The 238,792-nt window shown below is 45.1% G+C and overlaps 13 protein-coding genes across 26 annotated transcripts; 8 read left to right on the top strand and 5 right to left on the bottom strand.

Moving 5' to 3' along the window:
• Positions 1-1,789: 1,789 nt before the first annotated feature.
• On the bottom strand, positions 1,790-2,314 carry s100a10a (S100 calcium binding protein A10a). The gene is made up of 2 exons (XM_084031732.1): positions 2,134-2,314; positions 1,790-2,047 (listed from the first exon to the last, which is right to left on the bottom strand). The coding sequence occupies exons 1-2, from the start codon at positions 2,272-2,274 to the stop codon at positions 1,886-1,888; spliced, it is 303 nt and encodes a 100-aa protein (XP_083887858.1). The 5' UTR covers positions 2,275-2,314; the 3' UTR covers positions 1,790-1,885.
• A 2,401-nt stretch (positions 2,315-4,715) lies between these two features.
• On the top strand, positions 4,716-15,190 carry trim46b (tripartite motif containing 46b). 2 transcript variants are annotated; one of them, XM_084032805.1, is made up of 12 exons: positions 4,716-4,876; positions 7,007-7,268; positions 7,467-7,656; positions 7,967-8,165; positions 8,555-8,701; positions 8,945-9,040; positions 9,707-9,960; positions 10,149-10,270; positions 10,377-10,715; positions 12,051-12,280; positions 12,988-13,055; positions 13,821-15,190. In XM_084032805.1, the coding sequence occupies exons 1-12, from the start codon at positions 4,784-4,786 to the stop codon at positions 14,275-14,277; spliced, it is 2,457 nt and encodes an 818-aa protein (XP_083888931.1). In that variant the 5' UTR covers positions 4,716-4,783; the 3' UTR covers positions 14,278-15,190. The 2 variants fall into 2 exon arrangements, with proteins under 2 accessions (XP_083888931.1, XP_083888932.1); XM_084032806.1 differs by lacking the exon at positions 4,716-4,876 and adding an exon at positions 5,447-5,669.
• Positions 15,191-25,903: 10,713 nt separating this feature from the next.
• On the top strand, positions 25,904-27,180 carry dpm3 (dolichyl-phosphate mannosyltransferase subunit 3, regulatory). The gene is made up of 2 exons (XM_084032160.1): positions 25,904-25,950; positions 26,170-27,180. The coding sequence occupies exon 2, from the start codon at positions 26,213-26,215 to the stop codon at positions 26,489-26,491; it is 279 nt and encodes a 92-aa protein (XP_083888286.1). The 5' UTR covers positions 25,904-25,950; positions 26,170-26,212; the 3' UTR covers positions 26,492-27,180.
• A 6,304-nt stretch (positions 27,181-33,484) lies between these two features.
• Positions 33,485-45,493, bottom strand: efna1a (ephrin-A1a). Its single transcript, XM_084032390.1, has 5 exons — positions 45,149-45,493; positions 34,955-35,250; positions 34,280-34,345; positions 34,054-34,161; positions 33,485-33,922 (listed from the first exon to the last, which is right to left on the bottom strand). The coding sequence occupies exons 1-5, from the start codon at positions 45,244-45,246 to the stop codon at positions 33,795-33,797; spliced, it is 696 nt and encodes a 231-aa protein (XP_083888516.1). The 5' UTR covers positions 45,247-45,493; the 3' UTR covers positions 33,485-33,794.
• On the top strand, positions 35,511-218,888 carry pygo2 (pygopus homolog 2). 4 transcript variants are annotated; one of them, XM_084032387.1, is made up of 4 exons: positions 213,712-213,916; positions 214,666-214,729; positions 215,329-215,381; positions 215,551-218,888. In XM_084032387.1, exons 2-4 carry the CDS (start codon positions 214,678-214,680, stop codon positions 217,228-217,230), a joined length of 1,785 nt encoding a protein of 594 aa, XP_083888513.1. In that variant the 5' UTR covers positions 213,712-213,916; positions 214,666-214,677; the 3' UTR covers positions 217,231-218,888. The 4 variants fall into 4 exon arrangements, with proteins under 4 accessions (XP_083888515.1, XP_083888513.1, XP_083888514.1 ...); XM_084032389.1 differs by lacking the exons at positions 213,712-213,916; positions 214,666-214,729 and adding an exon at positions 35,511-35,515 and having other exon boundaries at positions 215,327-215,381; XM_084032388.1 differs by lacking the exon at positions 214,666-214,729.
• Positions 74,178-129,744, bottom strand: efna3a (ephrin-A3a). The gene is made up of 5 exons (XM_084032391.1): positions 129,161-129,744; positions 83,461-83,762; positions 83,212-83,277; positions 81,739-81,816; positions 74,178-76,555 (listed from the first exon to the last, which is right to left on the bottom strand). The coding sequence occupies exons 1-5, from the start codon at positions 129,268-129,270 to the stop codon at positions 76,437-76,439; spliced, it is 675 nt and encodes a 224-aa protein (XP_083888517.1). The 5' UTR covers positions 129,271-129,744; the 3' UTR covers positions 74,178-76,436.
• cks1b (CDC28 protein kinase regulatory subunit 1B) lies at positions 174,979-178,182 on the bottom strand. The gene is made up of 4 exons (XM_084032525.1): positions 178,070-178,182; positions 177,756-177,823; positions 177,448-177,575; positions 174,979-176,789 (listed from the first exon to the last, which is right to left on the bottom strand). Exons 2-4 carry the CDS (start codon positions 177,812-177,814, stop codon positions 176,740-176,742), a joined length of 237 nt encoding a protein of 78 aa, XP_083888651.1. The 5' UTR covers positions 177,815-177,823; positions 178,070-178,182; the 3' UTR covers positions 174,979-176,739.
• Positions 180,250-188,855, top strand: pbxip1a (pre-B-cell leukemia homeobox interacting protein 1a). 5 transcript variants are annotated; one of them, XM_084033083.1, is made up of 11 exons: positions 180,250-180,397; positions 181,141-181,270; positions 182,079-182,163; positions 182,298-182,353; positions 182,628-183,294; positions 184,132-184,365; positions 184,638-184,661; positions 185,044-185,087; positions 185,248-185,343; positions 185,504-185,684; positions 185,804-188,855. In XM_084033083.1, the coding sequence occupies exons 2-11, from the start codon at positions 181,199-181,201 to the stop codon at positions 186,835-186,837; spliced, it is 2,493 nt and encodes an 830-aa protein (XP_083889209.1). In that variant the 5' UTR covers positions 180,250-180,397; positions 181,141-181,198; the 3' UTR covers positions 186,838-188,855. The 5 variants fall into 5 exon arrangements, with proteins under 5 accessions (XP_083889209.1, XP_083889207.1, XP_083889211.1 ...); XM_084033081.1 differs by having other exon boundaries at positions 185,795-188,855; XM_084033082.1 differs by lacking the exon at positions 180,250-180,397 and adding an exon at positions 180,439-180,644 and having other exon boundaries at positions 181,160-181,270; positions 185,795-188,855.
• On the top strand, positions 189,498-190,851 carry s100a11 (S100 calcium binding protein A11). Its single transcript, XM_084032183.1, has 3 exons — positions 189,498-189,647; positions 189,737-189,883; positions 190,498-190,851. Exons 1-3 carry the CDS (start codon positions 189,552-189,554, stop codon positions 190,630-190,632), a joined length of 378 nt encoding a protein of 125 aa, XP_083888309.1. The 5' UTR covers positions 189,498-189,551; the 3' UTR covers positions 190,633-190,851.
• s100u (S100 calcium binding protein U) lies at positions 192,112-199,254 on the top strand. Of its 2 annotated transcripts, XR_014598694.1 has the most exons (4): positions 192,112-192,267; positions 194,868-194,998; positions 195,220-196,476; positions 196,533-199,254. XR_014598694.1 is itself a non-coding variant. In XM_084032380.1 (3 exons), the coding sequence occupies exons 2-3, from the start codon at positions 194,879-194,881 to the stop codon at positions 195,766-195,768; spliced, it is 669 nt and encodes a 222-aa protein (XP_083888506.1). In that variant the 5' UTR covers positions 192,116-192,267; positions 194,870-194,878; the 3' UTR covers positions 195,769-199,254. The 2 variants fall into 2 exon arrangements, 1 of the variants encoding a protein (XP_083888506.1); XM_084032380.1 differs by having other exon boundaries at positions 192,116-192,267; positions 194,870-194,998; positions 195,220-199,254.
• On the top strand, positions 199,414-201,371 carry s100s (S100 calcium binding protein S). Of its 2 annotated transcripts, XM_084033025.1 has the most exons (4): positions 199,463-199,528; positions 200,442-200,488; positions 200,823-200,976; positions 201,162-201,371. In XM_084033025.1, exons 2-4 carry the CDS (start codon positions 200,475-200,477, stop codon positions 201,345-201,347), a joined length of 354 nt encoding a protein of 117 aa, XP_083889151.1. In that variant the 5' UTR covers positions 199,463-199,528; positions 200,442-200,474; the 3' UTR covers positions 201,348-201,371. The 2 variants fall into 2 exon arrangements, with proteins under 2 accessions (XP_083889150.1, XP_083889151.1); XM_084033024.1 differs by lacking the exon at positions 200,442-200,488 and having other exon boundaries at positions 199,414-199,528.
• LOC311027415 (SH2 domain-containing adapter protein E-like) lies at positions 207,333-212,951 on the bottom strand. The gene is made up of 6 exons (XM_084031441.1): positions 211,951-212,951; positions 210,040-210,166; positions 208,945-209,181; positions 208,247-208,490; positions 207,899-208,018; positions 207,333-207,545 (listed from the first exon to the last, which is right to left on the bottom strand). Exons 1-6 carry the CDS (start codon positions 212,458-212,460, stop codon positions 207,362-207,364), a joined length of 1,422 nt encoding a protein of 473 aa, XP_083887567.1. The 5' UTR covers positions 212,461-212,951; the 3' UTR covers positions 207,333-207,361.
• A 1,755-nt stretch (positions 218,889-220,643) lies between the features above and the next one.
• cgnb (cingulin b) lies at positions 220,644-238,199 on the top strand. Of its 4 annotated transcripts, XM_084032864.1 has the most exons (22): positions 220,644-220,777; positions 224,423-225,422; positions 225,453-225,543; positions 225,622-225,704; positions 225,805-225,874; positions 228,998-229,092; positions 229,413-229,545; positions 229,632-229,844; positions 231,203-231,351; positions 231,737-231,766; positions 232,990-233,110; positions 233,354-233,566; positions 233,666-233,764; positions 234,224-234,481; positions 234,554-234,724; positions 235,032-235,193; positions 235,307-235,396; positions 235,505-235,588; positions 235,687-235,805; positions 235,993-236,101; positions 236,654-236,817; positions 237,001-238,199. In XM_084032864.1, exons 2-22 carry the CDS (start codon positions 224,452-224,454, stop codon positions 237,131-237,133), a joined length of 3,558 nt encoding a protein of 1,185 aa, XP_083888990.1. In that variant the 5' UTR covers positions 220,644-220,777; positions 224,423-224,451; the 3' UTR covers positions 237,134-238,199. The 4 variants fall into 4 exon arrangements, with proteins under 4 accessions (XP_083888990.1, XP_083888989.1, XP_083888991.1 ...); XM_084032863.1 differs by having other exon boundaries at positions 224,423-225,543; XM_084032865.1 differs by lacking the exon at positions 231,737-231,766 and having other exon boundaries at positions 224,423-225,543.
• Positions 238,200-238,792: the final 593 nt, after the last annotated feature.

The following is a 238,792-nucleotide window of genomic DNA, read 5'->3' as shown; positions in this document are numbered from 1 at the left end:
AGAGGGTTTGTTATGCACTCAAACACACTGAATGTTTGCCAAACTCTGAAGTCAAAGCGATGCACACCTTCACTTTGTATCAGCTGAGAAATCTCATAACTGCTGGGACAATGCAGGATGTGTGGGTTCCTGCCGACAAAAGGTAGTTGGAACGATCTTGGGCCCGTTCATTGACCTCACACTTGGTCTCTTGCTCCATGCTTGTTATTTATCATCAAAAACAATGATTTTATTGTTTAAGGCCACGTGAAAAAACATACAGGACGTATAAACTGTACATCGCCTCATACTCAACCACACAAAAGGGATATTAAGAGATGAGTCAAGAAAGTGGGAAATCCCAGCAGCAAACTTAGCTGTGGGTCACATGGGCGTGGTTCTTGTGTAAACTGAGGGGTGATTACACACACACACACACACACACACACACACACACACACACACACACAAACGGGTTGTATCCTAGCAACTCGACTGTTTGCCCTGTAACCATGATCACTGGTGGGCCACAGAGCAAAGGAGGTGTGTTTTGGGCTCCAGAGATTATTTCGCCCTGAATTTGGCCTTCCAGGCAGGCAGTAAAGGTTCCGCCTACCTCTTTGGGATTGGCAGACTGACGTCAACCATGTACCAAACCCTAAATTACAGAACACATATCTATATATCAACTAAAACCATGGATTGGGTAGAGGTAGCCAGCCACGGTGCTACAGCACACAGCCTTAGAAGAAGTGCTGCCTGAGAGATAATCAAAAGGTCTCTCTTCGGTCCAGGAAGAGTCAGAGGGAGGGGGTTATCCTGTTCATCTCTCTGGTGTTATCCAAGTTTCACCACACACAATGAAAAGAATTTCATCGGGAACAGTGTTGCACTGACCCGTTGTGCCATGTGACTCGGGGCCCTTCGCATTTCTTCACGGTGCCCAGAGCTGCCTCTCTCAATCACATCGAATTCTACTGATATGCAACAAACGGTGACACATTCAGTTACTAAGCACCTGATCACCTCGCGTATCTGTTCGCACAGGCATCTTAATGCAGAGAGCTGCGACATCGGCCCCGCAGAGAGGAGTGTTCACGAGCAGAACATTCTGCACATTCCTCAGAGCAGGGATAAGCAGGACGTTATCAACACAGAGTGGGAGAGGCTCGCCTGCACCTTCACACACACAGGGAAGCATGAACCACAGGTGAGGATGTCGTCACACCTAGTGTTCATAGTGCAGTTACAAGAGGGAGTAGGTATAAGTGTCTGGAATGAGTTTCTGGGGCGTGAGATTAGTACGGAGCAATGGTGGGAAATAGCAAATATTTGGGGTTGTATGCCCACTTTTGATATATATGCAAATAAAAACCCACTATGGATAGTAAGAGAGGTAGACGTGCTTTTATATTCCCATATTTCCACATCCTGTCTATATTTAAGAGCTCATATAGTTGGGCTGGCTCAGACTCACACAGCTGCTATAATTGGTAGTAAGCATTCTCTATTATTATAATTACTGCTATTATCTCTCTTATTGTTATTGCTCTCATTATATGTATAATTTATGTCGCATAAATGTCACATAATTTCTTTTACGCATGACATCTACTGCACTTCTGTCCATCCTGGAGGAGGGATCTCTCCTCGGTGGCTCTGGTTCCATTTTTTTTTAGGGAGTTTTTCTTCATCCAGTGCTTGAGGGTTCTTCAACACAGGATGTTGTATATACAGATTGGAAAAAGCCCTCTGAGGCAAATGTGTGATATTGGGCAATATAAATAAAACCACCACCAGACACAACAGCTATGAAATATTTCAGTGTATTTAATGGACAAAACTATCTTTACAAAACTTGAAATGCTTTTTTGGTTTTTCTTCTCCTCTCTTCCGCTGTTGTCGTTTACTTCTTTGCCATCTTCTTCATGTGCGTTTGATAGCAGTGCTCACAGGCAATGGAAAGTCCAACAACCAGGGAAACAAACTCCTCAAAGTCCACCTGGCCGTCGCCGTTGGTGTCCAGGTCCTTCATGATTTTGTCTACAGCAGCAGGGTCCTTCTGAGACTATAGGGGAGGGGTAATCAGTAAGAAAAACGTCAGGTTATCCCGTCTTATGTGAGAAGTAATGTGATAATCAACGTGCTTCTCACCATGAGGAAGTTAGACAGCTCGTTCTCCATCAGCTCTCTGAGCTCCCTCCGGCTGAGCGTGCCGTTTCGGCCATCCTTGGAGGCGTAACGGTGGAACACCGTGATGAGGCTCTCCATGGCTTTCTCCAGTTCTGAAGGCATGTTTGCTGAGGTGTGTTTTCGACTGAAAGGCAAAGAGATCGTTGACTGTGACAGTACAGAACAATGATGAAAAGAAAATGTAAAAGACGATAAACTCATCAAGAGAGATGTCCCGCTGATGAGCTTATCTAAGGATTCGAAAAGGCGTGGGGGAGTTGATCCCCTCAGTGTAAACAGTATCCTTTCTTTGCAGGAAACAAATGCTGAATTGACATATCAACACGGACACAGAGCTCCGTCAGAGGATCTCATTGAGAAAGTGCTCCATGTCTCGGGTGAAAAGTTCAGACTCTGTTCTGCAAAAGAGGATAAGTTCCAGTACATTTCAGGAGGATGTGATGGGGTGGCAACACTTTTCTCTTGGCTTTTTTTAGTTAAAAAGGAGAAGTGGGAGGGAGAATACGGGCCGTGCGTTATTTGTGTGAGAGGGAATGGAAAACTTGAGCTGAATGACGGAAAAATGTGCGGCTGACCAAAATGGTGGAGGGGAAAACTACAGTCACAGAGCGCTTGCATGTACATGCCCACAGTCCAACCACACCCATAGACCTATAGTCTATATGTCAATATGACCTCAGATTGGTTAACGCTACAAGAAAGATAGTGGAGGAAAGTGCGATCAGCTGAAGTAAAAAAAAAAAGAGCTTTGTATCATCTTTACCTTCTGTAACTCTTATAGTTCAAAACTTAGAAATAAATCATGAAAATACACTTTTTTCTCCCAAAAGATGCAAATAAAACACTATACTCACACACACACACACACACACACACACACACACACACACACACACACACACACACACACACACACACACACACACGATGATTGTCAGATAGAAGTAATGACTTGACATACTTTCTTTGCCTTGTATTGCTGCAGGAGTTTGTAAAGGGTTTGTGAGAAAATCTCGACCAAGCGACAGAGCAGACAGAGAGCGTTAAATCTTACCGTGCAGGGCTGGAGAGGTGGGGACGTTCAGAGGCCGCTCCAACGTGCAGCAGATGTTTTATAGTCAGGCGCCGCCCTGACCGGCCGCCGTACAGTGTGAGTCAACCTGTGGACAGTGGACTGTCGGCTGGAAGTGGGGCTGGGCAGGCGGCGGTGGGCGGTAACGAGCAACACACACACACACACACACACACACACACACACACACACACACACACACACACACACACACACACACACACTGTGGAGGAGGTTTTAGTCAACATCCCATAACAGACACTGCTGCTACGCTGCGATACAAGAACAACCCCTCCAGCTACTTGTTGAGTCTTCATCGACTAATAGTCATTTCCATCGTTAGTCAAATAAAAATTATTAAAAAAAAAATTAAAAAATTAAAACGGAGTTAATTAATGGGGTTTAAGCCAATCAGAAGCAAAAGTCAATATTACGTTTTCTTATAAGCTAGTTAACAACAATCTCAACTAGCTTTCCCTTCACACTGTTTAAAGGTAACAAGTGTTGTTGTTGTTTATTGTGTAAAAGCCTCGAAGAAAAATACTGAGGAGCTGAATATTTACAATTTGACATGAAAAACACAAAAAGTCCTCTCACCTCAAGTTCAGCTGTCTTACGCAAAATAAGACTGTCTGTCTGTAGGTGAGCTCCTGTCCCAATTCTGGAAATTTCCATACCAAAATTTGACAGACAGCGCCCTCTGGTGGCGAGATATATTAACAACCAACCCCGTTCTCCCCTACGTTTTGTTTTTACAGAAAAAAAGGTACCAGAAAAACAGGAAATGCTTTCAACTTTATGGGCTCATATCTTTCAATTTGTATATACGGTAAAAAAAAATAGTGACTAATAAATTAACTATAATGAGTGTCATTTGCTTAATTATGAGAAACATCTTAAGATATGAGCACTTAAGTGTTGTGCATCTGTAACATTTTAATCAAATGTAAATACATGTCACGTGATCTGCTAATAAGCACATTGACCACAGGGTTCAGCCATATACCAGGTTTCACTTGTTATTTTACTGTTTTTTTAGACGTTTAGGGTTTCCAGTACTTCCCAGCTGTACGTGCAACAGCTCGTTGATATCGCCCGTGATTTAAACGTCTCCAGGAAACAGATCCACAGTTGTTTTATAATGGAGCACTCAGCCCGCTGTTAGCCTCCTATGACACCGAGCTGCCACCCTGCTGTGCGCCACATCACCTCATCCGGTGCGTGATGTGTGTGTGAGGGATGAAGCCACGGGCATCTGGCAGCGTGGATGTGCATTGACTATATAACAACGCATTCAGACATAGGTGTCTTCATCTTCATATTCAGAATCAGAAGGTGATGATTTTCAGCCATTTTTCTCTCGTTTGGCGTGCGTAAAAACATCCAGATCGAGTCTATTTTGAAAAATCATAAATATATAAGAAAAAAAGTGGAATTTAACACACGGTAACGATTTTTTAAAGTGATTTTTATACCGAGGAGTATTCTTGATATGTACCATATGGTGTATGGCCAAGATTCCTCGCGGTTTGTATCCAGATGATGAAACCAGGCGGTGGCTTTTTTCTTAAAATGGCAGAGATGGATTTAAAAACAGCCACATCAACGATGGAAGCATTGGTTCGTATCAGCGTGAGTATGATATGTCTGTGTTGTCACTGGATGTATATCCAGATAACGCTATAAAACAGAATACAAACATCTTATTATACAGCCTGTAGCCCATTTTAAACGAAGAAAAGCCTGGATGGTCTCCGTGTTTCACCTGCCGCATCCTTTCTGTAAAATGGGCATTCAGTACTGGTTTATTCACCGATGAGAGAGGCTGTAATAAAAGGAAACACATTTTAAAATAGCATTAGATATTGGCTATCCTGGCTTTCATAACGGAGGAGCAGAACTACTCGGTCCACCAGACTGGAGCTCAATTCCTCCTCGGAAATGGAAGAAAGGCGTTTTATTGTGATTATATAACTTCATATTTCCAGCATTTGATAAAGCTGGGAAAAAAAGAAAAAAAAATGTGTGGGTGCAGCCTGAAATTACACATTTATTTTGGGAGAGGAGGGGGGAGGGCTTACGGGATGGTTGTTTCTATGGAGACGGGATGCAGGAGCTTCGGATGGTGCTGAGGCAAGGAAGGGGGGGGGGGGGGTGGGTGCTGCTTGTAGCATCGATGGGGTTTTAGACACATAGCGTGGTTGTGGGCTACCACATTAAAACAGTACGAGAAATAAGCAGGATGTGTGTATCTGTCGCATCAGCCACCGTAGTGCTTTCCTCCGGACCCCATCTTGCCGGCGCTGGGGGCTCATTGCTCGCGATGTCCTGCCTCAAACCACTCCCCTCTTTTCCAGCGACGCGCATCTCGATGCTGCAAACGCACGCGTAGTCTTCTGCCATGGCGCCCAGATTCCAGGTGAAGGTAAGGATGCGCTGCCGCATCGCCTGCTTCTTTACGCCTTCGTGCGGGCTCCCCGCATTAGCAGTGGCGCACTGTATCCATTTGAGATGGATGTACAGCAAGCCCCGCAGTCTGGCGTGGTACATATGGAGGCTCTGCCATTGCTGGTGTAGCAATAGCATGAAAAAAATAGCCCTGCGATGGGCCAAACATTGCTGGAGGAGAGAAGGGCAGGCCGGAGTTGACATTGGAGAATGACACAGAGCGACTGTGCTGCACTGAGGGGGGGATGTGGGTAATCTAGAGGAATCCAATTAATCCAAAGCAACGCTTCAGTAGGCCACGGGTCTAATTCTGTCTCATCTGGGAAACGAGTCAGTCCGCATGCTGTTATTTCAGTTCCTTTTTTTTAGATATATTATTTGACTTGGAAGATATTGCTTCGATTGATCAACTTGTATATCTATGTGTGAGTTTTCATCCAGCTGAAGCTTAAAATCAACGGGACACGTACTGCATATGATCCAGTGTCCCTACTGGATTCTGCATCCATGTGCTCAGATCCCACAGTGATGTCAACGTTGGTGTCTGGTGTGCTGTTATAAGATGTGCTGCATCCCATCCCATCCCATCACACAGTGACACCCCCCCCTTCTGTCCTGGTTTTGAAGTTAACTCGTGGTGTCAGTGATGTAGCCTGCTGCCTCCCTGCAACAGTTTTGGTCTGTGGGTTGAGGTCGTGAGTCAAGGGCATCCATGAAAGCAAACGAAAGCAGGTAGAAATGCTGACTGAACACTAAATCTGAGCCGTTATCACACGTAGCAGTGTGGGGAAATGGGTCACGGGTCGGTGAGGCAGTCTCATTATTTGTAGTGTTGTGGTGTGAAGGCTGTGCTGTGTCTTTTTCTGTCCAATTCATGTCCTTGAGCAGGACTGTGACACACTCTGAAGAGTTCATGTGCAGGGCTGCAGTTTTAAGGGATTCAGTCCATGCAGAGGTTGAATAATTAACGCCTGGCCTTTATCCATATTTAAGAGAGAGAATGATGCCCTATGCTGAACATCTGGGACAGCACCTCTCTCTCAATTCAGTCTCTTTATCTCCCATGAGGCTGAATCTCCTCAGGGTTAATGGATGAAATGTATGCAATGACACCGACTATCAAAAACTGGTCAACTTGGTCAGATTCCTATTCCTAGATATGTACGTATTCTTTGATCATATCATTATTGATTTAAATCCAAATTTTCACGTTCATACAAAGTTTGATTTTTGAAACATTTGGCTAATGGTGCACATTTCGTTTCACACACGTGCAGATAGTAACCCCGTCGCTTCTTTGTCCCCCCCCGACAGTCCAACATGAAGAGCCTGGAGCAAGAGCTGCACTGCACCGTGTGCAAGGACATCGTCAAACAGCCCGTGGTCCTGCCATGCCAGCACAGCGTCTGCCTCATGTGTGCCTCGGAGGTCTTGGTGGCCAACGGCTACCCGCCTCCAGATCTTCCCCCAGAGCCGAACTCCCCGGCCTCCACGCCCAACACCCGCTCCCCCCGTCAGGCCCGAAGGCCTGCACCTAAAGCGGAGCAGAGACCCATTGACCGCGTCCTGCGGGCAGGTTTGGAATACTTCTTCATTTTGTAAAACCAACACCTTCTGTTGCGAAGGGATATCTGTCTTTTGTGGATACAAATTTAAGTTTAAATCATGCGATTAAACCTAAACCTTCCCTTGCTTTCACTGTCAGACTACAACCAATATACGGTATATGTACAATATGTCTGCTCATAACTGGCTTCTCTTCTTCTGGTTCGAGGTCCGCACCCGCCTTCGCCCTCCATGCCCCGGTCTCCGGGATACGGGACGTATCCGGGGCGGCGGCGTAAGGAGGGCCCGCCCCTGGTGATGATGTTCCCCTGTGTCCCCTGCGGTCAAGACGTGGAGCTGGGAGAGAAGGGCCTTACCGACTGTCTGCGCAACCTCACCTTGGAGCGTATAGTGGAGAGGTCGGTGGCACTCAAATGCACTCTCCATTCCAAACAATGGAAAGACGGGAATAGATGAATTGGGCGTAAAAAACGGAGGGTGGGGGAACACATACAATTCAGATAAGTCAGCAGCTGAGCTGTTGGAGAATCCTGCAGAGTGTGCACTGTAACATATTGTAGCTACAAAGGCTGTGTTCACTTTATCACCGGGTCAATACTGTTTCACTCCCTCAAAAGTGATTTGATCGCGGTGGAAAGAGCCACGTATAAAAGGCTAAATCAGTCTTCTCCGTTCTAACTGCCACTCTCCCTCCGCACCACCGACCAGGTACAGACACACGGTGAGTCTGGGCAGTGTGGCTGTGATGTGCCAGTTCTGTAAGCCTCCTCAGGCTCTGGAGGCCACCAAGGGCTGTGCCGACTGCAGGGCCAATTTCTGTAACGAGTGTTTCAAGCTGTATCACCCGTGGGGGACGCCGCGGGCACAACACGAACATATCCCACCCACGCTCAACTTCAGGCCAAAGGTAAGCCATCGGAGCAATTAATGTTAAATTACAGCTTAATTAATAATTACAACGATTAAACCAATTATTTTAAGACGTTCTAGACGTTTCTAACAACTCTTAAAGGTAGTACGTTATTAATACAGTTTATTTACGTGACTAAATGAACTTCCAAGTGGTTGATACATGGAGTTGTTAATAGAGGGCTTTTTGTCCAGAACTTGGAGGTTCTTACTGATTTATTAAAGAGTTCAAATATAAAGCAAATGTAATCCTAAAGGGTGAATGGTTTTTCACAACCTGGCAACGTAAAAGCAGCCCGTTACAACTGTTGAATACTGCTTTATAACCAATCTTTCTCCTTTGAGGTATAAGCGTGTTTCAGATACTTTATTGGCTCTTGTCCTCAGGTCCTGACCTGTCCCGAGCACGACCAGGAGAAACTACAGTTCTACTGCAGGTCCTGTCAGCGGCTGCTCTGCCCTCTCTGCAAGCTGCGCCGCCTCCACACCGGACACAAAATCCTGCCGGTGGCCCACGCATACCAAGCCCTGAAGGTACGGCCCTGAGCCTGACATCGTCTGGACTGGGCTTCTCCAAATGTGCTGCAAAAATGAACGGCTTAATACACAAGAATGTATTCAGACGTATAAATGAACAAGATTGAGATGGATATCCCTAAATGATATCACAGTTTTGCTGCTAAAAAGCAGATTTTCGATGTGTCAGACTAGTGATGTACAGTAAATAGGGGCTGTTGCAGATACATTTTGTGTTTAATTGTAATTTATATTTCACAGGAGAAGATTACGAAGGAGATGAACTACATTCTGTCCAACCAGGACACCGTTCTGGCTCAGATTACCCAGCTGGAGAGCTCCATCACTCAGACTGAGGTGATTAATACTTTGGGTGCACAAAACGTTGCTGAACACGGAATTACTGTAACACCAGTCAGCGGCTCAACGCTATAAAACTGTCTCCTGTCAGTGGATCCTTTTTTTTTTTTACTCGTGTTTACTAACACTCTCCTACAAGTCTTTATGATTTTTACGCAAATAACTCCTCCGGCGAAGCATTCATAACTGGTGCGTGAAACACTTTTATTTGATGACTGATGACACGGCATGTACAAGGAATTTAATGGCCACTTTAACACGGTTTGTAAATGCTTGAAAACTCATGAGATGGCCTTCATCAGCTGATTGAGATGAGATTGAGACTTATTTTAAAAAATTAAAAAAGAACTGTATGAATGCCATTTGCTGGGCTAAGTATCATCTGGGAATAATAAATATATAATAAATAGTTATACTAATCATATACGAATCACTGTACCGTGTATAATTATGCAAAGGTATATTGTTATCTGTTCACACACCAGTAATGGATGCTTCAAAGGAGGAGTCGCATCATTCATGAATTGCCTAAAAATGAATTTAATCTGTTTGTTGTGGTATAATGGTTTCCGTGCGAGGCTTTTCTGAATGGACCGAGCGTTAAGGCGACGGTTGGCTGTTCCCACATTTCTGAGCTTGACGCTTCGTGTCGTGCATCACCAGGTGAACAGCGTATCAGCCAGGGAGCAGCTGGCTCAGAGCATCAGGGATCTGACAGCTTCTCTGGCCGAGCGCCACGCGTCGCTTACTCAGGCGCTGGAGGTGGCGCGGAAGAAACGAGGCGAGGCGTTGGCCGCTCAAGTGGCGGAGAGACGGGGCCTGATGGAACACGCGGGTCTCATGGCATTCACCCAGGAGCTGCTCAAAGAGACGGACCAGCCCTGCTTCGTGCAGGCGGCTCGCCAGACTCACAACAGGTTTCCTATTGGTTTATCTTTGGCGTCGCTCTCTGCCACGACTGAATGGGTCTCACTGTCTTTGCTTGTTGTTGTTTTTGTTTGTTCGTCCCATCAGAAACAGGTTTTATCCACACCTAGTTAACACTTGAACACATGCAACTATTTACTTTATCCCCCTAACTCTGCTGTACTTGTTGATGCGCTAGATTCAGCAAAGCCATCGAGAATCTCCAGCATTTCACTCTGGCTGCCGACCCATCCTTCAGACACTTCCAGCTGGACGTCTCCAAAGAACTCAAACTCCTGACAGATTTGAACTTCATCCAGGGTGAGAAGGGGAGTAATGGGAGGAAGGGTGGAGATAGTGATTGTTGAATAACCACGACATGGTAATTTGAGTTATTCATGTGCATTGAAAACCATTTCTCTCACAGCTCCGCTGGCTCCGGTGATCGATACCCAGCATACCCTTGCCTACGACCAGCTCTTCCTGTGCTGGCGACTGCCCCTAGACTCTGCGTCCGCCTGGCACTTCTCCGTCGAGTATCGCCGCCGCGGCGTGGTGCCGGGAGGGGCGTCCAGAGGTGGGATCAGAGGAGGATTGGCAGCCGCCCGCTGGGGCTGGCAGCGACTGGACGAAGTGAGTGGGAACAGCGCCGTGATCGACAGGTTGGAGATGGACAGCGTCTACGTGCTGCGCGTGAGAGGCTGCAACAAGGCGGGCTACGGGGAATACAGCGAGGAGGTGTACCTGCACACCCCGCCTGCACCAGGTGAGAGTCTGAGAGTCGTCCTCCTTACCAAGTACAAATAGGGGCTTTGACTTTGCCACGGGGAAACCGCATCCCAAAAAAAGAGGTGTAAGGAGGGGTCAAACTCTACCCTAGTTCGGAAGTACCCCAGATAGATGCTATACCAGCTGCAACAGGTGGCAGGTAATGTTTGTCGGTGTGTCTTCATGGCAAAATGTGGTGCTGGAGACCGCAATAGCATCGCATGCAAGATACAGTCACGAAACTGTTGAGGTGTGTGGTTGAGATCCAAATGAAGGCCGAGTTCGAAGATGGCCGTTGTCCAAGCAAGGCTGCCGGAAGTAGGTGGGTAGGAAGTGGGGAAGGGGTGAAACCCAGAATGTGTCTGTTTTATACATTTCTTTTTGTTTCCTACACCATCGTTCACACCTGCAATTATTTATACGGTTTCCATGATAAGGAGTTAATAATTCATTCTCTTTTTTTCTGCCCGTTTCCATGTTGTTTCCCCCCCATCCACCACTTCCAACATATCCTCACTTTCTCAAGTCATCTTGCTCTCGTGTATTAATTCCATTTCACAGCTTTGTGCTTGTCATCCTCTTCTGCGCCCCTCCCACCACGCCGCCAACCTCCACGCCTCCTACGGAACGTAAGAAGTGCATTCACGCCTCTTGACCCATCCTCTGTACCCCCCCCCCCCCCCCCCCCCTCGTTGTGGTCATCCCATGCATCCTCTGTTCTTCCACCTCCATCTAGACCCCTTCTCACCCTCCCTGCCTCCCGCTGCATAACGAGATCTGCCAGAGCGCTGATGAGGTTTGCAGTTTGTTAAGACGCGAGGCTTAACAACATGGATCGAGTTCGGATCCTGTTTTTTTTTTTTTTTTAAATGGTTAAGCCAAGTGATTTTTTTACTTCCTTGTGTCCCCGTAGGCTGTTTTTCCTTCCTGCTGTGAATCGTACTTCCTTTTGAAAAGATCTGCACTCCCCAAAGCCAGAGCTTCGTTGTGATACCTTCTGTATTTTACTCCCCGAGTCATCAATTTGTAGACGAGCGTGCTTTTCTCTTCCAGTGCCTCTAAGAGGAGGTGCATGCTTGCTCTCTGTTCCTCCCCCCCCCCCAGTATCTCCCCTCAGTTGCTTCGTATTCTCCTCGTTTTCTCGTCTCCTCGCTGCTTTCGGACAGTAAATCTGCACCACTTTCCCTCCGTCGCCTGCAAAACTTCTCCCGTTGCTACTAAAGCCAATTTATGTCATTTTTGAATGCACCTGTCTCTTTGTCCTCCCGACCCTTCTCTTCCTGTTCAACCCTCCCCTTTCCTTTTCTCCGCCGTGTCCTCTCTCCCCTCCCAGTGCTCAACTTCTACCTGGACTCTCGCTGGGGTCTCCATGCTGACCGGCTGGTGGTCAGTAAAGAGCAGCGCTGCGCTCGCAGCGTCCCCGGTCTCTCCCTGCTGCAGGCCGCCGACCACGCCCTCACTTCCTGTCACCTGACCTCAGACCTTCTGGTGGGGGATGTGGCTATTACACAGGGACGGCACTACTGGGCATGCTCAGTGGAGCCTGGGTCCTACCTCGTAAAGGTGAGTATATTCTAGTAGTATAGCCATCGAGAATCAGTTAATCTTTTATTAACTGAATACCACATAGTACACTGTAAGAAAAAAATCTGCAGTTGATGTCCATGATGTCCATCTTTACCGTTAACCGTTAACTCTCCCTAAAATGGAAAATTCGGTAATTTACAGAATGCCATTCATTGACACTTCCATCAAAATAAATTACACGAAACAATAACTACACAAACTCAAACTTGCCTTGGAGTCTAGAAATGAGTCTACTAAATAAATCTCAAAATCTGAACAACTTGTTCCCCAAAAAATACACCTAACATTAACTCCTTATCCTATAAATAATTTTAGATAGGCATTCATTTTGAGAAAGATTTCTCAAAATCCGAAAATCAGACGCTGCCTCTGGCGTCTCTGCCATAGCTGAGCTTCTTGCTCCCACAATTCAATGAGTTATTTAAAATACTCCCTGCCCAGTATGTGGAAGGCTTGGTTTCAAGTTTTTCCTGAGAATCTTCAATATTTCTGACCATATAAGAAACAGTTTTAACATCCTTTGGTATTATATTTTAACAATTTAAAACTCAGGTGATCTGCTTCATTGTATTTCTTCTCCCCTTAAAAGAACCAAATGAGGAAACGGAGAACTAGATCAATTGATATGTGAAGATGTGCTACAGAATAAATAGTTTATTACAAATGTCTTCTTTTGGAAACAGGTGGGAGTTGGTCTGGAATCTAAACTACAGGAGTGGTTTCACCTTCCACAAGACATGGCCAGTCCCCGGTGAGTACCTAAAGTAGTAGTTCAGGAACTTTACTTGGGTATTTCTACTTTTCCGCATTCAGGTGGAAATATTCTACTTTTTACTTCTATAAGAAAAACATCAACATTGGAAGAAATAGAATTTTCTCACAGTTGGTGAGAATGTAGCAACAGGTATAAGACCCAAACGCAGACAAAGTTCAGGGATTTTTCTCCAGATCCCAATATGAAAATGTATGAAAACAAGAACCAGTCAAAACCAGGAAAGCAGTCCGAAACAGGCAAACGGTCCAAAGTGTGAGGCAGAAAATCTTAAGTCCAAAAGGAAGGTGCCGGTTACAGAGGCTGGTAAGCAAAGGCTGGAGGCACATAGCAACGCAAATGATCTGGCAGCGTACCAGTGGCAATTAAACGGTAAACTGCTGGGCTGTTTTGGGGAAATGTAGTCATGCGGGTCTACCAGGGCTGTGTCAACGGAACAGAAAGTTCTGGCTCTGCACGTTATCATTCTGGTACAGGGGAAAGTGCTCTGACCTGTTAGCAGTGATGTGCGGGGAGGTCAGTACGAGGCTAGGCACTGAGTTTTTTTTTTAAGGTATATATGGTGGCTAACATGGTGGCTATGCCCATGTTAGAATGCACCAGAATGTGGGAAATTGCATCTACTTAATTGCAAAATATTTAGGGGGAGGACCCCCAGACCCCCGCCTAAACAGGACCCCCCACATATCAAATGCTGCTGACGTCCCTGCCTCATTCATACTAATTTGTATTCTCTCCGTCCAGCTACGACCCCGACAGTGGTCATGACAGCGGGGCAGAGGATGCCCTGGACTCTGCTCCACCATTCTGTTTCCTCACTATGGGGATGGGGAAGATCTACCTGCCCCAGCACAACTACCACCACCACCACCACCACAGTAGCCATGGGAACGGTGTCCGAGACCCCATCAGCAATGGCAACGGCCATTCCTCACCCACAGGCCTCACCTACCCGCTGCCGCCCCGGCTCGGTGTGTGCCTTGACTTTGAGAAGGGTCGCGTCACCTTCTACGATGCCCACTCCCTGCGACCTCTGTGGGAAGGTCACGTGGATTGCTCCGGCCCCGTGTGCCCGGCTTTCTGCTTCATCGGCGGAGGGGCGCTGCAGCTGCAGGAGCTGGTAGCCAATCGCAATGCGGATCAGACTCCGGTCAGAAGGGTAACCATCCAACCCCGTGCCTCTGGTTTAAATAACAACTGACGGCTGACCTGAGGTCATATGGTAATTAGGAATGTAATTGGTAATTGTGAAGTATTTACTCAGCTAGAGCGGAAAGTTAGACATCTCAGCGACTTTTTTTTTTTGTATTTAATTTTCTTTGTACAAGAAAATGTTTCTATAGCAACAAATATGCAATGTAATTAAGTTTCTTACATTTTTGTTATGTGCAGTTTTGCAAGAGTTATTGCTTCTGTAATGCACTTAGTATGTAATTATATGGTTGATGCTTGCGCTTGTAGCCAGGCTATATTGCATACATTTATAAAGCTAATGTAGATCCAGCACCACACAATGTCGTCCTCCCTGTAGAAGCTTCCCCTCTGTTATTCTTTGCCCTTGATGTTAAGCTTAACAACTCTTACGTTTTAAAGATATAAACACTATGTGAGTAAAAAAAAATGAAAACAGCCCTCAACTATTTTACTGCATCTATAGCTAAACTTGTGTTTAACCACACAAATTTGACCGATTATGATCCCCAAACCAAAGTTTTTCTGGGATGTAAATGTAGTACATTTGAGATAGAGGGGAATAATGAAGCAACACTGTAATTAGACGCTCCAATTATACCTCCGCTGCACAGCTAATCACTAGTTTCTGTGATGCTGTTTGTGCGTTTCAAATAAATAACATTTAGATAAGTGTAGGCGTGTGTGTGTGTGCGTGTGTTTGCTTCCCTTTGCTCATGGGTGCATGTGTGGTTTGACTGATAACAGCATTGATTCATTGACAGTAAAAAGTTGTTTCTTTGCAAACAATTATATATATTTTTTCGGACCTCGCTTGATTGTAAGTTAATGAGCTGTGCTTCTTATGAAATTATTAGCAGATTAAATCCATGTAAACTTCACCTGCTGGCAGAAATATTTGCAAAATAAAAAAAAAATGGATTAATGAAATGAACACTGAATAAATGCAAATTGTTTAAATTCCAAACCTCTGCAGCCTCCTGTTTGTTGTAGTTTCCTTTCCATCCAGTTTTCCTACTTACAGTTTCACCACTAGGGGGCAGCAAGACATAGAACACCAGAGAGGTCTCAACCCGCTTCTTAACACACTGCCACTATTGTAATGGTCAGAATATTCTGTGGGAAAGAAAAATAACTGGACCCATTTTTCCAGAGTCCTTCTTTATAAAATATTTGGCAGGGATAGACTTCGAAATGTGCTGTAAAGATCTGGCATTGTTTCCCAAATCTCCTATAATTCAAACATATTTGCATTTTGGATCACTTGTGTTTATGGGAGTATCCATCACTTGCTTATTTGTTATTATGTTCTCAATTAACAGTACAGTTGCTGGTTTTGCTTAAAGTTAATTTTATATATATATTTTTTAAAGGTACTGTGTATGATGTAAGATAAAAGGGGTTATATGAGCCAATGATATTAAAAAAAGAGGGATGATTATTTGACAAAACTGTAACTATAACCATGCATGCCTTGTCACACTTTGATTGATAGTCACTGATAGCCACGCTAATAAATGACTCATAACGGCACACAAACCTTTACACATGTTGGCCGACGATCATACAGCGAAACCAGACAATTCAGGCCAAGTTTTAAACTCGACAGAATAGCATTCCTGCCAAAAGGTCTCTTATATGAATGTATGGGTTTATGTATAGGAATGGCTGTGAATCAAACTTTATTGTTTACACACATGCAATAAAAAAAGTGCACATAACTGCAGACTTGAGATGCTTGCTCTTTAGTACACAGCCTCTGAATATAAAATGAGTTTAGTTTGATAAAGCACAAAGGGCGCCACCTACTGGCTAATCCCTATATATTAAAATGGGAAACAGACTCGTGCCTGTTTCTGGCTCAATGAAACACCTCGGATAAGAATAATGAACAGTGATGACCATCTGCTTTTGATAGTGATATTAACACCTCACATGTGTAGGTATTTAGCATTCCTTATGTAAATGTAATGTAAATCGCTGACATTTACCTTTTATGAGCTTCAATATGAAAATCCACATGTGTGTTTAATTGGACCAACATTCAAGGGGGAACCGTAGAGGGATTTGAGTTTGTCTCAACCACAAAGGGAAAATAAAAAGGAATCAAGAATAAAAAATATATAGAGTGCACAGCCTTGACACAAGCCAAGGTTCTTTTTTAACATTTTAATACGAGCAGATAAAAATACGGCCTCCAAAGGGAGCTTTAGCTCTGATCCCCCATGATATAGAAGAAGTGGAATGTACTGTAAAGGCATGGATACAGCACGACACCGGGCCTCCACCCACCCCCTTGAGCTCGCTGCACCTCTCTCTTCTTTACTTCAAATCTGTAACAGATTGGGTTTAGTCTGACTGGAGGTATGCAGCCACAACACCACATGTATGGGGTCTGCATAATCCCTCCACTGAGAATTAAGCACACAGCATGGGCATTCTCTTAAAGAGCTGGCAGGAATTACCAATACATAATCTCCATGATCATCATTTAGTATAGTTCAGTGGGAGAGGCTGGGGGGTTGGGAATCATCTGAATGTACGAAGGATCTAAAGGGCCCGTATACAATCTGCGTGCGGTGCCATCTGGAGAACACATAGACAAAGTCTGTTGGAATCCGCTAACCCAACTGTCTTAAACAGCATGGAGCTAAACCACATGTTCAAGACCTGATTTGTTTGTACGTGGTTTCTATAGCCCGAAGTGGAACACGTTGTTTATGGGGGGAACCTGCTTGAAACTATTCTGCTAAGTCGAAACCATTATCGTGGATCTCCGCGGTGGACGCCTGCAGTAGGAATTAGGTAGGCGGGGGGTGCAATAAAATAAAAATAATTTAAAAAAAGACCAGAATACGATGAATCTGGTTATGACAGCCTCTACTTACACTCTACAGCGGGGGACTTTTCATTTCATGGAGGTAGATTAATTATTCACCTTCATAAGCTCAAACCCCGACATTACAATCAGGCGACGACTCTTCATTTTCTCCGTCTCCACGTGTAACCGCTTATTTCTGAAGCGATCGAATCAAGCGCGCGTCATACATTTCTTATACTCGGTTTGCTCTGCCTTTAAATTTAATAACGCCGACTTGATATTATTCTTCCAGACGCGGCCGCTGCTGAAACATTTATGTTCCCTTTCTCTCGGCCGTCCACCCATGAGACCGAGCAGCATTAATAAAACACAACTTCCTGCTTTTATCTCATTGATAATCTGAATAGAGGTGGAAGAGGGGGGGGGAAATCAATCAGCTAAATGTTGGCTAAGAGGATTTGAGGGACATGGCAGGGCCGTCTTCCCTCACTATAATAAATGAGGGGTGACAGTAATGCTAGACAGAGCCCATATGGCCACATACTGTAACCTAGTGCACTGCAATTGTGAGAGAAGACACGGGGGCTAATTCACTTTAACATTTACACTCCATGTGGCATATCCTCCCGTATTGGATTTGTGTCCCGCACTTTGTTTTCTCCATTTAATGATGCAACGAGTATTATGCAATGACCGTGTAGTTACTGCGTCAATCACCCTGCATACAGTGCACAAGTGGACAATCAGATTTCCCCGTGACATCGAAGGCTACGTTACAAGGATAGTTTGACATTTTAGGACGTCAGAGTTATGACGAGATCGATGCCGCTTTGTTCATTAATGGCCTGTAGCTAGGTAGCGTAGCTTAGCATACATAGAGGAACCGGTTAGCCTCAGAAATCAACATGTTAAATCTAGTTTGTTTAATCCGTACAAAAAGATAAAGTGTTTTTTTTTTTATTGGAGGTGCTGCTATCTCACCACTCCTGGCTGTTTCCCTCACCTTTCCCGTTGCTGTGCTAAACTTACCTGGTTTATAAAGGGAATGGGAGATGACACTGATTGGTTTCATTCATGTTTTGCCCAAAACACACTTTTTTATTTATTATGAGACTAAATACAACCACTTTTCACCCAGATATGCACCATTTAACTCTCAAAAAAGTGGAGTTGGACGACGCCCGTCATGCACTTTAGACTCTAAATAGGGCCCTAAATGACCCTAACAATTTTTTAAATTGGTCGAGTATTGAGCTAGAACCCTGCCGACAGCAGCCGCTAAATGGGCTGCAATGCAATCGCTCGGGGCAACTAGTCATCATCCGTGTACGTCCACTAAGTGATTGTTTTTTTTTGCCACTGACAGAGTCAGGTTATGTTGTGTCTAAGAGCCCAACGGAGAAATAAAATGTTTTTCTTCACCTTTCCCTAGATCCGGTCTGTTATCTTTTAAAGTCAAGTCTCTCTCAGAGAAATTCTGAAATCTCACCACGCATCCATATCAGCCATGACATTGGAATTCTGTAAGATAACACTAAGCTATACTCTCTGTCCTCTAACACAACAAACTCTGACAACACCAGAACTTCGCTCTACAACATTTCCACTGTTGACCAAAAAATAAAAGATCGGATTAAGCGAAACTTCAAAAGAAAAAGGTTTTATTTATTTCCTTTCCACGATAGAGCGCAAATACCAAAGTTACCCTTTAAAAGTTCATGATTTGTTGATGTTGTGCTTCTGCTGCCTCCAAGCAGCCAGAATAAAAGAAGGTTTAACTACAGTCTGAAATGTGGGAATGTTATCCTTTAGAAACCATAAAAATCTGTCTTTTTTATATATATCTTTACACTCTGCCTGTACCTAGGATATTATTGTTTCCATAAAACCGATGTGTGGAATAGCATTTTACCGAGACTAATGATATAAAATTCTTTGTAACAAATGGTGTGAGCAGGTGTGGGGCCGCTGCACGTGTGGTAAGAAACCACGGTTTTTTGATGGAGCTTTATGTACTATGTGACATATCCATTCAGTGACTCAGTAAGTCAAGACGCAGCGGTTTTTGAGTGGTTTTCCACCGTGGTCAAACGTGCTGAGTTGGACCTCAATAGCCCCATGCACCGTTAAAATTCCAGGGTCTCTGAAAAGTGAAAGGCAAGTCAAATCTGTGTGTCAACAGGGGATCTGTAAACCACACGTTTCCTGGACGGCTCTGTCAAGACCAGCTGTGCACACATCACAGCCTGCATGATGTCTGTGTACAGTTCAAGAAAGGAGTAAAAGACAGACGGAGGGAAAGACAGAAACAAAGACGGAAAAGGAGACAGACGTGTAACGACAGATACTGAACGTGAAGCTGAGGAGGGGGGAGGTTGGTATTTGATCCGTGAAGAGAAAAAAAACAGTCTGACCATGCCTCTGAAGTCTGACAAGTCCATAGTCCTATCTGTTACCGTGTCAGGACTCCACACCAGCCCACACCGGCCTCCTCGTCTGTCCCTCCTCACCTTCCAGATGCTCACGCAGTGAAGGGGTGAAAGGTTGGCAGGTGCCTGGGGGAGAAGCAAGGAGCCTCGGGGTCAGATTTCTAAGAGGTCAAGCAGTCGCTGTCTTGGGTTGAACGAGCAGGGTGGTGGCTAGGGGGTGTGTGGGGGAGGGGGGGGGGACAATATAGCCAGTGTCCAGAGCAGGAGATAGACAGGACCACAGAGCAGGAGTCTCACCTAATCAACTTAATTTACGGGCACTGACAGACAGCCACGCCTGCCTGGGGGCGGCCACAATCAGCTTTCAGGGTATTACCCACTGCCCACCACAAATCCATAATCCTTGACCTTTTGCATTTCCAACATAAAGTCAATGACAGTCGCGACGGCATCGACAAACGCACAGTGGATTTGTGCGTTTCCAATTCCCAAACTGATCTGTAATTGTGAAATGAATAAGTGGCTGCACCTTTCAAATGGCCGTTATTGATTATCTGTGATATACGGCCCCCCGGTCATTTAACTCTGGGGCTTGTTTGAATGCAAAACCCACACTGTAATTAGTCGGTAGGATCAATCGGCGGCCTATTGACGCGCGACTGAACCCACATGATTTCTCTCCGATCGTGCAAAGCAACGCGACTTCAGCCCCAGAACGTCGGCTCCGATCTGGCGGAGCAAAGAAGGGACATCGGCTGCGTAATGACAGACCAAAGGCAACATGTTATGTGCAGGCAGTGATGCTGACTGGACTTAATGAGCATTCGTATGCAACTTCATGTTTAGTTTGGCTTGTTCGCCCATCTAATGCATGGCCCCATTTTCTTCCGGAGCCCCTTCATTACATCAGTGAAATGAGGCGATAAAGTTGGGCAATGTCTGCCACAAAATCAACGTGGTATTGGCAAGAGACATGTCGTCTTCCTGATGGTTTACAGCCCTCAGATCCCCCCTTATACAGTAGCTACTTCCCCCTCACACCTGTGTGCATTTACCGGAGCAAAACGATGCAGCGAGCGGATAAAACTCCCGGGACAGAACCACACTCTTTCTCCCATTACCATCCATTATGCAAGCGCAAGATGAAGTCGGTTTGTTCTAGTCTAGACATAGAGCCCCACATCGTTCGCCCCCATGCTGAGTACACAGCGCTGACCCACATTAATACATTTATAATCAATACCTCCCCGGGTCCCGTGCGCAGGCTCGCCTATCAGATGTTGGAGGAAATTGTGCAGTCCAATTTAAAATGGCCCGGGGGGAACTTCCATAACCATGTGCCAATTAGTTCCACTGTCAATAATGGTAATGCTAAAGGACATTGTGTTCCGGGGTGAGAGGAGAGGATATATGTGGGGAGGGGGACGTCATCAAGCTTATGCCCCGTTGTTCATTGTTAATGGCCGTTACACTGACAAGAAGCATTTGATCAGACACACATATTGTGGGGGGGGAGTTAGGGGGCAGAATTACACAACCCATGAAGATAATAAGTAATGACGTCTTATAAAGGTCAACAAACAAAGCACTAGTAGGACAAACACATGCCGTGTGATGAGATTCATTAGGACAGCATTGAGAGGGTGGAGAGAGAGAGCGAGCGTTTCACTGCGGTCGTCACAGCAGCAGAAACAGGTGCGTGTCTTTACTCCGGGGCGGCGGGGGCAAGACAAGTGCTATCCTCACATGGTTCAGACTGGTCACACTTGACCACACTCTGACCTTACACCCACTTGAGTAGCCCAAGACTTCATTAAGTAGGGCCCTAAGTAGCGCAGGGGTCTCACAACTATTATCTCTGCAATTTAATACAGACTCTCCCTGTCCACGGATGATCTTGGCCCAAGGATATTTGTGAGCAGCGTGCTAATCTACGTGGAAAAACTTCGGGGGCAGCCCTGCTTTGAATTCGGGACCCTGCATCTCTGTATTTGGTTTGACTCGGGGGTCACCTCACCTGTCAGGAGGAGCCCTCTTGTAAAGTCTTCCTACAAACTCGGCTTCACTCAACATGGTCTGTCCGGGCACAAAGGGCCAGGGGTCGGTTCAAGTTGGAAGTATAATAGAACAGAACCCCAACCGTTCAGGAGAACAAACAACTAGTCAAAGCTTGAGACTGTCAGACATGAGTCACACAAAAAAAAATCAGACCTGGCATGGCTACATATCCTGCAGTTATGCAAGATGCATATTTAATTATGAAGGCAAATATTAGGCTCATGCATTCTCAGCAATGTAAAAAAAAAAAATTCAATTATATTATATTTAATATCACAGTGCTTTCTCTATATTTGTGGGGCATTTCATGACGGGAGGTAATCATGTTTACGTCTCATGTGTGTTCTGTGCAGGAGATACTTTATTAATCCCTCACTGGGGAAATTAAATATTAACGCTAGGTTGTTATTATTCATTACACACGTAGACTTCAGATACATGCAAGCACATACAGGAGATAGACATGCACAAGTTGTGGAGCCTGATAAATAAATGGCTTTTAATAGAACAATTTCTCAGCCAAAGCCTGGCTGAAGATGTGTTATCTCCAGCCTTTTTTTTTTCTTTTTACAAAAGGTGAGATTTGAAAAAGACTTGAGGCTGTAATTGGCCTCCAAAGACTTAAAAAAGAGCTCTGTTACTGGTCAGTGCTTTAGATTGTCGAACTAGGAAATTATGGGATTTCTTTTGTGGCAACAATTTCTCCTGAATCAACCAGAATCCAACAAACAAAAAGTATTTCTGTTATCTGCTGCTCTAATAATAATGACCTTCAGAGCATTTATACAGCATTAAACAGCTATTTGCTAAGTGAATATATATCGGAGTGATTTCTACCTGAGCAGAGAATGAAGTCGCTCTCCCTCTGTTTGTGTTGTTATCTGAGCTTCTCCTTTCTTTGTTGACGTAGCTGGGTGGGCAGCCGTGTACTTAAAGTGCATGGCAGCGTGCTGCTCTGGCTAGCTCATGGTCGCCGCTCTGCACTGCTGTCATAACGCCGCTTACAGCTGATAACGCCGTCCGGTCACGGAAGCTGCGGTTCCCCCTCCGTTAAACACCGTTAGCTCTGTCAGCATGTTTGCTGCTCCGTTAGCACCGTTAGCTACAAGCTGCCAGCGCTAGCGTCGCCATGGTGAGAGGGGAATCTAATTTTTCGGCCTTTGCTGTTTGTTAAAATGCCTGCAGGTCATTCTTTCCTAACTCCAGGTCGAGGACTTTTGAGAGGTGGCCTCTTCGCCTCACACAGTTTTCTTATTGTTCTGGTATTTAGCTGCCAGACGATTTCATTTCTTTCCAGACCAACATTTCACAGCAAAAACCTTTAAAGATAAGAGCTGGGTTTTGGCCAGGCTCAACTCACCTCTCTCTCTCTCTCTCTCTCTCTCCCACCAGCGACGACATCGTAACTTTTAGTCACGCTTTCCTTTCCCCACAACACATCTACACTCACATCTAATGACAACAGAACACACAGCTAAGGTCTCCAGCTCGGGAAACAGAGGGTTCCTGTTTTTGAGTACAAGCTCTATTGTTATCTTAAACAACACTTTGACAGTACATGCACTCTCTCTCTCCCCAGCTCTTGCTTCACAAACTCCACATATTACACAATTATTATCGAGCTGAATCTTAATCCCTATATAGCGCTTTAGTAGCACACATGCTTATCTGCTCCTTTCACTCTACTAATATTGACAAAGCCAGAGAGATAGAGTCAACAACTCTCCATTACCACTTTTCCTGTTTTATCTGTGCGCCTTATCTTTGCTCCGTTGATGGAGTCACACAGCCACTCCTATTTCTGCCCTTGAGGATCGGGTATCTCCTCTGCCATCGCTCCCGTCTCCGCCAATCGCTCACTGTCTCCGCGCTCTTTTTTCTCGTCCCCTCGGCCTTCGCGCCGCTTCACTCGCTCCCCATTGTGGGAACCGCGGTGCTGCACGGGGTCCATCGGGCGGTTGAAGGTGTTAGGGGGATTGAAGAAAAGTCTGGATAAGCAACAGCTGGATTTAATGCACCATTAAGGTCATTGGTTGTTCAAGCTGCACCTGCAAATCCCCTGATTTCACCCCCCCACCCTCCCAGTCTAAACCCCTCTCCCCTGTCTGCTCCCCCTTTTCTCTGTTGCCCTCTCCTCTTTCGTCCACATACTCAGTCATCCCCTTTCTTTTCATTTCTGGCCCTCTCAGCTTTCTCGCTCTCGCCCCGTCAACCTCGAAATCCCCCACTTTCTCTTTTCCGGTGCTTTATCGAAGGTAACCACTGTCACCGCTTCACTCTCTTTCTCTCATTTTCTCAGTTTCGATGCCCCTCCCGCTCACAGGCTGTTGTGTTGTGTCTGCCAGGCCTTCTCGGCTGGAGCACAGGTTTCCTGAGTACTGGAACGGAACAGGAGCTGGCAGGGAGACACACTGAGAAAAACCGGCCCGACTGTTCCCACTGAGCGTCACACCGCCGCTCGTACCGAGGCGACACAGGCCGGACGCAGCACATGCTACGGTGTGTGCAACAATGCAGCATGTCCCACTCGGGTTCAGTCTATTCCGTCGATGCAATGGAGGAGCCTGACCTTCTGTGTAACATATCACGTCTTATTAGGTGGAGCAAGTTGCTGCAGGCTGTTTTGAGTTGATCAACATGGGGTCAACACTTTCATTTAATGTGATGCTGAAGATCTGAGTCTCCACCTTTAAGCAATAATATATTGCATAGGAAATTATAGGATGATAGGATTCACAGAAAATTAAGTGATTTCGATAATTCATTTTTATAATTTGAGTCATTAAGCCGGATATAAGACATCTCTGTCTTATCTCGTGGATGAGAAGATGTTACCTTGGGGCGCTGGGAAACAGTTTTCATTATTTTCGGAGATTTCAGATTAAATTATTCGATTAACAAGAGCTTAATAAACACTAGCAACATATCAATCAACGGTGCAGCTTTTTGTGCTGCAGCTTCTTGTAAGGAAATTCAAATAATCACTAAACACGGTCATTTCGGCCTGAGCATATATCGTGACTGTTACACAAAGCCATTCACAAGATAAAGCATCTTTGAACAACATTGTGCAGACTTGGAAAGATAATTGTTGATTTCAGGATCTCAAGATTTATATTTCAGCTAACAGACATAAACCCTGATTATCTTCCAGTCTTGCATATAACAGTCGCCATAAACAGAAGTAACAGCTCGCCCCTCTGGCAGACGCACAGATCGTCACTTACACTATTAACACTGGTGCAGACAAACATAAACACCACCATCCTAAGAATAACTCTCCATTTGTCCCCGAAGAATGATGTTTATTTCTCAGCGGCTCTTTAGCGCGTCCCTCTCCCCCAGCTGGCTGAATGATGTTTACATCTCTGACTCCTCCTGATTTCACCCTGGAGAGGTCTGCGCCCTCTGCACCTGGACAGTTCACCTCCCTGAATGAAAGGAGCGCCCCAGAGCACCAACAGAGACACTGAGATCAAAACAACTGTGTGCTCCCCGAGGCCCCTAATGAAATTGTTGTTGGATTCCTCTCTTTGGAATAACATTAGTATTTATGGATGGCTTTCAGCAAGTACTAATGGTAAACTAATTTTCAAAATGGCTTTTCTAAATTAAGAGGATGGCACAGAGAAACTGTTAAAGGTCTAATGTGAGTTAAAAGCCTGACTGGGGGCCTCATTATGGACGCAGTTGAAACAAATTGTTTTGAGTCTCTGAGCTGACAGGGTGTCTGCTGTTGTTAATACATCCAACTACAGTCTAGGGCAGCGTTTTAATGAAAAACATAGACAGCAACAACATTGAGATTTATTGAGGAGTATAATGAGGGAATGTAGTCATTAATCTTTTTCACCGCTGTCTTCTCACTCTTCTCAGTGGTCATTAACTACACAACAAAACAGGATATATAATATACAGAAGTACTACATAATAACATACGCACATACATACATACATACATATTAATATAGAGAGACAGACAGACAGACAGACAGACAGACAGACAGACCGACAGATAGATAGATAGACGGAGATAGATAGACGGACAGACAGACAGACAGACAGACAGACAGACAGACAGACAGACAGACAGATAGATGCTTTATTATTAACATGCAAAATCATTGTTAACTCATTAAAAAAACGTGAATAATTTAACTTTAGTTTTGTTTTCAATATATTTGAGGCCTTAATCTTAATAATGATGGATATTTAAGCTTTTAAATTACGACATTTAAAACAAACAAACAAGAAAATTCCATTAATTCAGTAGAATTGTTGGGAAATCTGTAGCAACACGGCAGTGACTGCATTTCCCATAAGCCATCGCGGTTTACGTCATAAACCTGCGCTGAGCTGAGGTGGACTTGGGGAGGTAAACACATCGTTCTAAATCGGTTTATTGAACGAAATGCTCTTCTAGAGTGAATCGTGTCTCTTTTTTGCTCTCGTACGTGTGTTTTATTCCTGTTGTCTACCCGCTGCTTGTCTTCCTCGTGTGCTGTGACGTACGCTACATAGCTAACGCGGTGCTACTTTGGTGTGCTAAAGCTAAGCTAATTGAAATAAATAACGCCGTCCGTTCCTCTTTTAGGTTGTTTTCCGGCTGCTCACCTGGAATCCCCGCGGCTCTCGTCATGACGAAGCTTCTGGAATGGCTGTTCGGCGTGTCGGTGGTGGTCGCAGTCTGGGCTCTGGTCTCGTTCGACCTGTTGGACCTGAGCCTGCCGCAGACGTACAGAGAGGTGGCCTGGCCGATGCCCCTCTACCTGCTGGTGTCATTCGGCTGCTACTCCCTGGCCACGGTGGGATACCGGGTGGCCACCTTCAATGACTGTGATCAGGCGGCGAAGGAGCTCCAGCAGCAGATCAAAGAAGCCAGAGAGGACTTGAGGAAGAAGGGATTAAAGATGTAGAACTCGAGAGAGACTATGTAGAAACTTTTGACTGAAAGGGACGCACGGACTACTTTCACACACACAACACCGCGTGGATGTATTCTTTAGGATGTGTGAACTGACATCCTCATCTGTTTATTTACTGAACATCAATCATATCGACCATTTATGCAGCATTGTTTCTATTCAGTGTCTTTCAGATTAGATATTGAAAACGTGCTTCAGGAAATTAGAATTAATGGCCCGATGGATGATTTCTGGGTTACTTACAAGTCACAACACACACTACAGTTTGCACTGTAAAATAAAATATTCCTAAAGGTGTAACTGAATGCTATGTAATAATATCAACACACCTCATAAGAAGCTACTCCCACTGTCCGAATCTTCAGAGTTCAAAACCTCTGAGAGTCGCTGGTCTGCTAAATTATCATCTCTGACAAGTCGCCCATCACTGAAATGCCAACAAATTCAACCAGAAGGTCACACCGGAACAAACTCATTCAAGACCGTTACCAGCGGGATTTCACACCGAAAATATTCCCACACGGCGTCGACCGCGTTGTGTGTCTGCAGATTGTTGCTGTCCTGTAAAGATGGACTAGATTTTATCTATAAAGAAGTGTACATTCCATTGTCCAATTTCCGACATGTGCCCTGTGGCTATTGCTGAACTTAATTAAATTGGAGTCTATTTTTCTTCCGTTTTTCTGCGTACAGATGTGTTTGTGGGTCGGGGTGGGGTGGGGTGGGGGGGGTTTCGTTTCGGGCCAGGAGGTATGCGAGTATGTGCATGAGTGCTTGCATATATGATGCATTCCTTCTCCAACCCACATGGCCTGAGGGCTTTATATCAACATTTCAATGCCTCCCTCTGTGCGAGAGACGGATCTCTTTTGTGCCACATTGGAGTCGACAACATGAAATATGTTTTAAACACTAAGTCCTTTTCTTCCCTCGCCAATCGGAAGAATGTAGGCAAAGTATGTAGTCCTGCACTGATGTGATGTTGGCGACTACAGTTCTTTTGTGTGTGCGCCTTAAAAAAAGCTGCCTATGCTCATTTTCAGTGAGTTCCCGCTGGGTAGAAACAAAGCATAGCCTGGCCAAAGGCATCATTATAGGGTTCCAAGAGTTCCCATAACTTCAGAACAAATGCAAAAAGAGAGTTGGCAATTCTCTGTGTGCAAGCGCTGCCTGTTGTGCCCCCCCCCCCCCCCCCCCATGAATGTCTGCAAGCTGTTGCAAGAGCAGACTGGATGAAAGGCAACCTGTTATTTACCAGCAAATCTTCTACTTTTGGCAATTACACCAAAGGCTCCCCTCGGTAGGCAGTTATGTTCTTACTTCTAACCACATGTGAAAAATAGTTAATCGCTTTTCTTTGTCATCATTCTCCCAAAATCGTACTTTGAAGACATCCATCTGTTTGTTTTTATCCTGCAGGCTATCAGACTATAAGGTATAAATCAGATTAGGCCAACCATATACAGTGTGTGTGTATACAGTGAAAGTATTGTTGTGCCTTTTCCTTTTAATCCCTTATTTCAAACATAACATAAATCCATCCAGGACGCAGCCCTTTACATGATAGTGAGTGTAATTCAGTGTAATCTGATGCACAGACATGTAGCAAAATCTGTTTTTCTTTCTTGTTTTTTAAATCCCCATGCATTTAATTTGTAACAGACATGAGATGACTAGCACCACTGTTGTCTGCTGAGTGGCAGCGTTCACAAGAGAGCTTGTATCTGATAGAGAACAGTAAGGCGAAGCACTGAGGAAGATCCATAATGATGATTGCATAGCAGTTCTGCGTCTCCGCCTGTCAAGATTTTTGATGTACCATGAGTGTTTTTTTTTTCTTTTCCTTGCGTTAATGAGCTTTCATATTTAGCCGCAGGAATCAAACCTTCACACCGTCTTCACCCATTATATCATTACTTATATCACCTGGATCACTTTGAGCAAAAAAAAGATGACCTTAACTTGACCTGAAATAATACAAAAGTTGGCATCCAGTTGTTTTTCACAGTGAAGATATGAAGCTTGTTTGTTATGAATCATATACATTTTTTATCTGTTCTTGTATTGCAAAATGGTAAGTTCTGTAGTCATCTAACATTCCTCAGTGATATATATATATATATATATATATATATATATATATATATATAAGTATATGTACGTATGTGGCGACTTCAAGATCCCCTCGCTTCGATTTTTCTTCTTTTTTTTCTGGTTTTGGGGTATGAGAGCCACTTAGCCACACTTTTTTTTTTTTTTATAATTGCTCTGTCTGTCTTTGACAGGCTGAGAAAGATGACAAATGTGCACAGAATGTTCTTCCTGTTCTGCTCCAAAGTGACAAGGTGAGAGGCGTCAGATAAATTGGGCGAGGAGCTGAAAAACAGGAGGAAACCTAATGGGGACGCAGACAGCGAGAGGGGGCGGGCCACGAGGTTGTGCCCGCAAACGTGGCCCCACTGAGACCTTAACACACTATAAAAAGCATTTCTGGAGACACTCGGTGACACTCCAAGGAGCAAATCCATCTCGACAGGCTGAGAACCAAAACTGAAAAATGATAGGTTATCATTTTTCTGTGCAAAAAAAAAAGGACTTTTTTTCTCCCCCACCCACACATTTCACAGCAAAACCACAAAACCATCTAGAGACGCACAGAATGGAGCTAGTAATCGAGGTCCAGAGCTAAAAGAGATGGAGATTTGATCCAGATAGAGAAAATTGAGTGAACAACAGTAATTGCGAGATGAGAGATTGACGAAAGTGGCGGATCAAGACAGGCGGTGGATGGCTACAGAGGATGAGGATGAGGATGGTTTAAAGGGACAGAAGAGGAAAAAAAGGAAAGTGACTAAGTGTCACGGACAGGAAACCAGAGCATGGAGCTGGAACAAGACGAAAGGCCATGAAACAGAGTGTGTGAGAGGACTTCAGGAAGAGCAGACCACACCCCGACCGCTGGTGGAGGCAGGGCACCAAAATGTATCCCGATTGACCCAGAGGTTCAGACATCTGTATCATCAAGTCGCTTCCTTCCCATCAGCCCCGTCTGACCCTGCTGTCATGTGAAGCTTTACAGGCACCAAAGCAGGGAGGGAGAAGAAAGGAGCTTCCAAACATGCCGCTGCAATAAAACCAACATTTAATCCGAGCAGGCAGTGCATCATCGCTGACTAAAAACGATGTGAAAGAGGTTAGAAAAATCACTCATGGGTTAGCCTATTGTTCTTCGGCTGCTCACAAACAGCTGCTTTGATACTTAGAGGACACCGGGAGCTCCGTTCTAGGGCATGGAAGCTTATAAATGCTACAAATAGCTACAATAACATTAGGTAACGTCCCACAGGCCTCGTACGCCAGATACTCCTGGCTCTTCCCAGTATAACACAGGCTAGCAGGCAGACAGGGACTTGTCGTCCTGCTGATAGTGAGGCATGACTCAGACCAGAGACGCAGAGACAGACCAGCTGGCCGTGCCGAAGCTACACTGAATTGTGGATTCTGCTCTCGCTGCGTCTCATTGCCTCCTGACAGTTCTACAATGTTGGCTTGTTTCTCGCTCAGTTAAACGCTGATGCCCAATAAATTGATAAATGCCTTGTTTTTTCTGCCTGTTGGGAAATGTTTGATTTTATATATAGCCGCATTTTGCCCCCCTCGTGTATTGTTTTATATTCAAGCACTCGTTTTGCAGAAATATTGGAACTGCGATCTTTTAAAAAGACTGCCGCCATGCTAGTGGCTCATGAGTGGTGCTTTCAGCTAAATGCTAACATCGGCACACAAACATAATAAAGACGATGCTTACATGCTGATGTTAAGCATGTATATAATATTAAAAACAACATACGTTATGCAGATATTTGGTATTTAGTCATTAACCAAACATATTGGACGAATTCTAATTTTGACCTGATGGTGGCGCTAAAATGTCTGGACCTACAGACCAAAATCGGTATCCACAGATCCATGCTGCTAACATAGCTATAAAAAAACAGAGGTTTCTTCAACGTTTACTGCTGATTTGCAGAATCCTTAAATGCTGCATATTGCAAAATATTTTTTACCAATTTTTCAAGTTAGACAGCAGTAGAAGGGACAGTTTGTAGGATTTGGTGGCATCTAGCGTAGTGGTTATAGATTACAACCAACAGAATGAGACCAAAGTGAGCCACTGAGTGCCGCTATCACTGCAGTTTCACAAGCGATTGCCTTTAAATCCATCCAATCCGTGATGTCCCGAATAGTCGTGGCCCAAATATACAGCATGAAACAATCACACTTCGATTTGCCTCTAGTGATCATCAGAGTGTCATTGGATCATCACTTTAATGCAAGAATAATGTGTTTATGTGTTCTTATATGGTACAAAAGTTGGAGAAAGCAAGGACATGTGTCACTTCTGATGGCCCAGATTGGAAATATGCAATCAGCTTGAGAATCGGGAGAGCAATCTTTTTCATCATGCAGCAGACGTAAAAAATAAATAAATAAATATCCTCCAGATGATTGAAGGACTCTTTGAGGATTCTGGAAATACTTTCAGGCAGCTATAGATGTAAAACAATCTTCTAGGCATGACTATAATTTAATGGTAATACATGAGAGGCACAAACAGAGGTTGATTTAATATACACTCTACTATACAGAATGTTGCCTCGAAGCATTTCTGTCTGCTTTGATTATATTCCCAATACTCCAAGATTTTGATTCACGGCGTCCTTGCGAGCGCTTGTAAAGTTTCTGATCAACGAATTGGGCTTTAAAAATCTTACGCAAACAGAATAGATTTTCCTTCTTCTCGGCCTGTGGAAACACTGCCCTCAGGATGTTTTCTGTAGCCTCACATTTGTTCCGATTAACTCCCGACTGCCTCAAACATTTACTACAGCGTTAAAGGTTTCACACTTGCTGTCCACATTTACTCAAGCTGGTATGCCGAACGAGTGCGTAAATAAAAAGAATTGTCTCCTCTTGACGAGCGGATACTCAGTGGAGCCTCTTCTTAGGGGTCGGGCGGTTAAGGGGGCCTGTCCGCCGGCCCTAATTTATGACCGCGCTTTTGAAAACATCGGGGAGTTGCGAGGCCAGCGGCACCAGTTTTTGGTGCTACAGCTGTTTTTACTGTCACGGCCGTAAAGCTCCCCTGGGAAAGGAGAGACGGGAACAATGGCTTGTCATGCAACAGATGAGCATGTTTGGTGGGCTGGAGACTGGTGGGGGGGGTTGGTTAGCTCAGGGTGGAGGCTCGCCACGAAGGTAGAGATAAAGGCAGTATCAGATATTATCTGAGTTATCGTGGAAATCTTTCAGGTCTAATCAAAAAAGGGGAAATGGGCTGGATTTCCTGGAAGGTTTTAGCACCAAAACCACAAGACTCCTGCTAGCAGCTGTGAGGCTTCACACGCTAAAGCTCACATGGCAACACTTCTACGGCAACGCTCCGATGTTTAGCAGGTGACATTCACCGTGTTCCACATCTTGGTTTAGTGTATTAGCATGCTAACATTTGCATGCTAATGGTACTAAACTCAACATGCACCTGAGGCTGAATGTCACTTTTTAAAGGTATTTAGTCGTAAAAGATTAACATTTTGACTTAATAATAGATATAATACAATTCCTCCTGAGGGCGATATGGATGTCTGAGCCAAACAGTTTCACATTTCACTCATAACCACAAAACAGACAAATCAACTTTGCCATCCCGAGAGCCATACAAGCCCCACCATGCCTAGACTTGCAAGCAGGGCTGGCAAAAAAAAAAAAAAAAAAAATATCACAAGAAAGCTGTTCTGGTTTTCCAAAAATATCTTTTTTTTATTTCACATGAAATGTTCACATTTAGCATATTTATCAAACATTTTATATAATCTTCTCTATATATATTTATAAATATATACATATTATACACTTTTTGTTTTACTTACACATGTACAAAATTAGGTAACAAGGATTCAGATAAAAAAAAAAGAAAGAAGAAGAAGACTGACTTCAATGGTTGTCATACACTGTTGTGCTCTGCTGATCAAGCCAGCCTGTCGGGTGAAGATGTGCTTGGCAAACTCGGTTCAACGCCGTGTCTCAAATCATCCAAAACTGCGATCGTTATCACGAGAGTCTAAATGGCTGATCTCTGCGTTGGAAACACGAGAGGAAAGCACCATGAGGCACAGGGGTTGGGTCCTGTGGAAATAAAGATACCGGACCGCCGCGTCAGACGGTTAAACCGACGCAGCGGCGAGATCCAACAAACAGAGAAGTCCCGCCTCTCTGCGACACACACAACATCTCAGTGTTTGCTTTTGGCAGAATTTTTTTTTTTTTTGTCTCATCACTCCATCAATCGCTCCCCTTTTTTCTCACACATTATCCCTTTCACACAAGTACTAACTCTACCAGGAGAGAGAGAAATAAACACCTCCCCCCCAGCGTTGCCAACAGTAAACGTTTCTTTTCGTGAGCACATGGTTTATACAGTAAAACTCCTCAGCTGCAAATGTTATAAATTATCTTCACAGAATGTACACGCAACACAGTTCAATGTAGTGTGGTTTCATGTCGTCAGTGTGTGTGTGTGTGTGTGTAACACTGTTGTGGAGTGTATGTTGGTTGTACTGTGCAGCATTTTAGTGCTACAGTATCTAAGCACATGGTCCGCAAGAAGGAGTGGTATCCATGAGAACTGCCCCCGTGTCTGTCAATGCTACATTTAGAGAAAAGTAACCACGTGGGACGTCAACGCCACTCAATACCATTACGAGAACAATACAACAGGTAGTACACGATACTCAAGGGTGGAATAGTGTACAAGTTGGAGAGATGACTGATCTTTGGCTCAAAAGGGAAGAGGTGGATTCCTCCCATCTAAACTCATATTGTTCAACAAAAAAAACTCTTGATTGTTCGTCGGCCGCTTTAGGTTCGTCTTCGACTTGTCCTTTGTATCGTCTCCTGGGGTTAGCGTTCAAAGACTTTTATGGGTTGTTGTTTTTTTGGAGAGAGCCTTTAAAAAAATACAAATCAAAGAGAGCTTGGTCTGTCCAAGAAAAAACAAAAAAAAACTTGAAAAGTCAGACGAAGCACACACATACTTTGTCTCGAACGCTCGGCACGTGGAGCGCGAGCGAGTCCATCTGTACTTTACAAGCTTCGTAAAGGTCTCTCCCCGTGGCCAGCACTGGGCATGGAAAACTGTCTTTTTGAGTCAGTGGTTTCATCCCCACGGACTGTCTTCATTGTAGTCCCTGAAAAAAAAAAAGTCGCCTGCTCACAGCAGTCCTTCCACGTCCTCTCAGTGCAACAATAGCAGTAATGAAAACGGGACTAGCAATGAGAGGATGGAGAGGGATGTAGCCGTCACCGCAGAGCCTGACCGTACACTCTTCTGGACGTCTGGCAGGACTACCACTGGGTCGTCTGCTTGAAGATGGAAGAAGATAAAGAGGACACATTAGCACCACGTATTTACACCCTAACGCGCGCCTGAATGGGGCCTGGATTGTTTTAAGGTCATGGATAATTAGATAGCACGCAGGGTTTGGTCAACATACCTGCAGGCAGTCTGTTGGATGGGTTGTGAACCCCGCCCCCTCCCCCGCCCCCGGCTCCGACTCCAGCCTCGCCTGTGCCTCCTTTAGCCACTCTGGCCTCTTGAGAGCCTGAAAGGACAGAAAAATGCCATCAATTACTCTGCTTGGGTCTCGCAAATCGCCTAAAAATGCCGATCAGGGGCGACTGCGCTATGCTCCTTACGGCCAGCAGGGCGGTTGAACTCACCATCAGCAGCTACGACGTCCACCCTGAGCCTGAGGCACTCCTGTCCGTGGTGGTGCAAAGGTTTGGCTGGGAAGAAACAACAGCACGCGTTAACATCTTAACTAATGCACTTATCCTCCGCTGGCCCCTTAATTCACCTTCATGCATGCGCCCACACACACACACACACACACACACACACACACACACACACTTGGCAACAGCCCGACACAGGGACCAAGCTTAGAAGGCCATCTGTGACCAGGCGTAGTGTGTGTTGTCCTGCAGTTTATCTAATTACAGCCAAGCACGGGGTGACAACACTGCCTGCTCTTTACGGTTACAGTCTAGCAGGGTAAGTATAAACATGGCAAAGGAGCCCACACCCCAGATAATGTCCATGTTAGGGTTAAACGAGCTGGCCACCAAGATCCGGCACGTTACAGTTAGTAGAAAAACATAGAAAGCCTGCCCCGACCAGAATGATATATCTCAATTCTTAGATTGATTCATGACATTTTCCCATATGGTTCCCATAAAATGATTCCTAACTATTGGATATTAAACTAAGATGTTGAAAATTAGCATGTTGGGATGCTGATTTTAGCATTTAGCTCAGAGCACTGTGACCAAGTAAAGCCTTAACTCTCAGTTAAACTTCCCATGATGGTCCCAAACCGTGAAAATAGCACTTACAGATATAATAGTAGCTTTCTCCTTGGCGGAACTCCTTTCCCAGAGTGAACGGAGTAAAACGCTGGAACTTTTCAGAGAACTTCTCGGGGGCGTGAGGAGCAAACGGGTGTCCGCACTCCCAACGCATCTGGTCGTACGACTGGGGCTTGCAGGAATCGTAGTCCTCGCGCTCCACCATGTAGAGCACGTATCGCTCGGCGTCCAGCAGTGGCACCTCGCCCTGGGGGTAATGGGGGCAGACGATGTCCAGGTAGTCGTTGAGCTTCACCTCCACGGTGTAGTCGTCCCATAGGAACCTGCGGGGAGAAGGCAGAGGAGGAGGGTTACGCAGGTGGCAGGAGACTGATAACCATGCTTATAGCAACAGAGCGGTAATAAATAAAGCCTCAAAACCTGTGATTATATATTGATCGGCCACATGCCAGAGTACAACAGGGAAATCAGAGGGAAAAGACGGAGAGGCCCGGGAATGAGACAGGGAGAGCAGGGGAAGGAAAGAGTGTTTGTGAGTGAGGAAATATGTGTGTGTGTGTCAGTGCGCAATGAAGAGGGAAAACGCAATAAGGGGGGAGAATGATCTGCAGAGAACATGTGCATAAATATGGATGAACGTGAGGCCAGCTAAGCTGCTGCTGCTGCAGAGAGTCGGCACTGAGTGCACATTGATCCTACGTCCCCCTGGAGTTGAGTGATGTTTACAGAGAAACATTAGCAGTCAGTTAGCCCGTCAAGACAGGAGATGAGTATCGACATCCGCCGGGCTACACACCAACACCCACACGGATAAAGAGGCAGAACGCATTATGACAAATTCCCTTCAGCAGAAGCAGACGAGTGTCCTCAAGATAAGGACAAATAAAAAAAATAAAAAAAAGGTCAAATATATTTTGAACCATTCATTAGGCTCAAGGAGACAGGCGGACACATACTAAATGAGTCTGGTGACGGCCTGTAACCGTCTCCCACTACACTCCCTCTCATTACAGATAGAGAGAAACAGTCAGACTGTCTGCCTCCCCTCCATTCCTCACTGAATCACTCCTCCACCCTCTCTACGATGGCCTTCGAGTAAACTAATCTCCCTCCCTTCCCTTTGGACGTGGGTCAAAGAGATCTCGGAGAAAAAAAAAGCATTTTAACCTTCTTCAAATGCCCCCACACACCCAATTGAATTATTACAAAAAGACTTCTGACTATAGCACACTCTGAGGGAAACTGGACTCATCGCCTCTGTCCGAGATTCCTTCCCCCTCCTGGATTTCCCTTCCGAAGACATTCAGAGTTTATCTCCAGGAATGGTCACTAAAGGTATTTAAGCTGCGTCCCCTTCCCCCTGACTGAACGACGGCTCCAGGGGCGGCTCACGGCTAAAGCTCTCTTCTCAGCCAAAGCCATCTATCACCGGCCTCTAGCAACACACACAAACTCACACACACTTCCCAGTGATTCCCATCTATCAACAACCTAAAGCACTAGCTACCTACTTTTTGCACCCACCGAACGAACACACACACACACCTCCCTCCCACGGTACTGAGCTCCAAAGCGATGCCTATCAGTTTACCGTCTCCTACTGTTCTGGATCACCGGGGGTTCTCAGAGAATGGATGAAATTTGACAGACCTCGATATTTTCACAACACACAAGGAGAATGTGTGTCTAATATAGAGTTCTGTTGCTTTTGCAATGAATACATGGCCTGTTGTTCTGGCTTTCAGCAACCCCCCCAACCCCCCAAAAAAAGAGTAAAAGAGGCAGGCGGCCAGTGTGAGCAAGAAAGCTAATTGAACACCTTTACAGAAAAGAAAACTTTTCTTTTTTCTCATAAACCCCTCCCTAAATGTAACAAAGCGGGGCAGTTTGTGTTAGTGTGACAAGGTCCATATGTGTGACTAACGATCAAAGAGGCACGGGCCCCCGCCGCTCGTTAGCTGCTGTTGTTGTTTTTGGCCAGGGGTCTCCCTGGTTCCCCCTGGTAAAAGGATAGACGCTGTGGCTCCAAACACCGGGCCCTGACTCCTGCCCCCCCCTGGCACCCTCCCCCCTCCCTCCCTCCCTCCCTCCCTCCCTCTCTCTGCCTGACTGCATTCCCTCAATGCTGATGACCAGATTAGCCAGCAGCGCAATTATAACTGCAATACGGGCCCGTTAGAAAACGAGCACCTTTTTAATACACTGATGAAACTTCCATCTAACTGTGCCGATAACAGTGTGTCCCAGCCAACTTTCAGTAAGGGAGGGGGGGGGGCAATAATTATCATTTTGCCATGGTCCAGACAGCTTTGTGCTTATCTGCAGTTTGCCCGCCACGCTCTGTTTACCAGATTGGCACTAAAGTGTTTTTTTCCCCCTGCCACTTTCAATTCCAGTCGAATCGATAACGCTATTGAGCAAACACTGTTGTCTGCCTTTGCCTGACAGAGTTATCATCCTGCTGCAAACACTGCAAACACACACAAACAAACTCCCCATACCCCTCCCTCACTCCGAGCCCCGGATTACAAACCAGTCGCGGTATGCTCCCAATGTGTTCATCTAACGGGGGGGTCGAAAGGGGGGGTGCAATTAAAACACAAAAAAAGGGTATTAAAGTTGCCCCGGAGGGGGGTAATTATGCCCTCCTGCTCCCCACTTCCCAGCCCCTTTAGGCTGAGAGTTAGGGGGGGAGGGAGAGGGCATGAATAGTCGTGGGTGGAGGGGGGGGGGGATGGCTTTTGAAGTTCCTCTCACTAAGTATCTGTGCGAGCGCTACAGTTGCTTCATCAATGCCACCGTTTCATACAGTGTCTCTATTCACAACGCGCTGATGGAATACCTCACTTAGCGGAGAGAACAGTTGGTTGAATACGCACCCGGGGAGGCTGGCTAGCCCCTTTTATTAATGGCAAATACTTTTAATTATCCCGCCGCCTTTTGTCCCCCCCCCCTCCAACGCCCCGGCGTTGAAACGTTCCACATCATCTGCTTAATTAACCGATCGGAGTAACACACTCCAAAGAGAGCTTAAGCCTCCGTGTGAAAAGGTTTAGCTAACAAAGTCAAATCATGCCACCTTCACTTTGGCAGACAACAATCCTCCCTCTGTCTCCCCCGGTGTGCGTCTCTTGTTATTTCCCCACTCTCTGTCTTGATTTATTCCCCATTGTTTGCCCCGGGTTGCTCTCTTTTAATGACGGCAGAGGTAACGGCGGAGAGGAGCCGTTTTCTCCACTTAAGGATAATTTGTGGAACGGTGGCAGATCTGCAGCGAGGATTGTGCACACGTGAGCCCGTCTGAGACATTTTAAATGCGTGATTGTTTGTGTTGGAGTGAATTCTGGGAGTGCGTTTCAGTTATGATAAGGTGGATAATAAATGCCAATAACGAACAGCAACGAGGGAAGTGGGTTGTGGGTGTGTGTTTGCACAAATCTGGTGAAAAATAGACTACAGGCTGCTCACGGCCGCTCTCCCTCTCATCCCAAGAAGGAATTCCTGATTTATTGGAGCCTCTTCAGGAGCAAGGAGTCTAATCTCTCTTCTTTAATCTCTCCGGCCAGCATTTTGCTTTCTTCTCCACCTCTACCCCCTCCTTTCATCCATCCATCACCCTCTCATCTCTGCACTATCGCCCTGTGGAATGCCGGACCTCTGGGGCCGCAACGTGGATCAAAGGTCGGGACAATCTCCAAGTCAGCACCGGAGGGGCCTTGTGCATTTTAAATTCTATAGACGGGAATCGCTGACTTTAAGCGGGTCGATTCAGATCTATTTTAAAAAGGTCCACGTCTAAAAACAGGAGGTCTAGTCTACTTGACCTGTGCTCTGATCCTGACCATATAAACACGATCATTTTCCTCACAGGTTTCACGCACACAATTAATGTGACCCACAAGGTGACTGGCCTGCGTCACAGATGAGTGAACTGGAATGTGGGGGACCACCTAATCGGCTCATCCAAGCCTGGATTATTGGGCGGAGCAGCGGCTGAGCTCTGGTCCATTCATCAGCACCAGACCCTGTTTAATACAGGGGCTTAGAGTGGACAGCGAGGCCCAGAGCAAGGGGGCTGAGGGGCAGAGTAAGGGGTGAGATAGGCAGGGTGGGGCTTTTTATATTTTCCATCCCCATTGTTCTCCCACAGAGGAGGGGTATTACTCCCGACACACGGGACGTTTTGGAGTTCAAAAACATGATGGATGTGTGCGTGTGAGGGCGTCCAGGGTTGCAGAGGGGGAAAGTGAGAGGGTGTTAACAGAGTAATGAAAGACAGTGGACACAAGGGAGCCATTTCTCTCAGGATATATCTGAAGCTTTACACGACGCCAACAGGGAGGTGGCCCACCAGAGAGAAGCAAAAAGACTTTCCGAGGTGCATCACGAGTTTAGTAAAGCAGGACTGTTTAACATTATTGCTCAAACTCTCTTTTTTTTTTGTTTCATCCGCCTATCTATTCATCCATCAACGTCGGCCGCCCCCTCCCACTCCCTGTCCGTCTTTCATCGCTCAATAAGCAAACCAGATCCTCATGTCAACTCCGTCCCTCCCCCAACCCCCAGAACTCGCTGAACCGGTCACAAAACGGTTTCTGCTGGTATTCCAAATATGCAACTTTCTGACCCACCGTTTGCAGAGCACAATGAAAGCGTGGGTATGTCGGGGGTCGTCATAGAAACAAATATGGTGCGACTCATTCGGCTCCCCCACATCATATTTCAGCCTTCATTCTCTGCGGTGTTTGACTTTTTCCTGCCATCCATCTCAATCAGCTTTCTCCCGTCATTCAACCTTTGTCTGTCCGGATCATTGGTCATTCTGCCGGCGTCTCCCGGCTGGACTCGCCGAGCTCCTTTTGCCGACCGGCAGAAGCGACGGAGCTTTAAGTCCACCAGAAATAATTGGCTGATTCCGCTGTGCTAAGAAAGCTTAGATGAATACATATGCACTTTCCGACTGTCTCACGCTGTCCCCTTGAGCCATTTATATAATATAAAAAAGGGCCAGAACACAAAAGGTCAACACTGACATCACATTTCTCAGGAGGCAAATATCTGTGCAAGAAAATCGATTTTTCCAGATTGATTTCCACAAAGCAAAAATGTTCATTCTCATGTTTTTCCAAGAGCTTATTGCTTGTGGCTTCATGAATGCTGTGGGGAAACAATATGTGGGCACAGGCCACAGTTATTTAATGGATTTCTAAATGTAGTAGTAATAGTTGTTGTAAAGGTAATACTACACCAGTCCTCTAGGGGGTGGCAGTATTTACTATGGGGACGTGTTTACACACTAAACCCAGACATCCAAAAAGGGATAAAAAAAAATAAAAAAAAGTTACACAATAAACCCCGTTTACACAACAAAACAAACACAATGCTTTGTTTTTCTGCGATAATATCGGACGTCTGCTGACTAATTCTTCCTCATCCAAACATAAACTCTTGGTGCATTGAATGTCCCCAAGATTTGACAAACAAGTCTGGAGGACACACACACACTCTCTTATCTCTGCCTCACACACACACACACACACACACACACACACACACACACACACACACACACACACACACACACACACACACACACACACACACACACACACACACACACACACACACACACACACACACACACACACACACACACACACACACACACACACACACACACACACACCATCATAAATCTCTTTATTAATTGGGTTTTTTTCCCTCTGATTTTTGGGGGTTGAACTGTTCCAAGGCAGCGCAGAGAGGAGGAGCAGAGTGGGAAGGAGCGGGGGAAGTCTGCTGCAGAGATAAGGAAGAGGCACAAGGATGGGCAGGGGGCAGAAAAACACTGGCGGGGTTGACTGGGGTTGACTGGGGCGACACTGATCAGAGGAGAATCCAAAAAAAGACTAATAGTTTGATAGTGGTGTGGGCGGAGAGGCGGGCCACAAAATCATCCTCCAGGCTGGACAGCCGATCAGCTCCCTCATAAAAAAAAAAACAAATTAAATATCTACTCGCCCTTGGTTGATACATATTCTCTCCTCAAACAAGCCTGGGAAACTGAATCAACTCCCGAGTCCAGAGACTTTTACAGTCTTGCGTGTGTGTCGGTGTGAGAACTGTATTGTTTATTGTGCAGACAGGATACGCTGTTTTCCCGGGAAAAGACGTGGCCAGGAAGTGCAGCACTTCACAGGGAAACACGCAGCAGACAGCATGCAGACTTTGGTAACGCCGGACAGCTCGCCCGCAGGAAGGGAAAACCTTTGACCTGATTCTCTATCCAGTCCAATCGAGCCTTCCCGCCATCGACGCGGGCAACAAGTAGGATTGATTGAATTCATCAGACAGATTACAAAACCAGATTAAGGGTGGTGGGAGGGGACGGACGGTGCGAGAGAAAAAAGATGGAGATTGACGTAGGAATTCGCTGAAGACAAGGGGGTGTTGAGACCGAAGGCTGGATTAGGAAGCGAAGCGGGGAAACCTGGATGTTTTCCGAGGAAAGTAGCTTTCGGTTCAGATTACTTGGAAATCACAAGAAATCTCATATCTATTGTGTCCACCTAGTAACACCCGCTTGCTACCCAATCTTATCTCTCATCTCTCCAACATGTACGTGCTCACATGCGAGGGAGGCAAACAGGCAAACCCGATACATGTTCACCTTTGTTTTGTTTTTTTCCCCCTTCATTTAAAAAACTCCTGCGCTTTCAAACTTTGAGTTCTCAGACTGGCTCAACCACTGCTTCAGCACTCAAGAGGACAGACAAGTGAAAAAAAAAATAAAAGAGAACAAACATAAACCTGTTTGCTGGGAAGACTAGAGTGGCTTTTCATAGGGAAGGAAGCTCTAAGAAAGAGAGCTGGGGGGGGGGGGGGGGGGGGGGGGGGGGGGGGCGTGAAGGAAGGGGCAAAGTGCCTTGTGAAGGATTGCCATGGATGCCAAGAACGATAAAAAAATTCCACACCTCTTAGCATGCCCCCCTCCCCCCCCTCCTCCTTCTCCGGGAGCCAGAGTCGGAGGTGAGGAAATAATAGACTGAAAAGGGACAGCTTGTAAAGTTCAGATAAAAGCTGGCGAAAAAGGGACCGAAAAAGACAGGAGGGGGAAAGAATGAGAGTTTCCCAGAGGCAGAGCCACGGCTGTGCGGAGAGAGGGGGTCAGCCTGAGTGGCAGCTAGCATTGAGGGACCACCGCCGTGACAGAATGACTGACAGATTGATAGAGGCTGTGCCACTTCATCACATAGCGAACTCTGACCCCTGATCGGTCACACCAGTGACTATTCTCTTTCTGTGGCTCACCGTGAAGACCATTCCCCCAATTTGTATAGGAGGCATCACAAAACACCCATACTGACCGGATAAATACCCTCCCTCCCCCCCCAAAAAAATCACTAATGTGGGTGAGACATACCTTAAATAACTAATTTGAACAAACACGGCACAAAAAGCTGATTCCATCAACCACTGTGACAACAACAGCCATCTGGAAGTGTAGTTTTAACAAAAATCAAAATTCTCACTATAAAAAATATATCAGAAAAAGGTGATTTTGAGGATGAGGTCAAAACACACAGAAGATCCAATATGTGCACAAGAGAGAGAAGAGAGAGCCATGAAACAGTTAACAGACTCGCAGTACTGGAGACCACAGAACCCAGTTGAAAAGGGAACCTGGCCAAGAAGAGGGGGAGGGAGGTGCTGGAGAGAGGGAGAGACAGGTACAAAGCAGAGGAGGGGGAGGAACGGGTGGTGGAGGTGGTGGTCTACTTGTGCTCTGTCAGCAGGGAGAAAAAAAAAGAAGAAGGGGGGGAAGCAATGAACGAGCAGATTATTGGAGCTGTAGAGTCCAGAGGGCTCCTGGGACGATGTTAACATCAATCACAAGTGTGTGGCACATGTGTGTACGTGTGGATGACTGAGGTTAATGTGTACGAGAGTGTGTGAGTCACTTGAATCTGGTGATGTTATGACCGCTCACACACACACGCACACACGCGCACACACACGCACACTGGCTCCTGCACAGACACTCCCTTCACACAAGACACGTATACACACTGGCATGCAGGGGCCCGAACTCAACGGGCAACACTGGTGAGCCTCTTTCTGGGAACCGGCCGGTGTTCGGTGATTAAACGGCTGCTAATCAGACACAAAAGGTTGCAAATACGCAAACAAGTGAAACAAGGTCAGGAAAGCACTGAAAGACGTTGCTGTCAGGAATAGATTTCACTCATGCAGAAGCAAAGTGGTCGTTAAAGTACAGGCAGATATGACCTTGGAAGGCAGTCAAACCCGTGCACACATAAGTGTAGAGCAGGGCCACTGTGCATATATAGGCCTGCGTATGATCGTGTGTGTGTGTGTGTGTGTGTGTGTGTGTGTGTGTTGCTAAATCCCCCAACAAACACATTGACGAAAAGGAAATGAGCCTGCACCGCATGGACCACGGTGATCAATCTGAGATCAATTTGATTAACGACAGCTTTCCAACATGATGGAACAATAAACCGAGAGAGAGAGAGAGCAGACGTCACAAGAGAAAAAAGATGGACGTCAACATGCTGTATCAAGTAGGGGGGGTCAAAGGGCGGGTCAGATTGCTGGGAAAGATGAAAAGTACCACATGAAAACATCTCAGACGCTTGCTTTTTCTGCGAAATACAGGATTAAGTGTAGCCAAAAGGGGGAGATTTAGCACAGTCATCTGTTAAAAAAAGAAAGTGCAAAAGGGCGGATTACGCGTGTGTATACACAGAGATGATCACTGTCGTTCCACAGAGGGGGGAAAACAACAAAACGCCTCGCCATCTGGGACTCCGTTCTGATTTCCAGCGCTCCGGCACTATAATTGTGACCTTTCCGACAACAGTTAAGTGCTGCAGTTTTGACCACAGGGGAGATCGGGAGGGGAACGCTCGCTGTAAATAAGGCAATATTTGAATATCTGGGAGAGAGAGAGAGAGAGAGAGAGAGAGAGAGAGAGAGAGAGAGATTGATCCAGACAATGATTGATTCTGATGATGTTGCTGTGATCGTTTGTGATTGAGTGATCGTCTGCCAGGAGCCCCCGTTTGTGCTCGACTGTCCAGGTGGGGGGGTGTTTGCGTGCGTGGGTCCATATGGAAGTTCGTTTGTGGCCCCCATCAAACATCATTCTAATTGACCCCCACTTATTCCGAATGGCCCCTAACCCCGACAATTTGAGCTCCAGTTTCTCCTCCCTGAGCAATCCATCTCTCTCCCACAGCGTGACCTACCAGGCAGGCCTCAAGTTACCTCCTCGGTCTCTGTCACACACCATTATTACTCGTCTTACCACCTGAAATATGAACACCCCTATGTCTCCCTGACAGCCGCGGAAACCCCATGTGATACCTCTTGATTTAGGAGATAACGCAGCCTCCCACACTAGAAAGCAAGGACTCTCCGTCAAGAGGGGAAGGGTATGGCAACTGATATTTCAACATGTTGTGAGTCAGAAGAAGAAGAAAAAAACAACACACGGAAAAATACAACCCGGAGAAAAAAAATCCTCCCCTGTGGAGCCCAGCAGCAACAAATGATAGAAATTAACAGTGTGATCAAACTGAACAGTAAATCAGTGACTCCTACAATAAATCACTGCAGGAAAAAGTATGTATATGTGTGCACAAATAATGTTTTTCAGCAGTATTATATGATACTTGATCATGTCCTGATATGAAGAAAGAAAAAAAACATTTGCATTTGTCTGTCTATGAAAACATTGATTAAAAAAGGAGCTTTCTTCCCTCAAAAGTCAGTTCACAAATATAAACACGTGACATAACTAATCCTTCAGCATTAGGGTACACAGATTGCCAGAATCTGAACAGGTAGGACAATTACAGGTAAGGAGTACCATAACAAGTGGTTCGAGTCCAGAGAGGGGGGGGGGGGGGACTCCCAACTGTCTTGCATTATCATGACAACAGCAGCCAAATGCTCCCATCACAAATTCATCACCACGAGCTCATTAAAATATGCACGAGCTGCAACCATTCAACCGCGTCCGAGTTTGGATCAGTGTCGCATCAAAAGTAATTTCACATTCAAGACGCCAAACAATCTGACTTTTGCGCTGAGAAATACAAAAAAAAAACAGAAGTGAGTGCGAGGGTGGGTTCACGAGCGGCGAATTAGCATGAGGGGGAAAAAGAAAAACAACAAATGAAAGGAGATATTTACTTTGGGTTGGTGTTGTTCCAGTAGACGCTGTGTCGCTCCGCTGAAGCGAACCAGGCGCAGACGCTCACAACGAAAGCCACAATCCAAACCAAATCCATGGTGGGGAGCAGTGGAGGCGTGCAGAGAGGAGGCACAACTCAGGTAGGTCGTGCAAAAAAAAAAAAAAAAAACCCCAATCACAACAAATAAAGTTCACAGAGACGAGTTCGCGCCTCGAGTTGCACGCTTAAAACTACACTTTACGCATGCGTGGCTCTAAAGGGGGAAAATATGAAGAATAAAAAAAAAAAGCAAGTAGATTCGTACAGGTATAACAAGCGTGGAGAGAGCTGGTTAACGAGACTAGTCCGTAGTGAATGGAAGCCCGAGCGGCGTGGTGGCTGGTTTTGTGAAAAGCCCACAGCCGCGAGCCCCGCCTCCTTACCAGAAGGGACCAATCAGAGGGCTGTCCGAGAGACGCGAGCTCTGCAGCTTCTCTGGATGCATTCTGCTGTTTTGTGTTGTAGGCTGCACATTATTACAACTCCAGCATGTACAGTGTGATCAGATGATATGCTAGTTATGAACCGTTGCATGTTGGTTATATCTACGTGTTGTAAAAGAGACAATCATATTTTATGCATATATTTTTTGTCACTCGCTTGCATGTAAAACAGACAATTACATTGCACCTGCAATACATTCTCTATAGGATGATAAGACATGAACAGCTAAATACGAAAAACACCACAAATACAGCCTAAAAAATGGCCATAAAGTTAATTAAATAGCTCTCTGATCGACTGTAAATTAAATCTGAATATTAAAAGCTGTAAAAACATTGTGTACTTTTATTTGTTTCCAGTTCAGTTCAGTTTTTCCGGTTATTTTGTCCAATGCTTTCAAACTGTTAAGTTCTTATCAATCACTGAAGTGCACCACCCTTTCTTGCACACTGGTTGAGCAACTTATGGTGTGTTTGCACAGTGATTTCTTGAAGGGAAGTTGTTGTTTTAGGTTCACTGAGTTTAAATCTCACGTTTATCCTTATCATTTGTTGTGTTAACACGGAGGCAAAATCCACCTCATCTTTGAATGTGATGAGTTTTTGAGCCCTTTGAAATGATAAGTTATATGAAACGTAAAAAAAGTCAAACACAAAGACTGTACCTTCATGTGGAAGCACATAACCCCCCCCCCCCCCCCCCACATGCTGTCAGATACATTGCAAATCCCGATTCTCATTTTCTGTTCCATTGACATGGATAATCTGGACCGCGAGCTGCTTGTTCAGCCTAGTGAGCCATATTGCCAGAGGGGGTTTTCAGGCCCGCTTCCGCTTGACATGGCACTTTATTTGCTATGCCTGCTGAGCAGCACAGCAGCTTTTCAAGCGATCGCAGCAAACAACAACAGAAAAAAGGAGGGCCAATCAATGTGGATGATAAATTCAAGCAGATAATTGCAGTTCGGACCGCTGACTCCATTTCCGACGTAGATACGATTTATGGATGTGATCGGATGAACTTGTCTGTATTTAAGAAAGCAGAGGAAACGCTCCTGTTCTAACAGTATGTGAGGCTCCACGCAGCCGTGTGATTGAGCCTTCAAGATGTTGTGTTTTTGCTTAAGTTCATCTCAGAGCCAGTTGGCTGCAGGGAGACAGGGCATGAAACGTGAGAAGGTCGCGGCCGTTACAGGAGGCCCGACAGCTTTAGTTGATTAAACTGTCAGGTAGACTCCTGATTGCAAATCAGCACTTTATCTGACAGTTTAATTGTCAACGTGCAATTACATCCCATTCACCGCTGATCCGAGCAGATAAAGAAACTACTGATATAATCACATCTCTTATTAAGATGGTCCGACTCTGTGTTATCCTCATCTGAATAATCACCCACACTATTCCGTCAAGTATTTTACATAAATCCTTTTTTCTTTTCAGTATTTACAAACTCAAGTGGAGTCCTCTGTATATTACAGGCAATATATTCTATGTTCAGTGGTTCTGAGTAGTCACCGTTCAGGCAATCTGCATTTAGAAAAATCCAGACCGACAAACCATTTCAGATCCAACAGTACAAACGCAGAAAGGCACATATATATGGTAATTGTGTGCTATTCAGTATCAAGAAGGTCGCCCCAAATAATACGTTTTGTATTCATGAAGTGCGCTCATCACGGCGGATCAATTTTTTGAGTCCAATTGTTTTTCCCTGGCTCGGCCGGGAAGATAAAAGGGTGAGAGGGACTGCCGACATAATTGTCATTTGCATTGCAATCTAAAATGTGTTGTGGAAAAAAGCTTCCGCCGCGCCGCAGACGTTCATGTCAAAACTCCATCAGCAGCCGAATGAGGAGACCTTTAATTTCAAACCGACCTGAAATACTGAATGAGCAAACAGAGTGATGAAGAAGGACCAACCTGCAGTTCGGCACTGATGCATATATTCTCTACAGCACACACACACACACACACACACACACACACACACACACACACACACACACACACACACACACACACACACACACACACACACACACACACACACACACACACACACACACACACACGGACCTCTGCACGTCCACACACACACGAAACACTTTTGCACAAACACACATAAACACAACCCTATCAACCTCAGATCCTCACAGCATTTGCACCGAGCCTGTTCTGCGGCATGAAAATAAGATATAGGAAAATGATAGGGAAAACCGTTTCATGCAGGCATGGGAACCATAATTTGGTTGTTTTTTTCAACCAGAGTAATTAGATGATGTCATGGAGTTGCACTTTCAGTGATCCTGAAAAGAGGAACCAAAACACAGGATCTTTTCCTCTCAAATCTCTGAAAAGTATAGAGTATCTACCTCTGTGTGTGTTTCTGTCCATGACTAATCTCCTGTACTACTGGACACATCAGCCTAATAACTTTCTGTGCTCATTTATGTTTGTGGTGATTCACAATATTGGAAAAAACATTTTATTGATTGCTTTATTCCGTCGTTGACTGCAGACTCATCAGACAGTCGGGGCTGCAAGTGATCAATGGCCGCTAAAGGCATTTCTGGCAGTCGGCTCGGCTAAAAACAAGCCTTAATAACCTGGTTGTCTCTTATTGAACCGGAGCATCTGCAGATTCACTCCACACTGGACAGTTATGATCCACTCCAGTCAGGAACAATAAGAGATGCATTTGAAAACTTATCTTCACGGCCATCTTGACTGTAAGGGAGCTGGGTAGGGACAATTGAGAGGGATTCTTTTTGTGTGTGTTTGGGAGGGGAGAGGGAAGCACAGCTGGTTGAGATCCACACCGTCTAATCCACCGTCTACGAGCCGTCTTCTCTCCAGCACGGCCGTTAAAGGAGACGTTTTTCGGCCCCCTTCACAGTGAATATAAATGTTGGGTTTAATGAGAGACTGCCGGTCGTGTTGCCATCCACAAACAACACCCCGCGGCCCGCGAGCTATTTACATAAGAGACCAGTGTTGGTGTGAACCGTGCAGGCAGCCCGGCGGTGCTCGGTCGAGTGTGTGTTTCACTTCATTGGCCTCTGCTGCTTTGTGTCCGCCATTGTTAGTCAACGCACCTCCTCTGCGGGAGATTTTCCTGAACCTGTGAGCTCTTTCTTCGCAAAACAATGGCAGTGAAGTGTTTCCTCTAATTAGTAATGCACAGGTCTACCTCCTCTTATGACACACTGACGCTGTGGAGGTAGCATAACCAGGCTTCCCTTTATGGTTTTGCCCGTCTGTAGCTTGCTCCGGCACAAATGTTGAGTTTCCTTCCGCTTTCCCGAGGCAATAGAGGCAAAGTTAATGATTGGGTGGAGCAATTTTAAAGCAAAACAAAGGTAATCAGTGAGCAACGCCGTTATGGCAAAGAGATGGAGTGGTGAGAGCCAGCTCTTAATTAGCTGTAGATAATTATCAGAGGTAAACACAGAGGTAGTTGATTATGCGCAGCCGTAGCTAATGATCGGTGCGTCTGCAGAGGGATGGGAGTTCAGGTAAGACGATGACATTGCAGTGAGTGGCCTTGCTGACGGCGATCGGCGTGCTTAGACAGTAAGGAAAGAGACACACACACACACACACACAGTCAGACGCGCCCACACACACAGACACACAAATATGCACGCCTGCATACCCACTATACAAGCCAAACCGAGAGACAAAGAGCAGCTGAGAAGGAGGCGGATGAGGAGGAGGACCGAGGAGAAATGCAAACACAATGTTAGGTAACGCGTAAGACCCAAGAATGAAAAGCTGAAGTGAGGACGTGGGCGAGATGAGAGTGAAGAGCTTAAAAAAGACGCACTCAAGGACAATATGCAAAGTAGGAAAAAGACGCAGGAGAAGTAGAGCAACGGGAGGGATGTACCATAAGGCAACAATAAAGATGATCTCACCTATTAATGATGCAGGGAAGCCTTTTGGCCAGAAATTAGCAAACGTGTTCCCTTCACTGACCTGCAATCATGGCTCCCTCCCTTGGGCAAATTGAATTTCTAGAGGCGCAATGCATCATTTCCCCTGTCAAAATCTCGTAAGTTGTGTGTGAGATATTGCAGGTGACTCGCAGACAAATAAAAATGAACAAGGCAGTGCCCTCTCCTGGGAAATGCAGAGTCATTCGGAAAAAGGCTGGGAAGGCGGCAGCAAATTGGAGGGAGTCCGCCTCATCCGTCCAGACGGCCAAAGATTCTACACGCGAGACAGAAATCTACAGGAAGTTTAACAGCGAGGAGGAGATGAAGAAGGTTTTAAAATAAAGGTGAAGAAGAGACTCGGTGTGTAAACACACATTCGGAGGCGATAGCGAGTGCAGAGGAGAAGCGGAAGCAGGGACGGATGCCAAATGAATAGGAGGCGGCCGGGCGAGAGAGAGATAGAAATAGACAGGAAACAAACAAGAAGGACACGGGGAGAGAGAGGAGAGGCACGAGATGTAATAAGATGCTCAGACGAGGAGGAACGTGCAAATATGGAGATATGGAAGCGGGACGCGAGAGGGAGGCTGGAAAGATGGAACGATACAGAGGAAGCATCCGTGTGAAGCAGAAACAGATTAGTATTACTGTATTAACCAGAGGACATTTGGAGCAGAAGGGCGAACAAAAAAAAAGTCTGAGAAATGCCCCAAATGTAAATGTAGCTGAGAGATCAGAAAGAAACGGTTTAAAAAGGTATAGTTTTCATGCAAGTCTCTTAAGGACAAAGCGAGAAAGACAGAGATGTAGTGAAATAAACATTTAGAGGGGGATCTAGAGGGGAAAAAAAGATGGAATGTGTGTTGAGGGAGGCTTTGAGGGATGGACATTAGGGTTTTGATCTCCAAAACAAAAGCCGAAAAAATGGGCAAGAGAGAAATTTGGAGCTAAGTGGTGTGAGAAAGGGAGGCGGGGGGGAGGAGGCTTGCATCCAAGTGGGCAGGTGGAAGAGAGTGAGAAAAACAGAAACTGAATAGTGGAATGTAAAAGTACTTTTTTGGGAAAAATACAGAGATAAAAAAAAGAAAAAAGGGGGAGAGATTGACACTCGAATGTAAATAGGGGAGAGGAGAGTAGGCCGGATGAAAAAGACGCACACTGGTGGATTCCTTCAAAGCCCCTTCAATATGTATGAGGGCAGCTCCATAGACGGCCACAAACAAGCAGAACAGAAAGGGAGAGCAGAGCGGCAACGCCAGGTTGCGCTGAAAAGAAAAGGGCTCTTCTCCTGTCAGCAGACTTTACAGTGTGTCCGGGGAGTCCAGAGAAAGGGGGACCACCCAGAGGCTCTGTTTACCGTCCCCCTGCTCTTCCCATCGACGCGACAACACAGGAGGCTCGCCGGATGACAACGACACACCACAGCGCAATCACATCATAACAACGCACACGACACCGTGAGAGGAAACCAAAATCATATCAACAACTTAGCACCACACTACACTTACACAATGGAGCTTTAAACCCGACGATCACACGGGGGCCAGCTGAGAGCTTTCCTCCAGAGGAGCCGGATGGAAGGGAAGCTGAATAGTAATTTGCAGAGTCATGTTTTGTTTGTTTTGTTGTTTTTGGCCTGGAAGAAGCTGCAGGCTGGATGCACCTGATCCCAGAGTGGAGTCAACAGATTTGAGAGGGAACAGCGTGTACTTTCACGCCGTCAATCCCGAGGATGCCGGAGTCGTCCACGCTCACTTCATTACCCCCCTGAAATATGTCGAAAATGAAAGTGACAAGCCCCCCCTCCCAAAGAGCAGCGATCTGTCCAAAGTGCCCAAGCCTTCCCAGCGATAACAGGCCCCCGGGAGCCTCGGGGGAGACGGGAGACATCGGCGGTTGGCATGCCCAGAATAGTGCCATCCTGACCGTCGCTCTGACAGCGAGCGACACCGTCGCTAACAAGAAGTCATACTTAACACGCACGTTAGCTCCACGGCCGACACATAGGGAAGTGGCATCCATGCAACTTTGTGAAGCGGCCTGTTTGCACCCCGTTTTAGCTGAAAATCAAATCATGCATTGATGGAGCGTTATATAATAGAAGGAGGTTAGAGGGTGGGGGGGCTTTGCAGCTGAAACATGGTGTGAAAGATATGCAGTGAAGAGGCCTGTGAGTGTACACACTGAGAGACAGTGTGGTAAATAGATGGCTCGGGGCTTTTCAGCAGAAACACAGATAGTGTGTGTGTGGGGGGGGGGGGGGAGAGAAAGCGGTAAATCCTACTGACATGAGTGCAGTGACTGTCTGCATGCTTAAGATGTGTTTACATAAGTGTGTTTATGAATGAGCGGGGAGTATGAACATGTGGTCTTGGGGGGGCAGCAAAAGGGAGGAATTGTCTCCGTTGCTGTGCCATTAAAAAAAAAAAAGAGAGAGAAAATCTGCTTAATAGCAATTACTCCACCCTCCATTCAAGCTGGCACATGCTACCACTCTGCCTTATTACCCCGAGGAAACGGTGACTTTTACAGCCTCTGACCCCGCTTCCTTTTTTCCATATGAACAGCCGCCCCCCTCCGCCGCGGCACACTCCGCCAGCCAAAGCCTCCCTCTGTCTTAAGAAAATACGGAATAAGGAGCGAGGAAATGAATTTTATTGCCCCGTTTCCCTCCCTCCGCTTATTGACAAAGGCACCACCGCTCACCCTCGGCGACTTCTGCTCTGCCATTACTTAAAGAGAGGAAGGGAAAATGAATTTTACAGCCTTTGGTCCTACTGTCTCCTCACACACACACACTGCCTCCCATCTGAAGTGGCACACTCGCCCTCTTTCTCATTACTTAACACAAAGATTGGAAATGAATTTTACTGCCCGTGCCCTTTCTTCACTCCTCAGCAGCGTCCCATAGTCTTATTGTCTCTCTCCTTTGCAGCCTTAAAGAAGGAGAAAATCAATTTTACAGCACCCTCTCGCCCATAAAGTGGCACACTTTCTCGTTTCTTCTCTTTCTTCTTGTTGAAAAAAAAAAGAAGAAGGTCCAAAATCTCATTTTTTTCTGGCCTCTGCTTCCGTTTTACAGCCCCGGGGCCTTCTCCAAAGAAAAGCGGCACACTTCATCCTTCTGCCCTCTGAAAGCCCCACAATGCATTAGCATACAGGTGGCGTCTTTTGTCTCCTTCTGAGGCACACTTCTGCTCCGTCTATTGCCCATGTGTCCACTTTGAGCGGCCGCCAGTGGAGGTATTGTGAAACAGACGAGGGTATTAAAGGGTCACTTAAGATAACTGGCCCTTCTGTTGCCACACCTCCTCCGACACCTCCCATAGATAAGGTGAAGTCATTAGTCTGGAGCTGTGCTGCACCTTCTTTTTTTTTTCTTCTTTTCTCCCCACTGCTTGTGGGAGCCCATTCAGCGGAGGTTTATCTGGAGTTTTGATCTCGTTAATACGACGTTAAACGCTTCGGCTTAAAATATGAGCACTCACGTTTGACCTTCCAGCAGGATTTATTTCCACAAAGAAACATTGTTGTGATTATGGGTATAATTTGCATTTTGCTACACTCACACACAGCTCCTTTTTTTTTTGTCTTCTTCTTCTTCCAGGCAGGTCACAAAGAGCATTGGCTTCAAAACACATCTTTTGATTCCTCTCCTTCCCCCCAAGACGTGCACTGTTACCGCAAGCCCTTTTTCTTTTTTACATGACTACACACATATCTGCTGCCCAGATGCTACCCCTCCTCCTGCCCTCCTGCCTCCACCACACCTCCCTCCTCCAGCTGCCTCGCTCCACTTGTGGCTGCCGCTCCAGCACCCTATTCATTAACAGCTTCTTAATGCTCCCAGATGGGATGACTGTAATTTATGGTGGCCTCAGTGTGTTTACGTTAGTGTGTGTGTGTGTGTGTGTGCGAGTAGGTGTGTTTATCCATAAAAGCTATGCATAGCAGGCACATTTATTTATGTGAGCAACTGTTTAGAACCCAAAAGGGGGAGAGAGATCTTAATGAGACTGCACCTACGATTATTTGGATCTATTTTCTACAACATTCAAGAGCAAACTGTGAGCATATGCAAATGTGTTTGTGCTGATTCTCCCTCCGCACCTCTTTGTTGACTCGCTGCAGGAGCACGCATCGCCGCAGGGCAGCGCGAGGACAGCGATTAAGGCGCATAGTTGCGTTTTTTTTTTTTTTTACTTTGCTCACTCATCAAGAGCTCCGGTTCGTCTCCAAAGAAACTGACCTCAGCTGCTTTTCTTTTCCATCCCGCTTCCCCCCCCCCCCCCCCCCCCTCTCCGCCGCCGTGTACCGCTTTTGCACTCGGTGCTGGAATTAAGATGTCACGATGAGCTCGTGTGGGAAGTCCCCGCGTTCACGCAAGCGCCAACATGTGTGCGCGCGCGTGTTTACGCAGTGATTGTTTGGATGCTCTCATGCGCAAATCTGTTCCGATGCCCCCCCCTAAAAAAAACTCAGTTTACGGATGCTGGCACGCTCACTCCTCTCAGATTGCCAGAGTATTGATTCCCAGCTCCTCCCCTGCAGGGTGGAGGAGGAGGTGGTGATGGTGGTGATGGTGGTGATGGTGATGGTGGAGGTGGGTGGAGGTTACTGGGGTTACTGCAGATTTGCTGGCTCTGCGAAGAGAGAATAAAAGCCCTTTTCCTAGAAATGGGGAGACGAACGCACGCTCGTACAAACAAAGGCACGGGGCTGTTCTCCTTGCCTAAACAAAACAGCAGGCGTACTGTAAAAGCCCACCCGCGTCTGGTAATATGTACACACACACACACACACACACACACACACACACACACACACACACACACACACATAAACACAACCATGCACTGGAAGCTCTCTAGGACGAAACGCAGACACGACAAACTGCTGCGTTAAGAGGGAACTTTCCCCTCCTTGACTCTTTGACATGGCTGCATTTCCTTGCGCCTCTGTCTCCGCTGCCAGGCCGACACGACTCCACACACAGTAAAAATAACCCCTCCGAGGGCCCGTCAGCACTCGCTGGGGCCCGCTCTGAAAACACAGGGTGCCCACATCGCCTGTAAGCAGCACCGTTTCTATTTGCGGAGACGTGCACGTTGGGTAACAGTCGGGCTCCAGCAGTGGGAAACGGCGGCCTGCGAATGTGGCAAAGGATTGTGGGAAGGGACCCTTTTTTTTCAGGGGGGGGGGGGGGGGGGGTCTAACTGTTGCACCTTTGAGCAATTATTCCTAATTACTCCGTTTGTGCCCAACGTTGCTAATGGTTCGCAGACGTGACGCACACATGTGGCGACGCGGCGAAGAGGCTGAGATGATGGAGTGCTACATGGGGACACTCTACACACCAATATCCTGCCGCGCTCCGGCTGCCGAGCAAGAAAAACAGATGGAAATGAGCGCCAGCACACTCCAGCAGACGTGTAAATATACGCGTGTGCACACACAGATGTGCACACACAGATGTGCACACAGGTTTTTCGGGGGGACGAGAGCACAAAAAGGCACAAAGGCTGGAGGGGAACGCAAACACAGACGGGAGGATTTTTTTTTTTTTTTTTGGTAGCGTCCGCGCTCTCTTTAGCATGCATGGATAGGCTGTCACATTCACACACACACACACACACACACACACGCGCGCTCAGGCCAAGTATGTCCTCATCGCCAGCATGCGTAGATAAGTATATGTGTGTGCGAGTGTGTCCTCCAGGAATCGACCACAATGCACAGCTGGCAAGGAGAGAGGGACCCGAGTGTGTCAGTGTGGTCAGGTCAGGGGCCCGTCTCTCTCCACTTTCTCCACTGTCCAACTCCTCTCGGCCTCCTCTTGTCCTCCCTTGTTTTCGACATCGCCTCCTTCCTCTCTCTCGGTCACATTTTGGCGTGTTCATCCGTCTGTCTGCCCGGTTTTGTCCAGACGCCGGCCCTTCCCAGGGTTTTTTTTTTGCTCCCAATGCAAATATACAAACACGATGGACATTTTGGGGAAAGAAAAAGAGAGGAAGAAAAGTGGAGGCACACTTTCCTAGAACTGCAGAGACACATGCATTTAGAACATGCAGGAACACATTTTTTTGCACCGAGCCAAACGCAAAAATGCTGATATTTTTTGCCGGCTGTACGGCAGCAGCGAGCTCGGTTCACACGGTCGCAAACATCCAGCATCCGGCCCTCTAAACCGGACACGTCTCTCGTGTGAGTGCAGACCACATTACAGATGCTCAAACAAAACCCTCACTGTGTAGTATACCAAACATAAAAGACCACAACACACTGGAAACCATCTTATCTAAATACAGTCATGGGTCAGAACAGAGAGACTTTTATCCTAAACAACAAAGAGGCGGGGGTGTCAGCAGGAGACGGAGCGGGGAATGTCGGTGGAGTCCACGTTTGAAAACAAGTCAGAATGCTTTTTGTTGAACAATAGCCCAAAGAAAAAATATTTTATGGATGAGGCGTCATTAAAACACTTTTTTTGTTGTTTCGGGATGCAGAGAATCCACCACAGACATGCCGGAATGTGATTTATTCTTTAAACCCTTTATAAAAACTGTATTGACATAACAGAGAATACACTGATCACATTGAAAGTACTCAGCACTGCCGGGGGCCGGGAGTCAGCAAAAGTAAAAATGGATGGAAATGAACACCGGTTCAATTCATCCGTCGATTTTTTTTCGGAGTTTGTGAGTGTCGGCTGTCGCCAACGGTTACGCTGCACCGGGGACTGGACCAGACGTAAGCGAGCGGCCACAGTTTGCATTGGAATGTGTTTGGTGGAGTTTTGTTCCTCTGCCAAGAATAATCATCTTTATTTTCCTTTTGTGTGGAGAGAAATTCACCCAGTAACGCGAGTTTGCGGCTGAAGTGATATTTGAAACGTATGAAAAGTATATTTGTTGACATAATCATGAATAATAAATCACGTGCCTCTGTGTAATGAAGACAGAGAGCGTATACAAGCATGCGTGTGAACATGTGTGCGTCGTCTGTGCACGTTTTTTTATGTTAACGGCCTGCAGCACCTCTGCACGAGGAACAAACACACCTGAGCATGTCGATCACCTTGGTGATGATCTTTCATCGAGCCTCATTCGCTCCGTGTTTTAAAGAGCAGGAGTGTGACGAGGGGGATCCCTGGATCAAGTGTAATTAGCCTGGACGTTTTGGCTCAAAGCTGCATGAAAGCCACTAAAAGATCCCGACTGTCAGTGAGCACTATTAGAATGATTTATTCCCATCCGAGCGTGGCGCGGGGCTTGCCAAAAAATGTCTTTATTCGTGGATTTGAAGAATGAAATGACCTTGGGAGCTGGAAATAATTGGTTGTGTATGGGGAGCTTGTACTATTAGCCGGAGTACAAAATGTCACCGCATTTGCAGACAGCTAAGAGATGCGGTCTAAAGAGAACCATGTCCCACGTGAAGACAACGAGCCCTCACCAACAATTAGGGTGTATGTCACCACTATTAAATGTACAATAATGCTTAAAACAGAAAGCCGATATGATGGAGGTTCCCCTCCCCCTCGCTGATGTTGGCACCACCAAAAAGCGATCATTGAAACGCAGAACCGAAGCGGAGAGAGAAATGCCCCACGCGTTGTGCAAAACCAAGGCCATCAAGCCCATCTCCATGACTCCCCGTGACAAGCCCTCTCTCCCCCCGATGACTCCCGTACCCTCCAGCTTGTTTATCGCTGGTAAGAAATCCAATCTAGCCTTAAATCAAACCAAACATATCTCTGCGGTTTAACTCTGGTGCTCTGTGTTATTTGCCTAACCTAATGAGGGATGAAAATCACAGATGTGTTGAACGTCTTTCAAAATATGGAAACACCATGAAGGACGGCCGCAGAGCTGCTAAGGGAAGTTCAGGGAATACATAATGACAAATGGCTGCTGGTGGTACTTGTTTTTTCATTTTTTGTTTTTTTTTATTCTGATGGGCTGACTCATCTCGGCAGTGACTAGCACGCTTTTTCAGGGAAAAAAAAAACATAGAGAAGAAGTGCATTGCGGTAATAACACACACTCAGAGCCAATAAAAATCACAAATGTGTTTAAGCAAGTGAATCCCACAGGAAGGAAGGGCTTCCCTCAGCGGTGGATTGCACTAATGAAGTAGGACGTCTGAACAACAACCTGAACTGCAGAGAGAGAATCCTCAACTGGATCTTCAGTGATCAGAGCACGAAGCAGACCCGGTCTGGTTCCCGGGGGGTCCCATACCAACACACCCTCAAGTAACTACTGGAAACCCACCCACGTCATTATTAGAAAACGCACCGGGAGTGCGATGATGTAGTATAAAGACAAAAACCACAGTGTGGTTGGTATGGCAACCAAAGCTTAACCGAGCTAATTCACGACGATAACCATGTGTTTACGTGCGCCGGGCTAAGAAAGTTACAAAGTGGCGCCAAGGGGTCTGACAGAGCGTCGGTATTTAGATTTATACCGATCTCATGTCTGCACAGCAAATATGAAGCTGTTGACAGCAGCCCGTTAGCTTAGCTTAGCATAAAGACTGGAAACAAGGGGGAACGGTTAGCCTGGCTCTGTGCAAAAAATGTAAAGCTCACTAACGTGTTGTATCTTGTTGCCGCCTGTGCACACAGTCATGCCAACCGTTTCCTCCTTTCTTTAAGCTCTAAGCTAACAGGCTGTAGCTTCATTTTATGTTCACACATGAGAGTGGTGTAAGTCACCTCATCTAACTTGGAAAACAACACGCTTCAGGACCAGATGGGACGTTTAGTGTGTCAGGAAAAGCCAGATAGTGTCAGGCAAGATTTAAATTCACTGAAACCGTCAGGATGAATATTAAAGATGATGCCTGCTAAAAAAGTAAAACTGCTAAAAATAAAAGCACCGCGCAGCCAACACCAGAATACTGTGAGGAAATTTGCTGCATGTTCATTTTGCTGATTTAGGAATAAGCTTATTTCTAGTAATGCATTAGCTGCAGAGCTTCTGCTACGTGCCCCAAAAATCTAAAAATGTAAATGAACATTAATCTCTCCTCCGTCCTCGAGCCACTCTCTAGTTTTAACAGTCAAAATGACACTTGGCGGAGTCATCAAGTCGGATCACGGAGTGATAATCCTGGAGTGAACATTATTGTTCGTTAATGAGGGCAGCGTACTCTTAATACCACGTTGGCTGGCCCAAGGGCCATCAGCAGTAGGCCGACCTGACCCAGTTCCAATCAGCAGCTGACCTACTTCTTCCGCTTGACCCGCTGTAACGGAACATGGTGCCGAGGGCCGACGGCATCGCCGGGGCCCTCCTGAGATTTATTCTCCTGTTTTCATCCTCCGTCCCCGACTAGTAATGAGATGTAAACGTGCAGTAAGTCAGACAATGGAAATAGATGAAAAAGGTTGTACTCCAGGGAGAGAGAGAGCACGGGAATGACTGTAAACACATACGATGACAATGGATAAGCATCATCTAAGTGAATGTATCACATGAATGACACAAACGAGGAGATACTAATAAAAAATGCATTCGATTTCAGGTTCGGTTGTCTAATTTTGTCTCTTTTGGCTGATTAATCAGTCTAAATACATGTGTGTAATAATAATAATAAATAATCTACCAATTGTTTGAGAAAAGATCAAGGTTACAAGTATTGTTATATAGTAGAATATATTGTTTTTTTGTCCACCAAGGTGTAAATTTAGTTGCCAAATGGACTTTATATCACCTTTTTACTAATCATTTTCATATTTATTACATTTGCCCATCCCTGCAACAAGTGACGCTATTGTTTTTTATGTGGAGGTATGTCTACGTAGAGCCTCATTCACCCACAGCACACCGCTGTTAAAACCTTGCTCAAGGGAACGTTAGCAGCAGTTACTGAAATTAAAGCGAGCATGTTTTACTGGGTAATATTCTTCCCCATTAACATTTTTCCCAGCAGGGGACGAATTGAAACCAGCTATCTTCCAGTCCGAATCGTGCTATTATGACATCCACTCCCCGCATGGTAATGAAACAAAGCTGCGTGTAAAACCGATACGGAAGGGCTCGACGTATTAGCGCTTGATTTTTCGGCCTCCTTCGGTGCCGTGCGGTGAGTGACACTTTGTTTATACTTCTCTGGGATCCATGCCGTTAGCGTTTCAGACAGCTTGTCAGGTCCTGCGGAGTTTCTCACAACATCTGTGTCCAGTTATGCCGCAACGCATGTATATTTAAAACTATTGGCGAGTTTGATCGACAGCTGCTGGGAGCCACGCGTGTCTGTGCATTGTCTGCACCATGTGACATGCAGCTGAGCGGGGTCTGGGCGAGGACGTGACCTCCACGGAGATGGATACGGAGAGCTCGCTGTGTGCGGCGCTCTGCAGGCCCGCGCACAAGTGTTAAACGCAGAGCCATAAATCAGCCGTGACACTCGTGCCGCCGATGAGATTATTGCTTTCAGCTGTTTCAGGACGCACCACAAGTATTAATTACTTGTAGGGGAGGGCGGCGATCGCTTACAGAGGCGTTCATGTCGGTAAAGAACAACAATGATCGCTGGCGAGGGGGGAAAACAACTAAGAAAACAGGAGAAACAATCAATCAAAGTGTGTTTGTGGAGAGTGTGAGGCTGGAATTATGACGGAGGAGCCGACACCGAACCCCTCTGTGCTATGCTAAGCTAACTAGCTTCAGGCTGTAGCTTCATCAATCTTCTCTCGGCGAGAATGCAAATATCTCACAACGTCAAAATGTTCCTTGCAATGTTTTCAACAGAGAGAGACAAATATGTTTCTGTGCATGTCCTTGTAACCCTGCAGTCCTTTAGGGGTGTGGATAAGCACCGCTGTTGCCTGTATGTACGCCTCTATACACCACTATGTGTGTGTGTGTGTGTGAGATATGATGGCCGTCCTAAGGAGTGTGTTGTTGTTGTGCGTGTTGCGTGCTGCTAAAGGAGTTTGTGTTATTCCGTTCCTCCTCTCTCCCTCGTTTACTGGCTATTCTGGGAAAATCCAAATTACAGTCTTTCAGCGTGCGGTCGGCTTGTGTGGTTCCAAATTTGTACTTAACCTAACCCTCCTGCTCCGTCCCTCTCCCTCCGCCTGCCTCCCCCCACCCCCACCCCCCATCGCTCTCTCTATACCTCCCTCGCTCAGATGACATTAATCTCTCTGTCTCTCTGCTTTGCATTCTTCATCCCGCCTTTTGCTTAATTGAATTTAAAATGTCCTTATTCGTTGAGACTGATTTCATTTGGGCCAGGATTACATACCGACTCTTTCCCCCCTCTCACACTCACATCTTGTTTTCCTCCCCTCCACATCTCTTGTTTTTTTCTCTCTGCTTGTTGATTTGTCCCGGTGCCTGTTGCTGTGCAAGTGGAAGTCCTGAGCACATCCACGTCTCCTCTAAAAACATATCCTCCCTGTGGCTTTTCGCTCGCCGCTCAGTTTTCAGCGCTTCCTGTCTCCCCCCTCTAGACCGCCTGTAATTACCGCCGTAACCTATGGATCTGCAAACCCCCCTCTCCATTCACAAAACGGCTATTTTTATCAGAGTCTGAGCGACAGCCAGTTTTTTTTTTTTTTTTTCGGAGGGTGTCTATTTGTGTAAGGATTTATGCAAATGCTCATTTAGCGGGTTTCTTTGCTGACATAATTGCTCGGCACTATTCCTGATACCTGTTAAATCTATTCTGGCCCCCAGAATGACCCCTGCGCACACACACACACACACACACACACACACACACACACACACACACACACACACACACACACACACACACACACACACACACACAAGCCTCTGAGATCATACATGCTACAGTCACTGGATTAAAATGACAGCATGAGAGTGAATTCAAACTCTACGGACACTGCACTTCTGAAACGGCTCACTGCTTTAATGCACCCTCTGAGGTTTTGTAATCATCACTGAATATATTTTTAAAGCTTAAGAAAGTTGACTTTTTATTTCCCCTTTAAACGCTGTGACGTTCCAACTCCCACCAACGAGGATGGGCAAAGCAATTTGTTAGTGTTCCCTCACAGATGTGGGTGAACATCCAAGCTTTTTTTAAAAAAAAAAGAAGCCTAAATGAGAGTGCTCCACTTGTCAGACTGAGTCACCAGCTTTGATTTATTTTTTTTTCCTTCCGTATCTGGAGGGGGCATCTCCGTCTTGTGCGTTGACACGGACCAGCTTGCTCTCAGAGGGCTCTCCTGCTTCTCCCGTTTTACATTTTACGCAAAGAGTGCGTTTAAGCATCAACGCGGTTCAAGCTATCTCGCGTTGACGGGGGGGGGGGGGGGAGCGTTCTGGACAGGCTCAGAACAGATTACGTTACGATGACCACCTCTGCTGCAACGCATCACGTCACGAGGATTTAACCAGAAATAGTACAAAGGATCTGTTTGACACTTTCTCATCTATTTTTAGGTTATTACTTTTCAGGGCAGATTAATGGACTTCCTGGTAGAATGATAATCGTTCAACCTTTGGGGCATATCTGTTCTAATATCTCTCAACTCTGTTATTTCTAGTGCCTTTCAGCCGACTGGATCATTAACCATCTGAGGTGACCAGCTGCCTCGCTCCTCCCCTCGTCCCTCGATGGCCTGTGGCCCCAATCCATGTCTTCTCATGGTGCTTGGCTACTGTTTACTACCTCTGACTGCTGCTTTTCTGCGTGTGCGTTTTCCCCCCCCCTCGTGCACGCTCGTGTAGCGAGCTGGTGAAGAAACGCATGACCGCGATGAGTGCTCACCACTCACCCCTCTAATCCTGCGGAGGAGAAAGGGGAGAGGCTGCTGCCTCAAGGCCAAGCCCTGCTGGTACGGACGAACGCTGTGTGACATTCCCAGCAGCATCCCCTGCGGCTCCGCGGGACAGCGGTCACTTGTCCGCCTCCTCTTCCTCGTCCTTCCCCACTTTTTCCGACTGAAAAGTGTGTTTGGTTCAGTCGCATGGTTACACACAATAAAACAAAATACAAGAAATTTGCATCGTTACATAATCGGTGTTTTGCTGAAATGCAGCCAAGAGTATTGCGAGTCATGCACTGATGTGAGCTCTCATTAAGGGTGGTACAAAGCTCTCCTTAAAGTTCAGAGAAGAGGGAACAAACTGGAAAAACATTCAGGGTCATGCACTAGGCGCTGTGTATGTGCTGGTCCTGACTGCAGAGAGTGTGATCTAACAAGCTGGAAACAACTGGAGAGACAAGAGCTTCTGTTGGCCTGATGGCTGATCTCAGATGAGCAGACGAGGAGCCAGTTTTTCATCCACCTTGCCAATCCAGTTATCCTTTTTGTTCTTTTCTTTTTCAAGCCTCAGATTGTTTTGTGGTTCTAAAAAAAAAAATCTCACCGGTCTTGCTCACCCTTCCAGAACTTTCCCTTCCATCACAAACCCTTTCTTTTCCTGCCTTTAACCCTCTCGGATTCTCACTGCATTTCCCCTTTGCCTTTCCACACTTCCATCACTGCCTTTCTCCCTCTCTCCCTCCTTGTTCCCCTGCTTTGGTTTTGTGAAAGGGGGCTTTATCAGCGGGCCTGAATGGCGCAGGTCCACTGGAAGCACGGACAATGGGCCCATCATCAGAGGGAAGCAGAGCCCATGAAAGAGGAACAAAGACCCCTCTGCCCAAGAGGGGCCCCTGCTCTGCACCTCACACCAACGCAGCAACAGCCTCCACTGGCCATGCATGCTGTATGTGTGTGTGTGTGTGTGTGTGTGTGTGTGTGTGCTTGAGAAAGAAACGTGTGTGTTCTTGCCTATAAGCAGGCAGGTGCGGCCCCTTGGGATTCCTGCATTATGGATCTGCCCCCCTAAAATGGCTTGGCTTTCAGCTATCATTCTTAAACAGGCTGCATTCTCCTTGTGGCACCGCACATCCATTGTGTGTTTTTTTTTTTTGTTGAAATCTATCTTTCTGCATGGCCTCCTGTGCACCGTGCAATGTGTTTGCATGCAGAAGCCCTCAGCAGTTCACCGGAGGAAGGGTAAGAAGGTAGCTGTCTTGAGCTGTAACATGACAATACATGCTCCCGCCATGAATATGCATGCTCACTCACTGTCTCCTCGGGGGACGGGGAGAGTCTTTAAAAAGAAACATGTTTGCGCAGGGAAAGCTGTTTGTGTGAGTGCCAGACGGGTCCCGACTGTCGAACAGGTCTTTCATTAGATGGGCAGGACATGACAGAGATGACAAAGAGCTCATCTGTTCCTCCATTTGTCATCACTGTTAAAGAGGTGTTCTCCAATATGTGTACAACCCTCTGGGGGAAAAAAAACACGACTTAATTTTGTTTAGTTGATAACTCCCTGTAGGATTCACAGTCAAGTCCGTGGATGCAGTTGTTAATCTTCTATCTTTAAGTCCCTAAATGTAATGAAAACAGTGTCAATCAGGCAAAAATGATTAAACAAGAGTTTGAATTTGCAGATTCGTCGTTCGTTGAAACCTTCACCATTATTGATGTCATCATTCATATATATTTTTATTTTTTATACATACTTCTTATTAAAAATCTATCTTTTTTTGGTCTATTTTTTCTATACTATAGCTTTTTGAGATTTGAGCTAAGTGCTTAAATACTAAATGATGTGAATGATGTCATTTTTCAGGCGTCGCTCATAAACTGTTGTCATCAGGACTTTGTGCAGTTGTCATGGAGATGGTTCTGAATGATGGACACATTTTTTTTTTTATCAAACTACTGTTCTCAATGTGAAAAATTGAACTTTGATGTGAGATGACTTTTAAGCCAATGTGGATAAAGTGATATGAGGTGAAATCCAGCTAGCAAGTGGACCTTCAGCTTCGAGAAGAGATAAATGACCTTTGTGAGCATTCAAGAGCCGTTGAGAACAGAAACCCCTCCGTGAATCCTCGAGCTGAGCAGAGGCGACTGAATCAGTCGCTTTCTCTCACTGCATGGCGAGGAAAATGACAACATGTCAAATTTACGGCAACACTAAAAGGTGCTCGCTATGCTAGCTGTGTCAGTGTTAATGTGATATGTGTAGCGCTAATCTAAACCCCTAAATGCAGATCGTTACTGCCGAGGTGTGGCCAGTTAACGGTTCATTTTGTGAACGATATTACGTAATGTGTGGCACTCATTGCTCATCAGAAGAGGTATTGTATTGCAGATGTGAGTTTGTGTCTGTGTGTGTACATATTAGTTAGCATTTCTGTGCTCGCCGACTGTCCGTTGGCGGATACCCGGGCGCCGATCCGGATCAGAGGTCTTTCTATTTCTGAAGGCAGACAGGATATTATGCCGCCCACAGAACAGGACACATGCAATCGACCTTTGACCGCGAGCCATTTCGAATCATTATCTCCGAGCTTAAGAGCAGGGGGGCTAATCCTTGCTGTGTTTACCACACAACTGGCACAACAGCTGGATGGTCCGTTCGCAGCCTCTCCTGGACCACTTGGTCGGCCGGTACATATGGATGCTATCTGGGACGATGTGCCCTCATTTGGAGTTCCAACCAATGGGCTTCAAGGAGGCATTAGTGCATGCACAGTAAGCTACGTTCAATCTCAGGCGATACGAGGGGCTCAGCACAGTCGGGTGCTCTAAATCACCCCATTGCTATTGGCAAAATGTCACTGTTCCAGTGAAAAATCGTATTAGTGATGGATTAATTGGAGTGTTCATGTCGGTTAGTGGGGTAGCGGCTACACTGTGAAGCTTTTTGAAAGAGCTTCCTTGCTGGTGATCTGCTTTAAATGCGTCGGTGATCTCATCGCAGCAGAGCCTGTTGTCTGGAGCAGCAGGGTAACGGCGGTGTGCCGAGCCGAGTGAGCGCCAAGTGACATCTGAATGTGGCACAGCAAAATTAATTTGTGTGAGTTCATGGAATAACATTCTCACACCGCTCGGTCGGCGGCCCTAAGCTTCAAAGTGTGACGCTCTACGTTCCCCTCTAGTGTCGGGTATGCTGAGTCTTTTCAAAATAAATGTCTGTGTTCACAGGAAGTTCGTTAGACAAGAAGAAACTTCCCTTTTAGTTTTGCACGGGACACGAACATTGGTCTGCTTCTTGCAGGTCATGTGACAGATAATATCGTAGCTTCTTCCTTTTTTGGACTCCCCAATTCACTGTGTTCCCAGAAGGGCAGGAATGAAGAGATGTTTTGCAGTCTTTTGTAAAAGCTAAGTTTTCTACTGCCAGCCAGTTAGCCGGTTAACTTAGCTTAGCATCCAAACTGGAAACAGGGGGAAACCAGCCAGCCTGAACCACAGCATCTTGGTTAAAGCATCACTGAAGCGCCTTTTGACAGGATGAACTTCTACCAGTTGTCGGGAATGTTGTTTTGTAGCTAAATGTGCTACAAAATCCCGTCGACGCGTGAAGTCCCGTTCTCATCCTGGCCTTCTAGCGAACGCTGTCGCTCGAGGAGAATTACAAGTAAATGATTCGATATTATTTGCTCTCTATGATCTACTTTAGTAACCAAGTCGACAACAAAAAAAGAAGAGGATTTGACAAATGAACTTCCACTGACACTAACGTATGTGCCAATGTTGAGCAACAGAAAATTGCAAATACCACAACAGTGAGGTGTTCGCAGTAAGTCTTCGCATTAAAGCGTAAACAGGCTTGGAGACATCTGATCTGTGGGCGGGGCCGGGTAATTTATGACACATTAACCTCCACCAGACTAATCATCTATGACAGACCACGATGCCAGGAGGGGCACCTGTACTGGAAACATGACACAAAATGCCAGCGCAGACCATAATTAAGTGGTGATTATATGATAGCAATAAGTCCAATAACTTGTAAAAAGAAATCAGCAGAAAGCTGGTGTCATTTCTACTCTGCTTCACTGTGATGTATCTTTAAGTGAACAGGGATTGTGTAACAGCTCTGCCAGGACAGGTGAACCATGAAGCCGTGTCCCGACTTGTTTTCATTCTGTTGAATAAGTGCTGCCTTAAGCACGAATCCACCGGAACGTCCACATTTGCACTCAGCTCACTCAAAAGTGGACAGACACACGTCTCACACGTCACTCTTTTTTTATTCATCCGGCATCTACTTTTGCTCTTTCAACATCCATTTATAGATTTAATTTAATGCTGCGGATGTGTGTGTGTGTATAGTTTCACCTCTATTTGATCCCCCTAAGAGGGCTTAGAGCCTGATGCACGTCTGGTCAGAGGTCACAACTGTGGTCCTCCCTCATATACACGGGTTGATAATGGTTAAAAGGCCAGCTAGGGGTCTTTTAATCACTCTACAGCTATAGGTTTCCATTTTAAAAACACGGCTCAGGGTGCCGTCGGGGATAGAAGCATTAAACTGTGTATGGAAGTCATCAGTGTCTGTCAGTACTTGACTCCTGAACCCGTTCTGGGACCTGGATGCCACAGTGGGAGTGAGGTTTGTTCTGGGTCATTTAGGGGGAAAGGAACCAGGACTCCCACTGCTCTCCGTTAACAGTCACTATTATTTAAATCACACGTAAATGTAATGGATAACAAATACGTGAAAAATCATTAGAATCCTCCATAAAAGTGAAATAAGACGTGTTAGGACTAAAATAAAGTTGGAGCCATTAGAGATTGACAGAAGAGCAATCTGGCATTTGAGCATCAATTAATCTTTGAAATTACTTTTTAAAAATCAAATTTTCCTACCATTAACGTTGCTAATGATGTAAGAGTTTCTCACAATGGCTGCTGGTGGAACAAGTGAAAGTGTTTCAGGAGGAAAGGAAGTGTTCCGAGATCTCGATTGTCTTTAGGGGAGCGAAAGGGAACAAAACACACACTCGTAGCAACATCCTTTGTGGCGGCAGACAAAGGCGTGAACGGAAAGTGTTGCCTTAATAACTTTTTTTGTGTAAGATAGGGGCTGTTAATCATCTCTCCCACGATCCAATTTGTTTAAAATATATAAAAAGGTGTCAGAACTAATGTGACAGGAAGATCGAGCCTTTTTAAGTGAAAGGGAAAATGAGAAACACTTTACTTCTTGCAGTTGAACAAATTCATCCAAGTAACAATGCTCCACATTCTTCCATCGCTTTAAATTGCTGCCTCTATTTCTCCTCCTCCACGTTCTTTTGAGAGAGCAGTGACAGGCAGAAAGCCGAGCGATTGTTAATGTTTGCTTTGATTTGATTGTTTAAGTGTTTTATGCCAAGCCGCCCCGGTGCCGTTCGGAGCGGTTGGAACATGTGCCACAGTTGTTCACGTGGTGTGTTTAAAGTAAAAGTCCCCAGCCTCCCTCAGTGTTTACTGACACTTGCAGATATAAAGGCCAGGGGTGTGATTAGACACAGGTGCAGCTTGTTAAAGGCTGGACCTCCGCTGGCTTCCAACCAACAGTCATGCTGCGTTCATGTAATGTTGGCTTTCCCGTAAATACGAGCTGCCAGCCTGGAAGAAAAGATATATGTAGGATATGCAATTTCTGCAAACGATACTTCTACATATGTTATAACCCCGTTATACGCTGTATAACAATGAGCTCTACTCATTAAAAGGCTGCTATGTTTGGATTATATGGCTGATTAATAAAGAAAAACAACTCCCAACACTCTCAAGTTCTTGCAACGAGATGTCACTCGTGTTCTTTCACTTCGCTTGAATCCGTCATTCTTAACACTTTGCAGCTCGCTGGTGTAACGTGGCACTCGCTGGCGTCGTATGTGCCGCGAACGCTTATTTGGCTTCAGCCTCTGAGATTATTTACGCTCCGGAATAAGAAAACGGTTGAGGCCGATGCAGCTGTCAATGAAACACGGACGCCTTAAAAAGAGTGTTTGTGAAATACTGAAGGTTTGCGTGAGATTGGATTTGAATGCATATTTTTAAGTCACGCAGCATGTCTGTCAAAAAAAAAGTGAAAGTGAAATGCATTTGCAAAATGAGTTTGTCAATATGACGTTTTGGGGAAACGGTCCCCCGAGGGAAGCGAACTGAGATACCTTGTGACATCTGAACATCGGTTGAAGTGAGTGGATTTGACACATGCTCACACAAATATAGTGCAACACGTTTTACCTTTTTAATAAATTGCCCCTTCATATCATGATTCGTCATCAGGTTGAAGAGTTTAACATTCAAAATTGCTGTTGACAAAAACCGGTGTGTGGAAAAATCCCCCATGAAATATTCATGCTACATGAATTCATATTTCTACACTTGTTCTGGACATCTGAGTGGACATGTTGTTTTCTCAAAATGTTTTTCCATGGACTGTATTGGATGATCATGAAGTTATACAGAAAGTTCTCAGAGGATGAACCCGAATAATGTCTCTATATTATATATATTGGTCAGCTGCTGAAGGGATTCTCAGGTTTTCATGGTACCCAGAGGATGAAGCCTCCTGACTTTGCTCATCCTCTGAATTTTCATCATTGGGTAGAATTTCTAATCCTTCTAAAAATCAATACATATGTGGTGTGTCTCCCATCTCCTAGTCTTGTTATGTCATGCTGGGATTCCTCAAGAAAATAACTGTCAACATTTGATAATACATCAATGCCAAACCATTCGGAAACGTGTCTTTAAACCTAATTGAAGGTCTTGCGCTGAACGCGAGTGAAGACGCTCCAGAATGTGATCAAATGATCAAATTAAAAAGGGAGAACGTTCCGGGTAATAAAAAGTCTAGACCGGATTTCATTTTTTGAGATTTGTTTACGACCAAGACTAGATGTACTCTCTTTGTAGCTTTCTGCACTTTCTTAAAAAGGTTATTATCTTTTCCTTTGATACTTATTTGTGTCACTGTGCAACATCCTGAATCGTTCAGCCCCGACACAAACACTCTGTCACAACATCTTCTTTTTTTGGGAGAGGAGCATTAGCTATTCCTGGGCTTAAGTTTGGACCAGATGCCCAAAGTGTGGCCACATGTACATATCTGCCCACACACACACACACACACACACACACACACACACACACACACACACACACACACACACACACACACACACACACACACACACACACACACACACACACACACACACACACTACTCAAGGTCTACGGCTGTTTGTGCGAGTAGGTCCCCAGCTGTTGAGTGCTGTGTAGATGTAGCAACCAGAAATGAGGGATTACAGCTAAATCTGGAGAGAGAGAGAGGGGAGGAGAGGGGGGATGATTGGGGGACAATGTGGTGACTGGAGGGGAGGCACGACTGTCTAAAAGGAAGACGAGGGTTAAGAGGGGCGAGAGGAAATGCAAGCTAATGGCAGCGGAGTGCAGGGTGAGATGTACAGTAGCGCAAAATTACAGAAAAACACAGGAAGGAAGAAGAGATGAGACAGATTCAGGGAAAGCTGGAGGAATGATTTAAAAAAAAGAAGAGAATCCCTTGGAGGGATTCTGTAAGACTTTGGCACAGTCCATTTTTTTTTCTATTTGATTACAAATTCATTGAATTCTTTCGACTTTCTCCACAATGTGCAGCAAAGGCATGAGAAGAAGCTGCAGTTCAGGCATCTTGAGTCTCTCATCCATTAATGTACTCACACATGGGAGATGTTGGGATGTTTTGGCTGACAGAGTTTCTGCAAAAGGAACAGTGCAGCTTTCAGAGTTCGAATGTGTTCAATTAAATATCTGAATACTTCTTCCACCACTGCTGGATATCAGCAACACATTTTGGATTATAATTGTATAATTCATATGATGCTTTAGCTGCTTTAATTGGAGGGAAAGAAACCTCCCCCAGATACTAAAAGTGTCTGATTTTACTGGTATGCTCATAATTGTAAATACATCAACTAAAGGGATGCAATCATTGTCCTAATATCCACCTCTATGTCTTCATAGCTCAGGGTTACAGTCATATCCTGCCCTGATTAATATTCATAACTGTTCCACACACATGTGCGCGGGCGGCTGCAGCTATAGAACCAGAGGCTGCTGCAGACGGCGAATGTGGTCTGTTTGATATTCTGCGATAACTTTTCCTCCACTTGTCAACACATTATTCAACTGATCTGGAGAGGATTGGCAAGAGCCCAAATTAATGTGCGCAAAAGCAAAGCCCTCTAGGAAGCTTAACGCCGCTCTAATTTAGATGCACATTCACACTTCCCTGCCTCTCCTAACAACATGTCCAAGAGAGTCTGCCTCATAAAAAAACTCAAACTAGTGTGCTGTCATTGTAAAAGTTTTTTCTTTTCATTTTCGGCCCCATTATGAGTTTTCAATAAAAATCCAGGAAGCAAAAGTCACAGATTTTCACATTTCCACATGACTCCGGCTCCACAGAGGGCCAATTATCAGCTCAAAATGGACTAGTAATGGGATTGAATGCCCACACCGCGTACCTGCCGTATCAGCTCAGTAGCTGTGAAATATAATAAAATGAACACTGACATATCACACTTCCTACCTGCCTTGAAAGCGTCCTTGCATCACGTCCTCCCCCCCTCTCCTGCCTTTGTCGCATGGAGCCGGCCTCGTATTTCCTAAAGCCGACTAAATCATGTCATTTTGGATCAAGAATATGTCTTCTCACCTCATCTCAACTCGAAACGTCACCACCTGGATTTGTCTCCATTTGCAGGAGGAGGAGAGTTGACTCAGGGTGACCTGAAGCTGGAGGAATGTCAAATCCAGAATCCTGGGAAGACCTGAAGAGAGCTCACAAGGAGTCTTTGAGACCTGCGGACTCGCATCCACCAACCGGTACACACAGCAGCTATGAAGCTCAGGTCATTCAGGTCCACTCAGTACTATGACAGTAACAGTACAGTAACTTTAATTAAAAATAACAAACACTGGAAACAGGGGAGACAAGTAGCCCTAAGTCCATCTAACGTGTGACTCATTTCCACGTTATAAAGACGACACGTTGCAGTTTCGGGGGCATTATCGGCCACACAACAATCAACAAACCTGTCCTCAGTTAACACAACAATAACCTATATTTCCATGTAAAGCAGAAATAGCTGTCTGTTATGAAATCAGCAGCTTCTGTTTCGTTTAAATCTACGTTTATTCTTGTCTTAATCTGTGACGACTAACCCCCCTGATAGATATAATCCTGAAGTTTGAAAAGAACAGTACAGTAGGTCGTCCTTATAACGGTTACATAAGTGTTGCCTTCGATGGCCTTTCTTCACTGATTCCTCATGTTGTTGACGCGGGATGTGTCCTCACGGCAGCATTAAACCAGGATCAAAGACGACAATGGCACACTAAACTCCCAAGATGAGTTTGGGGAGATATTATTGGTATTTCAGCAGCTTAACATGTATTCAGACCAGCTTAGATGAATAAAGATAGCAAAATCTGGCACAAAGGCCACGTTATGCATGAACTGTTTGTCTGCAGTCTTTTTTTTTTTTATCCTATAGGCAAACATACTTACAGTAAATCTGTTGGATAATGTTTTTCAGATGTCCTGCAGGCGGGCTGAAAGAAAGCTTTGGCGACACCTGTAGGTGGAAAGTAGGCAAGGCGGTTACACTCTAGAATATTCTCATAATATCTGCTGTCTGGCAACATGATAGTCGAGATGTTTTCCCAGCGTCATATTCTTGTCTTGGAAGAAAACAAAATGAAAAAAATCATGAAATTAAAACCTCAGTGGTTTGATATGATGAATGCATGCTTGCACCTACAGCGTATACCGTTCCTCTGCCAAGTCGAAGCCACAAAAACAAAACTAGAAATGTGTCGGTGAGGAAAAGCAGAATATATTTACTAAATACGTTCAACAGGCAAACAGGCAATTAATAGCATAGAAATCAGAGGAGCCAAAACATGTCCAATTAAAATAAATATCACAAATACGAGTCGACTGTAAAGTGAGTAACCATGGTGACTGGTTTATAGCTGCAGTACATGTTAAACTGATCATCATGCTTATACGTTTCCCTGCTGGTCGTTCAGGTTGGTCATAAATTGTCGATTCGGGGGAGAGGGGGGGGGGGATGAGGGGGGTGTGCTGCACCTGCCAGATTTCCTTCTTCTGCTGCGTTATTCCAAAAATAAAACCTTGATTATGTCAATTACATCATTTTCTGGCCAGAGGCGTGCAACGAAACACAACTTGTGTTTTTTTTTTGTTTTTACGACTCCCCCCCCAACCTTGAATCACGCCTTTCCCAAAGAGCACTTGAAGGCGGCGCCATGTCTCTGCGACATAAGTCTCATTGATGTTCGGAGCTATAACAAGTTCTCCCGAGGAGGAGGAAGGCATCTGGTTCTTTGTTTGGGCCAGACGTTGCAGCTCGTCGGTGGGGAATTCTGCTCGGCGGCGCGGGGGCCTGCCCATGCCACAGATGGCTTATCTCACAGCGAATGATTCAGAAAACGATAACAGGTCATCTCCACTCACAGTTAGTCTGGACGGAGCACGTGTTGGGTCGAAGCGAGAGGCTCTGTGTCAGCTGCTCGGGGGAAAGGCGGCCATTTTTAATCCACTCCCAACACCCCTGATCCCCTCATTTGAATAGCGAGCGCGCCAATTAATGTTTCATTTAGGCACAAGCGAACCATAAGCTTTTTATTCTCCAGGCGAGTATTTCAGGTGTAAATATGACCTTAATCCCCTTATGTAACTAACCGGAGACAGCCGAACCAAGCAGGCTGATTTTCCTGCAGAATTATGGTTTAAGTTGTCAACTTCTTCCCCCCTCCGGAGCAGAAGCTAAACGCCGTCTCCCGTTCTCCTGCTGTCTAAACAGCGAGCCGTGTACGTGCAAGTCCAAACCTATAAGCAGGCGAGGGGGCCCGTAAGCCAAGAACCTACTGTAATATCCAGCACTTATCAGCCTGTCAGACAGGATGAGGGGCCGCCGCCTCACAGGAGGAGTCAGGCAGCCGGGAAACCTTTATTAATAGTGAATAAGTGCGATTCACATTTTGTCAAGTAAATTGTCAATCACGTACGATGAAACACGTATTAAATGAACTTTGAGGGTGTGTTGGCGCTGCACACACACACACACACACACACACACACACACACACACACACTGACCCATGTCTGAAAGTGAGAGGCTGACGGCCGCGAGCAAGAATGTGCTCTACTTCCTTCTCTTTTTCTCTCCTAACGTCATATCAGACCTCACGTGTGACATCAAAGAGAAGAAGGAAATCGTCTCCGTCCCGTCCGTCCCCTCTGACATGGACATCAGTGCGTTTGGGACATGTGTCCCTCCCCCTCCCTCCGCCAGTCAGTCAGCTTCTTTCTGCTCTGTGTACGAAGATTAGAACGAAGCTGACAGGGGAGAAGGGAAAGGAGGGAGACAGATTTGTGGAGACACGAATGGCTCGCAGGTGTTTTCTTTTTTAGAGAGAGGGAGATGGATGGTGTGAGTGAGAGACGCTGTCATTATGTTTTATGGCAGAAGAAGTGTTTGCAAAAGCCGAACAGGGTGTTTTACGGACGGGAAGACTGATAATTCAACAGCGGGAGTATGTTTACACGGCTGCTCACGTGCAACATATATCTGGGAGTGGAAGAGGGAGAGTTGCCTTCAAGTGGTGCTCAGGAAAAACAAACACTGAGTGAGTGTGGAGTGAGTGAAGCTGAAGGAGTTAAGATAAAGAGGGTCAAAGGGGAAGCCTGCGTGGGATTTTAAAAAACAACACACACACACACAAGGTAAATTTGCAAAAAAGATTTTTAATAGGCATTGTTTTTATCATTCTTGGATCAATTTACAGTTTTTTTTTTCATCTTCATTCCTGTCAAAAGGTGAACACATGTCTCGTGGTTGCCTTTGACACCAGTAAATGCTTTCTCCCCCCCCCCCTGCTTCCCAAGACCCGGGACCGTAAACTAACATTACAGAACATTCTCTCAGACACGCTTGCATATTCAGATCCTACAAACGACTCCGTGACGGGTACAGAATTTCTAAATGCAACATACTTGGAAAAGCGCGGACAAACACATTCGACATACATACGCGCGCAAATGTGCACACATATGTTTTTTTTGTTGTTTTTTTTGTTACTTCTTCTGCTCACACACACGCATTCACACACGCTTGTGCACACACACACACATTCCGTAACCGGCATGTATTATAAACATACATTACAATGCAGACTCCTTTGTTCAGCACTTGAGGAATGCTGCCCTTCCATCCACGGCTGGTTCGTGACACTTCAGCAACATCATCTGGTTAGCAGTATCTGTTCCGTGACAGTGGGGTTGCCGAGTGTACATCCCGACTGAGTCGTCATAACCAATAACCCTCTCTTTTTTTTTTTTTTTTTTGGCAGGCTGAATTACATCTGCCTGTCTATCTACACAAGCGAATTACTGCGGTAAAAATCCCACCGTTTAAAAAATAAATAATAAAAAAAAATGGCACAATAGCTTATCGAGCAAAGGCCTACGAATGCACGTTAATAAATTAGATAAATTACTTTAATGTTCAAATAAATACATTTGAAAAGTAAATAAATAAATAAAAAAAAGCACATTGTAATCTGATTAATGCCAGCCTACGTTGTCCTGTATTACAATATAAAAAAAGTGAACTTCTCTTTATTTGCACATTCACACGTTGTTGTTTTGTCTTCTTCTTTTTTTTTTTTTTTCTTTTTTCTTTTTAACAAAATGGCGGCAGCGTATACTTTGAGACTCAAAGCACAATTTCTCCTCAGGCACCTGCCGCACTCTGGCGACTGTATGGGGTCGTTTCCATGGTGACTGTGACTGCTGTAAATGGCCATTAGCACTGATTGGCCGGAAACCTCTGAAGTGGAAAAAGCAGTGGATGGCGTTGTCTGGGATTAAATGTGAACCCACTGCAGAGAGAGGTTTCTTTTTTTTAAGAATTGTAAATGAGTGGCGCTCTGAATGACTCGGCTGATTGCTGCGAGGAGAAAGGTTTGACATCCGGAAAATCGACGCAGGGGAGCTGAAGGTAAATGCATCGGAACAAAACACACACCTACCACGTCTAAGTGCCGTCAAATTGCTAGTCCAGGGTCTGTATTTTTCGAGGGTTGTTACAGTGTGAAGGCAGGAAATGCAGACAAAGGACTAGTTCTAAGAGGGCCCTCGCTATCTTCTAAGAAACACAGGTTTTTGCATCTGTACATCACAAAAGCCTGGGGTATTTTTGATGTCTGGTGAAAATGGATTCTCGATAGGCCCGTGGATATCCTCACAAAAGTCTTTTCCCTTTTCTTAAGAAACACCTCGGGCTCTTAGAACCAGCAGCTCCCTCACATCACCGTGAAAACATTCTATAATGTCCGGCGTAACGGCAGAAGTTCTCACCGTAGACTGATTATATAAATATCCTGTATAGCCCAGGTAAGATCAGCACGGCTCCAGAGTCCAGCTTGCTCTTTTACTACATATAAGTCGAGCTTTATCCATCAGCATACATGGTCCGAGGTCCACAAAAAAATCCACTGTAAAAGTCCTCCTTCTTCAAAGCTTACAGTCACAAAAAAAGACAGTGCAGCTTATAAATTCCTCAGGTGATTTCTACATCCATGCTACAATAAGAGTGTGTAGTCTACATCCAACTCATAATAAGTCCACTTTCTCACTGGCCTGTTGGCTGAAAGGCATGACAGCAGCACAGAGAAGTCGGATTCTGATCTGCATGTTGTGGCTGCATGAAAACGCTGTTGGATCCTAATGATGTCACAATACACCGGTGTAAATATGACAGCAAAAAAAAGGCCTCTCCTTTTTTTGAAAAACGTCTGGTTAAGTGAAGTTCAAGGATTTTTTTCCCCCGTTCTTTTTGATTGCGGCTCCGTTGCGCCTTTACTTTACCCTCCTACGCATGCTTTTCTGCAGACTTTCACGACAACAACTCGGTGGATCCAAAGCCCTTTGGACAAGGCGGTCCCAGCTGTGCGTGCAGTGTCGCCCCCCCGGCAACACGTCGCTAGGACAAAAGGACGGTCGACACGAGCAGCATCGCCACGGTGAGGAGAAGGCGGTCGCGTGACGGGCTGCTGCCACTGACGCTTTTCTCCAGTTTGGGAACTTCGGGGTTAAACTCATCTGGAGGGGAAAAAAGTCACAGACAGGAAGTACGAAAGTGAGAAAAAGGGAAGCGTGAAAGGGCGAGAGAGATAGATGGCGGCTGCGTTGCGCCAGACAGGGAAACAAACCATTACGACATTATTAATTCATCAATCTAAAGGCAGTGTGTGACGCATGCTAATTGCGCTTTAACATATGCAGAGGAAAAAAGACACGATGCAATTAACAAACCGCCAATTATCATCAGCACTGCCACATATGGCCGTTTTGCCCCCGTGGGATGGGAAATTAAAAACACTTTTAATTCTTATCGGGGGTTTTTTTTCTTCTTCTTCTTTCATGGATTCCTCTTTTCACACTAATGATGTTTTTATCCTAGAGGGATTTCAATCAAACACAATTACTATAGCCTTGCCATTGATTAGACACAACAGAACATTAGCTGGAGGGGAAAAACAGAGAAAGAGCTGGGAGAACACAATTTGTAATATTCAGTAAAAAAGTGGATTAAACTGAGTCATTATGCTCCATCTCGACATAATGTTTCCTGTTATAGCTGGAGGACTATTTCCAGACCAAAATAAAGCAAAAGGAAACAGAGCTCTGTTGCTTACACAACTATAAGAACAACCCGGGCGCCTGCATTGAACATAAAAGACCGGTGTAGGTGAAGGATGGACGAGCTTTAAGTGTTGAGATGGTGTTATATTGTATCATTAGGAAATGATTTGGCTTTAACGGAATAAAACGACGTTGAAAACAAGAAAAATACTTGTTTTCATACAATAAAGGCAATATCTATTTGACAAATTGTGGCCAAAAAACTGTCAGTCTTGTGTTTGCCTATCAAAATGCCATTACTTTTACATTTATTACGTTGTCGTCACAATGTCCCGGTGCGTGCAAGTTGCAGCCGGCATATCGTCTTCAATCAAATCCAACTGGCTGTCATCAGGAAATATATATCGAACTGAGGAGGCACGATGTCTTCAAAGTGCCTCTTCACTGTCACGTCAAAGCCTTGCCTCGGGTCTGCTAAATATACCGGAGACAGTAATATTTAAGTAAAAACAAGGAATGCGATAAGAGATGGAGACAACAACAACATGACAGCTGATGAATGTGTGGAATCCTGTTGTTGCTGAGAGGAAACCATCCAACCGCTCTGGTTTGTCCTGATGTTTCTGTGCAAAGTCAGAGTCCTTCTTAATGATGTGTGTCGATGTGGCAGGAGGGAGAATACAAACTAGAGTGGGCCTAGGTAGAGCCCACGGGTCACGGAGGGGTCAGGCCCTTCACGTCGGTTTGTCTCTCCGAAAAGGTTTCATCAGAGAAATGAAATGTACACTCAGTGCCCAGAAGAAGAGACGCCGCGTCCCTGCAGAGGAAGTGATGCAGCCGCAACTCCGCTCGCTTCAAGTTGTTGTGAGCTGATTCATTCCAGCTTTTTGTTGCAGACTTTATTCGTGGGCACCGAGAGCTTTGACAATCACAAAGCTGCACCTCTTTAAAGCCCTCGCTATTTAGGGAGGCCGCCCTTGGAAGATGAATGTGGGGGACGTCGGGCGCCTCGGGCCATAACAAGTTACCAGAGGTCCGCAGTACGACACCGAACATCACAGCACAATTGTGGGATGCAGCAATCAATTTCCGAGCGCGCTATCTGCCGCGGTCTCGTCTGTATGGGGTTTAACAGCAGGCGGGGCAGCTCTCCTGTCCACGGTGAACCGCCCGAGGCCTTTACAGTGAGATAAGAAACAGAGACTCCAGACTGTCGATGAGTGGAAGACGGCTGTCTGGTCGGATACATCCGCGTGCCAGCTACGCCACATCGACGGCAGCATCGCAGTGATAAACAACATGAGGCCACCATGTAGGCTGCAGCGCTACAGGTCAGTGGGGGAGGCGAGCAAATAGCGTCTCAATGCTCCTGTGCTATTTTAACATATTTAAATTAAGTATTAATAAGCATATCTTTGGTGCAAAACTGGTCCCTTTTATATGCAAATGGGCCTCAATGCCAATAAATTAACAAAGATAAGCGCTAGAGTGTCATTATTAGCATCTTCTGAGAGTTGGTGATAACTGAAGCTCATTTGGATGTCACTCCACCCAGACAGAAAATTGTATATTTCTTTTTCTCTCTGCCATTCTTCTGGCTACTGTGTTTTTGGCATAAAAGCCCCCTTTTTTTTTAAAAAAAAAGGAAGAAAAAGGGGTTAATAGCACTCAGCAACAACACTTTATGGCCGTGTTTGGGCTGTAATATAATGAGTGCAGAATCTTTTTTTGAATTGGACCTCAACATGGGGCAGAAAACGCTTGTAAGTGGTGCTATCAAAGGCAGCAATCCATTCTCTGTGAGCGTCCACACTGCAGATATTTGATATATCGGATGAAGTGTTTTGGTTGGCTCGGTGCAGCATCGCTTTATGTTTTGCGACGGAGAAAATCTGCACATAACGAGTCACTCAGAACAGGTGACTCGTGGGTGCTGGTGCCTCTCATCTTAAAATGATCTGTTTACTCTTCCATTTTCTGGTCCACTACCTTATTCATGCTGCAGCCTTTAGCCCTCCTACTACTGCAGACACTCTGTATAGGAGGGAAGAGTTTATGGGCGAGTCACAGGTGGAAGGATGCTCATCGTATACTGAGCTTTGCTGCAGCAAACTATAAGGTTACGATCAACTCAAGCAGCGAGGCTGAACCTTTGTAGCACGGCAACAAGACATTCGTCATAACCTATCAAACAAATCTCTGCAATACAGAACAGATGTTTAATTTAAATCATAAAAAAAGATAAATCAACGATTAAAGGCTGGTTTATTACAACTTGGGTCTAATGTTTGTAGTTTATGTTACATAGTGGGCTCACCGAAGTAGTTGCTGAGAACACTTTCTAATGGGGCAACGAAGACGCTCAGGCAGGATGTAAACAAGCTAATCATCCCATTTCACAATAGTGATTCCACATAGATTGCGTCTCGTTATGCAAATGATAAACTACGATGATTACAGCAGACAGCTCAAGGAATATTTTGATTGTTGGTTTCGAGTAAGTTTGGCTGACCTGGGGATTTGTTTCTCACTCCTCATGTTTCTTGGCTTCCCTTGACTGATGTCCGATGTCAATGACTTGTTTTCCAGACTCATACTTACTTAAAGCTGCTACGAACAAGAGCTTTAGTGTTGCACCAGAGTTCCTTTAGAAAACCTCTGATTTTACTGCAGCGGGGTCTGACAGTCTTCCCTCCTGGTTCTGGTTCCCCCTCTGCCTCCTTTATCTCCAGCTGGCCCAGCAATACGGCCCCCAGCAGCACGGTGTCGGGTCCCAGCGGGGATCAGCAGAGCAACGGGGCCAAGTTCTGTCCGGAGGAAGTCAGAGCTAGGAGCTCCGAGCGCCAGGTGCAGAGCTCTCCACCTCCGGCCGGATCTCTGACTGCAAATCGGAAGCGAAGCTGGATCTGGGTCCGTCCATGGCGTGCTCCTAGCTACTCCGCTGGAGTCTGAGCTAAAGGAGTTTCTGGTGATTTTGTGTTAAAAAATGAAGAATAACTAGTTTTCTTTATAGTTTACTTATCTAGGTCACAGAGAGGCATCACCGCTAATCGAATAGTGCATCATAAGCAGTTAAAAGTTGCTCACAGTAACTCCAACGGCCTTATTATTACCCATCGGTATGATGGCGGAAACTACTCGTAATAGACCAGAATCATGCTCAAAACACCCTGTTAAATAAGGAAACGTGTGACGTAGAAGCAGAGTTAATAATAAAGTAAGGAGGCCGACAGCGAGTCCAAACAGGAGGCAGAGAGTTGTTGATGCTGAGCCAGTCTGTGGGCCGGTCTGGTCCTCAGGGTGCCTCGGAGTGGGTGTCCAGCGGTCAGCAGGGTCATCAGGGCTACCAGTTCTAAGTGTGTGTGCGTGCAGAAATCTGTGTGTCCTCATTTTTTTTTTATTCCTCCAAATGTATTCCGTAAAATGCATCACAATGCTAGAGGCTATGGTTTTTTTTTTTATGATTCCCTGCCAGTGTGTGTGTGTGTTTTTATATTAAATTCTACGAGTTACTGCTGAGCAATTCGCCCACCAGTGAGCTTTTCTTTCTTCCTCTGCCCCGTCTCTCTGCACCCCCTTTCTCTGCCCCCACTCTGGTTTTATCTCTCTCTCTCTCCTGCCGCATTTCACTGCCTCCTTCCTGTCTTTTATCCCGCTGACTTTCTCTGTCGCACCGTGCCTCTCTCCCTCTTTCCAGTCCTCCCCCATTCCTCCCTCTCTCCCCCGTTTGCCTCTCTTCTCTGCCCTCTCTCTCTCTCTCTCTGAAGGCACTCGCTGCCGTCGGCTCAAGGGCTCTCTTCGCTCCGCCTCCGCTGGTCTCACTTTCCATCTCAGGCAGGTCACACTCTCTTAGCCCTCGTCACAGACTGCCCACAGCTCCCAGAAACAAGCACACTAAATGATTCCCGGCAAGAGTCTTTTTGTGAGAAAGAAAAATAGAGGGTTTATGTAACCGCTCAGCAGCACAATTGACTTTGCTCGCTGACATGTTTTCATGTAACTTTTTTTATTCCTTACAAGACCTCCACTGACCTTGTGGGGGTTCGGCCCCTGTGTGTGCGTGGTGAATTGTCAGAGATAAAGGTTTAGTTTTTGGGGTTTGTATGGTTTAATACGACCCATTCTGATTAGTGCATCTGCTGTGTTGAGTATCAAATACATCTTTTTCTGCTGAACTTTCTAATGACACCAACAGATGACCTGTAGAATAAGGTCAGTATCGGCTTGGTGCTCCCATATGTCATTATATATAATATAATATAAGAACCAAATGGTTTTAACCTTTAATTACCTTTTAATGTCATATACTCTGTTGTTGGGTTGTGTGTTTTCTGCACATAAACACAGACCGTGTTGTGTGTCACTCCTGCTGAATCACTAAAGTTGCATTGTTAGTGCTCTTACTCATATTGCCCAACTCCCCAGAAAATAAAGGGTTTACTCATCAACCAGCTATGGCCTGTGGATTTTCTCTTGCCAACCATAAATCAAAAATAAAAAAACAACACACACTAACAAATGGTTGGTGCCTTTCCACAATGATTGGGACACAAATCCAGGCCACAAAGCAGCCGACCCTTTGGAGCCAAAATATTGACCGGCATCCGGCGTTTGGCTGCGGTTCACTTTCAGCAACTCACCGATGTTGTGTATTTTGATGTTTGGCCTGACTGTGTAGTCGGGAGAGGTCTGACTGGAGTCATCATCTGCCTGGGAAACTGAGAAACACACCACATATACACAAACACAGAGAGGGAAGAGGTGGGGTAAGGAAAGAAACAGCGAGGGAGGAGAGACAGGGAGAGAAAACACGTCATTAAAATGACAAGACCGGGTGAAATGTGCATTTTCGGCACCGCTAAATTCTATTCTAACGGATACAGCAGAGCACGGAGCAGTTAGTGTGCCCATGCCGCTGAGAAAACATGGAGAAATACTGGACTCAGAATCCAGACTTCCATCTGAAGATTAAAAACCATTTGGACAGAAATCACTTCTACATTGGCTGCTCGTCTAGACATCGAATTACATTCAGTCTGCATTGCCAAATCGTGCGTGGATGAATGACGTGCGGCTGTGTTGGTGTGTGTATGCATCCTCGTGTATTTTGTTTTTCTGAACCAAGGAGGGATGAAACGCCATTTGCATCGACCGCCGGCGGCAATCGCTCCGCAGGTGTAAAGCGTATGTCCTGAATATTCACATCTCTTTCTCGTCTCGATGTCGTGCGAAGGGGTTAAGGCGGGAGACGTGCGGCGGTAGAAAATGGAAAACGGTCCGGAGGCAGCTGAAATCAACAGCTTTTTGATAGCAAGCTGTTAAAATGACCTTGCTGAGTAAAGGTCGGGGATTGTAAACTGACTAAATGCACCGACGCACACATAGCCATTCATGCAGCCCAACACACACACATTCACAAGATTTACGGCCGCCAAAACTACTATGTGCAGATAAACACACACCCGTGCTCGAACTCCTACACACACACACACACACAGAAGCAAATGGAGGCGTGGTAGACACATCAATAGATTAGCCGTGACACCGGGATGGGGAGGGTGGGTGTTAAGGTGATGTGTACACAGGGGCTGACACTGGCCTGAGTGTGGGATGTATTAGTGCTGACAAGGTTAGAGGAGAGGGGGAGGCTTTCAGCACTGGGCTGCCTGATCAAAGGCCTGCAAGGGAGAGAGCAGGCAACCAGGGTAAAAATAACACACACACTATACAGGGCAGCAGGCATCAGAGGAGCAGAACGAGAGAAGACGAGATAGACGGTGGGGGAGAGAGGGGAGGTGGTCAAGAGGGAGGGAGAGGAGGGAGAGTAGAGAGAATCTTGAAGCGGAATCAGATTATTTTTCTTTTACATCTTTTGTTGGGCTTCATGAGAGCATGTCATTCACAGAGGGAGAGATGGAGCACGATTGTAATAGCACTGAGACAGAGAATAACATTAAGCAATCACTCTCTCTCTCAAAAAAATAAAAAAACAATGCTTCGAAGGAAAAGACGCCATCATCAGAGACGAGATTTCTCTGTGCTTTCTGGAGATGTAAAAACATGGGAGGGGAAACGATGGTATGAAATGAGTGAAGATGGGGTTTGGGTCTCACCGGTGGAGCAGCAGACGTAGACCCTCAGTCTCAGGCAGCTGTGGCCGTGGTGGTGGGTGGGCGTGGCTGCAACAGAGAACAAACAACGTGTCAATGTTGTGCCCTCTGCAGGCCGCCTCCATCAATCAGCTGTGCAAACTGCAGCCCTGCAACAGAGCAACCGCCCGTCCTCGGCCGAACTTCCAGGATCTATGAGCAACGCCCCCACGAAGGCCCCTTTTTCTATCCATCACAATAAGCCTGACTCACAGATGTAGTAGTACTCCTGTCCCACGTTGAACTCGTAGCCCAGCGAGAAGGCGCTGTAGCGCTGGAACTTCTCAGAGAACTTGATGGGGGCGTGGGGCGCGTGGGGCCGGTTGCACTCCCAGCGCTTGAAGCCCAGCTGGGGGTCGCAGGTGCGGTAGCCGCGGTAGCTGACCATGTAGAGGATGTACTGCTCGGCCACGGTGCGCTCCAGCGTCCCCCGCTGGCTGGTGTTATAGTGCGGGCAGTAGATGTCCAGGTAGTCGTTGACGCTGACCTGCACCGTGTAGCCCTCCCTCCGTAAGCTGTAGGAAAAACACAGACAAGTGGAGTTAGTACCTCGGGCTGCTAATTCTGACTTGTTTTCATTATCTGTTAAAAGGAATAGTTTGGGGGTCTTGTTGGCAGCAGGAGGTTGCCAGGCAACCAAACACCAGAGAATCACATCTACCAGCCAAGCAATAGTCGTGCGCATAACACCCCATAAAACTGCAACTTGTTCTCAACATGTTAATTAGTGAGCTTTAGAGGTGCTTAAAGAGTTTTGTACCTTTGGACGGAGCCAGAATGTTCCCAGTCTTTATGCCAAGCTACATTAACCGTCTCCTCGCTGTACCTTTTTTATTCAACGGACATATTGGTGTTGGATTTCTCATCTAACTCTGGGCAAGAAAGCAAATAAAAGAATTTCCCAAAATGTTAAAATATTCCTCATGATATATATCACAATAAAGCGTGTTTTCTGGTTAATTCAATAAATGAATGTGAAAGAACCGCATGGTAAAGACTTTTTGTACACTCCAAGTGGACTTTACACATAATTCTCCATCATTAGCAGACAACCGGAGATGCATGCATTGTATTCTGGGTAGTGGAGTCCAGTATAGTGGCAATATTAAGTGTGATGACAAAAATGCAATCTTCAGAAGATATTCCCTCAAAATATTTCACACCAAATTTTTCAGAGTAATTTTAGTTAGTATGATTTTGTTATTTTCAATATATCATTATGCATTACGATATCTCTCTATATGAATTCATCATGATATGATTCCATCAAAAGACAATAATTACCATATTTCATAGACCAAAAACCAGAGAAAAGCAGCAAATTCTCCATGCAGAAGCAGCACAAAGATGCTTGGTGCATATTAATGAAACCACACACCTTTCTCCCCCTTCTGCATATAAAACCCACACATTTCCTCACCAAATGCCACGTGGCGAGTGCTGAGAACGCTGCTGAGAATGATAATCTGCACTCCTGTCTTTTCCCCCTGAGCCGGCCACAAGCAGGGTCATCGAGGCGGAAGGATATCCTGTCAGTGGCGATGTATGCTCTGGCCGCCGGGGAACCGGCCTGCACGCGGGTACGTATGATGGCCGAGGCTCCCCTGGCAACCGCCGCTGATGGACGAGCAGGCTGTTAGCAGGTAAGGAAGGCCACTCTGAGGTTGAGTGTGTGTGTGTGTGTGTGTGTGTGTGTGCGTGACGTACATGACAGTACAGTAACCCCGATTCAAGACTCCTCACTGAACAACTGAGAGGATGATGTGATATGATTTCGCATTCAGCTGCCACGCTGTGATCTTCACTGTTTATAATACTAAGTATACTTATTATGTAAATTGCGCAATCTGTAATTAGACAAAGTAGAAGCCATTAGAAGGGCTCCTGCAGGTGAGCTGATGAGATGGGAATTGTCCTTGGCTGCAGTGATGTGAAACATGCACCACCTACAGCTGTAAAGACTCATGTGCACCGCTAGGGGGAGGTATTGAGCCGTCTTGTGATTATTAACCTTCCCTCTTTTCTCCTCTGCACTTTTTTCCCCCTCTCCTCTCTTTTACACATTTTCTGTTACAAACACACACGTACACACACTCTCACACACACTAATACCTTACTGTGTATTATTGTACCCCCCCAAACACACACACACACACACACACACACACACACACAGCGACGCACACCAACACGCGCATACGTTACTAGGTCAGGCCTCCAGAGAGATTATTATTCAATTACAAAATGTGGATCAGAAATGTCACAACACCTCTCCACCTCTCTCTCTCTCTCTCTGTCTCGCCATCTTCCTCGCCGTGTGCGTTACAACCATTTTTTTTTCTGGATGCTCTCCTCCTCTGCCATCCTCCCTCTCATCTCCTACCCCTTCTCCTCGTTTACACAGGCAGATGAATATCAATTCTCTTAACCAGTGTTTCTTTTTGGGCCATCAATCTTATCTGTGCTTTCTATCCCCGCTGCTCAGATGTGAGATGACAGACTTTTGTCTTGCAGTGTTGCAGGAGAGACAACACAGCTATGCTTCAAAGGGACTATATTTAGAGAGGGGGGTTGGTGGTGGAGAAGTTGGGGGGTGGGGGGGTAGATAAAGTGGTACAATGGGTGTGGGATAGAGAGGATGGTAAGCAGATAGACTTAAGATGAAAGTGGGAGAAAGAGGACGTGTTGAATACGAAAACGATAAGGAGGATCCTGGATGCGAGTGGCGTGTAAAAAGTAGGAGAGTGACGCAGTCATTGAGAAATAGGTGAGAGGACGGCGGCGTGCTAGGAGAGGAATACAGTGTGTGTGTGTGTGTGTGTGTGTGTGTGTGTGTGTGTGTGTGTAAAAAACACTGCTGGATGCTACTGAGATGGAGCAGTAACATTGATGCATTTGTTGAGAAATATAAAATGCATGCACATGAGATTCTACTGAAATGAATAACATTAATAACTGATAGTTTGGTGCATCGATGTGGCTTGAGGGTCCAAGCTGGACATCAATCAAGGGCTGCAATGATTCGTTTCTTTATCAATATTTGTTTTTTGATGACTCTATTGATCATTTAGTCCATTCTCTCACAAGCTCACCAATGGTGACGTCTTCAAATTGCTTGTTTTTTCCAGTCGGCATCTCAAAACAATTTATAAGACTGGAAAAAAAGGAAGCAAATCCTCACATTTGAGCAGAACATTGGGGATTGTTTTTAATAATTTGGTTGGTACATAACTTAATTACCGGTAATGAACTATCAAAACATTCATTTTTCTGCTGTTGCTATAATCGCTTCAGCCCTGGATGAACACGCAGCCCTGTTACTCTACTGCTCACTGTTTTGGTTATCGCTTCGCCTCAGTAGATGCAGCTACGCGGCAGGAGGGTCATTGGTTCCAATCAGCGATGGAAGAAGTGGAGGAAGAAAGGAGGAAAAACGACCGTGGAGGAAGAAGAGAAGGTTGGTGCCAAAACGAGAAAAAAAAAGACTAAAAGGGTGAAGTGAGAAGAACAGGCTGGCTGGGTGAGAGGAGTCCCTCTAGGTGTGCACTGTTATATAAGCAGTCCACTTAGTGGCACAAGACAGAAAGGTTGCGGGGCACAGAGGAATGGAGGGAGGAGAGGAGAACCTGAAGAACGCGGGTGAGAGGAGATTTAATAACTTATGGTGTGTGGGGGGAAGGAGGAGGAGGAGGAGGAGGAGGAGGAGGGATGCATTGAATGATGACAACAAAGAGAAAGGCGCAGAAAGGGAGGCAGAGGCCGAGACAGAGACATAGTGCTCCCCGGGGACGCACATATATGTGGTAAAAGTGCATAAAAAAAGACTGATGGCTCTCATTCTCTCCCTTTTCCTGCAGCCCACTCCCTCTCTCCCAGTGTCTTCCGCTCTTCCCGCCGTGCATTGTCTCCGTGCTGGTTTTGCTGTCTCATCATCATTTTGCTATGAGTGGGAGTGTGCAGCTAGTTAGTAGAGGCTGGCGAAGACTGCCAGGGGAGGCAGATAACAGGGGAGAGAGAGCGAGCGAGGAAGACAAAGATAGCACCGCTGCACCTTTCACATCTGCGCTAAAAAGAGTCTTTGGAGGATACCGCAGGTATCAATAAATAACAATGGTACGGCAGCGCTGCAGCTAAAGACACTCACAAACAAACAGTGGACAAGAACAGAGCATCTCCTACAACCACAGAAAATCCATAGTTCCTGTAGTAAAAGAAACTAATAAAACAAGCCACCATAAAGAATCGTGAGTAACACAAAGTGAGGCATCATCAGGAATTTATATCCATCACTTTCCACATGAGTTGTGTCAATCTTTTTGTTGTTGTTGTTGAGCGTAAAACCCAAAACACATCCATGTCCTCCGTCATTCTTCTATCTAATTATTACCAAAAAGCCGAACCACGAGCGCTGCTGGCGTTCAAGGAAAACAATGGCAGCGCAATTGTATTTGTTTTGTGTTTTTTTGTGTTTTTTTCACTGATGTGAATGGATATGTAAAGTGTGAACCCACCAAGGTATTCTTCAGTGTGAAGTTAGTGTTTGTTCTGCTGCAGGTTCGCCCTACATTTAGCGCCACGGGCTCCAACTGTTTTCACAAATGCATTAAAAAACAGCCGGAAAAGAGACAAGTTGTTGCATTCGACATCGTCCAACCTTGTAGCGGAAAAGACAGTAATAGCTTCTGACTGAAAACTTCAATAAATAAATAAAAAGGTATGAAAAAAAAAAAGCAATACTTCACCCCAAAAAGTGATGATTTGTATATCAATGAATCACCTCGTGCTACCTCACATTCTCAAAGAAAACTTGTTTTTCCCTCTTCAGTGAATGAAGAGTCCAAAAAATGGAAGCCGCGTTGAAATACAGCAAATCTAAATCAGAACACCTGTTCACATCCGTCTCACACAGCTCCTGCAGAATCTTCCTAATTTACCCAGCCGTACGCTCACCGCTTCCTGAACACACACATCTGCTCAAACAGGCAGACGCCAGGCTGTTTATGCAGAGGTGTTTTAAATAGGGCGGTTTTAGCCGAAACATGTGTTTGGGAAGTAAACTGCACGTAGTTCTTATTTTTTCTTTTTTTTTTAAAAGGATGTTTTGATGTGGTTTAACAACTGCATCAATTTACTTCAATTCACCGAGACTTTTCTCTGTGTTTGGATTCTTCACTGCAAGAAAAAAACAGAGTTGTCTCCAAGTATTCCTTTATGGCTGATAGGTATGTAAAGAATAAAATGATACCAATATGTCCCTTTAATGTTGATATCAGAGGTCAAATTTTATGGAATAACAACATAGTGTCACACGAAAGTCAAATAACAGCTGTAAAAACTTTTTATTACTTGCTTAATGGCTTGTTGCTTGCGATTTTCCAGCGTCAAAGTCGGCATCACGGAGTCAATTAAATTATTATAACAATAAAGAATCAACGCTCTCTCTCTCCGCATCAAACCCACCGCCCCAACAAGTGAGCAATTTACGTCCAATTAACAGAACAAGGTGTTCCTTGGTGTCTGCGTTGTTTGTCATTGCGGCTTTCCAATATGGCTGCCTCGAAGATGCGTCGATTAAACTTTTTATTAAAGCAATTATGTAAATCCTTGTGTATCTCTACTGTCGGAGCGGCGCCTCACAGTAAAGACGAGGTCAGCGCGGCGTCATCATTGATGACCTTAAAAAACACACTCTCCGGGGGAATCAACATCAGCCTCATCAGGAGGATAAACCACCGACGCGTGAAATGGCGGCGACTTAAAAAGCCATCCACCACTCGTCTGTTTATCACCGTCGAGAGTCCCCCGGACTGGGCTCGGCTGTTTTTCTCCGTACCTCAGCACCAAAACTCATTACTTGTGCACGCACACATGCGCACAAAGGACACAAGACAACCATCAGACACGCACACACACACAGAGGAACACAACATCTCCTGTGAGTCGTCACTGATTGAGTTAACGTCGCAATTAACGGCCCGGGTTTACAACGTTTCGATCCAAAATGGAGGATTGAGGGAGAAACGTGCTGAGCCAGGGAGGGAAGAGGCAAACGCTGCAACTCTCTTCTATTACTATGAGACCGTCGGGAGGGAGGCATCCGCCAGCTCCTTCCACCACCTCCACAACCTCCGGCCTCCGTCGGAGAAATTGAGGAACATTTTTTTTTTAGATTTACCCATTCCTCCCCTGTTCCCGGGCCTTCTGCCTTTTCTGCCACATCTCGTTCCCGGGTCTTTATCTAATTCCCGGGAAGCTTTGCAATAACGTTCACCATTTACACCCGCACCTCGGAGCGATCCCGTATAGCTCCATCCCCAGCATACAGTCCTGCTGAAGAAACCACAAGGACACCTTGACCACTATCACCTGAACGGGCTCATAAAGTAAAAAAAAAAGAAGAATATCAGTTGTCATCACATTCACAGCGTGCTCCGCTCTCCACACCGAAAAAAAAATGCTGAAATGCCGACGCTTTGAAATGAATTAATCACTTCAGTGATGAATCCATTTGTGTTGGTGTCAGCTGTTTGTCACATTTGTTTTCCTCTCTATGTACTTCATTGAAGTGATGGCTGTTTGTGGACGTTTTATCACGCCGGTGCTTCTGATGAACCGCGCCTGCCACGGAGCTCGTTTGCTGATTTGGTGATATTTGTGTATAAATATGGGCGTGTTTTCCTTTCTGTTAAAATATTCCGACCTGACGAATGCTTGCCCTTGAATAAACCGTGTAGATGATTCATCCCTCTAATTTACGCCGCATGCCGACGACGACAAGGCGAAACGACTTCACGAGCGCCGCATTCAAATGCTCGATCGCCGCTGTGGTTTTCCCCACGCAGAAAGTTATGGATTTCAGCTTTGAAGTGATATTTTATTGATCCCCTATAAGCGAAAGCTCTTTGCTTTTCCTCTCGCGGCGGGAGGTCACAGTGCAGCCTCAGCTAAAGAACGGCATCCAGCAGCTCGTGAGGGGGCCAATTCTTGCCGACACAAGGGGGCTGAGAAATGGATCTCTCAGCGGAACGGCGGCCTTCCTGCTCACTATTCCACCCTGCGGTTTGGTGTCTCCGGATCCCCCAGCCTTGCTCCGGGGCGTGCCTTTAGTAAAGAAGGAGCTCGAGGGACCCGTTCACAAATGTAAAGTATTAGCCAACTTAAGCGAGGCAAATGCATGAGAGCGGCTGGATGGTTTTACCTCTTGAAGCCCTTGACACAAAGCAATAGAGGATATTTGGCTGAATTGCTCACATATGCAGCGCTGCTTTGTTAAAGAGTCGTGAATCAGACGGGCCAGCAGACGGCGGTCCGACGCAAAGAGCACTTTGTGTTTGCTTGTTGGGCCTCCTTATATGAATCGTTGCAGTGAGGGGAACAACACGGATCATGATCAACATAATAAAACGCCACTGCCACCAGAGCCAACCCCTGATTAAATCACTCGCAAAGCATTGTGGGTCGGTGCCAGCTCGGTTTCGGAGGGAAAGTATGATCAGGCATAAATTCAATTTGATTAATCTATGTGGCTTAAACTGCTCTTTACTTTCTAGACATCCATGGAGGAAGTTTAAATATCAAACAGAAATATGGATGACAATATGAATATTAAACCGTGGCTCTCCTCCAACTAGACTGCATAAAACAAATGTAATAGAGGCCACTGAGCGTGTTTTTTTCTCTCTCTTTTTTTTCCTTCTTTTATTACAGTAAAATGTTTCCAAGGACCACTTGGGAATACTTTACTGGCTGCAGTTGGCCCTCGTGCTTTGGGCTTTGCCTTGGTGTGGATTGGCAGCAAAACGGCTTACACTTTACCGAGCACTAAAACCCACCAATTAAACTCCACATTTTATGTTTTAGTTTAATGCAAGTGGGATTTTGAGAGGCTCCAATATATGCGCTATAGTCTTAAAGGTAATGTCCAAATATCGGGATGGGTTACACACACACACACACACACGCAAAAGAGAATAAAATGGTGTAATGGGAAAAGATAATGGGAAGCCCTCGTCTCCTAATGGCAGGAAATCTTCAGAGGTATCGTGAGGGGATGTCGGACCGCGTTCACAAACCGGGTCTTGAAAAGCCATCCATTCTGCCGGGCTCGCGCTGTGATTAGGGCGACAAGCCGTGATAACAAGGGTCCACCTCTCTCAAGGTGAGGCTCTAATTGTCCCTCGCTATTAAAGGCTCGATCGCCCACATCTGCTCTCTCTCGGCGAGCCCACTTCTCATTAACTGTCACCCATGCATTCCCCCCGACCTGCCTCGCGTTCGCTCGCTTTGGTCCGCCGTCGCAGAATGACGGCCTCGGATCAAAAAAAGCGTTCTCCTTCGCAGCTCGTTCTCTTGCAAAGGTTCAGCATCCGTACGCGGATAATGGAGCGTGCCAACGGGTTCAGGTCAGGCCAACAGAGTACACGCCAACCAAGATTTAATTCAATGCTTTCTGTTGAACGCTTAATCAAATAGGACAGAGATATTTCTCTATTTATTGTGGTGTCCATGTTATTCATCGCTTTTTTGTCTTTTTTTGGATTTCTTGCAGCATGAGCGCCTTTCATTAAATAAAACATGTTTAAAGAATTAAAGAATTAAATCCATCACATTGACAAAGCACTTATCATTAAAAGAAACAAATTAAGTCAATATCATTTCTTTCAGAACAAAAGTAATCCCGATGCCATTAAAACAGTGCATCACATGCAAATTAGACAATTAAATTGTGTAAAACTGTCAAAAACATTGTTTTTTTTTTTAAATCTCCACTATAGTCATGGACACAGTCTGCTTGGTCTCACACATTGTTAAGAATTTGCAATAATACATTCTTGGAAGGAAGCTGAAATGACACTGACTGCTGTACAATTGACATTAACGATCAATATATTTTAACTTGGTGTGGGCACAATCTGCACAATGTGCCAAATCCAGCCCAGACGTTTTCCCTGTGGGAACACACCGATTCCTTTTTTTGTCTGTATGTGCGGTCACTTAAATGTAAAGGGTGCTGGCCTTAGAGAGACAGAGGACGTCAGACGTGCAGGGAGAGAGACCGCAGGCCAGATAGCGGAGGTGCTGTGACACACAAAAGAAGCTCTCGTCACGATGAACTCAGCACACGCCCCCCCTCCCGCTAGCCCGCCGTGCCCGCATCCAAAAACAAAGTGCTTATCTCTCCCATCCCCAACCGACGGGTCACTGACGGAGAAAAAGACCACGAGGGGTCCACAAACACATATCAGCTTAGTATTCATGGATCGAAAGAATAAACGGACAAAATCACCATCTAAACCGGCGTAAAAACTGAACACAATCGGTCAAATATAACACAAATGTGAATCCACGCGCCGCGAGGAAACTCAGCCACTTCTATTATCTTTATTAAGTGCAGTACGCCAGCTTTGAAGTTCAGTGTGTGAGGGGCTCACAGGAAGTCATCCTCAGTAGGGGGTTCACTCTAAGCCCCTACTCTGGGCTGGCACGCTGGCACATTATCTCTCTCTCTCTCTCTCTTAGCCAGAACGAAAGGGGAGAGGAAAGAGAACAAAGGCAGGGGAGGGAGGGAGAGAGGGAGAGGGGGCAGAAGAAAGCGAGGAGTTCTGGGTCAGATTTAGACTGGACCACATCCAGGCAGCGCCAGAATAATCTGGTCTTTTATCTTCGAGCCACGGCCCCTCCAAAGTCCACCAAAACACACACGCTTGGAAAACTATGAGAGAAAAGCATAATTAACTCACTCCCGGATGTCAAATACAATCAACTTCCACCCTGTTTCACAGGTAAACACCCTCACGTTACGTCATTTCCAGCTGGTGACACATCTCTGTACGGTAGCACAAGTGCGCAAACGCTTCCGAGCGGGCCTCCATAAATGATTCACCCACTTTCTTAAAATAACCCATCGCCCTTTTTTTAAAAATATCCTCTTTATTTTGTGCAAACAACCCTCCAGCTCCCACAGCCGAGTGGTCACGGAGTAATTATTTACACGTTCGCCGGAGAGCACTGATAAGAGGCTGTATTGGACGAGGGGGGGGGGGGGGGGGGGGTCTGCTCAGGTAGCATGTCAATCTGCGGCCCATTAGCAGGTGATGCCAGGCATGCTTGTTCAAAGCAGCTCCCAGGGTACGACGAACCTCTCTCTCCTGAATAATTGACTGACCGCAGCCCACATTTGCTCGCTCTTCTCTATCTCCTCTGCATCACCTGCACGGGTTCCTCTCCCCCCCTTTACTTCACATTTCTCAGTCTTTTGTGTTTTCTTTCATATTTTCTTCGCCTGTCTTCTTTCCCCTCCCTTCCATCGCTCTCTCTGTCTCCCAAGGCTATGAATTGTGAAGGTTGCCGGTACATATAGGCACTTATGTAACGGAGGAGATAAAGATGAGGGAGCGTTCGATGCGAGACATCTCTCGGCACGTTCACTTCTTCAGGACAATTTCTAACGAGGAGGACTTGCTGCCGGGGGGACGAAGTGTTACGTGTTTGAACTGTTGTTCCATTCCAACACTTAGATAGATTGAGAGAAGATTCGAGCGGACAGTCGGGAGTGTTGAGCGGGCCTGGAACAGAATGAGGGACGGGGAGGGAGGTTGTTCCACCACACAATGATCCTCGAGGAAATCCACCTGCTCTCTCAGTGGCCACAATGCCTCCTTCCCTCAATAGGAAACCCCCTTTTCCTCCAACAACTTTGTGATGAGACACAATACATTATCCCGAGGAGTCAAATCAAATTCAAACACCATGCCTCCCCCATGCCTCGGTTCGATATGTGGCGCAGCATCTGGCCAGGGCCGTTAATGAATGCCGCCTCATGCCATCCCCTAATGGAATTGCCTCGTCTTGGAGTTCACTGCTGTGACACTTGCTCAGCAGTGGCAAAAAAGATTACTAGAAAGATTAAAAGACAGAATAAACCAGATGCTGCGCATGACAGGCGGCGAGGCCCCCAGATCACACATTAGATAATTGGTGTAAAAAAAATAAATAATAATAATAATAAAAAAATCCCCCGTCTCCGTCTCTCCACCGTTTTTACGCCGAGGTTTGGAAATGGTGGGCAGCGGCAGCAGATTCCCCGCCTGGCGTGCTGTCACACCTCCGCAGTGGAAACTGTTTGAAGAGGCTGGAACAAAGCCTGCGTGGTGTATGTTGTGTCTGTGTGAAAACGTTGCCTTTGTGGACCCAGCGATGAGCCTAAATCCAATGGCACGGTTATGCAGCTGGTTAGATTTTGGGAACAATGCAGCGTCAATCTCACTGACATACACCGACAGGCTGAAAATCCACACAAAGATGAGCGTGCACACACACACACACACACACACACTTTCTTCCTCACTCCAAAACAAACACCCTTCTCACTCCACTACACATGCACACTTTATCTCCCCCTCTTATTGTGCCAGTGCATCCTTCCTCTCCCTCAATGTTTCCACTTTGCTTCACTCTACGCTATCGTTCTATCCATCTACAATGTGCAGTTATCTCTCCCTCCATCCCCCCCCCCCCCCCGTCTCAGAGCAGCCCAGCGATGGGCTTGTGCCCTTTCATAATTCATGGAGTTGTTCTTATGGCTCAGGCAGCCATGTCGGATGTGAATCTGTGCGCCTCAAAGGCTCTCCTCTCAGCCTACGCCGCCTCGGCCGGGAGGGTTGCTGCTCGAGCTGCCGTGCTCGGATACCAAACCAACGCACTCAATCACACCTGGGTCATAAAGCACATGCAAATTCCCTGCTTTGGTTTAAACCTCCACAGACTACACCGCCTTTTTTTTTTTTCGAAGTCAATTTGGTTTGTTTTTTATGCAGCCAACAATAAATAGGGCTGGGCAAAAATACATATCCTTCATGAGATCATCTTATTTATTTTTTTGCAAGGTATTAGGGATGGGACCATATAGGATTTTATTATGCATTGGGATAAAAAAATCGATCGTGGTTCATTACCAGTATCGGAATAATTGTAAATATCGTCACGAGTGAATTGAAAAAGCTGTCTAATCTTGCATTAATGCAGGGAGCCTTAATTAAGATTATTTAATTGTTCACTAAAAAGGATGTTTAAGCACATTTTGATTGTTATTGGAATAATATTGTGAATCAGGATTATTTTGTGCAGGATAAACTTTATATGGTATCATACAATGCCTAAGGCATCGTGATATATGACTGATAAATATCCTCTAAACCTGCATTGACTGTTTTTTTGGCCACTTGGGGGCAGCACTACAAGCTGTGAACACTAATAACATACTGTCAGCGTAGGAATATTTATGGGGAACGTTATAGCAAACAGTGGCTTAGTGAGCAGATACAGAGAAACACATAAAGTTGTGTTTCTGTCGATCTGGCCAATTCAATTTCCAATCTCATTTTTATCTCCGTTTTGGTCTCCACCGTCTCCTCAGGGAAATATCTGGCTCTTTCTATGGCTGTTAAATGTCCCACTATGTTACCAGCCATTCGCTAACCCCGTCTTCCATCCAGTGCGGGGAAGGGAGTGTACAGTGGGTTTGCCGGAGCCCTTTTGTTGAATACAGCTGCTGCTGGTAACAAAGACGAAACAGTGAAGATGCAAGTCGTAAAACCAATACAAAGATACTTAAATCCTCATCCCAATATTGATTTCAACCATATTGTCCACAACTTCTCTCACAACGCCCGTCTTTATTCTGTACATAACTGATGCCGTCTAAATCAAACATGAACAGAAATTCTAATTACAATTTGAGATTAACACAAAAAGAGTGCAGCCAAACAAAAAAAAAAGAAATCACACAAATTTTCAAATAATGAAACACCATGACCCCCTCGATGTGCTCTTGACGTAAAATGACAGATTTGATCGGTCACTTGATTGGAAGCGGAATTAAGCAGCAGGGCGTTTTGGTTCTCGCTGGGCGGATCTGTGGTTAAAATGGTCCATGTGGCAGGAAAACAAAGGATGAGTCTCTCGGGCAGCTGAATTAGTGAGTGCGTTTCATTTCACACACACACACACACACACACACACACACACACACACACACACACACACACACGCGCACACACACACACACACACACACACACACGTCAGTGTACAAGCCCATTAAACACACAGACACCTCAACTGCTAAGCACTCACAGCTTGGCTTTTCTTTCCTCACACAACCAGCCCGGATGAGTGACAGCTTTATGGACACATTATGAACACACACACACTCACGGAAACACACACTTTAAAGGAAGGCCCACTCTCAAACACACACACACACACACACACACACACACACACTCGTTAGCCACTTTAATCAATGTTAATCACTGCAGACTCGCCTCGCTGTCAAGACTGCGACAACGTCTGAGAAGGAAGTGAAGGGAAAGAAAGACGGAGCGAAACAGACGGAGGAAGGGAAGCGCAGACAGACTGGGTGGAGCAGGGCGGGGAGTCGAGTGTAAAAATGTGAAACGATATCCAAAAATATACCCATGGAGCCCCGAACCCATTGCAGTTTTGATGTACTTTATCTTGTTTCTCAAGGTCTGTTTCTCGGGTCCGTGTGGCTGGGCCTCGGTGGGAGACGTGGTCAGGCCAGGCTCGTGCCGACGGGGTTTAATTTCAGCTCGTGGGTGGGGGGGGGATGGAGAGGGAGGGGATAGAGGGCACAGGGAAGAAGGACGTGAGCCCTAGCTGGGCACAAAGATAGAGAAGAAGGATAGGAAAAGAAGAGGTGAAGATAAGAACGGGGGGAGAAGTGTGCCCAGGCATGGAGATAGTGGAGAGGTGAAACGCTTTAAGCGAGGCAGAAGAAAGGGATGCAGAGACGGAGGGCGGCAAAGGAGGGAAAATTGAAAGATGAGAGGAGAGATTATTAAGAGAAGATCTGTAGCGCATAAATAGCTTGTGACAAAGGGAATGGATCCGCTGAATGTGCAGGGAATGTGTGGAAAAACAAAAAAAAGAAAACATTGTTCTGAAGTTGGTGGAGGCCAAGGTGAAGGGAGACCGGCGGGGAGGAGGGAGGGAAGGAGACGGCAGATTTGGGGGGAAGGAAATAACTCACAGATTGTGTTTATCAATATGTAATACAAATGTGGGTGTTATGAAATGGACTTTAGCCTTCACGGTTTAAGCAAAACTTTAATGCAAAGCTTAGCCCGTGTGCAGGCAGCCTAGCGGGAGCACAGACTGAATAGCAATGTTTGCGAGTGGTGATTAGAATTTCAGATAGAGGCGAGGCGGGCCGCTTTGCCATGATTCCTGGGCCTAATGCAGCCGGGGCCTGTGTAGTCAGGCATACAGGAGCTCTGAATGTGACCTTATGTGCGTAAAGATAGAATACTCTAATGTACTCTGCTGTGTGTGTGTGTGTGTGTGTGTGTGTGGCTGTGCATTTATATGTGCTGAAGCATGACAGAGCAAGGTGATCTGGCCGTATTTAACATGCACAAATCAAACTGTGAACACAGAGAGCGGCGGAGCAAACGCAGGGTTAAGTGTTGACCCGCCGCACGGGTCACGCTAACAGGCGTCACATCATATTAAGCGCCAAACAGACAACCGCGCACGCTGTTTTCCGTGAAGTGTGTCCGTCTGTCTGAAATTGACGGCTGTCAGAACACGGGGATCGTCAGGAGGGAGGGAGAGGTGAGCGTTGTCGGGGTAGAAATGACAGGAAGAAGCAGATGGAGGGAGCAGAGATCAGAGAGGGGGGGGGGAGTAAAGAGAGGGAGAGTATGGGGGGTGGAGAAAACAGAGAGAGAAAGACAGAGGGAGAAAGAGAGGGAGATGAGAGGATAACCCCCCCCCCCCCCCTCCCTCCCTCCCTCCCTGTCAGTCTTTATGATCGTCTACTCGGCGTCTTCTCTCCATCAGCGACTCGGTAACCTTCAGCACAAAACCCAAGTAGAGATGATGAATTGAGACGGAGAGCAGAGAAAGGACGGAGATTAGCAAACACGGGCCGATGATGAAAAATGACAAACAGACAGAGAGAGAGAGAGAGAGACACAGAGAGAGAGAGAGAGAGAGAGAGAGAGAGAGAGAGAGGAGGAGGAGGACAAAGTAAAAAAGTGGAGGAAGGAAAGGTGACATTGGGGGAGGAGTGTGGAGGAGAGCAAGCCGCTGGCTTTTAGCTGGAGGACGGCCACAGGATGACATTAGAGGAACGCACTTTGGCTGCTCCTGCTGGGAGGTTCTGCTCTCTCACACACACACACACACACACACACACACACACACACACACACACACACACACACACACACACACACACACACACACACACACACACACACACACACACACACACACACACACACACACACACACACACACACACACACACACACACACACACACACACACACACACACACACACACACACACACACACACACACACACACACACACAAAAGAGGCAGGCAGATAAACAGACACATGGACAGACAGCTCCGTAAACACACACAGGTGAAAATAAGCACCTAACTGGTGCTGCATACTTATGCCTCCTAACCTGTGGGGAGCCGCCCCCCCCACCTCCCTTCCTCCCCCCCTCCTGCACCTCTAGTCTAGTTTGTGCGCTGGCCTGATAACCTTCATGGCAACTGGGCTAAACACACACTCAGGGTGACAGGTCTGCCTACCTGCAAAAACAATGATAACTTTGTCGGGGTGGGCTTTAGGGGCTTTAGACTGCCAGCTCGTTACAATACTGATACAGTTATTAGCAGCAGGAATGGAACATTTGACACGTTGTAATTTAAGCCAAATGAGCGTTATCACATTGAAACAGAGCCGTATTTTAGTGTTAATTTTTACGACAGGGCGGATATTACTTATTGCTTGGGTTAGACGGATAAATCAGCTCGCTAATATATTTGGACTGATACTGGCCTTTAATTAAATATCAGATGTCAGCCAGTCTGTGTTGTAAAATGAAATAATGGGGTTTCGTCCGTCCGCCGACACTAAAAAACAGACCGTAAAACCAAGCAATGACATTTATTTTATTTTCAATTTTTTATTAATTCATGTGGTTGTTAAATATATTTCTGTGAATTCATTATTTATTTACAAGGCAGTTATGTATCCAGGACTTTTTTTCCGTGTTTTTGATTGAACATCTGGAGTCCTGCCAAGTCTAAATCAAGTTCATTAGTTGATTAAGTGAGCAGCAGGGGTGGAAAAGTTACTAATTGTAATTTCTATCACCACTTCAGCAAATTCACTTTTTACGTACTTGTATTTTTTTTTTTAACAATAATCTGACCTTCAATTTAGCAAAAGCTTTTTGTACTGAGTCATAGAACATATGGTCTAAATCACTGAGATGCCATGATATTGTAATAAATTAATGAATGAGTGAAATTATCTCCACAAAATATCGACAACCAACAGATCGGTTCAACTTTTAAATTGAACATAAAAGTGTAACGGCGATGCCATCATTAAATAACATCTGAGCCGTGTGTTTTTTACTCAGGCGACAACAAAAGTAGTGCTGAAACAAATGCAGATTAATTGATTAGTTTAAAGGAAATTGATTGAAAACAACTGTGATAATCAAAGTCATTTATCAAGCAAAAGGCTTGAAGCGGAAAGCTGGAACCAGTGAATGTTTTGTAAAACTGTAAATTGAATATTTTACTGTTTGGCCCAAAAAAAAAGGAGCTATTTGAAGACTTAACTCTGGACTCTGGTTAATGGTGAGGGTTTTTTCTCCCTTTTTCGTTAACCTTTTACAGAGGTTAATTGAATTCAACAGATTCATAGATTATTGTAAAAACGCAAACCGGTGGTCGACCAGACCTCGAAGGCTGTCATCAAGAGGAAGGTGTGCTGTACCTTCTGGAGAATACAATACGCGACTGCACACGTAAGGAGGAGAGTACAGGCTGTGTTTGTGAGGGAAGAACAAGGCGGCAGAGGAGAGAAAAAAGGGTGGCGGTGGTGGAGGGAAGAAAAACAACCTAATGAAAGGAAGGGTGACTCATTCAGTGATGAAAAGAACATTACAGTTTTTTCCAAATTGCCCCCATTCTCACATGAGGCACCTCAAAGGCGCCACACACACACACACCGACCACTAAGCGCCTTTTTACCTCTCCCTCGGAGCGAGGCATAAACGAGTGGAGTGGCAGACACAGAGAGACGATGGTCCTCCCTCCCCAGAGAGGGAGAACGCACTCATCCGCACTGATCTTAAAACAACAACCTGCCTCCCTTTGCTTCCTCTGCGACCTTCCTTCCATCTCAGCCTCCCTTTTGGCCTCTCTCCTAGTCTCCACACATCTAACACCTCCCCGCCTACTTCCTTTCCTCGTTCCCCCATTATTCATTTCCCTCCGCCGCTCCTTATTCAGCGCCTTTTCGCTGTTTGTCTGTTTGATAGCTCGGGTTTGTTGTTTGCTCTTGTTCTCTCTGCGGCACGACATTGGTTCCCAGCCCCTTCATCAGTAATCGTCGCTCTATCAAAACATTCATCTCCCACTCCCGTCTCATCCATTTGATCACATTTTCATGTCACTCTTTGTCTCATAAATACCAAAGAGGGATCTCTGACCCCGCTCTAGTTTCTAGCACAATCAGCGCCTCCGTCTTCCTCGCTCCGTCGTCTTCTTCGCTCCTTATCGGGGCTGAGGAAAGACTGCAATAAAAACAGCAGCCGATATTTCAAATTTAAGTTCAGATTACCTCACGCACCGAGCCTGTGCGCACTGTCACAAAACATACTGTATCTCTTATGTAGGATCAAACGTGATCTACATGAATCAAGTGCTGATGTCCTCCCTTATTTTCAAAGCAATCGCTGAGAGAAAGTTCATCTTGCACGCTAGCTGGATTCTCACAGCGTCACGAGATCACGCGGAAATTGCTGGATCACATATCACACAAATACATCTTGTCAGGCTTCAAGTGATGCGTTTGTGTTTCGTAAGCCGGAGCACGGACCAATCAGCGGCCGGAGAGGAGCTACTGACATGGGTTAGGGTGACACGAGAGGACACGAGATGACACGAGATGACACGGAGTGGCGACTGACAACAATGGCTGCTCCTCAAGCCGAGAGGTCGCACCAGTTATCAGTAAGATGTGACCTGGGGAGCATTGCTTCGTTTGAAGAAGAGCAAAGAACGAAACTGAAGGCTTTTCTCTCGTTTTGGCAAGAGTTTGATTGACAGATGGTTCACCCAATCACCTGCCGCGTAACCTTTACAAAACCATTTTCATGACAGCTTCTCAGATGGTTCTGTGTAGAGAAACCATCGACGGGGTCAAATCCAGACAAAGTCAGCTGCAGATGGAAAACTCAAAAAAATAGTAAGTTGACTTCTGACCTAATTGTTTTGTGAAAAATGTACTGTTTGAGCATTAACAATAAACGTTTTTTATGAAAAATGAACATTAAATTACACTTGAAATCAATAAATACTATTCAAATATCAATAATAATATTCACACACACATAGAATATAAAGTCGTCCAGTAATGAGGAGGAGCTGCTGCACAGTCCTGAATACTTTTACATCCCCACTGCATCCCCTAATTGAATTCAACATATCGTATAGATATCTCACCTGTACGAAGTGCATTCCTAATCATGCAAGATATATGAACTTTTTGTTCTTGAACTGACTGTACGGTTCATTATTACAGCCGATAACGCCTTGTCATTGTAGGAAAAGCACAGGTGTTTCACTAACGAGGGATGTCAGCACGCACTATACCAGGACCCTGAAACAGAAGCAGCTACACGGAATGCAGTCATCACTCATTTTTTTAACACCTGTGCTTTTTCTCTAGTTACAAAAAAAGGCCTATAAATAGATAAACAACAGTTTTACTGGGACTCCGTCGGCCAGCTGCCCGTCATTAACACTCGGCAACTAACGAGCTCGCCGCTGACTTCCTGTCTGAAACTGACACGGGGGAAAATCGGCGAAATTGTTTGTCTGGAGGAAAGTTGGCGTTTCTTCCATCATGAAACAGAGTGGTGTTTCTTCCATCTTCCAACGGCAGCGTTTGTGCAGCTTAATAACAAGGCGTCTCACTTGTTTGGTCAGCCCGCAGGATTGACGTCAATTAGCAGCACAGCTGAGTAAATTCGCCATCAACAGTTGTCGTTACCGTTTGGGGAGTTAATGGTTGCCAAGTGAAACGTGGAGCGCCTACAGCTTGTTAAAGACACCGTTATTTATGTGTAGGTTGCGATTTGAATTTAGAAAACTTCAGATTCCACTTTAGCAACTGTTAATGGTTCGGCTGTGCTCCCCAACTACAGTATCTCGCAATCTTTTTCTCCCTTTGCCTCCTTCCCCACCTCTCCCCTCACGCCGACCCTTTCCACTTAAGAATCAATTTGGGACAGAGGTGCTCTGCCGGTGCCCTTAGTTTTCATTGTTTTCCACTCCACATTTAAAATGGTACACAGGCAATCTCTACAAGGCCATTCCCATCTACTGAGCGAGAGGGCTTTTCTCCGCTCCATGACACCGCCGAGATGCCGCTGACGCAGTCCGGTGTTTGACAAATGAGCCAACAAATTGACTTCTCCGAGCATTCCCGGCGACAAAGGCAAAACAAAACCAAATCTCGCTTAACTAAATGCTGGATGAAATGGCGCAATAGAGCGCGCAGGCCATTACAAACGATTCCACTGGTGCGCTCCATCTCAGCGCTCCCCCACCCCTTGTTCCTTTTTTCTTCCTCTTAATCTCCCCTCCTCGCTCCTCCATCCCCCGCCCTCGCCTCCTTTTATCCCCTTTTCTCGCGGTTTGCGCCCCAGACACGCATTGACCCGCTCGCTCTGGACCCCGGTAGGGGGCCTTGTTCCTCGGCGCCGCTCCACTGCACATGACTGACGTTCACCTTACGGGAGGAGGTGGTATACGGGGGGGGGAGGAGGGGAGGGGGTGAGAAGGAGGCAGTGAGTGGAAAAACGGAACAGCCCTTATAGTTCACGGAGGAGGGAGACGGAGCTCGGTGTGATTCGTGATCAATGGTGCTTCTCCAATTACATTCCAATTAAAGGCGAGTCTCGAGCCGCAGAATGACTTTTTGCAGGCTTTGGGTGATGGGTGCGCTGTCCTCGCTTTCTCCACATATTCCTCCAAATATTTATGTGTGTGTGTGAGGTGGGGGGGCTTCTGTCACCAAAATAAATGTGCGTTTATTACAGTCAAATTAAGGGCAGTTCAAAGGGGTAATGCCCACTATTACATCAGGCTGGAGGCTCCATAGTCAATAAAGAGCCAAGGAGATGGAGGGAGAGCAGTGGACCAGAACCACTGGGATAGAGACAGGAGAGTGAGGGAACAGAAAGGGGGGAGGAGGAGAAAAAAAACCCTGTTAGAGGGGACTGAAGCATGGCTAACATGGATTGGAGCATAAAGCTTCAAATGGCTCCAATTACACTTAAGTGATCAATTACATTGTTACATTGGTTAGATTAGGGTTGACAGAAATGCAAATCACAATCAGAGTCAGTCTATTTGTAATGTGCAGCCGCTGTAACGCGGATTTCTTAACTTAAAAAGGAGCGGGAGGCGGTGAAGGAGACAGGATATCACGCTACGGTACAAGGAAACAACACCAAAAGAGCTGTGAAGTACAAACGCTTTAAAACATCCCGAGTCATTCTGCGTGCCGGGGGGAAAAGGCTCGCTGTGTGTGTGTGTGTGTGGAGGCAGCGCCGTGTATCAAACCCAAATCTTTCTAGCTATCGACTGAAATGTCTTTGTAGCGTCGGGTATAAAAAAAACCTGTCAAGTAATGGATGTTCATTCGTTGTCTTCTTTAGTTTGACCAGACATTTCCTCCGTTTACGGAGGTTCAGGCAAATTTATTGCACGGCTGCTTGTATCGAAAACATTACACAGTTGAGAAATTGGCATATTGGCAAATGGAAAAGACTCAAGGTCCACTTAGCTATCTAGAGCTTTCAAACACATCTTACCGTCTTCCTCAGCAGAAGGCGTTTTGGAAAGACTAAGTGCAGTTGAAAGCTCCAGGAAAAGCTTGTAACCAGTGCTTGAGTTATGATTTTTATCACTTTTTTTAGAATAAACTTTCAGATCGGGCTGCAACTAATGAGTATTTGTATCATCGATTCATCTTTTGGTTATTTTGTTAATTACTTTGATCGGCTGGTCAAACAATGTGATAAAAAAGGGATACATTTATCAAATCAACAAACCATATTATGCCAAAAAACAAATGTAACATCCTTAGACTCCAAAACCAATGAATACAAAACAAATACTTTTCTGTCAATTGACTTAAACCAAATGTCTCTTCTTTCAATGTTCGTAGCGGTACTAAAACGCAATCATCATAATCATAATACAGCGCCACAATTTAAATACGACCCTGCCCCGTGGAGCTGTAATCACACACATTGTAATTTAGCCCTGGTTTAACAGGGTTGGATTCAAGAAAAACGGGACGTTCTGTCTGCCTCAGAACTGAGCAGCTGCTTAATATTCATCTATTTGTAGCACTTCTTGTTGACATCATGATGAAACTAAATGCAAACCAAATCAAAAGAAGTGTAAAGCCTATAATCATTCACAACAACGATGGAAGTCATCATCGCCCTACGGTTTTTTCCTCACTGCCTGCAAACTGCATCCTGGGAGAATGGCACTTTGGACCAGCCCTTGCATTTAGCAGCGGAGCTAATTATCCTGCGTTACATGCTATAATGCATTATTAATGCGTGCGAACAACATGAGTCAGTGTTCTTCGGCCCTCGGAGGCTCGATTCAAACAGTCATTACTGATGAGAAACGTGGACGGAGCCGCACTCGGGGAGGAAATCTGCAGCCAGTTTCAGCCTGTTGGCTGCAGTTTAAGACCCGTATTGATTTGTGAGGGAAGTTAGGAGACCTTTGACAACCCCAGTGTAAAACCAATTCGATCAGTCTCCTCTCTCTCTCGCCGTCCCTGGGCACAACCACTGGGCCGGGCAAAAAGGGCTTTGAACCACCCAACTCCACAGCTGAGAGGGAGCTGCACATGTTCCAGTCGGCAGGACGTCACACTCCACAAAACAGGCACCGACCTCGGCTAAACCGGACAAACAGCAGGCGATAACCTGAACTGTGAACACTGGCTTTGTTGGAAATTAAACTAGACAGTGTTACTTACAGCATCATGCATGCTTCTAGCGGCAATAATGGCTGTACTAATAGTGATTTCCTTTCATCACTGCAGCAGCAGTATCCTTTTATCACTAAGTTAGTGCCATTATATATTTTATTAATCCTACAGTTGCTTTTTTTTCTCTTCTTTTCAACTGAAATATATCAAGTCATGACAAAAATAAGTAATACAGCTTCTGTCTGGAACTGGAAAACACTGAAACATAATCCCGGGCACAGTAGCCGTAATGAACAGAAGATCCTATCGAGGATTACTGGATCCTGAAGCGTAATCTCAATAGATAACGAGTACAGCATCGACCTGTGATTATCAAACATATCTCTTAAAGCAAGGAGAACGGGGCGAGCCAAAAGTGATAGGGCTGCTCAGTACTTACAGTATTGTATCTGCAGACGAACGGGCTCCACATGTAGCAGCCTGATTCGTGAATTAAAAACCGACCCACCACTTAATATGGTAATTGTGTCCTTTTAAATGAATAATCCATCACTCGCTGTCAGATATATTGGTTAAGACAGTGTCCATGTAGCCTGAAAGAAGGACTTAAAACAGTTTTCATTTTAACTCTACCTGTTGCCCACATCTGCAGGGGCCTCTTCATCCCCCCATCCCACTCCTCCTCCTCCATTCTCATCCTAAAATTGAATAAAATTCAATTGCCTTGCAAGCGAATCGCTCGGTTGGCATGACAAAAGAACATTTGTGTTGCCAAAGTGTGAACACAAACAAAACAAATTGAGCAAGGAAACAATAAGTGGGAAGAATGAGCAGTGATTATATGAGCAGAATTAAACCCGCGATCGCGTGAACATGCGTGGAACAATTAGAGAGCGTTTTGACAGGCGTTCTCCTGCCCTACCTGCTGTTTTGAGGGTTACGACAGGTGGCGACAGGCTCGCCGCGCACCTCGGCGTCGCTCTCTCGAGAGGGGGCTTCGAAATTATCGCCAAACTCGTGTTTCCATTTACCGGCTGTTTTGTGCGCAGCGTTCTCCAGCGAGGGGCAAAATGCTCGTCTCTGACGGAGACAAACAAAAACACCCACGTTCTAAGTGGTCCATGTAAATACGCCGGCCCCGGCCTCCTGCCATTCAACACGGAGAACAATGGATGAGGTGTTCATAAAAAAATGGCAGCCTCTTCAATTGACATCTTTCAGTCCTGCAGAGCCATCCCACAATGCAATTTGCCCCCCCACCCACACCCACACCCACGCTCTGGCTCCATTCTTTGCAAATAATTACCTGTTGTACCGAGGCCGCTTGCATGTGTGTTTAAGTACCTCGCCCTGCATGTTAAAAACAATAAAAGATAAAAAACAGAACACCCAGAGCAGCACACTTACAGTATAATGCTGAAAGCAGCAAAGAAATGAGGGGACACACATAATGGGGGCAGATGGACATTTTGAGTCATATGCAATACTGCAATCTGTTCCACTTGGTAGCAGTCTGCCCAGCGATCACTCTCAAACAAACAAAGCTGCCAAGTACGTTATTGCATTGTAGTGACTTCCTCCTAACAAGGAGCAGATCTTTTCTTAGTCTTAAGGAGGGGGAAGCTTCAAAACTACAGGGAGCTGGGCACAGTTGGGTATTTTATTCAAGTAAGTGTTTCAGACTATTGATTTTTTTTATTTTTTCCTCCATCCATGTGGTGTTTCCCTGTGTGTGTCCAACTTAGCCGTGTGTGGATTAAGTGTAGGCACTACTTTGTGCCGGCACTCCACTCCATCACTCATGTCTGAGACCCTTATTTCTCTGCCACGCGAGCTTTTATCTCCGTATCCGACCATTCACACACCCTATGGTTTCCATACACGATGGCTTTCATCAGTCAAGAGACACTAAATAACGATATGTACGTCAAAGCCGCCGCATCTCTCTCTCTCTCTCTCTCTGCTGTTGTTTTATTTAACCGTATAGCCTGACAGAATATTAATAATAAGACAACTCTGCAAAATGCCAGATTGCATTCACTGTCAAATGATTAAATTATTGATTTTTTTACACTGAGTTTAGATGCTTTTATCGAAAGAAATGTGATTGTATTTTTCTCCAGACACACATTAAAGGCAATTTTGAGGGTTCAGCGTCCTGCTCAAGGACACTCCAACATATAAAGACGGGAGGAGCTGGGGATCGAGCTGCCAACCCTTAAGATTAATGGCCAGCGCCGTCTTCCATCTAATGAGGAGTGTGCGTGGCAGCTGCAAAAAAAAAAAAAAACGCCACCATTTTTACATGTGAAGCTCAGTTAACTCAACATGGATGCTATTATGTTTCGTACTGGCGGCAACCTCAGGGTCTGAAAAGCAAAGCCGAGGCGGAAGTGCCTTAAACTTGTAGTATTTATAACGGCCAGCAGGGGGCTGGTTGCAAAGAGAAGTTGGATTGTATTGTCTATGAGAAAATGACCCAACTTCTGACCCTGAGGTTTCAAAATGGCTGTGAACAAACCAGTTGGAGACGTCACAGTGACCAACTCCACCTCTTACATACAGACCAAGGTTTTGTCGGTACTACACTGGCTAAATCCACCTACAGATACAGCTACAACTATGTAGTCAAGTATTAAATAGCAACAAGTTAATTGGCAGGACTTCACAGGAAATGCAGGAATATAAACTGTAAGGGTGTTGTTTGAGTAGAGAGGGTCTACTGGAAGCTGCCTCGGCAGCTTTGATTTTTATTTCATTTTTCTCTCACATACCCCTTAGCCACTCTATAACAGGAATGGATTATTAGGGAAAGATTGTGGACATCAATTGTTGATCTGTGCCTGGATGTAAAGTATGAAAGCCAGATGCACTACGCATCCTTCCTGCCCCGGTATTGAACGTTGGCGTTAGATATACGCCGTGTGCCAGAATGGCCCGCTCCACCATGAAAAATTAACCAGACACCCAGACTGCTCAGCGTAATTTACACCCACGGTCAGCTGCAGTGAATGCAGATGTTGTTTGAACATCTTCCTTCCAACATTCGCTACATTCAAGAATAAACCAATTATGTCATTGTATAGAAGCTTATATCGTGTATAACTACGGTTTAATAGATCCCTTTTCCGTTGAACAGGCTTTCAGGAGATGCAGATGAAGCAACATGTCCGTCTGGCAGGTTATGTACCGCCCACAGCTTGTATTCATGTATGGTACAGATTGGCCTATAAGCTGTCAACTTGTGTCGGAGTACCGCGTGAGGCCGACAACATGTTCTGTTGCTTTTTCCCCCCCAAGACACCTTCAACTTCCTGAGGCACAGAACATTTTGAAGGCAGGGCTGAAAGAGGGCAGAGAAATGCAATTACTGGTAAATAGAGACTCCCTGCTACTGCAAATTTATCCAGGGTCCAGAAATCATTCCTCACAAGCCTGCTAGAGGTGTCAGCGTGTGTTTCCGCGTGTGTGTGTGCGTGTGTGTGTGTGCGTCTCACATGGTGTGAATCATTGTGGCGGTGCCATTAAAGCTTATCAGACTCCAGTGGAGCTGCCAAGCTGTGGTCGGTGCTCCCCCCCCCCCCCCTCCAGGGTGTCTCTGAGTGGTTGTGACTGGCGGTCGTTGCCCACTGGTGCGCCCCCGCTGACCCTCGCTCGCTCTCAGGCAAAAGAAGGCTTTGGCGGCTAAATTCTAGGAGGCTTTAAACACAAGTCGGTCTAATTCCATTCTCCCATTTCACGCTACTAACAGGTGGATAGGGTTTCCGAGTCAGGGGCTGCAATAATGGCGCCGGCACATTTCGTGCCACGTCCCTCTGCCTTCCACTTTAACCTCGAGTCCTCTTTGACCAACTATTATCCCTCAGTCGCACACAGACTGCAGGTTTCTCCTTTTCTTTCTAACGCACACACACACACGAACGAGGGAGAATGACTCATAATGACTCGTGACAATTGTGACAACCTTCTCCATCTCAGGAAATGTACACCGCCGACTGTATTGTTCTCTGTGACAGTTCATTGGAGGACAGAACAATAGTCGAGGGGACTGAAACACAAGCAACAGCAATTTTGGGGCACAGTTGAGGATTTTTCCTTCCGATGAATATTAATCAGCTGTCACTTGCTCTGTGCTTTATTTTATGCATGTGTTTGCTTAAATGTGTGTGTGCCAAAAACAGGGAAACATTTATTCTATGTTATAAATTATGGGCCCTTTCCATTAAAAAAATATATAAATTCTAACTCTATTGCTCCATTGTTTGGTACATTAGCCAGCAAGCTCATCCTCCGTTTTTCTCTCTCACACCTTCGGATTCACCTTGTCCACTAAGTACAATAAACACTCTAATTTATCTAAGTGCCACCGGTGCAGAAACTTAGAAAGCAATACGTTCTGTCACACATGGCACGAAGGCAGCAGCCAAAAAGTCAGAAAAGGGGGCGCAGCATAAACCATGACTAGGCAATCATATCTACATTCAATATTTGCTCCAATTACCTAAATCCAAATCCACTGCTATCTATTCCAGACCAGCAGTTGTCACAAAAAAGAACGGCAAGCAGGACTCAATGACTCAAATATTTATTGTAATGCATTCACGAACATTTTAATTCCTTTTCTTCTGCAACTGCTCTCATGTGTAAAACATTTGTAAAACTCAATCTGAGTTTTCATTCATATATAAAAGTAATGAACTATTATAAATAAATAATGCATATAGAAACAGAAGCGACTCTGTGCAGTTCATATTTAATATATCTGACGTGCGAAGCTTTCAGGAGGTCTGACATCACAGCAAACGGCAACGAGGGATTTTACATCCTCCTTTGCAATCAGAGCGATGCGAGTCGAGCTGTGCAGCGAGCGCGGTTGCCAGTTCTGCTAATGAAAACAGAAACCTGCCTGGCGTTTTCTCACAGTGTTGAAAAATGGTTTTGTTCAGGTGCAAGAACAACCTCATTCCGTCTGTTGTTGATGAATCTCACATTTATATATTTATTTATTTACCGGCAACAAATAATAAACAACAGCACAAGTGTGTAAACCAATTTCTTTGAATTCCTCATGATTGAAATAATGTTTCGCCCCAAATAACTACATTTTATATCAGCAGCACTCAAGATCAGAGATACACAGTATGAAAGTTGAATGTATATTTTATTTTGTTCAATATATGATCTATTTCTTTATTCTTTTTTTATTTTTTGTTTTACCTCAATTTGTTTATTCTAATAAAACAAAAAGGTCCTACATCCTTTAACCTTCAGCAAGACAAAAGTGATAAAAAACAAACAATTTAAAGCATGGATTAAGTCTAATAAAATATTTTCAAATCTGCTAATGTTGCCTGAGTTTCTTTCGCCCAGTAGTCTAATCCATAATCTGTTAATTTCTCTAAGTGTTTGGAGAAAACAGAAGAATTCCCGTTTGAGCGGAAATTACTGATTGTAAGTCTTTTTTCTTAATCAGAGTCATTCGTAGTCAGTCAGCGGCTCCTTCCAGGTTTGGTACTGTACCGCCTCCAAAGAACATAAGCCCTTTTTAAAGTCTTTGAAAAGACACATACCAAATCCCCCTCTTTCATTAGCAAACCTGGCATCCACACACACACACACACACACACAGACACACACACGTCCCCCTCGGCCCATCAGAGACATCAGATGTCTGCTAGAAACTCTGCGTGTGTACAAGATGTGCTTCCTGCATTATTGATGTGTGAAAACTGCTTTGTGTGTGCAGAAATTAATCATTGTTACACATTCATAGATGGTGATGTTCATCCAGCAGCTGCAAAAGCTTTGTGGTTTGTATTTGTGCTGCATTTGTATTTTCAATGTCTTCAGAGAGCAACTAATGAACAAGCTAAAGCTAAAGAGTTAAAGTATTGAACTATATGTGGACAATTCCTGATGAATGATTAATAACCATAGCAGTTAAACTAAAGAACACAAGGAGAGAGGAGTGCTACCAGAGCGACAGCAGGCCTATCAAATTATACTGTAAGAACAGCCCAATAAAATGCCTTTATCACTTCTTTGTTATGGGATTTCTATAAGTCTGGGCTGAAATAATAATCGACCTGATTAAAAAGCTGAATGTTACAACGCTGGCCCTTTTTTTTACCTCTCTCAAACTTGGCACTGGTAAGAACAGGAAGGCTGGGCGTCATTTAGATCGGAACAGCTATCGATCCAACGGTTTCTGTCGTTAATTTATCTTTTCTTGCACGCAGGCTCTCTCATTCATTATTTCGAGTGCCACTCACTGCTAACTGGAGGAGATTTTAACTGCAAAAATGCAGAATAAAGAGTAGAGATATTGCAATTTTCCTCAAATAAAACACTCTTAAAAAGCAGGATAGCTCTATCTTTCCATCTATACATACAACCTGATATGAAATCACTAGAGTCGATACGGAAACGCTGAAGTAAAACAATGTTAGTGCTGGATCTGCAATATTATGACAAGGCCTTTTATGCAAAGTCTCTTCCCAGAAGCCTGTGTGTAGGTGCTAATTCTTCACATTGCCTTGACTGTCAGCATCAGGCCATACATGCCACACGTCACTGATGGGGTCATGCATTTTTCATAAGGTTGTACATGTATTTTAATGAGCGGGGCTGATGAGGTGTGCTACATCGGCACAGTGGACGGCCTTCACCACTCCCCCTCATTCGCCACGTCCCTCGCAACCTGTCACTCAACCACTCCAAGGCCTCTTCGCGTCTGTCTCTCGTAGTATCCTCGAATATCAATCACGCCGAAATCTGCATATTTTCGCGGGATAATTAAGAGGAGATTGCAACGTGGTGCAGACGATCAATCTGCAAATCAGCGGACCAGATTCAATCCAAATTCCAACTCCGTTTTCGCAGATGGCAAACTAAACAGCCTAAACTGACAGAGATGCGTTTGGATGGCGAGTCGGATACCCCCCTGCCGGGCGGAGGGGCCCATGTCAGTGCCTGTGTGTAATTTGGAATTAATGGGACGGTAAAACTTTTAATTCAAAATCCCAGCCTTGGGGACAAACACATTTGCATACAAATGAACACAATTTCCTGTTTGTTCGGTATGCAAATACAAAAGAAGGAACTTACAGAGGGGCTGCCAGAGTTGAACAAGCGCCACGACTCTCGCCCGAGTGCAGAAAAGCAGAGGCACCCAACCAAGCACTTCAAACACGGCTCTGTTTGAGATATCAGACTGTGGCAGGGGTGAGCCGAGACCACCACGGAGGACCGCGCGGTCTTGTGGGGGCTCAGAGTAACCTTCCTCCCCTCGTCCCATTTACACCTGGAAATGACACGGAGGGGGGTCTTCCTCCAAACACAAGAGGCAATTAAAGATACTGATCTGAGGTGGCAGATGCGAGAAAGATGCCCGTCCCAGGGGCCCCAATGTGGCTGACGTGCTTTTACTAAAAATTGGAATCATTTCACAGTGTAATTAACGAATATACCTCTTATATCTTTCAGTGGGAAACACTATGAAATCTCAAGTCATTGTGGCATTAATTGCAGGGTTTTTTTCCATACAATAGACCGAGATAAGCTTTTCGGAATCTGTCCTCGGTGGGTTTTTCAATAAAAGGTTGCAGGAATGCCCTGAATGCCAATGGCACTCAGGATGTGAGGCGACGATCTGATAGCACATAATTCATCACTGTAAACATTAAAGAGACGGAGAACGAGGGAACTTGTTTGCATTAACATAAATGACTGGCATGCTGGATGAGGAACAACCCCCCCCCCCCCCCCCCCAAGCTTGTTAAATCCGCCAGCCACAGGGATCTTCTTGCCAGGTTGGATACGGTTCAGACGCTAAACGCTGCATTTAATGCCACGGTGTGTTATGTTTGCATTGTGTGGCTAACTGAGGCAGGCATTACTTATTTACAGCGACACATTTGGGCGACAGCCAGACTCACTATTTTTCCACAATAATATCAAGTCTACATCCTGGCACACACACACCGCCGCCGCCGCCGCCGCGCACCAAACAGCAGGATTTGTAATTAAGTCTCAGGTCGTAAGTGAAATGACCCCGGACATCGGCCTATGTTAAAAAGCAACCCATTTCCCAATGACTTCTCATTAGTAGGCGCCGCAGCAGCTCCCCATGTAGAATCCTCCCTTGGAACTCTGAAGGTGACACAGCAGTTACAGTGGACTTTGATGGGGCACTGGGGAGCCGTACTTCATATCACAGGACTGCTTCCTCTGCAGAGTAAAAGGTTTCAACAATCAGCAGCTGCAGCCATTTGGGAGGAAGGAGGGGAAAATCTTCTTTCTCTTGGGGTGGGGGGGGGGGCTTTTCTTTTTCGCCGCCACTGGTAGACAGGTGCCTCTTCTCTGGCTGTAAGCGAAAAGATGAACCTCCTCCGGGTCACTTCCACCTGCCTCAGACACAATCCTCGGCTCCTAAATCATTAATTAATTGTATGTTTTCATCAACAGTAAATCTCAGCGGGAGCCTCTGTCGCCTCGCCTCCTCAGCATCTAAATCAGCGGGATAAGGGGGTCGGCAGAGGAAAGGGACCAGCTTCGTCGTGCCCGTCTGCAGATATGGACAGATATGTGGCAGCGCTCAATTGTCGGGTCAGATAGGATCAAGGTGCCTCCCCGCCCCGCGACGCCAATCCTCCGACCTGTGCGTGGAAGCCAGCGCCCGCGCCGCTGGGCCTCCGGTTACCGACGGCCTGATCACATTGCGTATTCGCTCGCCGACTGCGGGGCTGATTAAATCTGTATTTAATTGGATCAGATCGAGTCGTGATGGAGCGCTCCCCCCGGCGTTTAACCCACGGTCCTCTGTCAAGTGAGAGGGGAAAAAATACTGTGGGGGAATTAGGAGAGGGAAATGAATACCAATGATAGGCTGTGCTAATAGCCAGCGCAGGAGGAGTGGACCACACCTGCAGGGCTTTTGCTGTGAGGAATCAGAGTTACCGGCTTTACTGTCTTTGCATGTGTGTGTGTGTGTAGCCCCTTCTTCCCTGATTAGTCAGACATTATGTTATTCAGGACGTACAGTGGCTTCTTCAGTTGATTAACTGTTTTATAAAAAGTACATCACTAATAACTCGACGGCATTCAAAAACTCTCCCCCAATCAAAACTTTAATCAGTTTGTCGTGATTACTCTACGTGTATCTTGAGGAGGAGAGGATGGAACGAGGGCATTTGCATAATTTCAATAGTCAACAGCATTTTACAATTATTCCTCGATTAAGAGCCGCGTGCCGAGTCGATCCAGGCCGAGGCCTGCGCGGAGGACGCACGGCATCTTCAGGTGGATTTACGGCGTATCTTGGTATCAAACACATTGGCGTATGGGAGGAAGGCAGAAAGCCTGGTGTTTGGGCTTGTGAGCTAAAGTGTGAGGTCAGGCTGATGCAACATTCCAGTATAAATGTAACTGGATGCTGAAGAGGGAACTGATGTGATACCAGTGGATTGGAAGCAAAACAGAAGTGGGTGGGTATGTGAAGCATCACATGGAGTGAGTGCACACACCGATCACAGAGGCTGCTGTGAAAGAACACTTTTTTTGTACTTTACACTGAACACAACTCATTTTTACAGTCACGGGGGGGTGAAGGGTTACACACACAGTAAAACCACACCTGCACCACCGGCCATTAAACAGTGTTACTTGAGGGATTAAATGTTTATTGCCTTGCTCAAGGGCACCTTGACAGTAAAACCTGACCCTATAACTTCTGTGATATTCGCACATGGCAAGTACATGATAGCTGAGGTCAGGGAAACTATGGTTAAGATATGACAAAAAAAACACCCACAATTAATAAAAGGCGCTGGATATATGGACATAAGGGAGATATTTACACACACAAAGCAACTTTTGCTTAATATTATGGGTTAGGTATAAATCTTATTAGTTCATCATGTCTATTTCTATTCAATAAAAACATAATAATACCATCTGCAGCACTAGTTTATCATTTTATATACTTTGATTTTCACACCCTCATCACACATCAGTGACTCGGTGTGAATGAAAGGTGGAGAGAGTTTTGTCACACAGGATGTAGCTTCTATCTTAATCTTTATAACCAGATTTTTGCTGCTGAATTATATTATATATTTATATTTAACCAGGAAGTGCAATTAAAGCACTTCCTGGTTAGGGCTCCTTAGCTCTGGTAGTTTGATGGGATAGCATAACTTTAGTTTTTTGTTTCAGAAACTAAACTATGAATGAGGGATACAATATTCAGAATAGTTTTACAATTTAAGGGACAGTATAAGAAATGATGAGATAATTATACTTAACGGTTCTGCTCACTTTTAATTGCTCGTTAGGGGCCTTTCACAAAGTGTAACGCACGCCACCGGGTTCAGCACACATCACAGCAAGGGGCACGCCGCGCCCACGCTTTGCTGGATGCAGCGAAAAAGTCGTGATGGCGCCACACAAGCCATCGGAAATAATGGGTTTCAGAGTGCAGCGGTGCGGTTGTTGCATTCTGTGCGAAAGATCCCTTCGAGCTGCAGCCGATCTGGACAGTAGCTTGTTACAAATATTCCAATGTGTGCTGTTCCTTATTTACAGTGACCTGAGACTGTTTCTATGACAACAGGGTGCGATTTTCTTTCCCCCGCACGTGGAGCGAAACTACCTGGCGAGTCAATCAACTTGAGGTCAGGGCTTATGTTATTACAAGAATTACAATCACCTATCCACTAATCACCCAACTCTGGCACCTAATGTTCTATTATTACCCAGCAGTCAGCGGTGCGAACACCCAGTCGGTGCTATCACACCACCATCAGTGCATTCCCTAAATACAAACTCGCAGCCGGTTTACTTTCAGTGACCTCATCCCTCTCTTCGGAAGGCCATGAACACCGAGTGGAGGTTAGTGATTAAAGGTGTCATTCCACCGGGTGACCTTGGAGGTCAAAGGAATTCTGGGTAAATTACCTCGCAGAAGGCCAGAGCTATATCGAACGCCTCGGTATGAACCACAAGGTTGATTGAAAAATGGCTATTTGCATACAAGGCACTGAGCAGGGGCTGGCAGAGGAGCAAAACCCCGGCTCTCCACTCGGGTGGGGGTGGCAACGCTGGCAGGGAACGAGTCCTCATTAAGCAGAAAAGCATCATTTTCTGAAGCTCAGAGTGCTCTCCTTTCCTCTCATATATATATATATATATATATATATATATATATATATATATATATATATATATATATACACACACATACACACACAATGGGGCTGACACTAGTTTGAAAATATAACTGAAACCTAAATAACTAAAGAAACCTGTGCTGCGTGTTTAAAATGAACGGTTCTGCTCATAAATAATACATATGGTGATGGATTGCTGATGAACTGTCTAATGAAGAGGAGGCGGAGGGGGAGGGGAAGCAGGGTTTTTTTTTTTTTTTGCTGACGAACAGCAATTTATTTTTTTATAGATTTAAAAAGTGAGACCTCGCACACACAGCACGATGCAGGAATGCTAATGTCCCTGGCATTTTTGAAACTGCTGTTATCTTCCTAGCACTGCACATTAGCTAGAGATATGGTTTCCCTGGCACTAATTTACCCCTATAAGGCAGGCGCTGGAGGTTAGAATCAAAACTTAATGGAACCTCTAATTTGACCAAAAGTTCATTCCCGTCAGGGAAATTAAAGCCTGCTAATTAGGGATTACATCCAGGTTTGTGATTCGCAAATGCCAAGTCAGAAGTTGTTAGAAATATGAAGAAAATGTGACAATGCCACGAGTAAACTTTTCAGCAGACAGGATTCATGGTGACAGAAATGGGAACTAGAGGGCTTTGATGTTCCAATTTACATTACTCCGGATCAAAAAAATAAATAAAAAATCACCGCCAGAATGTGAATTCAAATGTGAATTATCTACAGTCTCTCGTTTTTTTTTTTTTTTTTTCAATCACGACCCACAATGTTTTTAACGGCAGTCGCGGCTCGCAGGGAATAAACCTCCCGGTATTAAACCAATTTCCACAGGAGGAATCCATCTTTTGCGGTCGCTGTGTGTCACACTCGCTTTTCACCTCATAAACAACAACCTCAGGCTATATGTTATTCTCCACACTACATCATTTCACTCTTAACAATGTGCTCAACTGTTATTCTCCCTGCCGCCATGCTGTATGTATATGCCTTTTGCATCCGTGTCATCTCCCTATATGAGGACTACCGTATTCATTTCCCGAGCTTCCTGCCTTCCCGGCCCTGTCGCCGAATGTCACACGCGGCGTTTCCACGCAAGCAACGCGTTTCTCCCTAGCATCATGTGGTAAATGAGTGTCTCTTCTGCGCACACACACACACACACACACACACACACACACACACACACACACACACACACACACACACACACACACACACACACACACACACACACACACACACACACACACACACACACACACACACACACACACACCTGCAGCTCCCTTTCAGCGGTGACAGGTGGTGGGAGGGATTCCTGACACAGCTGCAAAAACTGGTGAGTGCATTTGAGTTTCTGTGTATAATGCAGAACGGAGGGAATATAGAGTGAATGGAAATAGACAGACAGGAGAGAAAAAGACAGACAGACAGACAGACAGACAGACAGACAGACATCTACCTTCAGGCAAACTGATTTTATCCAACATAACACACGCTTTTAAATGCTGGACTAAAGGAGTAAAAAAAAAAAAAAAGATCACCAAATGTGATATTGTAGGTGTTTCCTCAGGTTTATTTTCCTTTCCAGAGACTGTAGCCGTTACAATGTGTTTCCTGCGAAGACAACTCAGTAATGAATGCATGAGGGTGAAATTCTGCCATTGATGCAGTTCCGTATTCTGCGCTCTTTCCTGGTTTCACAGCAGTGCCTCCAAGCTGCTTGTTACGATACAATACGCATGAGCAGCAGAAGAAAAGGTTCAGGTCTTTAAAGATACTCCACTTCCTGACACCCCATTAATATTCTCCATACAGACTCTTCCTCTCCTCTACATAGGAATACCCTCCTCCTCTCCCTCCTCCTCCTCCCTTATCCCCTCTTCCACTCCACTCCCTGCCTTTACATCTCTGCACTGCCTTACATTATATCTCCCTGCTCCATCTCTTTTTTTCTTTTTTTTTTTTACGCTTACCTCCCCCAACCTTACTTTCTTCCTCTTTCCTTTTGGTTATTTTCTGTCATAACTTTTTCCCATCACTTTCCCCTTCCTCCAGGGAAGTGGCACAGAATCCCTTTAAGTGCTGCAAAAGCAAATCTATTTATCATAACCATCCATCTCTTACAGTACGTATACTTTACTCCATACTGAAAGACACACTTGCGCTGCAAAAAAAACGCAGGAGACTGCAGAGAAAAAGGAAAACACAGCTTCCCTCATGTGCACCTACACAGTGCTAGAAGAAAAAGACCACGAGCAGTGAGCGAACGGATTCCTGAATAATGACACAATGTGTGTGATTCACTCCCTCGATGGCAACACAGCAATACATTAAAAGGGAAAGCAAACGGGGGCGGCGTTTGCCCACTCCCCTCCCACGCACGGCTATGCGGTGGAGCGGAGCGGTCTACGGGGATTTCCCATTGACTCCGCGCAAGGTGAGAACGGAGCAGGAACAGAAGGCCGAGCAGGAACGCGGCAGAAAGACGGAGAGAGAGGGCTGCGGCTCCGCGAGGCGAATGCGAGGAGCGGAGAGGGAAACGCAGGGCGTGAGGAGGCGTGGACCAGAGACACAATCATTTCTGCTTTCACCCACGATCAAAAGAAGCATGTAAAGTATGCATGCACACACAAATAACCCAGACAGACGATGGGATGTGGGAACACCTTAAGATCCATTTAATAACACACACACACACACACACACACAGTGTGAGAGAGCTCAGCAGGACATTGATATTCCGTACACCCACACACAGCATGGTGAGGATCTGGACTCGTCTCTCTGTGGCTCCTAGTTTTACACACTATACACCGGTCTAGACGGAGTCCCATGCAGCATTACACAGGTTGCTACCATCGGAGAGGGGGAAAAAAACAGGATGTACATCATTTTCTGACACATACTGTAGCCCACACGCACAGATGTCATGTTCAAATGTTGGCGAGCGTGGCCACGAGAACGCCACACACAAATCGCCCAAAGCGTCGGGGGAAGCAGCTGAACCAACCGAACAAATACCTTTACAAACAAAGCATCGCAGCAGAGTGGTACACAGCCAGAGGAGGATTTGCACAAGGGAGCATGGTGAACAGGACAACTGGCCCTACATTTCCCCTGTGTAAAATGGTCATTAATAGTTGAAGCATTCAAAATGTAGTGATAACAAGCGGGGGTGCCCACCCCTCCTCAAATCACCTCCCTCGGCTGCAACAAATGCAAATAACAGACCGCCTGGTGGGCTGTTTCTCTCTCTCCGACACTACACACTGATTCAGAGACAGGAGGCAGGAGATCGGAGGGGAAAGGAACACACACACACACACACACACACACCCCCCCCCATTGGTGGAGGAATGCCGGTAGTATGAGATGAATCACGTATTGTCCATTCGAATCAATGGGTGAGAACACCAGGATGTGTGTGAGGACAGAGACATGATTATGCATGTGCCGTAGCTCATGTATTAACCATAAGTGAATTTACACATCAAGGCGGCAAATGAATTCCAAATAGATTTTTGATGCAGACCAACACGAGACCAGATTAAATGATGAGGTGAAGATATGGAAACACGGACGGAAAGAAAAGGAGCGCGGCGCCACCGACGGAGCCGTACTCTGATCTGCTGACTTTGTATTAAATATTCAGAGTTTGAGTGTGCCATTGCGACAATGACCCCCCCATTTAAAACATAAAATGTCCCGACGCTACGACGTTCCAGCACCCAGACGTCCCCCATAAAATCAAGGGCAGAATCAAAGCTGTTATCAGACGTCTCCTTTCCCCAAATTTTATAAGCGCTAACACTTCTTTTGTGAGTTACCCAGCCTACAGAATGAACCAGAGCACCGTTATCTGGTAAACAGGTATCCATGCAATGTTAGGTTGTGATGATTAGAAAGTTAGCTAGTTGGGATTGAGTGTTTTTGCCATTCTAGTTAATAAGCTAGCACTGTTGCTACACAGCAGACCAACAGCTAGCAGATAGTAAAAAGTAGTAAGAAGAACCCCTCAGGGACACTTTAAATACACCAAATTAACATTTTATCACCTTATTCTGGGTTCATGACTAGGGTTGCACCAATACTGATATTGGGCCGATACTGACTCAGTTAGCTGGGTATCGGTGACAATGGGGTATATTCAATGTTTTTACTGTATATAAGTAAATGTAAATGTTTTACAAAGTTGCTAGTGTACAATTTATAATTTCCCCAAGAAATAACAATTACATTTATATCTATTTATATGTTACTTTTTAGGAAAGCAGTGTTTAAGTCAAGCCTGATGTTGCCCCCACAGTGAGGCATACAGCTTGTTAATTAAACACCGGTATCAGATTAGTAGTCGCAGTTCTTGGTTATATCCGGACTGAAAAAGCTGGATTTGGTGCATAATCACCAGACATTCAGAGCAGCAGCTTGTTCTGTCAGACTGCAAACACGACGTTAGCTAATGTAAGGTAACAAGATCAATTTAGATGCTACTTAATGTCTTCACTTTTAATAATCAAACGTGACTTGCCGGCAAGGAAATGTTTCATGTAATTTAAGATGTCACAGTAACATAGAAAATGTGTCAAATAACATATGTGTAATACATATTTCCATATTATCATCGGGTGTTCTGCTCTTACTGTATTGTACGTTTCAAGAGGCTCTATTCAAGTGGGAAAACAAACAACTAATGGGCCCATTTGACCCCCTTCCCAGAGGATACGGACACAAACACTGGCTTAGTTGTACAGGTCACACCTGTTTACAACCGCAGCTACACGCTCTTTCCCCCCCAAAAAAGGCTTTTTATTTCATGATTCTGTGTAGCTGCCTCGCCAGGCAGGAGTATTTAAATATCTGCAAATGTAAAAATCCGAGCAGCACAGCCCTCCAGCTTCCTCACAAGAAACTGAACTTTCATTTTTTTTTTTTTTCGGTAGGTATAGCTTCCCATCCAATCCACTTACATCACACTTTCAAGCTCCAAAGACTTTGCTATCATATTTGTAATAGAACAGTTTCGCTTGAAGATGTACTGATTTAAATGTTCCCTCTAACAATATAAGAGGGATATATTAAGCCACTGGAGGTGGCGGCGGCGGCTGCTGCTGCTGCTGAAGGGTCAAATTACCTTTAGTCATTCTAGATGCACAGAGCACTAGAGAGCAATTTCAATTTTCTTCAAATATTCTCATTACGGAGACGACGCCTGCCAAGGGGTCTCAGGCCTTCATATAATTATATCCTCAAAAAGAAAAATCTCAATTATAACAGAATACCTAATTATTACGCCGCCCGTATTCCAAATTGCCCTTGCATGAAAGAAAAACCGGAGCCGTATCATCCGCTAAGCTGCGAGGACCGTTTCCACTCTTCGCAACGCCGCTGTTGTTAAGCACCCCGAGAGCATTAGAGGGAAGACCTGTCACAGCTCAAGACCTGAAGGGAACAGAGGAACACGATATGACGGAGCACAAACCTGTGTCCTCACTCGCTGCCGTTTTCATGAAGGGACGCTGATAACTCTGAGGGCGCCGGCCGCTGCAAAACACCGCCTCAATTGCCACATCCCTCAGAAGAGGCCTTCTGCCTCAATAACAAAACAAATTATTTTGACCAACTGCTGTGGCCGCCATATCTTTTTTCCAGGCCATGTAGCGTAACAAGACCAATTTCCCAAATAATCAAACTCCAGTCGGTGACCGTCCACCTATCGACAGCGTTGATCTTCTCTCCTACATGGCAGCCATTTCCATCATAGTGGCAATGTAATTTCCCAATGGGTAGTGGGCACCGTGGTGCAGACTCCCAGTGTAATGTACTGTAGAGTTACCATTCAAAAGTTGGAAAGCCCTCTTTGTGGAGAGCATTTGCATTCAAATCATTGAGTCTGAAATTGGTTCTACCTGGCTGGGATCAGGACTATCTCCTGTGGGTTCCCACTGCCAGTTAAGTGCAGTTTTTATAACCTTGGAGCACAAGGAATGCTAATCGGTTTTGATGGAATATGAAGGGCCTAACTATGTTTTTCTTTGGACTTCTTTAGACTGGAAGTAGCAACCCCTTTAGCTAGCAGAATTAATTAATGTAAAAATACTCACTGGCTGAATCCATCACCCAACCATGGCCGATCTAAACACTGAGTGTGGGACAATGTCTCAGGGACGGGATGTTTAATGCAGCAGCTCTTCTGTAAACTATGCTAAATTAACTAAAGTAAGATGTGTGACGTTACTGTTTGAATCAGCACGTCCAGTCAGTCCGTTTGATAACTCAATTTACATTTTAATTGACTAATGAGGCAAATTAAGTGTTCAAATGTTTCCTACTGTCGGAGGAAAAGCTCTGTTAACATATTCTTAGGTTTAACAAAGTTATTAATCACAGCTCCATGTCAAGGGAACAAAACGAGGCGTTTCCCAGATAACGCTCGCCAGCCTTAACGACACAGTTTTACTGCCAATTTATTTATCCCTAACGTCCTTGCGTTTGACCAATACCTTTATGTTATACTTGAGTGATAAATGTGGGTTTATGACGAATGAGCTACTGCGTTGACATCCCTACTGCTGCACCCGTCTCCCCTCTCAGGCCAGCTAAGTCCTGCCTGTAACCATTTCCTCCGCCTCAGGCCGAGGTTAACGTCCTCAAGGACCACTTTGAGTCCTCGGACCCCTGTTTGAGAACCACTGGGACCGGAGAAGGTAAAGAAGTGGAAACACAGAGATGGGAGATTTGTATTCAGAGGTTTCATCATTTCCCTTCGGTTGACATTTATTAAACGTTTATCAAGAGCAGCAGAATGAACATTAACACCTATGTGCGCTTTTTCTTTGTCTTTGCAATTATTTAAATTATTAAGTTTGACTATCAGTGTAGAGAATTCTGAACAATGCACCTAAAACATCTTCAGTGATGGGACGTATTATTTCTTAGCTTGCTCTAAAGCTTTAAGCAGGTGAGCAGTGAGACATTGGCAGAAATATATACTGTATCCCACATTTTTTATGGAACCTTTGAATTTGTGAAGCGCTGCTAAATGGATTCTCGTATAAAATACCTTTCATTTTTTATCACGGGGGAATAACTTACTTTGTTTAAGTCTCACAGACGTATTAAGTGACCTTACCAGTCTAATTCTGACTTCTCTCCATTAGCAGAGATGTTTCCTGTCTCCAACACATCTTGTGTGAATCAGTATCTGCAGTGTATACTTTAGTAGAGCCATTCACTGCATCTATGAGACTGCTAAATAGCTGGGTTTAGGTTAATCAACCTTGTGAAAATGCCCACATTGTGTATTTTTTTATCATAATTGACTATTATTCTAATAAAAGCCATTCAAATTCACACATTGATATCAAATCACCTCTGCGTCCGAAGTTCTGGGTGCACTTGTGTTTAATGTCCGGCTGCTTCCAGTTTACGTAAGTGGCCCGGGTGGAGCTAGCCGGTAATATCAAGTTCAAGAGAGTCTCATTTCAGCGTACGCCGACCTCAATAACGAGGACACTCTCTCGGCTGAAGGAACACCTGTTGCATTGGCTGCATCCGATTGGCCGAAAGTTATCTGGCTTGTAACCAGGAAGCTGTGAGATAAACAACAGCTTGAACGTTGGTTTACGACCAGCAATTCAATTAAGAGAAGAAGATACGGGTCAGAGAACAACTTCACAACATGTCCCAGTGTGAACATGAGGAAGACGTAGCGGGAGACTGTTTGCGGCTGTTGAGTCGTATCAGTAAGAGCTTGAAATTCACCCAAAGTCTAACTTTCAGCCAATCATTGACCTCCTTTATATTTTGGTTCTGCCCTCTGAGCTGTCGATCACAACAGTGCCAAGAAAGCCGTTGAGCTGAATGTTATTATGCCTGGAAGAATAGTTTCTGACAGGAACTGAATTTCAACAGGAATTTGAGCTAGAAGGAGGAATTTAACACACAAGGTGAGTTTTAATTAACCTTGAAAAACATTATCAGGTACATTCTGTTACATTTATAGAATATGAACACAATGTAAACAAACCAACTATCTCAAAAATAAAGCAATTTTGGTAAACATGGTAGAGGTTTATGTAAGCTATGTGGCCGGTTACATATAGAAACACTGGTTTGGTCCTTTAAACTGCCGCTGCTATACTGTACCAAGACCAAGTGTAGACATAGTTATGGCCTCGATGGAGCATGAACCCCAGAGCAGTGACTGACCAGCCCATAATAATCAATTCTCCAGCATGCTGTTCCAAGGCAATACTTCATCTTAGCTTCCCGAGCTGAGCTCCAAACACTTCATGGAAATTTACCGATACCGTGAAATCCAATTAAAAATACATTTGGACATTGATCACCTGACGCATCCAGATTGATTGCCGCACAAAAAGCAACCTTGTAGTGTTTTTGTTCAGCCAGGGTCCATTCACCTCTCCATACCATATAAATGTATTGATCCGCTCACCCACTCTTGGATCCATACGAACCATTAACCGTCCTTTCAGCGTTTCTCCATCCATTTATGTGACTCATGGCGGACTCGTATGAGCTAAAAATGTCAAGCACATCGCTTAGCAGACCAATAAGCTTTGAGACGCCGCTAAAGCATAATGAAGCCAGGTGATAATGTCAAGTTAACTATCCATTTAAAAGCGCTGTTCATCAAACTCATCTCGGGGATGTCGGCGTCTGATAAAGAACATAAAGCATTCAAATGTTCACAAACAACTTGATTAGTTGGAGAGAGGAATACTTCACCGCAGATGGAGAGACGTGGTTAATTCGAAAACGTATAAAAAGGTCAATTCCCACTTTTCAATCAGCGGTATTCACACAGTCTCATTTAACGCGACTACGACCAAAGGAGAGAGGAAAAAAAACACACGCTATCAAATGCTGCAGACTGAATGTGAAATAAATGAAATGTTAGTGAATAAAATGCATTTGTATGCAAAATTGGCGAGACAGCCCTGAGATGGAGCTGCGTGCAGACGGACGTGCATGTAATCGGGCATCGAACGGGCTCGTCTCCTGTAGCCCGTGCTCCGTCTGCGCCGTGTTGCGCGGGGCAGACGGGGGCAGGTGGATGGCGGCGTCTATTGTCTCTGAGCATCGGTCCACACGGATGACCCAGCCTGTGTCCACATTAGCACGGATCAACTCGCATGGGCATTGCCTCATCAGGCAACACGTTTGGCCAAATAACCGAACATCCATATCCGGTAAAAAAACAAACAAAAAACACCCTTCCTGACTTTTGGCCAACTCAATCAATCTTCCCCATCGCTTTCTTCCTCCGACTGCTCCCACTTTCCACCTCTCCAATATTCTCTCCTTCCAAATCTCTCCATTACGCCCACCCCTTCCCAGTAGTAATATTCTTTACACTTTCCCTCCATCTATCTTTCCGACTTCTCCTTCTCCATCACTCTCTCTTTCTTTCATTTCTCACAAACAATTCCCTTCACTGCAACTAAATATCTACAAACCTTTTCTCAACAGGGTGTCGGGGGGGTTTCTCCTCCGCCCCGCGGCGGACCACCTCCAACTCTAGCTGGGTCTGCAGACATCTACACAAGTTAATGAGCCTGTTGAGTGAGACGGCACCTTGACTCAACATTGATCAGCGGGCCCTCTGTACCTCCGACTCTCAGGGAGGCTATTTGTCAAGCTGATGATCTATTTTGTAGCAGCAGATATGGTGTAATAGGTTGTTTTTTTCCCCTTCGTGTGGTCTAGGGGCCAGACATCATTACAAGTCCCAATCAAGCATCAATAATCAATAATGTGTAGCATGAAACACGCAGATCTATAGCTCACCAGATCAGCAACAAACAGCCAAAGAAGACTGTGATCTTGCTGAGCGGACAAAGAGAATGGTGATCTGTGTGTGGGCCCCGTTTTCAAACGCAATCCCCTACTCCCTCCCATGGCCCGTCCAAAGGCGTTTTACTGTGGCGTCCTGCTAAGTTGTTAGCACCAGTGTGACTTATGGCGGGAGTGGGAGAGCGAACGAGAGCCGCGTTGTTGTTCTGATCGTGCCGGCATGGGGTTGCCAATTATGGAGATGTGGACCCAGTCTAACCGGCGAGGCCAAACACCTGATGGGAGGAGGTGGCGGGAGCACGGGGGACGCCGCTCATGGGTAGGCGAGGCTACCGCAGTGCACCGCTGCTCCCGCGCGCTCTCAAGATGTTCCACATCTCCCCTCCTCTAATTGGCAGATGGCCTCAGATGCGAGATGATTTAATGGCCTGCGTGTGTGTTTTTTTTTTCCTGCCTCAGTCAGCCATTAGCGGGGACATCTGTAACGAGTTGGCCCGGCACACTGCTGAGAGCGGAAGCTGAGAGCAACACTTTTCTAATGGGGGGGGGGGGGGGGGGGGGGGGGGGGTGATCGTGACGGACCAGGGCGGTAATCAAAGCACTCTGAGCTATTACTTTGGGTTATGATAATCGAGACACCTCGCTTCAAATTGTCGGAGGCAAAGCAGAACAAAAAAACCTTTAATAAATGTTGTTTACTTCACAATAGCGGCAAAGAATCAAAGAGCACAGTATTACGGGGGTATCAGCTATTTCCACAATCCCCTTTTGACTTTCAATACACCAGAGCAAGAGATTTCTAGCAGCGCATTATCATAAAAAGACATTTTCATGGTTTTGGCACCAACAGCTCTGCTTCCGAGCAATGCCATTCCTTGCAGCTGTGCTGTAACCATCTGGGCTGAACGCTGGGCTCGAGGGTGAAACGTTGAGGCTCCCCACGAGTTTGGCCCTACAGGCCTCTGGTTTCTGGCCCTCCGTCACTGCCTTCATTCCCTACAGCTCCCTCCTGACTTGGTCTCCAGAACCAGAGCTGGACCAGGGAAGGAGCTGCGTGGTGGAAGTGGCTCTCTATGAATGTAGACACAGTGGTGGTGAAGTAGCCCCGGGCCTAAGGCCTTTTAAATCTTGATGGCCATCAGTATTCTTGCCATGGCCTCTGAGGATTTGTCTGCTACCTGCAAACTGGGTCAATTTTTGCATTATTTTAGAGTTTTGCATCTCACTGTGCAGAAAGGAAAAGGTTCTGCACACGCAGGCATGCAGACCCACACCTGCACTTTGTCTCCCACCCTCCCGTCTCTCTCTCCCTCTCCCTCACAGCATTCTGAAATCATTAACACGAGCGCATATTTGTCACTTTAACACATAAATGTCGATTTAAAGCGCCAAAAATGGGCTAACGCCGTAATGAACGACTACACTGAACAACCTTATCCACGCTGCGAAAATCATTTTAGACCGAGCACACAGTGAAAGGCTAATTACATTTGATAGATAGGACTAATACCGACTATGACACTCAAAAACCCCGGCACTTTAGCGGAGCTTAAATGCAAGTATCTGGTGATATAGCGCTTCTCTATTCACATATCCTAACAGGATTAGATGCAGCGACAAAATAGCAAATCTTAAATAGCACATTAATAAGGAAGAGACAGTGGTGCTGCTCCAATGAAGTTTTATAGCTGTTTTCTAACATGAAATATTTAAATAACCCCAGGTCCCACATTTAAATGACTTTCATGCAATTAATAATTCTAATCATCTACTGTATATGTGTAGTCTCAGCTGAGAGCCTGGGAGGTGAATGAGGGACCGGGAGCCGATGTGGGGTGGGGTGGGCGGGGGGTAATGAGATGCAGGAAAAAAGGGGGACAGGCCGGTCGGTGAGACACAGCAGAAAAATAAGAGGGGGGATAGAAAATAAGCAAGTATGAGATACAGAGAGGCGATAGGAGAGACCCGTGTCTGAGGTGCATACAAATGGACAGAGGAGCATAGACAGAGGGGGAGGAGGGGGGAGGAGGGGTGCAAAGAGGGAGGTTGTGTGAGGAGAGGAGATAAAAGAATGTGAGAAAGATGGATTCACTGTTGGCTAATGAGAAGACAAAGGCGGTAGAATCCACATCGATCTCTGCCCCACAGCGAGCCGGCTCTGTGGCTCCCAGGTAGAGAGAGATAGCAGAGCCTGGGGAAGCTTACCTGAGGTAAGCAACCTTACTGTTGTAGGAGGACGCGGAGTCCAAGGCTCAGATGTGTCAGTGTGCGCGTGAATACATTAATAATGTGGCGTTTGCGTGGCAGGCATACTTATTTATAGTGGCCGTCCGTCTTCAGGCGGATTCATGGAAGTTTGAGCCGTGCGTGTGATGAATGTATTTGTGCCGTTTCTCGGCAGGTGAGGTGACGGACAACACAAAAAGTGAGGGCGAATGAAAAGATGAATGCTGCTTACACCAGTCGTTATTATGAAGCAGAAGATGGACTAAATGTGATATTTATATATATATATACAGTAACAATTCTGCATGCAGGGCACACAGATGAAACACCGTAGGAACACTTCTCTCTCCCTCTGGAGATGCGTTTACTGTACTCTTATTAAAACGGAATTACTGCAGAGATGAAAAGAAGCAAGTTGTTGATATCGGCTTGATAGTTTTATCTTAAAGCTGGGGAAATGATTTGCCTCATCATGATGATGTAAACAAAGGGAACAAGTCGCCGCAGAGCATCCGACCACCACCACTGTCTTGTCAGCATGTGATGCGCATCAACAAAGAGGAAGAGGAGTTCTGCAGAGAGCCACTTACAGTAGGTTGGAGCTGTTCCAGTACACCGCGTGCCGGTCGCTGGCTCTCGTCAGGGACAAGTTTGTAAACGCCAGCGTGATGAGGCTGAGAGAAAACGCTGCGAGAGCCATAATCCCTCCGCTGCTCGTCCTCTGCCCTGGTTCCCCTCTCTTCCGTCTGTCCCAGGCGACGCGGCGCTCACAACATCCCAGCGGTCGAGAAAAAGAAGAAGAAGAAGAAGAAAAAAAAAACCTTTTCAAGTTCCCGGTTACCTTAACAACGGGGTCGGGGTGACTTCTTGAGAGCGGTTACGTGTTCTTCAACTCAAATCCCATCGCGACGAGAGGAAGCCATCTGGACATCTTCACTTGCGCTCAGTCTACCCGGTACTTCTTTCTCTCTCGCGCGCGCTCGCGCTGCGCACTTTTTTCCAAAGTCACTCCTCGTTTTGTTTGGCACTTCTGCGCTCACAGGTATCGACGAGGCGACGCTACCACCACACTCTAAACTGGCAGCCGAGCTCGGCGTGTTATTGTTCTCTGCGCAGCTTTAAAGCCGCCGGATCTCCGTTGAAAGGACCGTGTGCCTCGCGCTCCCTCTCAGCATCAGCATCATCATCAGCACGAGCAGCAGCAGCAGCAGCAGCAGCAGCAGCCACGCGCTGCGCACACAACGCTACAAACCCGCCCTCTGATGGCCGAGACGCGCTCACGCGTCCGTCAACGCCGCGGCCCCGCCCCCCTCCACATATGCAACACAGGAAATGATATCCTCTTAATTAAAACCGCGGAGATAAATCGTGATCGTTTTTTTAAACCGATTCTTGAAGGATTAATTCTATTTCCAGGTAAAAGGTTTAAGCTAATTAGAAACAGCGGCTTTAAAGGTGTGTTTGAGTTTGATGGTAAGGTGAGATTTAATGGGTGTTAAGATTTTAATAATACAGCAAAAGGTCATGTCTGGAAAGTCTTTTTTTTTTTTAATCTATGAAGGCCCAGGGTTTACATCGGGATTACATCGGGGACAAACTGAAAGAAGCATATCCTCACCAGCTGTGAAGGGACTCATTATCACACGTTTAATCGTGATCACAGTTATACAAGCTCGCTGTTGAAAACTCTGTCACCTAGAAAAAAAAGGGAAGCTGTTTGATGTACAAACGTGACAAATTAAGGGGGGGAAAAACAACTTGACGACGGTGGAGCGCTGGGACCAGATGATAACATGATAATGCCCCGATTTGAGATTGTGCTATATTACTTTAATTGGTATGGATTCATTGTGTACTTGAAGCACTAATGAGACTCTACACTCTACATTTTAACTCGAGTTGTTCAGATACAAGTATCGGAAATGCCTCCGAAACAATCTAAAACGCCTGATAAGGTGAGTATGCAAGTCGCTGCACTGATAACAGGTTGTCAAATAATTTATAAGCTCATTAATGCTACACAAGAACAACAACAATGTGTCACTACTATCATCGGCTGCAAAAAAAAGTAATTCCGAAATCGACGATGGAAATAGTGAAGTGAGCCCAATCAGCGCATTAAATACTGAATTCAGACAAATAGATTGAGGCAACAAAAAAACGCTTCGATAGGTTTAGGAAAAACACGATGGTTGGGCTTAAAATAAATATGTTAAGTTAAACGTAAATAACGTAGCAGAAGTACAGAAAATCAGCTGATAAACAAGTTCAGGTATCAGAATCAGGAAGGAAAAAAATGTGATGTGAAAATTGTTCTATAGTGTTTATGATTTACAATCAGTCTGCACACAAAATGCACAATGGTCCCTCTGGTTGCCAGATATTAGAAATGTTGTAAACAAATGTGTTTTTTTGTATGATTTCATTTGTTTGTTAAAAAAGCATTTCTTCTTTAGGTTGTTGGAGTGAAATATTTTGGAGAAATTAGGTTATTTTAGATTAAGGTTAGACGTTAGAGCTAATTCAGATTAATATTTAAAAAATCAGTGGAAGGGCATTATAAGTACAGTTATAACACATGTGTGAGTAATTGTGTGTTCATGTGTGTTTCACAGGGAAATACAGACTGAGGGAGATGGCATGAAAATCTGGGGACTTTAATTAACCTGTTTAATTTCGCCTGTGGTGGTTTAACCACTCTATATAGCCTAACAGCAGCCCGCAGTATTAATGGCTCAGTTCATTCCAAATATTAAGCATTAGCCTCGGTTTGATTAACTTTGCCAATTTCATATCTCATAATAGTGTCCTTTTTTAGAGGGGATATCAGTGATATTCACACCCATAAACGTGGCTGCAGACGCTGTTGGTGAAACTTTAGCGGAGCGATCCACACATTAATCTGAATGACCTCCAGTGATGAATGAATGTTCATTACACTTCTCAGCCGAGTCGCTGAAGGTCATATTCACACTTCTTTGAGTGAGGGGGGGGGGTATCCGGAGTCGGCCCGGTCGTAGCGCCGCCGCCGCCATACTTCCTCCTCGCCCGGCTCTCCTTCACACACACGGTCTGTCTCCTTTGCTCGTGTTTGCGTTCACTCACTCCCTGCCTCTCTGTTGTTTTTGTCAGCGATGACGCCTCTCTTGAGTGCCCTCCAGGCATGTTGCCGTGGCGACTGGAGTAAAGGAGCGGATGAAAGAGCCAAGTACCATCTCTCCCCTCCTAACTTCCCTCTCTCTGTCCCGCCACCTATCTGTACGACTCCAGTGGATCACTCGCCTCCATCCTCTCCAACGTTTGTCATCCTTTTGTCGCCTCGCGCTCAGGAGGAAAGCGCTGCACACGAGGAGCATATTCTTCCGTTTCCTCGTGAACCGATGATCTCTCGCTTCCTGTTGCGTCACGCCGACCACACAGTACCAGCGAAAGTGTGCTGGGAATATAGAGAGTGACATTTAATATGTTTCTCAGACCCGTCTCTACCGGCGGAGGCACGAATACATATTTATGACGCGCTCTGTGTGTACCGAACATGTGACTGCGGGGAGGCTTCCCGGTGTCATAAGTTATTGAACACAGTTGTTCTTCCGACTTTACGCCATGTGATGCACTGTTTATGCATGCGTATTGCCTCCCGCAGCAGCGCGGTTCGGGTGCACACTATAGGAACAGTACCCATGGCTCGTTACCTTGACTCTGGCTCCGTTTGTGATTAATTCATGAACAGCAGCTATGGGCATATTGATTATTCAGATAATTTGTTATCATCAATCAGCCTCAACACTTTCATATATCCTTGTTGACTTCGCATTGATTGCCTAACTGACTTCATCCCCGGCGTTAGCAATATTCCAGGAGAAAAAATGCGCAGGCATCCTCCCTCAGTTGGGATTTCTTTATTCTTCCTCCTTGGCTTCTTATCTGTGCAATCTCTAATTTCCTGCACCCATCTGTCCCCCGCTTTCCCCTACGTCTCACTTCGGAGTAATCTCGGCTTTAATGTGAATGGATTAAAATGAGGTTGTCCTGATTGAGTTTAACGTCCGGTGGCGGTGTCAGTAAACAACAATTTATTTGATTAATCAGTTAATCTAGTGAAATGTCAAGCTTGAATGTTAAGTGGCTGTGACAAAAAAACAAAAAAACAGCCTTTAAGAACGCGGAGAAGCAGACAAAAAAACATCTGTGTGCAAAAAAAGTAAGAGCGTGTTAAAACGTAGCTTCTGGCCCGCCGCCCGAGCTCAGCGTCGTGTCAGCAGACTGTGCCGACGCTGTCACCTCGCCAACTCTCCTCATCCTCCTTTCTTTGCTCCTTTCATTTGGTGTGAATCTGCATTTTGCAGTCCCTAAACTCCACTATGCACATACGGGTGATAAAGTGAGGAATGGATAAAGAAGAGAAAAAAAAGTGTGAGAGAAAGAGAGTAAGAAATGGAGAGAGCCCCGGGGCACGGATAGATCGAGGTTGGAGGAAGGAAGAAATTACAGTGCAGGAATCAAGGGAGAGGTATAGAGCAGGCGAACGAAGAATAAAGTATACGAGAACCTGAGGAGTGTAGGGCGGGAGACGTGGAGGCGTGAGCTAAGTGGAGGAAAGGCCAACAGTACTTTTTGGTAATGGCGAGGAGTCCTGGCCCAAGCTCCAGGTGGGCCTCCATCGTTTCGCCCCCTCGAGTGTGGCGCTTAACCTACCTCGCTTCAGTAAGTACCCAGCTGTGCAAATGGCTAATGTGATTGTGAAGATATAAGCCCAGGATAATGGCATCTGCCAAGCAATCAAGAACAATGTTCCTCCGCGTCAGGCTGTGATGGAAAGGGAGCAGTGGGTAATGGATGCTGTAGGATGAAGGCTGAGCCTTTGGGGAAGGGGAGCGCTGTGTTGGTAAACGGTCGTAAAAGGACGGAGGGCTGGAAGAGCGAGGAGATAAACTTTGAGGACAATCTGTTTGGAACAGATAGAAAAGGAAATAGCAAAGTGATGCTAGGAGGACATTTGCATGGATTAAGGGCACGCTACTTTTTTAAAAAAGAACAAATATGGTCACCATGTGAGGGCTTGAAAAATAAGCAGAATAATAACCACAGTGCAGCAGGATTTTGTGTCAGGCTGTTGGACCCTTTAAAGTCATTATACCACCATGGTGTGCATTGTGTTTGTTAGGCCACATGATTCAGTTTTAAGGCTGAACTAAACCTCATCGAGTACATCCGAGGTCAGTCTAATGCGCACTACTAAACAGGGAGGGAGGCACAGGGAGGGTGAAGACTGGCGGAGGGGTGTCGAAGGATAGAATATTATGTTTTGACAGTCGGGATGTGGGAGGGCACGGGGAACGCCGAGAATAGATGCACTTTCAATGGCATGAAATATTGAGGGGAGAAGAGAGAGAAAACAAGAGCAGAGCAGCATGTGCCTGATACGCAAACAAAAAGAGGGGACAATTATTAGCATGTTACAGGAGAAGGAATATTTTTCCACAGGTCTATTTTCAGTGCAGAAGAATCCTAAAAAGACTGATTTCTTTTACTATAAAAGTCGTAGCAGCAATGAAGATACTGATGCTGTAATAAATAGGATAAGGCCTTCACATCACATCTAAAAACAAAGGCACTTTTAACCTTACCCGGTGTGAGTTACTGTAATATTATGCAAACAAAAAGGGGAAGAGAGACTTGAATGAAAGACACATGAGCATCAAAGAGAATTCAACTGTTGAGCTTCCATTGACTGAAGAAATCAAAGAGAACGCGCAGAAAATATGGAGCTGGCATTTCATTGAAATGCTTCATTATTGATAGAAACGGGTGATAATCCAATATGATCTGTAGTAAGTACAAAGTCTGCTCTCCAATACACAGAACAGACTGTCTAATGTGGGTTCATGAATGAATAACTAAAGAATAACTGTGTATTGATCTGACAGATGACGTTGCTGTAAAAGCATACGATGGATTAGATTAGATACAATCAGACAGACAGAGATTAAGAGAAAGCTCCGCGCTTCTTCGTGATCGACAACAAATCAGTACGCGTAACGGCAAAATCCTGCCCAGCGTTTTGTTCACGGCGGCGGTGTCTTGGAAATGAGTTGAGGCCCATCGTTACATAACACAAAGCATTTAAAAATGCCTGCGTGAGCCTAATGCGATAACAATAAAAGTGCGAGCGTGAGTAAGTATCGAAAAAGCTGATAGCGTGCTGAGCTCTACAAAAATGATGAAAAAAAAAAAACTGAAAAATGTTTTTTTTCTGGGTTAAATGTTGAGGATTAGTTTTGCAGGACAAAGAAAAAACAAACAACAGCTGAGTCAATAACCAGCTTCCAATCAGCAGACTGGGCTGACCGCAGCATGAGCATCGATCGAGGAAGCAATTAAGTAAGCATCTCAATGTATTCATAAAGGATTGTTGCTCTCCCCGACCTCACTGCCGTGTGTAAGCAACGTTAGCATCTCTGAAACGCGTCCATGATCGGTAACTGAATGGAAGGAGGGTGCCGTCAGTAAACACAGCTCCCCCCTCTCCCTCTTTGCTAACTTAATGTCACACCCTGTATGGCAAATAAAAAAAGATCACTTTGCATCTCATCACTGTGTTTGGCCACCGCTCTAATGAGAAGCTATGGAGGTGGAACTGCACTGGCGGGGAGATCTGACTGGCAGTGGGAATCAGAGTCAAAAGGCAGCGTCGGCCGTTGCCAACGCAGCCTCGGGGGCTTGGCTGGATCCTGCGGGTAACGCGCTCCATAATGCTCAAGGAGAACAGATATTATTAGCATAGAAATGACTCGCAATATGCCATAATGGCTTGTACGGGACACGCGGCCCGCATCACTCAGATTGACGTGTGACCACTCAGCCTTGTTATCCCCTCGGCTCTACATAGGAGAAGCCGTGTTGTCAAACAGCGATAATCCTTACACACGCTGCCTCCCGCTCACCTATCCATCCTTCATCCCGAAAATATACAGCGGCGGGGCGAACCCGCTGCGTCTTCACATCGACAGCTATTTTTTCGCCCTCCTCTGTAAATGTTAGGTCGAAAGTTCACTTTGAAATAATGGAGCATGTGACCTTTTTCCTCTGCGAGCAGAAGATATTGCTCCTGAGGAATTGGAGCATTTTGGATGAGAGGGTGTGTGGAGGAGGTGGGGGGGGGGCAGCGAAGCCCAGAGGGAGAAGGAGAAATGTCACAATCACTAGCAGAGCAAGGTCTAGCGTGGACATCAACCTTTCCCTCCGTGTGCAAAGAAAAAAACACACAGCCGCCGGATTATTATGGCTTCATATTTGGGACACAGATGAGGAGGAAGAGCAGCTGCAAATGGAGGATGATGACACAGTGGGTTCAATATTCATCTAGCCGATAACTAATGGTATGATCAGTAATGTATGGTCAGGCAGAGTGGAGAATGTTCTTACAGTATAGAAGTATTTCATAGGCTATTACTCATAATCATGCCGATGCTGCATTCAAACGGTCAGCATGCAACAAGTGTTAATCACGGCACCGGTTATGTTTGGATGTTTCTTGTTAATTAGTGGATAATTGTAGGGGATTGCAAAGAGAAAATGTTGGAAACAACTGGATAATCAGATTCAAATAAAACAGTGTATCTTGTTTTTTTTGTGCAATTTTTTCATCCGTCTCATTGTTGTAAACTCCATCTGCCACTAAAAGCTAACAAACAAAACCACCTGTAGGTCTCAGTAAGTTCCTCCACAGATGTCTGTGAATGGTCTGTGTGTATCTAAAAAAAAAAAATCAGATCAATCGCCGTTTCAAGTGTTTGTCTGCCGGGTGAAAAAGGAAACCCTGTCCGACTGTTCAAAAAGACTTTTACTCCTGCTCCTCTTCTATCCGTGGAGGATCACAGCGACACACGGCAGGATGCCCAGAAGGCCCGTACTCGATGCTCGGGATTTCAATCACGAGTCCAACTGACGTTCGGGTCACTCATCCCTTTGGCTTTGAACCAACCCCGGCGAGTGATGCCCAGGCAAGCCGTCACCAGGTCACTGGGTCAGGCCTGACCATCTTGCACAACCGTCCGCCTGCAGGGCCGAAGGAGCTGACTGACCCAATTAGCTGTGTGAATAATTACCATCCTGTCTGGCATGTGGCTGATTTGTATGTATGCGTGTGTGTGTGTGTGCGTTTTAGTACTCGTGTCAGACAACATAAATGCCTGGGCTCAAACGAAACATTTGCATTAATCCAATTAATTGCTATAGACAAACCAAGGTTACAGGCAACAAAAGACCACCTCACTTGATAATACACACACAGCAATGTGGAGGTAAAGGATGTCAATTCTTTAGCACATTTTCCAGTTGCATGCAACCTGTTGGATGATGAAAATATAGTCATCAAGTGCAATAACATATGGTTTTTAATCGTTTTAACAAAATGTAGTCCAGTTTTATCAGCCGTCGAATTCATCTCACAGACATCCTCAAGTTCTTCCCGACTGACCCTAATGCCATTATTCCCATCTGGGAGTCACAAAGCAATATCTGCCATGATTTTAATCCCCTTGTACCGGCTTCTCCCTGAACACCCTGGCCCTTTTTTTCTCTTTTTTTTTGTGTGTGTGAGCATCAGTACGAGCCACAGGGGGATCAGCTGGTGCTCAGAGAGCTATTTGGGCGCGCCACACAGTCCGCTCTGATGTAAGCACTCGTCCAAAAGGCCCAGTGCAGCATCTCAGAGGAGCATCGTTAGTCAGTATTCCAGCGAGGAGGAGGAATGAACCAAGCAATCACTACTTGCTCATAGCTCAGTGACACGCAGCCGACGTGGTCACGCACAGTACAAGCCTCATCAGGGACGTTGTGTGGAGCTTCATCTGCTTTTTTTTATAAGCTGAATGTAACCAGATGCATGGCGGCCATCTTTATGTGCCCCCATGTTTATGTGCCACCAGTTTTTCATGACATTTTTTTCCCCATAAGTTCAATTCATTTTTTTTTAAAGCCACTCAAACTGCAAAAGAAGAGTAAGTAAATGATTGAGTAGTATTTAAAAACCCCGGAGAGTTTTGGAAGAGAAACTTGTTTAGCTACATTAATGATGAACTTTGCTGAACGAGATAGAGAGAGAGAGAGATGGAGAAGGTAATAGCGCTCTCCGGATTGAGGACGCCTCATTATTTGTGGCGATGTGAATCACATCAAAGCAGCTTATTATGATCATCAGTGCTCGATAGTGGAGATGGAGGTGATCCACTCCTGGGCTGAGGGCACAGCCGTAGTGTGCTATTGATTTGGCTGTTAAGAGGTGCTTGTGTTACAAAGGGCATGCATCTCAGTCTTCCATTAAGGTAATTATGCTTTCTATCGCCTTTTGCACACCTCTGTGGCCCGCTGAATGAATAAAATAATTAAGTTGCTCTTTATGTGTGTGTGTGTTTTTTTGTGCAGAGCTCAACAAACGGCTACGTGCCGTGTGTTAGGTTGCCCAGGTGCTGCAAGGAGAGAAGCAAATGCTTTCTCGGTGGAGAAACAAGCCTGCAGGCTGTGGTTTCATCATAACAGTTCCTTCAAATTCTAAATTGATCCGTAAAAGGTTGGAATTTTGTGGGAATAATTCAGTTATGTTTTAGGCATGCAGTTAATTGAGCGTTTTTAGTTCTTAAGATGCTGCAGAGAAGTTCTTCTGGTATAAAAATGATACACTATAATGAATGCAGCCAGTTGCACATTACACAGGGCTTTAACCCCCCCAAAAAACTTGACACGGTGCCCTCTGAACACACACCGCTTGTGGTCGTCTTCCACCCTTTCATTCAACACGCCGAGGGCCTTCTCGGAGGACCTGTTTTGTAGAGAACCATTTGGTATTAGCATTTTCAAAAGGGCAATAGAGTCAGCGCGTCAGAAAACAGGGAAAGGTCACCAGGTTTCCTGCCGCTTAAAACCTCCACACTCTATCAAGTTCTTGCCTCGCTGCCACGGACCGGCTCATGCCAAATTGAGAGATTGCCCATTTTTCTCCCCAGTGACATTAAGGGGGTCATTTAGCACTCCAGCTCCGCAAACCCTGATTGGGCTGAACAAGGCCTCCCCCAGCCCCCCCTGAACTGCAGCACACGGTGAATCAGGAATGCGGTAGCAAGATCCCAGACCCCCAGACGGTTTGGGGCTTGGCTGCGACATGACTGGCACTGAACCTCTGGGGTAAAAAAAAAAAAAAAAACGGCATGCTGGGTTGGGAAAGGGCTGAGAGCACAGGAGGCTGGTTGTGGGGGAATTCACCATGAAGGTCTGTCTGGCTTCCAGTGAAACTGGCGGTGCATGCCTGGTGCGTGCTGTGTGGCAAAGCAAGCGAGGGCCCCGGCGGAGGCTGGTTCCGGCGGTGGGGGATATGTGCTTACACGGTTGAGTTAGCTAAGCCTGCAGATCCAGAGGGGACAGAGGGGGTGGCATGGGGAGGGGAGGCAGAGCTCCAGGGAGCAGCGTGAGTCTTGGCTATGGATGAAAGTGCCTCACGGGCGCCGATATCTCCGAGTACCCGAGGGTTGACCTTGGCAGGCCCGCACTCACTGCCAACCCACCTGCACGTTGTGGAAACAGAGCGGTTAGGGCGGTGACTGAGTTATACTCTGTTACATGTTTGTTATGAAGTATATGTATCGTTGCGTGCATGTCCAAACTGATCCAAATATTAAAAAAATCGTAACGCAAAGTCAAAGCAATGATATCCTCACAGCACATTCTTGAAAATTCTTGATAAGTTATTCGTAAAACTTAAAACTTATAACTCTTTTTAATAAAGAGTTCACTTCAATTGTTGCTTATGAAGTCGGGAATATTTAATGTATATCATAAGAAACTTATATAATAATGTATATGTTTACATATTCCAACAAACCCATTTATTACTGCGTCTTGACACAAACCAGTCACTTTTTTCATTGACTCATATCTTTTGTCACCAGCTGGTGTCTCAGCTGTCGCTGACGTCTTCTCGTGGATGACGGCGTCCACGCACTAATGTGAAGTGGCATCTTCGGGGCTCTGCAGGGATTTTTACTTTCTTCGAACCAAACCTCCTGATTACAATTAATAGTCCGACTCTCTCGGTCCCGTAAACGACGTCTGAATGCGTCTCTCCACCTGCTCCTCTCATCATCAGCATGTAATCGTCGCCTGAACACTCGTTCTCGCTCATTGCCTCCTTTCTCTCCCCTCTCAGCTCTGTCTCACATCAGCTGTCCACCAGCCCCCCCATTCTTTTTCTCCATTTTCTCCCTTTATTCCCCCCGTCCCCTTTTTTTTGCCTGAGCGGCATGTGGTGAGCAGGTAAATAAATCACTAAGCAGCTCTGGAGGAGATAACGAGGCAACGGGGGATACTCTACACTCTGCAGATGTGTGCAGATGCTGCGCCTGGAGCCACACGGAAAAAGGACCATGCCACTTGATATATATACACCAGATATCTGCTGCGCCCCTAGAAAAACACATGGACTCTGATCAGGGGCTCCGGATAAACACTACTTTGGATGCATGAGGTGAAGCATGCTAGCCTGCCTTTATTGGATCAAGAAATATTTGGAGGGGCAAGCGAAAGGCAGTGACAGAAATGAGCTCATACTGAACCTTTTCTTTCACACTCTGAATTTACCACTTCTCCGACTCGAAAAAATATTCATCGTCGGTTAAGAGATGATGAAAATAGCCCTGGGTGAAATTTCACTTGTGGTGATTTTACATGAAGCGGATTCTGAGACAATCACAGACACGCAAAAAGCCCAATTACATTCTCTGAAAAGGAGAAGAAAGAGGGAAAATTGTGACATTAGGTTAATCAAGGGAAAACTTTGCTAATGAGAAAGAGAGACACAGAAGGAGAGGGAGAGAGCTTACTTCCATTCGGGTTTGGTGACAGTCATAGAGGAGCATAGTTCAAGAACAGCGAAAGACTCCGAAGAGGACTTTTAACATGCAATTAAATCCCTGGCTTTGGAGAGAAAAAATGATTATTCGAGCCCTGAGAGAACGAAAAGCTAGCTTTTCATCATTTAGAGTGGGAAAGATGATGAGTGGGGAGTAAAGGCTGCCATCAGAGAGATGTCCTCTTACCAAATGACACTAATAAGCAACACAGAGAGCTGAAGGAACACAGGGACAAATAGATCAATTGTCCAACCGCACGCCCGACGTTGGGCGAGGAAATGAGTGAGGAGAATATTATCACAGCACATTATACAACACACAGTTGGCCACTGTTTGAATTAATGTTGGGGTGGGTCTGCAATATGAAGGGGATGTAATTATTGAAGAAAAATTGCCTGTGTGTGTGTGTGTGTGTGTGTGTAGCTTAGGCATCCATAAGCATGTGTGTAGTGAAGTTTATGACATTGAGGAGTTTTCTTCCTGCTGATTAGGCAGGTGAAGTGCTACAGTATATTAGGATTTGCTCAGCTAAATGCTTCATGGCATCTAGACAATGGCTTATTTATTAACACTTCTGCCAACCATTTGCAAAGCAAATGGAAGCTCAATTAAGGCGAATAAATTAGGATTAACGCAGAAACGCAGTGCATTTTCATTTTAATTAAATGTGTTTATTATTTATTTCTAGAGTCAGGGCGGGAGGGGGGGACCAGGGGGGATCAGACGCCTCGCTGCTCCCTTACAGGACGACACCAGCTGAAGGAGAAGTTACCCAGGTAGAGGTCTTTGTAATCCAAGTGGCTGCTGGATGACACACGTTGTACACTTTGCACATTCTATGACAAAATTACATGGTCGTCATTAGCACTGATAGGAATTCACAGAAAATCCCCATCGCACAGCCTCGTCCCGAACGCGTTTTACGATCCCCGCAATGCGACAGCGGAGTCGAATCAACACGGCCCTTCCATTTCATTCTTTTAAAGTTACGCTTGGCGAGGTTTTATGAGCTCCTACACAAATCATATTAGATGAGTTGCCACCAAGTCATTTCTTATATATTACTGCACCTCATCACATCCCCAGAAGGAGAGGGGGGAAGAAATACAGCGAGGGCCCCACACAGAGTGCCACGTCGCTAAATGGCAGGGAGACGGCGGAGGGGTGACACGCGTCGTGTCATCGATGTCATGGCAGCGCGTCCCGCTGTCTCGTATGGTATAATCCAACCAGCCTGGGCGCTAACGCAGGCTTATTCTGCCATGCCAACATGACTTCTCGGAATGGAGTTGCAATGACATGGCGGACAAAAACGTGGAAACGATGCAGGCAGATGACATGATCAGACATGCTCTCGATATCCCCCCCTACAGTTACAGCCATCGCAAACTGAGTTATGTTGAATGGGTTCATTCTGGATCCATTATGTAGCTTTGGGGTGGATATTTTTTGGATATTTCTTAATATATGGCCAAATATAATTGGTGCAAAATCACAGCTACCAGAAATGTTCACTGAAACTTGGCCAACATCATTAGGTTTTGATGAAAGTCAGCCCGAATCAGACGGCAGAATTATTTTTGTACATTCGCCTCTTTGATGTTTCGATGTTGGCTCTGCAGAGTAAACAGACGCAGTGCAATATTTACACAATTGTGTAAATATAATAAATAGAAGTGTTGTTGTTTCCTGGTTTTAAAGGCTGCGTTCCAGCAAAGCTATGACATTTTCTGCAGTTAACAGGCTGTTCTAGCTTTTCTATTATTTGCCTTTATCCACTTTCATTTTATCCACATTACGGATGACTATCAATCAAAAGAACCAATGGTCAACCCTACAATATCGAGCTACAACTTGATTTTCTCCGCATCGATCAACCCTAATCACACAATATCTTTTGGAGATCTGGATTCTCTTTTTCTCTCCTTCTTTTTTTAAAAATTCAACGTCTACCTGTTACCATGATCCCCAAAGCACACATACCTCTTAAACAAACAGTGAGGAGCAAATTAAAAGCTAAACATGCAGATAAATGCAGGCAAGTTCACTGAGAAACAGTGAAATCCAACCCATAAATTACAAGTGAAGTGCTCGTGGGAGGGGAACAGATTCACCATAAATATAATTTAGTGTTTAATTGAAAACAAAACACTGTTAACACTTGAATTATACTAAAAAATCAAAACCCACATTACCATTAAAGTAAATACCCCAGAATGCATTTTCTTTTCCTTTTGATGATGCTATAAGGTGACAGCCTACATGCTTTACCTTCCGCTCACAATAGACTCAGACTGGAACACTGTAACACTGCCAGAATGAAAGCGCTGCAACAGCTGAGGAGATATAAGGAGGACAAACAGAAGGAAGCATCCAAATCTGCCGTGTTTCAAACTCCCCACGCTGCAGAGAAGAGTGACATTTTACAGAAATGACCAGAGCATAGCCAATCATTATCACTGAAGGAAATCTGTCAATCACAGGAACTTCCATAGGCCAGGACGCCTCACTACAAGACTGGCAAATGTGTTTTGGGTCATTCCGTGTCATTTCATCAAATGCCTCCCACCTGACCATCTTAGAATGTCCTGAAAAAATTTGAGTACAAAGACACACTTGTTAATAGGACAAATCCAAAATATTAGGTCTCTACTGTCAACAGTTTTCTCATGAAACGTCATTGAATGAAGGGTAGTTTAGACGGTTTTTGGCATCATACTCTGAAAAGCCATTTTTAAACAGCAATATCTGGAAAACTATCTCACCTGTGGCCTTCAAATTTTCTACAGTGTATATCTGTTACTAATAGCCTCCAGACATTTAATATCAGGGGTGTAGCTCAATGATAACCTAGTATGGTAGGTACTTAAAATTAGGCTTTTTGAAATAAAGTAGTACATTTGAAGAGTGGCTGAGCTCCCATTTTTGCAGATAAAAGACTTCTATCACTTCTGCCTCTATCTCTGGTGTTAGCTTAAACATTCTACAAAATATGGTTTCTCTTGGATTATTAGTTTCACAGATATTAAGGCTCAAAAATGGAAGTAAACACATCTTTGCCCAACTTCAGAGTCATATTCCAAAAAACTGACAACACGTATCAGGTCCAAACTTACTTTTTTTGAAAGATCATATTCTTGTTAAAATCATATTAAAAAATCAGGAGGGTGTTTTGCCTCATTTTGTCGCAGTGATTTTTTTAAAATCCTGATATTGGTGGGGTTTTTGTGGCTGGTTTTGGTACTGCATGTCCTAACAGCCTACCAGTAAACATCACAGGAGGGCAATTCAAATGTGTTTTTTACCATTTACCAAAGACTTACATGTGCCTAAATGCTACTGATAAATTTAGCCTTATGAAAACATTAAAATGTAGCACAGTTGTAGTTACAGAGGCAATAAGTCCTTGAATGTGAGTTAAACATGGTGAAAGCAGCTTTTAATGTCTTAAACCATGAACAAAAATAGCATAATATTGAAGACTGTACATTTTGTCATACTTTAAGTATATAAATACCACAACCAAATCAAATAATAATCTTAATTTGAGCATAAGATTTTACATTACAGTACAAAAGTCTTCAAAGTTTGATATTGAATAACAGTTTGTCTCTATGCTCACTGTGAGGGACACATTTTTCATCTTTTAGATCCAATTCCTTCGTCACATTCATTAATTTGGCAGTCAGTTTAGAAATTGTCTAATGTACATCTCTGCTCTGTTCTGCTCATCTTTTTTGATGGCATACATGTGCCCAGTTTCTGTAGAGGGAACGTCAAATCTTGCAATTCTATGCTGCAGTGGGACATTGCACATCTTCTCTTCTTGGCCAGTAGAAACTCTTGGCAGGGCCATGTGGGTGCATGAACTGAACCAGTACATCTTCATCTTGATCTGAAACATCTCTGATACTTCCTATCCACCATTTCTGATCATAACTCACATATTGTCTCATAGTGAGCATAGAGACAAACTGTTATTCAATATCAAACTTTGGAGACTTTTCTACTGTAATGTAAAATCTTTATGTTCAAATTAAGATTATTATTTGATTTAGTTGTGTAATTTATATACTTAAAGTATGACAAAATGTACAGTCTTCAATATTATGCTATGTTTGTTCATAAGACATTAAAAGCTGCTTTCAGCATGTTCAACTCACATTCAAGGACTTATTGCCTCTGTAACTACAACTGTGCTACATTTTAATGTTTTCTTGAGGCTAAATTTATCAGTAGCATTTAGTCACATGTAAGTCTTTGGTAAATGGTAAAAAACACAATTGAATTGCCCTGCTGTGATGTTTACTTGTAGGATAATAAGACATGCAGTACCAAAAACGGCCACAAAACCCCACCAATATCAGGATTTTAAAAAATCACTGTGACAAATTGAGGCAAAACACCCTCCCAATTTTTAAATATGATTTTAACAAGAATATGATCTTTCAAAAAAAGTAAGTTTGGACCTGATACGTGTTGTCAGTTTTTTGGAATATGACTCTGAAGTTGGGCAAAGATGTGTTAACTTCCATTTTTGAGCCTTAATATCTGTGAAACTAATCATCTGAGAGAAACCATATTTAGTAGAATGTTTAAGCTAACACCAGAGATAGAGGCAGAAGTGATAGAAGTTTTTTATCTGCAAAAATGGGAGCTCAGCCACTCTTCAAATGTACTACTTTATTTCAAAAAGCCTAATTTTAAGTACCTACCATACTAGGTTATCATTGAGCTACACCCCTGATATTAAATGTCTGGAGGCTATTAGTAACAGATATACTCTGTAAAAATTTTGAAGGCCACAGGTGAGATAGTTTCCCAGATATTGCTGTTTAAAAATGGCTTTTCAGAGCATGATGCCAAAAACCGTCTAAACTACCCTTCATTCAATGATGTTTCATGAGAAAACTATTGACAGTAGAGACCTAATATTTTGGATTTGTCCTATTAATAAGTGTGTCTTTGTACTTTAATTTTTTCAGGACATTCTGAGATGGTCAGGTGGGAAGATTTTCAAAAATTTGATGAAATGACACGGAATGACCCTTTTGTTTTTTTAACAAGCACTTAAAATGTGTGGAAAAATCAAACCCAGAGATAAGTGTTTCGTTGGGAGGCAGTGGAGGTAGGTTGGTTATTACATAATTACATAAGCGTAACCCTTTGTTGTGCATTAGCTCCCCTCCACACCTGAACCCAGTGGGAGTAAAACTGTAGCCTCAGCAGCACTTTGCGTTGAGTGGTCTAAATACGCAGATGTGTCCATTGTCGTCTTGGGTGGATAGAAGAATGAATCAGCTCTCCATTAGACTTTCATGAGGGAGCAGAAAGACAACCCACAGCTTTGACTCCGTTTACATTTACCCTGGTCGCAGGAGCAGCGTGCTTTGCAGGCAGTGATATATGACACATAGCCACACAGATGCATTATCATAAAGAAGAGCACTATATTTACTTTATCATGGGAGAACGGCGAGCTTAACAAAGATGGAAGAGCCGTGGTATTGTAAACACCGAGATCTGGAAGCTGATAGAGTGGAGCCCGTTTGAGTATTGAGGTAAATTAGGTATTAATTCTGGGCAATGAGACTTGCATAGCAAGTCACATTGATGGCGGCTGGCAGAGGAAATTAACAAAATAATGAGATTTCCACAAAGAGAAAAGGGTGAGGAAGGGCAAAAAAGAGTCTGATGGAAGGGACGGATGAAGGTGAGACAAACAGACAGGAAGGAAGAAAGGAAATAGAAAGATGTAATTTTTTAAGCGGGGAGAGGATGATAGGTGTGGAAAATGAGGTGGTAAACACAGCGAGAGAAAGGGCAGAAAGGGAGCCATAAACTGCATTTATAAACACGTCTCTATAGTAACCAACTGGCAAATTCACTAGCGGGAGCATGGAGGGGGGGGAGAGGAGGGGCGGCAAACTGGGCCACCATTTACCAGCATCACCAGAATGAGCTAGTCGTTACAGGGAAACAGAGACCAGAAGGCTCGGCATCAACATTTAAAAAATAAAAGCCACTCAGAGGTATGGAATAAAAAAAAAAAGAAAAGGAGAAAAAAACAAAGGGGACGCTTACACTCATCGCTTTTCTTTAAACACAAGCAGAAAACAGGTCGTGCTCCCTTGGGTTCTATAATTCTGTGATTGGTCTGTAGTTTCACCCAGCTGGGGGAGCGATTCCATCCTTTCCTTTTACTGCCGGCAGCTTCCAGGGTGCTCTGAGCCTCGCTGTGTAAAATCACGAGCAGTTACAGCCCACCTTTACTACGGTGGGTAGGTGATAATGTTGGCGGAGGAAAGAGGGGAAAAAAAAAAAAGGTGAGACTGAACATGGGACGTAGAGGTCATTTCTCCTGTATCTGTACGTGCTGCACATACTGTAAAGAGCTGCAGCACATTCCTACCATGCATTTAGCCTTTAGCTTGGTGATTGCACACAGTAATTGCTAGATGTGTGTGTGTGTGTGTGTGTGTGTGTGTGTGTGTGTGTGTGTGTGTGTGCAAGTGTGCATGTCCTTTGCTGCTGTTGTTCTATCATCACTGAGGCTCTGCTACCCGAGCCATAATGTTTTCTAATGTACTGTAACAAACAGCCATTCTCTGTCACTGTATGTCTCTTTTCTCCTCCCCTGTGGCTCTGTCTGTCTCTCACACACACACACACACACACACACACACACACACACACACACACACACACACACACACACACACACACACACACACACACACACACACACACACACACACAGACACACACACACACAATGCAATAAAGGCATGTGCGTGGGATTGTATGTGAGATCAGCCTTAACATCCACTTCTATGACTAAATCTCAATAATACGCCTGTATGAAGTCTACATACGCCACCCCTGACATGCATACAGCGGGGTGTTACATCTGGAGTGTCTGATATACTGTTTCATCGAGTTGTCATCCAAGACACTCAGACGGCGAGAGGGAGGAGAAATCAAAAAAAAAAAAAAAAAAAAATGTAATCTACATTCAGATTTATGACAGCTTCCATTAGCCAGGAGTATTTGAGCCCAGGGATCGGGCAGTATCCCTTTACTTTCAATCTCTCTTTGCAGAAGCTGGAGTGAAGACAATCCGGGTAAAGCTCTGCCCCCCCACCTCCCACTCCCTCTACCTCCTCCCCCTTCCTCTACCTCCACCCCCTCTTCCCTCACTCCCTCTGTCTTTCCTGACAAGACTGCAGATAAGACAGCAGTGAACAACAATGAGACCGTCTCATGCAGCCCGGCGTGTCACCGGAGACCAAAGGGGGAGCCCTCCCAGGGACAAACCTGGGCGCAGATAAATAACCGTGCACGCTCGACTCCCTGGACGCCACGAAGACCGGAGAATTAATCACGGGCTGCTCCTCGGGTCCTACAGAGCAGCTGAGGCCCGCTCGATTGTAGTTCTGGTCGTCGACATGCACCACGTCCATCTGTCCAATAACCCAGACACAGATGTACACACACACACCTGGGCACATGCATGCACAGTGGTAACAGTAGACACAGCAGCATTCGTCTCGCTGCATGATTGTCCTTGTGACTGATGGCGGCGGCGCGCGGCCTCAGGTGAGAGTTATCTCGCCACTTTACAAACTCTGCTGTGCTGTAATGTGACACCGGCATCGCTAATAACATGCAATTCCCCTCCCCATCCCCTCTCCTTCTCCACAGTTTCACTTCTCCCCTATTTTCCTCGCTTTTTTCTATTTTGGCTCTCTCTCTCTCGCACCCGCTTAATTGCTCCCCTCCCATCTTTTCATTGCTCTCTTCCTCTTTTTTCGCTCTCCCGCTTCCTCTTTGCCGCTCCCCGTTTTGCTGTCTTTCTTTTCCTCCCTTTCTCGTCTTGTGATTGCCGTTATAGATAGGCTACAGGAAATCTATTCTGCGGGGAGCCCTTGAGGCATCATGCAGAGAAATTAATGCTAAGACCATATCACGCAAGATGCATATAGATATACAGTACTTACGTTGGAGCAGCGTGCCACTCGGGCTGCCATAGAGGACTTATGGGGATTATAGCTGCAACAAAAGCATCCGCACTGTAAATGCCTGTGTAAAAAAAATATACGTAATGGAGAGAGAAGTAAAAAAAAAGAAGACAAATGTAATGTCCTGAGAGGGAAACATTGTGTTAAAATAGAGGAGCGTGGGGTGCAATGACTGTGTATCATTAATGCAGTCTCACAAGGCCGATCAACCAAGTGAAATACTGGTTTATGTCGACGCCACCTACTTTATTTATTCATTCATTATTTATCCTTGCATAAATTTATAATATATCTGTGATTAATGACAATGCTTCCTCTCAATATTGGGACCGCCAGTTGAGAATACGATTATGCACCGCAAATTCATAACACTTTATCAGCGAGGCCCCGTAAAGCACATGGCGGAAAAAGGAAATTCTCTAAAGAGGTGGTGAAACACCTACTTATGGACCCAAACTAGAATTCATTGAACCTGACAGCAAAAGCGTGTCCATTTCATCATCGATAAACAAACAAAGGGGGGGGGGGGGATGGGGATGCTGGTTTCGGCATGGACCAAGGAGCATCTGAGCGGGGGAGGGGGCCTCTAGTTATTGATGTACGACTAACCTTACAGAGAACTTTTTTAGTCCCACTCCCAGGCCAGGCCAGTGACTGAGGGCGCTGTTAAGAGATTATGAAGGGGCCATTTTTTCATAAAATAAACCATGCAACAGCCTCAAAAAGGTTAAACAACAACAACGAAAGGCTACCGTTTCAAAATAAAAGAAAACATGTATTAATCAGAGCACTCACATAAGAACATAGCCCTATCAGAGCGCTTATGAACGATTCTCTGTCAAAATCAGCAGGGGGAGGCGCCGACAAACAGCCGTTTGTGTCTCTTTTTCACTCTCTCGCAATCTCTCTCTTTCAGAGCAGGCAAAGGAAGCAGGCTAAGAAACCGATCTCAGTGAAGTGTTTCAGTAGGACGGACAGAGCCGGAAACATTACATCACAGCAGTCAGTGGTCTGTGACGGTGACCAATCGTGTTTCCGAAACAGTCTTTTTTAGCAAAACCATGTTTTATCGTAAACCTGAGCGTCGTAGGCCAGTCAGTGCATTAGAAAGTGACGCCAAGGGGTCCTGACAAAACATGTTGGCCCAGTATGGAAGTTATTCCTGACCAAATTTGCTTTACCAAGACAATGCTGGGGCCCCTGTTCATCTGGCTCCTACAAACACTCCCAGCTGCCAGAGTTTGCCTATCTTTACAGAAGGGTCCAGTCCTATCACTGGTGAGTCTTGGCTAATCCAGCTAATCCTGCCGTTCCCCACAGACACCTCGCGTCTCTTGGCTCCCCGCATTTGAGCCGAAGACGCAGGAGGAGGAGAAAAGCCTCGTGTCTTGTCCACGTTTGTCTTCTGCACTACTTCTCCAAAAACAAATCCGTTTTTTGGAGGAAGAGGAGGAGGAGGTGGAACTTGGCAGCGCCGCTTCCCTCGCTCTCGCTAATTTCCGGGGAAAAAAATAGCCTGCTCCCTAATCCGGCTGGAGATGATGGGTAGAGAGCAGGTTGTCTTCCAAGGTGGAATATTGGATTCTGCCCGTTGCCCAATTCCATCCTGCGGGGACCAACTTTGTGTGTTGAGTAATGGAGACTTAACAGAGAGGAGATTCCCTGCTACCACACTGCACAGTTAACGATAAACACTACAATGGCTCCATGGCACCGATACTACGATACCGTCTCCTACGGCCCACGGATTCTAAACAGTCTTGGATTGTTTTTCTCCTCTGCAGAAACAAAGAAAAACTCTCCTTTGAGACTAAACACTGAGGCAACTGACTGCTGATTGGAGACACACAAAAAAAAAATGTTTTCTGGATAAACCAACAACCACAGAAATGTCATGTCAGCCACTGGAGTAATTGCTTGTTTGTGTTCCTCCGTGCATATTTGCTTCACCCATTTCTTTTCAGATCAATGCCTTCAAATATAGATCAGGCGAAAAACTCACATTTGCGGTCCATTTTGACAGAGGAATATAACGAGGAGCACTCTCCCATCACTGGAGGATCAAAGGGCAAAATCTAATTTTACTCCTTGAAAACAGTAAATCAAATCATTAGCAGTTTGTTTTTTTTTTCTGTGGCATTATGTGGCTCTTTTATGTTTGCATACATTAATGTCAATCTGTGCACTTTATAAGCTTGTATTTGTAGATGCTTTTGGGTGTGTAGAGGTATATTTGTGAGAGTGCGTATGCGGGGGGGGACTGTGCACGTGATGGTGCACGGGACTGTGTGTTCTGCGTGAGATGTCATTCAAGAAGCGCGGCGTGAGTGCTGCGAGGCTGAGATAACTGTAAAGATCTGATTTCGCTTCTCAGCGTGCCAACCGCTCCGGCTAATTTTCATAATTAATTAAAAAGCCGGTAAACATTACATCACACGGCTGATAAGTTTCCCTGCTGTTCTTCTTGCTTCCTATTAACTGTGAATTATCAGTGTGCGATTGCATTTTCCCTCTGTACTTCACTATTGAACTTCAATGGAGTGTGGACTTAAAGTTGGACACCACAGTGAACCGACAGGACGTGGCCCCTGTCAGCCTGCCAATCAACGTGATGAGACTGAAGTCGGGGGCCCCAAAGACTTGAGAGCATGTCTGGTATAGTCCTAGTAGTAAATATATGCTTAACTGCCATGTTATGCAGATTGTTTTTCCATCAGCTTAATGTTCCTTAACATAAACTCATAAAAGGCTTAAAACGTCCCTCAAGATAGAGAGAAATATATTCACAAACCGTGTTGTTTTCGTCTTCCTTCTCATCTCTTCATTAATGAGCAGGAGGAGGAGGCTCGTGCCCAGTTACACCCTGTACGTTACTGCCAGTCTTCACATGGAGAGAAAGAGTTGGGCGAGGAGAGATCTCTTATGTTATTTCTTATATTAATTTACCTTTTTTTTCCTCTTTAATCCAAATTACTCCCACTATGATCCAGGATCTCATTTACAAGCCAAGACAGCAGCTTCATATTGAGCCAATAAAAAAAAAAAAACAACGATAAAATAAACAATTCATAATAAGTGACGTGCAATCTCAGCAAAAGGAAGCAGGGGAAAGGGGGGGAGGGGGTGCTAGCAGCTGCCTGCTGTGAACAAGCGCTCTCAGCATCCAGGTCCTCATTGGTTAGGATGACTTAGAGTGGCGCCATGGGCCCTTCACTCTACTCCACCACCATCCTCCATCTCCGTCTTCTCCATATTAATCGTTCACTCGTATTCATTCTCTTTCTTCCCCTTCCTCCCACTTCTCTCACCCTTTTTTGGAAATTTGAAACTCCTCAGCTTCCTCTTCTGATTCTTTTCTCCTCGCTCAACACTCTTCCCTCTCCTCCTCAGCCAAGCAGCCCCTTCGCATCTTCCCATTCCACTCAGTATCTGTATCAGCTCTGTGGGTGTCATTACACTGGATACTACTCGTCCCACTACTAAGGGACATGCGTGTAAGTCTATATAAACGTATTCCATACCTATCACTCCCCCCCCCACGTGATGGTGTAGCTGTCAGCATCAACCATCCGTAGCAGCTGCAGTGTTTGCTCTGGGCTTTCTAGGCAGGCCTCCTGTTTGTCCGTCTCCTCGCCTGCCCTGTGTGTCGAGTGTCGCTGTCAGGATTAAGGCCTCGTAATGAAGAGCGGAGGGAAAGCCACGGACCCAGAGGTTGGGGCAGAACAGTCCTCCAACAGATTAACGCAGCACATAAGTGTCTGGTTGCACCACGGTGTGTGATTTGACAGACTCATTCCCAGGGAAATACTCTCTGTGGGTTACTGCGATGAGCACAGTGAGTTGGAGTGAGATTGGCACATCAAGGAAACAGATCAATGCCATTATAAGGAAATGAGAACGTGAGCATTGTTTGATACGGTTTCTTATTTCGACACTGGCTGTAAAGGCTGTAAAGCAATCCAGAAAGATATATGATAGTCTGCGGCGTGTCATCTAATTGTTCATAGGCCATTTGCTCACAATGCTATTTCACCCATTAGAGGGAATCCCTACAGAGACAAAGATTAGGGAAATAAAATGTGCTAATTCCCTCAAGATGTCCCTCGCACATACCTCGAGGCGACAGAAAAGATGGCACGGAGCATCGGGGGAAAAAAACTCCAGAGCCCCTGATATCAGGTGTAACCCTAATAAATACTGAGCCGCACGGCACAAAATAACTGTCCACTTTAATTGCACATTTTCCCACAGTAATTGACGGAATAATTAAGACTCAGAGGAGTCACTGGAACCATCTGTGCAGGTACAGAGAGGCTGTCCAATGGAGTAGTGGAGAGCAACAGAAACAGAAAAAAAAATGAAATGGAGAGGAGGGGTGTGTTTGCGAGAGGCAGATCAAGACAGAGGGCGAGAGAGGAGGGAGAACAAAAGTGCAAATGTGGAGCAAGAAGGAGACGGAGAGAACAGAGGAGTGGAAGAGATGAACTCATTAGTTTCGGTTTTATTCGCAGCGGAGGAACTGCCCTGCCAAATTCAACTTCTGCCAGACAGTTTTACCCAAGATACCGGCAGCTGAGTACGTTTCCCTGCAGGTGTGTGTCTGATTGTGTCCGTGTGTGTCTATTGATCTGGGCATGTCATTAATATACAGAGTTGTTCCATACTAGCATCGGAAATGCCTCCGAAACGGCTCATATTGAAATGTGTAACGCTATCCAGAGCTAAGAAAATCCCAATAATCCTCAAATAAAAAAATTATTTGGCCAACCAGCAAAAAACGTGTTTTTAAAACGCACAAATTGAGGCATCGGAATCTGTATGAGGAAGGGGAAAAGAAACGGTACTGCAACATCTTTAACATATGATTGTGAACGTATGTTTGCCTTTGCATAGGAGGTACAGTTACTTATCTGTGTCAATGTGATCCTTCAATATAGAGGACAAACACGGGGACACAGCTGACAGCGAGAGAGCACAAACAGAGATATGAAGGAAATAAAGGAAGAGGAAAAATACTACCATTACTCTACCTCTTCTGTGAAAACATCTATTCTTTGTTCAGCACAGATACAAACGGGCCATCTGGGTGCTTGCAGTAAGAAACACCGCTGCTCTCTCTTTATGCACGCTAGCGTTACAAATTGTGGCAGCTGATCATGTCACAGCAGACAGGCCTAACATGATGACAGGCTGACAAAAAGATGAAATAGCTACGCTTTGGTGTCTCTACCGTGCTACGCTGTTTGTTTTCGCTTTTTGGTTTCTCCTCCCGGGCTCGCCCTGCTGTGCATCCGCGGCTACGTTCACACCGTCGGGTGTTCAAGACTGACAAGCCAGCCGCTAATGAGAGTGAATTTTCAATTTGTGGTGCACGGCGGCGCGGAATGAAATGAGCGCTGCGTGCGTGGGAACAGGTAAACACAGTTAGCTCCCTTAACCAATGAATAATGCCTTAGCTGTGATTAAGGTCTGTAGCCATAGCAACGTAGTACGACAGACAGAAGATGGTGACTTGGAAGAGAAGTGACACCTGAACGGCCAAGCAACCAAAAGGTGTGCGTTTGCTCATTGTCTTCTCATTTTCACATGTAGAGACCACAAAACCAGTGGGCCCACAATGGATCCATATGAACTAGGAGAGCTCCTGAATGTCTTGAACAAATCTAAAATGTGTTGCAGAGAACATCCAGTGCACTCAGATTTGATAGTAACTACCTGAATTATTCAGTTACAGTGGAATTGTCATTCTTTTCCACTTTGCCTCTAAGAAGTGACAACTGTATTGCTGTGGTGTCACAATAATGCAGTCTTTTATTTACACTGTTAAGATGCACTGAAATTAAAAAAGGATGTGCAGAGAGTAGAGAGCTCTAAAAGTAAAACAAAGCAGGTTAAATGACTAGAAAGACATAGATATTGGAAATATTTCATCCTTTACACATCACTTAACTTAACGCATGTTGTTTTTCTTGCCTAACTTAAACATCTATCCAGCTCCTCCCGGGGCACACTAATGAAAAAAAAGGCTCATCCAATTTGTGCCACTTTTCCATAATCCAACTCATGCCTTTGTCACATAATCCAATTTTTGGCGCCGTAATGTAATCTTGGTATTATTGGGGTCCACGGCACGTAATCTGCATTTCGGTTTTATGAGACTATATTGCACCATATCCTCTCCCACTCTCTGTACCTCGTGGTGTCTCCCATGCAGTTTAGGAGACATTAACCCATAGTAAAAGGCAGGAAGACAGGAATCAACACATTATAAAAGGATGGGTGGGGAGGCAGTCAACAGGCCTCAGCTCCCACAACATCAAGGAAGTCCCAAGAGGAAAAGGAGAGGAAGGGAGCCAGGTCCATGGAGGCCTGCGGGGAGGGCCAGAATACATTACTGTCATACACAGCACAGCTCCCCAGACTCACAGGGCTAGAAAGTAGTCTTGAGAGCGAGGGGAACGCGGAACACAACCGATTCTATGGAACTACAAAGTGTTCTAGCTGTCAATGGGGCCGTGAATGATGTAGGGGATGGGCTCTGGAGGTGTATCGTGTGTGTGTGTGTGTGTGTGTGTGTGTGTGTGTGTGTGTGTAGTGGTGGGTGGTGGTTCAGTAGTGCCAATACTGTAGAGGCTCGTAATGAATTACGATAACAAATGTGATCTCCACTGATGAATGAACGGTTGAGCTTTTCATTTATTTCTAATAAAAAGCTCAACCATTCATTCATCATTTCTAAAGCGCGAGTGAAAGCGATGCCAAATCGAGTATACTGTTAAGAAGCAAGAAGCCGACCGGTGTTGCCGGTAAAATGGTGGTAAAATAAACCCATTAACTGTAAATTTGTATCTCAAATTCATGGACATACTTTATGGCTTTACACAGTCCCTGTAAAGAAAGGAGCCGGGGTTTTAAATGCATTATAATGAAACGGTAGAATATATGAATAATATATGAACAATTTTGGATCTGGCTGGCAATATATTTACTCAAAAGCAGATTTATAAGACTTCCTGTTTCTAAAGCATTTAATAACGACTTGGATTTAAAATCCTTAGACATGTTAATAGTGCTTTTATCAGGAATTGTCAGAAAAAAATGCGAGCTAAATAAATTCAGAGCTGCACAACGAAGCACCACCGCCACTTAAAAGCCGGGATGGCGTTTTTTTGTGGCACATGCACCCCCCCAACCAGCTTCACTACGGCAACCATAAACCAAACAAATAGTCCTTGAAGAATCATTTCAATTTTAAAAACTTGTCGTCTACAGACCCAACCATTTAGGGCATTTAGAGCAGTTCCCCTTTAATTAAGCCAGCACTTTGACTGTGAGTGAATGTATGAGATATAATTGTGAACATAGCAGGGAGCAGATTAAATGTATGCATTGGAACATAAACTAATAATAACCAGTCCGGCTTCATTTCGGCTAACTGCGGAAAGGGTCTGGCTGCAGCAAACACTTTCTGGAAGAGTTTTCTCATCATCCTTATGACTCTCAGCAGGTATTTGAGATATGATAAATATAATTTCATTACAAACTCATTTTAAAACTGAAAAGATGAAAGAGATGGGGCGTCTGAAGTGCTCGCATGTTCTTGCGCAGCTATTATTAACACAAGAAAAATGAATATAGAACTTGAGATGAATGGGATTAGTGTCTTAACACCGCTCTTTTCAAACATTAGCTAGATCCAGCGGTCCCTGCCCTCTCCAGGTTATTAAATTGCCCATTGAGGGCATCAATCTCTTCTGATAATTACGGGCTGCCTGGAAAGATCTTCCTTTTATTTAACAATTAAATGTCTCTGAGATAGTCTAATAAGTAAAGTAGAGTAAAGTTACTTTCCCTGGACGTGTGTGCTTCTATCTGGCCCAGATTTCTTGCTCCTCTCAGATCTAAAAAAGCTCCCAACGACAGAGGCGGGCTGTGAAGTCTTTAAAGCGACTCTGAACCTCAGAGTGTCTAAAGAGGCAGGGAGCACCGGGAGGAAGGGTGAAAGGAAAGAGGGATCAAGAAAATGAGAAGGGTACAAGGATAAAAAAAAAAAAGGGATTGGAGGGAGGAGCAGGAAGATATAGGGACAGAGACGGAAAGTGTGTCCATGAGAGACGGGGAGAGGGAGGGTTGGTCGTTGGACACAGTCGGAGCAGGACGCAGTGACTGTGAAACTGCTTAAATAAACGCTGCCAGAGAGCAGGAGGGGGGAGGGAGGGAGGGGGAGAAAGTGAGCGATTGGGCCTCCCTGAGGGAGAAACAAAGCAAAAAAGAAGAGAAAGGACGCAGGTTTTGGGGGTTTTGAGTAAGTGAGTAAAGTAAGTAAGTAGAAGAACATTAAGGAGACAGACAAGTGAGGTAGATGGTGTGTGTCACGAAAAATAAAAGCAAAGATAAAGAGCCAGATAACGTGTCAGACCGTAGGATTGGACTCAGAGGTGGAGCGTCTCAAAAGATGGAGGCAACGAAGGTGAAATGCTGCCGACATAAAAGGTGGCAAAACGGAGGGGAAAATAGTAAGTGAGGAGAGTGAGCTGATGGAAACCGAAACGATGACTGCCGGAGGGAGGGGGGGGGGGGGGGATGCCTTCAGGGCCGCTCCAGCCTTAACTCACACAACGCTGCTGTGACAGGAAAAACCTTTTACCTCCAATCTTGGTCATTTCCATATTCACTTCAGCCAGCGTTGGCACAGTCAGTGTCATGACTCTACAGGGATTATACCACCTATTAAAACCAATTGACATTTACAAAAACAAATGGTAGCTTAACTTAAATGACTGTACTTAAGATGTGAGCTTTTACACCCAGCAGTATATTTCATAAAATAATCCTGCTCTGGCAGGAAAAAAAAAACACATTTCCTATTCCTTTTTTGTTCAATAATTGTATTTCTGCCACCATGACAAGCACTAGAAACAGTTTGGTTTCTTATAATATAACGAGAAACAAAAGAAAAAAACAGGATGTGTGTGTTTTTTATTAATAGAATCTTTAACAAGAAACCTTTCTTGTTATAAAATATCTGCTTTAGTGCTCAGTGGAGCTCATTAGATGAAAAAGTAGCAAACACAAATAATGACAATAGAATAAAGAACTAATACAGATTTTTTTTGTAAGTTGACTTGTTAAAATGGATATTTTAGACATTACTTTAGTGTGATTATTCTCTATCTTCTTAATGATGTACTAATTTCTTTCTCTCATTTTCTGCACTTGATTGCTCTGATCAACACCAACTCTCACAGCGAGCCTCGCTCCCAAGGTTTTAAACATCGTCTTAATTTGAAATGTTCTTCATGTACAGAATAAGCTCAAATACGCACTATTTACACACTTACCCTCACCCAAAGCATACAGCTCTGCTACACTTTAATCAACTGCATGCTTAATGTTCTCTGGCTGTGTTTCTGTGGAGTACCCATGTGTGCATGGCCGTTGCCGCTGCTCCGGCTGGCGGTTTCTGTCCGTCGTCTCCGGGACCAAAGGTCAGCGGCTCAACTGTCACATTTAGTCCGTCACAGGGATCTGCTCTGTCTTACAACACTGGTGTGAGGTTCAAGCTCCGCTGACGACACTCGACCCTCCAGTGTGGGCTGCAACGCGGCCCGGGAGGAGAGTGACAGGGCCGGGCTGAGAAATGGCAGCCCGACACAGGGGTCACGGAGCCAAAGGGCCATGAAGAGAGTCACAGGGATGGAGGAAACACAGGCAGGGTGGTGGAGGATAACCAGAGGGAAGGACAACTTCTCGCGGCAGCGTCTGTGTCTCTCATGCTCTCTTGCTCCAGCTTTCTGCATGTCTCTCCTCCACACCTGGCTCGGCCTTCCTCCACCCCCACCTCCTTTGTTTTGTAGTTTCTCTCTTTCTCCATCTCTCTGCGGCTCGCTCCACCGCTCCGTTGGCTTCGGGCGATGCTGTCCGTTCCTCCCTCTCACTCCGTGATGGAGGGACGGCTTGTGGAGTGAAGGGGGCGATGAAGCGATGGAGGCCTTCAACACGGGGAAACGCGTACTCCCTTCCCTCTATTACCATCTTTTGCTGCCCCTAACCATCATTCGGATTAGTCGTTTATTTTCTGTGTGTCCACCTTCAGAGCATCAGTTCACATTGAGGTATCGCCCAAATTACTAAAAGCATATTTTCTCTATTAACTACAGCGGCATCGAGCCATCGACTACTACATCGACTACTAGTGAGAGAAACACCACGTCTTAGACCGCACAGAGCCTGAGGGAGGAGGCTTTGGTCAGGGTTTCGGAAAGATTGCGATGTGAGGTGAACACATCAATTCTGACGCCTCAAGTCATTGTTGAATTTTTCAATATTCAGCCAAGACCACGGTTTTCCCCTAACTAAGTGCTGTCGGCTTCTAAACATAACCATAAACAAAAGATTACCATTTCCACCATCTTTGCTGTCAATTTTAGTGTAGGAATATTGAGACTTATATATGTAAATTAACCTAATTATGTTGTGAAAAGTGGCATTACGTGTGAAATTAGTAGTATATACACATTTTCCAGGATGTCGGGTAACAGATAGAGACTATTGCTTTGACAGAAACAAAAAATATTGGAAATTCAGATGAAGTCACCATAAAACCAAAATGAACTGCATGGGGAGAAGCTACTAGAGGGAAATGAGAAAATGTGTTTTTTGTAATTTGGGGCGAGCTGACCCTTTGACAATTTAATTAATACAAGCTGCGCCACACTGTAAATATCAATCTCAATTATCTGAAACCACGTGAAGGTGTGTGTTTACTCCACCTGTGTACTTTGCATGGTGTTTGCATGTGTGTTGTTCCCATCATTTTTTCTGCACCCCATAGCATGATTCATTATCTCCTCACACACCTTAATGAGCCAGTTCTTCAGGATTGGACCAATTAGTCTCAGTTATCTGGTCAATGTAGCCGTTCTTCTGTCCCCTCAGGGCTTTCAACTCCTGGAAACGCTCTCCCATTCGATGCCTCAGAATCGGACAGGGTGGAAGGAGTGGGAGTTGGTGGTGGGGGGGGGGCGATGATGGGAGGAGGGGGAGGGGGAGCTATAGGCCGTTCGATATCATAATGGTGCATTACAGCTCCGAAAGCTCCCTATGCGCCGCGGCTAGCTACACCCGAGGTCAGGGGGAGCATCATTTAGCTTTGATAGAAGCAGCTGTGCTTTGAGCGGTGGGTCTCTCTCCTCTCGCTCTCCCATAGGCATTATCGTTTAATTGCAGGTGTAGTGGGCACGCAGGGTTAGCAAGGGTTATCCATAATGTGAGGCAGCGTGGTTATAACCATGTATCACCGTCACTCCTTTTCTCCATTAGACTAAACCCAGCGTCGGTGTATCGATCTTCGAGTCTCATTTACATCCAATACGCTGCACAATTATCAGCGTTTTAATGACAAATTTTATATCTGGATCTGGTCTGGAGATGTGTGGTCCATCGCCTTATGCGCCTTCGCCGTGACCCTTGCACCGCTCTGCCTCATTATATGGCGGCATCGGCGCGGCGGGCGTTACTTCATTCTCGCATAATTAACTCGCACCTATAATTAAGGCACCTCGTGTGGCTCTTCGCTATCTGATTGTTTTGCGGTGGTGTGCTGTTATTAACTTTGCAGGGGAAGAAAAGTCCCCGGCTCCTGCTTCTCCGCCGATTTGTCTCTTCAGATAGGTGCTCACTTTAACGTCTTTAAAATGCTTTCGGTGTACGCGTTCTGTAAGTTGTTATTACACTAGTGTACGTTCTTTCTGCTGCGAACACGTCAGAGAAAAACAAAGCTTTTAAAAGTGATAGCTTAATGTGCATTTTTTCCCCCCGACACATCATCTTGTACTCTGCTGCTTTTTAAACGTGCATAATGTCTCTCTTTATCAAAATATACAGTGGAACGATGACCAGTTAATTGAGATACAGAGTGTTTGTCTGAGACTGAATACACTAACGTCGCATCGATCCCAGGGCCTTGTTTATGTCACATCTGACTGAACATGATCAATTCTGTCCTGGCACTTTGATTGATCACCAATATACTGTCACAAGTATTGATTAGGGCTATGGTTAGAATAATGCCACCATGTTAAATGGGTATAGATGAAGAAGAACGTGCTGAGCCGGTCAGATTTCTTGCTTGAATCTAGTTTCTTTTTCTCCTCTCTGTCACGAACATTTCTTAAATCTTGTATTTGCATCTCTCTCGGTCCCTCACCCCTCCAAATTCTCCCCAACACACTTCCCCTTTTTCCTCCCCCATGCCTCGGCCTCTCCCTTTCGCACACGAACACAAGCTCCTTCCTCTCTGTCCTCGCTCATTATCCCTCCTTCCCCAACTTCTTGACTTGTCATTTTCCCAAAGCCTCTCCCAGATCTCCTCTGTGCTTCTGTGAATTGTCTCTCTCTGTAGCCATGCCCCCGTACAGCCAGACTCTTCACTCCATCCATCTCTGTCTCTCTCCTGCCTCACCCCACACCCCTCATCCATCTCTCCTGCTCCCTTATTCATATCCTCTGAGCTTTCGCTCCTCTCCTCTTTGTTGCGTGTCATGGCAACCAAGTTTCTCCTTGACCTCATGCAGCGAAAGCGCACACCCACACACGGACACACACACACACACATTACTGTAAAATACGTCAATACACGAGTACGTCATTTTTAGCTCTGCATGTTTTATTGCTTTGTTACAATATTCTACAGCTATCTATCCTAAACTGACAAAAGTATGTAGACACTTAAACAATACACCAATTAAGTAATTGATTATTATCTAATTAAAAAACAATATGCTGCCATAACACCCTCCACTCATTCCTCCTCATTCTTGCACCTATAATGCAGAGTCAAGGGGTTTGCTTAATTAGCCAGGTTCAGTGGCTGATAAATAAAGAAGCAGACGTCCACAGACACAAACGTATGTATCTCTCTGTAACCCTGAACTCTTGATTGGTTGTGCAAACACCAACACAGCAAGTCAGTAAAAACCCAGCAGCACTCTCTCTGGCTTTACATCAGCTTCTCGACTACACTGTTATACAGCAGCAGCAGCAGCAGGTATGCGTCCTAGTTGTAGCTTAGCCTGAAGACTGAAACCAGGGGGAAACAGCTGGCTTGGCTCTGCCCAAAGGTAAACAAATCTGCCTACCACCACCTCTGTATGGAGCTAGAACAGTCTCATAATTCATAAATGCACACAGAAATTCATAAATGCACAAAAAAGATTTACAAATGTATTTGGGGATTTGTATATACATGTGACTCAAAGAGTCACGTCAGGGGAGTCTCAAAAGTTTCACACACAAATGCAGGGAGGTTTACAAATTAAAAGCACTTTGTAAATACAGGTCCAACAGTTCATATATGAATGTAACAAGCCCCAAATGCGTATTTGATGAAGATTGCAAATACTTTAACATTCATGTATTTGTGATTTTTTTTTAGATTTGTGTGTGCATTGGAAATATGTTTATGAATCTTGTTTTTTTCATATGTGAATATTTTTTACTTACATATGAAATGAAACATATTTGTGTGTGCATTGAAAATGTATTTGTGTTTTGAGTCACATGTATATACAAATCCCCAAATACATTTGTAAATCTTTTTTGTGCATTTATTCATTTCTGTGTGCATTTATGAATTATGAGACTGTTCTAGCTCCATACCTCTGAAGCTTACTACGTATCTCATTTGTCTTTTGAAAAGTTGCAGGTTTTCCTGGCGTTACGGACCTGACTATTCCTTGGATTGTTTCCAGTCTTTTTGCTCCATATTTAAATGAGCAGATATCCAACTCTCGGCAACAAAGCAAATAGGATTATTTCCAGATAACTAAAACTCAAATACATTTACATGTAAACAACAATAAGAATTATAGACATGTAAGACATTCAATAATACCCATTTAATAATCTAGGAAAAATACAAAGATGTAATGAGTCAGCCTGTTCTCAAACACCATACACATCAAATCACAGCCTGCCTGGCCATTGTTATGATGGGAGGAGAGGAGGAAGTGAGATCACGTACTATAAAGAGCGATAAAGTCCGTGTAATGAGGAGATCAGGGTGAATGGTTGGCTGCACAAACACAGGACTTTCACCCAGGAAACCGGTGTTCATGTCCCATATGAAAATATATCGCTTATGCAATGTTGCCTACTTATCTATGTAAACAAACTACTCTCTTTCTCTAAAACTAACCAAGAAGTTTAGTCGCCTTAACTCGTTTTTCATGTGAAAGTGGAAGAACCAAAAAACTGAGGTTAGAAGGGTACGTAAAGCGTTGCAGTTTGAAGCGTAGGACTGACCAAAGTGTTTGACGTGTTGGGAGTGAGCATGTGTTGGATGAGTGCAATAACTAAGGTTTCATATTTCTATGGGCAATAAGACAACAGCTCTCTCATATACACGTGCTGCCAAGCAGACAAAAGTCCAGGCATTCCTCCTCTTCTCTTCTCCTCCCGCTTGTGTCTGTCTCCTCTCTCTCTCACTTTTCCTCCTTGCCTCCCTCACCACAGAGCGGGGCCAATTAGAGAACATCCCATGTTCCTCCTTGGCTCAACCAAGACACTCTCCAGGGTCGCTAATTAAACACAAACCTTGCCCCTTTCTGTCTTTCTTCCTCTCTTTCTCGCTCCCTGCACTGTCACCTCTCTCCATCTGCCTTACATCCTCTTGCTCTCGCTCGCTCTCTCGCTCACCCTCCCTCCCTCCCAGCAACCTCTTTCCATCATTTCACACATGCTCCCCTCTTTTCACAAACCCTCGCTTGGCTCGTCATCCGTCGCCCTCTTTGCCTATTTGTCACGGTGGAGGTTTGATATTCACATCGGGACGGTCTTCAGAGTCAATCTGTACAAAGCACCGGACTTGTTATTCTCTCCTGCGAGTGTTAACCATCCGCCCCGTGACCTCAGCCATGTACACTTTAGGAGAATGTCCAGATCTGACAGCGGTGCTCCTTTTTAACAACGTTCCTCCGTAACTACTGTTGCCCACTGTCCGCAGCTGAGCCCGCCGACACTGACAACCAGGCCTGTTAATGGGCCAGTCATAGTTACCCCTAGGGATGGGTATGGTTTGAAATGTTTTGATACCGGTGGTGATTCTGATACCTGGGATTCGATACCGATACCAAAACGCTACTTTTTTCGATACCTTGGATGAGCGTTAAATACATTTCAATAACCATTTCTTTCCGTTTTATTTGATCCCAAATTCCGTGTTTTACAATTTTAGAGCATTTTACATTTAATTTACTTTTACCATGTCTAAAGTCAGCGCATCTGTCGATCCACTCGCTGCTATTTAAGTTTTACTTTCAGTTGTGAATCATTTCTGAATGTTTCTGATGAGAGATTCTGTTTGTAGCTGCTCATCACACGGATTATTACGGGTCAAGTCATTCTTATGGTGACAAAACATAGGACATTATTAACGTCTTTGACATGACTCGATCACTGTATGTGTGTGTGTGTGTGTGTGTGTGTGTGTGTGTGTGTGTGTGTGTGTGTGTGTGTGTGTGTGTGTGTGTGTGTGTCGGCCCCGCCCTCAATGAAACAGACAGAGAGGAGAGACGCTGGATGAAGCGTTGTGCCCATTAATTACACTAAAACACAGTAGAGAACTCGACAATGTGCTTTTTTTTTTTCTTTGACAAATTCCACTAAATGAGCTTTCAAGTACCAAAAGTTGTCACCGAATGCTTGGTCAGTTTTTAATACTCGGTGCTATGGACGTGATTCGGTCGGTGCTAAAAAAGTACCAAGGGTCGATCCCCAGCCCTAGTTACCCCGCTGTGTTGCTTTCTCTCTCCGTCTCCCTTTTTATTCTCTTTTCTCCCACCATCACCTCTTGTCACGGCACAGCAACAAAATGTACCGTGTGTAACTTGAGAAACATACACCTTGCTTTGCAATACGTCAGTCAATTCTCACCATATGTGTAAATGTGAGAAAAGACGACATCTATTTTCACATAATGGCTCTCATCCGAGAAACAAACAAGCACAGCTATTTGTTCTTCTACAGAAAGTCTTTAAGGATCTGGGAGCTAGTTAGCAATCTTTCTTGTTATCTTTCTTTTCCCCCTTTACAGCCGTACAACTTTGAATAAAACTTCAGACACCACAAATGTTTTGTTATTGAATAATTTCCACACCCTCTATCACAGGACAGAACACCCTGGTGAGCACTACTTCTGTGTTAAAGGCTCCGCTGATGGCCTTCATAAAAGGAAGAAATAATCTCACAAGCAAATCTTTCATTTCCTAGGCAAAATAGGAGCAGCTAGAGATTCCTGCCAACTGGAAGAAAAAAGAAAGGAACAGCTGTAGATGCTCAATCTGTTTCATGTGCAGCAAACCTCGTTACGTGGTTTGGACTGATGGAAGTAATTAGTCATGATATTTAGGGATAGATTACCTCCAGGAAACAATCTGCTGATGAGGTGACGTACATCTTCTGGTTCGTCACACACTGTTTACCCATTGTTTAACGAGCAGACGCAGAGTTAATGTAAACCAGAGGTAGAAAATACAAACACGCTGGATAAAATGTGGTTGTTTTCATCCATCTCTTTTATCTCTGCTACTTTATTTTGTGAAACGCTGGGTAGTTTTGTCATTTTAATTGTTCAAAATAATCTGAGAAGATGGAAAACTTTTTCCTTGAAAGTAATAATCTTGAGGATTTCCATTTAAATAAATGTCTGGTAAGTCACTATGCGGTAGGTCATTGAGCCTGATGAAAGCCCATTTGCAGTATTATGAACTGCGTGTCCGTTGATGTATAGGACACATAAAAATGTATTATTAAAACTGTGAGAGAAGATGGTGGTCACTGACTGCAGTGCGAGACTTTTATTTACTACCGCATCATTAGTTATAAATGTGTGTCGCCAGTGACATCCAGTAAATATACACATCCCAGAGGGCTGGGGGGGGGGGGGGGGGGGGTGCAGGGTGCAGAGAGAGAGATTGTTCTGGGTCTCACTTTGTCAACAATTGATTGATAAGAGGTTTTGTTTCCCCGACGCCACCCAGATCACCCAACTCCCTCTCCCTCATTCAATCCCCGGTCCCTGAAGCAAAACTAATCCTAACTAAACTCCCAGGATTCCTCCCATCTCCTATCCCACTCCCCGTTCTCTCACTCCCCCATGTTCTATCATTCCTGAAGTGGCACTAATCCTCCCCCTTTCTCTCATTTTTTCTTCTTCTCCTCTTTCCTCCCCTTTGTGTTTTTATGATCTGTCGTTACCGGAGCAAAACTAATCCCCCCCCCACCCCATCCTCCTTCTCTTCCTGTGGTGGCTCTAGTCCTCCTTCCTCTGGCTCCCACTTCTTCCTCCGACACTCTCCCGTTATTCACCTCAGACCATAACTGTATTCACCTCTCTCCTCGCTCCCTCCTCCTCCACCACGGTGCATCTCCACGGGCAACTGTATATTGACAGCAGAGGCTCCGGTGAAAGCCGGCCGCCATGGATGTGATGTTCCTCCCCAAAACAGTTTACACAAATAGACGTCATCTGACACTTTGTATCCAAGAGCTGTGCTAGAAGGAAGGAGATGTACCATGTAATGGTGTTCTTCCACCTTTCAAAAAGGAGACAGTGGCCGTGCAGCGCGAATAAAAGCAGACATACCTGCAGACTTGCTGGATTCATACTCTGACGTCTCATTCGTATACCGAGATACAGTCATAAGTCCTGACAACACACACACACGCACTCAAGACAGCCACACACACAAATACGTGTGTACTTGTATAGAAAGAGGCCCTGCAATTTTAGCTGTATCTCAAAGTCCATGGAGAGAGAGAGAGAGCGAGAGCACGAGGCTGTCAGCTCATTCTTCACAGCTCTTCCATAAACGCATATATCTGCTGTAGCCGCATAATTACAGAGTTATCAGAGCCTTTCTCAGGTCCTCAGCCACCGACAGCATATGAAAAGACCCCAATTAAGCAATTATCTATAAAGGTAGAGCCTAATTCAGTCATTTGAGCTCCAAAGAAGCACTGAGAAGGAGACCACAGTGGCTGACAGCTAATTCAGAAAGTGGGGCTAAAAGCATTAAGGCTTAGATAAAAATGGAGAGGGCTTGTCATCATGTAACGCTCTGAAAAATTGCAACAGCGGCTGGGGGGAAATGCAAGACCCTTGTCAGAAAAGATTATAGTTTTATATGCATGTATCATACATGTCTATTCTCCCCTGTGGTACAGCGGCTCTTACTCGTGGACTCCAATTCACTTGAATTCAAAGATATGCCACAAATAGCACAACGATGGACAATGGAGGACTCTCTTTTTTTTTTGTTGCTCTCTAATGGCTAACAACTCAATAAAGCACCCTTTCTGCAGCATGCCACCGTTCAGTTCTGCTGTTTAACAGTGGCTAAATGTCGCTGTCATTTTTACAATTACTTTGTCACACTTTCACTCTTTGTCACTCCCGTCAATGTGAAATGTCCTCCTCCTAAACACCATCCTCTCGCTGTAACGACCCTCACCAATCACAGTCGTCGTTGCATGAATCCAAGAAAAAAAAAGTGGGGGAGATTGTCACAAATTTGCACATTTTTTACACTCATCTGCCATTTCTGCCGTGTCTAATGACAGATCATTTGCACCTCCACAATTGGCATTTCACTTTTTCAGCCGGCACATTCTGGTATTTTCCGCTGCTTCCTGATCGCTCGAGGCCAGTTGTCCGTAACGGCTGCGTGCCAGATTTCATGAGTAGACAGTGCTGTTGTGGTCTACGGTATCAATCTCAATTGTCTGCATTATGCTGTTTGTCAATGTGTCTACAGTACTGGGGGGCGAAGTCAAGTGATACACGGCTTGACTTGCTTCTCGCCTCTTGAGCTTACAATTTATGGGGGAGGAAATGACAACTGCAGTTCAGACTTTTTTCCCCGTAACTTCCTGGTATCGCACCACAGTATATTCTAACTGTACATTAGAGAGAGACTGATGATGTACACGTTCTTGGATGGAGAGCTAGAGCTGTGCTGACTGTCTTTTTCATTTTGAAAACAGTGCTCTGGTTTGTTCTGACAATAATCAACACGATGATAGCCAGACATATTGTGATGCATTATTCATCTTTGTCTCTGTCTGATTACCCACTACCATTTTGACAACCATCACACTAAAATGTGTTTGGATTACAAGCAGTGAGGAGTGAAAAGGGGGGAAATGGCTCATATATTGCCTATCTATCATGCAAAGAGGGTCTTTTGCAGCAGCCGGGGAAGAGGAGTAAATATTCACCGACTCACTGGGAGTATAGTTCATAAACACGGAGCTCTAGTTTGACACAGTGGCTGTCCTGAGGGACGATAAGTAGCCTCACGAGTGGTCAATAAATCGGACGGCTCTCCGTACTCCAAAAAAGATAAATCACAGGTTGCCATGGCAATTCATAACGTTTAAGATGTGCGAGGTCATTTAACCATTTCCATTGATTGCTGTCATTTTGGAAGTGTGTTGCCGTCGAAGGGATTGAATGGAGGGGCTACTTAGGACTCAACACGCTGATCAATAGTGCCGTCTCCAGGTCCAGACGGCATCTCACACATCGAGGTCATGTGGAAGTCCTCCCCAGCTCTCCTCCAGCCAGATCGATACGCCGCGCACACACACACCATCACACACACACACACACACACTCGCTTCCAACATCCCATCAACAGGTGCGGTTTAATACGCCTCATTTATAGCGAGTCGCCTCACTTTACATAAAGACGGCAGTCAAGACGTTTTCGACCGCCACTCGCCAGTGCGAGAAATATACCAATGTTTAAAAGAGCCCTGAAGGATCTGCCAAGGTTGAGAATCAAGATAAAGCGCTTCATCAATCTTAAAATTGATTTATAACCTACTTCTCACAAAGAGCTCTTGAAAATACATGAGCCGGTGCCACGGTGTTTAAGGCTGATTTCATTTTGAGTCTTATTCCCTTTGAATTGAGTCTCAGGATGTAATCCCAAAAATATGGTTGGGTAATCATTTCTGTCAGCTTCAAAGCGACCTCCGGGGGGAATGATGGCGACGGAGCTGAGAGACCCAGAAGCGCCCCGTCGTATCTTTACGCCGCGGCATAATACTGTAGAGCAGGCGGCTTGACCCCTGCTGGTCATATCGACAGACAGTACTGATTTTCCCGCTGTGTGACTCAGTGTGCCACGAGCAATCCCAACAGCCCGGCTCATGAAATAACTCTCACTGACTATCTCGGTAACCTTTTCAACAGGGCCAACTCGTAGAACAACTCTTACACCAACACGCCATAAAGTCTGATGAGCCGAGTCTGCGAGGTGGGATCGATGCAGCTGAGCGGCGTTGTGCCCGGGACCAAACATGTTAAAATCGGTATCACCAGGAGGTGCCGGAGTCGTTCCTCAGACCAAATCGATGCTTGACCGGCTGACTCCATTTAGAAGAACTTTTCATCAACAGTGACTGGAGGTGGATGAGTTAGAGCTGGCCGGGCACTGCCCTGGGCTTTAACCTCAGTACGTTACAATAGCACTCAAGTGGATTAACTCATTTTGAGGTCTTGATGAAACCCTTGCTTGTTGACCGACTAAGCTTTGACCAGTGTTCAGTGTAAGCAAGGACAAGGAGGAGGAGGAAGTGGCAAGGACTTATTCAAAACGCTACATTAAGCCAACCGGATCAGGTCCGAGCGTCACCACAAATCGGTTGCCATGCAAACATCTGTTATAAGTAGAATTGCACAAAGTAGCGCCATCTTTTTCTTGTTTTGTCACCATTGTTGAGGGCAGGATGCTTAGTTAAGTCTAAATGTGTTGATATTTCAGGATAATGGTCTCTTGTCATATCTTCCCAGGAGAACATTCAGTGGAATCCCCACATTTTTTACATGATAGTCAACATTTTAAAGACAGTAACTCTGGTGAGGCCATTGGCAGGTTTGATGCATCGCTCATAAGTCAGGTTTGCATTCTGGGATGCACTGTATGCAGTTTGCTGCTCACAGAGGAAATATTGTCGTTGGAAATAATGCCAGCTATTTCAATTACTGTAAAATAGCTGGCTGTCAAAGTGGTAAAGTTTGTTCCCGAATAAAAGATCAACAACTTGAGATTCCAGTAAAAACCTTTCTGTACAAAATGTCATAGACGTTGCTCAAAGGTCGCTGTTCTCCATGCTGTTACTTCACTAATTTTTTACCTACATTGCCATGGTTCAACAACATGAATGTGGTGTTAAACATGGCTCCTTGGTAGTTTAATTTATGTCTCTATTTAGCTTTGCAGCGCTAAATTCTCTGATCCATTTGACTGAATTTATGAATATTTCTTCATGGAACTTGACCCAAAGAGGAGGGTTGAGATTTGGGCAATATTTACTTGAATCAGGTACAATAGACAATAGACAAAGGACATCATAATAAGAAGCTTAGGAGCACAGACCAGGCTGTGGGATTTGGCCCATTGTGATGAGAATGGGTTGTCATGCGAGACACAATAACAGTATTTCATCATGACATTTATTGGAACTTGTCCTGACATCCGACGTTGACTTTTTACTTTAATTTTGAGGGAAAAAGAAGTGGCATGTACAAGTGGGGTATTTCTCATAGATTGTATTAAGACTAGATTTCCCCCATTTCTTTTTGTCATCTAATGTCCTCAGCGGTGTGCCTTTAGCCTCCAGACAGATCCCACCAGGAGCTTTAATTTAATATATGACACTCATTTTGGCAAGAATTGCCCTTCTGGCCTCAAGGTCTGGTGTCATGTGTCTTAGGCGGCAGGGGATCATTTCATATTTTCATTCTCCCCGACAGTATCAGTCTGAGGAAAATCAGTAAATTACATTAACTAAATTATAAATTTTGTCCAATGTATTATTCAAAGATTAATTTATCACAGACGGTTTGTTGTTTCACAGAATATTAACCTTACGATGAATTTCCATTTTTTTGTATACTTTGATAGATTAGTCTTATAAATTATTTTGTGCTGTTCTCAAATTCATTTTTGGGATACGAGTCTCTGGACAGACTAATGGAGCAATTTTGGGCTCTTTGTTCCATCAGCCGTCTTTCAAACAGCAGCTCTAAGTTCTCTCGCACTCTCTATCAAACTTGGCTTCCTTTTAGAAGGCATCCCGCTGTGTTGACGACACCCAGACATAAATACCCCTTCTCGCCCGAGCACTTTCCATCTCCCCGTCTGACCTTCTTTCTCCACTCTCTCTCCCAACGTCTTTCACTCTCAGACTCTCCCCTTTGTATGTACTTTCCATTCACATCTCTCTCCCACCTGCTCCTGTAAAGAGTTACCTTTGCCCTGTTTGGCTCTATCTCTATGTTTCACCTGCTTTTTTCACTGTAAAACACCCCTCCGTCATTTCTCTCCCATGGTCCTTTACTGAGCCCATTTTCACACCCCGTTATCCTCAATCACACTTTCCCACTCACCGCTTTTCATTTTGCTTTAAATTATTCACATACCTGGCTAACCTTAATAACACTTTGGGGCTCTTTTGCAAGTTTGCTTTACTGACTGAAGGGTACAATGTTAATTCCCCATAACTAAATAGAACAGAACCAAATCATACATTTTTTATCATGATCATTTTCTCATGCTATATAGATGCTCTGCAAGTTCTGGCAATCATGTCCAAACCCAAGAACTAACAATATGAGTTCTCATGTTTTTTTTGTTTTTTTTGTGCAAACAGCCACCAAAATATAATGTGAGATGTTTTTTAGGCTTCTTTAATTAACAGGTGCTGTATTCTAAATTCAGAGCATATCTCATTCCTCGGAACGCCTCTGGTGATGGCTGAGCCGGCAGTGAGCAGCTAACAGTGGACTGTAGAAGGTGGGAATCGAACCCCAGCTGTTCCAACAACTTGCTGTTCCTCTGAGCCACACGGACGGAAAGAATATTATATGCCTACTCAAGTAAAAGTAGTACTGTTACTGTGTATACGTTTACTCAAGCATAATTAAAAGGTGCCTGTATAAAATGTACTTGGATTTAAATGAGGTCAGTTAGTATAATTAAATGGCAACATGTAACCCACTTAGTTATCAATAAAGTACTTTCCTCTGTGCTACCTTGCAAAGAAGTGGACACAACACTTCGACAAAGATGGTAAATAAACCACAACAAACGACAAATAATAAATAAAAAAACACCACCAGGGCAGCAACAACAGAGATGCAGCCTACACACAGAATATAAACTCCAGCTACAGCATTCTTCAGCGAGTTGTTTGTAACTTACTCACCTGTCTGAATGTCCGGAAATTCCCAAGTTGGCTCCAGTTTCCACCTCGTTGCTAATCCATCCTTTCAGGCTCCGGTGCTGCGCAGAAAACAGCCTCACAGGCCTCCCAAACTTTCCCGAACAAACGCAGAAGCATTAGCATGTTAGCATGTTAGCCAGACTCAGCACGCGCCAGGTGTGACGAGGTAGGTGTGTTTGATTTGTGACACTCGGCGCGCGGCACGGGAGATTCATTAAGGGAGGTACAACCTGTTTCTATGCCGTAGTACAATGACGCAACCATAACCCCGTCGTTCTCAATGTTATTGCATTGTTGTGCTTTGTTTTGTGTGTGTTGCTCTGTTGGCTAACTGCTAGCCCCGGACCGGGTGCGACAGCATCCCTAACACCCCACCACCACCACCACGAAGCCGCTGCGGTGTCCCGGTGTGTCCTCCGAGCTCTGCCCTCCTCCGGCCGCCGACACACCAGCACGACCGGGGATTTGGATCGCGATAACCAAGGTGCTTCGATGCTGCACAGCTATCAAGATTCAAGTTATTTATTCAGGCGGCAGAACAGCACGTAAAGAACAACACGCACACATTTTTGACAGCTAAGAAAAATGAGACGTCATCAAGCTGTTGAGGCTCCTGGGGAAGATATGAAGAGTGTTGTTTGTAAAAACTTTAAGCAATCTTTAATCTGTGTTAATTTGCATCTCTCATTTGCATAATACAAAAAAAACATTAAAAGAGAAATGTCATGATCAAGCATTTTTTTACGTTTTCCAATTTAATTTATGTTAATTGAATTGCCTTTATTCGTTTCATTTTTCATAAAGCATAAATCCAAAATATCTACTTGTGCCAGCAACTAGGAAGCAAGTTTTCTTTTTCTGATTTGTTTTGGCAAAACACAAAATCACCACAAGATTGTACGCAAGTAGTCTATGAGATGTCAGGAAATAGTGGAAATGCCAAACAATTCATTATTTGAGACGATAAATGATGCTTAATCAATAACTCATTATTAGTTGCAGCCCTAATTCCCTAGATTTTTGTTCAGGGCGAAACATCCTCTAAATGCCATTCAAATCATTCTTTGAAAAATGAGCACAGTAAGGGTGTATTGGTAATAATCTTATCAGTGACTGACCGGTGTTCAATAATTGGTCATCGGCCTGATAAACAGATTTATTTATTTCTGCTGCACCTAGCTGTTCTGCGAAATGCAGGTACAGGTTTATGTTATCATTTCCCTTTAAGATTCCAACAGGAACCCATTTACAGCGTGATTCATTTGGCAGACGCTCAAGCTTTTTTTCCCCCCCGCCACCTCCGTGTTATTGTGGCCAGCACACATCTCTGGATCTCAGCAGGAGGCTCAGATTGCTGACCATCAAAGCCCGGTGATTACCTCGGCAACATTCTCCCTGAAATTGTCAGAAAATTCACAAAACATTTTCTCTCCTCCATTAACCCTGACTTCCAAAGTTGTGTAGTTACTACCCACGGCGTCTGCCTGTCGCTCCGAGCCTTCGTGTTTGCACCCACTGTTTAGTCTGTGTGGATCTGGGACACTGACTGATTTGCTTGTGCTTTTTTGGATTAGAGCCGCGACACGTTATATGGTTTTACAAATGTGATACAGACAAAAGGAAAGTGCAAATTTCCATCTAAATGTAACCCTGATTCATAAACATTATCTTTACATTTCATGTGTTCCAGGCAGCATGCATGCAAAAAGCCAATTGAATTCAGGTGGCCCATCTCCCCTGCTGTCTTGGTTGTGCTGTACTGCCCTCCACTGTCCAAAGTGGGGAAAGTGGCTTGTTTTTTTGATATCCTTCAGTATTTGAATGAGGATTTTTTCGGTTGTTGTTGTTTGCATTTAACGGATTATATTTGGTTATCGCTTTGACTTAAAAACATTCAGCCTAAGGACATGCTGGCAAACAGGAAGTTCTATGTGATTTACATATTGTATGACCACAAAAAAAAACACAAATTTCAAAGAAAACTATTCAGACAGCACTCACCTCCATTAAATTTGACATGGATGTATTACATTATTGGACTTCAAAGAGGTTTTGAAGATCATCCTCTCTTTAAGTTTTATTATTATACACATTTTATTTAAATAAATGACCTCAATGAGCCAAAACAGTCTAATATATACATGCATTTAATACATGGTGATAATCAGCCTGATTAGGAATCAATCAGAATAAGCAGTCAATAAACGTTCTACATACTGTGGTGCAACGTAATGGATTTAAATGCTAACTTGGGTCACTTTATAGACCAAGTGATTAATCGAGAAAATAATCAGCACACAAATTGATAATGAGAAAAACAGTGCCTGAAGATTAATATACAATATTACACATCATATAAATGTGTTTGCCACTGTTGCAGCTGAAGCTGCTTCACAGGTAACTTGCCGGGTTAAGGAAATTACATGGAGCTAGACAACTTAATATAATTTGTCTTAGAGGACAAAACTTAATTTAGGTAGAGCTGAATCCTCATTTAGAAAATAGAGTGCCTGAATTATCCAAACGCTGTGTTTTCCTTACTGCCTGTTCATTAAAACCTCTGCGGAGCAATAATCCACCAGCAGTTCACACCAAGTATAACTTTTAAATATGCGGCAGATGCTGCGCCCGCATCTCCCTTTATGCATTTACGCCATCGTAACGACCCGCCCATTCGGTAAAACATTGTGCCCATTAAGCTGGCGGAGTCATTCAGCCGGAGAGGAGACCCATATTGCACATGAAATGGGAGACGCCGGCATTGTTAGACTGGCAATAGTACGGGCAACTAACAAGAAAAAAAAACGTGAGTCACGGCACCAGACGACAGATGCAGCGTCGCTGTGCCACTGGATGAACAACACCTGTGTACCATAACATCACACACCCATGAAGCGTGCTGTCTGGCATACATCACAGCTTTATCCCAGCAGGGCTCATTACATCACACTAGGACACATCTGATCATCATACACATGACTTTACAGTTTTGGCTCACACACACACTTCCAGTAACACGCATAAATTAAAAACAGCTGTATAAACGCCAAAGATTCAGTGACGTTTTACGGCCGAAACGCTTCAGCAGTTTTACCGTCTAGAATTGGCACCAACGATGATCGGTACCAGTTGAGTGTGGTTTTGCAGCCGGGGAAAAAAAAAAAAAGGATACAGGCATCAGATGGAATATTTAATGTGATTAAAACTGCACAGCAGGTGCATATCATTTCCATTTGTGATGATCTAATAGTTACTCTGTCCGGCGTATCATGTCAAGCAGTTTGGGTTTAAGAAACAGGCTGTATAGGTCAGTCACAATTCCTACAAGCAATTTCTTTAGACATTTTTACTTGAATTTACAGTTGACAGATAAGAAACAGTGAGGAGCACAGGTGTAGTCAAGAATTTCATGCTGCTGTCTGGTGGATTTGCGTTTGCGCCGCTACATGATGGGATACAAACTTCAAGTCATATTTCTTTTTAAAGTGTTAGATTTTGCTATAATAGAGTAAAAACTTGGCAAACACAGTCAAGTGAATATTTCCATATTGATGGAATACTCCATCTGTAATAATCCAATATTCTAGTGTTATTTTGAAGACCACCAACCAGGGTTACATGGAAGTCCTCCAACACGGAATTCATTTCAGCAGTTTCATTAAACCACTAGATGCATCATAAGTTTGATTGGATTGCATGGATTCTTTTAATAATTCTGGGAAGGCAGAACAGCGCTATGGCTACACATTATAAAATCTAAATTCTGTCAAAAAAGGAAATGAACAAAAGCAAACCTTACAAAAAAAGGCACAAGTTCATAGAACAATTATTCAAGGCAAAGTTTTAGCCTCGGTGACAGCAGAGCAGCTCAGTATGAGATAGTAAAAAAAGAAAAAAGTGGGTGGTGGGGAGGGAGGCAGAAGGTAAACGTAAACATGTCAAAGTGGGTGTATTCAGAAGAAGTATGACAAAAGTATGAAAACAAGTGCCTTGGTAATGGTATGCAATACCACAAAGCAGAAAAATGTAATTGGCTTACCAACATTTGGTGATCTATTATATAAGAGCATGTTTAGTGTCCCACATCAACTGCCTTTATTTTATTATATTTTCACATGCATTCTCATGTGGCTGCAATCATAAAGCAGTCGTAAACCCCAAATAATGCAAAAACCCTGCCGTGTTCCACGATAATATTTAAAAAAGTTTACTATTTATTTCAGAAAGGGCAACACATTCATAAATACTGAGCAGCTCACTGGTACAACCGGAGCCATCAAAGTGTTTTGTTTGAAAGTAGGCCGAAACCAAATATAAACACGATGTCATGGATGGGGGAGGGACAGACTCGTATCTATGCGTTTTTTCTTGCACATGACCCAAAAAAAAGTCAAACGCCAATTTTACAGTGTCATTTGAACCAAGCAGCAACATGTCACTTAAAACCGCACTTTGAGGTTTCGGAGTCAAACTTCATTTTTAGGATCCAACTATTCTGTCCGGCTTGCACCCACGAGCCCAGAATACTCTCCGTTAGAATTCCTCAAATATTTGAACGAGTTTGATCTTCTAACAATTGTTCTAAAAAAAAACTGGAATATCCAAGCAGGTCCAGCAAGTTGGTCAGACAGGTTTAAGTGAGAAAGACAGCGTAAACTGATTTGAAGGTTTTCTGGCGGACGGTGTAGTCGCCGTTAACACATGAAGTCTTTTCCCCCCAACAGAAGGGTGATGTTTTTTTGTTTTTTTTCCCCCTTCAACACAAACTCCACTCCACAACCACTGTTCATGAATGTGCGATAGTCCTTTTCCAGGTCCAACATGATCAACCCAAATCACCTACCACACGAGAGTTTGGTAGTCTGACAGCATGATCACGATTTTGATGAGTTTTTTTTTTTTCCTGTGGCAAGTTGGGCTGATCTTCCGAGGACCCAGAGATTCTCTCTCTTATGCATTTTGGCAGGGAAGAGGGCGTCGGAACAGCAAGATGTGTGGCTCTGGGGGAGGGAAAAACAGAGGACACAATATAGAAAGCAGAAATAAATATTATTGTGATGCTGTGTTCCACATAGGGGGAACTGGACTCTTGTGACTCCAGTTATTATTGAATGATGGGTGTGGCCCAGTTTGACAGTCGCAGTCCATATGTTTTTAGAAAGAAGTGTAACTTGATCAGTTACCTCATCTTTTGTCTGACATCAGGATTAATTGGTGTGCTTATTGGAAATATTATTCTATATAAATATTAGTGCAGATAAATGCAAATTATGGACAGTCATGTGTGGTTAGTTCCAGCTTGTGATTGCTTTTGTAAATACAGATTTAGCACATGACAACTGTAAAACAGAACCCTTGCTCAGAGTTGGCATAGCCTGCAGTCAAATTAATTTTTGCACAAGAGGCAGTTTTATACATACGACTCAAACATCTACAGGCTGCCAACTTGATGAAAGTCTGCATTGTTATATAGATCAGAATCCCATTTCCAATGCTTGATCATGAGCAAAGCCTTATAGCTGCTCGTTTATTAAATGGCACTGTACTTTGATACTTGAAAGTACACAGCTTTCCATTATTGGGACAATAATAATAATAATAATAATATATCTATGACTGCTTTTTGTTGTTGAACACATCAGAGGAAACATTAAATACCTGGCTGGTGGATCATGTAGTGCACCCATCCTTGACTCTGCTGGACCCCCAGGTTCCTCCACTCGGTCTCCGACATCAAATGGGTCTTCGGTACACGCTTCGCAATGTCTTTAGGTAGCATCACATGCCTGTAGAAGATGATGGCGGGTGTCAACATTAGATTAACGCATGCGTAAGATAAACACCATGACGTATCGTGTTACATAACTGAGGAAAGTGTCTGTGCGATGCCGTCTCGCCAATATAGCTATGAAACAAACGTTGACAAAGTGACGTTTAAAGCCGCTGCAGACATGAGCCGTACACACCTGTACTCGTACTTGTCATCGTCATATTTGTCCGAGTAGTAGATCTGTTTGTGAGACATGACGGAGACCTGGCGGAGAGATTTGTGTTAAAACACGTGTGAACATCCAGAGTCAGAAACAAGGCAAGTTGGACGGCTATGTTAGCGGACAACGTGACAGCGAGTCTTAGCTCGCGTTGCTAAGAGAGTGTGGCTAACAGTTGAGCTAACGTCGCCCAAATTAGCCGAGAACAAGCTTCATCTTTGATAACTTACGCAGACGCCGAACTAGTTTCTTGCTGCTGTGTGACGCAATCGACGGGTCTGAAAAGTTACCTTATATGATTGCCAAAGAATCCTGATTAGAAAAAGCCAATTATTCAAGTTGTTTCGCGTCCAACAGAAGCAGGATGTTCTCCCCTCTTTGTTTCCCTCTCGAATGTTTGCTAGCCCGCTTTTCCCCGTTCAAATAGACCTGGTCACATCCCATTGGCCAATCCGTCTAGCTAACTCTTTTGCGATTGGTCGGTTCTGTCCGTCGCAGGAAAACGCCGTAATGGCTACAGCATCTTCTAATTGGTCAGCACAGCAGAAACACGACAACATACAACTTCCTGAAGGTATGGGACACAGTTTGAACTTAAAGATAACATACTTTCATGTCATTGCATAACCAGTGGCTCAGATATTGTTATGTCATGTGTAGAGTTACAGTGCATTGTTTGAATGTAGATGTATTATATAACATCTCTGTTTTTATTTCTAACTACCTTAATACATCCATGATTTTGACACTGTTTCATGTATTATTCAAGCTACTTTCATAGCAGCTACAGATGAATGAGCTTAATTTGAAAGAATTTGGAAAATCTAAATATTAAGTTATTAATGAAATGTCTGAATTAATACACACTGTGAACCTAAAGTCGCCCTAAACAATGAATTAAATGTTCATCGGGATGCAATCTGAACAGGCTACTTATGAATGCATGTTACCTTTTCACACCACAACCACACCTAGTAAAATGTTCAGCATGGAATTCAGATTGCAAATAGCCTACTTCTGCATGTTTATCAACATAAATTTAAATCTATGGCATATTTGCATCCATGCCTTTTATCCTTTACAAACATAATATTTAGTATTTAGTCGTTTGAAAATAACTAATAAAGTTAAATCAAATGTTAATTAAAGTTGACAGTCTGTCACTCTGTAATGAACATCTTATAATTCCATGTCACTGATGAGGTATCAATGGTGGAAAGTAAATACGTTTACCCAACTCAGGGTTTTCTTTTTTTAATCGTACTTTATACTTTTACTCCATAACATTTCATAAGGAAATATTGCAGATTGTTTACAGATGTAACATACAAAATCTGGGGGCTGCACGGTGGTGTAGTGGGTAGCACTCTCGCCTCACAGCAAGAGGGTCCTGGGTTCGATTCCCGGGTCGGCCCCGGGTTCCTTCTGTGTGGAGTTTGCATGTTCTCCCCGTGTAAGCGTGGGTTCTCTCCGGGTTCTTCGGCTTCCTCCCACAGTCCAAAGACATGCAGGATGGGGATAGGCTAATTGGTGACTCTAAATTGGTAGGTGTGAATGTGAGTGTGAATGGTTGTCTGTCTCTACATGTTGGCCCTGTGATAGACTGGCGTCCTGTCCAGGTGTACCCTGCCTTCGCCCAATGACAGCTGGGATCGGCTCCAGCACCCCCGTGACCCTGAATACAGGATAAGCGGTAGAAAATGGATGGATGGACATACAAAATCTGAATTACCATCTTTGGAACAAGGATGCAATGCTATGGATTAATCTGGAAAAAGTGAGAATTCTGCTTACACAATAATAATACATGATAATACATGACAATTAAAAAAAAATACTACAGTACGCCATACATTTACTGTTTTACTTTCATTTTGTAGTAGTTTACATTATGGCTTTATTACATAGTTCTTCTTTCACCACAGTAATCTACATATAAAATAATCTATCTGGAACCACAGACTTCAATGTGTCTTTAATAGCGTGGATGTTTATGTGGGTTCTGATTTTCTGATATACGGAGGTGTTAACGTAAATATGTCTATCCTTAATAAAGCCATTAACGAACCCTAACTTCAGATAAAGGGAGCAAGGTGATGAAATCGATGTCTACACTGGAGCAATCGGAGTGGAGGGGTATGTCCAGCCCCGGTAAATCCCGCAGTTTAAATATAGCTCTGCAGACGTGTCAGTGTGCGGCTGGTCCTGGCAGCCTCCCCCTCCTGTGCATATATATATCTGTATCTATATATATATGCACACGCATGCATCTTGAGGCTGAGCTCCACACATGAAGTAACAACCAGGGGAAGGAGCTGTGCTGCTCATCACCTGCCACTCTCACCTGCATGCGTCAATCATGCTAGGCTGTTCGTCGTTTTTCCTGACATCACACTTCTCTCTGATTGGTCCAGCCTTGGCTCAGGGGCGGGAGCTCCGCAGCCACCGCTGAAATCCCATTGGACGAGAGGCTTCTTGGTCGACGTGACGCAGCTTGGAATTCCCAAAGTTCCCAAGTTCACGGGAAGAGAGGAGCGTTTTTCATAGGGGGGAAAAAACAAACAAAAGGGGGTTTGGAGGGGAAAGAACAGCGAGCGACAGAGGTGTGAAGAAGTTAGGTAAATAAAAATGTCTTCTTCGTGTTTAACTCGTAGTCGAGCAGGTGTTTGAAGCGAGCAGCGGGGCCTGCGAGAACGCGGAAGAGTGGGAGTGGGGATATGCAGCCTACCCTCCTTTGTTTACCATTCTGTGTGAACCCTGAATTTGGTTGCTACAACAACTCTAGCCCCTAAAATTGTCTTTCTAGATGTGCTAAACAGAAGATTAGCGCACGTAGTGTTGTCGACACGTAAGTATTAACCGCTGGTTTGCTCGTGTCTGGTTGGATTAACTGCTCGTGTCCGCGGTTTGATCATTGTTGGGGATTTTAACTGCCACACAGATGGACTGGGTCTGTGGCTGTGAGTGAAAGGTTTGCTGGACGTAGCAGCGGTTATAAAAACACGGCCAGGAGAGTCCTGTTTCTCCCGACTGAACCCCTTTCCAACTGCGCAGCAGTATATTATGGATGCCAATACACCGTTATATAACTTGTATCAACGACAGCGGATTCGCCTCCAAACCGTAACGTTAATGGTGTCCTCCTAGACTACTGTTTACATAATCACCATCAAAATATCACAGACAATCAGACACATTTTGTGTGCATTTTCACTTCCGTGACCGCATACTTAACATTTGTCACTATTAGCCTACAATACAGCAACACTAGCGACCACGTTACAGTCACCGCGTTCACTGTGCATGTTCGTGAATGCATCAGGTATGTTCAAAGACACGTTGTTTCTGTCGTCGTCTGCAGAAAAATCACAGATCCGGAGTCTGCACCGTGCTGTGCCGAGTTGAGCCTGAAGAGGGCGATGTCTGACAACAGCAACAGCACAGGCAGCAGCGGCTCCTCGACCAACAGCTGGACCCTCCTCTCCCCTGAGGTATGCCAGAGAACGAGCACGGGAAAACTGAAACTCGAAGCTCCGTTTAACGAATGCAAGTTTCTTTAAAATATGGCACGTCTGTGCTTGCCCCCCTTCAGCTCCCCATAACGTTGTGGCACATGTATTTCAAATTCCATGTGCAAGTAGTTGTGTGTGTCTTTGTTAGGACAGGGCATTAAGGACAAACTATTTATTTTATTGTAATAAGCCCCAAATTCTCCTCAGTTACGCCTAACAAATATACACCCAATAGCCAGTTTATAAGATACACCTGACGAAAACTAATCTACTGCAACATCCCTGCAATAAATTGTACTTTTTATACTTACTGTAAAGGTTATATTGAAGGTTATAGGAGAATTGAGTTGCATTCTACTGCATTCTACTGAGAGGTCATATTTTGTTCACCCCATTTAAATAAATGAGAGTAGACTGAATGTGACAGCTGTGTATATATATCTCAGTATCAGTTGAGGAATGGAGACTTGTATGTCAACACGTTGACGTTTATGGTCGTTAAATGTAAGTCTAACTGTAATTTGAAGTGGCTGTAATCAAGTGTTTCAGAAATCATTATGGGAGAAAACCCACTCAGCATCTACTTCATTTTTATAGTTTAAAGTTTAAAAAAAAATAAGGTGATAAAACCAGAAATATTGACGTGTTTCCCAGCCCATGCTTGCGTGTATGTGCGTGCATGTCTGTATCGAGTGGGCTGTAGATATCAAAGGCCGTGTTACCATGAGGATGTAGGTGTTAAGTCTTTATGGGAAGCTTGATCTCCCTGGATCTTCTGACTCCACAGGACGCCGCTGTTGAGAATGTCGGGCCCGTAGATGACGGCACTGAGAGCCTGGGTGACGTCCCGAGTCTCTCCGAGGACGTGACGGGTATTGACGAGTCAAGATCTCTGGCTACCGGCTAGGGTCGCAACATAAATCAACATTTAAGGATGAAACGTTTGCCTTTAAACCCGGTCTTTGGTTTGATATGTTAGTTTTGACATTGTATGACTGTGTTTCAGGAGCTGCTGCAAGTGACATTCTGGTAGAAACTGTCTTGTCTGAAGAGGGCCATCAGGTTGGTACACAATAATCCAGTCAAGGAATATATTACACAATTGAACAATGTCATAATCCCCCCTAAGAGTATTTACATGTTTAGAAACCGCCATTGGTGTTGTATTATTGTGTTTAATGTACGAAGAGACGTACTGTAATAAAAACTGAGTAAAAAAAAAAAAAAAAATGAAATCATAGCAAATTTATCACAAAATAATGAGTTATTATTCACAAAAAGTTCACAAAAACATGATATCAGTGTATCAAAGTATTCACAGATAGCTGTCTTCTAGGTGTGTCAAGAGACCTCTCCAGAATCCAGTGAGGGTCCCATACCATCTAGTCCAACCCAGATGAGTTCCCTCCCACCCAACCTCAATCCTCCAGACCTGGACCTGGATAGTCAGCCTCCAGTCATCCATGACATTGTGACCAGCTCCCCCAGTGACAATGAGCCCCTCGGAGACACACCCTTTGTCACCAACCTTGATCTGGGGGCTCCACTCGATATTGCTGCCGCTGACCTCCTGACAGCTGAGCCCGAGGAGTCCTGCTCTACTCCTCCGCCGACTGAGCTCTCCACAGAACCAGTGCTTGACACGCCTGCTGATATTGGGCTGATTCAAGCCAGCCCTGCTGAGGAGAGGCCTGTCATCACGCCTGAGCCTGAGGTCAACGTCCCCACAGAGACATTTACAGCCAGTGATCCTCCCTCTCATGTTGATGCTGCTATCAGCTTCATTCCAGAGAGTCCAGAGCCGCCAAGCCAAGTCCCAGAGAGCCTGGTGACTGAAAGCTCCATCAGTGATAGTCCTGCACCAGAGACTGTTGGTTCAGTAGAGGCCGAGGGGGAGGAGGAGGAGGAGGAGGAGGAGGAGGTGGTAGCTGGGGAAAAGGAGCCGGAGCTCTCTGAGACAGTGTCCCAATATGAGAGAGGAGGAGAAGAAGAAGAAGGGGAAGGTATGGGATCAATCAACAGGAATGTTAATGATGACGTATGCGTGATAAATTAAGCAGTGGAACCAGAGTGAGGAGAGAATTTAGAGGTGGTGAGTCAGTATTGACTTGAGTCGTTCCCAAATTGGAGACTGTTCCTTCTTGTGACAAAATGGATGCCTTAAAAAATGAAACAATGAGAAGCAGATATAAAAAAAAACACTGATCCCAGGCCAAAAAGTGGGTTAGGAACCACTGCTTTAATAGTTAACATGATACAATCAGCCCCGCTGGTAACGCAGCCTTGAGCAAAGTAAGTGGTTCACAGCGCTTTGCAATTAGCACTCGTCAATAGAAGCAGAAAATGAGAGTCCTCCCGCAGAAGAATTGGCGACCATGTTTCTTATCTGCGGTCACGCTAGCATCTGGAAAGTGATTCATCAGTGTGACAGAGAGGCGTACGTCCCGCTGAGAAAATGAAGAAACCCCCAATGCGTGAAATTACTGTTGTTGTAATTTAGTGAGAAAATGTCGTCCCATTTCCACGTGCAACACTGGCTGTTCTCGTCCCGCTTTTTTTCCACAAACAGTTTAAACACTGTTGTGCTTAACAGTCCGTGTATTTGCTTAGATTTAGTTTTTTTGTGTGTGTGTGTGTGTGTTGGGCAATCTGCCAGTAGATAATTGCGATTTTTTGGTTCTGACACTTTTGTGGCCGTGATGATTTGTTGGAGTGACTCACATTTGAATAGTGGTTTGACTTCAGGCTCTGCGCTATCTATTATGGATAATGCATGATGAAACGCTGAGTTGCCGTTGCCTTTTCATGTTCACCGTGTCTCGTTTTTCTCCCTCCCGTAGAACCGTCCGGCAGTTTTGATTTCGGCGACACGAGCGGCTTCGATGATGGACTGAGGAGGAGGAACGTCGCCTCCTTTGAGGCACCGAGACCAAGAACCTCCGATGAGGAAGACGAGGAAGAGGAAGCCGAGTTTAAGCTGGCCGAGAGGAAGGAGGAAAAGCCGTGGTTCTCCTTGAACAAATGCATTGTGGGTTCTCTGATCCTGCTCTTCTTAGGTTCCCTCTTTCTCTCGGGTGAGTTCCTCATGCACATAACGAAGCCTGCTAACTCGCTTCTGCTTTTCACGGTCCAATAGGTTACTATCATTAACAGTGAGACTGAAATTCCACTTTCTATGTGCACATCTGTTACATCAGAGGTTTTGTGTGGTTTATTGTGAAGCCAAATTTGATTAATACATATGTCCTAATTTGACAATGCCAGTATTTATGAATTACACAAGCACATCTATTGGCAGCTGTCAGCAGTAGATGGGAGTCTGTACTAAGATGTACTCTGTCAACAGGTTTCCTCTCTGAGCTGGATGATGGTAGGTTAACATAAGACAGCAGTGTAAGCTTCTGCGCTAGCCGGCTAACGCTCCATAGCTTGTCTCAAGCGCTTATCTGGCCTGACACTTCATGCAGCGGCAGCAGAAAATGGCAAATAACACGCATTCTGAATTTGAACAATAACACACTTCATCACAGTTTTGACGGAATCGCTGGATCTTGCTTAAGTCTCCTCCCGGCAGTTTGTTTGGTTAGACAAAAAAAACCTCTCATACTTTAAAAAATGAATAGTTTCTGTGTGCGGGAAGCGCCTGAGCTCATGGAACGCACCTCACAACAAAAGCATCTCATGCGGTTGTAAGACAGTGTGTCAATGAAAGTGCCTGTTGCCAAGACTTGTCTTGTTTTCTTATCTGACAGGTGACTTTGACGCCTCTGAACTGAGTGATGGAGAACAAAACCAGGTCTGTTCCTGCCGTCTCTCCCTCAACTCCATCTCAGTGTGATGTGGCTGTACTACAGTGTCTAAAGAAAGCTCCGTCTTAAAACCTAAAAGACACATGCTAAAGATAGGATTATTTAAAAATATGTGTTTTCTTCATTTGCCAATGGTTTTCATTCCAGGACTGGCTTAGCGGTGATCCACAGGATATGAAAGAGCTATTGGATAAACTCACACAGGAAAACCAGCAAATCGCTCAGCTAGAGGCTCAACTACAGGTCAGTATACCATCATACTGATGCTAATGATGGCGTTTTAACCCTTTGGGATGTTTTAATGCACTACAATATGATTATTGTCCAAAGTCGTGCACAACCTAGCTTTGACTGGGGAACTTGTCTGCGTTGGTGACGTCATTATTTTTCTTTTATTTCTCAGTCTCAGAAACAGGAACTCGACTCGGCGCTGAATGCATTGTCAACAACTGGTGATGAAAAGGCTAAAGCCGACTTGGAGAAAGAAAACGTGAAGTTGAAGGGCGAGCTGTCATCTCTGCCTGAGCTGAAGAAAGAGCTGGAGAGTCTGAGGTCCAGGGTGACTGAACTCAGTCAGCTCACAGGTATGATGTCACAAACAGCAAATGAACCACATCCTTTATTATTGAGTGCTCATCTTTTGACCTTTCTGATAATTAACTATGAAACCCATTATAACTCTGATATCTTGTAGTCTCCACAGTTGATCAGGAAATGCCCGCGGCTACCTCAAGGTCAGCCCCGCAGCCTGGTGACGGAGACGGTCAGAGTAACCAGAAAGCAGCCGGACCCGAGTGGAGGAAGGACACAAGCGAGGGAAGAAAGCTGAAGGAGGAACTCCAGAGGCAGAAGGTTCTTCTGGAGGAGAGCAAGAAGAGACTGCAAGGTATGAAGAAAGATGGAGGCGACAGGAAACGCGTCAGGGACAATTTGGTGGAGATCCATAAGAAGATCTCTGAACAAGTGGAGAGGTGGGGTAAGAAGAAGTCACAAGAGTCCAAATGGACAGGGAGCAAAGGCAAAAGCAATGAGCGGGACCACTGGAAGAAAGACGAGAAGAAAGGACGGAGAGAGGAGAAAGATAGGAAGCACGGAAAAGAGGGAGGATGGCAGGACAAAGAAGAGAAGAAGGAGAAGGAGTGGAAGTCTCAGAAGCAAAACTCTCACAAAGAGGCGTGGAGGAAACACCAGGACGAGTGGGAGAGAAAGAAGGACGAGCGCCGAATGGACAGAGAGGAGAGGAGGAAGGAGAAGCCGTGGCACAGCCGGCCCGCTAAGAACTCCCACAACCACCATCAGCACCAGCACCAACGGCCCCATCAGCCTCATCAGTACAAACACAACGACTTCTGGAGAGACCAGGAGCAAAAGCTCAGACGCAACGTCCGCCCCCAGCTGGGCTGCAGCTCCGTGGAGGACTGCGCCGGCAAGGAGGGGCTCTACCCGGTGGAGCTGCCCGAGTTCGAGGAGCTGCTGGAGGGCTACCTGAGCAAGCTCGAAGGACCCTCGTCCGAGGGCAAAGACAAGATCAGGAAGCTGACCGCCGAGTTCTTCGAGGACGGCGCGTTCATCCACGACAGGGTCCGTTTCGGTGACTTTGCCGAGGACGTGGCGGACATTCTGGAGGACATGGTGGACATTCTGGAGGTCGGCGGGCGCAAGGACGACGACTCCCTGGAGGAGGAGATGGAGGAGTTTGAGCGGGAAGCCCTGTGGAAGTTTGCAGCCACCGTGTAAATAGACAACGAGGGAAAGGCAGTAAAACGCGACACCCAAGATGCAGCACGAGTGGTGGTTTTATAGGACATTTCTTGCCTACATTCTCCTCTTCAGAGCTGTAATTGTAGTAGCTTTCGGTACCGAGTGGTCGTGCCTCTCATAAATATGTCCCTCTGAGTCTTTAATTATAAGCTAGGCTTGTACTTGTCATTTTGGACTTAGTTGTTGTTACCTACCTCTGTCAGGTCATGCCTCCTAATGCAAAGTCCTTCAGTAATGTGTTGTGTGGGTTTTTCCTCTGCTCTATAGTGTTTTCTCAATATGTAGTGCATGTTGCAGTTCATTTTGTAAATTCAAACTGAACAAAAAAAAAAAAAACCCTGGGCTTTAAGGAGATGGTATTTGCGCAAAAAATAACACCATTCTCATAAATCATGTCGTATTATATAAGTTGTTCAGCTACAGAAAGACATGTGAAATACTTGACTGTGTGAAACTGCCTCTAGGTTTTTTGTTGTTGCAGAAACCATTTGCCTGAAGTCGTGTGTAGCTGTCCAAATCCCAGAGGATGAGATCCCGGTTTTCTTTCAGTGATAACACTCGGATCCGGTCGGACCAGTTTTGTGTCAGCAGCTCTTTAATAGATTTGGGCAAACACACACAAGAGTGCTGTTTCAATGCCCTGAGCGTTTGGCTTCTAGACGTGACAGTCTTTTTCACCCCTCCGACTCTCAACTGTCAGTTGAAGGCAGATGTGCTGAACAACCAGGTTTTTCAAACGTCAGAGCTGCTAAAAAGAAAAGCAATAGGACAAAGTGATAGCCATAGTAGCTAAATCTATGACCGCTAGCCACTTTAGCACTTTTCAAAATAGTTATGCTTTTTAGACCATTAGTTCTCTTTAATATTTTTCATAATGTAGCCATGGGGACCGCCAACATATGATCTACATAAACTGGGTATCCCAGAGCAAAAGATATAGAGTTAATGGGCTGTAAATGAGATTGGCAAGCTAACCAGTATATACATTTTTACCCCCCCATTGTCCTCTTTATTTGTCAGCAGGTTGACGTTAACTGACATGCACACATACGAGAGATACACTAAAAGAAATGAAGGTTATTTATTTCAAGAAAATGGGAAAATGGGGGAGCTGCTGCATTTTCTTTCTCCTAATTTTAAGTTGTACGAAAAAAACAAAAGGTCCAACGAGACACAAAGCTTCGCCCAAGTATCGCAGATTTGCTTTCCAGTTCTCTTTGACTTCTTCTGTGTTTGAGTCCAATCGTCAAGTTTTCCCTCTTAAGGTGGATGTGAAGTTAAAAGTCGACAGATAGTGATTGTTGGTTCTCCTTTTTCCGTGGTTGAAAGAAGCTTTGGAGTGTTTGGTGTTTATTTATTCTGTCGGTACACTGCAACTGTTTTCTTTGTCCCAGACCATACGTATTGAATGTGGAAATGCTGAAGTTATGTTGGTTTTCAGACATTATAGTTTGCCAGCTACTGCATACGTGCCTTTATTATTTTTTTTAATGAATATCTTTGATTGGACGAGAGGTCTCGGGTTTGATTTGCGCCTGCAAGATTAAGAAGACAAGTTTACACTGCTTGCAAATGTGCCTGCTGTTTATAAGGCAGGGAGTGAATGTCGTAGGGTTTACACACGAAGCGTTGAACGGATGTTTGTTAAACGTTCTCTGCTGTTTGCACGGAGGAACTTTTTGATTTTGAACATTTTTAAGACCAAAGGGATCGAAGGAAAGCTAAATTTCATTTTTACGAAACACATTTCTGAAAGTTGAATCAATATAAGAGAAGTATTTTTGTCTCCACAGTAGGACCCTGCTGCGCTTACTGCTAATGTAGGAACTGGCTCGGATGTGCATGTAGTTGATCCCTGGACAAATGTTTTGGAAGAATTTGGATCATTTTTCTTTTCATTCATCATCAGTTACGTCCTCTTTTAGGAAGTCAGTGTTAAGTTCAATACATTTTTTTTCACCATTAAATATGTGTCTTTTGTCTTTTATTGCAACGGCATCACAGAACATTTCCCCCTGCTTCAGAATGTGCAGCGATACCCGGCGTTGTGTGACTTTCTGTCTGACTCACTCTCGCAGGAAGTGGAAGGTGTTGGCATGATAAGCATCTATTATCTACAGCTAGGATGCCAAACTAAAATATTTACATTCGAATGAAATACTCGCTCACGGGCCTGTACGTGACACACAAGCCGATATGCCGATGAACCAGAATGTAAGCAACCATTGAGAATCTTGTCACCATGAAACTGCGGAGAGCTCGTCATTCTTTGAATTCTCCAGGTCACCGTGCAAGCATTTCCGTTTCCTCCATCGTCCTTAAAATGCTTTAAACATAAGAGTTACCATTCCTCTTCTGCACACGTGTACTCCTTTAACTGTGGAGAGACAGTATGTCACCCTGAATGCCATATTATTTGAGTCATGTTTTGTATAAACGAATTACTGCGTAGGCATGCATGATTCAGACGCGTGATTAGAACGGCCTGACAGAGATCCTTGCTCCGCAAAACAGACTGGAAATGGGTTTTGTGCTATCATCAGTACAAATTTGCCCTTTGTCGGACAGAGTGGCGGTCTTGCAGCTTTTAGTGGAAAGCAGAGAGAGAGAGAGATAAGGTCGGCCTGCTGGATGGGGGAGAAGAGGGCAGGTTAAGCCTTTTCCGCTGATGTGTGCATCACACGACGGAGATGAAGTGTATAAATATTCAGAGAGGTGATGGTCAGACTGAAGGTTCTCACCAGCCAGCTGGAACACATCACCCACCGTCTCTACACGAGAAAAAGGTGAGACCACAGCCACCGTACTTCCAATACGACCCGACTCACATCTACGTGTGAAAGATGGTTCATCGAGACTTTTGTTCACTTTCCAGATCTCAGGACAAACCATCATGGAAGCGGCCATCGGAACCCTCGTCAGCCAGTTCAAGGTGTTTGCTGGCAAAGATGGATCCTCCAGCACCCTGAGCAAAGACGAATTCCAAAAGCTGGTGACCTCTCAGCTGCCCAACTATGTCAAGGTAAATCTCAGAAGCTGTTCAGAGACACTTTGCCTGCTGATTGCTGTTCATTTTTTGCATCCGGAGCACTGATAGATGGACACTGCTGTTGTTGGTTGCTTTAACATGCAACAAGGCCACTGTGACCTTCAGCCTTAGTTTCACAGATGCCTTGCATCATCATCTTGACATCAACACATGTTTTCAAGCTGCGAGTTGGTGTGTGACATGTCAGTTCTCATGCTGCAGCATACAAAACAATATACTGGAGCTGCAGCTTAAGCTAATTTCCTTGCTAATCTACCAGTGAAACTATCAAATGTGTCACCAGTGTGACTCTGTGAAAGTGGAATGGTAATAATTAATACATAATAACATATATTGATTGAATATGTTTCATAAAGACTGTATAGTGATGCTCTTAGAGTTCCATTCCCCACTGTCGTCCACCAATATACGTATAACATATAATCACACATGCATTTATTTGGAAAGGCGTGTATCATCAGGATACTTAGTGTGTCCAGTTTTATTACTACACTCAACCATTAGGTGGCAACAGTCTTGCAGAGTAGGCATCGTTGCTGTTGCAGCTCAGACACTGATCGGGGTCTCCTCTCTGTGATTGCCCTCAGAACGCCAGCGACCCCGGGGCCATCGATCGCCTCATGGGCTCCCTGGATGAAAACAACGACGGGGAGTTGACTTTCCTCGAGTTCTGGCAGCTGATTGGAAATCTGGCGAGCAAACAGGGAGGCTTCAGCCAGTAGAGAGACCCGCCCTCCACCGTGAGGCGCGGCCTCCAGCAGATTGTGCAACGCCAATCAACTCAATTGAAGTTGTCAAACTGTAAAAAAAAATAAAAATAAAAAAAAAGGCATTTGCGAATTCCTTTATCACTCCACATGTGTAACTCTTTAGTTAACCATCTCCTGAACGGAGGGAACTTTGAATTAAAGGCTTCATTGTCTCGAACCCTCAGCCACCAACACGGTCTCCTGTCATTCATTCACCACATTATTTGACGTCCAGCCGCCCACATTTGAGCTGGGAGTGTATTACAGCCTTGATTTAGGGGCCTGTAATCCTATATGCGTTGCTGCTGCCACAAATACACCATCCAGACCATATCTCGTTTCCATAGAGCTTCATAATGCCTGTACAAAGCGGCCTGTCCAAGCGTTGCAGTCTTCAGTGTCTGTCAGTGAGGCCTCAGTGGGCTGTGTGATAGGGGATGGGACGTCCCGCTAGGTTGGGGTCGGATGTGGAGCTCTCTAGGTGAATCGCATTGTCCTTGTTTAGCCGTTGATGCTCGGCGTTACACGGCTACTTTGCGTTCATTCTGATGTCTAGACGGAGTTATGTGTGCTGGCGGCCTCCCCGGCTGTTTTATAGCCCATACGCCCGTTTTAATTCTGCTCATGAGAGATGGTGCTGCTTGCTGGTGTTAAAAAAACTCTTTCACAAGATAAGACAGTATGACCTTTGTATCTAAATGCTAAGGTGCCAGTGTGTGACAATAAAAGCTGGGCACAGGTTTAGGAGGCAATCGAGAGCTTTCATACAACCCTGTTTTCTCACTCATTCACAAGCAGCAGCAGCAGCAGGGAGATTTGTATCTGTGCATGGGAATTTAAAGAAGAATATTTGAAATACTCGCAAGAATCTGGCAAGACTGCTTCACCTCTTGCACCACTTTTGCCAGACTGGCTTTACCATTTACACTGATGACTCAATTCCATAAAGCTTGGCCCTCGCAACACATCCAGGTTAAAGTTTGAACCCTCTGTGTAGTTTTTGTCCAATTATGTAGTCATGTTTAATTCATGTATGAGTCATACATGTGTGTAAAATAAAATAAAAAAAGAAACATCCTCCCTGCGACGGATTGTAAGCTTACGGATAATAATTTGAAGTTCAGTTCCGTTTAATAAGTGAAATAGTTTGAGAAAGCCTCGCGGATGAAGTAATCCCACCCGCCCCGTCTCCGAGCCACAAGCCTGCCTAGTTGGCGTGAAACTGCGCAAATCACGCATGACGTGAGGCAGCCGGCCCACGAGCCAAAGACAATTCCAATAAAAAAAACAACTTTAAAGCGTTTTGATACACTTTTCACTCCCTTTATTTTCCCTTCTCTGAGCTAACGCGCCTCGCTCTTCCACATTCCCACTCCTTCCCCCCTCTCGCTCTTCCAGGTACACGCCCTTTGACTTGTCAGGGGGAAAAGTTTTAAGGAAAGAAAAAAAAAAAAAAAAAAAAAACTAAATCACGGAAGAGATTCTGCTGTCCTACTAGTTTGGCAAGTTCCCTGGGCTCAAAGCGGCGCAGAAAAGGCGGAGAAGAGGGAAAGAAACTCAACATTTGCGCACATTTCTACACTTGTGTTGTCCCGCGGACGGTATACGGTGAGTTGGACGCGTCTTTTTGGATTCTTCTCCACGTTCTCCTGCGTACCAGCGTTGTGTTTGTTCATCGTTTTTGCCACGTTTCGATAGACTCTTGCAGGAGCCATCCCATGAAAGTTGGCCGCGGTCTTCCTGCAGGACGGTTTCAATGACTCCAGACCTCACTAGTTTTGTTTTTTTTTAGGCTCACGTTGCACTTTTTGTTTTTTAATACATAACACTAGAATGTTAAAAGCTGGTGGTTGTTATTTTATTGACGGGTTGACTGGCGCCGTTTGAGTGCCATATGCTCTCTGTCTCTCTCTTCGGAAAGATACGTGATATTTTGATGTAGATCAGTTGTCAAGTTAGCGATCAATTGCAAACGGCCAATAAAAAATTGAAGTGACTTTGAGGTGACGGAGTGTTGAGTTTACGGGGTGTATCCAGTGGACATCCAGGTCGCGCGTAAAGGCGCACTTTTTGCGCATTATATGCTTTTTTTAAATACATATAGAGGGCCTGAGAGTGACAGCTTGTCTTAGTTGATGTGGGGTTTTTTCCCTGGCATCGTGTCTGTATCTTTCAACACTGTTGTACAACAATTAAAACAACTCCTGTCAAACGTATTTATACTGTTGCGCAACGTCCAAGGTGCAATTTTCCAGAATATCTCCAAACTCCCCTTCCATTGGATGAAAAGACAGCCGCCGTACGTCTGCTCACCGCAATATACAGAACCTGACTTGTTCCTGTGTTAATATTTGATGCCACACGCGAGCGGTAGTATTGTCGTTACTCTGCGCACGTACCGTATCACATTCGCCCATTTGGAAACGCAATACTCGATCGTTCCCCGGGCTCTGGACGGGGGGAAACGGGAGACCTCTGGTTGTGGGCCTGTATATTTAATTATTGTCGCGCGGTTGTTTGGGGGCCCTTTTAAGACAAATAAGGGGGATAAGTTCGTCTCGCTGACGTGGGGACGCGGGTGATGCAATTCATTTGTCGTAATTAGGACACGTGTTGAGGACGCTGCCACCTTTCAGAGCGGCCACTTGGTAAATAATGAATGTGAGAGTGGACAGACTCGGGCCCGAGAATAGGAGACAGAAAGGCAGAAAGCCTTTTGCTGGGTGTTTTTTTTTTTTTTTTGGACAGGACGCGCTGAGAGGCGTTCAGGGCCTTGTGTGCTCAGGGAGGGTGTGTCACCGGTGCAGGAAGAAGTCCCCTAAACTTCCTACAAAACACGGACGGGCTGTGTCTCTAATATCACAAAAAATGACAAAACATTCTTTACAGCAATTGTCTTTTCTTTAAACAATAAAAATAAACCTTTGATTGAATCCATGCTCAGAATGATCCAATGACCAGATATGATGCTTCCTCTACTACATGCAAACTGTGTTTGTGTGGTGCAGCGGTGGGGTCGGAGCAAAGTGACAGTTGGAGATCATTAGGTCAAGCAGTACACTCTCAAATTGGGGCTGGTGAAATGTTAGCCTCTGGTAGAGAAATTGCTCTGGTTGCAGGTTGCTTGAGTGTGACATGCTCTTCGGTAATTGAGATTAGTCTCTGGGCTCCCAAGACGGCTTCGCTTAAAGACGACGACTCTAGTGTGTGTGTGTGTTTTTCTCAGCAGCATAAACCGTCGTTTGCTCTGCAACATTTGAATACTGAAGCTGAAAGACGAGAACGGTCGCCTCCAACATATCCTCGCACTGCTTTGGGGCAAACTAGCTCAGAGTTGGCCTGTAAATTCCTGTCTAAGTGATCTCCGCAGACAGCCATGAATGGAATTCCCACAGAGTTGTGTCACCTATACTGGCGTGTTTTACACTCTGAGCAGTGTCTCTATATATTACCCACGCGTCTACCTTTATGATCGTGTCTGTGAGGCGTGTAGGCTCTAAAGGTGGAATTTTAAATGTTATTTGTGGTGGAATCCGCCGCTGAAAATCATCAGCCCCCTTGTCAAATGTGTTTCCTTTTGTGGAAAACCATGTGAAGGATTCAGTAGAAGAAGGGGCTGTGGCATTCAAATGCAGAGTGGCACTGAAAGAGAGAGGGCACTACAGCTGGTGAGAGCTAATCCCTTAGGTAATCCCTTAGGTAATGTGAAGCCGAGTCCCCTGGGTAGCTTCAGTAGATCAGATGTCCTGTCAAAGATCAGAACTTCCATTGTGGCTTGTCTCTCAATCAGACTCCCTCTCGCCGTCCCCTCCCTTTTTCACGGCTCTAGACTCAACACCTGAAACAAAAAAAAGGCCTCGCAGGGACACGAGGGGATCCTCTCTTCAATTTTCCACTTGTTGTGCCTGTCACTTGAGTGTTTTAGTGAATCGGACCGTCCAGGAACTCCGTCCCCTTCACACGCTACAGCAGCAAACCCATTTAACTACCTGATATACCTATCTATATTGGTGTGTGGGGGGTAGAGCGGGTCATTTAACCACACGGTCGGTGGTTCCATGCCTGTGTGTCAAAGTGTCCTTCAGCGAAATACTGAAGCCCAAGTTGCTCCTCAAATGCTTAGATGTCTTCAGCCCTGTCATACACCTGTAGGTATATGAAGAATGTGATAAAAATCTAGCCGCCTTGCCCCTTCCTTTTTCCCCCAGAGAGAGGAGCGATGGAGTCTGCTGTCCAGACCATGGTGAAGGTCTTCCTGAAGTCGACCAAGGGAAAGGAGAGTCTAGGAAAGAATCAATTCCAGAACCTCGTCAAGACCCAGCTCTCCAACATCCTTACGGTTAGCATGACGCTCTCTGACATTTTACCAACACTTGCATTATGTCGGTCCAACCGCTGGCTATTTTCAACCTGTCCACATTTTTAACATTGGGACCAAATGGTGACGTAATATACAGTAGGTGAATGGGGAAAAGAGGGCCATTTTCTTAGATGACCCTCTTATGACTTAGAGTCACTCGTCATCTGATTGTCTCGTGTGTGTGTGTGCCTTCCATCCAGGACACAGACAGCAAGGAGGCGGTCAACACCATGGGCCAGCAGCTGGATGCCGACAAAGACGGCAAGGTCGGTTTCGAGGAGTACATGAAGCTGGTCGGCTACCTGGCGGTCTCGCTCAGCGAGCAGCGCAACCTCGCCAAAGAGGAGGAGCCCGCCCTAAACGCCGCATCCGGACAAGTGGCCCAAGGCGCCCCGGACAAAGAGGAGGAGAAGCCGGAGGCGAATGCGGAGGCCAAGGAGGAAGCGAAGCCGGAAGCGAATGACGAGCCAAAGGTGGAAGCGGTCGCTGAAGTGAAGGTTGAAGAAAATGTAGGAGCAACGGTAGAAGTAAAGGCAGAGGCTGAGCCCGATGCAGCGAAGGAGGCGGAGCCAGCAGCAGCAGCAGAGGTGGTGGTGGCGGTGCCGGTGCCGGCGGAGGAGGCGCCAGCGGAAGTAGAAGTGGTCGTGAAAGAAGTGGTTGAGATAGTGGAAACAGAAAAGCCGGAGGAAGTGGCAGAGAAGGAGGCTGTGAAGGAAGAAGTAGAGAAGGTAGAGGAGGCGACCTCATAGGGGACAATCCATTCCTTCACCCAAAAAAAAAAAATAATCACACTACACGCTTGCATCCAACACTACATCCAAGCGCAGCATTTATCCCAACATGAGTTGGTAAGCCACTAAAAAAATATATTTTCTTTTCGATTACACACTTTGAAATACAAAACATCAAAACCAAACACTACAAAACCCAGTTCCATTCCTCACATTTGACAAATAATACACATCGCTTTGAACCACTACTTACAATTATGTTCATATGTACAGCGTGTGCATCCCACTATAATAAGCACATTTACCTCATTATGATAATATACTATGATAGCATGCAGACATACACTATCATATGCATGCCATATCCCTGTGGAAACTTTACTGCAAAAAAGTATGATTTACACGCAGCGACACACGTGACCAAAATGTCACCGAAGCCAAGATGTCGGGGTTGAAATACCGTCTCCCTAACTGTTATCTTTATCTGGGTCTTATCTTAAAACTCCTCACTCACACTACTTACGTTGGCTGCTTAAAGGAATAGTTTGAGATTTTTGGGAAATATTCTTACTAGCTTTCTTGCTAAGAGTTGTATGAGACGATGGGCGGCCACTCTTATATTCGTCCATTGAGTATGAAGCCATTAGCCAGTTAGCTCATTTTAGCACAAAGGCCAGAAACGAGAGCAAACAGCTACCAAGGCTAGCTGCAACATGTTATAGCCAAGCTAGCTGTTCCTTCTTGTTATAGCCAAGCTAGCTGTTCCTTGTTGTTATAGCGAGGCTAGCTGTTCCTTCTTGTTATAGCCAAGCTAGCTGTTCCTTCTTGTTATAGCCAAGCTAGCTGTTCCTTCTTGTTACAGCCAAGCTAGCTGTTCCTTCTTCCAGAAGCTACGCTAGGCTAATCTCATCGACTGCTATAGCTTAATAATATTCATACAGGTGGGAGTCATATACATCTTTCCAGCCAGAGAGCGAATCATTTCCCCAAGTGTTAAACTATTCCCATGACAGCTGCATGAAACATCTGTCAATAACACATATATATTTATTTACATTCTTGTCTTTTAAAGTCGCAATGCTATGTAGCTGATTTGGCACGACAATAAACAAATAGTTTTGCTGAGGATTTGCATGACTTTTAACCCATTTTTAATCGTGTAGGCTACTTGCCCCTATCACACCCTCTTCTTCGTGGGCCTTAATTTCTATAATTCCCAGAGGGGTTCACTTCATGTGGATCCCACAGTAGCAGATATTCTTCTTCAGTTCTCTTCAGCCCAGGATTTGGGAGCTGGAGGATCAAGTGTGATGCTTTAGGCTAAATAATTAACCTTCAAGAATGGAATCCACACCAAAACGACCCTTATGGTCAAATGGGAGTCCAAATGGTCCCATGGGAGTGGGCTGGTGACCAGTGGAGTCATCCAGAGTAGGTGTTCATGCAACCTAATCCACCTGGATTAGACCTTGTAGAAAAGAACAAGATAACAAACACCAAGAAGTAAAGAAGCCCATACCAGGTGGCAGTTTTATCTTTAGTGCTTTCAATACAAATAGTACCTTTTTGTTGTTGTTGTGTATCTTCCCAACCATGTGGCATTTCAATGGTTATTGATCCATAAATGTACTGGACGGTTGATTATCTGGTTGCAACTGGATTGGAGTGACCGAAACCTGGCTCTCTTTAAAATTTCTCATCGTTGCTTGTTGTTTTCTGCTGGGTTTTAGCGCCGGTTGCGTGTTTGTTTGTGGGTCACGCACTCTCATACGGCTTAAAGACCCTGTTTGACCTGCAACTGGATCCTTGAGTCACAGGCATTGGGAAACCACTGGATTAGGCATTGATGGGTAACACACCCTGGGACACAAACAATTACATGAAAGTAATCCCGGGCTCCAGTGATCCTGCCCGTCAGACGAGGTGGCAGCGTCAGAGGGATCGTGGTCAGAGGTGCTTTTTTTTTAAATACATATATATAAGCCAAAAAGAATAATAATACTGAGCCAAAAAAATATGAATCTATGTGGTGTGGTATTTACAACAGGCTAATACATACGATGTTGCATGCTATCTGAAAACTCATTTGCTTGTATTTTACATTGTGTTGCCATTATTATTATGGCCAAATATTTAAGTTCGGCACGGCCTCTTTATATTTAACTTTTTTTTTTAAAATGTCTCTTTCTCATTTGGACCACTAATGGAGATGACTTGAAAAAATGTGCTTCCTTGTCACATCATATGCAATTTGTTAATTACAATTTAATGATTTGTAAATTGTCTCATCATCAATAATGCACCCACGACAAAAAGGCTCGTGTTGCAGGCCCCGCTATGTTATATGTACCAGGCTGCGTGGTGCTGCCAAATGTACACCTTTTGCACTGTGACAGCACCTGGCACTTCAAACTGCTCGGCAGCCAAACGGGCAAGACAAATAAACCTGAGTCATGTGGTCACCCTGCCTCACTGCGACACTCCCATTGTAAATAGTCTCTCATTTACACTCACCCTTGCTCGGCCTTTATACTCGTAGTACGCTGTGTTTCCTGCATGCTTTATTACTAACAAACCTGTGGGGCTATTTAGGCTATAATACTTCTTTTATTACAACCTTTATTATTTTTTTTATATCCGAATATTCTCTAACCATGGTACTTCCTGTGAATAATGGAAACCTATCACTCTCTTGCACCATCTACAGCCAGCTGCCTGTTCAACATGCACATAGGCCTCGAGCACTTGGCCAGACGTGTTTAGTGCATGATTGTCTTCTTTCTACGCTCTCAACCAAACATCATAAACAAAATTATAAAGCAAAACACACTTTCCTGGCATATTTGGAATTACTTGCACTAGCGGCAGATTCCCTGGATATAAATCTGAATTAAACATCATCTGGAAATTATTCAGTCGCAGCTAAATGCTTTTTTTTTTTTTTAAGTGTGGAGCCGCAGATGGACGGAGTGAACCGTGAGAGCCAAATTCTCTTACAAAGAGGTGGAACTGGCAGTTTTTTGTTACTGTCCCATCGTGTGAACCCCGCCCAGCCCTCAACTCCGTGTAGATTAGAAACATGCTGGAACGAAACAGCAGATTTGCGGCAGGGAGTGTTTGCAGACAGATTTTTATTGACACACAATGACTCCCATTCATTCTGAGACACGGTCAGATAAAAGCCCACCCAGCGGATATAAAAAAAAGTGTACACACACGTATATATGGATGTGCTCTGGGCTCAAAATTTTTTGTGATTGTGGGACCATTCCCGGGGTTATTGTCCAGGCGTTTCGTCATCGTGCGTGGATGCACTCTGTTTGTTGCTGCCAAGTACTGGAGGGTGTGTGTGTTTTAGCAGTGGGACTCATTTCAGTTCATTCTGATGTTTCAAATTCATATGCAACGCTGTATCATTTTTTTTTTTTTTTTTTTTTTTGCTAATTCTATGTAACACGTTTAATTAATGTCCGATATTGAAAATAAAACTGTGACGATAACATATTTGTATTTGTGTGGCCTGGTATGTGCTTGGTGTGGTCTTGAATGTGCTTGGTGTCCATGATGGAGAGAAAGCACCTGCAAAGGGAGGGAGGGAGGATATTGAAAGAGAAGTAGAGTATGTAAGAAGGTGAGGGGGGGTGGTGGGGGGGTGAGGAGGAGGGAGCTGGGCAGGTGATATTTAAGACACTGGCAAACTCTCTCCCCATCCATCTCTGCCTTGGCTCAGTCCCCTGCACATCTTCACAGACAAAGGAGGCCCTCCATCAGCACTCAGGTAAGACACACGGCTCGGAGGGCTTTTTTCTTCACTCGACTTTCTCCTCTGCAGCTGACGGAGGCTTCAAATGAAAAAAGCATCCGTGCAGCTGCAATAAATAGCTGTAGAACCAACGAGGTCCCGAGCAGAAGGGACACCGGAGGTCAGCAGACGACGGGGTGGACTCATTTGAACTTTTGCTTCCTGTTTGCTTCCTTTGGACGTGCGAGGTTGGAGAGGAGCACGACGGGGATTTGAAACAAAGAAGTTACAATATAACGACATTGGTTTAGAATCAAGTATGTTAAATTAACAAACTATATTGTGTTACTGATGGCATTTTGGTCGCCATGGTTTCCTTTTGTATTGTGTAACGAGACAGATGACCCCTATAGGTTTTCAGTTAAGCCAGCTTTGTCTCAGTCTCCTACGACTCTGACTGCAGTCTGCAGCATGACGAGAGGCAATAACATTAGACGTTAGCATCCCCGTTTCCTTTTTGGAATAGCTGATAGTTAATAAATCATGCACAGGGATTGATTGAGAGACTTTTATTTTTATGTAGCTATAGATCCCTAAAGGCTTGAGCAAGTATGGAAGCGTACGAGTACCCGAGTATACAACTCGTCTTACTTGGCCCTGAGTTTCTGAATGTGTTTACCAGAGTTTTGTGTTCCTCTCCTGGTTTCCATCTTGAGTGACGAGGCTTGTTCAACACCGAAACCACACATTCATTAACCATTCAGCTTATTGAGAGCGACGACCCGGGAAGCCGACACTCTAAACAACTTGAATGTTCATGAAAGTATCTATGAGGCGACACGTGGAGTGCATTTTCTTTTTAATATGATGAAATAGAAAGTCTTCACCTTCTAACTCTGCATCGTTGACGGTGACGTATCTGTGTGTGTGTGTGTGTGTGTGTGTGCAGTCTCTCCACAGGTCCAGCACAAGAAGCTCCAAGATGCCGGACACAATGTGTGTAAGATTGTTCGAAAAGCTTTTCCAAAGCTATCCTCCGTCTTTCCATCCAAAACCATCTGATATGTAAAAACCCAGTAAGGTCACGCACACACAGTGACCACGCTATTTTAAATAAAGGGCCAGAAAAAGAGCCTTTGCACTATTATGCAGAGAATTATGGGGAAAAAAATTCCTTCCTTCCATCCATTCCTCTGCCTGTCCTACTATCACTTTGACTTGAGAGGTGGCTTCAACCCTCGACTGCCATGTGACCGCACATGCAGTCGTGGTGCTGGAGCGGGCATTTGGCGGCAGACTCTGACCTTTTGACCCTTGATACCTTTTCCAGCATGTCCAAGGAGCCCAGTTCCAACCTGGAGAGCGCCATGCAGATGCTCATCAAGACCTTCCACAAGTACTCTGGGAAGGAGGGCGACAAGTACACGCTGAGCAGGGGCGAACTGAAGGAGCTGCTGCTAGAGGAGCTGGGGACCTACTTGGGGGTAAGTGTGTGCAAAGGGGGAAATAATGTAGTTGTACACTCGCAAATATGCCACACACACACACACACAAGCGAAGGTATGCGCTCCCATACTCAGACACGCAGGTTCAGACAAGCTTGTATGCACACACACATAACAGAGAGATGCATTCTTAAGTCCCTCTCTCTCTGTTCCCCCTCCGACAGGGCTCCAAAGATAACGAAGCGGTCGAGAAGGTGATGAACGACTTGGACGCCAACAACGACGGGGAGGTGGACTTCACCGAGTTCATCATCCTGATGGGGGCCCTCACGGTCGCCTGCAACGACTTTTTCCTGGATTGCAAAACAGATGAGAAGCCGAAAGACGAGTCGGCGGAGAAGAAAAATTGAATCAGTGCAAGAGAGGAAAAGGGGTGGGGGCGGGGGGAGTGGGAGGTGTAAAGGCTGGAGAAGAGGAAGGAGGGGGGGGTAAAGATGAGGAGGGGAAATAACTGCGAGGGAGAGAGTTGGAATGGGTTTTTTGTCTTATGCAATTTGCAAACACTGCAACTACACAGGAGGGGAGCGGTCCAGCAGATAGTTTGTGGGTTTACAGTACACGGGACGTTCGTTCTCTCCTCTGTAACTGGCTTCTCATACCACAGCACATCCGGAGCTAGTTGCACTCAGAGCGGTGAAGGGCCCGAGCAGGGGGTCGATTACAACTTCTTTCAACTCGAGATACATCGATGTTGACGGCCACTTGTATGCTCTGAATCAGGCGCTGGGGAGAAAGGAAGTTGCAGTTTTTTGCAGAACCGACACACACCTGGATGTTTGAGCACGTCTTGCACATGAATAATTAGTGAACACATATTAAGTTGCAAATGATCATATTATTGTACTCAGCGTTGAACAACACAATATGTTATATGCTCTTTCTTGTGCATATTTTGTAATCCTTTTTTCTTTTTTTTCCCCCCCGCAATAACCAATGCATTCTTCAAAAATATTAAACATGGCATTTAACCAACTGTTCATTGTGGTGTGTTTGGTTTTGCATACTTGGAAATCCCTCGTGCTCCACAAAGCATTCATGGACACGACGGGCATGAATCGCTGCACCTGGAAGTCAAGTTGAATGGCGCGGGGAGAAACAATGCCAGCAAAGTGTGTGTGTGTGTGTGTGTCTGTGTCTCTTCATGTGTGTGTGTGTGTGTGTGTGTGTGTGTGTGTATTGGGGATTCCCACAGAGTAAACTGCTCCAGCTCACACATCCTGCCAACAATATCCTGCAAGTCTTGTTCCACTAGATATAAGCTGACCCAGATGTTTAACTTGGATCTGTATGGAAAAGTTCTTCAAAAGAGAGAGAGAGAGAGAGACAAAGGGAGGATAGGAAGAGAGAGAGAGAGGGTGTGATGGAAGATAAAGAGTGTTTGTGTGTTCATGTGCGTGTGTGTGTGTGTGTGTGTGTGTGTGTGTGTGTGTGTGTGTGTGTGTGTGTTTGTCAGTAAAGGAAGGACTGCATAGGCGGGGAGTGAATCCAATTCATGGAGTACATTAGTCAAGTATGTAACTTGGAAAGCAGCAGTATAATCACACAGGAATGTTCAAGTTTCTGTGACTGTTAGCACACTTACTGTCCCCCAGTGTCTAACACACACACACACACACACACACACACACACACACACACACACACACACACACACACACACACACACACACACACACATCTGTAAATCAACACTTCTTCTTCCGCCTCATTGGCTTCACCAGCTGCTCGTCAGCTTTAAAGGAGAAAATGCTGAGCGGCTGAAAAACAGAGCCTCTCCTCCCAGCCGGAGGGATTTTGTTTTCACTTCTGGGTGTAATTGTGCTTGAACACTGATGAGCCTCCTCTTCGTACCTTCAGCGATATGGAGAAAAAAATGATCCAGGTCAGCCAGGAGTCTATGGGCGGGGTTCATCTGTTTTCGTTCCTCCGCCCGCTGTGTTCCTCTGAGGGCGTCCTCCGATTGGACGGTTTGAATATTTGAGCTGGAGGTGCCGGGCGGCAGATAGGTAAACAATTCAACACAAAGCAGTCCGTGACTGTTAACCCTGTCTGAGCAACAATAGAAACAAATAAGCTGTTAAGAGCACTAACAGCCTTGGGTCCTTGTTTCCTCATTCCAAAGGACCATGTGGGCCAAAACAGGGTGGACGAAATAATGTGAACACCTTGTAGAAAAGCAGATGGGATAAATGAATGAATGCCAGTTAGTAACATTTCTAACTTATAAAAGAGATTTTTTAAGGCAACTGCAGGTGCATCAAAAAGGAAAGGAAGGAAGGAAAGGTATTTAATATCCCAAGAAAGTCATTAGCATAGCACTAGCTTATGGCTGCCTCTCTGCATTGAGCTCCTACGGCGGCAGCGTGGAACCGCCCGACTTCCGGTTCCACCTCAGGTAAACACCGTTATCTCTTTCAGCCCTGCTGCCATTACTTCAACTGTTTGTGCTGTTAGCACTGTTAGCTGGGAGCCGCCAGCTCAGCTGTCACCATGCTGAGAGCACTAGATACCTTCGGACACCGCGCTCCAAATTCATACTGTTTCTTTATAAAGTACGTACGGTTGCATGCAGCGTGCATTCAATTGGGACATTCTACTTGAACTTTGACCCTCTTGTTCATATATGCGCAGAGGATTGTGGGCCAAAAAATTAGCATGCATCAAGACTTACTAAATATTTAAATAAATATTGTGGAAGTATGGTTATTGTATCACCTTTAACTAAATGTACCAGTGGAGTGCTGCAGGAATAACACAGTTTTCTAGTTAACCCAGACTTTGCAGTGAAATGTGATTTACTGACAGTATAAAAAGAACTTGTTCCTCATAGCCTCTCTGAGTTATGTACTGTATAATAGTACTTGTGCATCAACGTACAAGCTGCATTTTAATTTAGTAGCTGGCGGTGGAGCTAAATTTAACTACTAAACGTACAGCTATATAATTTAGTCTGTTGGTTCCCAAAGTAGGGGTTGACCCCATCCAAAGGGTCACAGGATGCACCTAAAAGGTTATGAGATGGTTGAGAAAGATCTTTCTATTTACAAATTCACATATATTTTAAAGACTTTTTGCTAATATTTGCTTTTTTTTTATTGAAGTAAGTGCTTCTTAAGCTTGTCCAGTTTATTTTGGGCTTGTGACTGAGGTGGATCAGAACAGTCGTGAGCCAGAGGGAGTGACAGGCATCAACCAGGAGATTATGCTCCGGGGCAGTTACTTAGTTCTCCATCACATGGCCTCTTCATCCACACTTGCACAAACAACGGCTCGAGGACATCCATGCAAACAGTATCTAAAAACACACGCCTGACCTTACAAGGTGAGCCGGTTCAACCTAAAAAAAAGGCAAGTGGATGCTGCTGCTGCTGACGGATCACACATGGCGGACGCTGCCAGTGTGAGCAGAGGAGATGAGCAACACAAAGCCAGGCCATGTTACTGGCAGCGAGCCTGATGCGTCCGATAAGGACAGGCAGGGACACTTCGGTTACCAAAAGAGCAGGTCAAGCGACGCCCAGATGTCAAGCCGCCACGTCCATCAAGCCGAGTCAGGCGGCGAGCTGTCACGCAAGCCCGAGAGGGGCCCGGCGGGCTGCACCAGAGTGAGGTGGCATGCATGCGAGAACAAAATGAAATTATTCATTCAAGTAACAAAGATGGCTCCAGGTCTATATCATGTGATGATTGAGTCCTTTCCAGGTGTAGCTCGCCCACTCTTGGTGTAGAATTTGAGAAGGCCCGCTTTCCTCAGGTTCATGAAATCCATCTTGATAGAAGACCGCAGGGAGACCTTATGGCTGCAGCACAGTGCCAGAGAGGAGTCAGGAGACATATGAATTACAAGGACCTGGCACGCCTCATTCATAAGGAGCACGCTTTGATATAACAGGCGGGTGGGACGTCACTCATCACATTACTCATCACGTTGCTTTTTAGATTAAGATTTGACATTTCTCACCATATTATCATTTTATAGAATACACCACATTTAGATTACAGCTTGTTTGTAGATTGGGGGCCCTTGTCACATTACAGATGTGTCAGTGCATCCACCGAAACTTTGTTTTTGTCGTCTTTCTGCCCCATTAATCATCTCATCAGATTTATCTCATGACCCCAGGTCGGGGAACCACTGAACAGTAAAATAGGCCGGCTAAAAAAGGTACGACTGTGTACACATTGATGCATCAGTGCTTACAATCTCATGTCATATGCAGCAACCATTTGCAGAGTGATTATGCTTAATTTTAATACTTTACATTGTTAGTACTTTTTTGTACCGAAGCAGGTAAAAGCTTGAAAGTTACCTCTCGATTTAGAGTAATGGAATCTAACCTGCGGGTGACATGGCTTCATAAATTAAAAACCCAAACTCTTGGCATCAAATATAGAAACAAACGGCGATAGTGTCCTCCCCGAGAGTCAAGGTGAGGGACAGATATCGGCCTCGGGTAACAGTGACAGAGCGATGGTAAAGGAGAGGCGGGGAATGATACGTAAGACAAGGAGGGAAGGACAGATTGTGGTGTCATTGCTCTTTTTTTCCTTCACATTAAGCGTCCTTGACACCGGCGTAGTGGTACTACTCTTACGCTTTGTCTGATTTTAGTGCTGCATTTACCTTAGATCTACAGGAGTCGGTGCTCCTTGCGGGATCTTGATCCTCAACATGATCCTCGGCTAAACCTAATCTCGCCACTAGACCTTTCCCCCCACCGAACCTTTTCACTCTAACCTGCCGTAATAATCTAGACCCTTTTAGTGAAATGGAGCACTAAACCTCCAGACAAATTACCAAACCGCTGAAACCACAATCAAGCTCTTGCAGTTAAAAGATTCATTATGCTCAAAAGTGACTGTCACTGTGAAGAGGCGGGTTCATCTGGGACCACAAGGCAGTTTGATGCTTTGATCGCTCCCTTTTTCCCGAGCACACACCACTGACACAAACACCCTTATGTTGCAGTTGTGGATTTATCAGGATCAGACAGGAGCTAGCAGGGGATCTCCCGCATTGAGATTCAGGACCTTTTTTATTCTAATCGGTTTTACGATGTTTGAACAGCAGGACTCAAGCCGAGAGGAGTGAAAAATCACGGGTGTGTCTCCACGTATAACTGCTGCTTCAGTGCTCTTCCAAAAAAACGACAAACTGACCTTCCTTATATCACTGAAGAGACATAAAAAATGGCTGACCTCCAAAAAGATAAGACAAAAGACAACTTTGTTATAGCATATTTTATTGTCATCCTGGCAGTTGTCCAAATGATTTAAGCATCTCTAAATGAAGAGTACACACACCACGTTGGAGTTACATGGAGAATACACATACAAATAATAATATAGTAACCATGTCACGATTTGGTGTTCTGCCTCTTTGCACCAGGGGGCATTAAAGCCCTAGAGAACAGTTACAGAGGTCTGAATGAACAATGGCTTGTTTACTTTATCCCAATATTTGAGTTTATCTTAGATATTCCCTTGAATGAACACACTTGTTTAGCTGAAATTTGTATGTAGTCTCTTTCTCATGAAGAAAAAAGTATTGGAAAGCCACAGTCCAAAGGACATTGCATCATGGTGAATCACTCACTCTTCACAGTGCAGATAATAGAGTGGAAACAACTCCCTCATTCACAGTAAAACGGAGGAAATCCTCAAGGGGCAGCAGTGGTTGCAGACAACCAACCAGTAAAAGATCATAAATTAGAAATAGGCTGCAAGCACAAATATTAAAATAGTGTGGTCTTTGTTAATAGGCGTAACGATATGGTCTGTTTTTGGATTTTATCTATAAAATTTTGAGGGAAGAAGTTAATTCTTTGTGTTGGCATGTCGGTGCAGTGTACCAGCACAACCACCAGGGGGGAGAAGAGAGCCACACATTAATGAGACTCACTCCATGTCAAAGGTCCTTCCTGCTTCATGATAAATTTCACAATTTTTAACAATAAAAAAATATCACGTGTTGCTGCTAATAGAGCCACAGCAGATCATTAAAACATCACAGCGGTGTCGGAGTTTAGGTCCCAATACAACTCCAACTCACATTTCATCATTTAAAAGTGCCTCGTGATCGGCGCTGTGTTTGTTCACATGTAAAACAGCTGCACGACAGAGTCAAATAAAGACAGAAGAACGCATCCAAAGAGAGACACAGACAGAGACGTCAAATGTTTTCTGAACATCAAGTTTTAAAAAGAAGAAATCACAAAAATAACACAAAGTAGGGTCAAGTGAGACAGAGCAGAAGAAGTACAGACTGATCAGAGAAGTGAGGTTTTGACTGATTTTTGTTGTTGGGGGACCATGCAGGCCCAGAGGTGTGTTTGTTTTAAACTAAACTGGGGGTGGGGTGGAGTCAGTGGGTGCGAGGCACCGGGTGCAGCAGAGTCATGTGCTCGGCGCCATCGAAAGGCAGACGCCGAGTGCAGTAGTGGCGCACCACCTCTGGGATGCTGGGGAACACGCAGCTGCTCTGGTCCAAGGTGTAGCCGCTTTCTTTGGTCTGGGCGACGATGATGTGAACGCAGCCTTGGCTCGTCCTGAGTCACACAGAGGGGAGGAAATGAGAGTTCTTTTCCTGGTGTACTATATATTCATTTATGTCAAATTACATAACAGATTTTAAAAAAAAAGACCATGATTCTATATTTGTCCCAGCAACTTAAATGATGCAACCCTGTCCATCCAACAGAGATCGTTGTCAGGCATCAAACCACCTTCACAAGACAGAACAAGCAACACACAAACACATTCATCACTCTCTATTTGGCCCATACAGAGCAGCATTGAACTGATACTGATTTATGTATTTAAATATGAGTCCACAGTAATGATCAATATGTAATGTTGCAGGCCTCGAGTCACTGCTGATGCACTTCCAGGTTGCACTCACTTGAGGGCGATGGAGTACTTGCTGCTGTCCGACTCGCTGTTCCTGACCAGGAAGCTGGCCTCCTTGCAGGACTGCAGCAGAAACTCCGCCTCCTGACGAGTCACACAGCCATGGTACCAGCTGAGACAGACGGTGGGAGTGAGGGGAGATTAAGTTACATCTGCTATTGATCAAGTCCAGAACCTCCTTTCTTAGAAACCACTTGGAAATGAGCAGGGCTCTTGCGTAACACTGAAATCTACTAAAAAGGGAGTGAGTTTTTAGATAAGATTTGAATTTATATTAAAAAATTAAATGCATCTAATCCTGACATTGAGGTATAACGATGAATGGGTCACTTCTCCTCACCTCTGTTTTTCCAGGGGCAGGGAGGGGTCAACGTAGCAGGCCTCAGTTTCGGGGTTGCTGCCGGGGACGGAGGACGGCGGCAGGGTCGGAGGAGAGGACCGCAGGATCTTCTGAGTCCAGCTTTTCTGCCTCAGGTGCTGATGCTGCGGCGGCGGCGGCTGGGTGAGTGGATGTTGGGGCTGCCTGGTGAGTGTGGGGTGAGGCGTCTCGTCTTTGTTTTGGCGTTCAGGGCTGTCAAACTGTGCTGGAGGGGGGGGAAGAAGAGAGACAAGATATCAGTTCATGTAAAGAAACAAGCGAATCTCTGCCTATGTCTAAACTTGGTGCTCCAGTAAATATAGAATAAGAAGACAGCAGTTTGATGATTCATGCAAGATGTTATTCAATATGCTGTTGGTCTATGCAGCATATAAAATATAAATGTGAGAGCAGGCCTGAGTTGTTGTTTTTTTTCCTTTGAAGAAAGATATTTCATTTTGATCTAAGGTAAAGAAGAGGCATGGTTTGAGCCGTAGCATATAAATGTTACTGGTTCAGCAAGACTATAACCAGTATCCCAATCTAATGGGATAGCCTAAAATAAGTGTTACTTTTAGAAATGTTGCTATTTGAGGGATGAAGATAAGCATGAGAAAAGATAAGCAATTTAAAAGTGCAGGAAACTCAGTTCAGACGGTGTAAAAACATGTCTGATGTACCTGACAGAGTTCTGACAATATGTTCCTTCTTCCACTCCCAAGGCAGCTCGTACTCGGTGGAGGGTCGGGGGTCCAGCTCGGGCCGTGAGACCGCCGTCTTGTCCCCGTCGGCGCTCCCCTCGTATGGGACGTCGTATATCTGTAAGGGCGCAGGCTGGCCTTCCTCCACCGTTCCCTCGCTCACCTCCATCAGCACACACACCTTCAGCAGGTCCTTGGACCCCCGACGTCTAATCTCTTGCAGGTAGAAAACAAGGATTGAGATTAAAATCTGCGCTGAGAGGATCCGTGTAGAGCCACCACCGGGCAGACTCGGGGTGATGCATGATGACATCACCTGCAGCAGCAGTTGGGAAGGATCCTGGACCTGAGACTGAAAAACTCTCTTAACCCTTATAAAAGTAATTCTGGTAAGTAACTGACTCAGTAACTGAGCTGCTACATGGACTCCCACAGCCTTGCTTAATGACTCACAGTGACATCAGACCCCTGCTTACTTCCTCAGTATGATTTAATTCTCATAAATTGACACATCATCACATCCTCTGTAGACTTCCTCTACCGAGGAGGCCTGGAAGTAGCGCAGTGACTGAGTGAAGGCAAATCTACCGGCAATAAAACATATTCCCATTCACGGCCGACTATTGTGAAAACCTTTTTTAGTTCAAAACAATGGAGTGATGGAATGAAAGGTCGGGAGAGCATGTGATTGGACCACCAAGTCTTCCTAGACGCTGGGAAGTTTTTGATAAATGGTCAGACAGGTCCATATAGGGGGTTACACAGAGAGGAGGTGGAGCGGGGGGGGGGGGCACTGAGGGCCAACTTCCTTTTTAGAGAATAGTACCAGGAAACAGAGACAGGAAAGAGGAAGCAGGGGCAGGAAACTGCACCCATTGTCCGAACGCAGCACAGTTGCCGAGGCAACCCCACAGGGGTCCAAAGAGCACTAGGGGAGCGAGGTTTGTGCTCTCGCCTGCTCGGCCTGCAGAGACTGAAAATGGGATTCATTCACGCAGAATGTGTGTTCATTCTGCACACATGAATGGCCGATCACAGCTCTAACAGGTGAGAACACAATGATGGAAGTCTCACCGGTAATCATCTGCTGGGCGTCGTACGGCTCCATGTAACCATCGTTCTCTCCCACCCTCTCCGCCTCCCTTTGCTCTCTGGTCTTCTGAGCGTCAAAGGGATCCGCGTAGTCCTCGAGGATGATCACCTAGATCAGAAAACACAGGCGTCATGAGATGGGAAACTGGGTTTTCAAAAAGTTGCCAGGGAAACGGGGATTCCCCAACTAGTGGTACAAGCATTCCCAGGAGATAGAAAGATTGTGTTACCAGCTCCAACAAGCTGACTGCACAGGAAACTCTGTTGAAGCTTTCACCACCCGCAGACAAGTTGACATCGATTTCACACATTTGGGCCATGATGGCCGTGATCAGACCAAAAACAAACCATGAGAAATCACAAGACAGGTTTCAGCCAATCAGAAGACACCTGAAAACACCTGACTCCTCATCTTTATCCGCTCAAGGCCCTCTTCATTGTTAATCCCACTCTCTTCACATTCATATCCGGCCCGCTCGCAGCCTCTTTTGTGCGACACCAGTCATGCCTGGCTGTCTCGTCATCTTATCAGCACCATAAAGCGTCTTGCTTGTTTTACAAGCTGAGACAATGGTGCGTCGTAAAAAAAATAAAAATAATGAAGCTCTCTCTAATCACTTCCATTCATGTCGTGTTGCCAAAGAAATGTTGGCATTGGGTGGCGTTGTGGCGAGCAGATGCTCGACAGGTTGAAACTGTCTCTCTCCACTACGACACAGATTCCCTTTGGTCAAATCTTTGTCTTGTGGAAATGACAGACTAAGACACATAACAGAATAACACTGTCAATCAATCACAGCGGATTGGAGATCAAGAACAGGGATTTACTCCCTTTCTGAAATATAAAACTCCCATTTTATTCTTCCTCCTCTCTTTTTGTGTCTTTTTTCTCTCTCCGTGGTCACCATCCCCTGTCCTCACTATCTTTATCTCTCTTTTTTTTTTCAAAGCCATGCTGGAGGGGACTTGGGTTAGCGCCCGAGTGTCAAATAACACGATGCTTTTTATAACACGATAGCCTTCTTCACCAGGGGGCCCGAATCCTGTGAAAGAGAGGGATGAGGCCAGGATGAGGTGGAGGAAGAGGGGGGGTGAGGAAAGGGGGAACACTGAGCCAGATTACATACATGGGAGGAAGGTGAGGCCTCATGGCGGACCACGATTTGTATTCAAGGCGAGGAAGGTGGGTGTAAAGGCGAGGGGTGTAGAGGAAGAGAGAGGGAGATAGAAAGACAAACTGGGAAGAGTGAACACAATGGGTTTGGTGGAGACAAAGAGGACGGAGAAACTGAAACAATAATATCAGCTTTCATGGCTCGGGCTGAATCCTTGCTGCTTCATTGTCACCAGAGTTGATGACACTTTTGTTGCTAAATTAAGAGAACGCTGTTTAATTTCACATAACGTCAAACATTTACCTAAAAGAAAGGACATTTTATTAGGTGCGATTCATTCTTGTGATTAAATCAGATGTGTTCAGATCATTAACTCCAGTTAAAAACAATAATACCAAGATTATAGGATGTGTTCAAGCATTAAGGTGTAACTGTTGATCAGTGATCACTAATGCTGCTGCTGGAATAAGCTTGATTTGGATTACTTAATCTGTCATGATTTACTAGTTGATTATATTTTGTAATAATAATCATATTAAACTGTAAAGTAGAATGAGTCCCGTGGAGTAAAAAGTACTATTTGAATCTGAATCAAAGTAAAGTAGAAGTATCAAGTATGAAAAAATGAAATACAAGTAGGTCAAAACCTTTAAACACTGTATATTTTTATAAACCAATAGGGTGGGAGGCAATCAGAAAAGTATAGTTGCTAGTTGTACCTTCAATAATAAACGATCACGCATCTAAAACTATAGGGATGTTACATGCATCTACTCACCGTCTCCGTCTTGCTCTGGACCGGCTTCTCCGCTTCAGGTACCGCCTGGTTGGTGATGGTGCCGCAGCTGAAGTTGGGGCTCTTGTCCTGTTTGTCCACTCGGATCAGCCGGCTGATGTACGCGTTGGCAGACGGGGAGCTCTTCGCGGGTCTGTGCTGCTCCTCAAACACCGGCTCCGCTTTGGAGTTCTTGCGACTTTTCCCGGAAAGCAGGTTGTCCCAAACACTCCCATCTTTCGGGGGGCTGACGCCGTTCCTGCTCAGCTCCACGGCCGAGTTCTTTCGGTTCCTCCCGGACAGGAGAGATCCCACTCCCCCGCCTCCTCCGCCCGCGCTGTCACCGGAGGAGTTTTTGCGATGGCTCCCTTTGGAGCCTGTTGTTTTGGTACCAATGCTGGCCACCAGCCCGGCTTTACTGGCCCTTGGTTGGGAGCCCGATTCGGAGGCTGAGCGGATCCTGTCGGTACCATTCTTCAGGTTGATGGGGAACTCCTTGAACCACTTTGCCATTGCAACACCGGTGGAAACCAATAACTTTGTCTGTCTGCTCCGACACCTTTTAGCGCCATGCACCGCGGGGCCCCAGAGACGCACCTTTAGAAATCACAGCTTTTCTAACAAAAGACTTCCGTTGCTTTTATTCTAGGGTAGAGTATGCACACCTCAGTTTAAAGCATGTCGTGAATGCTTTCAAGAGGTAGCCTAATGGTTATGTTCTTAAAGTTTAAAAACACAATTTTACTTTAAAAAAAAAAACTTAAAAGCCTAATTGAAAAAAAGAAAAGAAAAGAAAAATACCACTACTTTATCCCATTTGTGATTACACCTGCTCCTTCTTCTGCTCGGAGGAAAACGTTTATTCCCTTCGGATGAAAAGATGTCTTCGGAGTGGGAAGACCCGAAAGAAGGCAGAGTTCTGCTTGCTTCTGATTTGTGATCCCATTCCCAGTGTGGCTTATCTCGACTTTCACAACCTTCACTGTCGCACAGAGGTTCCTGACTGCGCCTGGAGTATAGAGGGGTGGGGGTAAGTTCAGAGGGGGAGGCAGGGCCGGGTGGGCGGTGATACACTTTTAATTAGAAACTATAGGATAACCATTTGGGAAGTTTAGACTATTCTGACCTATGCCCAGGTAACCCACCAAGGAGCTTGCTACCTTTATTATTCATTGGCTTTATAAATGCGGTTGCCAACTAAAATATACAGTATAATAAATATTTACATAAAATGGCTATTAATTAAATGCTGTATATAGGCCTCCTAAAATGCCTTTATTTAAATACACTTTTATTATGCTCTTAAATGATCACTCATCTGTTGGCTAAAGCTCACCACAAGTCATGCTTATGTTTTTGTTTTTTTTCAGATAATGACTTAAATGGAAGTTGACAATTGTGTTAATAATTAATAATTAACGCTGGCTGTTAATTCCAGATGAATCATAATAGTGTCAATTCATAATGTGCTTAATTGGCTCCGTAATTAAAGTCCACTCCTTCCTACATTGCACAGGGCATCGTTGGGAAATGGTCTGTTCTGAGCTGCTCCACATATACCAGTCAAAGGTGTGACACTAATTCTGTAAATTTAGAAAACTACCGTGGACGACGGAAATACTTACGGTTTTCGCTACATAATATTAAATGTGTGTATATGTGACAAAATACGACGTGTTATGTGGTGATTATATTTGAAAAGGTGTTTTATATTCATGGAGTATACTTATCGACACCCCCATGTTTGCGATGACATGTAACCTTCCGCGGTGCGCGATACTCCTGCCTGTCCCTCTTTGTCCGGTGGCGATAGAAGGCCATGATAATTATGGCAAAATTTGCGTTTTTGAATGAATTATAGTTGAATGGTGGGATCAACAAGCATACACCGTGTGAGGACTGGTTTGCTGGCAATGACACACCAGAGAATTTCAATTTAAAGGACAGCAGAGCAAGCAACGGAGAAAGGGTACAGTTTGCTTCCAAGACAGTCTGCAAGATGGCTAGCTATCTTCAGTGGCATGCTAACGTTAGCTAGCAAGCTAATGTTAGCACAGTAAACAACAGTTTACAACACATGATCAATTGCTTTTATCTAATGAATGCTGTGATAAGTGGATTTGAGTGCACATTCTCACAAATGATTGTAGAAAGGCAAATGACAGTTTTCGGGTTAATGTTCCGGTGTTGCCGCTACTGGGTGAAATCTCAACGCTGCTAGCTAGCCACATTGAGTAACGTGGCTAGCTAGTTAGCCAAGGTAGAAACAAGCTAGCTAGCTGGTCGGCTTCTCTTGCTACACATCTGTAAGTGATCATTTATAGAGGGAGGGGGGTGTGTGTGCTCTGTAACTTGCTTGTACTGGCAGTCAAGCCAGGTAGCAGGCGACCAGTCTCGCCCAGCTAGTAGGAACTGGCTTGCAACGAGGCGAGCTTATGCTAAATAACGTGAACCCAGCTCACTTTTACCTGACGTTTATTTGGTGACCAAATCCCGGCGTGACAGACACCGTTGCCGCTGTAAAGGAGTTTGCAGACCTGGGCCGGCGTTATAATCTAATATACGTGTTAGCCTTTTGCTGTGAAGATAACTATTTTAACGCTATTGACATGACCTGAAGGCAGATTCCACCCACTCGGCTAATAGCCTTCCAAGACGTCGTCATTTTTAACTTTTTTTTTCTTGCATATGAACGGTGATATGCCACTTCACCGACAGTCATATTAACTAATGGCTGCCGAATCGGGGAGACTACTGGCGGGACAAGGAAAACGGAGCAAAGGTAGGAATTAATTTCACCCATCTCCCAATCAGATCGGAATCATCCATTACTGCGCTGCAATGGGCTGCACTGGTGCTGTTGGCAAAATCCCTTCTCGCCCCCCCCCATATGTAAACTTCACGACTGTCTCCGGTGGTGGCTGTTTCTCACAGAGTGGACCTGTGAACGGGGTCCGTGTCTATCTTGCTATAAATGTACCTTCAACTTCGTTTCCTCGTTCTCATGTCTTCGTCTTTTTTCCTGTCTCCCTCATTGACCTTGCCTCTTATGCTCTCCCTCCTGCCTGGGTCATTTGGTCTGCCTGGGTCATTTGCGATTCAAGGCTTCATAAACCTCGGTGATGATAACGCCTGGATGTTCAGCATCTTGTCCTCATGCCAGTCTATGTCCCATCATTGAATCCATCTCAACACTGTTGGACTTGGAAAAAAAAGAGGCCCTAGGTCTAAAGCTGCTCCACTCTGTCACTAAGGGGTATTGGCCGATCAAAATGTGATGGTGCGCTTGATTGGTGGTGGATCAATAGCAATGTGGAAGCCTGTTTTTGTTATGGCTAATATTAAAAATTTGCCCTTACCCTCCATATTTCACTGTTTCAGCTTCACAGATGAAGAGCCCGGAGAAAAAGAAGGCGAGGAAATCCACCAACCAGGTAATGGTTGTTTTTGGAGATCTGTTTACTTTGCTACATAAAGTAAACTTTCTTATATTATGTGACAAGTGGACCTCTAAGACCACTAAATTAAGAATTTAAGTTATCGGATCTTGTGAAAACAAAAGAAAGCATTCAGTATCTTTTTCTCTTTTTTTGTTTTGTTTAGACGGCAGGATTCTCCCACCTCACTGAGTTTGCACCCCCTCCCACGCCTATGGTGGACCATCTGGTCGCCTCCAACCCCTTCGATGATGACTTCGGACCCCCATCCCGACCTACTGGGACAGGTGGACCAGCTAGTGCTCCATTTCTTCCCAGCCCAGGCGGAGGAGGTGGCTATGGTGGTGGAGGAGGAAGAATGGGCGTAGGCATGGGCTTCATGGGAGGCCCAGGAGGACCCGGTGGGGGCCAACCTGGACGGAGGCCACCGTTTGGCCCTCCATCCAACCCTGGACCTCACCATCAGCTTGGCTTTGGAGGAATGCCTGGCTTTGGAGGTGGAGGTGGCGGTGGGGGGGGAGGAGGTGGAGGATTTCCCCCTGGTGGCCCCTCTCAGTTCAATATGCCACCAAACTTCAGTCCACCCATGCACCCGGGGCCAGGATTCAACCCCATGTTGTCTCCAGGGGCTATGGGAGGTCCTGGAGGAGGGGGGCCACCCCACCCTCGGTTTAGCATGCCTCCGCAGCAGCAGCACGGACAGGGTGGACACCCATTCAACAGCCCACCGTTACCTGGTGGCGGAGGCCCTAGAGGGCCCCCACATGGCCCCCTACCTCCTATGGGAGGAGGCATGGGACCTGGGATGAACATGATGGGTGGCATGGGTGGTGGCCCCGGAGGCAACATGGTGGGTGGCTTACCAGGTATGCCCCCTCAAGGACAGTTCCCTCCCGCGCAGGATGGCCCCTACCCTGGCCCCAGTCCACCGGGGCCAGGTAATGACGATGGAAAGAACTTTGGTGGAGGAGGCCCTCCGCCTGGGCCTCAGCAGCAGCAACAGCAGTCACAGCAGCAACAGCTTAACCTAAATCCCAACGGCCCCCCTCCTAATAATACCACTCCTGGCCCTCCTCCTAACTCTGGCCCACCACAACCCGGAGGAGGCTTCCCCGGCCACCCTGACATCCAGCAGCCCAACGCCAATACACCTGGTCAGCCTCCCTCAGCACCACCACAGCCCAACCCCAACTCTTCTCCTACTGGTCCCCTGAATGGATCAGGCCAGCCCCAGCATCCACCACCCAGTCAGCTGCAGCCCCCCAACAATTCAAACACCTCCAACTCTAACAACTCTACTCAGCAGCAGCAGCAGCAGCAGCAGCAGCAACAATCCACCCCACCTCACTCTGCCCCTGGCTCCACCCCGTACAACCAGCAGAACAACACTCCTGGAGCTGGCGGTTCCATGCCAAATGCGGCCCCCAATTCTGGTCAGAACAGCATGACCAACAACAACGGAGGCAACACTCCTGGCAGCAACCCCAACCCCCCCTCTAACTCCACCTCGACCCCAAACACCCAGTCCCCCCTGCCTCCTGGCCCTGCTGCCCCCTCGACTGGGCCTGGCTCTGGCCCCGGAAAACTCGGTGGCCCCGGGATGGTCTTCCCTTGCGGCCTCTGCATGGCGGAGGTGCATGACGATCAGGATGCCATCCTGTGCGAGGCATCGTGCCAACGCTGGTTCCACCGGGACTGCACAGGCCTGACGGAGCCGGCCTACGGGCTGCTGACTCGAGAGAGCGCCGCTGTTTGGGCCTGTGACTTCTGCATCAAGACCAAGGACATCCAGGCCGTGTTTGTGCGCCAGGGATTAGGCCAGCTGGTGGCAGCTAATGAGAGTTGAGGAGTAGATGACAAAGGAGCAGCGTAGAGGTGCATCACATTAGGACAAATGGAGACATTCTTTGCTTTGATCTAACTGAATGACCTGTGTGTCATGTCAGCTACTTGCCCAGCTTTCTCTTGACTAGCCCTTTACTTGTTCAGTACACAGAGAAACACACTCAGACATTCATGCTTATATATAGCACTTTGAGTGACTCTTGGCAAATATCTTCCCTCCCACCCCCCTAAAGGAGTCAAATCACAATGAATGTTAAACTACACAGTCCTTCAGACATCTAATCAGCCTGCCAACCAGCGAAGCACTGACACCAACACACTACCTCACACACTTTGTGACTGACTGGCACGGACGGACGCTCCCGTGATGACTGACTGTGATTGACTCTCCACACTCATGCACCACATGAGTATGATGATATTTCAAAAGCAAATCCACGTTTATGGAGGAGAACGTAATGTTGAAATATTCCACTATCGTGTGGATGCAATGACTCAAAGCATCAGCATCACACTCTGATTTAAATTAAAACAGACACTATGTATAAAATCTTTAAAATTGAAAAAAAAAAATAATAATTGAAAGAGTGCCTGAAAACTAAAAGGGACTTGGGTCATTCATGAGTTGATTAAGAGCTTTATTTGCCATCAAAATGCTTCATTCTCTAAGTGTTTTTACTACAAGCAAGTGAAAGAAAATTGAAAATTACAGTATATATTGCTAAACTTTCAAATGTTTTGTAAAACATAGGAAACATGCACACACAAACATACACACACACACACACACTTTGACCGCACACGTCTGATATCTTGTCATTTGGTACCCAGTGCTGATTAATCCAAAGGAGATCCTGGCTGAGATTTCATCCACACCACACAGAGATAGTTGTAAATATTAGGACAAAATATTTGTGGAGGAACTCCCATCAGTTGTGAACATGCTACAGAGTTGACCAATGAACAAAAATAATAAGTAAAAACGTATGTGTCTTGGTTGTATACAGTATGACATTTTGGTTTTTATACAGTACATTCTATTTCTTTTTTTCTTTTTCTTTTTATCTCTGCAGTACACATGAATTGTGAAATCAGTGCTTTTGGTTGGGTTTGGCATAGCAAATAGTGACATCATGTCATCATCAGATGTGCATAGTCCTTAAAAAAAAAAAAGCGCAAGGGAGGGGGGTGCATGTGAACCAATGCAGTAACTGTCTGATCTGTTTATGTTTATATTCTGGCCTCTGCGCTGCAGGAGGCCTTGAAGTAGACCAAATAACTTAAGAGCGAACAATACCCATTTTTCACCTTTCTGTCACGATATACAGTGTTTAGAACTATTCTTCCTTCTCTCTTTCCTTATTTTTTCCTTTATTCAATGTCCAAGTTGCCTTTCTTTTTCTTGCTCTCTCAGCTGGTCCTTTTTATTTTGTACTGCTATTTGTGCTGTGCTCTTGCTCTGCTCTGGCGCCTCCTGGTGGAACCTGGAGGAACCAGTGAGTCCCACACCAGTTGGGGAAGGGAAAGGTACTGAACTCTGAAGTAAAGACAGATTTTTTTTTTTTGTACTTGTCCATGTCTGTTTTTATTCACATTTTTTTATTTGTTTGCTAATTGTTGTATTAAAATTAGGGTTGGAAAACCCAATGAAACAGATAATGTAATGTATTTGTCATAATGCTCAGAGTGAAAGCAATGGTATGTTTTAACGGTATATTTCTGTTTATTTTTTTCTAGCTCATCTGTGATTTGCTTTAAGGTTTTTTCTGCAATTGAATGGGAAGTTAATTGGAGGAAAAATTTACATTTTGCAACAGCTATATGGTGAAGCTTGGAGATAAAGGTCTGCTCTATGATGATTCTTAATACTATCAATTCATTACTATTAAAAAGAAGAAGAAAGAATAGTAGGTAAAACTTGATTTCATGGGTCTGTAAATTTGCAATGTCCTAATATTTTGCCAGGAAAAATCTTAATAAGAAAAGTAATTTGGCACTTATAAGCAAATATTTAATTCCTATAAAATCTAAAGCCTGAACATGTAAAAAAAATAGATATAGTACAAGATATAACATATAGGATATTGTAAACTTTCCTAAGAAAAATTATAACTTATTTACTTGAGGCTGTTCTACTAAGTAAATTACCCTTTGTCCTCCATTATGTCTCATTTTGCTTGTACTTGGTACGAAATTACAAAGTGTTTTCCAGAAAACATCAATTAATTATGAGATTGAGACTTTTGAGTTCACTTGGAGATATGAAAGATACCCTCCACAGTGCTGTTATAGATATAAGCAGCCTTTTATATACACTGCTCAAAAAATGAAGGGAACAATGAAACCACACATCAGATCTTGATGAATTAATTATTCAAGTTTAACTCTTACTGATGTATAATTTGTTAAGAACAAAATGACGTAACAGTCAGTGGAAACCAAAATCATCAACCCATCGATTCACGCCCCAAAAAATTAAATCACAGGCTGATCCAAATTAAGGTCAGGGCAACGTGAGGGCCAGTCAATGGCATCAATGCCTCCGTAATCCTGGAACTGCCTTCACCCTCTGGCCACTTGAGGCTGGGCATTATGCTGCTTCAAGAGGATCCCAGGAACCACTGCACCAGGAGGAACCCAGGACCCACTGTACCAGGTGGATCCCAGGCCAGGACTCACTGCACCAGGAGGAACCCAGGACCCACTGTACCAGCTGGAACCCAGGACTCACTGCACCAGGAGGAACCCAGGACCCACTGTACCAGGTGGAACCCAGGAACCACTGCACCAGCGTATGGCCTGACGGTCGCTCTGAGAATTTCACGTGACCCTCCAAGCACATGCCTCCCCAGACCATCACTGACCACTGATCACTGACTGTTACAGGCAGCATAACGTACACCAAGGCATCTCCAGACTCTTTCACGCCTGTCAAATGTGCTCAGTGTGAACCTGCTCTCATCTGTGAAGAGAACGAGGTGCCAACCTGCAGACCTGCCAATTCTGGCCAGATCAACTTTACCCTATATTTGTTTTATAGTTCTAGATGCAATTCCGTGTCTATATATTCTACACTACAGCTACAGACTGAAATGAGCAAACTGACTGGAAGGCTTTTCTCTTGTCAATAGTGACGTAGTTGTGCCTCCGTGATCAGTACTGCGTTGATAGCTCGATACTGCCATGTAAACACATTTTGCAACTAATTGAGAAATGATTTCCCATAACACCTAAATGGGTCCCACACTCTCCGTGGTTGACCTGTGCGTGCGCGCGCGCGCGCGTACAGCGTCAAAACCGAGCCCACAGCAGGCCCCGCCCCTTCAGGGATCCGCCCAACCAATGAGATCACTCCTGAGGCGGGACCATGACTATCCGATGTGCTGGCAACAGGTAGCGCTCGGAGCTGGTGGGGTGAAGGGGAGGGGGAGGTTTCCCGATGTGCCCAGTTCATTGAGTAACATCTCCTCATCCCAAGTGAAGGCTGAACCAGGAGCGCTGACTGAGGACGGGGGACCAGCATCTCGGGATCCGGATCATCTCTGCAGGTGCGTTAGAATAAGTCTTCACACAGCTGCTCATTTGCTGTACATTTACTTTTTGTGTGTGTGTGGGATCAGGAGGAGGGGAAGTGATACTGTGTAGCTCACTGGCCCGTTTTGCTGAGCGGGCATTTTGTACCATGTTCGGATGAGCGGAGCTCGGACACCTGTGGCTTTAGTGATTGGATTTGGCAGCCGTCTTTTCTTTGCCCGTGCTCGGCTTTCCCCTCCGACGTTCACGACGGAGCATCGGGGTTTGTTGTTCGCTCTCCGGCGGGCTGCGAAAGCTTTTGGTCGCCGCCGACTATAATTGGATCTGGCTGCGCGTCGCAAAGCGGATATGAGGGGTTATTGTGGCAGGTGAGCGCTGCAAATAGGACGCGGACGAGGCAGGTGCGTCGGTTGTGGTGCCGATCGCTCGAGTAAACAACAACCGGCGGTTTCGACGCGCACCGATACTGACTGACCGGATAGGTGGGTGTGACGCAATTAATCCGGGACAGGTGCTCGGGGGCTTTCTCCAATGGTTTCTCCCTAAATAAAGTGTCTTTGCTTTCCATATTGATTTGAAAGTGACGTTATGTAAACGATCGGTCGAGTAAATAAACTCATACAATGTAGGTCTTTGTGTTGGGTGGATGTGTGAGGCTGGAACATCTCCATGATAAAAACAACAGAGTAAGATAAACATGATAGTCCAACGTTTTTTTATCCTTTCCAGTTTCATTTCTAATAAAGAAAGTCAGGAATAACTTAAAAATGAGTGCTTGGGGGCAAAGTTCACTCAGAGGTGTTAAGGTAAACAATTTGTTTCCACGGTGTTGCTATTTTACACAAGAGAACCTGCTCTCTGCAGCGAAGACAGCAATACTGGAAGATGGCACAGTCTGGCTTTACTGCCCTCAAACAAACGCCTGACATGATCTCAAATAGGGCTTTTAATCATTTACGTTCATTATCTAAATGATTTATTCCAAGCAAATACATATAACCTAACAATATGTGTTGATTTAGGTTTAATTTTGCATTTGTTAAGAGTTCCATGTAATTCACCATCAAGTTAATTATCTGATTATTTTATATGATGTGCATATGATATTAATCTTCCAATTGGCTATACAGTGTCAAAAAAAACAGCTCAGGTTGATCAAATTGTCTTCTGATTATTTTTGCATGAAAGATGCACAATTCTATAAATTGTCTCTAATTGTGTTTTATTGATTAATCAGCTCATCTCATAATATACAGTGATTTTCCACCAAGTCACCCTGCACTAGTATCAAAGTAGATACCTGAGGGTGTGAGAGACACTGTGTGGGAGAGAGAGGGTGAGACCAGACGGGTGGCAGTAGGCAGAGGAGGGTGCAGGAAGATGAGCTGGGTGAGGAGAACGGGAAGAGTGATGGCAGACGGGCCCGTTTGGTGACATTCCTGTCTCTGTTGACACAGCCATTCCTTGTGACAAGAAAGAGCACCGGAGGAGGTGAACCTGTTGTCACCGAGCAGCAACTCTGCTACTGTTGCTGAACAACAACTGGGTCTATTTACCCAAGGAACATGTTTACACCTGGAAGCTTTTCTGTGTGATCAGAAATCTGCAGCGGAAGGGCTGAGCACCTTGACAATTAACCATCATCCCATTTTTTTTTTAAACCTTCAGATTATTGTTTTAATCTCCAGCGTGCTACGAGGTCCACGAACCCGTTTGTTATGTCAGAAGGGGGAATTAATTTGTTCTGCATTGTATTTTTAGTCTCCAATCGGCCGCCTTTTAATGAGTCTCTTCACTTTTTATTTACTGCCTGTGTGGACAGTTTTCCACACACGGAGGCTTTACGGTTGGCGCTGCCCTAGTTCTCAGTTTCCTCTTAATCTGTCCTTATTAATACAAATGCAAACCACGCGCAATGTTGAGTGCAAAGGCAACGTCTGGAATCCTAAGAATGTTTCTAGGAAAGACAAAGGCTGACTTTGACTCGCCATATCTAACCCCCCAATTCCAGCCGAGGTGCTTCGAGTTACACTATAACCAGCAGTCAGAGGGAGTCGGTTACATTTTAATTCCTGTGAGAAACACATCTGTAGGCTGTGGATAAAAAAAAATGGGGTTTGAAGTGTGATGGTGAAGCTCTGTGAAAGGAAAATCAGCTTTAATACAAAGACGGAACAAAAACAACGCCATCAACAGAAGCGTTTCAACACGTTCTGAAAGCAGCGGTGCTCATTAGATCAACTACCTGCTACCAGATGGGAAATGCACGGCAGGTTAGGTGCGTGTGTCTGCACACACCTTATCAGACGTGTGTATTGTGCACACACACACTGGAGCTGGCATGTGTGCCTGCACATCACAAAGTAAACAGTCTATGCCTGAGTGAGTCTGCTCTGAAGTCTGGTGGCTGTGGAGACTCTGGCAAAGGCAGGGAGAGAGAGGGGGGGGTCCATTCCTGACATAGCCCCCAGTGTTAAATGCTCCACAGAGTCTGGACAATAGGAGGAGTATTCCCCTTCTCATGGTGTTCATCACAAAGCTCATTTTCAGAGCACATAAGGTGGACAAGATATGCCCAGGTTATACCGCTAACATCGCCGCTGGCTGACTTGGTGAAAATGAGCCAGTTAACCAACCAAAAGTTCCAGCTTCTCCTCCTTTTTTTTCTTTTTTTCATGCATAATATAACTTTTTTGAATATTTGGGTGAGATCTGGATCAGATTTTGAAGCACTTCCATAAAGTTGGATCATAATCGAAGCAACAGAGACCTAGATAACCTAATTTGTAATATATTTAAAATGGCTACATTCCCCATCATGCAACACATGAGTCGCACTGCTCGCAACGAGTAAACACAACCTTTTTGGTGTCAAATCATTGGGATGCTGCTTGAACACAGTATTCAAGTCAGTTAAACGCGGGTGATCGTTTCCTACCGTGGCCAACCACGTACACACCTGTCAGTCACAACAGTCAGTCACGTTGTTGGAGTAGTTTTCACACTATCAAAGCCAAAAAGACATTTCTCTCTCACTCTCTCTCTGCTTTCCAGCTGCTTGAATCACAAATACCCAAATCTCCTTCGTTCATAATGATTGGATGAAAACATTGACACACTCAGCATGCCTACGTAAATTAGAGGCAACGCACAGTATTGATTACTTCTGTGTGTGTGTGTGTGTGTGTGTCTCTCTCTCTCACACACACACACACACACACACACACACACACACACACTCCTGCTCTTAGTTTTCAGGTTTCGCCTGTACAAAGAGGCTCTTAGTGCCCCGGTGGCATATTTGTCATGAGATGAATACAGTTCACTCCCGTTGAGAAAGAATTAAACATGAAGAGCAGCGAGACAAGATGTCACCTTCATCCAGGTGTGCCAGCAATCCCATATGATTGCCGAGTCAGTGACACACGCAGGTTAAAAATGAGGTGCCTGAGTTTCGGAGTAATTACTTTTCGTAAAGCAGCATGTTGCATATTTTAGCCGTGCAACAGCGGAAACAAATAGTCTGTGAATGAATACATCACTTGCAGATCTGTATTTTGGAATAGAGGGGGAAAGGGGAGACGTTCATGTTCTCTCTTTCCTAACCACTCATCCACCTGATTTGTATGTTTGCTGTCCTCCCCTCGCCGTCTCCCCAGGCTGCTTGAACACAAACCAGGAAGTCAGCATGAACACCACTGACAGGAAGCCCCTAGTGGATTATGGCGTTCAGATCCGCTTCATCAAGGATCTCCACGACACGGGCGGAGGTTATCCTGAGAAATCTAAAGGGCACATCGCCGCAACCCCTCCCTCCAACAAGTACGGGGTGGCGGTGCGCGTTCAGGGCATCTCCGGACAGCCCTACGTGGTCCTGAAAGACGGCGAGAAAGGGGACTCTTACGGCGTTCAGCTCAACACTCCCACCACAAGCTCGGGGCCGCCTTCGCCGTGCGGCAGCCTCCCCAAAACCAATGGAGAAGCAGCAGAAATAACGAACCCCTACAGCCCCGCTGTAAACAAAGCACGCTCCCCTGTTTCTCCAGCAGAGGATGAGGTTGGGGAGATTTTTGGAAGCCCTCATAAAAGACCTCCAGGAGATGGTCAAGCAGGAACACAAGGGGAGGAGGAAGGGAGAGCCGGCAGAAAAGCTGAACCCCGACTCAAAGCAACAGCCAGCGAAGCAGAGGCAAACATGGATCAGACTAGTGAGGAGGAGTATAATGAAGCGGGGCTGAAACCTGTCAAATTAAACGGCGTGGGACCCAGAGGGGTCAAGAAACCGTGCTTCGGCTCTTTGGGGAGACAGACTGGGAGAAAACCGAGCATAGAACCCCCTTTAGAGTCACCCCCAGCACCTCCGGCATCAACTAACGAGGAGCCCATCCCCGCAATCGACACCAACTCCCTCGCTCCCATCAACAAGCTCATCAGCAAGTTCAACAGTGGGACGCCAGGCGGCGGCCCGCAGACGAGGGGCCGCTCCGGAGCGAGGCAGCGGCTCAGGTTTGACGAGCGCCAGAGGTCGAGAAGTCTTGATGCGAGGAAAGAGGTCCGCTCTGAGGTTCCCTCGCCTACCTCCCCGACTCTGAATCCCTACGCTGGTCCTCTGTCTAGCTCCTCCAAGTTGTTGGCATCCTCTGCCCCACAGAGCGGCAGCCTGGGAATCAGCCCTGCATCTGTTTCCAGGGTGACGGCACTCGAGGCCCCCAGGCCCAGCTTCAAGTCTCCGGGGAAGTTTGTTGCGAAGGACACCTATCCAGCTGTGGCCAAGAAGCCAGTGAGTACCAGCGATCGTGAGGTATTCAATTGTCTCTTTTGTTTTTGTGTTTTCTTACTCTGCCAACTTTATTTGAAGGAGATAACTCCGAGGAGTCAAAGCAAAGTCAACAGGGACGGCGGTCAAACGAAGCAAGCTGTAAACAACATCCCTAAAGATGGGTAAATAAACAACAAGCGTGATGTCCTGAATGTCCAGAGGCAATGTTCCTGTAAATGAATACATGTGCGTTTCCAATCAAACTCTTTGTTTCCTGATCAGCACCAGTGAGGGTGAAGGTTCCCTCAAAAGAAAGGCCAACCTCGTCGTTGAGACAACTGGCACTTTTAAGGTAAGGTTCTTTTAGATGCATATACACACATTACTTAATGTTAAGGTCTACGTAGCTTTCAAACGTATCTCACCATCCTGGCAAATACAACCAGCTCTGCTCTTCCACAATTAAAGGTGTAAAAAGTGAGAATTTCATGTCTTTTTAAAAAAAAAAATCAGAACTCTCAATACCTGGAGAAATACACACAACCCATAATGAGGAACTGTGCCTTTAAACGAGCCGTCAGTATTTGGTTGAAAGCACCAACTAAAGCTGGACCTTTGAGTTGAGATTATTTTGTCACACATTAATAACCCTTGTATTTAAAGATCTGCCAAATATTTTGGGATTAATATCAAGTTCCAGTCATGTACTCAGATTGTACCTTTTAAAGAAATAGTTCAACATTTTAGGGGAATACATTTTTCCATGTTTTTTTGTTTTTGCAGAGAATTAGATTAGAAACATATTGATACAGCTGTCATTGAGCTACAACCTGCAGCCTGTTAGCTTAGCATAGCATAATGCCTGGAAGTAGGGCGCTGTTTTAGAGTGTAAGACTGTTTTAGAGTGTAAACAGCCTTTATTGTAAGCTAAGCTAACCAGCTGCTTGCTTCATATATATATTACAAACATTGTAGTGGCATTGATGTTAAAGTTCTAGTAGCAATAGTTGCTTTAAAAGTACTAGTTGTATAATTCATTAGTTTCTGTCTGCAGCATTGTATATATAAAACTATGACATACAATTTCTAAAACAATTTCACACAACCCAATTAGCTTCTGTGGCGTGTATGTGTGCGCGGTGGTCGAAGGAAAGTAGCGGCGTCAGCTCGTGTAATGGAGCTAACAGATGGTTGGCAGCCTGTCCTCGTTTCTGAGGATATGAAGTTTCTATTTCATTCACTTTGTCTCCGAGGATCCTCTTTTGGCTGGCCAGGAAAATGTGAAAATGAAGGAGCACGCTGAGCGTTACTCCTCTGTGCCCCTGCGACACCTTATTAAAAAAGATTGTGCCGTGGTTTTTATCGGCACAAGCACACTACTTACTTTAAATTTGCATCACATTGCATAAATCTACATGCCGAAGCGATTTCCTTTTGTGTCCTTAGCGCCTCATATTACATGCGCTTGATTATGTATGACCCCTTGTTATGTACTTCTCAGTGCGGTTGTGACCATGACTGCCTCTGAATTGTTTGCCCCGTCTTGTCTCTTGGCAACGATGCACCTGCAGGGGAAGGCTGCAGTGAAGTGTGTGTGTGTGTGTGTGTGCAGTCATTGAGAGCCATCAATAATTGAGCTGGACTGGAACCCTGCACCAGCTGGGGGTCGGCGTGCCGAATGGGACGGATCCTTTTTGCCGAGGTCTTGTCGTACACAAACTCAGTGTTCTTTGTGGCATAACCACGCCGCCCCCTTCATGGAGGATTTCTCTTCCAGCAGTCATCTCGGGCTCTTCAGAAGCGATAACAGCTTCTGAAACATCCACAGCCAGCATCAAACTGCAGGGGGGAAGGGGTTTTACACTGTTTTTTTCCGCCCGAGGCTATTGTTTTATTCCTCCAGCGCTGCCTCGATACCAAAACATCGCTTTTGTCTGTTTAAAGCCCAAACATGAGATCAGTATCAGACGTGTGTGTGTGTTGTGCTCATCCAAAGAGTGTTTTGAAGCGTTTGTGATACAAACGGGCAGCGTTGAAGGGTAATGGGAGGCAGGGTTCACATTCCCTCCGCACCACTAATGTGCCTGCGGTGTGTTTGGACTGGTCTAATGCAGCGTTGCCAGTTAATGTGTGTCAGAGAGATGGGGTGACACCCTGTTTGTTCCCGCGGCTAAGTGAGGATCGGATGCTGGTGTTTGAACAGATTGGGCATTCCTGTGTCTGTAATTATTAATGTATTACCCATTCATGTATCTCATAAACAATCTTTCAATTTATCGCTCCCAGGTGAATATTCAGTAAGAAACATCAGGTATTCATTTAGAAAATATCGTCCCAGGTTGCATTTCGGCAATAAGCATCCAATTCTCTGAGCTTTAATTATACAAGATTATTACAAGATGAGTAGAAGCCCACTTTTATCCAGTAATTCATGAGAAAAAAACAGGAAAAGAAGAAAGAATACCTTATTTTGCATATTGTTATGACCCCTAAGACTTATCTAGCGACCCCTTGGGTGCGACTTGACCCCCATCTTGGGAATCACCAATTGAATCCCCTTTGCTTTATGCAATCACACCATCCTCAACTGTTTCTGCTCAGACTGCAGGGCAGGAGAGGAGAGTCTCTTTTATTGTAGATGATTAATAAACATAAGACTGCAACTGATGTAATTCAATCAAAGCACTCTTTATACATATTCTCGGTTATGTTCCATTAATTGAAATTGAAGTGTCCCAGAATGGGATTATCTACAAACGGTCCTGCAGGGAACGAGAGGAAAATGAAACAAATCTGTACAAATTACATCTTTATGATCCGTCGCCGATAAGTAAGGAATGTGAGGTCCCCCGACGAGCAAAAACCGCCGTGATCCTCCCTTTGTCTCTCTTCTTCTTCTGCTGCTGCGTGTGAATCCCTGTAATGAGTGTGTAGGAGGATAAGAGAGGTTTCATGGATCCGGCTGCGCTTACACCTCCTTTTCAGCGAGAGGGGAGCCTTGACGAACGGCGGAGCGGTGTGGGCGCCGCCGCTCTGGCTCTGCTCCCCTGCAGCCTGTCACAAAGAGTTGTGAATGTGAGGAGGCTGACTTTTCTGCTTGACGATGTCTGAGCACGCTGGCAGGGCCTCTTCTCCTCTTTTTTTCTCCCTGCTGTTAGAAACTAGGGCAAGGCAGGGTTTCTCCTTCAAAGTTTCAGATAATACAGAGGGCACAATGTATTCGCAAGGTTGACACTGACACTTCCAGTCCTCTTCTACGTGTGTGTGCGCTTTCTTTTTGTCCCCCTTCTCACTCTTTCTCTTTGTCCGCGTGTGTGTGTGTGTGTGTGTGTGTGTGTGTGTGTGTGTGTGTGTGTGTGTGTGTGTGTGTGTGTGTGTGTGTGTGTGTGTGTGTGTGTGTGTGTGTGTGTGTGTGTGTGTGTGTGTGTGTGTGTGTGTGTGTGTGTGTGTGTGTGTGTGTGTGTGTGTACAAAAGGGAGGCTCTGATGGGAGCTTCAAAAATGGAAACCTTGAGGAGCTTCAGGAGCAACTCAATCGCTGCAAGAGAGAACTGCAGCAAGTCCATGATGAGTAAGTGTGTGTGTGTGTGTTAGTGTGTGTGTGTGTGTGTGTGTGTGTGTGTGTGCACTTAACAGGCAACAATAAGTTTCCAGTTATTGCTCCTGTGGCTATTTTGTCACAGGATCACTTCACTGTTGCCTGATTGATGGGCAAGCTAATGTGCAATATTGATGTGTGTGTGTGTGTGTGTGTGTGTGTGTGTGTGTGTGTGTGTGTGTGTGTGTGTGTGTGTGTGTGTGTGTGTGTGTGTGTGTGTGTGTGTGTGTGTGTGTGTGTGTGTGTGTGTGTGTGTGTGTGTGGTGTGTGTGTGTGTGTGTGTGTGTGTGTAGGCTGGCCGAGGAGCGTATGTCCAGAGAGGTGGCGGAGTCTCGTCTGCGCCTACAGGAAGATCAGCTGGCGGAGCTGCAGGAGGAGCTGAGGAGGGTTTCGGAGAACTCGCCTCACTCGGACTCACTGCTGATGGTACCTTCACTTTCTCACAGAGTAAAACGCGTCTGCACTTCCAACCTCTCTCGTCTACCTGACTATCTCTGTCCTTCCTCCCGCAGGACGTGGCGACTCTGCAGGCCGACCTGGCCGAGGCCAACATGTTTCGCCACCGCCAGGACGAGATCCTACACCAGCGGGAGCGGGAGCTGACGGCCCTGAAGGGGGCGCTGAAGGAGGAGGTGGAGTGCCACGACAAAGAGATGGAGGCTCTGAGGGAGCAGTACAGCCAGGACATGGAGAACCTGAGAACAACCATGGAGCAGGTCACACAGGTCAGATACACTAGAGACATATGGTTGTGCAACTGAAACCCCCCAAAAAAGAACTGTCTCGACCAATATTGGACTAATGGTTCCCTGTTTGACCAAAAATAGATTCTCATCTCAATGGGAGTAACTGGTTCAATAAAATACAATGGGATAAATAAAGTGGTGGGTTTAGTAACTCTGAAGTCCCTGAACCAACACCAGCGATTCAATAAACTGAACAAAAGAGCAAGCCAGACACTAATAAATCCTACTTTAAAAGAACGGGTCAGCTGCAGCTCCTTTTTATGTGTTTCTTTAAGACAATTTCAGCAACTTTCTTGCCCTCCTGAAGTCTTCTGGTGCTTCGGGTCATAAACTAACCGAGGAGACAAAACATCCTGCGCTCTGCCGACTACTTGACCTCACTTTATAAATGGAGAAAGCGAATGCGAGTGATTGACAGCGTGCTGGAGCATGTATTTCATTACAGTTTTGTTCTAAAAAAAAAAAAACCCTTTTGTGTTTTTGATATTTGTGTTCTACTTTTGAGTGAACGTGAAGTCTCTCATCCTCATTATGTTGTCAAAGTAAGAGCTGGCAGATTACAGAGATCTTTGATGGATGCAGCAAAACCAGTCATTAGATTGATTATATATTTTAATTATATAGTTTGTTTCGTCATTGTCTACTTATAGATAGAAACATTCAGAACATTTTTTCTATTTGTACAGATGTAGAGGGAGTCAAGTTTTACCTGTCAAGGCAGTTTGTGTTTTATAATGATATTGTGCTTTGATGATGCGAATGCACTGTTTTACACACACACAGTCAATTATGTTGTCTGCTGTCAGTGTTCAAACCGTGAGTTGAGCTATCACAAGGTCATCGTGCAAAGTTAGAAGATGGGGAAAATGTTTCTACTTTTGTGTAAAACTTTTCCAGTTGACTTTCTTTTGTAGAGTTTCTGACTATTTTTGGAGTACTGTAGGATGTGGTCTAGAGGAAATTTGAGGCATATATGTACGTACAGGAATAGATCATTAGGCAGCTTTTTGGGGGAAACGGTAACAGCAGTGTCAGGAAAATGCAGCTCGAGAGCAGGAAACAAGCAGACCGGTTGGCAGCTGCTGTTTTTGATGTGATTTATTTGGCACGAGCAGGATTAAAGCAGTCGGAGCGCTGGTTGTGTTGTCTGATATTTGATGGTGTAATTTCTTACATGGAAGTATTTTAAGACATGCCGATGAAGGCATGTGCCTGGGAATTTTAGAGCTAAAAGATGTGAGAGATTCGTGATAATGAGAACTGTAACGAGGAATAAAAAAATGGCCGTGCCTCCGATGACTGGTGATTCCATCTTTGCTGCGTTTTGTGCGTTCCAGTCCCAGGAGCAGATAGAGGAGGAGAGGGAGAGGGTGAACGCCTCCGTGATGACGCTGCAGGACGAGCTGGAGAGCTGCAGGGATTGGGGAGAGGAGTGGAAGACGCAGCTGGACGCCACCACACAGGAGCTGCACAGCACCAGAGAGGAGTCAGTGCAAGCTTTTCTAAATCCTCCACATCAATTGTGAACTTGTGAATACACAGTATCTCACTTCAAAGGTTAAAACAAAAGAAAAAAAGCCCATTGCATATGCTTGACAGTCAAAGACCATGAATATATGGATAAATCAATGTTCATTTTAGAGGATCTTAGACTAGCAGCAAGGCTACTGAAGGCTTTTATTCCCAGCTTCTCTTTCGTCAAGCATCAAACACGCTGCCATATTCTATACTTTTACCAGCAGTTCAAAGAATTTAAAGGGCCCGCTGGAAATATGAGTTCAGTAAAAAAATCTATGTGAATATACTGAAGATACTTCTCTTGAGTTCTGTTTTAACACATGCACTCTTTCACTTGACTCTTCATTCGGCAGGAGCGGGACGCCCATCGCCGGCAGTCGAATGTGAGGGAGAAAATCAATCTCACTGTTTTTTTTTTGGTTGGAGTAGTTTTGGCCTAGTTTCAAATCAGCAAGTCTGAACTTGAGATATAAATATATATATATTCCCTGAAATTCACTGGAATATAAACAAAATCCACCCTGGATCATTTAGTGTGGATTTTGAAAAAATCTGATGGTTTTGATCATTAGATCTGTGGAACTTTTACTAACATGAATCAAGTGACTTTTAAACCCAATCAATCAAACGAATCAACATTCAGAAATCTACATCATTGATTGTTTCTTAATGAAGTTATAGTGATCTAATGATGATATAATACTTGCTTTATTCCTCTTTCAATCATATAATCCTAACACATCTCTTTGATTGAATTGCTAATAAACAATAATTGATTTTAATTATTAAGAATAAGCAATGCTTTTCACTTTAAATCTCACAATGAAAGTCCTTCTCAGATCCTGGCTGTGGTGATGTTGTTCTGCTTTAGTGCGGTAGTTTTACCCCCCTTGTGCTTTGTTCGTCAGTAGCCATCTGACAACTGCTATCTTTGGCGTGTGCACATGGCCTGCAGTGTGTGTGTGTGCGTGCGTGTGTTTTTTAACATGATGTTTTATTGAATTTTCAAGAACAGAACTGAATGCAAAACACACAAAGATGGATACGAGCTGATGACAAAAAAAAACTGAAAAAGGAGAGGAAAACATTGCATGGGAAGACATTCTCCGGCGAACTCAGACCTCGGAAACATTCCACAGATCAGGGAGAACACGATGCAGAGTAGTAAAATATCCAGGAGAGAGCGTTAGACGTGAGCCGGGGCACTGAAAGGATGCCAGGCCACGGTGCGATGCCCCCGCATACTATGTCTGCTGTGCAATCTGGGAGTTCGTTAAGAAAAAGACGCCCACGGCTCATCAAAAAAAACCCTCTCATTCCCCTTCAACACTGAGCTCCAGCGCTCCATCGGCTAAAACTTTAAAGATTTCCCCGTGCCAGTGGTTAACAGTAGGAGGTCTGGACTTAATCCACTCAAATGAAACGCATCCTCTTCCTAATCGGAGAGGAGCTTATTGAAAAGATTTGGCTGGACGCATGAAGAGAAACCCCTGAAAGATTCAGCAGAAACAAGGATTAATTTGTGTTCCCTTTATCAAAAATAGAGTTAAGTTGCTGTGAGACTTCTTCACTGTGTGCTCTCTAACGTCTCCTTTCTTTTCCGCAGGCTGCTGAAATCCCGCTCGCAGAAGGATGAGTTTGAGGGCGAGCTGAGAGATCTAAAGGACTCGCTGCTCACCGCGAAGCAGCAAACGCCCTCGTCTGGCGAGAACCTTTCTTTAGCGGAGGTAATTCACATGTCAGTCACAAGGCAGATTATGCTCACCGTGTGGGTGAAATGCAGGGGCTCATCTCCTCCGTTTTACGGTGCGATTAGTTTATCTTTAGTCGGGTTTTTCCTGCAGCTGAAGCTTCCACTCCATTCATTTCTCCTGCACACACTCGCATGCTCACATACTCATATCAACACATTGTTATGCACCCTGGCACCCACGCATCATATTGATTCATCTGTGATTGCTTATCCCAAGGAGCTTCGGCGTTGCCATGATGATCTGAGGCGGGCTCGCGCCGATCTGGACAAACAAAAGGGGGCGTTGGATGAGAAGAGGAAGGCACTCCAAGCCCTGAAGAAAGAAAGCGGGGAGAAAGAAGCCGAGCTCCTGTCTGAGGTCGGCAGGTTGAAGGAGCAGGCGTGCAAAGACAAGGCCGAGCTGGAGAAGGCGCACGAGAAGGCAAACGAGGTGAAGCATTTATAGGAACAGGGGAGTATATCTCTCCTATGGACAAATGTCATGGAAACAGCATGTCAATTTTGCACCTTTCTCTCTGCCACCTCTCAGATATCCGCCGGGTCTTCAGGAAGGACTGAGGTGGACCACAGTGCCCATCTGGAGCTCCAGGAAGCAAACGCTCGCCTCAGAGAGAGGCTTTCCCGCATGGTACTGCACCAACACTGTGCACATGCATGCAAAATCACCTAAACCGACATACTGTACAAAAGAACAAAAGAAACCTCCCACACACTCTATTTTCAAAACCGAGAGACGTGAAGTCAATTAAATCCAAAGGAAAATACTCCAACATGTAAGCTGGGAAAATAATCCCTCCCGGGTAAATTTACACCAGATGCACATTGTGGGCCGTGAGCGTTGGAACGGCAGCGTATTCTGGCGCTTTTTAAGTGCTATAATCGTGTTACCTTTGATGTGAAATGATCACGTGAAGAGCATAGTCATGCACAAATCAGGATACGGATTAAGAGTCTGTACTGTAACACTTCACCCAGCCCTTTATTAGTTGGCACTCTATAACGGCACAATAACCCACATTAAGTGCCTTTAACATGCAGCGTGATAGTGACGTGCTACGATCGGTGGATCTATTTTCTCACTCTCCAGACGAGGCTCCACTCCAGCGTGCCTCGGAGCCCGGAGGCCGAGGAGGCGGTGGAAGCTCTGGAGGATGAGAACCGCTCCCTGAAGACTCAGCTGGAGGAGGCCAAGAGAGGAGCCGGCCGCCTGAGCAAGGAGAGGGACGAGCTGACCCGGCGGCTGGAGGAGCGGGACCTGGAGAGGGAGGCGCTGAGGAGGGGCAAGACTGACCTGGAGGAGCAGAAGAGGCTGCTTGACCGAGCCCTGGAGAAGATTAACAAAGAGGTGAGGAGGACGTCTTGGTTTGTTTAGCTGATGTGCAGAGATGTTGGTCACTCACTGTGGTTTCTCTGTCAGATGGAGGCGATGTTGGGAGATTCCCGTCAGTCGGTGGCCGCCCTGCAGACGCAGCTCGATGACTACAGGGAGCGCTCGAGGAAGGACCTGCTGGAAGCCCAGCGCAACTGCAAAGACAGGCTGGCGGAGCTGCAGAGGGCTCAGAGCAACCTCAAGGTCCAGCAGGAGGAGGTGAGACCCAGAGCCTTTGAAATGTTACAAAAGAATGTTTTTGTTGTTGTTTTCATTTCTATTTTCCTGAGCACTTCTCATCCAGTTTTGATGTAAAAGTTAAAGATTTTCCTTTTATTGAGAAGAACAAAAAAATTGGAGATAAAACTTTCCATCTAAGTCATAGAAATTGTGAAGACTTCGTCTCGGAGTATGTCCATTTTTTGTGTTTCAGACAGTATGGAACCTATATGTCAATGTTGGGTGGACGTTGAGGACGTTAGCTGCATGAGAACATGCATCATGGCGCCCTCCATCTTGTTTCCAGGTTTCACGTCTGAAGAAGGAGCTGCTGGCGTGCAGCGAGGAGAGAGACGGCGCCCAGCTGGAGAGAGACCTCCTCAACAACCGCCTCAAACACTTGGACAGCGAACTAGAATCGGAGAAGAGCACCCAAACCGACCGCAGCAGGGAAATCCGGGGCCTGGAGGTGAGGGCTTTTTTCAGGTCGAAGGTCAACAACTGGTGAATCTTAAGTTAGGGCGGCTGTAAATAAGGGACACGGTGTCAGCTTGAGGTGCGTGTAATCGTCTGTGTTCGCAGGATAAAATTAAAACTTTGGAGATCGAGCTGGAGGAGGAGAGGAGCAGCGTGGAGCTGCAGAACGACCGCATCACGCGCAGCCGAGATCAGGTGCCGCATAGAAATATTTGAATGCACATGCAAATCAGCAGCAGGCATTTCTATGGAGTCTTGTAAACGCTGTGCTCACACCGCCTCTTCCTCCTCGTCTCCTGCCAGGTGGACCAGCTTCGCTCGGAGCTGATGCAGGAGCGCTCGGCGAGACACGACCTTGAAATGGACAAGAGTGCTCTCGAGAGACAGGTACCGTTTCATCCATTCAGCCCCAGAACGTTTCCGCACAGCACCTTTTGTCATAAATCAGTAGTTCACTCAGCTCACTGCCCCTCCCCCCCCCCCAGTTGAAGGAGATGAAGTCCCGCGTGGCGGACATGGAGGGACAGACTCGGCCCTCGCCTGGACTCAGCCTGCTGGAAAACAAAATCCAAGAGTTGGAGGAGAGACTGCGCAGTGAAGAACGGTACAGCTGAACACACGGAGGAAACTATCCAAAAGCTAAATTTGGAATCTGTTCTAATCAGCCAGGGGAATGAACAATCTATTTTAAAAAAAACCTGGAAAGAGACAGGGAAAGACGTTTCCATAACAGGAGAAGTAGTGGCGTAGCTTTGCAGTAAACTGTGTGGGTTCTGGGTTTGTGCGTACAGAGAGAAGGCCAGCATCCAGGCCTCTCAGAGACGGATGGAGAGGAAACTGAAAGAGCTCAACGCCACGTTGGACCAGGAGAGAAGCCAGCATGTCGAGCAGAGAGATCAGGTAAATATCAATATTTGCATGCAAATTATCTTTCCAGTTTGTTTAATTGTTTGCTGGTTAAACACCAAACACTGACACTCTAACAGGATATAACCAATTAAAGGTATTACAGTCGTTTTTGTTGGATTAGATGATTGATACCACCGTGTCTGTTTATTATAACGTTGCATTTATCCTGAGCCACGGAGGAGCAAGATGTCATCTGAAGTGTCAAATACTTTCCGTTGGTTGTGTCAAGTGTCCTCATCCTGTGTTTGTACTACATTAGCAGGTATAATTATAAGCATGATCAAATAGACCCGCCGTTTAATCATCGATGCAATTCAAACAGTGCTAAATTGCTTCTTTTACTACAGACTAATCTCATCTGTGCTCCTCCTGACCCACACCCGACCTCCCTCGGTCCCCAGAATGCTCCCTGACCTCCCTTCCCCTCTCACTTTCCTGCTGCCTCAGCCTTTTTTCACGTAGCCCTCGCCTTTTTAGTTCCCGTCACCTGTGACCTCCTCCGTTCCCCTCTAACCCCCCTCGCCTCTCCCTCTCCGTCCCCAGCTGTCTCTGCGCGTGAAGGCCTTGAAGCGGCAGGTGGACGAGAGCGAGGGAGAGGTGGAGCGCTTGGAGGGAGTCCGCCGGAAGGTTCTCAGGGACTTGGAGGAGCAGCAGGAGCTCCAGGAGGCGTTGCACGCCAAAGTCACCGCCCTGGAGACCGAACTCAAGTAGGACTTCATGGAAACAATGTTGATTTAAGCCACGTAACATGAGTGCAACACAGAGCGTCCTCTTTTAACACTAGGTGGCACTCTATAGTAAGTAGCTGGACACACGCCTGTGTTCACTGAGCTGCAGCGCATGAGAGTAGAACAGCTGAGTCAACGCTTCTGTTGTTTGTTTCCCCTCAGGCGGAAGTCCCAGCACACACATCGTGCAGCTCTGGGCTCCTCCACTCTGAGCTCCGAGGACGAGGACGGTTTCTACGACACCAACGTCACCTCCGTCCTGAACGAGAGCCACCTCCAGACCTCCAATTGCTAAAGGAGGATGATTCAAATAGAGCTATAAGAGTGCACACAGATTGTTTTTATCAGAAAGAGAGACACTCAGGGCATCAAGGACTCGGTTGCCATGCACTACAAACTTGCCTTGCGTTTTTGTTCTCCGGTGTTATTTTTAGTCGAGCGGTCCGACGGAGGTTGTCAGGATAATTAGCTGGCATTCTTTTTCAGCTGTGATCACGTTTTGCTTCGTTTGATCCGTCTGTGAGATCTCCGTTTCTCTGTTTCTCTGAGGAGATGAATTACAGTCACACTTCCAAATACCAGGTTTTATTCCACGTACTTCAACTTGAAAAGGCTCAGAAAAAGGCTCTTTGCTGCGCGTGTATGTGTGTTGTGTTGTACATTACTGTGGCACGGTTTATGTTCAGACGTCATACAGTAGTAAACCAAACAGAATGACTTCATATTACACACTATTTCTTATTGTCTTGTTTGCTTGCGCATGATACATCTGTCAGTGTTGTAGCAGCTGCGCGTGTTTCTTCTTGGGTTTTTTTACCTTTTGAATGTGACGACGGGCCATTTAAACTGAGCCTATGTTTTTACACTGTATTAGCTGCATACCTGTTACTGGAGACAATCAAATATACGTACAGTAGCACTGTGCATCCTCCCTCCCTAGAGACTTTTCTACTTCAACCACCATAATGTGATTTAGTGTTTTCCTCAGCTTGCTTCATGTGCATGTTTCCACTCAAATGCCTTAAAAAGTGTCTTTACTTTCATCACGTCGCCCCCTGCATGTGTTCTGTTCATAACGCTTCAAATACTCTTTCCTCTGCTCGCCTTCGCTTGCGTCTCCTGTACATTCCTGAGAATCATTAGTCTTGGAAGCGTCCCACATTTCTCTTTGTTGCATCTGGCTGTTAATGTGGATTGTATTCTGATGACATTTTGATGTCATTACATTTTTAATGAGATGTCACTTGTCAATTAGTATTGGGGCGATTACAAGCAAGGATGCCTGAAATGAAGAATATGTTTATTAAGCTGACAGATATTTTAAGTAAATTTGGACTGTGTGTACATTAAAAATAAGTTTTATTGTATTATTTTCCCATCATTTCATCCATTCATCGTATGCAATGTTTGATTTTTTTTTAGCAGATCCCCTCCGAGTGAGCTTTCATTGTAAATGAAAGGATACAAAATCTAATAATATATTATTATCTAATAATATATATATATATATATATATATATATATATATATATATCGCATACTATTTAAAATGGTTCCATGTAAATGTGACATTTTACTGAGTGAGAGATTTTTTCCGTGCTCCAGTAAAAGAAGGTCAAAGGCCAAAATACACTTATGCAGGGTTGATATGGGAACTTAAGGCCACGCTGCCTGCCTGCCCCAGATACAGTCATGTTTTGCATCACAAGATAGCGGCATGAACCAGCACATCCCGTGGGAGTGGCCATTGCATCATTCCCGGTGTCTGTGATGGAGGTGTGCCAGCTAGCGGCACCTAATTCACCTCTCATCCCCACTTCCCTCCGTTAAACCTGCATTGCATCACTTCCACCTCTGTGTGTCCAACCAGGCTGAATATTACACCATCATTATAGTTTCTTTCATAAAAAATAATGTCATTAGATAAAAGTAAAAGTCAGATTTATGTAAAGTG

Source organism: Eutrigla gurnardus (genome assembly GCF_963514095.1).
Source record: "Eutrigla gurnardus genome assembly, chromosome: 17".
Lineage (NCBI taxonomy): Eukaryota > Metazoa > Chordata > Actinopteri > Perciformes > Triglidae > Eutrigla > Eutrigla gurnardus.
The sequence above is the reverse complement of the archived record's forward strand: the minus strand, read 5'-3'. Positions and strand labels throughout refer to the sequence as shown.

What these genes read in the sequence shown, in the direction of transcription:
- efna3a (XM_084032391.1), bottom strand. Translation starts at nt 129,270, where the DNA reads ATGGCTCTCGCAGCGTTTTCTCTCAGCCTCATCACGCTGGCGTTTACA. An exon ending in TGGAACAGCTCCAACCTACT is followed by an intron (nt 83,763 to 129,160) that starts GTAAGTGGCTCT and finishes TTTTTCCTACAG; the next exon opens with CTTACGGAGGGAGGGCTACA. An exon ending in CTACGTCTGCTGCTCCACCG is followed by an intron (nt 81,817 to 83,211) that starts GTGAGACCCAAA and finishes TGTGTTTCTCAG; the next exon opens with TTTCCCAGGCAGATGATGAC.
- pbxip1a (XM_084033081.1), top strand. Translation starts at nt 181,199, where the DNA reads ATGTCTGACAACAGCAACAGCACAGGCAGCAGCGGCTCCTCGACCAAC. An exon ending in AGAAGAAGAAGAAGGGGAAG is followed by an intron (nt 183,295 to 184,131) that starts GTATGGGATCAA and finishes TCCCTCCCGTAG; the next exon opens with AACCGTCCGGCAGTTTTGAT. An exon ending in GTGATGGAGAACAAAACCAG is followed by an intron (nt 185,088 to 185,247) that starts GTCTGTTCCTGC and finishes TTTTCATTCCAG; the next exon opens with GACTGGCTTAGCGGTGATCC.
- s100s (XM_084033025.1), top strand. An exon ending in AGCTGGGGACCTACTTGGGG is followed by an intron (nt 200,977 to 201,161) that starts GTAAGTGTGTGC and finishes CCCCTCCGACAG; the next exon opens with GGCTCCAAAGATAACGAAGC.
- cks1b (XM_084032525.1), bottom strand. Translation starts at nt 177,814, where the DNA reads ATGTCTCACAAACAGATCTACTACTCGGACAAATATGACGATGACAAG. An exon ending in GATGACAAGTACGAGTACAG is followed by an intron (nt 177,576 to 177,755) that starts GTGTGTACGGCT and finishes CATCTTCTACAG; the next exon opens with GCATGTGATGCTACCTAAAG. An exon ending in CTACATGATCCACCAGCCAG is followed by an intron (nt 176,790 to 177,447) that starts GTATTTAATGTT and finishes TCCCTCCCCCAG; the next exon opens with AGCCACACATCTTGCTGTTC.
- cgnb (XM_084032863.1), top strand. Translation starts at nt 224,452, where the DNA reads ATGAACACCACTGACAGGAAGCCCCTAGTGGATTATGGCGTTCAGATC. An exon ending in GAGAGAGGCTTTCCCGCATG is followed by an intron (nt 233,765 to 234,223) that starts GTACTGCACCAA and finishes CTCACTCTCCAG; the next exon opens with ACGAGGCTCCACTCCAGCGT. An exon ending in TGGAGAAGATTAACAAAGAG is followed by an intron (nt 234,482 to 234,553) that starts GTGAGGAGGACG and finishes TTTCTCTGTCAG; the next exon opens with ATGGAGGCGATGTTGGGAGA.
- pygo2 (XM_084032387.1), top strand. Translation starts at nt 214,678, where the DNA reads ATGGCTGCCGAATCGGGGAGACTACTGGCGGGACAAGGAAAACGGAGC. An exon ending in ACAAGGAAAACGGAGCAAAG is followed by an intron (nt 214,730 to 215,328) that starts GTAGGAATTAAT and finishes TCACTGTTTCAG; the next exon opens with CTTCACAGATGAAGAGCCCG. An exon ending in CGAGGAAATCCACCAACCAG is followed by an intron (nt 215,382 to 215,550) that starts GTAATGGTTGTT and finishes TGTTTTGTTTAG; the next exon opens with ACGGCAGGATTCTCCCACCT.
- s100a10a (XM_084031732.1), bottom strand. Translation starts at nt 2,274, where the DNA reads ATGCCTTCAGAACTGGAGAAAGCCATGGAGAGCCTCATCACGGTGTTC. An exon ending in AGCTGTCTAACTTCCTCATG is followed by an intron (nt 2,048 to 2,133) that starts GTGAGAAGCACG and finishes CCTCCCCTATAG; the next exon opens with TCTCAGAAGGACCCTGCTGC.
- trim46b (XM_084032805.1), top strand. Translation starts at nt 4,784, where the DNA reads ATGATGAAACCAGGCGGTGGCTTTTTTCTTAAAATGGCAGAGATGGAT. An exon ending in TTGGAGCGTATAGTGGAGAG is followed by an intron (nt 7,657 to 7,966) that starts GTCGGTGGCACT and finishes ACCACCGACCAG; the next exon opens with GTACAGACACACGGTGAGTC. An exon ending in CAAGACATGGCCAGTCCCCG is followed by an intron (nt 13,056 to 13,820) that starts GTGAGTACCTAA and finishes CTCTCCGTCCAG; the next exon opens with CTACGACCCCGACAGTGGTC.
- s100u (XM_084032380.1), top strand. Translation starts at nt 194,879, where the DNA reads ATGGAGTCTGCTGTCCAGACCATGGTGAAGGTCTTCCTGAAGTCGACC. An exon ending in AGCTCTCCAACATCCTTACG is followed by an intron (nt 194,999 to 195,219) that starts GTTAGCATGACG and finishes CCTTCCATCCAG; the next exon opens with GACACAGACAGCAAGGAGGC.
- s100a11 (XM_084032183.1), top strand. Translation starts at nt 189,552, where the DNA reads ATGAAGTGTATAAATATTCAGAGAGGTGATGGTCAGACTGAAGGTTCT. An exon ending in CGTCTCTACACGAGAAAAAG is followed by an intron (nt 189,648 to 189,736) that starts GTGAGACCACAG and finishes TTCACTTTCCAG; the next exon opens with ATCTCAGGACAAACCATCAT. An exon ending in AGCTGCCCAACTATGTCAAG is followed by an intron (nt 189,884 to 190,497) that starts GTAAATCTCAGA and finishes GATTGCCCTCAG; the next exon opens with AACGCCAGCGACCCCGGGGC.
- efna1a (XM_084032390.1), bottom strand. Translation starts at nt 45,246, where the DNA reads ATGGATTTGGTTTGGATTGTGGCTTTCGTTGTGAGCGTCTGCGCCTGG. An exon ending in TGGAACAACACCAACCCAAA is followed by an intron (nt 35,251 to 45,148) that starts GTAAATATCTCC and finishes TTCTCCCCGCAG; the next exon opens with GTTCCTATGGGACGACTACA. An exon ending in GGACGTCGTAGCTGCTGATG is followed by an intron (nt 34,162 to 34,279) that starts GTGAGTTCAACC and finishes CTGTCCTTTCAG; the next exon opens with GCTCTCAAGAGGCCAGAGTG.
- dpm3 (XM_084032160.1), top strand. Translation starts at nt 26,213, where the DNA reads ATGACGAAGCTTCTGGAATGGCTGTTCGGCGTGTCGGTGGTGGTCGCA.
- LOC311027415 (XM_084031441.1), bottom strand. Translation starts at nt 212,460, where the DNA reads ATGGCAAAGTGGTTCAAGGAGTTCCCCATCAACCTGAAGAATGGTACC. An exon ending in TATTGTCAGAACTCTGTCAG is followed by an intron (nt 208,491 to 208,944) that starts GTACATCAGACA and finishes CCCCCCCTCCAG; the next exon opens with CACAGTTTGACAGCCCTGAA. An exon ending in AAGTACTCCATCGCCCTCAA is followed by an intron (nt 207,546 to 207,898) that starts GTGAGTGCAACC and finishes TGTGTGACTCAG; the next exon opens with GACGAGCCAAGGCTGCGTTC.